General features: G+C 39.1%; 2 protein-coding genes across 11 annotated transcripts in view; one reads left to right on the forward strand and one right to left on the reverse strand.

Annotated features, from left to right (window-relative positions):
- KLHL34 (kelch like family member 34) overlaps positions 1-500 on the forward strand; it is a 1,788-nt gene extending 1,288 nt beyond the window's left edge. The window contains exon 1 of the mRNA XM_030477457.1: positions 1-500. This exon is cut by the window's left edge and continues 1,288 nt beyond it. Within this exon, the coding sequence (XP_030333317.1) occupies positions 1-500 (500 nt within the window).
- A 1,159-nt stretch (positions 501-1,659) lies between these two features.
- CNKSR2 (connector enhancer of kinase suppressor of Ras 2) lies at positions 1,660-222,119 on the reverse strand. 10 transcript variants are annotated; one of them, XM_030476537.1, is made up of 22 exons: positions 220,579-221,112; positions 184,999-185,162; positions 168,872-169,074; positions 158,227-158,314; positions 142,524-142,565; positions 129,553-129,672; positions 122,891-122,950; positions 118,128-118,196; positions 101,559-101,705; positions 91,759-91,892; positions 87,645-87,856; positions 84,156-84,245; positions 82,323-82,537; positions 62,141-62,189; positions 61,147-61,319; positions 58,867-58,940; positions 56,382-56,453; positions 48,974-49,041; positions 43,614-43,714; positions 41,865-42,405; positions 6,733-6,929; positions 1,660-4,196 (listed from the first exon to the last, which is right to left on the reverse strand). In XM_030476537.1, exons 1-22 carry the CDS (start codon positions 220,640-220,642, stop codon positions 3,981-3,983), a joined length of 3,099 nt encoding a protein of 1,032 aa, XP_030332397.1. In that variant the 5' UTR covers positions 220,643-221,112; the 3' UTR covers positions 1,660-3,980. The 10 variants fall into 10 exon arrangements, with proteins under 10 accessions (XP_030332397.1, XP_030332400.1, XP_030332399.1 ...); XM_030476540.1 differs by lacking the exon at positions 101,559-101,705 and having other exon boundaries at positions 220,579-221,111; XM_030476539.1 differs by lacking the exon at positions 84,156-84,245 and having other exon boundaries at positions 220,579-221,111.
- Between the last annotated feature and the right edge of the window lie 66,239 nt (positions 222,120-288,358).

The raw sequence follows: 288,358 nt of genomic DNA on the forward strand, positions 1-288,358 counted from the left end.
AGAATACTATATACATCTCTGGCGGAAAGTACTCAGACCCAGCCAACACAAGCAAGGACGTATATTCTCTGAGCTCGCTTGAAGGGCAGTGGATGAAACAAGCCCCCATGAGCATCGCTCGGTTTGGGCATCAGATGGCAACAATCAGAGAAGCCATATTCACCTTTTTAGGATTATACGAACCATTCTCTGAAATAGAAAGATACGACCCTGATCAAAACCAATGGACTCGGTTAAGACCACTGATCTATGATCGATTTTGCTATGGCCTGGCAGTGGTAGAGGAAACGGCTCTTCTTATAGGGGGAAAGAAATGGCAAAACTCACAGGAAGTCCCCACACAAGACGTGGTTGGCTACGACATCGACAACGATGGCTGGGAAGAGATCTGCAAAGCTCCCTCGCCTTGGTGTGGGCTGCAGTGTGCGGTGCTGCAACTCTCTGAACTGGCTGACGAACAGGAGAGTGACAGCCAGCAGAGGAGGCCACTGAGCTGCTGAGCTCACATGCTGAGGAATAACCATCGCAGGAGACAAGCCAGCAGGGTGGTCCTGGGGAAGAAGCAGCAAATTGCAATGGCACTGAATGTGCCAGAGTCAAGGATTTCCTTTGATAAGCCAAACACCTGGTGGAAACATGCAAGAAAGTCTGGCTCCAGCATGGGAAAAGGTGCTGGAATTACAGAGCTGGAAGCCGATCTCCTTAAGGAAGGATGTAGCAAGTGGCACATTTTGAGGCAATGTGCAAGAATCATAATCCTTGACTTTTGAAGAATAATACCTAGATAGCAATTAATAGGTGTTGCAAGTCAGATTTTTCAAAGGTTAAAAAATATAATCCATCTTTTCTGTTTTCTTAATCAGAGGTAATTTTCCCAGCTGGTAAGTGCCATTGAATTTTTATGCTATGGCTAAGCAAAATAAAAGTGAACTGTCTAAAGACTAGAAAATTGATGCCTATGAGAACTAATAACATGTACTGCCAAGGAAAAGGTATTATTCGATATGCTACATACTAGGCAAGAACGTCTTAGCTAACCAGCATGAAAATACTGGACAGAAAGCATGGATATTTTAATATGTAGACTCAAGTTATGGCCATAAGTTAAAACAGTGATTGTTTGACAGAAGCTATTTCTCCCTGAGCGGTTTTTGCTGTAACATGCCCTTCAGATGCTTATTTTGTGTCATTTTAAAGACTGGTACAGCACATTTCTTTTGTACCCAAACCTTGTCCAAGTTTAGATGGCCAGAGCTGAACTGGTATACTTATTATTAGCTTTGTTACAGGAGTTGCTGTAACTAATCCCTTGAAACTTACCTCAGTAGCACACACTGCTTTATCATACTTGCTCATCAGGGTAAAATGGATCACAGCTGTTGAACTGGTACGTGCAAGAATCTCGCAGTCAAAAAAGGTTTACTTTCATCGAAGAGTATGAAGGGAAGGGAGGTAAGTGAAGGTTGTCAGAAGTCTTTATTCAGTGTCTGCCTACATATGAAACAGCAATAGTCTTACTTTTTGGCCATGCTGGCCAAGTTTGAAGACACAGATTATGGGGATACTTTAAACCACGTGTATCTGTGAAATGCAGATAAAATGGCCAGATGCAGCAGAATCACTTTGGTATGGAGTAAATCGAATCCTGAGTCACAAGTGTTCATTTAAAAGCTAAATTTATTGTACTTCATTTTACAGTGTTCCCTTTCTAGGCTGAGAGTTAATACAATAAAAATATATATAGAAGAACATTTAATAGTCTTAAAAGAAGGCAGCACAATGGAGAGGACACATGTTCTTTGTCACTAAACTAGCTTAAAAAACTGTAATGTTTAATTTTCACCTTTAAAGCAATCAAGCTGACTTTACTAATGTAAAGTGCAGGCAGAATAGCTGTTGCATAGCAACAGATCTAAGTCTTCTGAACTGCCTTGGTTTTGACAAGGAATCAACTACACAATGTGCATATACATCCATCAGATATAAAGAGGTTTTTTTTATATGAATATATTTACTTTTGGTCCAGTAAAACAATAGCAAGAGAATCTAAATGCTTGGAACAATAGCACAACCCATTTCAAGTCAAGCATTTTTTAAGAGAAATTTACAAAAAACCTCACAAATTTAATATACAAGTCAGTACCCATGCAGTAAATAAATGTCCAGTTTATACAAACAATAGTCTTCTAATGGTACAAATATTACACTAGATCCAGAATTCTATACAAACGTTAATACATGATTTGTCATCCATATCGACTTGAATATAGGATTACTGAAAGTGGGCTACAGAAAGGCCACTCTTCTGTACAATTGTGCAAAATCTGCAAAACATTTGCAATCCAAATGCAGTAAAATAAAAAGAAAGAGAGAAAGAGAGAGAGAAAAAGAAAGAGAGAAAGAGGAGAAAGAGAGAAAAAAAGGGGGAGAGATAGAGGAATAAAAAGAAAGAAAGAAAGGAGGAAAGAGAAGGTAAATCTATCCATTCTTTCCTTCAACCCTTCATGGATATAACTGCCAGGAAATATCAGAGCTCATAAAGTACATTCACTGAGCTGTACAGGCAATAGTCTAAAGTTGGTTAAGAGTACAACTCGCTGTAAAGAGTGTAAAGGAGGCTTTTCCCTTTCACATGAGCATTATTAAATCATTGTGAGTCCTAACTTATGCAGCAAAATACTGAAAAGCAGCAGAAATATTTTGTCATGCTCTGATCACTTTTCAAAAACAAGCCCATAAAATGTAAAAATGTGATTTAAGGTTTCCCTCCCATTTTCCTATTCCAGGCCTGTGCCTAGCTCTAAGGAGCTATTTCTACTCATATTCACTGAGTTGTCTCCAGCATATCTTGCATCTCATGGAAGTTTAAAACATTTTAATTGGCTTGTGAACTCAGCAGAACCCAGAGGCATCCCTTCCCCTTCAAAAGCAAACCAGAGGCTTTTTTACTCCTCACTTATTTTTCAGGTTCTGTGCTCAACTCTGCTCCCATCACATATTTTCCCTGCATACAATACAGCCAAATTTCACAGCTCAGAAAACACATAAGAGACTGCTTGAAAAATCCTATTCATTCCTTTTCTATTGTGGGAATTTTCAAAGCTTCTCAGATTCGGAGCATTTCTTTGGGAACCTTTTCCACTGCTGCTTTTCTGGGCAAGAGAAACGCAGCTATCGAGGATGTTCAAAGTCCACATCTTCTCCTTTGCAAAATCTACACATTATACTGATACCTTCAGTACAAAAGCAGCATAAATGACAGTACCATGACTAATTTTTTAAAAAATCAACCAAATGTGGTTAAGAGACAACCAACACATAATTTGGTCTTCATTAGCATACAAACCAGCATCCCTTTGCACCAATAGTAAATCTTAGCAACAGGCTTTACAAAAGCACAAGGAAATAAGACCTAACATTTTGATACTTAAATTCCCATCAGTCATTTCTGTCTGCTGATTTTCCCCCTTTTGTGTGTTTGACAAAACTGAAACACAAGCGCCGCATTACACTTTTTCCCTGTTATTTAAGAAAACTCCTAGAGTTTCTCATTAAATATAAAAATTGGTTTTCTCCCACCACCAAAATAGTACCCGCACTCCAAAAATGCAATGCAATACTGGAATTATATAATATAAAATATCATTGTAAAAGCAACCTTCGATAACAAAACCCTAGCTTGTGGAACTTCCTCCTTGAAGGCCACAGTCTTCCAAAAATGCTTTTAAATACTTTTCTTTAATAGCTAAAGATTATTTTTGTTATTTCACAGAAGGTAAACACAAGCAGAGCATTGGTAGCATACAAAATATACAAATCCTCATTAAAGACGTGGTATTGTTGACCATTGAAGGTTTACTTCACACAGCTGAGTAACATTAAAATATAATTTACTAGCGCTCCCACATATTGATATAAAAACTACTTTATGCACTTAAGTAAAGGGCTGGAGTGTAGCAAATGGGCAAAAAGAGAGACCTTTATACATGTGTTTCAATGTAAGAGTGAGTGTGCGCTAAGGAGGCTATAAGTGCATCAACCTCAGACGAGCCATTAACAGAGTCCCTTGGGGTGCTGCTTTGATAGATGTCCATGAAGAGATCAAGGTACATTTGTTTCCATTCTTGAAAGTCTCTAGATGTCAAAGATGGATTATCCAGAACTTTATCTATAATGGCTACTTCTCCTTCTCTGGCCTGTGAGAGAAAAAGAACAAGCAAAGAGTCAATGTGAGTGACGAGTCAGTCTCATGGGTGGAAGGGGAGAATGGGGGAAGCAAACTCAAGCCACAGAGCCCCTAAAAGCAGGGGGACTATCTGACTGCTCTACGACTGCTTGCAAACAGAAGCCCTTCCTCCAGTGTGTCACACATCACCCTGCATGCCTAGGGCTTCCCTTGCCTTGTCCAGCATCCTTAGAAACAGTTCCTATTCCCCTTCCTCACCCCTTGTTCAGCTCAAGAAAAAACAAGCCTTGTACTGTTTACTGTTAGCTGCTTGCATTTCTCAGGATGGGTTTCACACAATGAAGTGCCATCTGTTTGCAATTCTTGATCAGCAAAAGTAGTACTGTGTGGGATGCAGAGACGGCCTCCCGCCTGCCAGCAGAGCTAAGCCTTTTTTACTGGGCTTGTCATGAGGATATCTGAGGGCTACACTGCAAAGGCTTGTGCAAGGACCCCCATGTTAATGACAAATCATCTTCATTAGAGATCCAGTGTATGCGATGGGCTGGCTGGCTGCAATCTCCTCCTCCCACTGCAGTGGCAAAGAGAAGGCAGAAAAGGATAAAATCTAATGTAGCTGCTGGTATCTCTTTAGCCATCATCGAAGCAGGGGATGTGACTGCATCACAATCACTGGCCAGTGATTAGTTTATCAAGAGACAACAGGCAGCCAGTACGGATCAGATTAAGCCTCAGATACACTCATAGCCACTTGTGATTGTTGCAAGCAGTGAAAGCCAGATGCAACAGACGTAAGCCTTGGAAACACAGCTAACACACAGGTTTCCAGCACTACTCCTCTGCATAGGAATGATATGGTCGCCATCAATTTCCACTCTATCCTCTCTGCACCACACCTCACCTCTGCACTGCCAGTCCATACTTGTGGGTAGGAGAATGGTCACAGGAAAGAGAGCGGAGGGTCTTTTGTTAAGGTCTTTGATGATGGGACAGAGAGCCTATGGACAACAAAAGTTAGAAGCGATTTGGAGGGCTGTCTCAGGCTACTATTAATTTGGAAAAATTCCGGAAGAGTTCAGAACACCAACTCCAACAGGCCAGTGCAATTGGCTGCATTCAGGAAAGAGAAAGCAAATGCACTGATACAAAGAGAGAATAACTGATTAGGTAACAGCAGTAGCTATGGATACATACGACTACCAGTAGTATGGTCCAAACAAGAATGGTGACAGGTTTAGAAAATATGGCTCATGGACAAAGAATGAACAAATTGGCTTTGCTTGGTCCAAAAGAAAGAAGTCCCAAGCATGAGAACAGGCATCCTCTGGGTCAGGAGGTTGTGCTGGTTTTGGAATTCCCTGAAGGAAAGCAATTCCATTTCTAGGAAGGCATTGGCATAATGTAGCTCAGGTATCAATAAATGCTAACAAGAAAGACAATTAAGCATGGCCGCAAGCTGCTGAACCACAGTTTCAGTGTGAGTAATCCCGCCATGTAGAAAAGCACAGATACAGTGTGAACCTCCTGCCACCCCCCACATGTCTGACAGTACTTTAATTTTCTTTCAGTTTCACATGCTTGTAGAAGTCACGTGGTGAGCCTGTGTACCTTGAGTTTTTCTGCCAATCCCCAATCCTGTAAAGACTCACTTACCCAAATGTAGCAGTTGCCTTCAATGAGATGATACAGTGCAGAAAGTTACGCTTGCATAAGATTTTTTCAGGATGGGAGCCCCACAGCATGAAAATAATGCTTAAATGCTTCTCTAGGTGATGGAGAACTAAATTAATTAATGTTGATAAAGCCCTCTCTGATGAAAGCTGTTACAAAATCCACTGTACAATTATCTAGTGTCTTAAAATGTGGTAATTTAATATAGTTAACAGGGTCCCTGGGGAAATTCAGCATATTGTTTGCTGAAATCTCTATCAGGGCAGAATTGAAACTGCTGTAACAAACAAAAAAGCTGACAGGGAGGCTAAATGAGCTGCGGTACATTTAGAATAACCATAAAAATCTTAAAATCTGTCATCACCACTATCTATTTATTTAATCAATCCTACTAATTAAATACAATGATCCTATCACACAGAAAGCAAGCACACAGTTTCTTCCTGGACAAGCTCAGCAATCAGAAAATAATCAAAAGTGTTGCAAAAGGTACTGCTCCCTTCTGAAAGGCTGCCTTTGCTTAACTTTAGAATTAGGCAATTACAGAATGAATGAGTTCTGGTAAATGAAAATGTTCAGAGACAAAAGAGAGATTAAGGTTTCCTCCCATAATTTGGTTTCAAATTCTGTTAAACTAGCTAGAGGAGGAGCAGCTGCTGAGATTTTATCTGTGCAGAAATAAAAACTGATCCCACTCACTTCGACTGCTCTCCCAAGGCACATTTTTCTCTGCTTAGTGACCAGCACTTCCACATGTCTCCCTTGTTCCGCACACTAGGTTCAGCCTGGACTCCAGCTGCGCACAATTAATCTCCGAATACACTGCAGTCTGATCCAACCCTGGGGTAGGATTTTTCCTCCCTCTTTTATCTCACCTTTAAAGTGCTTTTCAGAATTCGCAGCTGGTGCAGTTTTTCATTGACTACTGGATCGCTACATCTCTTTATAAAAGATTGCTTATACTCCAGCTTAGTGGAAATCCGGTGTTCTCCTAAAGGAGACAGGCTGGCCTGCTCCAAGGCTCTGTACAAATCTTGCAAGGAGTCTGCTGTTTTTTCCTTTATAGTTTCAACTGTAATAAGAAAAAGAAGAAAAAAAAAAAAAGGAAAAAATAGACAAAGGAACAATGTATCATTAATGTGATTGAAGATCTATCAAAAAGCCTTTGCAAAATGTTTAACAGGTTTAACTAGACCATAAGTTCCAGAAAAAAATGCCATGATTGTAACTGCTCCTGTCATTATTGTCTTCAAGAGGAAGGGAAAAAACCGTTCAAGAATGTAAAGTTAACTCGCACAGGAAAAAAAAGGAAAAAAGAGAAATAGTGCAAGGTGTACTAATATTAGAGTAGCATACTGGCAGAAATCACATTTCTAGCACTGCAGTTAAATAGGCTGGTGACTTTGTTATTACAAGGAAAGGAAACTCTGGAAGCATCCTGCTGAAGAAGGTGATCAGGGATTGGATCTTGGCCCGAGAGCACTAATATGGCATTCAAGATTATGTTTATAATGGTGGCCTTGGAATGACGTGTCATTTCCTTCCTAGAAAAGTCCACTTATTTTTGCCTCTCATTTTTGATACTCAAGAATGTTGTTCAATAATCAGTAATGCTGTCACTTGTTTTCTTACTCTACTTTACCTGAAGGTTCAGTAGCAGACTACAGACTGGATATAAGAGCACATTCATGACAGCCTACCCAGCAGTGTGGCAAACCAAACCAGAGCTGTTTGCATTATAGGTTTGTTTGTTTGTTTACTACAGATTTTAAACTATTTGTTCTAACTAGCACCGGCAGCATTTTAAAGGAAAACTGAGCAAAGGCTGGGGATGAAATATTACTCTGATGTGAGCATTTGAAATGCTTCATTTAGAAGGCATCAAAACATTTCCACGTCTCACACACCGTCTCCCTCAGAACACACTGATAACTGTACGAACTTGGGAAGTGCCAGGAGCAGCTGTGTGGTGACCAGGAGCAGGCAGGGCAGCCCTGTGGGAGCAGCCAGCCAGCCAGCCAGTGGGGCAGGCAGCTCTGTCCCTGCTGCCCCTCTCACACTGACACCACTGTACCCACCACAGCTGGCCACTGCTTGTGCACAGCCTCCCAGCTGTCTCCAGAGCCCTTGGGACCCTCCCACCCGACTTGGCTTTCACAGTGGTGTATGCTTTTCCGCCCCAAGGTGTCCGTGTCCTCAGGATGCTTTCATGAAAGCTCTTGTAGGAATGTTTGGTTTCAAGCATTTCTTTTATCCTGTGACTAACCATGCACCAAGACATAGCCATCTCCACTGCATGAAAGTCCAGTACATGATAAAGTGCCCATAAGTAGTGAACCTCAGTCTTCTCAGATATTCAGAGAGGGTTTTTTTATCAAGCACCAACAGGGAGGACAGCTAGTGTTTAGAAGTGACATTTCTAGGAGCTACCCAAGGCAACGTCCCATTGAAGCCCATACCATGCAATATAGCAACTACTCACCTCAGTATCAGGCAAGAACTCCAGAGACCCAAGTCTTCACACCCCATCACAAAAAGTGTTTGCATTTGTAGAGATCTTTACACAACCAAAGAACTTTGCAGACAGCAACTAATTTAGCTATATCTCTCATCAGTTTATTCCTTTACCCTTTTAGGCAGTAGCTGTTTTTAAAGCACTTTTTTTTTTTAAGAGATATGGAGTCAAGAAAGATTCGAGGCTTTTTATTGATGGAGGTGGTGTGGGTCTGTACAGAGCTCCCTAAATCCTCCCATCGTGTGCTACTCTGCTTGGAGAGCTGGGTTTATCGCTGTAATTTTCATCTTTAAAGAAAACAGAAATGCAATGCATTTCTCTTTCTTGTGGATTTCTTTCTTATTAAAACATCTAATGTGTTAAAGGGCAAAACATTCAGTATTTACATACTCAAATATCAGTTAAAATCTCTCCCAGTCTTAATTTTTATGCTTCCATCCAGCAACGAGACCAGATGATTGGGATCTCTCTGTCAGTTTCTGTTGCTGAACACTGAAGTCCACCATTCTGACAGCTGGGGAATGGGAGTGATTTGCTAAAGGGCAAAGGGGAAAAAACTCACCTCTATCTGACACAGGGGTATTTTATATTTCTTCCCTTTATCCATTGTGCAAAGCAAAAAAGTTCTTTAGCCCAGTCTTTTCCCCAGCAGCATTGCCACATTGTACCCTCAGGGGATTAGTGGGATTAATACAGGGACAGTCTGCTGAAGAAGCAAACCAGTGCTTTGGCTCTGTGTCATCTGAATTTACTTTGCTAAGGTGATCTAGAGCCTGGACCAGCAACCACCCACCACATCCAGGCTTGCCATCGAAAGCCCATGACTTCCTCAAACACCAAAGGTCCTCACCATGGTGAAGGACAACATTTGGGTTCAACCCCTAGGTTCAATCCTGAATGAGAGGTGCCTTTAATGAACCTGGAAGGCAGCATGGCCTGTGCAAGCTCAAATGCCAGACTGGGGGCTTGTGCTGCCCTCCCTCCCTGCACTGCCAGCCTGGCAATCTGCGTGGCTGGTGCTCCTCAGGGCTCACCTTCTTGGGCAGGCAGCTGCCGTGGGCCTCAGTGAGAGGGATTTCTACCCTCACTCCAAATGTGCTCTGAGGCTGCATGGGAAGAGGCGCAGGACTACAGGAGAATGATGCGGGCAGGGTTAGGCAGCAGAGCACTCATGGCAGTTCTTTGAAACGCATCAGCACATCACCTCTACCCAGCTTGGGCTGCCTCCCCCAGGCTCTGTCACTGCCTTGGTGCTGCAGCTACGGGCGATGTGTATAAAAGGGGTTGGGACTTGCTATGAAGGAAAGAGCAGGGAAGAAAAAGAGCAGGTCCTTTCCCTTAAATGTCTCGCTGGGGCGGGGGAAGCTCAAACAGGGCACGACGCTGGCTTGTTCCACCCACGGCGGGGGAGAGGGCAGCAGGTGTCACAATAACACATCTCAAGCCCTTAATACTTTCCAGAGGAACACTGAAGGTGGTGGTACTGCTGCTCTCAATGGCTCTCAGTAGGCGGGAATGAGATTACACACGAATCTCCCCTCCCTCACCCTTCTGCTAAAGGCTTTGATTGATTTCCGGTAGGTGTTGGTGAAACCCTTGGCACTATAAAGCATCTGAGGTACTTGATTAGACGTACAGCTGAGCTTAAAACATATTTTCTTTTTTTAAATTGGTGGATTTGTATGCGAGTCATGCTACTACAGAAGGGCTGTCTCCTTAAGGAAGAATAAAGCCTCAGGTACTGACTTGTTCAAGTAGAAAACGTGGCCTAATGGGATTTGCAGATGACCTCAGAACAGCAGTTAATGCAGCAGGTTGTTTTTCACCCTCACTTGGCTGCTGAGTCATGGGTTGCATCTCTGTGTTTCTCTGAATACACTGTCATACTTGTCCTTGTTTCCACATACAACTGAAAAGGAGGGTCTCTTCTCTGAAGCAAGAGGTTTGTCCCCTTCCCCACCCAAGCCTGAACAACTCTGTAACTCTGGACTACAAATAAAGCTTCATAAACTCTGCAGCATACAAAATCTAATTCAGAATTGTATCTTCCAAATGTATAGGTAATGAATTTTGTAACAGTGAAGCGTCTGCTGTGTCTTCAAGTGAATGCAAAGCCATTTGCATTAAATTCAGAAGATAATACATCAGTCTAGGAAATTGTGTGCTATTATTTTTCATTATTCTGCTTTCCACAAGGAAGAATTTCTGAACCTTTTGTACTTTGCCCTTGCTTCTTAAAATGCAGTAAATGTTTGTATCCACGTTTACATTTCCTCTGGAGAGAGAGATGCAGATTGTAGCTGGGTAGGTGAAACTTTAAGAGGTCAGGAATAGTTTGGATTGTTGGCATTCAGGAAAAACTGGTGGGATTTCTTACACTGTGCTGTCGTCTGTTGTTGTAAAGAGCATGCCCTGAGCTCCACGATGTACTAAGTGTAACCACCTCTTGGCTCCGTCAGGCTAGTCATCTTTCCATTATTTCGCTCTTATAAACCAAGATCCCAAGACCAATAAATAAGAACATCACGCACTTGAGTGAAAAGTGACCAGAGAGAAGCAGTTATCACTGGTATTTACATGGATCAAGAGATGATTGGTCTCTGTAAACTGGTGATTCAGGAAAATGGTTCTGAAGTAGGGCCATGCAGAAGGTCACTTTTGCAACCAAGCTGCCTAACATGTTGCCCTCTGGACACAGAGAATCTCTAGGCACACATTTCTCTCAAATCTGCTCTAAGTATATGGAATAACATCCAGTAATTTTCAGTGGAGGTTCCTGCACTTCTGTGACGCACTCTGTAAAAGCTGAAGCCACCAAAAGGTTGCATGGTTTTCCTCTTTCAGTGAGGCACCAGAGGAGCCCGGGCTATAAATGCACATAACTGCCCATGCAAGGATAGCACGACACAGTCAATCATAAATTTTGTCACTCACTGTGCTGACAAGGTCAGATTTTTGAAGGGTTAAAGCTCTCCTTTGAGGCCCCTTTGTGCTTTGCCAGTGCCTCCTAACACCACCCAGGTTCATCCTCTTGCCTTTAGACTTCTTGTCCTGACTGATGGACACTGCTGACAGCATTCTCCATTTTCCAGCTATCCTCTTTGCTAGCTTTACAACTTAGTGACGTGCTTTCCTTTGCTGTGCAACTCCCTCTCATGCACGCCCACTGCTCTACTTGCAATTAGCCCTGCATTTGAATGAAATTACATGCTCTGCAAATCCTGAGAAAGCCAAACTGCTGCGAAGTCTGTGACAGAGAGAGAACAAGGCACAGTCAGACTGAAACCCCCTGGCTCCACTGAAATTTTAGCTCCCATTGCCATTCCTTCCTGTGAGCTCACTCTCTCTGGCAGAAGAATCAGCTCAGCTCAGCTTTCTCAGGATCTTAAGGAGGCAGTTTTTGTTAGAATACATCACTAATTATGTTTTCAAACAGCTGCCATATGTTATTTCCCCCTACATATCCCAAAGATTTTCTTCCAATTTGAGAATTACAACTTTCTGCTTCACTTTTTGCATAGGGGATGCCTCTACCTGAAGCCTCCCAGAGACTTTCTGCAGGTATCAGTAAATGCTCCACCAAAACAGAGAGCACCCCTTGCCTCTGAGGAATGGTTTCAAACTAGATAAAACAGGCCCCGATGCATGAATCTCTGGGTGTTTTGTTTTGCTTTGCCTTCTTGACCCTGATGCACCTATGTTGGGAACAGAGAAGCTTACCTGCCACAAGCTAACTAATAAGTGATATAATCCCAGGACCAACAAAGGGTTTTGTAATATGCCACACACAGCATGTTGGCTGTGCCATGTCTATAAAACCCAAATGGTTTTACAGGGAGGTAGTGCAGCATACAGATGTCTGCTGATCCCTTGGGAAGGGGAGGCCTCCCATGGCAAGCTATCGAGCTCCAGCTCTGGCTATCTGCTGGCCTAAGTGTGCTAACAGGCAGGTAGAGGCAGGGGATCTAACATGGCCACAGGGTCCCAACCCAAGGGAAGAGTTAAGAGGAAGACAGAAGGGATCTCCCTATATTTAAGGAGAAAAAACAGTAGAATCAATGTGGGGTTTAGGTGTGTTGGAGGGGAAGGGAGGGAAGAAATCTTCCAAAGAAGGATGTGCAAGGCTTAAATCCATCTTTGCTGTTGTTCGGGTTAATCATTAGAGTTCAAATTGCACAAGAGGGAGACATACCCAAACGCTTAGGATGCAAAGAACCAGGAATTACAGTCACTTTTTACACTATTTGGATGGACGTCAGGCAGATTAAACTAGGTATTTCCTTTCCCCCCAGACTACAAGCTAAAAGGAATGAAATGGTGGAATCAGTGAAAGGTTTACAAGGAGATGGTGTCTGCACAGCTGTGTGCTGCATATGAGGTCACCCCTGCACAGGTATGGGGGAGCCACAGTGACATGGAAAGTCAGCTCCTGGTAGGAAAATACTACCAGTCACATCCCTGATTACTGAGAAAAGGAAGTAGCATCAGTGTTTAAGCCTGGCAGGTGGTTCAATGAGATGCAATTCAGGTTTACATAGAAGACAGCTGCTAATCATCTGCTCTGGGTAATACAGAACAGATTTCCCTGTTAAAGAAAATCTGTTTATAGAAAACAGTGTCATCTCCTACACCACATTAAACAGAAACCTGTGTCATCTCCTGCACCACATTAAAATCAAGGCCTGACTGGGCATGCGAGTATGCCTGTGCATGTAAATATATATATACGAACATGTGTATATTACATGTATATATAAATATACATGTGTATATATTAATGCTTTCCACAAGTGATGAAGAGTTTAAGCAAGCTGAAGGGAAGTTGCTGGCTTCTTGTGCAGTGTCTGGCCCTTGCAATCCTTTTCTCTGTTATTCTTTCTCTTTGCCTGCCCTTTTCTGATTTGTGTATTCCTCCATCCTGACTGGCCCCATGTACCTCAAAGTGCAGGATTTTTCCCAAAGACTTGAATCAAGAAAGGGAGGAGCAGTGTATAAAAACAAGCTTTGACCCATGTGTTTGGTGAAACATTAGTGGCTGGAGAATCAGAGAACATGTATTAATTTGCATGGTATAAAACCACCCTTTCCTCTAAAGGGGAAGTATTTTTGGGTTACCAGGATAGTTGTACATGGTTTCTATTTTTTCCTATTATGTAAACCTGCAGGCAAAAAAAGATATTTCCTAGAGAGGGTATTCACTGAAACCATGAACACAACAGAGCTCAGCAATATGCTGGAGTTTTCCACTCAATGGTAAGAGGCTTCCTCTCCTCTCACATATATGAGCATATATCGGCTTCTTGAAATAAAGTGAACTGTGCAGGCAAGTGGAAAAGTCATCTCCCATAGGACAGATTTCCAAAGGTATTTCAGGTATTTTCCACTGCTTGAACCAAGTTCAATCAGAAGCAGTTAGGTACCATAACCACTTTTAGAAGATCCAACCCTAGCCTTTGTAAGGCCTGGGAGATGCTAAACTTTTGCTGTGACACTAAAGGTCTAATTCTATTTGTGAACTATTTATGGCACTAGTGTTTTTTACCTTGGATCAGTAGATCCCTGCAAATTTTCTTCCTCTGAGGTCACCTTTCTGCTGATATTTGAATGACAAGCCTTGTGAGCCACTGCTGCCCTGCAGACTGCAGTTTGTGAGGTGGCAGGCTGGAGCATGTTCAGCCTCCAAGCTTCATGGGACACCTGAGCCAGTCTTACTAGAAGTCTCACACCCAGAGGCAATCACCTCTTTTCAGCTTTCCTTGCAACTGGAATTGCTTAGTAAAACCAGCTGACACTAAACTCAGCATTAGAAAAAATAATCGATCCTCGAGGTTACTCCCTGCAGTCCTGCGTTGTTGTGCTGACAGTAACACTTAGGCATTTTCAATATCCACTTAGGAATGAAGTACAGGTGCCGGCAAATGGGTTAATATGTTAGTGAGAAGGGAAAACACAGACAGAGCGAATAATTAGCTTGCTTTGTTCGTGCTGCCTCTTGACAGCTCTTACACACTTCGAATGAGCACCAGGAGAAGCTCCTCATTTGCTCCCAGCCCTGCTGTTTCGTGAGCTTATACTGGTGGGCTGTGATTTCAGAGAGAGCATAAGAACAAAGAGGAAATAACTCCAAAGCTTCCCAAAGTAACAAGGAACTCTAATCAGTGACAGAGCTTTTTGGCAGCAGTGTTATCTTTTGGTATTTGGACACAGTACTCTACTCATTAAGTTGCCTATGAAGGCATCAGTTTAACCTTGATCTGCTGAACTGATTTTAGTGACTCTGGGAGAATTTTAACATGATGAAATAGAAAGCTTGACTTTTTTCTGTGCCACACATCGATATAAGTGCTGTTTAATTTTACCACAAGCTACCAATGTTGAAGTGAAATAAACAGAGCAATGACATTTTGATGGTACGCTTCCCCTCAGTCCTCACAGTTCAGAAACAGTGAAAAACTTCTTGTCTTTACAAGGTAAACCAGTAGCTGGAGCAAACTGGGTAAACCACTACATGTTTGGGGATGCTTGTGACTTTAAACAGGATGAGGATGTCCCTATGGATACATCTCACAAGTGATATATGGAAGCAATTACTCCTTCAGGAAAATATTTTTTTCACAAACCTAAGCTGTTATAACACACGAAGCTGTGAAAAGTTAAGTGACAAATGATACAGGCGCAGTGACATTACTCACCAGTCAGAATCAAGCCACAGCCATGCTTGCACAACAGTACTGCCTGTCAAGGTTTATGGGCTTGATACCTGAAAGCAAGCCTGAATGGAAGGGGTGTGCATTCCTGGTGAGTAACACTATTCCTGGTAAGAAACACCCACTGAGAAAATGAACTCTGCTTCGGGCTGCATCCCAAGTTTGCTTATTTATATGGAAATGTAACACCGAGAGTGAAATTTTCAAAAACACTTGCATCACTTAGGAATTGAAATCCTACTTTCAACATGAAAGAAACATGGCAAATCAGTGTGAGCGGGGGCCAGGCTAACTTAATAGCTGTCTTAGTTACCTCTGTAATGCACCGCAGTCTGTTAGGGAGGCACCTCCTGCGGCATTTATGAAAGGGGCCTGAAATATTTCTGAAAATGTTATCCCAGAAGTCATATTTATTCAGATATTCAGATTTATTATTGGATTTATAATTGCACGTCATGATAGCTGCACTGATTAGATTCCAGGCTAATTAATCTGCACCCTGATTTACATGTTATTTACATAGGGCATGACACTGCCAAATACTAAGCACCCCTTGTCAGCTGCTGAATGCCCATCACACCGCCATGGTCTGTAAGCACCACACAAAGTACCTTTGAGAACCAGAGCTATTACTGTGATGAGAGACATGCAATACCATGTAGCTTTTCTAGGCATTGCTCATGTCATCAGATGTCATCATGAACTTGTGAACACGTATGCACCTTAACATAAGAATCTCTCTCATAACTGACATGAGAGTCATCACCCAGCAAAGGTCTGTTCCCCATCCACTGGGCAGAATGTGTTTGCACACAAAAGAAACAAGAGAAAGAAAATGAACATCAGCCCTGAGAGACGATGGTTACGCAAAGGCAAAACTGAAAATTTGCTGGCTTATTTCCTTTATTAAGCCCAAAATAACACTTTTAAAAAATCCTGACTTCATGAATAAATCAAATGCCTTCATAAAAGAAACATTTACTGCCATTTTCTATACTTTATTTTAAGGCATACAGAAAATATTTAACAAATGTGTATGCAATTAAATGCCAGGGACTGCTAATTACAGCCCTTCTGAATGCCTCTGCAAAACAAAGATACTCAATACAATATGTTAGAAAGGGTGGGGAAAAGAAAGAGAGGAAGCTGAAGACAATCTAATTCATATTAGCACAGATATATGCTGGCCTTTGGCTACGAGCAGCAAATAAGCCGACAGTGTAACTAACAACTCCAAATGGCAGCCAAAGGACATTTTTGAGTCACATCTTTGCTTCTGCTTCTCTAATTCATTTCCAAAACATTTCACCTCTAACTAATTATGGAATTTAATGACAGAATGTAAAGGACTGGCTGGGGTTGCAGGCCATTCCAACAAGGCTTTAATGACATATCCTTCAGGTTGCAGAATCTTTATGTACTTAGCAGTGATTTATCAGCCCTGGCAGAGGCAGGTACTTCAAAGGCAACCTTATATAAAAAATAAATTCTGCCTTTGCCAAGCATTGGAAAGAGCACTAAATTAAATTTAAAAATCAATTCCTACAGACAAGAGAGTCATAAAAACTCACTGGGTTTGTCTGTTTGGCCAACAGGCAAAAATTTATGACAGTACAGTTTTGTAATCAATAATAGCAATACAGCGTATGTTTTTGATGATTGGAAAAAATTAAAGATGCCAAAACAACATCGCTAAATATTTAGGCTGATTTGTGACAGTCCCATTGAGCAGAAACACAAAACATGCATTTTGATGAATTTCCAACTAGTTTGTCATACTATACTTTTTATTTTTCAAAAAAGAATATTAAAACTATTATAAGCTTTGTCACCTGCTGTAAGGCAGAATGATGTAATTTTATTCACTGCACATTTCCTGTTTGTGAGGCAAAAAAGCATAATTTACTTCTTTATAAAAGGGAAATATATATAACTATATATATAATTTTATTGGTATTAACATAATGCAATACCATACATTGAGCAAACAGAAAGAAAACATTTCAAAATACATTTTTAAAAGTATCTCCCCGTAAGATAGTATGAAATATCAAGTAATTAGCATTAACATTATTACAATACACCCTTAGCCAAATATATTAAGGAAAATCCACATTCTAACTACAGAGATAGAGGCAAACATCAACCCATAGGGGACCTGGAACATAATGATAAATACAATATCTGAATCTACTTTGAGTGACATCCAGACAAATACTGGCCCCAAAACAGCCCTCTGGAGTCTGGGTGTTATACAGAGAATACTTTGTGCTGCTTGGCCAGGCAGCATCACTCACATGTTTAAGTCCTAGAAGATAAAGAGGAACTGAAGAGTTTATCTGCAGAGTCTAATAAATCTCAGTGCGAGGTATCTTCTCCGCCATGATCCCAGTGTACCCTCTGGTAATTCATTACAAATCATTAGATAAATGGAAATCTCCGAAAGGTCTATACATACCTCCACTTGACAGAATACACTTAGTTTAGCATGACAAAGTAAAGTGACTTCCTTCACTAATGTGAAGCACGCTTAAATGCTGCATGACTCTGTCTAGTTGGCCTGAACAGGTTCAGTGGAGTTCAGTACAAGCAACAGGATTTTACAGTTACCATGGCTGAATCCCTCTTTAATTCCTCGAGGTCTGCAGAACAAAACTGAGTGACATCAAAGCCCTTCCCCTGCCAAGACCCTCTTCCCCTTCCGTTCTCCCATGCAGGGGGTCAGTATTTTCTGCAAATGTGCTCCGTGTAGACTGGATCTGACTTTGTGCCTAGTCCCATTGTGGAAAGGGTGCATTCTTCAAAAGACTGGCCATGCCCTTTGACACCTTCCTGGAGGCCTCATATCCAGGCATGTGGTTGTCTATGCTTTAACAGGTCTGTTCTCTGTTATAAACATCAAAGTTATTCAGGAAGAACTGACTTTCTGAACGGAGGCCATTAGGTTGCTTGCAAGAGGCTGAAGTTGAGTCTCCGCCGTGCCAATTCTCTAATGATAAGTTTATCAACCTTTGAGTCCAATCGGTTCAGTGCCAAGAGAAGTGGATCCCATTTGACATGGAGAGGTGCTATCAACTCTCGCAGTGTATTAGCCTAATATGATAAAGCAGTGATACAATATGTTGAAAGAACTGTGATGTGCCATTATTTCCATATCATATTAGAATATTAGAAATACTATCATGCAAACAAGAGCAAATAGCAAATCTGGCATACAGTAGCAGCACTACAGAGCTTTTCTAATCTGCATGCAGCTATGCTCATGAGGACAGAGACATGGCACTGTTCTGTTGTTACACCTTGCTCCATTAAAATATCCATCCCTGATGCAAAAGAAGTACTTAGGGCAGAAAGTTACATATTCTTTTTGTGGATATGCTTTCAAAAAAGAAAAAAAACCCAAACAAAACAACAGAACAAAGACCAATTAAAAAAACCCAAACAAACCACAAATAAAACAAGAGAACAATACACATCCTAACCAACTTGGGTTGGTTTCCTTCATGTTGAAGAGACATTAGCTCATTTGGAAACACTGGAAAAGGGTCACATGAATGAGGAGAAAGGAAGCAAAGAATGTGCCCCAAATCCACCAAACGTGCTACAAACACAGAAAAATATCCTGCTGGCAACTTTTGCATGAACTAGGACAAGAGGTGGCACAACACAATCTGGCTCCTCTTGTTATCCTAGCTGACAATCCAGCATTGTGCAACATTGGGTGAAGGGTAAGATACAGAGCTAGGAAAGCACGTGATTTTGAAACCACACTGACATTACATTCATCCAAAAGCTAGGCCTTGAGAACTTGAGAAGCTTTGTGGACCTGTGTTAGCAAAGAAAAGAGAAAGAGAGAGTGGAATAAACAGCATACATCTAAGTTGTTTACTTAGAGTTTCTGTGTGGATATGCAGTCTCTGCACAGGGCAGTTTCAAAAGCCCAGCTACTCTCAGTACATACCCTATTCTATTGCCTACTACACTTATTTGTAATAAAAAATGAAACTACATGGATTTTGAAATCCATTGTGGTTTTAGATCCCAGATACGAAAAGCTGGGGGATGTTTTGTTATTAAAAAACCCCAAACACCTTGGGAAAGAGTTAAACTGTGCAGAATATAAGGATGCACCAATTCAATCCAGTTTAACTGGTGAGATTTTTTTTAACCCTTGTTAAAAAGATTATTTTTTCTTTTTTTCCCTGACAGGATGAAAAAGGAAGGAAAATATCGAGCGTTGCCAGTTTTACTTTTGAGCATATCACAAAAGGTCTGGAAAGCAGAAGTATTGTCTCAGTGACAGAAGGCACAAGGTGGAAAGAATCCCAGATGGAAAGATTGGTGCCATTTACTCCACCCGTGGCAGCAATTGGAAAATGAGTTTCCAGAGAGGCAGGAGGTAAGCAATGCTATATGGAACTCAAACCGAGTTCAGCCTTTGCTCCACTGCTGAGATTTCCCAGGGGCTCGGCGCGTCAACAGGGAGAGGAAGAAGAAGAAGGGAAAGGAAAAGAGTTTATATAACTAAATCCTAAGTATAGCAGTTGTGAGAAGCTTTCGTATAACTTCTTGTTTAAAATAAGGAACATTTGATTCTACAACCAAAATGAAAATTAAAAAACAAAGCAACCTCCCCCACCCCAAACCAACCAAAAAACCAAAAAAACCAGCCCCCGAAACCAAACCCCTGACAAACAGAAGGCCAAACCAGCACATTCCAGGACTCATGGGGTTGAGGGAAGGGAGACTTCAGTAAGGGAATGATTCCTTGCATAAGGGAATGTTTTTCACACTTCATCCTGTTTTGTACTACAAACAGTCACAGCATTTATACGAAGAGTCTTGGATTTGTTTGGAAAAAAGCACTAAGTGAAAGAGGATACTGTTGCCTTCTCTCTATCACTTCTGAACCATGTCGTCTCATGGTTGTTGTTAATATAACTTTATCTCCAAAAATTCAAGAAGTTTGGTTTCAAAGGTCAGGCTTTGGTGAAAAAAACCTTCCCTCTTTGTGAAACAAAGTGGCTATGAAATAAAGGAGGGTTATTGAAGATAAGGTAAGGGTATTACCTAGCAGATGGTCTAGGCCCAGCTCTTCCACATGCCCTGCTGAGGCTGGCTGGGACATGTCCTCTGTGTTTATGGAAGAACTATGCTACCTTCAGCAGATGGGTGGGATGGGACTTTTTTTATGTACCTAAAATCCAACTAAACTTTGGATTAGAAGATGACCATTCCTGAAAAAAACCTTTTCTAATTAGACACACTTTTGAAAAGGCTATTCAGTAATATACCCCTCATCAAACGCTGGTAAGTCTTTACTGTCCCAGCTTGGATTAGTCACAATGTGCATGAACACCTTTCATTATGGCCTCTTAAAGATAAGTGGTAGCATACACTGTCCTATTTATCTGAAAGTGAATATAATTAACAGGCATTTGAGGCAGCTTTTCTAAATAGATGTTATCATTATTTTACTGTATCACTCTTACTGATAGTAACTAACTGTACAATATTTCCTATTAGTGTAGATGCCCATTAAGAGTTTAGAAATTCTGCTTTTTGGTAGTAAAATTATTTTTCCTTATCATTATAAACCCCACATTTTTCTTTCTGTGTCACGAGCATTAGCAAAATGATTTATGTAAAAGATCTCCAGCATATGGTTCTCTTTCTATATAGGTTTTTAAAATTTGTTTTAAAGAAGAACAGATACAAATAACAAAGAACAAGTAACGTGCTTTTGGATGGATACTTATTGACACTACAAATTACAAAACTCATGAGACTTGCAAACATTTTGAAAAATAAGCCAACTGCCATTCACATACAAAAATGAATGTGACCCTATGAAAATAATGAAGTGAACTTACTGCATTTATCAACCAAATTATGTTTGTATTATAAGAAGAGCTTTACCACAAATGACTCCCCCAGAGAGGCTGCAGAAACAAAACTGCCTGTTCTAAATCTCCACCTATTTCTTCAGCTAATTTGGTCACATAAGATATGAGTATTCTTAGACCTGAGCAAACCTGTAAGCAATGGGAGGTACTTTACCTATTGAAAGTGTCAGAGACAGAATGCGTCAGGGCTGGGACCAACCTGCTAAGCAAGAGCAAAGGGATGCTCTGCAGGCCTTTCCTGGCATGCCACCATGTCTTAAAAACCAAAAAAAATGTAAGCAGAGGGGAGGAGAAATTTCTCACCTGAGAGAAATGTTTGAGAGTCACAATCACTAAGGTCTCAAAATGGCTCTCACACCATAAGTCCTATGTAAGGAAAAGGGCATGGAAGGCGAATCAACTATTTTTTTTTCTCTTTGAGACCTATTTATCATTAATGAAGGCAGAGCAGCAGTCACTAATGAGAGGTAATTTAAGTTAGGGTTTTCACTTTGATGTGTTTTTTAATAAAATGCGTAACATTTTGCTGCTGCCACTTGAGAGTACACTTTCTTATGAATGTTCACATTATATATTTTGCCTAAAAAGACTACAAGATGCTTGATTATTAAATGGTATGATTATGGTAAATTTGCTTTTCAGAGAAGGGTTAGGTTGAATAATAGCAGGTTAATAAACTTACTTTTGAAATAAGTACTTAAGTTTTAGAAAAGGAAATTTCAGATTTCCCACCTATAGTGACAATCAGTGAACTGTAACCACCTTTTGAATCTTGCATGTCTAGTTATATATATTTCCCCGAAGGTAAATACTATTTGTGAGTAATCAGGCTCTGAACAAGAATGAACGCAAAGACTTGGGGAAAAGAAATCCTCCCTACCACATACCATAAACTGTTCCCTGGCTGCTTCTAATTCCAATGGTAGATACATTTTCCTTCTTACTAGTAATTGCCTCAATGCTATTAGACACAGAGTCCTTGGGAGGAATGCTGGCAGATCTACAAATTGTCCATTGCTCAATGGTAGGAAGCTCCTACCCTCTTCAGGACTACAGACACATCTGTACTCAGACAGATGCCATACAGAGATGAAAAGGAGCAGGTACGCAACCTGGCAGTGAGAGTGCCTGAGGAAAGAGGGTTTCGATGACACATCCAATGCAGCCCCCTGACACTATACTCCAAAGCAGCATCTCTGCAAATTATACTGTAAGAAGCCAGTTAGATGTGCAAGCAGAAGCAGGATTCAGTACTCCTCTGGAGACTGAGATACTGCAGTAAAGGGCACTAAATCAAACAATGACAATATAGGAATATGCTGTCTACAAACAGCAAGTTCCAGCTTTTTATCACAGTGTATGCTTTACCGTCCCTCATGTCCTCACTGAGCTAAACAAAGGAACACCAAGAGCGCAAATGTTATATGAGAAAGCACCACAATGAGGAAGGGGGACCGGGAAGACAGATGGTGGTGTGAGACCACGTATAACCTCCAGTATCTGCTTCTCTGCAAGTGCTGCACTCAGCCGCATGAGGACAAGGCATGAGGAAATTACAGGGCTCTGCTCAGAAGGCATTCTTCCTCCCGCTTACCACAGTATTTCTAAATGTGCAAACATATCCAGTTTTCATAATGTGCAGCTCACATAATACAGTTATTGCTAAATAATCCTCTATCTACTCAGTACTAAAGAACTAAATACCCCTCCAACAAACAAGTAAGCAAAAATCCCACTACAGTTACAATAAAAAGCACCACAAAACTTAAAATTCATTGTTAATGTTGCCTTACACACTCCAGCACCACACTACTAATGTACTTATTAGTACATAGAATAACATTATTCGCTGCATCATCCTGTCTTAAGCTGTGCACATGTACACTGAATTGTACCTAGCTCACCTCATGTGCAGGGAAGACCCTGAAGCCCTATAAACTCATTATTCTTTTCCCCAGACTCTTGCTTGGCCCTGCAGCTGCAGTACCTAACACCACTCTGTCCCTAGGCACTAACGCAGATATCACTCCAATGGTGCATGATGCAACAACCTTCATTCAAAGCACTCCTACCGCTCCGTGAAAGCCACCTTTGACAAAAACAGACACAGACTTGGAAGTTTGTGGAGACAGATCCCTCAAGAATTTCTAACCTTTCTTTCTGTACTACCTTCTGCTAAAGTAGTACCTCACACAGAGATGTCAAGGAAAAAGTTTAGATAAAGAATATGCATTTGCTTTACCAACACTGTTTCTCTAAATGCCAAGAAGCTTTTTGACAATGCCACTAGAGCTCCCATATTATTTGCTCTTTGTTTATGGACCTTTTCTTAAGTGACGAACTTCCAGCTTGCTCGACAAATGAGAATGATACCGATATCAGTAGCTAAACATCTAATGAAGGACTCAATTTTTGTCTCCTCTCTGGTACGTGGATTTTTTTTTTTAATGTAGCACATAAAATTGTCAAATTAATAATTACATTATTCCTAATTCTTACTAATATTGCCCTTATGTCCTTCCATATTAAATACATCTCATGGGTATTCTTGTGCTGTACAAGTAGGTCTCTCTGTAGTATCTGTAAAGTTAAAAGTTCTCTACTTTAGCTCATTACTGGGGTCTTACTGGAGTAACGGTTCACAACTCCAAGAAGGAGCAGTTTGGGTTGTGGCTCTGTCAGAAACCCACAGTTATTTTTCCAGAGTAGTTTGTTTCGTAACCATTGTAAACTAATACAAAGAGTTGCTCCCAGACAGAGGAAGACGTCTAATTTGGGGCATAAACAGTGAGACACAGTTGAATAACCATGGCCAAAAAAAAAAAAAAAAAAAAAAATCTGGCTGAATTTCTTACAGTTTTATATATGTTCAGAGGGTGCAAGATGTAATCAGGACTTCAGTGTGCCACTGGGCGATTTGAATTCTGAGAATGTTATTAACATTTCTGCATATCAGCACTGTAATTGCTGGATTACACTGAAACTAAGTTAAATATGCATATGGGACAAGCTTCCCCCAGGATAAGTCTATGTTACATTCAAAAGACAAGCACATGGGGCACATATCTAACAGTGAGGTTCCTTTCCATCCAATTCTGACTATTGTTGTAAGCTAAAATTAGCCAGGCTACCATTGCAATAGCATATAAAGCTCAATTTAATCTACCAAACCTTCTACATGGTTTACACTGAGAACTGCTTGAAAAGACATCTTTTTTCCTGACCATGAAGCAGGAACTGTAGTTCTGCTTTGTTGCCCTGTGAAAGAGTTACTATAAAGCACAAAGATGGGAGTTGTGTTTGCTGACTAATGCTCTGGACTACCACCCTAAAAAAAAAATAAAAAAAAATATATATAAAATATATATATACTATTTTTTTGCATGTGTATTGCCAAATTTTTTGATAAGGAATATTAAAGTAGAGTTGGTCCTATTATTGTAACAGACTATCCTCTGTATCACTTTTATCAGCAGCATATTTCTGGGAATTTTTATACATTAACTCACTTGGCTTTAAAAGCAAACAGAAATGTATGGAATTAATTACAACATGTCAAATTTAAACTTACACAAAGAGATTTTTAACTTCAACCAGTAGAAGCCACTTTAGATAAAGAATACTTTAATAGCCCATCACCAAGTAACATCATTGCTTTTTCTGATGGTGCCTTCCATACTGACGGGAAAATACCAATACACTGACAAAATCTCACGTGACTAAATAATGCAAGGCCAGGCTGTTATCTCCCTATTGCTTGCCTACAACCAAGGGCAGAGAACTGAGATGCCGCCCCTGCCACAGCTGCTGACAACTGCAGCAACCTGCCATCCTGGCCTCATCTCTTGCCTGAGGGGGTCAATAAAAGAGACAGATCACATAAACATTGTAAGTTGTTGATATGAGACTATATGAGGGAAAATGAACAGATTGAGCAAAACCTGTCATCTCCGTGCCCTGTTCTGCCAAGGCTCTTCAGCAGGTTTTGCTAAAGCATCCAACATGAATGGTGTGAAAACCCACACAGTTAGGGAAAGCTGGGAGGGCAGATTATTATGATTATGATTATGATTATGATTATGATTATGATTATGATTATTATTACTCATGTTGAGATACTTTAATTGAATTTGGAGCTTACTGGAGAAGCACAAAACATGGACATTATTACTTATCTGGTGAGGCCATTAAGTGAAATGTTGACAACAATCCCTGGCCGGCTGTGCCACATATAACAAAGGTATTCCCTTCTTGCTCCTTATGTAGAATTATAGAATCATAGAATAGTTTGGGTTGGAAGGGACCGTCAAAGGTCATCTGGTCCAACCCCCCTGCAATGAGCAGGGACATCTTCAACTAGATAAAGTTGCCCAGAACCACATCCAGCCTGGCCTTGAATGTCTTTAGGGGTGTCACATCCACCACATCTCTGGGCAACATGCTCCAGTATTTTACCACCTCATTGTAAAACATTTCTTTCTCATACCCAGCCTGAATCTCCCCTCTTTTAGTTTAAAACCATTACCCCTTGTCCTCTCACAACAGGCCCTGCTATCAAATACTAGCATGTGTTTGATCTGTCAATCCAACTTGCCTTGACTGTTCCCAGGCAAGTCATGTCATTCTGCTCCAATTCTGTTTTTGATTTAGTCAGGTCTCTTCCAGGCTTGAGGAGGACCATATTTAGCAACACAAATGCTATTAGACCTGAAACCCCTCCCTCAGATTATCAAACTGAAATACACTGCACAAAAGTAGCATATAAAGAAACTGCTATTAATTTGATTTCCATAAAAATAAAGCAGAAATCTCCCTTCCTGTTTTAAAACAACGATTCAGCTGCTTTCTCAGGTGTCTACACTGTCCTGAAAGCCCATCAGTCCAGTACAGCAGTGAGCTCCTTGTTTTTGTGAATTAATTACCTACTTGGGAATATAAAATGAAGAATTAATGATAAAATGTTTCACACCTAGTGCATACTGAAAGCATATATTTTCATCTGGTGAATTTAACTTTTATTTTTTATGAGAATAATTATTTTTACATAAAAAGCTTTCACTGAAAGGTTTTATGTAAGGTGCTCTTCGGCAAGCCAAACATTGCTACACGTTTTTGCTTATAATTGCTTTACATACTTTTTTAATATATATTTTTTAATGTGCAAAAGCTGTTTTCAGAAGTGCTCTGGTTTTTTTTGTTTTGTAAAAAGTATATCCTCAGCCTATCATATGCCAAACAATGCCCTCACCAGCGTAATAAGAGAAAATCAGAGCTGCACAGGGATTTCATTAGGCTAAAGGATCCTCTCACAAGAGCCAAATGCTGAAAATGTCAGAAGTTCCTCAGTGTATTTCACCTTTAAAGACAGCAGCAAAAAACAAACTTTAATTTCAAATCCCTGAACATGCTAGACAGAATATGATCTCTTCAATTGGATAGTATCTCCTCAAACTTGCTAAGAAAGTACTTCTAAACGCAATTTAGTAGAGAGAAAAACCAGCAAACTAATCAAGGAAGTCTTCTGTCATACCACTTTATGTGCTCAAGCTCCTGATTAAAGAAAACTAAAGCTCATTCAGAAAACTAAAAAACTGCAAGTTCATGGAAAGGGATGGTAAAAGGCATTTGTCAGACAGCTCAGGAAGCCCAGAAAAAACTTAAGGATGGCATGTCAAGGTTTCACAGCCACATGATACCCAGCCATGGAGGAACCCTTAGCTCTGCTGCCCAGTCTTCCTCTGAAATCCAGGCACCACCAAAGGCCCTCTTGGGGCCCAATTTGGGCACTGGTTCTCTTCTGCACATCTGACTGCTTCCTGGTGTTGGAGAGCAGAGCCTTGCTCCTCCCTCAGTGCCTCATCCTGAGGGGCCAAGGGCAATATTCCTGAGCCTGGGGGAGACCTGCTGTCCTCCTGAAAATCACTGAGTATTATGGGCTCTGGTCTCATCCCAGAGTAGCAACCTCCCTCCTATGGATTTCTCAAGGTGCTCAGTTAACTATGTCCTCTGCTAATTTCTTTAGTATCTACATTGCATTCTTTAATTTCCTTTTCCTCTGCAGTCTTGTATGTGAATAAGCATTACACTTCTCTTTCCATTCATCACTTGCACTTGCAGTTTTGGGTTTGTTTTTTTTTTTTTTAAAAACAAATAGCTCAGGGTCTGAGATCTGCTATAGAACTACACAAATGGACATTTTGGACTATTTGTACTAAGCTCACACCTGCTGTGCAGAAGGGAAATGTTGGCCTACAATACAAAATAGTGAAATCAACAAGCTTAGGGAGTTTTTAATTTTGCAAGGATTTGTTTTTCAGAAGAAAGTAAACATCCCTCTTAAAGAAGCTCCATATCTGATGGCAATAAGCTCACTAATTTTCCTGTACAGCACCAGGACTTGCTATCAGTACAACCAGATATTCCAAAAGGCTTTACAACAGCCTGTTGACAACAGACTAATGCTTTCGTGATTTGCAGTGACGTGAATTTATTTTTCATCTTCCTCAATGTTTTTATTCCAGAAATACAGGTTCTGGAAAAATTCTCCTGGTACAGTATCACGGAATTAAGCTATGAATTTATCTTTGATTTATCTCATATCTTTCATGACTAGGGTAAAAGATGCACGGAAAACAAGATTGCTTTTGGAAAAGACACCCAAGGAAAATAACTTCAAAATATACAGAGACTGTACTACCTTTTATAGTGTCCTTGCTTTTATCTGATATATTAAAGATATATCTTACAGATATATCTTACAGAGTAACCACAAAGTTCAATGTATATTATAGAATACAGGTATTCAACAACTCTGTTGAAAAATAAGAACTTTCTCAATTTCAGTTTTCTATTGGAAAGTAAATGAGAAGGTAGAACAGGCAATAATTTATCTGTTCTGGTTACATTATGGTGCAATACAGCTGCTGGCGATGAAAAAACTGCTGATGACCACAATTTACACACTTCTCTGTGAACAATGAAATACAGCAAGTGCATGGTCATCTTAAGCTGAAGGTTTTTAAAACAACCCTTTAGCAGGTGTTTGCAGAAACCTTGTGGGGTTTCAGAACTGGAATTCCACACTTTCATGCCTAAGTTCAGCAAGCAACCTCCCCTGCTCAGCCTGGAACTACTACAATCATTATATTTAACTTGGAAGTAGGAAACAGTCATTAGTAAAATCCAGGAGGAACAGAAACAAAGACCTGGCTATATACTTTTGGTCATTAGTAACAATGCTAGCTATGGTAACTGCTAAAGATGGGCAACAGCAGACTGAAGAAATGCAAAACATACAAGGACAAAATAAAGAAATAGGCTCATGACTTCATCTTTTAAAATATCTACTCTATTTCACTGTGGTACAACCGAATAAATCATCTGAAGAAAAAGTCTCACCAGAGGCCTATGCTAATACTTTTGGAAGACCTGAGCTAAGGGGATACTATGAGAATGTTTTACTTGTCAAAAATAACTGTCACCTCTGCTAATTATAGACAGATACATTAGAGAGTTTCCATAATCATGAGATTATGCCAGATTCTCCTCCGCGGACTACAATTTAGGCTGAGGAAATGGTTCTGTGCACTGGCAAAGTCTGCCAGAAGATGGCCCCAGCATAAAATATGTCCACTCTCACCTGAGCAGTATGCTAAATTGTGCAATTCCGTGAAACAAACGCAAAGGGAGCACGGGTGCATTTACAGTAGGTTATCTTGTGTTACTATCAAAACAAAATGCTTTTAAAACAGTTTTTCTTACTGGGGGAAAGATTTATGACACCATCATCCTCAACTGTAGCACAGAGCATTAAGACTGATGGGATTTTCATTTGAAAAACCAGTAACAACTCAAGGAAACTTGATCCTAGCTTGTTGCAGATTTATCTCCATTACAGTTTTATGTCCTATTTCTAGTCTTCTGTGTTTTCCTTCCACCTCAATCCCACTAGAATTTGCCATCTCTTCCCCAGCTACCCTGATGTTTCCTGTTCCCAATAAGCACTACAGATCATGGTCTGTAGAAAGGGTTTCCTTTCTTTTTACGCAGGTAGATTAAACCTCCACCACCATGGTGGGGTCTGCCTCCCTTTATTTGTTCATTGGCTTACTCTCAGCAACCTCCTATTCCCCACCATCCCAAGGAGCTGTAATGATCTGAAACGGACGCAGTCTTCTGGCAGCTGTGGCACAAGAGCCGAATCCAGGTGGAGTATAAAATCTCATCCCTCCAATACTATTTTCCACTGAGTAGAAACCTGAAGACTACAAGTGTCACAGGCCTCCAAGGGACAGTGCTGGCTGATCAGGGCCATGCCTTTGTCCTCACAAGTCCAGCCTCCCCTAAAGTTCAGGAACAACGAAATCCATCAAGGACCCAAGGACTTCAAAACTGAAGAGTCTAATTTTTACTTGAAGTGATTTTTTGTACTCTTGCTATAAATGCTATGATCTTTTTTAGCCACATAATGTACAAGCTTAGGAAATTGGCCTCTTGGGATGAAGGAGAGCAAGAAGGTGGTGGCTGACATTTCTGAGTTTCATAACGATAAAAGCCATTTCCAAATCGTGAGTCTCCAAGACAATATTTTTCACTTTATGAAAACCCCGAAACTTCTTTCCACCTTCTACCAATAGTCCAAAACTAACTGAACCAAAAATTTCAGCCATCCTTTATACAAGTGTTCGCAGGAAACCCAACACATCCTCTTTTCCTCTTCTTATACTATGGAGACATTTTACACATATTTTATAGACCATGCAAGACGTTCATGGAATCAAATTTCTCAACTTGTTAGAATTTGCATGGAATCAGATTTCTTAACTTGTTAGAATTTGCACAAAATTTTGCCTGTTTACGCTATAAGATTCATGATGCCGCTATAAGGTGGCCATATCTGCAGGCAATTACTTCTGAACTGAACTGCAGAAAGTTAAAATGCGAAAGGAGCAAAGAACTTAGAAGATTACTGATGTGTTAATGCATCATGCACTAATGTCAAAAGTGCATTTTCTGGTTTTTACTTTTATTCCTCAGTTTCACTGTTCCATAAGCCATTGTCAAAATTCTGAGATTTAAATTTTCAATGTGTTAGTATAAAAAATATATAGTATGGTTAAATTATCCTAGTTCATTAAGAAGTATTCCTAGCCCCTGTAAGAATCACATGAAACTTTTGACGCTACAGTAGGAAATATGACATTAAATACCAAGACCATATAGTAACACTGGAGCAGGTAAACATAGTTCTCAGTGGCAGAAAAAGGTAAAAAAAAAAGAACAAAACAAAAATTTAGTCTTGGAAACCTTAGAGTATAAAATTAAAATGGATCCTTTCATATGATCTTTACACAGCCAGAAATAAATAAATTTTAATAGAAATTAAATAAATTTTAATATAAATAATAAAAAAAAAAGACAGACTTTCTTGCATCTTCTGAAAAGGCAGAAACCGGCAACTCTAGTCGTCCCTAAACCCACTATATTAAAAGTTAAAAATTTAAATGTTGTACTATAGAAGTATGTGCATGTACTTGATTAAAAAAAAAAAATCTTGAAAATAAAATTTATTTTCTTAATTAAAACTTGAAAAAATGGCAGGGTACATTCTAGCAGGGAAGAAAGAAACAGAATTCTCAGAATAATCAGCTTCAAGTATTTTATAGCGTAAGTATGATGTTCATGTTGGATTTCAAGTGTTCACATAAGTACAGTAAAAATATCATTTTAATGCCAAATATAGAGGCTATTAAAATACCGTTATATGAATTCTAAAACAGATTTTGCTATTTTTACAACAGGAAGATACTCTCTAATTCTCTAGTTCTCATATTCACCAGTTCTCAAGTATTCTGTAATGACTGCTTCGCATGTATAGAAAACGTCCTATTAGCTGCAAGGAGCCCACTGACACAAGCTTCTGGATGGGTGCTGTACCAGGAGCCTCCCCCAAGCCATCCTGCCTCACTCAAAATCTGAGTTTCATTTAACCCAGAACTAAACGCACAATGATCCCCAGTTAAGTTTTATTACTCTTTAATCTTGCTGGGTAAAGCAACCAGGGTAAACTTCCTCCCCATTCATACCCAGTGGCTAGGCCTTGCGGTGCTATCGCTTGATATCTGTCTATCCCTGAATTTACAACCAGGATAAATCTCCCAAGTGAGGTTTCCTTAATTTCACCTCCTCCTTGATGCCTGTACATCTTCATGATTAAATCAACATTTCAAAAACTATCCAAAAGGTGGTTTTAAATCAAAGTTTTTTGGCAGCCTCTCTCCTCACTTTCTAATGGTGATAACAATTCAAATGCTTTTAAACAAATCAGTGTTGATATTTTATATTCCAAAAGGCCAAAGCTTATCCCTCTGGAATCCAGAAGAGAAGAAATAATTAGCTGCTATTATTTTATGCCAGCCATACTCAAAATGTGAAGCCAGAAAGCTATCATCCTCCTACTTAAAAGCACCCATTTTCTTCATGTAAATACAGTTAAGATACCGCAGAGAACTTGTTTCTCACTTTGTCCATGAAATGACGCTATTTAATAGCACCACACTAGGTACAGCGATGTGGGAGTGTTAACTATCATCAAGAAGATCCAACACTTGCAAATTGGGGCCACAAAAGGAGACAAACAATATTTATCTTCTAGCTTTTGAACCACAGTTTTTAAAAGCAAAGCTATAAACCTACTTTTATTATTATTAACAGGAACTGAGATCTTTGCAAAATTGCCTGATTACAGGGATTTTTAGTTGTTTTTTTTTTTTTTTTAAGTACCATATTATCATATTTGTTTCATAAGAACTGGCAATGCTTGATACTGAAAAACAAAAGAAGATCTTACAAATAAAACTCACGCAGTTAGTCTAAACTCTGAGCATTAAGCTCTTTTGAGGGACTGACTCAATCCAAACTGACAAAAGGATGAGCCTTCAGTTCCCCACCTGTCTTCCTCGGCTATTTAGATGTAGAACAGATGTGAGACAGGACACAATATTTTCCTTCTAGAAATTCAGCTGCCAGAAGTGAGCGATATTAGCCACCTCTGACCCAAGGTGTCCTCTGATAGGAAAACCCAAGCCCAGACAGAGACACCAGGGGCTCGCTGTTAACAGGGAAGACTGCACTATGTGAGGTTCTCCTGAGGCTGCCCTGCATTGGGAAACAGTCCTAGGCTGCACTAATGACCTGGATGGTGGATAGTGGAAGAGAATAAACCTTTTAAAATACACAAGCACAGAAGTGGGAGGAAACATCTTCTAGACTGCTGGAGGTTAGTGTCAGAAGTTGGAATGAATTGGAGGGATGAAATCTCTTCACAAATTTCATATAGCAATATGGTAAATGCTGTGCTAACAGACACAGAGCTTGGCAAACACCAGGTTTGTCTGCAGGCTTTTTTTTTTTTCTTTCTTGTCTAGTCAGGTTGTTAGCTTTACAAAATGTCCTACTTTTTTCGTTGTTTGGTTGGTTTTAGCCCAATTAATTAGACATTTTAAATCACCTAAGGTTTTTATTAACATGGGCTACTTAACGTAGATATTTGAGCGGCACAGGAATAATCATCTGAGCCATGATTAGAAAAATAACCATTAAGAAGAAAAGCATCTGAAATCCTGTACAGCATGAACTGAAATATGAAGTACAATATGATTGCAAAGCAGATACTTATCACAGTAGAGTGCATGAAACACCCAGAGTGAAGCAACCTTCCTGGTCTCAGCCAGGTGTACTGCACCTACCATGGATGCTGCTATCCCAGAAGAGGTGGGAGGCAGCTGGAAAAAACAGGAAAGCGCAGCAAGAGGGGTCAGAAGCCTAGAAAGCACCATCTGTGAGAAAAACTAAATCAATCTTCATAACAAACGTTCATCTGGAAAAAAGAGCTGCTGTAATGGAGGAGTTTTGATTTCTATGCCATAATGGAAAGGAAATGCTAGATTTAAATTGCAGAGGGAATGATTCAATATTCATTAGGAGAAGAAAAAAAATAAAAATCCTTTCCAATCCAGCAAAGAGGACAAACACTGTCTGGAGAGAATGACGAATACTGCTAGGGATGCTTAAGGACAGATTTGGCAGGTACAGTGGCTCCAAATTTAGGGGGCAGACTATAGAGGGTAGTTTTCGAATTCACTTCCATCTCACTGGCTCCAAGACATGTGCAGCACATTTACAGCTTCACCTTCTGAAAGGCCAAAGTTTTAGCCTACATATGCTGCCCTCCTGCAGTAGAAAGATTTAGGAAACAATGTTAATATGCCTAAACATAAACATCTAGTGACATTTTATCTGACAAAGAGTATCCAAGGAAGTTGCATACGGATGGCAGGTTGGACACACAACCTACACAAGATCTGTGACCCTCTGGAGTAGCAGCTAGTGGCTAAAAGAAAGGAAAGTCAGCCAAAAGGCTAGGCTGGGACCTCGGAAGATTGACAGAAAATTGCCCTGCAACATTTATTTACAGGCCTCCATGACAATGCTCACCTTAAATCCAGGAACTCTGAGGACATCTTTTTTAACAACAGGTTAAACAAAATAAACCTGCTTTGTAACAAATTTGGCTTTTCCAGAGTCTCCTGTCCAACATGAGCAAATCTAGCAGGATGCTGACAGTTCACATAAGGGCTTTAATATCTCATTATCTGCTGCCCACGATGAACAGTAATCAAACAAGAACGCATGCTTACACAGTGACACTACAGAAGTTCAGCACTGGTAGTAGTTTAATAAAAGCACATACATCCAATGACCTTCCAAGCACTACTCATTCAAGTTCATCCCTGCATATGTTTTATGGTTGCCTTGAAAGAACCTGAGAGCTACAGACAGCATATGGTACCACTTGGAGATGTAATAAATATAATTTGAAAAAATTTTAGTCCTCCTCTATTCTCCCAGTCCTATTGGTACCGAGTCATATTCTTCTGATTTAATTATAATCCATTATAGAAAGGGGTTTATTTTTTTTTTTAGCTTTGAAAAAAGCAAACAATTTTAAAATTATACATTTCAAAAGAACATTCTCATGCTCACAATAGTCAGTAAATGTTTTTCATTGTAGGTGTCTGTTTCCTTTGCATTTAGAAACTTTCAGATTAGGCTGAGTACCTGCTGCATTTCAAAGAGGAACTATGCCAGTTCTGCAAAAATCCCAGCAAAAAAATGGCTTCCTCATGTATTATGCAGTGGTCAAATCTGAGAGTGTCTTTAAAACAATTTTCAGTGAGTTTCAGGGAGAAGATTTACGCAAATGATTAAAAATTACGTATGTTTCTCATGATCGAAGTAAAAAGGAATCTGATTATAAATTTTGGGACATGAAAACCCTCCTTTTAATGAGAAACTATACATTAATTTAAAAAAAAGTCTGATTTTCATTTTGTTTCAAATTTTAAAAAAGCCACATACCCTCGTTTAAGAAATGTGACTGTACCATGCTTCAGAATGAAAGCACATTTTGAATTGAGGGGGTAGAATGTGCAAGCACAAAAAAAGACTTTTTTATATTGCTATCGATACCTATCAGGCCAACAAACTGGGAAGCAATCGCATATTCTTCAGTATGGTAAACAGACAGCCCCAGAGGGCTTGGATGTCTTCCCTGGATGTGGTCTGCCACTGACAAGTTGTCTTTTCCCAAGGAGAGCATATCTGCAGCCAGACTCAGACAGGGCAGTGGCAGGGACAGAGCTTGCTTACACCAAGAAATGTAAAAATTAAAGGCAAACCAGATTGGTTACATAGCACCTAGCAAGAGAATTAATGCAGAACATAGGAAAAAACAGACACATATTCTCACATCCATAGATTCCTTGCTCCACCACCTATCCTAAAGGTGTTTCTGGTACCACAGCTCCATTGACAGCCACTGACTTAGTAATAGAATTGAGGAAACTTTGTGAGAAAAGTAATTTATACGAATGGCCACATAAGAAATTCTCTTGTGCATTTCTTTCTGCTTGTAAAAAGACCACTTAAATCTATATATTTCAGGCAAAGGCAGATGAACTTTGTTGGCAATGACATCCACAGCTATTAAAACCAAGAGTAGGAATTCACCTCTCCTTTGCATTTTTAGCAGCACAGGCAATGGAAATCAATTAAAATTTAAAACGTGGCAACAACATATTTGTGGGTAAAATGCATTCACATGTAAAAACACTACCAGGCATAAAATTAAACTACTTTTATTTTTGTTGACAGCCCATATTGCTTTCTGAATTGCTGCTTAGTAAATAATTCAATATTTGGCTTTCAAACACTGTAGACAATTTTTTCTCCTTGAACTGAAATTTAAAATAAGAATACAGAGGTTTTCTATCACATCACTTTTATTCAGAATACAAACCCACTCCTGCAATGGAGTTTCTTTGTGTATGAGAACCGGAAAAAGCTTTATTTTATAAATTATAAATTTTTAATTAAAGAACATGCTCAGAAAGAAACATACCTACTCCCAGTACTTATTTATCCAAGCTAGTCTTAAAACATAATAGTCTAAACCACATTTTTTATACATGCAGCTGAACTTATGCACTTATACATGTCTGCTAGAGGATAATTAAGCAACTTTTACCTGACACTTTTTCCAATTTGCAGGTGCTTCTGGAAGCTTATAGAAATTCCTAGTCAGATAAAAATGTACCTTAAAATTTAACAAGGATAAAAAAGATTAGCCTGACATATAATCTAGATTATCAACAATGCTGTCCCCGCACCCATTCATTTTCAAATATGACCGATCTCATAGGATCTCACTGGATCTTACGACAAATGAAGCACTAAATGGTTTAGTTAAGAAGAAAACAACAAAACCACCCAAGAGTATGTGAAGACATGCCATTCCACCAGACATTTTGTACGTAAAGCATTTGTTTTGAAAAGCAGTCCAGGTGATATGGCAGCCACTGTCTTGCCCTGCTTTTCCACAGTTCCTTCCCCCCTGAGGCTGTGAGGCACTGATGAAAATTTCTTTATAAATATACAACCTATCCATATCCAAGCAGTGCAGGCTAGTCATTTACACTATAAACCAACAAGCTTAAGATCATATTTCTGAACATAACTAGGCAGTATTTTTTAGGCAAGTTCATTCTGAGTTATTGAGGAAAGCTAGCCCCTTGGGGGCAGTGAGAGGGAGGCTTCTTCCTAGCAGACAAGATATGAAAAGAAGCCTTGGCCCTTAGCTCACAGGAGTGCAAATGCCCAGTCAGGTGCCACAGGAAGGCTCAAATGGGAATTAGGAATGAAAAGTCAGATCAGAACAAGAAAGCCCATAAAAAGCAGCCATTTCATTAGTTTACTTCAGTGTCTGAGCATGTATAGGCTGTGACGCCCAGAAGGATGTTGAGCAAAAAAACTCCCAATTCTGGCAAATGTACTGTTATGTACAGGACTGATAGTGGATGTAGCAAGTTAGAGTAACAACCTCCTTAGTGTCCTAGAGGGTGCTACACTTCCTGCTATTTGCCAGCCTCGTAAGGATTATTTCTAACCTGAAACATTACCTGTCATTTCTCACAGCTCTGCTTATTTAAGACACTACCAGGCATGCACACTTCTACTACCCTAAGTAATTCCAGAGGGGAAGAGGGGAAGATCTTAAGGGTCTCTCCCTTGCCTCTTGGTGCAGATAAAACTAACTAGGTGGTCAGAAGACAGGACAACCTAATGGTATCTTCTGTAAAATAGAAAGTGGCTGTCAAAAAAGCAAACTTCCCTATTAATTTCAGACACACATCCCCATCAACTCCAGTGTGCTTAATCCAGGCTTTACACATTATTCAACCTGACTCCCACCTTTCACTGTTGCCAAAGTGAAAAGACACCCTATCCAAAAGGCAGAGAAGCAAAACCTAGAAGTGGTACACAGTGTACCACTTCATAACATAAAGTTTCATTACAAACAGTGATCTTTCTGAGAGATAGCATTTGCACTGCTCATTACAGTCCTCTCACTAAAAACAGGCAAGCCTCCCTGTACCTGTATTTCAGAACTTGAAACATCTGACCTTATTTGGAGTATATTTTTCACTAGCACAAACTCCTTCTTGAAGGCAAATACTGCCTAGAATGTCACATGGAAATACCTTCTTGGTCACAGTGCGTGAAACCACTGCTAGTCATAGCACTCCTTAAACCCATCTGTGCTATTTTGTGAAAGCACTGCCACCTTGAATTTAATTTCTGCAATTGGCAGGTGGGGTGGGAGAAACTGCTTTCAGTTTCTCTTATTATTCTCTTGCTGCTCCCTAATTTTTTTACTCAGAAAAAAAGGAGAAATCTCAGGCTTGGTACCTGAGCACAAGCAGACATATCTCTTTCAGTGACTATTAGATATCTCTCTCACTGACATTCAGGGGAGCTTTCCTGAAATCCTTTTCAGGGATTGGACATCCCTCTGAGCTGCAAGATGCCAGCACCAGCTCCTTTCTGGCCTTTGGCAAGTGTCTTCAGTGGTTTAAGGTTAAAAGTCACATTTCAGAGACTAGAACGTGAGGCTATTATGTTCCCCTGGGACAGTGCTTGCTAGACTCTGTGGGACTAAGAATGGGATGCTGGGAGATGTTGCAAATCTCCACAAGGTCTTATGGTGATGAAGCAAAATGCCAGGGAATACATGTAAGTGTGCCCAGGCTTAAGAAACATTGTGAAATCTTTTCAAGGTGACACAAGTCTTGCATGGAAGATTGTTGCATCATAAACATTCCGGGGGAGAAAATGCAGCAAACAAAAGACTCCCACCCTTCAATTACCTCAAAAGGACAGACAGTGATTTATTGAAATCTATTCAAGAGTTTCTTATAGAAGACACTCCTATATAGAAGATACTCAAAAATTATGATGACGGGGTAGCAAAACAAAAATCCTAAAACATGTCAGCAGGAGTTACAGCACTCAGAGTGCAGAAAAAGGACAGAAGCAAGAGAAGAAGAAGTGAGGAATGATGCAGAAGGAAATGGGGTTAAATAGCGGGAAGACAGTCTTAAGTTATTTCTTTCTGCTCCAAATACCTTTTCAAAATCAGAGACATCAATGCTTTTCTATCCATATTCCTGAAGAAATCTTAAGGAGCCCACACAGTGGAAAGCTCCTTCACACACTGTTGCAGGTCCCAGGTGTGAGTTCCCTGGAAGGTGCATCAATGCTGCTCTGGCCAGCCCCACAGCACATCCAGCCAGCAGCAGAGCTCCTGCCCCAGCACTGTATGGGCAGGTCACAGCAGCAGAGGCTCCCATGGATGCTACTGCTCTCCAAAGACTTCTTCAGGGAGTATGGAAAAAGGTACAGATTTTTTTGTGGCTAAGTCTGTAGCACCTACAGCCAGTTACACTCTGTAGAGGTCTAATATCTGTGTCTCTTAAATGTGGAATCCTTAGTAATTCCTTTTATTGTCCCACAAACCAAAGTCTGAAAATGAAGGAACCACCATCAAAAATACTTTCAAATAATAAAGCAAAAAGTCAAGCAAGCTTTCTTGGGACAAAACCTGGAAATAGTCTCCCAAGAAAATCCCAGAAGTGTTCCTTGGCATTAAGTGATGAAATCTGTCAAAACACAGACTGCAGACAGCAGTGGGGCCAGAGGGGAAGGGGGTGGCAACGCCATGATGCACAGTTGTCTCCCTCTGTTACCTCCCACTAGCAGAAGACAAACCTGAAAAGGACCAGCTTGTCCTTCACAACTGAATCACAGAAATGCAACGCACTGTGCCGTAGCCATTGACCTGCTCCCTGTATGCAGGCTGCCTCTGAACCACACAGCAAGAGAGATGGTTGGTGCCACAGATCTGAATATTGTTTGCCATTTTCACAGATTCAGGAGCAAACACACAGACAAACTCGAATATCCCACAAGAGGATCCTCGTTGATTACAAAGCAAGAGACCATTACAGGACGGTGTCAATATGGAACATCTAAGTGATTCACACAAATGTAATTTTAATTAGGGAAATAAAACAATCCATTAAAGATTAGCAGTGCAATGTTCATGTGATATAACGAGACAAAAAGCAGCAACTGAACACACAACAAAGTTAGGTCCTAACAGATAAACATAGGAAAGGACACCCCACATTTTCAGTTTACCATGATATATCTTGGCACTATAGAAGAGCTGACACACAGAACTATTTGCAGCGTCAGTAAAGTCTTGCAACATCTATTTAAGGCATAAATTTGTTATTAAGAGAGAGCAGATGCTTAGTTGGTGCATATCACTGTAGCTTTAGTAGAAAGTCAACAGAACTATGTTAGATTACAGCAGCTGGTGATAGCATCTGAAAAAAGCATGGAGCTCCTAATTTGCTGTGTGGTTATTTGAGAACAATTCTGCAAAAGAAGTTGGAAGAAACAGGACTGCATTTTACTATTTGATTTAAACTCAAGAGGTTTTAAAAGTGGGAATGTAAAACCAAAAAGCTGAGAAAACAAACTTTTGGCAATGACATTTGACTTGTACAGCAACAACTGCAAAAGAACTGCATTCCTTGTCCCGCACAAAAAGCAATAGGAATGATTAAGCTTTAAAACATATAAATGTACACACAAGAACACATATAATCATCTAAGAGCTCAGAACTATGTCAAGATCACAAACGTGTAAGGCAAATAAATACATTTAAAAGGTTCATTTGATACCATGTCAGGGAAGGTTCAAGGTGAGGTTATAACATTTCTAAAAGGGAAAGGATTCCCCTTTGCCAGCTAGTGACAATGTTTTGTTTTCCCAGAGCAATGAAGGTGAGCAGGGCAATGATGTAGCACCCACAAGGGCACCCACCCTGTCAGCAAACTTAGCAGTTAAAAGCAAATCTCTCAGCTCAGAAACTGGATTTTGCACCTAAGAATATGACTTGCATGAAATCCCTCCTGCCTTTTACTGGTAAGGGCACTGGAAAAAGGCAGTGTTGCAAACAGAACATTGCAGCCATGGCAACAAGCAATTCAATACTTAAACTTTTCAACAGACTAAACAGTATTTTCTTTCTGTTTTTTTAATTTCATGGTCATTAATTCACCATGAGCACTTTACTTGTCTAGCTGTTCATTAATGTCTCAAAAACAATCTCCTGTTTAAGCTTCAACCGAGAAAACCCCCTCACTCAAAGAAAAATAAAAGTATGTGTATACAGGGAAAGCACTTCAAAATCGAAACTTTTTTCTCCCCTTTTGGAAATTGGCATAGAAAGATGGAGAAGAGCCCAAGTTCTGGCCCATTAAATCAAGCACTAGCCCTTTATTAATACTGTACATTATTAAATGTTACAACCAGCAACCCAAAAGCATTAAAATTGAGATTTAAAACACCTAACAACTTAGGCCTTGCAACAGTATCTCAGAGTAATGCCCAAACAGCACAGGAACTCCAGTGGGAAGTCTTCCTGACTCTTTCCACTGACTGTGAGGAATTTTTTTTTAAATATTTTTATACTGCTATCAGCAAAAATTCATTTGAAAACTGAAATGAAGGCTAAAAATGGGATAAAGCATTCTGCATGGCCAATGAAATTCAACCCTGTTAATTAGACAGCTTCATTTCACAGTCACTCAGAGTCTAATATTACCCTAATAAATGAATGGGTTTTTTGGAAAGTGTCACGAAGGAACGCAACTGAAAACGGGCCTGTTTTAACTTTTAAAGGCATTGAATTTAATATCTGCAAAAGAAATCACTGTTTTCTCAAAGTCAAGAATTTGAGATTTTTAGAACTTTTTAACTGAAACATAATGGCAATGGAAAACTGCTGATCTCTCCCAGGTAGACTAAATAGTGTCCACATGGATTTTAATGCTCAGCAAAGGTGCTAACCTTAATGAATTATCTTAGGTAGGTAGTTTGTTATCCAAAGCTTGCATTACCATTTCCTATCTCTTTACCATTTTTATACTCCTTTACTGCAGTGAAAAAAATGAACGTGAAGGAATCAGACAGTACAGACCCTTTGAGAGCTTCAGGGGTCATCCTGCTTTCCTTGCCACATCAGGTAATTTAATTGCAGCATGACCCCACAACTCATGGATGCAGGCTTCATTGACTGACCTTACAAGTTGGGTGTGAATTCAGATTTGCTAGCAACACATGCTGAGAAGCTCCATAAATGACAGTGAAGGACAGAGCATGAAACAGACACAAAAATGTGTTTACACGTTCAGGAGGAGCAGGGACCTTCTCCACTACCTGTTTATTTGGATTATTTTGACAAGTAGTCTAATATCTACGGAGTTAATGTGCCACATAAGAGACAGTTATTCAGCATTATGATTTTTTTTTTTTTTTAAGTTCCGTTGGTCACATAGTTATTCTCTATTAACTATTCTGTTTTCTTCAAAAAATTCTTTTTTAACTTCTCTCTCTATAAATCACAAGGTGAGGAACTGGGGAAAATACAATCTCTTTTTCAACTTCTTAGAGCTTCTGGGCTGTGATTGTGACCTGCCCTCCTGGATACTACACAATCACCCCCTGACCCTGCACTCCAGGGTTTACCATGTGTTTTTTACAACCCAGATGGAGTTGGCTGGAAATCTTTCTAAGTATGTCCTGAGACACACATGTGTTGGGGGGGAGGATACTGTGCAAGTGGAAGTGTGAAGAAAGCATGGAAGCAAAATCCATTTATAACTAAGAATTGATAGTAGGAGGTGATTGGTGACCAGCCTACAGGGAAGTGTCTGGTGATCATGAGAGGTCATGCAACACTGATTGTTAAGCCTTATACAAAAGGCAAATCAAACAGGTGTGTGACAAGGTGGACCTGGTAAAACATGGGGAATGCTGAAAGACTTGGGGTTTTTTGATAGGAAAAAGGAAAAACAACCTCCACACTACACAAACAGGAAAAGCCACAGAAATATCCCATACTTACTTTTATCTTCCTGGTTTTCTTCTGCTGCTTTGCCCTCCTCTTCCTCCTCCTCCTCCTCCACCTCCTTCTGCTGTGCTTCTTCATGGTGATCGGCGGCACCAACTGAAAGGCTCTGGCAGCAGTGGTTGAAGCCGCTATCCCGAGGCAGAGTGAAACTCCGGGGCTTTCCCCCATTCCCATTCAGCACTTGCATCCGCTCACCCTCCACAAGGGGGAAGGGGCCGTAGTGGTCTTGCAGGTGGCACTTCTGGGTGGGCAAGGTGGACTGCCGCCGGTGCTCGGGCGAGACCACGGCCACCTCGGAGAACACAGAGTCCTCCAGTGGCAGCGTCTGCAGGTAGTGGAGCCCTGAGCTCGTCAGTGGTGTCTCTATGAGGTCCTGCCAGGAGCGCCGCTGGCTCGCCGTCTTGCGCACCGGCGAGTCGGTGGCGCTCCCCGCCGCCTCCGGACGGAACTCCTCGTGCGACGACTGCGACTGGGAGGTCTCCGTGGACGAGAGCCGGCTATGTTTTGGCTCCACATAAGGGCTTGTGCAGCTCATCTGCAACGTCAGCAATGGAGCAATTGCCAGATCAGTGTACACCGAGATGTAGTGCTCCTAATAACCATGTACTTTTCACTGTCACTGACACCACCCAGTTCAGTAACAAAGGCATAATCTTACTGGATTAACCCGCCCTGATCCTAACTTTAAGGCATGCCCATATCTACATGTGACACCTGTAGGTCAAACATTGATTCTTATTCATAACAGTAAAGATACCAGTATCTTTACTGTGTTCCTTAGTCTATAAAATAAGCAGACACAACTATTTGCAGTAAAATTGGCAGACTATAGCACTATGGAAGACATAGAAGAGATGTGCCCGGTCCATTACAAATCTTAAAAGTGCTATCCAAATGCCTGTTATCCTATCTTGCTAGAATTTCTTTGGAATCAAGTTTGCAGTGCTTTGGTGCAGTTCAAAGATCTATGATCTGGGAAGATAAAGTATTGGATTCAAATTAAACATCATGACCAATCCCTTTCCCCTGACTTTCCCAATTTTTCATTCCAAATTTTTGCATTTTAAAAACTATATTCAAGTAAAGTGCATTAGCTAATATTGTGTATATGGACATGAAAATTAAAATTGCCAGTGCAGAACAAGTTAGAAGTCCATACTCTGGTTTATATCAACAACTGCTTCAAGAAGAAAGTAAAACAAATCTCCTTGTCTTCCAATTTACAGAGAAACCTACTTTTTCACAACAACAGAACAACTGGGATCACTGTTTGCAATGTAAGACAGAACATTTATATGTTGGCATTTCTCTGGAAATTCAAGTGTAATTTGTCACTGTAAAGCTTCACAGCACAACTGTTGGAGCCTTAGAGAAGAGTCTGTGTTGTTACTGAGGTAATAAGATTTTGTTAGAGAAGTCGATAAGTGGGTGGTGAGGGATTGCATGGATGAGTAGGTGTCCGTCATGAATGAAGAACAAGAGAAAAGAATTCTGTAACTTAATCTACTTTGTACAGCGAGTGGGATTATAAATCCATGTTCTCTGCAAACCAATTGAAGTTAGGCTGTTGGAGGCTGTTGAAGTTAGCAATGCATGTGACTGAACAAATGCCTTAAGTCAGGTACTGACTCAAAAAATACGCTAGAGTGCCACAATGTGTGCATGCAGATGTTTCTAGGCAGAAAAGTACATAAAGGTGACACTTTATCTAGTGATCCCCGTAGACAGTTGCAGGTGACTTACCGAAGGAGGCCGCGGGTATGTGTCGTACGGGGGTGGTGGGCTGTCTTGTTTGGGTGTTGACGGAGTGTCAGCTTCCTCCTTATCGCTCTCACTCCAGTAATCTACAAATTACATACATATCAGATCAAGAACTACCAACACAATTTGGTATATTTGTGTATCAGAGACTTGCTTTCACAAAACCATCCTTGGTATTACTGAGAGTTAAATACTAGCGAATGTTGACTTTGTAAACATTAGCTGCTGTAAATTGGAATTGTTTTAATCTATTTGTTTTAATCTAATCTAATCTAAATTCAAAACATTATGTGGTATACTAAGTTTAATGCCCCATTGCAGATATTAAACAACAACCTGCAAATGAGCCACAAATTTAACTCTTGTACACACCTTATAAAATACAACATGCATACAGAACACTCCTAATAAAAGTACCAGATTTTCAAACATTTATACAGCCATAAAAATAATTATGACTGGACATATATTGGCTGGAAAATACTGAAAGTATTTTTTGAACAGAAAGGATTAAAACTGTAACTTGCTAAAGTCTTGTTGACTGCAAATAACATTAATAAATGTAATTAGCACCAACCAGCAAATCAAACAAGTGGGAGTTACTGCACACATGAATAATGAATGCTATTTTTCTACCCATTTTCTCCATTGTATGCTACCACTTACCCAAGCTTTTAAATTCCTTTTCTAATAACAAACAGCTTCTTTTAAGATAAGGCAGAAAACCTTCTTTTCATTTATCTGCTTTATAAAACAACTGCTGCCCTGTTATCCATGCAAGATCATAAAGGAGACACGGTAAGGAAAAGTATGGTAATGACATTTAAGTGCAGAGTTCCGAAAGATGGATGAGAAACTACAAAGGACGCAAATCTCGTGGGCTAAATTTACCAGGATGAGGTTCCATTTTGTCATTAAATCAAGTCTTGGCCAAGCCCATTTTATATGTTTGGTAGCTTGGTCAAAGGGCAAAACACATGGAAGAATGTACCATATGGGAATTTATATTTATTCTGTTGCAAATATTTTTGAAGCAGAACAGCATCTAACTAAATGGACACTGGACTTTAATATTCTTCAAATAGAAAACTGGCAACTCAGCTCGAAATAGGTAACTTTAACATTTCTACACGTTGTAAAACTTATGCAAACATTTCTGTTGTCACCTTCTAGTATTTGGTAAATCATTGTACAACAGGACACTTCAGCTCAGGCTATTCACAGATTAATCACAGGCAATTTTCACTTTGCCTAGTAAGTAAGTGTTCCATGAACTACTTTACTTAACTTAGTACTTTCTCTTTGATAGATGGGGAGAAAAAGATTGATTGCTGCTTCATAAACAATCTAAGCCAAAAATCCAAGCTGGCAGAGCATATGATTTTGGCTTTAATGGTTTTTTGTTGCTGTGATGATTACTGTATTGTATAATACATGATCTACTGTACCTAATCTTATTAAAGATTTAAAAAAAAAACCCTTACCTTTAAGTAACACCATCTTGAAACAGCTGTCCCTACAATTTTGTATACATTTGGACTGCAATAATGGCAGGGACAGCCTTATTTATCTATTTAATTTTTCCAAGCAGTAACAACTCCATTTTAACTCTGAGTCTCTTGATTTGCTTCCTTCAAGCTTATAGTTGAGAGATTCTCTTAAAATAGTACAATAAAAAAATATCATAAAGAAAGTTTTTCATGACTATGAAATAAAAAAAATTCAAAAAGTTTCATCTCCAGAAATCTGCAAATAATTAATTTTTGGTGAATGAAAGACTAAATCAGTGAAAATTCTTTTTTTAAATCACTCCTAGTTTTAAGAAAACTTGTTTCCAGCAACTAAACCCACCTGAAAATATTGGCATATAAGCATGTTTGCTGTATTACAGCAAAGCCTAAAAGCACGACGTGTGGTGAGAGGCCTGTCAGAATTGCATCACTCAGTGACATTACTGCAGACTCGGAGCTCAACTGTTTATTCTGAAAGTAAAATCTATCAATCAGCCTCAGTGCAGGTTCCAATTTTGGCTGAAAATACAAAGAGGTTCTTGCTGTCAAATCCAAACAACATAAACCACTGTATGATCATAATTTTGGGCACCTTACCTCAGACAGGGAATTATGCTGGCAACCTATGGCTTGTCTAGAAAAATTCTTCAGTCACAGGGGTCAATTTCCAGATGGAATGTATGAAAACAGCCTCACACCAGCTTTCAAAAATGTTCTACTTTTGGCAATTGACTCATTAGTCTAAAATGTGTATAATGCTATCAAACAGGTACCGTATTTCTCTCTTTAGATTTTGTCCAATTCAGAGATGGACAAGCTCAATGTATCGGGCATATCCTAAAAGCTTTCTGAATAAGCAATAGACTCAATATATTATACATAAACTAACACTGACCTGCCATTTGCTGATTAAAGATTTTCTCTTTATATAAGCTAGTATTTTTTTGGTGTGATTTTATATGACTGGAAAGTATGTAACTTCTCCATCCAAGGCAGTCTCTTGCCATATTGCTAACATTCACTGTATTTAATATGGAAACTTGATGGTATTTTTATAAAACTGTTCTGTACAGAATGTAACATTTTATTCAGCAGTACACCCACAACTTGGTGATTTGTGCATCTCTGAAGCACCTGAAATATATCTATGCACTTTAGATTCAGAACCTTTCAACTCTTAATTGAAACAGGTTTGACAACTACTGTTGAATTGTTTCAGAGGTATTATAAAGCTTTGCTGCAAAGGGCTGAACTGAGCAGAAATAAAAGACCTTTTGGAAAATCAAATATGTAGATGACAGTTGCTACAGTCACTGAATACAGAAAATTCCAGCTTCACAGTTTTTACAGTTGCAAAAAACTAAGCGATAGAGAGGTTTTACTTTGCTAACTTGATGCCTCTCTTAATTAGGGACACTACTGAACTGTCTAATAGCCCTTGTGCTGGGAGTGAAGGATAATCACCAGAGGCACAAAAGTACTGTACGGTGGCAAGGGGGGAATGTGATACTGCTTCCCACACTAAACATAACTAAACAACACAAAGAGGATATAGTTTTACCTACCTGTATGTGATAAATTAATTTGAGTGAATGGCATTAGAGCGGTAAGAAGGAGCTCTGTCAGTGCCTGGGATATAATTTCCATTGTAAGTAGGGTCTCACTGATTATCTTCAACAGGGAGACATTTTAATCATAGGTAACACGAGGCCTGGATGCACATGATCTCATGTCTAGGAGCTGGATCACCTGCTATTTTATTACTCAGTGATTGCTTGGTAGCAAAAATATTGCTCCACATCCATCTGGATTTTGAAAGGTGTATCATGTCTGTGACTATGTACTTGGACAGCGTTAGCATAACTGTTCACACACCTTTTCCCTTACTATCCCATGTTATTGTAATTCTAGTGCCAACGTGCTGTCAATAAGAGTTTGAAATTGGGTTTGAATGCTAACACAGAGGATTTCCTAGAAGACTCCAAGATTCAGAGTTTGTTCACAGCCTCTTCAAGCAGTGACAGATGGTATACAGGTCCCTCCAAAACGGTTATTCTAGTGCTGCCTGGGGAGCACAGATTCCCAAACTCATTTTGAAGTCTGGTGAGGCACTGACAACATGACTGGAGGAACAGTGAGAGCCCTGCTGCTATCTTGGGCTGTGTGAATATGAAGGGTCTGGTGTTAGATGTGCCAAGGACCATACCAGACGAAAACAGGGTGTGGGCAACAGTCCCAGGATAAGCAGCTGCACTTACTGGAAGATGAGATTAGAAGTGAGGCAAAACCAGGTACACCCTAGTTATGTGTGAGACCAAATGGCAAGACCAAAAACCTTCCCATGCACGCTGCTACCACTGAATTACATCAGTATGCCGTGAGCCACTGCTCTTCAGCCAGAGGCCCATTCCTCTGGGGTGCTCTGTGATGAGGCAATCAGGGTATGAATCAAGGCAAACATAATTTTCAGATCTTTTAATCTTCTTTCACTACAGAATATCCTACTCTCTTAATGTTTCTACCTGGCTGCTGAAGTCACCCTTACTTCTCACTGGGGAAAAGAATATTTTTGCAGTGTCTCCCAGGAAAACAGCACTACAGCAACACATCGCAGAGAGACAGACCACATGCATCTACCTCCTCATGGTATCAGACCTGAAGGTCAGCGCTAAGACTGCTGTCACATAGGTTGGTACGGAGCCATGACTTTGGGGGGCAAGAAGGACACCATGTGGCAAATTTTGAAGCCTAGTCATAGCCTTTTGAATACAACTCTCCCTGAAAAATAGTTAGAAATATAGTCTTCGTAAAGGAAAGACGAGATTAAATGCATTGCTGCTGCAGCTCTGACCTATAAGCTTTTTGGGCGAGAAGAAAGAACCTTACTGACAGAGTCTGCAGCGCCACAGAACTAAGAGTGAAGTTTTGATTCAGTGGGCAGCAGGCAGACAGGCATCTGGATAAGCTCTGGGTCATCATGATCATTGAAATTTTCTGGTGTCTGCTGCCAGGTACATCGGTAAAAAAAGATCATGGATTCAAAAGCCAGCTGCTTGGCAAAACAGCTAGTTGGATAGGAACACTTCTGTGGATCCATGTCACTGGCAGTTCTAGGAAACAATATCCCCGACACAATTGAGGACTGAGCCTTTCTTTTTCCTGTCTGAAAACAGGATTTCTACTGCAGCAAACTAAAGCAAAGCGACTCATTATTTTATATATGTCACTTTTTTAAACCTATGAAATATTAGACATTAAAAATAAACAGATGTAAAATGATGAAAACCTGCAATTTCAAATAAATGCCAGCAGGGCTTTAGCACACAGTTCAATATAGCAAAATGAGTAGAAATCACAAAAAAATTAAATGTCCTTAAAATTAAAGTCTTTAGGGGAAATCCAGTTATGTCAACAGGCTTTAGGAGAATGGTTTTGCTCCTGAGACCAATTTCATGCATTCTTGCCCCCTGTGAACTCAAACACCAAATGCAATGTTGAAATTTTTTTTTTAGTTTGCAGATTCTTATGTTTCTTCTGACAGGGGACACAGATTCCTTGGCATCACATACTAGAGCTTACCAACTGTACCTTTGCTGTTTTTAGCTACCTTCTGTGGCCTTCTCAGAAATAATCCAGTCTGTGGACCAGAAACTGAAGGAGCTAATCAAAATCCCTGAGAAAGAAGGAATTCTCTAAAGCAACAACAGTGATAACCTGGTAAGTGAATTGCTTTCAGATGACAAGAATGAGGCCTGATACACAGCAAGGAAAAAAGAACAGATGAACTTGTGATAAGAGCTGACAGAAGAAAACAAAATAACAACACGTTACCTTGCTCTTGTTTGATCCTCTCTCTTTCTGCATAGCCAGCAGCAAGCATGTTAATTCTGTTTAGCCACCTGAAATAATATTAAAAAAAGCAGTGATGCTGATCCAGCCTCTTAATTCTTGGGTGCATTTCCATAAAAACCAAAGTTAGGAGCATCTGAAGGACATTCAGGACAATGTCATTTTTCGTATTAGACAGCTGCTTTCTTTGATACTCTTACTCAGGGAGTCTCCAAAGATCTATGATTCTGCTGTTGAACAAACTGTTTTCACAGCAAAGATTTTATTTCAAATGGAAAACCATGTATGATGTCAAACATCTGTAAAATAAAGGATTTGGAGATAATCAAAGAGCTGTTAAGTCTGCTGCTCACAGATATGCCATCACAACACTCCTGCTGTTCTGATTTCTTAAGAATAAATACCACTTCTCAGAGATTTAAGCAATATTTTAAAGCCTGACTTGGCAACTTAGCAGAGGAACAGAGCAGAAACCAGCAATAAAAGGAACAGGTTCACTCCCAAACAGTTGGTGAGGTTTAATTATACCATTATGTGTTTTAAAGCTTACCTACAATGCCAAGTACAAAAAGAAGGAGGCATATCAGAATTCACTTTTGTGTTCAAGTCAGAGAAGCAGAGGGAGAAAAGACAGGTGCCTCAATGCAATTCACATCTAAGGCTTTAACCTCAAATTAGATTTGAAAAAATGCTTCCATAAACTGCAAAAATTAAAAAAACCCAAACAACAACAACAAAAAACCCCAACCCCCACCCGAACTATTGCTATCCTCTTCTAGCAGGGCTGTCATTGCCAAACACACACTCAACTGCCTGTAGCAGTGCACTGCTTCAACCTGCCCTCTTCTGCCACGGGGCTGTCAGCATATTTGTTATCCAAATACTTGAACTAAATCAGGTCTTCCATCAACAAGGCTTTAAACCACCATGACAATCTCCTGTGGTTGTCCATTCCATGGTAAATGTAGAATTACTTGGTCCAGTCATCCCATAGTCAGGATTTGACAGGCCTGGTTTGCCAACCTACTGGCTTGCAATTTTACTGCTGGGGTATACACAGGGACAACTGAAGTCAGGTTTGAGATTTTTCAGGAATGTGAAACCCCTGTTTCAGAAAACTGTGCCTGATGGGTTTCATTTGCATACTTTATGCTTAGAAACAGGATGTAGTATTGTCTCAGCAAGGGATACACCTTTGTAATCACTTCCACATGCCAGCCTTCAAGACATTTCAGTGCAGGGTTAAGCAGGAGTCAGATCATGAAATACAGTTGCTGTATTCAAAATTAACTTCTGTCACTGTTCTTTCACAAACAGTCACCACACGTATGATCTGTAAATCACATTAATGGTCCATAAATCACTGCACACATTGGGAAGAAAGCACACTGTACATTGGAAAGAGATTTACTCCTGAAGTGATTACACAATACTTCATGTTAGCATACAATCAAAAGTTCTGCCAGAAGAATAGGGAAGTTGAAGAAAAGACTTTAAATTTCAGTTGTAATTGTTAGGAAGTGCCATACACTTATAAAAATAAGGGGCACACAGGAAGAGAAATCCAACAAATTATGTTTCAGGCAATGACTCCGCATCTTCACAGCAGAAAGGTGACCCATACAAAGCTATCTTTTAGCTTCACATTCCTGAGAAGTGAAGGCTTTCTTTGGAGAATAAAGCTCAGCTATCCTGACAGCTCTGCCAGCTCAAATCAGAGGCACTGAGACACGAACCTCACACACAACACTTTGGCCCCATGCTGCCAAGGGACCAGCAAAGGCCACAGACTCGTCTGTGTCCAAAGGGTAAAGCAGCACAAGAAGACAAGCGCCTGCTCTGTAAAATGGTGTGATGGACAGTGGAGGTCTGTCATGACAGACAGCGGAGGTCTGCCATGCTTGCCTCTTGCCTATTTTGCATTTCACATTCCCCATTTGGTTCATGGCTTACCACCCCCTAGCACAGCTAGCAGGGAACAGTCCCCTACTTGAGCACCTTCGGATGGGGCTGCTGGCCCCAAAGTATTAGATGATACACCTAAAAACGTTCTCCTGTTGGAAATCTTCATTCTGTCCTAAATATGAGATAGCATTTCATGTTAATTTGCATGACAGTGAGGTTACCAATTAAATTAACAAACACATAATTGACGGTCAATTGATACTGCTTACAGCTATGGCAGATGGTAGTTTCTAGAAAAATGTTATTTTCTGAAAAGTATAATCTAATGAGAACGCAGCAAATGTATACCAGTCTGAGACAGAGACAGCAGACTGACTTCGCATTTCACGATTTTCTGCAGGTCATGACCTGTGTCATAGTTTGGAGTATCACCTGCAATGTCTGTGGGCTGAATGAGAAGGTACTGACGTGGCTGTAAACCATTAAAAACCATGGCTTTTGAGCAGTTTGCCAGTTTAGAAACTAAAAGAATGGTATTGACTTCTGCATATATTCTGATATGTGGATGCTAAAGCTTATTTAAATGTGGTTAGAATGGGTATGGTTAAAGAATTAATATTATTTTAATAAAACATGGCTAGAATTACAGTTCATTGAAGTTAGAATCCTATGCGAAATCCAACACACTGGGCTGGTATCACAGGGAAACGTAAAGATCTCCTGCAGAATGGAAGAGGAGTAAAACATGCCTGCTTTACAACGCACTGGGGACAAAAGTTCCAAGCATAGTTATACAAATATTCCTCACTATGAATATTAAAAGACACAGAGCTGTAGGACACAGGAAGTTTAAATCCTTCTTCCCTGCGGTGTGCTGTGTCCTGGTAGCTACTGTAACTTTTAGAGGGCAAGAGGCCAAGAAAATATTCCTTCCTTACTGCAATTGCAGCTTTAATTTTCTTGCGAGAATTATAAAATCTATTTGTTAGGTATGACAATAAATACAGTGGCATTGGTAGTTGCCACAGTCATCTAGGTTTCCCTTTTTTTTTCCTTCTTTTTAAGAATAGCACATACATTTCTTGACAGCATTTAATTAAAACAATTTTATGACACATAGAACAGGATTAAAAAACCCTAATCTTTCTGTAAAGAAGAATGCGCAGTACTGGCACTCTCAGAGAATAGAAAGCAACATTTTTCTATCCTATCTCATGCTGCAGGTAGATGCAATGCTTTTAGTCAAAGCAGAGTGTCAAGTTGTCCGTAATCATCAAGCTCAAGGATATAGGACAAACTTGCTATATGGGATTATGGAAAACTTACTGTGTCTATAAGTACCCAACTGCAGTTTAACTGGAATGAAGAGGCCTGTGGAATTTTTAGAGGCCTTCTGCACTGAAACCTTCCAGAGACATTCTCATGCGCTAATACTAAAAGCTGACTTGTCATCTTTCCTCTTGATCATGAAGCAACACTAAGGAAGAAATGTCTTATAAATGTCAATACTCAACGTCACAAAAAGAGAAAGAGGACAGCTCAGCTACAGCTGCTTCCTTGACAGTAGGTCAAGGAAGTTCTCAGACAAATATTCCACATGAAGTCACTGACTGTATTTCCCTGCCTTAAAGGTATAATTTTGGCAGTCAAATATGTCATCACTTAAAAAAATTGACAGTTTGGCATAGAAAGGAAAAAAAAGTATTGTAAGTATTTAAGCCAGCCAACCCTGAAAAGGATGCATTTGGCTCTGAGCTGATGATCAGGATTTTTGAGTAAAGAACAAATACTTGGTCCATAAAGCAGCAGGCACAGTTACCATGGAAAATCAAAATAAAGTTACATATAGTATCATCAAGTAAAAATATATGGACTGTCTTCTCCATCAGAATATTTTCTTGGAATGGGAATAACAATGAATTTTCAAGCAAGATGTTTCTATGACTATACAGTTACACTAGCAAAACAGCACTTTGCATCAGTAAGGGATATTCTGTCCTTTTCAGCTAGACTAAGCATGTTATATGCTGGTGCAACCATGCAGATGAAAGGAACTTCAGACAGCACAATAATAAAGTGATCATAGTTCTCCAGGCTCCTTACCAGCATAATGGTGTGGCACAGCCATAAAAGTAGTGAGAAAATTTGAATTGTGACAGAGTTACCTGAGATTAAAATACCCATTTTATGTGAGTAGATACACACAAACAAAAACTTCATATCCTGCAAACACTTAAAAAAATCCCCAAACAAACACAACAGCTAAATCATTTTATACAAGGGATGAAGGAATTGAACCATTTTGAACTTTCAGTTAGAGTATGTATTAGCAGTTATGTACTTTCATTTCTTCTGCTTCAAGGATAAACACAACTGAAATGACTGCATGATACATACTAGAATGCATGTCGGAAACCCAACAAAAAAAAAAAGAACAGAAGTTGATCAAAACAGCCTTAATTTGACTTAATAACTTGATTCTGTCTTTGACTTCAGCTAGGTTACAAAATGCTTTTAGGCAAGCATTTTATGTCTGCATTTGAAAGATTATTTTTCAGTAACCCTTTTTTTTTTTCCCCAATATATTGAGTTAACTCAATGTTTGTGAAAGTGAATAACTTTTTCTAATACATTAAACAAAGAGGAAAAAATCTTTGGTGAGACTCTGATGGCAACTCAGATGTAAGAATGTCAAGTAATTCCATAGCCCTTGACAGAGTTAGTTTAAATTTACATGTGTATAATGCAGATCAAAATTTGGCCAAGCTCATTCTAAATGAATTAATGAGCACTTATTTCAAAATTTGATAAAAAGACTATTTGTGTCGGGAAGACAAAAATCTTTTAGTTCTTGGATTTTAGACCTTGCAATATATTTTTAAACAGCTGATGCATCTTTGTTGCTCTTTTCTGATTACTGAACAGTATATGAATTTTTATCCGTAGAAACAAGGTGCCTTGTCATACTGACTGAGGACGTGCTGACAGAAATCATTTATCTACTGCTGTAGTTCAGGCTATGCTGAATAGACCATGCCATTATTCTGTTTGCTGTGCAGCAAATTGCATTTTGAGTGACTGGCTTGACAGAATTATCAAGGAAAGGCAAGCTTAAAACTTTATAAACAAATAAAAAGGTTTTAAGTTTTCTCAGGAGAGACTTGAAGTGAGCCTTAGTCATGCATGAACTTTTGAAGAAATGCTAACAGACAACTATTTCTAAATGAAAGCAAGCATACTGTAGTGGCATACTTTTCCAGTAAATATTATCAGTAAAGAACTGGCAGTACCCTGAAGGTCCTCTGCCAGGTAGCTGAATCTAGTACACACAGGAGAGATTAAACCATGATTATAGAACTTACTAACAGTTTTATGGGTTGAGTTTTATCTAATTTTTCCTCTGTTTTAAAAGCAATTTTGCTCAGCAAGGATGTCTACAGACATTATCTAAGATGGAACAATTCCCAGGTTGCAATAATGGATTTTTGTTTGTGTCCTCTGTCATAGGATATGCCACCTCTGGATAAGTGTATTCGTCTATCCAGAGATTGTCACGTCTGGATAGGGGGATTCTTTGCTGGGTTGGAAATTGGCTGGATGGCCGAGTCCAAAGACTGGTGGTAAATGGCATCACATCTAGTTGGCAAACGGTCACTAGTGGTGTCCCTCAGGGCTTGGCGTTAGGGCCAATGTTGTTTAATATCCTCATTGATGATCTGGATGAGGGGATTGAGTGCACCCTCAGTAAATTTGCAGACAACACCAAGTTGGACAGAAGTGTTGATCTGCTGAAGGATAGGAAGGCTCTGCAGAGAGATCTGGACAGGCTGGATCGATGGGCTGAGGCCAGTGGTATGAGGTTCAACAACACAAAGTGCCGGGTCCTGCATTTGGGCCACGGAACACTACAGGCTGGGGGAAGAGCTGCTGGAAAGCGGCTTGGCAAAAAAGGACCTGGGGGTGCTGACTGGTGGCCACCGAACGTGAGCCAGCTTGCGCCCAGGCAGCCAAGAAGGCCAACAGCATCCTGGCCTGTATCAGAACTAGAGTGGTCAGCAAGGCTAGGGCAGTGATCGTCCCCCTGTACTGGGCACTGGTGGGGCTGCACCTCAAATCCTGTGTTCAGTTCTGCGCCCCTCACTACAAGAGAGACATTGAGGTGCTGGAGCAGGTCCAGAGAAGGGCAATGAAGCTGGCGAAGGACCTGGAGAACAAGTCTTATGAGGACCGGCTGAGGGAACTGAGGTGGTTTAGTCTGGAGAAGAGAAGGCTCGGGGGGACCTTATTGCTCTCTACAACTACCTGAAAGGAGGTTGTAGTGAGGTGGGGGTCGGTCTCCTCTCGCAGGTCGGTCTCTTCTCCTTCTTCTCCTTCTCCCAGATAGAACAAGAGGTAATGGCCTCAAGCTGTGCCAGGGGAAGTTTAGATTGGATATTAGGAAAAATGTCTTCACAGAGAGGGTGACCAGGCACTGGAACAGGCTGCCCAGGGCAGTGGTGGAATCACCATCCCTGGAAGTGTTCAAAAACTGTGTAGACAAGGCTCTCAGTGACATGGTTTAGTGGTGGTCTTGGCAGTCCTGGGGTAATGGTTGGATTTGATCTTAAGGGTCTTTTCTAACCTACTTGATTCTATGATTCCATGACATATTATTCTGAACTAATTTCAGGTTATGTTGTGTAAATAAATGAAATAAACTCCCAAATATTTGAATAGACATGAGATCCATGTTTTTAATTTACCATTTTAATGAATTAGAGGGAACGGTGTCTATTTTGTGCTGAAGTCTCAATAAGTTTGCTGCAGCAATTGCGCAAATGGCCTCATATAGATTCAGTAAAACTCAATACCAAAGAACTAAGACTTAAGTCCTTGTTCTTTTTGAGTTGCTGCAATTTTCTCCACTAAATTCAACAGAACCAAATTTTCACTTCAACATGTGGGTTAAATTCATGGCAATAGAGAGAATCTGCAAAATAAATTCATTGTAATCTCTACCTCCTTTTCCCAGACTGGCAGAATTAAAATCAGTAACTGCTTTAAATCTTTCTCCAACTTTTCATTCTCTCCAGGACCAGAAATAGAAGCATCCATAGATCAAGCATCACATATCTTTGGGAATATGTTAGGAAGCAGAGCTGGAGATATTGTACCTTTGTAGGTGTTGCACAATCAAAGGTAAAAACCTGGAATTCTGAAATTGTGTTTGGATGTTCTTTCACATACAGTATTCATTTCTTTTTAGAAAGTGGGAATCTTGTTTTAAAAATCTTCAAACTTTTGTTTAAAAAAAAGGTAATTTTTTCATGAATTGAATATTTAGCATATGCAGCCACTCAGAAACAATGCTACTCTGCAATTATTTTCTCAGCTATTAAACTTAACTTTTAGATTAACACATAATTTATTATCACTGTGTAATTACTAGCTTCAGAAAGTGTCAAATTTAAGGAATGGTTCCTTGAACTTTGCTAGATTTCCTTACCTGTTCATATCATCTAGATGTTCAGCAGCAAAATAAAAACTTTTGATCTTAGGATGGCAGGCTTTGAATGCACTGTAGAGGAAAAACATAGTTATAAAAATGTAATGGCACAACTCTTTTGTTTTTTAAACTGTAAGATAGTGTGGTCACCAAGGAATGAGATGGGTTCTAATTTCCCGAGGTATTAGATGTACCCAAACAATATCTAAACATATAGCTTTAGGATTGTGCCAGATTTCACCAAGTAAAGTGCTCTTGGACTACGTATTTCTAAATGATGCTTTATCCATATGTACATAAATATTGTTCAACAATCACCTGCAGTGTACTATATTTGGATAAAGTTAACCAGTTAAGGATATAATTTCATGTATCAGGTAACTTTGCTGATGTACCTATAGGTGTCAATTTTTTCTGAACAGAAAACTGACTGAACAATTTATTTGATACAATAGAAAAACTCTTAGTCCTGGTGATTTCTTACACCCCAATGACCTTCAGATTACCTTTAGCTGTAATCACTACGTTTCAAACAGAAGAACGTGAAGCGCTGATTGACTTCTGCAAAGCTGTTATAAATCAACACTATATTCTTGAGGTCATTCTAAGCAATGGGCAATTACAGCTCATCTTTTCTCTCCACCAAAGTAATCAACATGACTGGGCGAAGAGAATTACTGCCTTTCATACATAATATGAAATAAATTACTAGAAAGTATTTTCTAACTGTGTTGGATGAATATTTATGGTGAAGTACTTGAGGATCCAGAAAGTGCATCTGAAAGTAATTAACAATTTACAGTACAGAAGAATCATTTTTGATAATAGCCTGAAGGTCTCTCTTAAAATAAGAACAAAAAATGCCTAACAGTCCCAAAGAAAATAAGGAAAACTGCAAACATGACACATGAAGAACATCATTACCATTTTTCTGAGACACAATGGATTAGAGTGAGAATTCTTTTATATATCTCTTTATATATATAAAAAATCCATTGTGTCATCAGAAAAATGGTGATGATGTACTTCATGTGTAGCATGCTTGCAGTTTTCAATATGTATGTCTCTGTGTGTACCTATATGTAAATGTATGAAAATAGATTTTTAAGAAACCAGGGATATGAAATTGATATCCAGAAAAGGTATTGCTAGTGAAGGTAACATGAAATCAAGACAAAAAGCATTACAGCATGACAAAATGTTATGTGAGGGACATCTGTTCAGTTTAGAAAGACATTATCAGGTTACTGAGACCCAAAACTTGACTTCTTAAAATTGTTACAGCACCTGTTGTCTGGATTCTTAGAGTTTTTTCTTTATCTGCCACCAAAGCAAGGAATTTTGATAGCCACGTTTTATGTTCTACTATCTGACAGGTATCAAAACGAGCACAAAAACCCAATGTAAGCAGGGTGCAATTCTGAGGAATGAATTGACTTTATGCTGCTGCCCCAACAAAACAGAAAAAATGAAGCACTTCGGCAAGGTAGCCCAAGGACACAGGACAGTAAGTCCAAGTTGATGTATCTTTTTTTTTTTTTTTTTAATGCAGTTTTCGTTTTCTGCCCTTGGAGACTACCATGAAGAGTACAGTTCATCCTTAAGAGATATGTAGATCAACTGATACAAAGTCAGCGTCTTCTTTAGAACTGTATGTATTACAAACCATACCGTTTTACTTTTACAATTGTTTTTCTGTACAAATATCAGCGATTCAATAATCTTAGTAAACTTAAAAGAACAGTCAAAGGCATTAAAAGGCAATACAAAAAGTTTTCTTTAGTGACTCTAAAAATACCTCTGTGGGAGTACAGAGCTGTCACATTGCTACATATGCTTGACTTTGCATCTAAATCAGAAATGGATTTGTGCAATGGCTCAAGTCTGGACAGAGGCAAACACACAGCTAGGTGAGAAGTTATTTAAGACCTTTAAAAAATACAGCAAATCATTGTCATTCTCTTTCTTCTACTCTGCCTTGGGACTAACACCACTGTGTCAGCAAACTTTGAGACGACACTAACTAATTTGGAGTTACATGAAAGATTGATGCTTGGTCATTAACTTGCAGACTTTTTTATTTAGATTATTTTTATTTGGATTTTATTATGCTTAAAGCTCTTTATTGAGCCTAAAGTTATCACACATATACACACAAACCCGCACCAAACACCCCCCCCACTAAAAAAAAAGAACAGAAAATAAAGGAAAACTAGGAAAATAAAGGGACAGAAGTAGCCAAGCAGCCTTCTTGCTCTTAATTCATTTTCCTCTAGTCAAGCACTGTGATAATGTAAAAAAAACTTCTCCAGGAAAGATGGCACACAGAAATCACACTGAATTTGCCTCTTCTGTATGAACTTATCTTACGATACATCCAAATGTCATTGTAATAAAGTCCATTATGTCACTGAGTCAAGGAAAAACCTTGTCCTTTGTTCCACTTTTTCTACTGTGTAATTGCATTATTTTTGAGCATACTTACTACTTCTTGCGGCATTCACTGGCTCTGTCAATTTTAAATTCGGGTAGACTGATGAATCCTTCCGCTTTTTCATCCTGCAAAGACAGTTCTAGATATTACTGTTGTTAAGGTGTCAGAAAAAAACCTTCCGCTTTTCCATCCTGCAAAGACAGTTCTAGATAATATTGTTGTTAAGGTGTCAGAAAAAAACCAAAACCAACCCACCACACTGAAAACTTAGAAATATTTTCACTTGCCTGCTTCTTACATAAGGAATACTAATGTATGCTCTGCTCTGGCAAACCGCCTACAGAAGTCACCGGGACTTTTGCCAAAATAGTAAGAGAGATCCCTTGGTGTGAAATACAATTTTAAATACCCAGTTTTCTCAAACAATTTCACAGCTGAAGCAGCATTTGAAAATACAGAAGATGATCAAATGTATTCAGGCAATTAGTTATTGTAATTAGTTAATTTGTGGAGAAGATGGACTAATTAGCAAGGAGAAATGCAGCCTGCTGTAAGAAATTGGGAAAAAAGCAATTTCAATGTGTGCTGTTTACCATCTTTATATGATATCACATCTAAGAGGCATTGTACCTCTTCAGCTACTTTCATCTTTCTCCAACACTTAAGGAAGAAGACATCTGACCTTCCTCCCCCCTCCTCTAAAGCCTTGCACACAGTTTATTTTACCAGATATTCAGCCTCCCTTGACTTTTCACAATTTGAAAGCATTATTTATTTTAAGCCACTAGTACATCAATAACACAGACTCTCTTATTTAACTGCTCATAACTTTGCATGAGAAATTAATACAGGATCATGAAAGTGAAGCTTAACATACACAAATGTTATGTTAAGGAATTCCACGGAATTACATATTTTTCTCAGAATCTCCATAGTTATTTATGCAGTCCATATGACTGTGCTTTCTTAAAAATAAATAAATAGAAGACATAAATCAGCATGTAAAACTGGAATTGTACCTGTGGAAGGTACAAGGTTGTAACAGGTTCTGCATTAGCAGGCATTTTAAAATCAAAAGGACACTGTTTAGAATAACCTTGCCATTTCTTTTTTGCATGGTTGCCTAAGGAAACAAAGTTTTGGCAAGAGCACTGTTTACTTGACTGTCCACCTGCCACTGATGCTCCCCTCATCAACTTGTGAATCTATAGGTGACTGCAGCACTTTGATGATGGAGCTGAGGTCTCAAAAATAACGAAGTCTCAGCAAGTCTTGGGGAAACTTGGGACAAGGGGGAGACAGAGGCGCTGAGACCGTAGCCCTCTCCATGGGAAAGTAAGGCACAACTCAGTAGTTCCACACACTCCTTGGCCGTGTTTGGTGACCACTCATCGTAGTTGCAGATATGAATTACTGCCCTGATGAACACCTCGTAATAGACCTTGAAGAGGGAGGATGGAGAGGAGGGAGTTAGGGTAACTGATCTGAAGCTGGGATCAAGGCACAAATGGGATGACTCTGTAGCAAAACAGGCTTTGGTAACTGTTCATGGAATTACTTGCTTTCTGTATACTCAGGGAAAAGTTGTGTTTCACAATATTTTAAAAAGGGTATGCACAAATGCTTGCAATGATTGAAAGAACAAGGCCAGCACTGAGTGCCTCCACATGTTGGCAATGATTTTATCTCAGCATATATACTAATGAGACTAATAGAGTTTAAAATTAACATTTCCTAGCTCACTGGCAAAAAGTTTTTTTTCTAAACCTGATATAAATAAATGTGCATTAATGCAGAACATGTTGCACAATCAAAGCTGCACACAGTTCAGTTGGGCTGCTCCAGCACTCTTAAGTTCAGCGTATATGAGCACCAAAAGCTTATCAAGAGCTACAAAGAAGAACACAGCTGAGAAAAAAAGCATCTTCCTTAACTGCCAGAGGTTTTGGTGATTTCAATAGCACAGATAAACAAGGAACACCAGGCAGTACATCATTAAAGTTTACACTCCCATGACTAAGCTTGAATGACAAGATTAAGCAACTACCTTTTTCCTTGCAAGGGTTTGAAGATATACTTATTTTAAGCTGGTGAGAGCAGGACACAGGAAAGTGTGTTATTTCTCCTTGTAGTACATAGTGAATTTGAAGGACCAAATATCTCCAGACCTTAATGGTAATTTAGTCAATCAATTAATATTAGTTTCAGTATGATTATTTGGGTGAATAAAATTATTCACATACATAAGTACTCAAAGCACTGGCTTCCCACTTAATCATAATAACAGCACTACACAGGGTATTTGTTGAGACAATGAGCATAGATGCTTACCTCTTCATTGATATACCAATATAGAGATGTATCTTTCAGGACAAACCAGTATTTTTTCCATTTCTGGGAGAAATAACTCTTGGCATCTTTCTTTTTCCAAAGCCAGCCTTCACAGTCCCCTCGACCAAGATCTTTACATGAGATCCTTCTTTTGCTTTTACCTGGAATAGGAGCTGAAAATGACGAGGTCATGTGAAAGCATTTGATATCAGCAAGACAGCTAGCCAGAAAGTATTTAAGAAAATTAATTAAAAATGTTAATCTCAATTTGTCATAAATAGATTTGACAAACATTCTATTTCAACCCCAAAGTCTATGTAAGGCACCATAAGTTAAAAATCAAAACAAATCAAAACAAACCATGTTCAGCACCTCACAAACTCATATTCTATGGATAAGACAAAAAAGAAAAAAGCAACACAGAAAAATAAGATATTATAGAGAAAAGAAAGGCAAGATATTTGAAATAAGAAAAATGGTTATTTTTAATTTTCAAAAAATTAATATTTCACATCAGATTAAAGCACACAACATAAAAATTCACGTACTTTCACACTTGGCTGTCAAATACAACTATGCAAGTACTTCATGGGTATTCAAAATCCTCTCTTTGTAGCTGCCTTTGCAACTAAACAGTTCATAAAGCCTTTGTACTTCTAAATCAACAGAGGACAATTTACTATGATATAAATTACCTGACAGCTTAGGTAATGAGCAAGGACTGCAGTAAGGCATTACATGCACACAACTGGAAAAAAAAACCCTCACCCCAAAGATGCTAGAGGCTAGATATTCAAAAAAAAGACAACAGCAGATATATGCATGTACAGGAGCATGAGGAAACTACCAGTAACAGGCTAACACCTTCTCAACATGATCAAGTGAACTAAACATTGAGCTAAAAAGTTCTAGTTCCTCAGATACTACAATACCATAAACAATAATGTTGGCAATTCCTTTCCTATCAATACATGAAAACAAATATAATTTTTACCTTTGTTCTTCTTTTTACTTTTCTGCTGTAGAGAAGACTGCTGAAATGTCTACAAAAAAAATCAAAATGGAAGTGAAAATACAGTGTTTATATTCAACCACATCCTTATCATAAAAGAAGCATAATATTGTGAACACTGAAGTCATCACTAGGTAACACCAGCCAACAGACTTCCAGGCCTCAGAAAAAAAGGTAATTTTAGTTCATCTGCTCATAAGGTTGTAAAGCAAAAGCACACAGTGAAACATCTTAAAACAGACCGCAAATTACTTTGCCAATAACTGAAGTTTCTGCTAATGAGGAAGGAATGTCTCCCTTTGGTTAGTATGATAGTGAAGCTACACTGCTTGTGCATTTCTAAACAGTGTCTCATTAAGGTCTTCTTGAAATAAATATGCAAATATGCAAATTAACACTGCCTAGTGCAGGTGTGAAGGCATTTATGCTATGGTCTTTAAAACATCAGACAGTTTGCTCAGAAACAGGCCTAGTATTTTTAAAGATATCAATAAAATTCTGCTAAATCACAACCATTAAAAAGTCTCCCAAACGAATATTCCGAAATAGAAACCACTTTCCATTTGACCAGCTTTTGACCGGAAGTATTTCTCTCCAATTGATCCACTCCCATGAACCAACCCATTGCCTCAGCAATGCGACAGGATAGAAATTATTCCTTTACTTAAGATCCTAGCTTATTAAAAATGGCAATACATATTAATGTATTCCATGGTCATTTCTGGTAAAAAACTTTGACTCGGATAATCACCATCACCCTAGCGAATTAAAAAATAATTCTGTAATTAATCACTCCAAAATTTAAAGACATCATTCTAGTTGTTTTGAATTTTAGTTTTCTATAAAGATAGACAAATGTATTTGAGAATGCTAAACTAAGAAAAGGCCACATTTGAGTGTGGTTAAAATCTCTCATTTCAGCCTACCATGAAGCAATAAAAAAAATCAAAGCTTTTGTACCAATTGATAAAAATAAATCTAAGCAAAAGCACTGACAGCCCTGTGATCCCAAATCCTGCTCCTTGCAGATAAGACAAACCCTTACCTCAGCTTGCAAGGCTCCCTTTTCAATTCAAAAACTGCTTTTCATTTTCTCCTCCCTGCATCCCATACACCTGAGCTTACACACAGGAGGCTGAGGCTCAGCTTCTGAGGTGTGTTTTGCTTCACAGCTGAGACATTTTCTAGCAGCAAATACTAACATGTCCATGGGGATAAATTACCAGCAATACAACAATAATTAAGTGTAATATATAAAAATTAACTGACCTGGAAGATGTGCTGATCCCTTGTAAACCATATCTAAAGAAAGCTATTCACCTGTATTACCACCACAGATGGTGGTGGTAATAGGTAAACAGATAAAATAGGCCTCCACTGGGAACAAAAAAGGAGCCCATTTGTTTCCATTGCCTGGCTCCGGTCTTTTTAATTCTGCTACTGGTATCAACCCAATCAGCACCATCTCTCAGCAAGCCGAGACAGCAACTGCATCCCAACTTAAGTCACATGAAATATTTCGACCTACGCAGGACTAAGAGAGATCTTTATGGCCCAGGAATCAGAATGACTGGGTGGAAATGTGTAAATAACTCTCTCTTAGATACTTTGAAAATCTTACCTAATCCAAAGTGGTTGAAAAAACATACACACCGATACAAACCCAAAACTTTAGCACTTCTCAGTTCACAACCCAGACAATTTCCTTCTGCTGCTCAACTTTTCTGTACTAATGTTTTCACAGTGCCAAAATAGAAAAGGAAAACCTTTGCTTGGTTTTCTTATAAGTGATTATGAAAGCAGATTAGAACAATATGAAAAGCCTGCTCTTTAAATGTTTCAACTGTAAATTGAACCTGCAAACGTGAGCTCGCACCTCTCAACTTCTGAGTCAGTTCTTTGGAAGAAAGGGTAATGAAGGGGTATCAGTTTTTAATAGGAAGACAGCATGTAATTTAGTTGTCTAGCCATTTTCCCATACATTATGTCATATTGCAAAATAGAAAGGTTTTATTAAATTCAGTTATTATTCTAAATGAGCCCATTAAATTAAACTCTAATTAAGGACAAAATCTACAACTGAGTGAAGTTCCTGGGAACTATTCAACCATCTTCAGTGATTTTAGCTGACACTTTAGATTACACAGACTTCAGGATTCAAGTTGGTTTGCCCTTTGCAAAAACAGTACCAGCTTTTTTTTTTTTTTTTTAACCTGGAAGATGTATGTGTAAAACATGTAATATATAGTATGTACTAAAAAAAAAAACCAAACAAGTGAGAATGAAATCTAAAAGTGCTTCTTCTGTTCCCTTTTTTTAGGAAATCATCAGATGCAATCTGCAGACTCTTCCAAGTTATTAGATAATGCTTAATGCCATTTTCTCAGTGCTGTTTAGAATCACAGAATAATGAATGAGGTCATGTCCTTCCTCCTGCTCAGAGCAAGGCTTGCTTTGAAGCCAGTGCTGGATCATGTTCTTCAGGGTCATCTCCAGCCTGGATCCAACTACCTCCAAAGAGGGAGATTCCACAACTTCTTTAAGTGACCTGTCCTAATGTTGGCCACCATGTTTCTCATTTTACAGCTTAATTCTGTGATGTGGTAAATATGAAAATAACATAAATACTTTTTTTTTTAATGCCAGGAACCCTAAAAATATGGATTCAGACCAAAGCCAGCAAACCAAAGTTTGCTGCAAGATAATGTTTAATCATTCAATGTATGTTCACTACATTTTGATTCTGATACATCTTGAGCATACATCTTGTCCCAGTTTCCAAGAATTAATCTCTCCTACTAAATCCAAGATCAAGCATGAAACTAAATAGAAAATAGCATGCTATATTAAAGATAAGTTGTTAGTAACTCAAAATAACAAATAAAGGAAACAAGACTTCCACTGAAAAGATGAAATGGATGAATACCTTAACCCAAATGGAAATTATCACTCCTGAAAAAAATCTGAAACTGTTTCAGCATATTCTGAATTATATGCTTTCTAGTCACCCAAAAAACAATTAGCAAAACTTTCCCTTATCCAAACGCAAAGCATCACTTGATGTTTAACATATATCAAAATTCCCTCGAATACTCTGAGCCTCAGGTTTATTGAATGCAATAATTTTTTCCTGTAATATGTGATGTTTGAGCTTGTCATATTTAATAATATACCTAAACTTAACTCTCTGACAAATGCATGTCTAAGCAGAACATCAAAGAAACATTTTAGGTATATATATATGTCTGCCTTGCTATCAGCAGCCTCCAAAGCACATTTACTTCAAGAAGAACAAAAGGAACAAAAGAGGAACAAAACATAATTTATTAAAAGGATTTTTGTTATGTTTCTGTGTTTTGTTGTTTGTTTTTCTTTTTTTCTTTAACAAAGGTGCTATCGCCACCTTTCTGTTTGCTTAGCTACACATCCTATCAGCCAATGGAGGTTTTATCGTGCATGGAAGAACCCTAACAGTTCCTCTCTTCCTACAACTGCTCATCACCAAACTTGCTTCTGAGTTGTATTTACTTTAAAACATTCTTCAAAATGATTGACAGAGTTCTGAAAGCCCATCAGAAGGCTGCACAGCTGTAAATAACAATCTGCCCTAGGGTATGCTTTTCCGTGCTTTTAGGATTGTAGCGCAGTAATGCAGCTACAAACTTCCAGGTAGAAAAGTTCCGGGTGGAGGCTCACACTAACAAAGGAGGTCACCAATGACCTATAAATGTATTTGTTCCTTTAGCAAGAAAATAATCACATATAGATGGTATAACCTACAATATATGATACACAGAGTCATGCATCAGCATCTTTGTATGTATAACACAAAATTCTCAAGAAATTAGACTATCAGCTTTTTCTCTCACGCTCAGTTATGCAGGTTTCTGTCTGCTTTCAGCTCTTGAGATAAAGTATTCATTCTTGGTTAGTACCACACCTTCTGCATATTTGCCCAGAAGGGAAGCACAGCTGGAAGTTAATCATTAACATTCAGAAGCCTGAAAATGTGAGTATTTATTATGAAATACTTAGTAGCAATTTGATAGCTTTCTATTTGGAAAAATGTGTTTAAATAAAAGTGTTAAATAATTTAAGTTTCAATTAATTTGTTTCATGCCAAATAAAGTTAATAAACTGATCTTCCAATACTAATATCAAACTGGAGTGAAACTGCTATCAGGAGAGATGAATATTTGATAAAACTCATGTTATGATGCAAGTTAGAAAATTTCTAGTCCAGTTGATACCTCAGATAAAAGTAGAAGTCAAGTAGACTGGTTATCAAAACAATTCATTTGGATCAACTGGTTATTTTGCCAAACTTCAAGACACTTCAAGAAGGAAGTCTAAAGACTTGGGGTCTAACTATTCCTGTATAAGAGCTTCTCTAAGCTCTAATATAAATTCCATGTGTGATCAATAGAACACAACATCCATGTCCAAAAAAATACATATATTCTAATATTTATTTGAACTCCTTTATGGTGACAGAATTTGTAGATCTACCAAAATAAAAGACCATAACTGAAGCTTCTCTGAGGATCTGGATTTGCCATAGCAATTAGTACTAAATTTGACAGCTCTAAAATCCTCTTTCAAGTTCTTATTTGTTTCTTCACTTCTCTTCAAAGATTTTGCACTTGCTCATTTTCAGACACCTGGAAGAGAGAACCAGGTTATGGAAATAATAATCTCCAATTCTTTTACCTGAATTTCAGCTCAGTATGATTGGGAAGGAAAATGACAGGTATCTTTACAGGTTTTTTGAGAGCTCAGGTCAAATCCAATTTTTCTCAAGCCACAAGTTTAGACATGAAGGAACTATTTAGAGTCAGACAGTTCCCCTCTGTCACTATAAGATAACTTCTAGTTTCAGCAGAGTAGCTTGTAACGTTTGTGATTACTGGAACTTTCTGCTGCAGATGGAAAAGCCAGTATCTAGAAAAAATGAAAGCTGGTGCTGCCAATTATTTGATTGATCTCTCACAGTCAATACTTTGAGAACACTGGCAATGTTCTGTTTTCATAGTTTTGATACACCACATATACATGTTTCTCTGCATCTGGTGTGTTGAGATTCAAAATTTCAGAGCTAAAAGAGTGAAAAGGGGAAAAAACTCAAAGCTATTTATATTACATTGTCACGCTACCCATCAGTATAACAACTCATGCTTAAGGGTACTCCCAACAGAGGATTTTGCCAGAATCTTCTTTGTTTACCATCTCATTTAGTCTCCATTAAGAGCTAATGATAGAGAGTATTAATTATTTTCATGGATATTTGTGGAAGATACAGTTTTCAAGGACTATGTTACAAAGGTATGATGACAGATGACCTCTGGCAGCTCAGAGAGTTTGAAACCTCTTGCCAATCATCAGCAGAATTTCATTCACAACAGATAACTGGTTTGTTTACAGCAAGAGCAGATATTGACCTGTTATTGTGTTTAGCCCTAAAAATAAACAAAAAGATTACTGTTCATAGTCAGCTAGGTCTTGAAGCTATCTGAGTCCACAAAGACCATCTGCAAGGCAGTTTCTGGAGCAAGAACTGAAGCTAGGTCACACAGGACTTTATTGGCATGGGAGAGAAGAGACAAGGTATGACCTGATGCTCTGTTATGAGTTATGAGAGCAAAGGATCAAATGAAGCATCTATGGCTGAAATTACACTCAAAAGTGTAATTTCTAAATCTCACTAAAATGTGGGATAAGGAAAGACTATGCTCAAAGTTATGATCCTATTTAGGAAGGCAAAGACTTCACTGCCTTGTTTGAATAGTTCTTGTTGACTGGGGTTCAGAGACTGCTCGCAGAAAACGTATCTGTAAAAAATCTCATGCTTTGCATATCCAACTTGTCAGATCATGCAGGGTGTTTTAGGAAATACTCCTGTTCTGTAACCACAAACATTAAGATTATTCCAAATTCTACTCTATGCTCTTTTCTTCTTACATTTTGCTGAATAATTGTTCATTTTTTATTTACTTCTGGATTTTGAACTTCTCATACATCCAATATTCTCTGATTTATCTGTGGCTACAAGTATTTAGTTGCCCAAAATCGGTACTAAGTGGCACTAGAGTTGTGCATATAGTATTTTTTATATGCTGCAAGAGCTCTAGTTTACATAACCCTTCCAAAAGCAGGGCTTCAGTCTGGACAGGTAAAATGCAAATACAGTAAATGGGATGGTCTATGTGAGAGACACTCTAATACAAAAGCACGGCAGTAAATTTATGAAAGCAGATCTAGAAATATTTCCTATGCTAAAGCCACAGGCTGATGACAAAACAGTCATCATATGTGAGTAATTCATAAATCCATGGTGAGTTGGAAGGAAAAGTGATTTAAAGACAAAGGATGCCACAGTTGACTAAAAATGCCCTGAAACCTTCAGTCTTGCCTCCCAAAAGCAAAATTTATTGAATCAAATCTTGATCTTTTGGTACATTGGTAACTGATACTTCTGCTCTTTCTGCTCTTGAGCACACTCTATAATAAAAATACCAGACCTGGGTATTCACTAAGTTCTAGCGTAAAACATGTAATACTAATACACAGTATGAACATTATATAGGTACAGACTTTCAAAAATGAGCTTTTTTAGTACAAACAAAATAATGTCAACAAGTGAGGCAGAGTCATTATACTAAATATTCTGTGCATATTTCTCTTTTAAATGGCAGGTATGTCAGAGAGAAGCATGAATCACTGGTTCTGTCAAATGGATTGAGAGAAGCACAGATACATTAACAGCCATTGCCAGAACAGATACCAGAATTTATGGCTTGATATGTTAACCTACACACTATATTCCTCCTCCTCACTTAGTCTTGCTTTTTCAGAGCTGCAAAAAGATGTTTAAACATTAAGGCCAAATAAATCTGTATTTGCAAAATTTGGCAAAGCAATAGTTTCCTTGGCAGCATTCGAAAAGTCCATTTCAGGTGAGATAATTTTCTACATTTACCTGACAACCAAAGGCCCTGTTCCTATTCCTTCTCTCCTTCCCCACAGTAGCTTCATGAAAGGCTTCTAGAAATTACTATATCTATATAGATCTAGTATTGATATATAGATCTATCTATAGATAGATGGCTATAACATCTATCATGCATGGTCACAGCTCTAACTGGGTTCCTGTATTTTTGGAGCTCTGAACATAATTTCCAAATGCATGCATTTTGTTAGTGACCACAATGACAAAAAGCCAGTATGTGTCTTAAGGGGAATATGCTAAAAGCTTTTTACTGTAAAAAATGTAGCCTGAGACCTTGAAGCTGCATACTTTCTAGCTGCCTCTGTTGGAGGCAATTGCTATGTTATCCGTGCAGGATGCTGTCCTTATTACATAGTCTACAAGGGCTGATAACATCAAAGATGTCTAATCTTTTCATACAGCTGTTCCTATAGCTGCTTATCCAGGAAGAATATGCTAGCTAAGGACAGAACTATGGTTGTCTTAAATGTGACAGCAAGCACAGCTTTTCTACTCAGGGATTCTTATTCATTCTCCCAGACCTAAACTTCTTTTAATTTGGGGGGGAGGGTCTGTGGAAAATGTTGCATTAGCTGGATGCAAATTTGCAGTTGCACAAGCTAGTACAAATTGTTTGTGCAAAGCTGTTAGCATAATATATGCAAAACTTACTAGAAAAATAAGTGTTTTTTAAATCATCAGGCCATGTTGAGAAAATAATATACAATGGTCCTGCTTTCCACCACCAGGGAAAGATTTTCCTTATTAGTCATTAAGCCACACGACACTTTAATTGAAACACCAAAGCAGTAAAACTGGACAATACCAAATTTAAATATGAGTTCTCATACTCCCCCACTGTCTTTTCAACTGACAGAACAAGGACTGCAGCACTGTCATAGCTGCCTGAAGCAAATGAGGATAAAAAGTTAAACTAGACAAGTGCTGTTCATTAGAATAATTTATTCTGAGATCATTCTTCTGCTCTATATCTACTCTGAAACATGTAATTTTGGCACCTCCCACACTGTTTTTATTGACAGTAAGTCATCTAAGAGAGAAAGGGAGGGCTTGAAAACTCTATGTATTCCTTAACGGGAAAAGTCCAAGACATATCACATGTTTCATCACTGTGTATATTTCATCTATTTAAGAGGAAAAAAGAAACTTAGCTGTCTCATATTACAGAATAGTATTCTACCCTTTATTTTGATTTCTACCCCAGAGCAATTCCCATTTTCATCTCTTACTGAAGCAATTGGACCAGTCAGAGAACCACAAAATGGCTGAGGCAGGAAGGCACCTCTGGAGACTGTCTTATCCAGCCCTGCTGCTCAAAGCAGGGTCAGCTAGAGCAGGTTGTTCAGGGCTGTGTCCAGTTGGGTATTTAGTATCTCCAAAGATGAAGACTCCACAAACTGCATGGGCAATCTGCTCCAGTTAAACCATCTTCACATCCAGTTAAACCATCTTCACAGTAAAAGTAGTTTTTCTTATGTTTACAAGGAATTTCCTGCATTTCAATTTATGTCCATTGCCTTTTGTCCTTTCACAAAGTATTACTGAGACTAGTCATCCCATATGCACACCAGAAGCTTTGGGGATTGCTAGTTCCCTGCTGTGTTGTTCCTCCAGCAGATATCAGTCCATCAAACAAAGCTCTTTCAAACAACACAATTTCCTCCAGGAAAAAATCTGGTTTTGCTTAGAAAATTTCTGTCTTATTCACAGGAAATGTAGGTTTTCCTCTGTTTGTTTATATACACATTAAAACTATAAGACTATCCAAGCAGTTTTAGGAAACATTCTGCAGGTCATCTATGTTAGATTAGAGAAGTGATCATTGGCACAGCATGCAACTGATCCTGAATCTTCTGGGGAGAAAACTACTGTAAAATGCCACAGAAGTCAACCTCAGGGCATTAACAAAATCTTGCAAAAGGCCCATGGTCTTTTTAGATGAAAAATGATTAGTTTAAATAAAGGTGCCTTGCCCCCCTCCAACACCTACATGCTTGCTTATGATGAAAAGAGTACATACACAGGTCCCTCTATAGGAACAATTTAGCAACACTGCTGACTGTGTCCCTCAGCATGATCTCTTTTGTATTGCTCAGCCTGACTGTGTGACAGAGAAAAGTGCAGGAGATGTAGGTGCTCTGTAATGAATGAGTGCAGAACTGAGAAAACAGATTTTTGCTTCAAGGAAGATGTACTCTTGCAAGCTATTCTCTGTTAGCACTTGGTCATAGTACTATTTCAGTGAAATAAACAGAAAACTCATTTTGACTTTGAGCAGAGGAGAAGTTTCTATGAGGAAATGAGGGAAAGAACATTCGTACCTCAGCCATTATACATTCTGTTAAAATTCATACCAAACGTTTCAATTGCACCTATGAATTAAGATAGAAAAAGAACAGTTCATTCCAGGATAAAACTCACATTACTTGCTGGAATTCACTAAAATGGCCTCTAAGCATAGGATGAAACAGCACTTCTCAGAAGATGGGGAAAGATAACATTAAGTAAGTCTTTTAATTCTGTGCTGGCTATGGTGGCTTTATGGGTACAAATCACCTTACAAAATTAGTTTTACACTTCATTCTAAAGTCAGAATTCTGTAGTGTTAGAAATATTATCTGCTTGGGTTAATCTGAAAGCAAAGGGATATACCTGAGGAATGGACAAAAAGCAGTTATCTCTATATGAAAAATATGAGGGCTTTTTCCTCTACAGCAGAGTAGCAGAGATGGATTGGCTGACTCAGAGATCAGGCGCTAAGCAACAAGCACTTCTTTCCAGTAAAACAGAAACACCTAATAAAACAGCTTCTGTTCAGGAGCTGCACTGCTGCAAAGAGCCATTTTCCGCCCAGGTGCAGCCATACAATCTCCCACATTATGTGTCAGCAATAGGCTCAAGGGGCCACCACAGTGTAAATGGGGAAAAGGAATGGAGCAGCGACTCCTGCAGAGTCAAAACCACCACTTTGTAAAAATAACTTGTTCAGAAACAATTGTGCTGCTTGTCAAAGCATTTTGATAAAATGGTACTTTCGCGCTCCCTTAATTCCGACATCATTTTTACCACTCAGTACAAGTTTTTCAGAAGGCCAGATTTCATGACGCATGCCAGCCAATGTCCTTGGTTCACTGCTTTCACAGTCCGACACCTCCCTTTTCCTTGTGCAGAAAGGAGTACAGAGAGGAGCCAGGTGAGAAGTCAGGAACTAGGTCTAAGTTCTCATAGATGTGACACTCCGCATCATATTGCCATGATAACTCATGCTGACTCCCCTCTGTACAATGTCTGACATACACTTCTACGCTACAATATGCTGTGCTTAACCTCTTCTTTATCAAAGAGGAATAACTGAGGAACTAAATCACAGTAAAAAAACCCAAACCAATAAATCTCTCAAATGTGCTATTGTGATTATACCAGCTACAGGTATAACATATCTTACTGGTGTACAAACAATGTTAATACCTACAAAGGCAGAAGTCCTCTATCAGGTAATAAAAGCAGGATAGAACCCGGAATGATTAACTGAAATGGATAACAGAAAAAATACAGAATGGGGATGTGAAAGGAAATTAGGAAATGGTCTGAGCTGGGAGATTTATTAGTCTACAGAGCTACATCTCTTGACAATGTAAAATTACACTTTCAAAGCATTATATCATATGTAGTCAGCAATAAATCTAGACTGGCAGAGCTGGACTAGATGACCTTTACAGTAAGTCTCTCAGTTTTAAAGAATTCCCCAGCTTCGTCATGGAAAGAAATTATAATGGGCCATTTTTTCCCTCAAGATCAGATGCAAAAGAAGGTAATGGGGAAAGCTGAAAATAAAATTTTTCCACAAAAACCTCCAACTGTGCTTCATGATGGCCCATACACCAATCTTACCTCATCCCTGGAGCATTCTGCTTTGCTGCAATAGTTAACTCTGGATTTAAAGAAAAACGACAGAGTATATAGAAGTACATGTAAAATCTCCCACATTCAATACCTTCAAATTTAATTCTGGCAACTGCTTCCCCAGTAAGAGAAAATTCATGGTGTTAACTGCTTCTTTCAAAGAGAAGCGGTGCAGATGTGAAAATGTTCTCTCATCTGTGACAGGAATAATATTCCTCATGAAGAATGCACATATTATTCCATATAATTAAAATAAGTTAGTACTCCCTCCTAGGGAGACAAAATACTATTTCGCAAAATATGCGCTTAACCAGAACTTAAGTATAAAAGCCCCATATGGACATCTGGTCTCTTCAGTCTTGAGTTTAAAGGACTGAGAGTCCAGAACTGGCAAAACAAATGTGAGATTACTGAGGCACTTTCACTAGATAATTTTACCTAAACAGCAATGAAACAATAGAAACTATGCCTTAAATCCAAACAAGCTGCTGTCCTCTCAGCTGCTGCTGAGATCTCTGTTTTATTGCTCGCCTCCAACTTTTTTTTCCCATGAGGACAGCCGAGCAGTGCAGCAGGTTGGGTGGGAGTTCACGCAGTCTCCATCTCAGTTTGCATCACCTAACTGAGCAAACCTCTGAGAAGCCTTGTCTGACCTCAGAGCTGACCTTGTTTTGAGCCTCCTGAGGTTCCTCCCAGCCTGACTTATCCTATGTACTTTATGCTGCTTTCTGAGATAATTGGATATTTTTTTCTGTAGAAAATTCATTAGGAGTGATGCCTTTCCCTTGCTGGCAGGCTAATTATAATTTTTTTCTCTTTCCTCCTCACTGTCCAACATTTTTCATGGAATTATGACAACTGGCCATCCATTCACGCAATTTACCACCTTATACTGGTCCCATCATTAGCAACAGCAGTTCATACCATGTTTGAATGTGGAGTTTAATACATATCTGAATAGGATTAAGTGAAGGTGATTAACTGCAACAGCAGAGGACTAGACTCAGGAGGTCTCTCTATTTCTCTGTGTTGATTGCACTAGTCTAAAAATAATACAATGCCATCTTCCATTAGCAAGGAATTTATATGATGTTTCTCTCTTGCCTTTTCTCTCGGATATGTAGAAGATTTATTTAGGACTAGATTTTTACCAAACCCTTTTATTTACCTTTTAGCACAACAAACTTATGGCTATCCTAATCACTTCCAATTCACAGAATCACAGAATCATAGAATGGTTTGGGTTGAAAAGGAGCTTAAGATCATCTAGTTCCAACCCGCCTGCCATGGGCAGGGACACCTTCCACCAGACCATGTTGCTCCAAGCCCTGTCCAACCTGGTCTTGAACACTGCCAGGGATGGGGCAGCCACAGCTTCTCTGGGCAACTTGTGCCAGTGCCTCACCACCCCCATAGCGAAGAACTTCTTCACAATGTCTAATCTAAATCTCCCCTCTTTCAGTTTAAAGCCATTCTCCCTTGTCCTATCACTACAGGCCCTTGAAAAAAGTCCATTTCCAGATTTCTGGTAGGCGCCCTTTAGGTACTAGAAGGTTGCTATAAGGTCTCCCAGGAGCCTTCTCTTCTCCAGGCTTGTTTGTTTTATACGCCACACAGTTCACTTATGGCCTAGATGAAGTTCCTATACCAATTCTAGCAACATAGTTACTACTTTTATTACTTATTTTGTTCTTGTTACATTTATAAAGGGCTGCATTTGAAGGAAGGAATACATACAGTATCATTTAGATGGTTTCTTTTTGAAGTGAAGAAGCTGGCCAAGGGCTGGAACCACTACTCCAGCTTGAGAAGATGCTGCTATTCTGTCTGAATCAGATACTTAAAACCATGAGTCTCCAGCTGAGAGAAACCCAGCAGTGTGTAGGCATTCAAAGCTGCCTACAGGCAATGGGACACGACAATGTTTCAGACTCATGAAGGCACTAGTGAGAATTTTCCATTATATTTCTTCCTCTTACCTGTCTTCCCCTTACTGATTTTTTTGATTGTTGTTCTTTCCAATCGTCTCTCACAGCAAAAGGCCTTCTATACCTGAACAATACTAGAGGAAGCTGCCAAGAGAAATGGATGCCTTCATAGCAAAATTGAGTGTTCTACTCTGCATTGCATTATATGAAACATTTTACCAGCACCTTTGCCTCTGTATAGACTTTAAGCCTTTAAAAAACCCTCGAAATTAGCTTATTCAATAACTTCACAAGCCTATTCAGCTCTGTTTCTCTGCAGAATGGTGAGCTCCTTTCATTTCCACATGTGGACCAAGATATTGTCACAGCCTTATTACATGCTCATTGATGGGAAAGTGGACAAGGAGTTGCTGAAGTTACAGAACAGGGCAAAATTCTTTCCTACATCCCCATCAGGCTACAAAACCTAAGGTAAGACATGACCAGTGTAACATACAGAAGAAAGGGATACAAATGTCAAAAATGCTCCAGTCACCTCCAGAGAGTAATATCCCAGTGTTTAGTTTTCACCAGAGCCAACCTCCCCTGGATCTTCATAAACATAAAAGTCCTGGAGAAGAAACTAGGGCATCGCAGCAGTTCAGATTATTAGCCTTGTTCTAGTGAAGCACCCATGAGCCTACTTGGAGTCCAGCCCGAGAGAGGTATTTTTGAAAAGGGCAGACATCATGAAAAATGACATTTTTTTTCACCTGTGAAATTTCCACAGTATGTGCTACTTTCAGTTGAGGTTTCTGGTTTTGTACCTTTACAGTGGAAGCTACTACATGCACAAATATATTTAGACTGTAAAGGGCTAATTTGCAACAAAGCAGCAGAGAAATGAGCTTTTTAATCCTTTCTTACTGTGGTAATAGATAGACCAAAATTTTTCACAATTACAAAACATTTCAAAACCTCTCCATGATGTTCATTTAATTTCTGGACAGTTATTTGAAAGCCACTGCAGTTTCTTAGCCGGGAATATAAGAATGCTAATGCTTTTTAACTTTAAGACAAGCATATTTTTTAAATCAACTATTTCTTACAAGTACATTTTCAAGGAGTTTAAAATTTCCTTTGCTAATGACTGATGCCTGTAAGTCTGTAATCATTCTGCAAGCTTCAGTATTATTTTAATACAAATATATAGAGATGAAAGACCATAGAGAAGAAGCAATATTAATTCAAATGTTAACAAAAATTATGGAAATACTTATGTAAAATATTTTTTTCACTATGCGCTTAGGTTAAACTGGACTTTGATATCAACTGCTAGACTTTTATTTTATAATAATAAGTCTAACTATAGACATTTGTGAAAACAGAGAGGAGAAAAAGAAAAAGGGAGTTTGATATTTAAATACTGCCATAGTTGGACTTCAGATATTTTGCAGAAGAAAACGTACCAACTCCATCTGCTGTAATGGTACAATGACATTCTAGATTTCAGACACCTACTTAAAATCTGTGCAAACTGATTTTCAATTTTTTTCTCTACAATCTAATTTTTTGTTTAGCTACAAATATCCATAACAAAAAGTCACCAAACAGAAATTCTTTAAATACTGTGATGCTTACAATTATAATAAACTGCTAGTTTTTCAGTGGGGTGGTTCTCTTTTTTAATTTTTTGTTAATAGTTTACCAGTATATAGTGCTTATTAGAAGCCATTCCTTTCCATAAGATTTTTACAATAAATTGATTGGTAGATTGTGCACAGGTTTATTAGAAAACCAGTATGTCTATGTTCTTCATTTTCTTAAACGCTAGTTACTGTGTACTACAATGAAAAAAATTCATAAATACATGTGTATTCAAGAAATTTCATTAAAAAAATGTAGGTACTTTATGTTTCAGCCTTTCTGCAAAAAGGGATAGGAAGAGTAAGAGATAATCAACCACTCAAGTAGGGTTAGACTAAAGTTTTCAAATTCATAAGATTTTGGTAAATTCTTCTCTGTATTGAGAACACCGAAATACATAAAATTTGAATCAAACATTTAAAAAGAACTTTTTCCTGTATTTTTCTCTGGAGAAGTGGGTGGGAGGCAAGAAATATCTGGAAATACACATTATTTAAGCAGAAAAGTTAGTTTCTTTTTTTTTAAAGTTACTGTCTCCTTTCCAATTTATCTTATTGGCTGAAAACTGATTTTTGCAATGGGTCGATAAGCAAATCTTAGAATCATAAAACCATAGAACACCAGGTTGGAATGGACCTCAAGGATTATCTGGTCCTACCATTCTAGGCAAGCATAGCCCAGAGTAGAGGTCCCAGCACCCTGTTCAACTGAATCTTATAAGTGTCCAGTGTTGGGGAATCTATGATTTCCCTGGGGAGATCTTCTTCACTTAATGTATGTTCAACAAGATCACTGTTGCAAACAACCAAACTTTGCATGCCCAGACTGATGCAGATCAAACAGCTCTTCTGAGCAAACCCACTGAAGTGAACCAGTACAGCAACCTCACACAGACTGGCAAAGAAGAGACAACTGGAATTGTAATCTTGGCCAAATCTCTCATTGTCATCTCAGTGTCCTGACTAGCAGAGTAGAAAGGAAAGTGCTTGGCTCTCTGTAGATGCTTATTGCAGCAAGTGCTGAAATAAATCATGTGAGTTAAGAATGCATGTGTACATATCTACACATGTAGATTCAGCAAAATCCCTATGTAGCAAATCCTTTCTCTCCTGCATCTGTTCCTGAGACACCTGTTCCAGCTATATGAACTATAAATGGTACATCTTACTAATAAACGTGGTTTTCTTTTTTCCTTTCTTTTTTAAATACAATTAAATGGATCAAGAAACTAATCAATTAAACAATTTTAAATAGGTTATCAGCAAAGTGAGAATCTGTTGCTTTTTTGCCACTTTTCCTATGACAAGCAAGTCATTAGGAATCGCTAAATATATATGAACAAGTGAGCATACACTGGAAAAGGCAAAGGGATAAGAGGCAGGAAGGGAGAATAAACAAGGTCAATAATAGCAGTTTACTTGTACAGGTTTGGAAACAGTATGTAAGCAACTTTTTCTTGTATAACTACTATATACAATAGGCTGCAACCTTTTCTTCCCATAGTAATTCTGTTTCTAGACTAAGGGAAAGTTGTATTGATCCAGATAGTAGCTGAATATTATTAACCTGATATGGAACTTCTTTTGACTCATGACACTATCTCCCTCCTAAATAACAACATTATTTTCCTACAATGAAAACAAAGCACAACGTACCAAGGAAATTTCTATACAGAATAACATAATGAACTTAAAAACCTATAATCATGTGTCAGAGCTTTCATTTCTTGTGCCCCAAAGGTTCAAGACAATTTTAACTGCACCATTTTATATTTACAGTAATGGATCACATTGAACACCTGCTTGCACACTAGATTAGCAACAGCTCAGTGTGCCTTGGCTTAATAAAAACATTAACACTCTGTGTTGGCATTTCTTTTGTAATACTGAGGAAGAAAAATTGAATGCAAAAATAACTTGGCTAGAAGTCAACATAGGCTGGAAACACTTTCTGGAATGGGAAACAAAATAAAGCAAAGCAGTGAAGAGACTTTGTGAGGATTAAAAAAAATGTGATAAGTGGATACATGACATAATTACTTCACAGACATAAGACAAATTAGTTTTTCTCTTGCTATTATATCAGCTATACCATCAGTTATCTTCAGCGGACACAAGTAAATGCTATTCACTTTCCAAGGCCATAGCTGAAATGCTACATTGACCACACAGTCTTGATTGTAATGGCAGGTCAATGATATAAGACAAAATTGTTAGAACCAGTGATTTTATGCAAATTTGGTATACTGATGGTCAGGAAAATTCTAGACTGCCACATTCTTGTGATCACTTCAGAATATAACAATTTGAATCTGCTGACGTTTTTGAAAATAACTTTAGGCAAATAAACCACCACCATGCACTGCTGAATTACCATGGTTATTTTTTAATGCCATCCACTTTGTTTGCAGGACAAAAACATACCATTTCTGTTGTGGTAATTTAAATCATCAGTGTAGTTTTTTGATCAAAGATTTTTCTTTTCTAAAGAGTCAGGTATAAAAACAAGGAGTTGAAGTCAGCATAATTGTAAAAGCTGCTTTTCTGCAGAAAACCTTCACAGTAAAAGGTAATCAACCTGCACACATCAATGGCTACAAAATTCAAAAGGAAAGAGGCCTGAAATTGTAAGGGGAATTCATCCTTAAACTAGTGTGATGCATTCTTAGTTCAAAATTATTTAACATTTATACCAATGGACTCAAAAAAGAATGAAAACATCATTGAATAAAGGTAACACAGAATCAAAGACCAGTGAATGACATGAGACCTGAATGCTGAGTGAGCAGCAAATCAGTCTTGCAAATCAGTGATGTGGAAAAATGACATTACAGAAAAAATAAAAACAAACCCAAGTAATGAACATAGTCACACTTCAAGTCTGGTTAAATTGGGTAAACACTCCTTTAAGTATTTAATGAGCAGTAGCTAACAGGAAGAGAAATATTACTATTACTTTCTATCCAGCTCCTGGAAATTTATGTCCTGCTCTGTATATATGCCTGTTCTGGCAAACATACTTTAGGAAGGACACTCAGGATATTTAGAATACTTCGGGATTAAATACGAGGAATTGAAAGAATTATGAGAATGATGAAAGGATATAAAACATACTCTCTAATGGCAAACCCAGGATACTCATTCTATTTATTTTAAGCAAGATAAGGCTACAAAGTGATTTGATTATAACCTGTAGATTCCTATATTGGGAAACAAAATTTGGTAACGAAAAGACCTTTAAACCTAGAGGATAAAGGTCCACTTATAACTAATTCTGGACATGGAAGCCAGGTAAACACTGGATGGCAGGTGAAAAGGTTTAACAACAAAAGCAACCAGGGGTTAGAACAACTTAACAAGCCTGGTGGAGTACTCTCTAGTACTGGGAACTAATACAAACAATTGAGGCGCTACAGGTAGAAGTTCAACTACAACCACCTGGTAGGAGCTGCACTTCAGTAAAGTCCACTGGCTTGCGTATGCAGTGCAGCCAGCAACAGTATTCTCTTGTCATCTGATATTCTAGTACGATAAAAACATTGACATCTTAAAAAACCCTACAAAACAAAACCAAACAAAACCCTAATCAACCCCTCCAGTCTCTTTCACTACTATTGGTACAGTTTTTGGAATTACCACTATTCCCCTGCACTGAACTCAGGCTCATCCAGAGGCTCCCATTTACAGATAATCCAAAGTGTGAAAACTAGATAGCTGATGCTTGTAAAAAAATATTTTCTAATAGGATGGCCACTTCTTAGTGATCTTTAAGATGCAATTTGCAGTTTGAAGATAAAGTGCATTTTCATTGTCCTATCTGTAATCTACAGTTTAATAAAACTGTATTGCAGTCAGATATGAGTTTCTTGTGTTTTATCTGTATTTATTCCCCTGTTCTTTATCTGCTCACTGCACTGTTTATTTAAGATTTTAAGAAAAGTTCTGTCTAATTTATTAAAAAACCTCTGGCTCTATTATGTGGCAGAGACTTACAGCTCCATCTGCAAATTAGATTAGGGTTTCATAAGCCAGTATGCTTGGGTGCCATCACCACAAAAAATAAATAAACTCCCACTAAACTTCCAAGAAGATGCCAAAGATTTTATGGCATTTAAGCTGGGCTTAAACCACAACATAGAAAGAGACATTCTTTAATGGTAAAGATGCACAGAAACAATTAGCAGACACTGGTGGAATTTGAGGTGTTAGCCGTTCTGTTGGTTTGTGGATAGGTATCTAAAGTACATGAAAAATGTTGGTTGTCAATTCTAAGTTTGCTGTTGTTCATTAACTTCTGCACCAGAATTTTGAAGAATGTTCCAGTTCCTGTGTACGTAATTTACTTTTGTACACAATTTGGAAATGAGACATAATAAGTAATAGCGGGAATCAAGTTAAAATAAAGATGGTACCTTCAAAAAAAAAAATTTCTCTCATTGCAAGTGTCAGGAATTTAATGCATACTAACAAAGAAATGTTATTGAGAGATGAGTGTTCTCTCAATACATGGGAAGTGTTGCAAATTTATCACACTGTTCTATACAGAGCTGAAAGGCCTCCGTTGCACAAATAGATTTTCTATTTTGTTATGTAAATATTTGATTTCAAGGGCTCTTGCACTGATTAGATTCCTTCTAGGAAAGACTGCAGACATTGCAAAGAGGACAGTTTGGGGACACTTGCAATCTCCTTGGTTTCATGTACTAGGGAAACACTATACACTGCAGCACACTAAGGAGTTTTAGAAGCCTGTTCACCAAGCACTCAGATTGTGCAAAGAGATGTAAAGGCTCCATTAGTTTCAATTAATCTACACCAACTGTTATGTGATAATCCGTAGTGATACTTTACAACAGGAAACCAAGTTACTTTCTCTTAAAGGTTCAGGGAAGCTCCACCTGCCAGTTTTTCACAGCAGACTTCCTGACAAGCCCATACTGCCATCTCCCTTAAACACTGGGAATCTGAAGTACATAATCTTTGTTAGTAGATTACAATTGCAGTTATTTCTACTGTTTTGCTGTACTGTTACTGTATGTAGATTTCTCTACAATGAAATCTTTTACTGAGCTCTAAAATGTAAATACTTTCATGGGGTGAACATGATATAATACCTAAAATATGTGGTGATCTTCTAACTCCATTTTCTTGACACATTTAAAACTAGCGTGTTAATGCAATTTTCTTTCTACATCCTACTCAGCAGACGCCCTTCCTCGCATATACTTGAGTTATTGAGGGCTATATGTCAAAAACAGTTACACACGTTAGGGCTCCCCTTACCTTGGAGGAAAACTAAATACCTCCTACCAGTTTTCCTGCATTTATCAGGCCTTTCAAGTACCTGTAGTAAAGGGGTTGTCTGATAAGACTTAGTATATTGCAGTGACATAGATGCTGGAAAGAAGGTTTCTAGTCAGGCTGGAAACTGCTGCTTCTTCCCTTTCCATCAGTACCAAGTAAGTCAAGACAGAGATACCACACCCCATTTCAAACATGACATCTTCTAGTTAAAGAAAAAAGACTGGTGTCCATCCCACATTTGTAACAGCAAAATAAAGAATTCTGAAGTATTTCTTTGAGATTCTAGTTATTGTACAAAGAATACGAATCTGTGCAACAGCAGAAATCCAACAGATGTTTCAACACCACTATAAAAACAAGAGAGAGCACTGACTTTTGTTAGTGTTATTTTTACTTACGTGGTACAAAGCAGTTTCTGGTCCAGGTGTGCCCATGACTTCTTGTCTCAATGCATCCATTTGTAAACTAGGCAACAGCGAATAATGACTTGGACTACTACTCTTGTCTCCCTTCTTTTTGGACTTTTTCCCAGTATCTTTTTTGCTATTCCTCTGAAACATGTAGTCTTCTTGACCTATTTTCTCATTGCTCATATAGCGAAGCAATGAATTTTCTGTTGAAAGAAAAGTAATGCAAAATATCATTGTGAATTGTTGCATGTATGTTAATCCTGCTTCCAAAATACATAATACTTTTGCTAAGATCTATTGACAGTTTTAACTCTTCCAGACTATTTCATTAACACAATCCATTTGCTTCTTTGGTCTATATATAATAAAAAAGCAATATTTTGGTAGGGAAAATTCATGATTCTTCTCATTTTCTGGTATCTTTGAAAATAAAAGGAACAAAATATAAAAGAAGCCCCCATATCAATAAATTTCATCTTGGAGTGTTCAAAAAATGAGCAATGATACACTTATGATCAGCATATCTGTAATAATTTTTTTAAACAAGATTCTATTGAATACAAATGACTATGGTGCCATACATTTAAAAGTAATGTGTTGAACATTCATTTGAGATCATTCACCGTGTCATCCATACCTTCCCTGAATACTCTTCAAGCATCTACCATCGTGCTGCTCAGGGACATCCTGAGCCAGAAGTGATGTTTGCGAATTTAGGAAACCTCAGCAGATGTCATTCATGAAGCTGTCTGGTCCTTCTTTGTATTAAATGTGAACTTTTAGTATCCACAACCTCCTGTGGCAAGAGGTTCCTTAGCCTGAATCCAAAGTGCACGGAGACCTAGCTCTTTTTTTTTCAACCAGCACGCAATAGAGACATTTGATACCTCTCGGGTCTTGTTTCAGAAAAAATAGACAAACCTATTACCTTACTTCATTCCACACAGGATTTTTATAAATTTTAATTTTGTCCTGCCTAAATTCTCCCAAACTGATAATGGCCAGCCTACTGAATTGACCCCACTCCATAAATCTGATCATTTTTGTTGTCTCCTAAACTTTCTTCAATTCTACTATATTTTTCTGAAGAGATGAAGAGACCGGAACTGCACACACACCCAGCATGAGCAAGAACTTACACAGCAGCTTAAGAAAATTTCTTAATTTGTCTTGTATTCTTTTCCTAATAAGTCCTAACAGTTTTTTCCTTTTTTTTTTTGATCCTTACTGAACATTTAGTGAACATTTTTATAGTAATGTCAATCATTACTGTAACATTTCATTTCTGGGAGATAATAGCCACCTCAGAGGTTATCATTTTGAATGTGAAGTTACATTTCTGAGCCTCACAAACCAGAATTTTGAAGAACTTATCCTTGATGATTTTGAGGTGAATCCCATGCTGCTCTAGAATGTTTTTGATGCAAAAAGAACTCATGAAGACAGAGAAATGTGAGATATAATTCTCATTTAAGTATAACAATATTTATCAGTAATAACCATACATTTGTCCACTAGCATTATAAAATTGAGGCCACTTTCAAAATGGACTGGATAATACAGCTAAATCAATGAAATGCCAATACAGAGTTAAAGCAAACTGCAGGGCTTTGCAGTCATGGTTTTCTTTTGCCTGGCTGAGCACCCTCCTCAATCCTAGTAGAGGCTCTACAAAAAATTAAGTATACATAATGAAAGAACCCCAAACAGGTTCACAAAAATATGTATCTAAGCAAGCAGCAAAATGATGTTGAAATATATAGGTTAAAGCATGATAATACCCATAATGCCTTGTACAAGATGTGTGTTCAGATCACTTACCTCTCCTACTCTCTCTTTTTATTTTATTGGGGTCTTCATAATCCCCCACCCAGTTATATTCTACTGGCATAGAAATAGGCCTTAGTTTCCCTGGAAACAGAGGAAAAAATTGAGATCATGCACCATACGGCAGCATTAAACTAACATTGTTTAGGAGAAGGAACAAATTATGTGCTAAGCTGCTATTCTGCAGGGTTGCTTACGAAAGAGGATCCAGCATCACCTCTGAATAAGAGGTTAAGACAGGACTTCTGTTTGCTTTACCAGACAAGAAGCAGCTAAGTATTTAATAGATTTTTTTTTTTTTAAGTTTAGAAAATAAATCCAGTGCCCTAAAAAATCATCAGCAGACTGACATTAGAGACTGAAAAATGCACTCAAATTACTTTAGTTTTCACTGAACAATATCTATTTATTATTCTGGAAGCCCCTGGCACACACATGGAGAGAACTGTTTTAAAGCATATGTGAATTGTTAAGTAACAGAAACGTGTCCACATGACTAAAGTATCTTCACAAATAGCATCTTTGGTGGGCTTAAAAGATCCATCAGTGACTGAGTAAGAAAGGAAGCAGAAAACCTCTATGTGTAATTTCTTTTGCAGGATTTCATCCACAGAAAGCAAAGTACATTACTGTTGGTAAATTCACTTTGGTTTCAGACAGCAAGAGACAGAAAAGCTGAAGACTGTTATATGTTTAAAATTTTTATTTGGAAGCTGCTGAATTGATTTTAAAAGATTATGTGCACTATGATTTCTGCTTAAGGATTCCCCAAATATAGTTGGAAATTCTGTGAAAGTGTGGTATGCAACTTAGTGGGGTTACTTGAAGTGGTCTGAAGTTTTTAGCAAGTTAAATAGTATATTGAAAGGAAACATAGAGTAGCATAGCATATGGCACAGTATCTGGCAGACTTGAAACAAAATGTTTTCACAACAAGGTCAGCCTTTGCTCTTTTTTGAATCAATCTACTGATAACAAAACTGAAGAGTGGGAAAATAATTTGTTTTTAAAAGTAGCAGAGCTTACAGTAAAAAATTATAAATCTTGTTAATTATTTTAGTAGAAAACCCCTACATAAAAGTGATCAGTCTTATTCCACATTTTTGAGGTAAATCCATGATACACTGAAAAAGAATATAAATATTTAAACATGTCTATCGACCTACTGAAGTATGGCATTCATGGGAAATACACCAACACCTTGCAGGCAGCACAATGCTAAAAGGTTGTACTGTCTTTTTAAATAAGTGACAAAAAAGTTTTATGTTCTGTACAGACCACAGCATCAGGTCACAAATACATCATTGCTCAGGAAATACCACATATATATTTAACTTTTTATTTATAATTTATTTTACTATTTATGGACACATATTTAAGCCTGATTGAAGTGGTGAGATTTAGAGCACACAGTTAAGAAGTAATTTCCTGAGTGGGGATGTATTCGGCTCATGTTTACTTGATCGGAAGTAACTTTCCAAGGTTACTTTTTCTAGAAATACAACATTCTCTTCTTTGTGAGGCTGAACTCACAGTATCTTACTGAAAGGACCTGCACACTTAAAAAGGTACAAAAGCTATAAAATCATGTGAAGTTTGATTGTTACCAAAAGCTACAGCCAAAACAAATTTTCTACAAAATCTCTAGCTGTTCGAAGTGCATGTTTTTTGTAGCTAGCAGTAAACCTGAAATGACCAAGTTTGTTTCTTTCCTTAACCTCAAGTTTCATTCACCTGCTACCTCTGCTCATCTGGTTCTTGCTAACCCCCATGGATTCCCTAAATCTGTTTTCCCAGGTGACTACACTCAGGAAAATGTCTTCCTTTGGACGTGAACAGAAGCTTTCTGAGGCAACAATCATAAAACAGACAGAATTATAGCAACAATTACACGACATGAAAGAAAAATCTCTCAACATTGTCAAAAAATGTCAAAAGATTCCAATAAATTATGGAGAGTCCTATTAACCTCTCACAAAGGAGGACTAAGAAATAATTAAAAAAAAAAAAATTAACACCACTGCAAAATTAATAAGTATGTGTTGAAAATAATTATCTCTTTAGGCCTTGGAACTCTATTTGACCTTCTTTAATGGGTCACCATAAGCTTGAAGAGCATTATTGTAATTTTCCACATTTCTGTGAAATCCTAAAGTCATGCCTAGCCACAGATCTTATGCTAACAAATGCCACGTGGGAAACTTTAATGTTGAAATTACAATTTTTAGAAAATACACTTAAGTGAAAGTGGACTCGATGGTGTGAATTCATTAAAAAAGAAGTGAGATCAAAAGTGAAAGGCTGTATAACAAATGTGTTAAATAATGACTGATTTTCAGTGCGGTCTTTGATCCATGTATTTATAACCCTTTCTGCTAATAGAAGAAAAGGCTAAAAGAGCTAACCTGTAACAGAATAATGGATTCAGCAGTCCTTGAAGAAGCAATGTGTTCTGTTCACTCCAGACTACCAGTATTAAAATTTAACATCTGGAACAGAGAGTACATCTCTCCTAATGGAACCAACTGCATCCACCAATTGCAATAGTTGAAAAACTGGAGTAATAAAATTGACATGCCCACTTTGAAAACTTAACAGTTATTTTCTACTCTATGGGCATGGTCAGAAAGCACCTGAAAACCCTTTGAAATCAAAAGGATACTGAGGATTTGCATCAGGATTGTGTAGTTGTGTAGAAAGAGTGCATTTTATGAAAATGTACCCTTTAATGTTGTGCAAGCACATTGCTCTAGGCCCTGAGGATACTTTACAGAGCTCAAGCTCCATTTATATCAAGGTTCTCAGGTGATTTTGGAGCTTGGCTGCATGACATACTAAATCTATGCTTCCTCATAAATTAAGTCTGTTTTCTTCTCAAAAGGATATGATGTCAGGATTACTATAACAACTCCAACATACAGCTTGCGCTCAGTTTAAAAATTGAAGGAAAATAGAAAGAAGGGTGAAAAAATACTTAAGTGTGTGCTCAGCTAATACCACAGCAGCCACAATATCTTTTTTAAACATGAGATTTCATTTTCTTTTATATCCTAACAACTCTATGAGCACACAATTTTATACTTGACAACAAAAAAAACGATTCTCCCAGCCCAAAGGTGAAACAACTTACAATACTAGCTAGAGAAAGACTTCCAATAGATTCAAAGGGAAACTAACCTGGAGGATCAAGGTTTGAGGAGGAGAACTCTCACCAGAAATTGGTTTGAGTTCTCACCCTAAATAAGTCAAAATCCAAAATGTGGAAGCAGCATGAATGCACGCATGCGTTTCCCTATCATAGTAAGTAATTTATCTTTTCTTGCACACAATAAGCTTGCAGGTTGAACTTGGACTAAAGTAGTACAGAATTGTTAGCAAAATCAATACCCACTGAAAAGATTTTCATTCTTAAAAGCAAAAGCAGATGTACAAAAATTCTAAAGTCAATAAATGGTGATTATCCTTATTAGATCAATGCCATACCATATGTTGGTGTGCTCTCTCTCCTTCCAGGACCACTTGTTCTTCCTTTCTCATATTCATAGCAGTACAGAACTGCATCTTCTTCAACCACATTAAAGCGTTTCCGATATTCCTGGTCAAGAAATGAGTTTGGAGATTCGGATCCTGTATGAACCGGCTTGCCCACTATATGTCTGCCAACATCATCACATGGGAGATTTCCCTTTTCATCCCTTTAGTAAACAGGAGAGGTTTTTAATACATTGGGATAAGACATTGGGTTTTGGTGTGGTTTTTTTTTTTAATGAATATTTCAACAAACTGTGAATATGTCAATATTTAATACAAGCAGGAAACAGGTATCATCAACCAACATCAGGATCACACATATATACATATGTACTCATGTATGTGCCAGTTATCTCGCACATCTGCTTATTCAATTCTTTTACAAATTGTATCCATCTTACTGGTTTCTCTTGAAAAGAATCATAGAAATAAAGCTGACATTCAGCTATTCTTTTTTCTTTCTTTCTTTCTTTTCTTTTTTTTCCTTTCTTTTCTTTTTTTTTTTTTTTTTTTTTTAAATCTACCTAGCATTTTGTGATTTAGGGAAGAGAAACAATGTTAACATTATTTTTTTATATTTGAATTTTTAAATACATACATGGCTGTATGGCAAGCATGGACAAATTCAAGCTGGTTCTTTACAAACCAATCCCACAGCAAGAACCAGGGACTCATGAGGTACAACACATTTGACGTAGTCTTACACAATCAGCTTAGGTCCAGAAGTCATATAGCAGTACCAAATAGGGTGTGTAGCACCTGATCATGAGCTGCTATCCCAGGACAGCAATGCATTGCAAGGCATGCACTTTGCAGTTTGTGTACAGATCCCCAAGATAATGGCTTTTTCCTTTCCTACACCCCTCCTCCACTCTCTGAAAATACAAATTACTAAAGGCATCAAATAAGAGTGCAAGCTGTGCCTGGGGTAGGAGCCCTCTCCTTGCATTAGATGAAGCAGGGCTCAGTAAACCTGCTGGTAGTACTGTGCCTGGAGATGGCTGCAATAGACCTAATCAGGCAGTAATTTCTGGGCAGCAAAATGGATGAGAGGCAGCCAAAAGAGAAGCTGGGACTTCATGCCCTTGTTGGGCATGAGCCCTTGGTGGCCTTCTGCCCCTCTGGACTGCATGTAAGTTCCAAGCTAGCTGCGTGCTGAAGTTAGCTAGCTAACTTTCCTTAGTTCCCTGAGGCTCCATCTAAGGATGAAGCAAAGCCTCCTCATGGGATCCAGGCAGCCATGGAGGATGACGAAGGGCTGTCCTGCCTTGGCCGCAACAGTACAGTGCCACAACTCCCCACTGACCACTTTGCCAGGCTGCTTTCCCAGGGTAGGGATGGTGTTGGCTTATCAAGGGGCTGGTGCAGCCCCACTGGGGCTGTGAGATCATCACCAGCCATGGAAAGACTTTCTGTGGTGACAGTGCTGTGGGATCCCGGCAGGTAACATGATAGAGACTGACATAAACCAGCCAGATGCTAGTTGATGCTACAGCTACCATCAAGGGCTGGCACAAGGAATTCTCCATGATAAGGAGGGCAGCTGAGCTGGAGGGATCTTTATGGCGAGTAGAGCCGCCAGGAAAACACCCTTTGCCGCAGCCCTCTGGAGTCGAGAGCTTCATTCTCACCCCTGAAGGTATTCAACAAATTTAAGCAGGCACTAACTTATGACTAGCACTCTTAAGTAACTGGCACACCGAAAGTGTCAGTCCCCTCCTCATGCCATCCGTGTGCTGTTATGTCAGCAGCTGTACTAGGCAGCATGGCTTCAGGCTTTTACAATTTACAATAAAGTATCAAGTCTTTTATTCCATTCCAGTAACAAAAGCAGGGTTTGTTTGGTTGTTTGGTTGTTTTGTGTTTGGTTGGTTGGTTTGTTTTTTTTTCCCTTTAGAACAGCAACAACAAACTGAGAAACAGATGCTAAACAGTTTGATAATACCCAAAATCAAGACATGCTTAAATATAGTTAATCATGGACAAAATAAACTGATGAAATGCCAAAATAGATTATTCAGAAACACTGTACACTGTGTGACAGGTTTTTGAAATGAAGCATAGTCCCTCAGGATTAAGCTGATAAAAAAATTCAAATGTACAAAGCTTAATCTCTCTGTAAGATTACAGCTTGTACTAATATGTATTATAAGATTTAATCAGAGTCGGTCTAAGGTAGTACATTATAATCGTCATGTAAGAAATGTTATTTATTAATAATCAAAATGCATTTTGAAGATCTGTTTCTAGAGCAGAACTCAAAAACTGCTGAGAAATTAATAGTCACTAAAAATACTTCAAAAAAGAGGATGCATCTCTTATCAAATTAAATTATTTTTATGGTGGTAAACATGATCAGCAGCAGTACAAAGGCACTATTGCTTTTAAGATAGTTTCAGTTTCAGGAGCAACAGGTCTTTACCGTACAACTACTGCATTCAAAGAGAAACCTAAGACTATGTTTTGGTTGGTGTTTCTTTTTGCAGCTTTTTTATGCTAATGGGTTAGAATAAAATAGTTGATTTTTTTCTGTGGATTGTCTATAAAAAGTCCTCAAAATATTTACATAGGCATATCAAAATACTCTTATCAGAGAGACAAAAGACACATTCCATTCCTATGAACAATTCAAGTGTCATGACTGACAATGTTTTTATTTAATTAGAAGAAAAAAAAATTAGTGAACTAGACTATGTATGCTGTTTGTCTCTTTGCCACATTAAGACAGATACTAGAGTAATTGTGTTAACAAGTTCAACTGTGTTATATATGTGTCATATTTGAAATAAAATGGCATTTTTTTTTCCCTAAGAAATAAAATCAAGCCAGGTAAAGATGAGGCAGTGATGAGGAAGAAATGGCTTCACAAAAGACTTCTGACAACATCTATATCATGAATTGGAAAGTCACTCTTCAGCCCTGCAAGGTTTTTTGTATCTCTGAAGAGTAAGAATTTATTATGGAATCACAACTTCTCCTCCCTACTAGGCAATTTAATTTGCCATATACCTCACTCCTGGATAACCCCCAGGAAAGTCTTGTCAGTATCAGCTCATACATCTTTTTAATTGGCTAGAAGAGTTACTGATAAGAAAGTCTACGAAAAACTCAGCTACAAGGAACTCAGCTATAAGAAATGATATGCTTCCCCTACAACCCTTTCAAGAAAGTCAACTAAAAGAAAATCAAGAAGTAATTTAAAAATACATTCACTGCACATATGATAGCCTGTGTCTAAGAATATGGAAGCTTTAAAAATACTGATTCCTCTAAAATACGTTCCTGGACCTCTGGGTAGCTATTTCCATATTATTTATACACCATAATTCTCTCCAGTTTTTAGGAAAGGAACATCTGTGTACATTATGGAATTATACTGAATCATCTGAGGTTGTGTGAGGGTACGGTGAAGAATCTGAAGGAGGATCTACTGATTTTCTGGCTTAGCAAGCTCAGAGACCTGGGAAAGATGAAAATACCCATGCCAGGTGGCAGGTCAGAGTAGCAGATATATTTACAGGCAACAGCATGGTCACTGCAGAATCCTGCAGAGTAGCAACACTAAAACACAATCCTGAAATTTGCTCTAAGACTAACAGATCAACAATATCTAGAAAAGAAAACACTATGGCAGAATAGTGCAGTGCCGTGCTTGAAGTTGCAAGTTTCTTGCTTTTAGCTCAGCCTCCCTTGTTGCATCAGGGTCATTAGGAAAAGGGACAGACAGGAAACTTTTCTCAGTTACAGATTTAGGGTTTCAGATAATTTTTGCTCTTCTGAAATGTGATGAGACTGTTACAGACAATAGATTATCCCATATTTGAGAAAATAGGGAACAGAACTTTTTTTTCTAAAGGTTACTGTCTCTTTTGCAGACAAGACACTGACTCACGTTGACACAGACACACGCAAAACATGTCTACTCTTAATAATCAGTTCACCTGCAAAACGAAGTATTACCAGCCTAATCTTGCAGGGCAGGCTGATAAACACGTAGGAACAGAATGGTCAATTACTTTACAAATTTTTTTTTACATTGAATTATACCTGAAATGGTCTTGTTTACCTTGGAACATAAGGTTCTGTTGGAGGCGGGGGTATATAGAGATCCTGAAGGGCAGAGCTATCTCTTTTTGTAGGTGTGCTGATAGTGCTGGATGGTGTAGCAACACTGCTTGTAGGACTTCTAGGAATAAGAGGCTGGTTCAAAAGAGAGAAAAATAATCAAGATTATCCTTATATATAATACATTTTTATTTGAAAAAGCTATAAACATTCAATAGTTCAGAAAGTTAAAGAAATATTTAATGGTTCTAATATTTTGTGTGCTTTTAAACTGACTGAAAAAACACTCATGCTAAGGAGGCTATGAATGGACATGTATTGTGCTTATAAATTTGACTCCTCTGATTACAACTTTTTTCCTTTTGCACAGAAAGATTACTGCCAATGCCGATAAAAATAGTAATCAGTAGAGCCGTTGTAAAATTTTAATGAGTAAATAACATCCAGCGAATCTCTTAATTAAACTAATATTGTAAAGAAAAAGTCTAGTGTTTACAGTAAAAGGTGCATAAGCAGGCATTAAATTGAATGTCATCTCCCCCATCTGCTCTACAGCTGAAGAATTAACCGTAAGAACTTCAGTTTATGTCCGCAGATGCTGTAAAATCAGGTACTGCGTCCTCAGAGCACATGTGCTGTGAGACAGCATAAACTGGAGATTATTATTATCCTTCACTCCCCTGGGCACACTCCTTACAAAGTAACATTTACTCACAGGAAAATGAATTGTACACCCCTTGCAGAATAATCATGCATTCTGGCTATCATTCTTCTTAATCACATATCTCTCTCTCTCTCTCTCATTAATTAGGCACTCCTTTTTATTCCTCAACTTCACTATCTTGGCTAGCTAAATAATGACCAGCCATTTGAAGTCTTCATTAAACCACTGTAGGGCTAGAAATTACAGCAAGATTTTCTAACAGTCTCTATACAGATGCAGAAAAAGGAAATGAAAAGAAAACTTTGACTGCTTTGGTCTACTTAATAACATGTCTGCCTAATAACAAAAGCCTGATGTTGCTTGGCTTGTGTGATAGCTATACTTAAGCAGAAGAAAAATAGCAAAACAGCAGGTACAACAGTATCTTCATATACCCTAAAATTAATCTAATATTAAACAAATGCTCAGTTTTTCTTTGAAAGAGTTCTTTCCCCTCCATCTTCTTGAAGTGAACTTCTTGAAGAAAGAAGTGTTGGGATTAAAGAGAGTTCACCATACCTTTAATTTCTGACCTAAATAACTACTTGAGGACACAAGCATTTCTCATTGTATTAATGACACAGAAGCCCTAAATACTGACTGAGCGGGTGTGTAGAAAGATCCTTCTGACAGCACTATTAAGAATACTTTATGACAGACCAATAGGGCATGCCTGTGCTGAATAATCAGTTCTCATTTTCTAGGTGTTAATCTTGACACTATAGCATTATGCCTATACTGCAGAAAACCCCAAAAGCTCAACAGCAGGAAGGTTTTCATGTTGGCCTTTTATAAGCTGGTGATGAGCCATTCAAATTTATGCTTACCAAGCAAAGCCCCCACCATTGCATTACTTTTTATTCAATCTGTATGTAAGAACAATGCATGCCACCTAGGAAACCTCATCCTTTAGCCAGTTACTGCCTTGTTCTAGGAACAAAGCTGTGTCAGATGTTACTTATCTCAAACATAATAAAATATATGCTTTAAATTTTCCTCTTATAACTTTGCAAGACCACCTTTAGAGCAACAGCTACAAACTGACACAAGTTTTCTCTTTTTGAATGTCAGGAAACCATCTCCTGTAAACAATGATACTGCTAAATTCTTTCTTTGCTCATTAGAGTTAACGTGAGTGTTCTGTAGCCAGGTCAATCAAGGACAGTCAGTATTTACAGGAAGAGAGGGAGAAAGACACACACACACACACAACCAGACAGGTAAAAGACTTCACAACCACTAAAAACAAGAAGACAGAAGTCTGCAAAAAAAAGAATAAAGTCGAGGGCAAACCTGGGTAAAAAATAAAATAAAATTTAAAAAAAAAAATTCTTTCAGAAAACCAAAAATTTTATCCTTTAAATTTTCATCTGTGACACTGTAGCCACAGACATCCTTGAACCACCCACTAATACAACACTTTTATTAAATAACCTTCTGATACCTTGCACCTCTCTGACAAGTACACTTTGGGGCTTGCTGAGTAGCCCGTAGAATTAATTGTCATTTTAGGCAAAACGAATTTTGTGAACTAGACCCTGTTTACACTTGTTAAGCCGAGGCTGTTGTTGTTCGTGGCTCATACTGGCAGAGGCACTGAGAGGAAGAAAAGCTGGGTAGGTGGATTTGCGCTTCTCCACTTTGAGGAAGACAGCCCTTTGCTTTACCTGCATGAAAAGGTAGATAAAAGGAAAGGGGGCCCTAGAGGCTAGTCTGGCGGCAATCAATCAGAGTTTATGGTGTATGTCACATGAGGAAAATCACACTCAACATGACAGAGATCTGGACTTACAACAGGTTCATAAGCCTTTAGTGGTCCTGACCAGCTTCTGGAAGGCTAGAGGGCACAGGTAAAGAATTTCCTTTATGTTACAGACTAGGATTAACTTATTTAAATTGGTTGGACTTGATCTTAAACATGAGTGCAATAGGAAGACATGTTAATCAGTGTACCACAGAAAACCACAAGTTATTCAGCTACCTGAAGGTAACAGGTTTCCCTTGAACTGGTCCTATGTCTGACACTTTCAGAAATTACAGTGCAATTGGTGACAGTCTGAAAGACTGTGGTGTCTCATAGGATGGCAATGTGGCTATAACTTCCCATGGCACCTGGAGTTCTCAAGGGGATAGAAACTGTAATAAAATCTAGTGGAAGCACAATCCTGTACGACTGTCTCAAAACTAGGATATCTTATATCTTTTCCATAATTGTGTCATATTGTCAAAGTCAACTCTCTAGCTTATTTCCACAAAAACAGTAAAGCTGTGAAACTAGGAAAAAAGAGAGAATCCAAATTTAAAAATAGGTCTTTCTTTTTTTTAATAAATATATTTATCACAACTTCACCAGTAACTCACTAGCTCAGTAAGAACTGTTACATAGTAGAAGTATTCAAATGGTCTCTCATGGTAACAGCTCAACACACTGAGGGCAAGGTAACTACCACGTTGTGCTTTAGGAGTTCAGCTTTCATTTCATAAATGATTAAAAAGTCTTCAGACCCTTCTGTTTGAAGACACAGCCTTCAGACTATGGCCTGCAGGTTCAGTGCATCTACATGGCTTTTTGCATTGCAGTTTAGAAAGACCACAATTGTTCAGTTCCAGTCAATCCGTGCACCTGCAAGTAAATCAGCCATGTAGCTCTCTAGTTCAATGGCAGCCATTCAGTGGACCATACCTAGGCACATTAAACAGAAAAACACATGGATATCCACTGAGGTATTTCTGAATTGGATGCCTTGGAGATCAGTTTTACCACTGAGTTAATTCTCTTCCAATGGCTAGAGCTTTTTCCTGCTGCAGCCCCTTTTGGTAGGCTGTCCAGGGCAAGTGAGATTGCTGAAACAGCAATAAAATGAAAAACTTTTCATGTCCAAAGAGTTAAATACTTGACCCATGGGAACAGCTTGCCAGAGAAAGTTTAGAAGTTACATATTAAAACTAGAATAGCTTCAAGAATGTAATGCAACAGACCCTTCAATCTTAACCCATAATGACAGACACAAAATCTGTATTTCAATACATTTTGGAGTATTATTTCTCAAACATGTTGGATGCACCATCCTCCTTCAGGATCATTAGTCTTTATCATCCTTTTCCCACACTGACAGTTGGCCAGGAAACAGATAACCAATCATTACTTACAGCAGCTCAGTTTCTTCAACACAGGGAAATAAGAAGTCCCAGTACGTACTGGCTGATAACTCACACTTCCCTCTCCTCCAGAAGCTGCTCTGTCCCCGGTTAGTTTGAGAATATATAGTTTGAGAAACATTGCTCCGCAAAAAGACAGAATTTTTTAAAACATAAGCAAAACCAATACAAAATTTTAAGTGGTAATATCCTTATACAGTATTTGCATCAGTAAACAGATTTTACTGCTAATATATTTTTCATATTGGATCAAGGTTATGACAATTTATTGAACAGAATGTTTCCAATAAAATACACTTTTTATAAGACCAACTATGCCACAAAGTTATGAAATGCTATAACTAATTCATACTTTGCAGGAAAAACCCAGTCAGAATCCATTTTAACAGTGGTGCAAAGAATGCCCGATTCCCATATAGTTAAAATACAACTAAGCAACCAAAAAGCAAACAAGTTAGTATTTTATTCAAATTTAATGATTAAAAAGTATAAGGTCATTAATTCTGCTTATAAATCATGAAAACAATATAGCATTGTCTCTAGATCAATGAAAGAGGCAATATAATCACGTAAGGAAAAATACTAAATAAAAATAATAGAAGTAGTGTTTTCTCTCAAACAAGGACTCTGTTGTTCCTGTTGCTTCTTAGGAGGCTGAAAAGCTGAATATATAATTGTGGAGATATGATCCATATCTAATCCCAAATAAAGTCTCTTTAAAAAACTGCAGATATTGAGCTGTTGGTGATTTTGTAACAGTACAATTTAATCACATATGAAGCAGTACAGTGAACTATTTTAAATATACAAAAGATGTCATTTAAATCAGCTTGTTGAAGAGTGTGACAGTGTCTAAGAGGGGTCAGAAGGTTTCTTTCCAAGTCAACATAGAAGACGTGGTTGGCAGCTGGACCTGCCCCCAACCTCACTGACATCAGTAAGAGCCTTTTCCCTGATACTGGCAGGTGTAGTCCAGATCAGCCGAGGCATGGAAACATGTTGCTCTACCACTCCTTTTCTGAGTTATAAAGAAACTGGATGAAGAGTCTTCCACACTGTAGTCAAAGTCCAGTTTCTTTTGACTAATTAACAAAGAATTTTCCAGGAGGCAAAGGAGGACTTTGCAGCTAGCTGCTTGCTAGTGTGATAGCGACTTACATAAGATTTCATATGCTCCAAGAATCTTCTCATTGGGAATTTCCACCCGTGTTCAAACAGCACTTCAGGAAGTCTCCCTTTGAAACCTCCCCAAAATAACACAAAGTGGAAAGGAGAAATAAAACAGACAATTTGGAGTAGAGGACATTTATTTAAGTTAGGTTTTGACCCAGAGCAAAATTTGGAGAGTTCAAAGATAATTGTTACCTCTATATCAAGTAATAAAATAAAAAAGATAAAGATTAAACTTAATTGGTTTGTTCAATGCATTCAGTAGCAGTCAGAAATTCAAACGTGATCTGAAGTATCATTCTAGGCTTTCACATAATGATCAGTGTATCAGAAAAAGTAACTGAAAGGCAAATTCAGTAAGATTTGTCTTGCAGGCATAATATACTACTACTTATGGTACAATACCATATTAACGAATACTTTCAATTGCAAAGGCAACCACAAAATTCCCCAAGGCCACAGCTGTCTAATTTGAATGTTACAAAAGCAGTAACGAAAAACACTGGCTGAAAAATACCTTGACTTTACAAATTTGGATATGGCTCCAGAATGCATCAAGGGAGAACTCTGATTATCTGTAAGAAGTTAGATACTGATGGATATTAAAACATACAATCATTAATTGACTGAAAAGAAAAAAACAAAACAACAGCACTTCCTTTAATCAGGTCACAAGGGGAAAAAAGGGAGAATGTTTTTCCTTCTGTACTGATTGACCTTAGAGCTGGAATTCGTACACTTGTAAATACAAACTCACTATCTAATGGTGCATAGCAGAGCCACAGGCTAATTGTATTATTTTACTGTACATCAAGCCATTCAATACCAATTTCAGGACCTCTACACAGGATGCATAATTCTTTTCCTTCTTCTTCTTTCTTTCCCCTAAATGCTCATATTTATTCTACGGATATTTGTGAAAGGTATGAAAATACCGCATTATTGCCAAAAGGAAAAAAAAACCCAAAGAATTAATCAATAATTATGTAGACTGCATTTAACTCTTAATTCATGGCAAGACTGCAATGTGAACGCAGAGCTGCTCAAAGTAAACCACTGAACATTCTAAGATGTATTTATGCCAATTAGGTAACCAGTTAATATCTGAATGATCTAAATGCATTTTCCTCTCAGAGACCATGAACATTAGGCTGGCATATGACTTATCTAGATCACTAATGGTGGACAGCAAGCTCTTAAAAATTTCCATATCAGTATGCATAATTACCAGGATGCCCTGTCATTGACACACCAAACTGCTTGATACACTGGTAGTACCTGCATACTGCCTGAACTGGAAGACTCATCTAGCATTTTCCCATCTTACAGGCATACTTAGTACGTCTCCATGAAGTCTGTTTTTTCATGTAGCTGCAAATGGAAAGCTTCATGTTTTTACATACAATTACTGACTGAACAAGCAGAATGTAATTTACCAATAATACCTCAACATTATTCACTTTCAGCTAAAATTAAGTTTTGAAGGCTCTCAATTAAAACATCTCAGGGTAAATCTCAATGTAAATGAGTCTCTTAATTTAATTCACTGAAATATTTACCATCTATGTTTGCTGCAACAACTGTTCAACATATTCATTGGTGGGGTGCATACAAAAACTCAATCTCTGCTTATGCGTCATCCTCCTTACATTAGGGCAAACTTCCACCTTCCCACCTCACTCAATGCAATTTGATAAGGATGTGACACTACATTTTTCCTCTGTTCAGTCCATTTGCAGAACCAAAAAACCACAGCAGACAGTTTGCAGATTCTAATTCCCATTTTATCAGAAATTAATCCCCATATGTTATTCTAGAGTCTTTTGACTATTTTGCTCATATTTTGTACTTTAACAGAATTATTACTGAGTCATAATTTCTTTATAGCCTGTTTCTGTTGAATAATACATATGGTTCAATTAACTTAGCTCTGGGATGACAGCACAGTTATAATATTCTCAATTATTTCATGACATCCTGATATAGGAAAAAAGTTATCATAATTTTTCGGGCTTCCAAAGGTGATGGAAGTGCTGCTTTTCCTAATTCTTTTTTTTTTTTTTTATTTGCTATCACTTTACTCCCCTCCTCTAACACCACGTCCCAAGCTCCTATTACAGAATAGCACTCTTACCTGAATCAGGAACATTAAGAAATTTCAGAACAGGCATAGGGAAAATTGCAATTACAAAACTTAGTTTTATAGAAGGTTTTTTTTTTATTGTTTTTCAGAAAATTTTAAAGTAAATTCTGTTAAATAAACATAAGTTCTTCATCTTTTGAATAGCTTTAAAATTACACTTCACTCTGACTGCTTTTGCTGCTTGTTATTAATCAAACACACTTTTCACTGGTTGATAATACTGGTTTCACACTTAGGTTACATTTGAACTTTAACATCAGCTGACTGTAACATCTGTTCACATCTGATCTATATAAATCAACAACAGAAATCTCTACTTTATGTAGCTTCTGAAGTTTGCATTCACTTCACCCTGGAGCTTTTTCAACACTCCGTCTACTTAAGAAAATTGTTTCTCACACTAAAATCATAAATTACAACAGACATACATATGCACACTGCACACATAAGCATAGAATGAGGTTCCGGCCTTTTCCTGGTGTCATGTTTGATAATATCAGAACAATATAATCATGATATCAGAATAATCTCTTTAGTGTTGAACAGCATCTCTATTTGGACTCCTATTAGCCTTAATGATATTTTCTATGCTATCAGAAAAAAACTCCCATACTCAAACCAATACTTCCATTACCCCCCTTCTCAAACCTGTAAAGTTACAGAAGACCTCTATCTAGGGTCAGTCTCATCTAATACAGATAATCTACATTTGAGCTAGCTGTCCAGACTCCCTTTATTATCAAATGGAGAGAAAAAGGCATGCACAATGTTCAGTTCACCTCATCCTAAGGTAAATCAGTCTGAAATAAACCAAGATGAATGAACCAGTACCTGTTACGTATGCCTGATGGCCAGAGTAAAAATGAGAAACCTGAATGATATGTAAATATGTACATAGCAGATAACTGAAGTTAGATCAGTTGAATAACACCCTAGTATCTATATTGAACTAACGATGCTGAGATGTAAATCAAAGATAAATACAATACACTAAAAGATGACTGGAATTTTGCTTCTGCAAGCAAGTGTGGAGTTTTTGAGCAGGCCCACAACCTAAGCTCATGACTGTATTTGCTGTAAAAGGACCACAGGAATCCTGACTTTCTTATCGGACTTAGTTTAAATGGTGGAAGTTAGTTTCTGTCCAATTTCTTCCCACCCTTTTCAAATATCCTGTCTTGAATTAATTGCTTATTTGCAGTTGCCTGCATCAATGACCAAGGTCAGAAACTTCTGTGGTGGAGTCTTCAACGTAATTATTATAGCAGCAAATGATTAAGTGAAGCAAAAAGGAACTATTTAGGAGAATAACCCAATTCACTCAAAGAAGTACCAAACTCACCAAAGAGGATTTAGGCTGAAAGAAATTGACCTAATTTAAAGCAGTGATGTGCATTTTTTGTTTGTATTGATATTCTTACTGAAGCTATGCTAAAGTGAAGTCTTCTAGTATGGTCATTCATACAGTTATACCATGCATACAGATTTGCAATTTTATTTTCAAACACCAGTAAGATATTTTTGGTTGGAAGTTTTTATCATGCCTAGTCAGTTCTTTATATCTGAAAGACCAAGACATCTCAATCATTCAAAAATTACTCAGTTTCAAAGACAATGATGCATTTAACCATTATAAAATAATTTTTATATATATATACTTATTTGAAATAAGTTCTTCAATGAATTAGTTCTTTTTATGAATCTCTGAATATTTTAAATGGCAAAGACCACAGCTGCTGGCAGTGCCATTTCCATATCTCATTTTCCTTTTGCCTAATCCTTGCAGAAGTCTTTTCTCTCTCAAATATACTTAATTTCAAATTAGATTTTTATTGTGATAATAAAAATGTCCCAAAGAATGCAATCCTTACACTAAAAAAAAGACATTTCTAAACAATATTTTATCTGAACTGAATGAAAAAAGGGATTATTGTCAGTTCTGTCTGTTGGTTATAATCTTCCATTAGTCTGGACATATAACTTTTATTTCCTAGAGTAATCCATCACAGTGACATTTTATCCTACAGTGAAACATGAAAGCTTTAATGAAACCATTCCATGGTTTCCAGCACATTGCAGGCTTACTAAAATTAAAGGCCTAGCTGGACATCCTATGCTACACCTTTTTAGATGCAAGAGTTCAATCCCAGGGACAGCTTTGACTTAAATACGACTTTAATTACACAAGGAAATTTTGATGGTCAAGTGGTTTAATGAGTAAAATCACCTTATAAATTCTCCCATAACTCCATCATTGATCAAACTGAGAACTCAAGATCTTTTCATCCCCTCTTTCTTTAAGGTTATACTGCCTGAGAGCTTAACAAGAAGTCAAACTAAAATTTATTATTTTCTGAAGTATGCTTGCTTTCCATTGGCTAGAAAAATTAACTGGGGCTACATTTCTGCATTGAAAAACACTGGGATGATTACTTCCTAAATTTGAAGAGTTCTATTCACAGGTTTAATTTCAATTGAGCCTATAAGAACAAACTGCAGAGAAACAATTTTTCAAAAAGTATGCAAGAGTAAATCCATATGCTGCTGAGATGAAGCACAATAAAGCATCACTGAGATAATCTATAGTTAAAATGATGGTGTATGACTTATGATTAAGCTTCATTACCTGCAGAGCAAGGGGCTTCCATCTCATATTTTTCAGTAAAGCTGGTGCTGAGGTAAGCATGCTCTGAGGTCGCTTTTTCAAAGTTAAGATAACACCACTCGGATCCTCTCGTAGTGCATTCACCAAATTTTTCAACTGCCACCCCACCTGGTAACCAGTAAAATCATTACAATAAAATTGAGGTACAGTATTCAATATGTAATGTTCCCTTTTTAAATAAGATTAGTAAAATAACATAATAGGAGTGTATATATATATTAAAGGAGATTAACTCTAGAAATGTCAAAAATAAGTTACTGCATAATAATCATGTCAACTAAAATAATTATTCTAATGCATTAAGATGCATATGCATCGTATCAGGTTTTAGAATTCATAAACTACTGTTACTCCACTGTAAATGCACAATTAAATCTCAAACCATTTTCAAAATGAGCTCTGGTACATAGACTTTAGAAAGTTAAAAAGCCATGGCTTCTGCATTGACAGTTCAATTCAAAACTGAGCATTTTGTACTCCATGGTTACTATTTAAAGTCCACTAATCACATATAGTCATATTACTTCTACTCCTAGCAGCTTATGCAAGCACAAACCAGTTCAGGAAAATCTTCTACTCTTCATACTGCTATGAAAATAAAACCAGAATCACAATGCCTTTTTATTTATTTTTTTTTAATAGTACTTCTTTCATGATAATTTCAGAAACAAATACAGTAAACTAATGACAGAAATGTAGTCTAGCCACTACTTGAGTATTAGCGCTAAGTAAAAATTTTCCTACAGCATTTTGAAATATTCTAAAATTAAGAACTTGACTAACATGGAATGCAAGAAGTCTTTATCCATAATTGCAGGACAGAACTTTCTAAAACATTTAGTTTGCATTTTTGAAAAAACTACTTCAAATATGAAAACAGTACAACTCATGACAATCGTTTTCAGTCTAAGTAATACCTAATATTAGGTATCTATCTTGAAATGCTTCAAGATATTAAATCTCTGCACTCTGAAATTTGGCACTTAGAATGGCAATACACAGAATCATACACCCCTTTAAAATCTTGGCTTGCAGACTTAGAAAGTGATTATTTCTGCAAACTTGACAGCTTTTCTGCCCTTTTTTTTTCTCTCTCCCCCTAAACAAACAAGTACGCTTTCTTGATATTTAAAGGATCACAGTTAAAATATTTTCCTGCTTTCACAACTTGTACAAGAACAATGTTCAAAAGAAACTTAACCAATTGAGAAGTGAAATTCTTACGGAGAAAACACCTAAAAAAGTGATAAGTTAACATTATTGTAAAAAGGTTAGTTTGTATCATGTCAATATATTTGAAAAAAATCTTTTTTTTTTTTTTGCCTTTGTTCAGGCAATGTGAACAAAGAGAATGCAGATGTTCCTTATCATTGGTATACTGCAATATGACACAAATATGTATTTGCTTCCTATGTTTAAATAAGTTCTTGCTACTTATCTTTTACCTTACTCCCTATCACACCAAAATTCCCTTTGTTTGCTTATTATCACCAACACTAATACTTACCAACAACTTTGAATTACAGACATGGCTTAAACCTCACCACTCTTCCTCAGCTACTGTGAACCCATCTGTCCCATTTTCACCACAGTAAAGTTGATTATATCCAGGATGTACCCCTACAGTAATGTTATCGTATACAAAGAAACAGGGTTTTGACAACATGCATCTTTATGAAATATTTTCCAGCTTCCACAGAAGACTTCAAGCATGCTGTAATTCTTATTTTCAGTCCAATGTGCTAGGCATATGGCTGTCATACTTTGAATAAAATGAAACACAAATGTAATCAACTTCAGCTCAATTCCCACATCCCAGTGAAGTCTCTATTTTGTTTCAACAGCATCTAACCCAAGTCTCTGTAAGTCCAAGCTTTGTGTCTTAATATTACAATTTTATAAAAAAATACTTTGCTCTTTACAATACTGTTTTCCTACTCGGAGAGACTACCCACCACTGCTTAGAAACAATGTATTCCCTATAGTTCCATAATGTCACCATAGGCATATGCAAGGTTTCATTTGCTGCTCAAAAGAAAAAATTCAAGGGCTACTGTTCATGTAAGCTGTTTCTATACATAAGCTACTGCACACTTTAATTCCCTAATACAACAACTGGAGACAGAGCTCTGGAGAGGAATCTTTCTGCTGAATAAAGCAGCACAGGAAGCCTTGACAAGAACATGATGTGGCCCCAATTACAGAGTTAGGGTGTAAAATTCTTGCCATTTAAGTTGGTAGGACACTGCATACAAGGCCTGTACTTTAAAGCCATCTTTCTTAGAGAAATAGCCAGAGGAATGTAAATAAAACTGGAAAAGGTTTTATGCTAGCAGTTTTAAAATTATTTTAAAGGCATTTTCATAATTTGCAGAGATAAACTATCATGTATTTCAACTACGCCTTACATTGCAATAAAGGGAGATTATCTAGTGTCTTTATGAGAGGGGACTAAAGAAAAAAATCACTTCAAAGTACTAAATCTTATGTATTTAATTTAGAAGCTCATGAATATAAACAATTTAACTTTATTTTTCACAGGAAAATTCTGAGTTTACTATAAATTTCAAAGGAAGTTCATCCTCTGTTTTTCCTTAGTTCCCTGACAGGAGCTTTCCAGCTGGTTCAGACAATCCTTGGTTACTTCTCATGTTTTTAAGAGAAACCACTAAATTGTCTGAAGAGGAAGAAGTCACATAAAAGCCTGTCTACAACAAATTGAAGGAAATTGATGTCCACATAGAAGTCATGCTTTTCAGTTCCCACATAGTTTAGATCCCATCAAAATTCATATTGACACAAACTAAACAGAAGCACTTTTATTTGGGGAGGTCAGGTTGAAAAGAGGAAAAGGCAGTGAGTGTACCTGGAACTGAAAACTGTTTTCCAGACATCCATTTGAGTGATATATCATCTACAGTTTCTTTTAAGTGTGATTTGAATGTATTCTTTCTAATCTCTCCTCAGTATCTTCCCCTTTCTCATTACCACCACAGTTATTAATTCTCAACTTCTAATCATCGAGCTTTTCGGCAGAGATTTCAAAGTCCCTATCATATCTTTTATCCTGCCCATGTACTGCAAAACCAGACAGTAATAAGAAAGTTTCATTACTGGTTTGAAAATTTAATAGATAAGTAAAAGTATTAGCTGACAACTTTCCTTACATTTAAACAACCTGAGACATTAATTTTTAAAACAATGCACTATGCTGACCAAGTACCCATTTTTAAGCAACAAGGAAGTTAGTGTTGCTTGTTTCAAAATAAATTTACATTGTTAAACCAAGTGCCATCAACAAGTGGTAGTCAGGAGAGGTCTCTAGTGGCAGCCTAAACTCAGCACTGGGTTTTGCTGAGCAGTGCCTGAATCACTCCTGGCTGCCAGTTCAGCTCATGGCCAAGTACAGGGAGAGCCGAGGGCAGTGAAGGGCAGCCCACGGGTCGGGCACCATGAACAGGCACAACGCAGCAGGTCCCTGGGTAATACTGGGAGCCAGTGCAGAACTGGGCACCTGAGGGAATGCAGGGCACCTTGTGGAAAGGTGGAGCTGGAAGCAGACAGGCCACAGTGGGTTTTTTGGTGAGGAAAGAGGAGGAGGACTACGGGCTTCATGAGCATCAACGGATGGTGAGCATGCATGCAAAGATAGGGGAGCTAGAGAAAGAGGGAGAGGAGAGTTAGCTAGCACCACGGGGGTGATGAGAAGTTGTGTTGAGCTGTTTCTGCCAAGGAGATTATAGCACCTTTGCTGGCAGACTCTACTGCCAGGGTAAATAAGGGGTAGACAGGGTAGCCAACATCCATGTCACCTAAGCATTGCTACCCCAAGGCCAGATGAACAGCACTTCTGGGGGATGGTGCAAGAAGGGATGTCACCCTCCCAAGGAGGAGAGCAACACCCTGTGCCAGGAGAAGGGAGTCTGCAGGCAGGGTGCCTGCAACATCAGCTTCAGGCCACCTTCAGATTTCTCATCTCATCCCACCACTACATGCCCAGAGGTTGCAGCTAGGCTGGGAAGCCTCACCAGAATGCTCCACTCAGAGCCAGCTAGGTTGCTTCAGCAGGGCCAGACTGGCATGTGGGAGTGCTGTGTAGCTGCAACCAGCTCTGACACATCCTCCTCATCTACCCTGCCTGTGCCCCTCACCTCCCACTGGCTTTTCCACCACCTGGAATATCCCAGCACCCATTACTCCAAACAGCAGAAAGCTTTAGCAGGGGATGCTGTTAGAGGTCTGCTCTGCCAGCCACCACCTGCTGAAAGATACCCCCGAGCAAGAGGAGACATATTTTAAAAGACCACAGTGTCTCTTTGGCTTGCAGCAAGCACATCTGAATGATAATGTTACAACAGCCTGAATGGAACTTTTATTTTGAATTCCTATTCTAAACTGCTAAGAACTTTAACATTTTAAACTATTCAAAAGTTTCTCTTAATGTAATGACCTTTTTTCTCCAGATTAATTTATTTCCCCCTTTATGACAAGCTTGGAAAATTGGTAGTCATCTTCCCTTTTTCTGAAAGTAAGTATGACCATTCATTGAATCTTTTTTTTTCACACAGACACACCCAGGAGACTATTCCCAAATTCCTTTGTTCATTCATGACTTCTGTGAGTACTGCTGTATGTTATGAGCCAGAGAGGAGCTCTGTAAAATATTAACATGCAAGCAGCTCAAATACAATTGGATGGACCTAAACCGAGTATTTTTAGCATGCTACAAGATCCAGTACTAAATAACCTACAGTGTGAAAAATCTAGCACATGTATCCTAAAGAAACCATGGAACAGCTGCATCATTTAAAAGCAGTGTACAAATCTAACACACACTTAAACTACATCATTTAGAGGATGGAATTATAGTCAAACGATAAATAGAACAGAATCCATATTTTTACAGGCATATTCCTGTTCGAAGGGCCACCAGAGTCCCACGAAAGTTAATGGGACCTTTCTGTTTTCATGAAAACCAGTTTTTTTTCCCCAGTTACAGTAATTCTTTCCTGATGTGCAGATTTGTAAAAGGGAAAAGTACAAATATCTTTACACTTTTGAGGGAAAAGTAGTATCTTCCTGCTAAATATAACCTGCAAAGCCATGTGCTATTTTCTAGTTAGGCAAATATGCAAAGTCCACTTTAGCATTTAATTTTAAAAAGTTACTGGAATGCGGAGATAATAAAAATTATTATTCTTTCAATATTGCCTGTTGTAAGTGGCATGCAGCCAGAGCTCTTTAACTTATCAACCATTTCAAGCTTCAAGCTTTTACTAATTTTTCAGCTAAAAAAAAATATTTCTAGGAGGAAAGTGTGTTTATTTTATGAATAAAAATTAGTGTGTAAGAAAAAAACCCACAACACCGCACTTCAAATCACTGTCTATCAAACCTAGCACGTCTTTAAGCAAGTCAGAATCTGACAAGAAACTATCTCGTGTCATGCTGTTAACTTAACAGCTTGATTTCCATGAACATCAGCCAGAAATGAGGATGGTCAGCTGGCAGCCCTATGAAACAATATGTTAGTAGCAAGCATCTCCTTCCCTTCCCCCAGCTGTAGATGCCTAAAAAGGCTAAAAAAGAATTGAAGGCCATAGGTCTTCCACCTCCAGAAAAGATTATTGGGTGAGGAAACCACAGAAGGATGTTTACAACACAGACCTACCACAGAGATGAAAGCTGTATCTGTATGAGGTCGAAGCAGTGTCAGGAGAGTAGCAGATGCCTTTCAGGGATTTATCCAGCTGAAAGTCCATGCTTACACAACAGTTTTCTCCCAAAGAGGAGAGGTTAATAATATTATGATTGCATATGCTGCAATTCTAATGAAGAGTATCTTGGCTACATTATCTACGTAAATGCAATTTTAAGCCAGTGTTAAAGTTAGTTCTGTGCATCCACAGAATGTCATTGATCACACTGCACTGTATCGTTCAAAGTCACAGCAACACAGTGTGTATGTAAAGTACATTGAAGAAAATCACATCTTTTACTTGAGAAAATCCTGATGTTTCACTAAAACTTTTGTTTACTACCATCAAAGTATTAAATAAGTATTTTTCATATTTATTTTTGGCTATGTAAACTAAAGCTCACAATTATGAGACTTTCCCAAGAATAAACTAAGTTAGGACTAAAACTGAAAGCTGAATACAAAAGTTACTGCCTCTCATTAAGCTGCTCTAATCACATTTCTCCAACAAAAAACATACCTGATCCAAAGCATAGCTTCTGACTGATTTTATTACCTTTCTCCTTTTAGGTATTGGTACAGCTAAGTTCCACCATAATTCAACAAACCTGACAAATGTTATTAACATGACTACAGAAGACCTCGCTAATGGAGACAAGCATCTGTTTCATTCATGGGGAACCAAAACTTGAATTATCGAGGGACACAGAATAAGTTCTGCATTGAAACTTGGACATTGTTTAATAACAATGCTTACCTTTCATCTTTCACTGATACAATCAACCTTCACTTCAGAGCTACCTCACTGTTTTGCTTTTGAGTCATTGCTAGCAACAGCCTAGAACAAATAAATGTATTTGTTGGGAACAGCAAAGACTCCAACTTTACGGGTTTGATTATATGCTATTTTACAGATGTAAGGTCAGTGACTAGGTACAATTTTTGAGGAAAAAGGGTCTCATTTCCCTATTTCCACGTATGGCTCTAAAACCAGGGTTGATTTCAGTTTGCTCAGTTTTGAGGTACCTCTGAAATTTGAAGCCAGTACTTGGGTACTTGCTCTTCCCTGCGGTGACTCACTGCCTCCAGCATGATGACTGTAAGGCATCTCTCTCTTCAACCAAGAGTGCAGACAACTTGAGGAGACAGGTACCAGAGGAGTTTTATCCAGCCTTCCATTCACTTGCAGAATGTGGATCTCAGTATTATTTAGCCTCAGAGGGACTAAACTCAGTCTTTCTAATCCTGGAGCGGTGTCTCAAGCACCAAGATGTGCACAATTTCAGGTTAAAGGCCTTGCCTGAAGGCAAAGCACTGTGCTGACAGGAATACATGAGTATGAAGCCCAGTCATACAACAGGTAAGAAACTATCATGTCCCTGCACTGGAAGCAGGGAAATGAGGGTTCTGATCTCAATTCCCAGTCACTGCTTTTTTGTGTAATATAAATGCAATACAAACTATACACATAATGCAGGGAACAGGGTCTGAAAGCCATGTTGTGATGATCAGGCCCTACCCCTTCTTCGGCAAGGGCACAGACGTTAAACTATTATGAATACAGGTCCTGCCACCTCACTTGGCCTCGTTTTCAGGACCTTCCATGGAATAAATATATGGAGAGCCTAGGCACCTACATTCATTTCAGCAGGGTTCCTGGTGAGGGACAGACCTCCACTGCCCGAGAAGAGATATTTCAGCATCTCTGGGTGGCCACAGGCAAGTGCTAAAGAAACTTAACTGCTGATAAAATGTCTAAGGAGGCACTAAGAGTTGGTGGTACAAGCTGAAGGCTCAGGCAGGATTTAGACAGATTGGATCACACTCCAGTTTCTCACAGATTGAGCTGCAGTATGGATACAGGTGGCCTCATCCTTCCTCAGCGGACGTGAATAGCCAACTTCTCCATGTTTCGCACAGCATAAGGAACATGTTCCTCAGGAGTGACCCTGCAGTATTAATCCACCACAACCACTTTTGCCTTAGAGTAACACATTTGTGCTGCTGTGTGCTTCATCTCACAATGGAAATTTGAGGCATGTGTGTGTGTATTGCATATCCTCACATTTAAATTTCCAAAATGGTTGTCCTGGAATTAAAATAGATACAAACATACACATATATATAAATAATTTTGCTTCAGATTAAATTTACATTATCACAACTTAATAATTTAGAACAACTCCAGAGACTCAATAATTTCAAGTTTTTATCCCTGCATTTCAATGTATAAATAAACTAGCTGAGATCCCCAGTAGCCCTACAGCTAAACAGTGCTGCTACCCTTCAAGCAGATGTTTCCTGAGACTGAATTCATATAGTGAAAATAAATTAACATGTCTTTACAAAGAAATTGTAAAAAAATATTTAAAAATCACTAATGACCAAGCAAACGGGGGAGGAGTGGGGAGAGTGGAGGGAAACAAACCCAAACCAAAAAGCCTTTAATTGAGCTGAATTACGTGGCATCACTTAGCTAAAAGAAAGACATAGATAGGGAGTTGAAAGAAATCGTCATAATAAAGCAGTAATTTATTTAGCCGTAAGAGTTCTTTTCTTTTTTGTTCTATTTTACGGCTGTTAAAATAATCAGCCATAGACTATATACAACATTCAAGCCACTAAGGTGTTCTAAGCCACTACTGAGTTTGGGGTTTTTTTTATAAAAATTTACATATTCAGACTACATGTACTCAAATCAGGCATAGAATTTCCCTGCTTCAGTTTTTCTTCCATTGTGACACAGCACTAACTTGCTTTTCTTACTGTTTTGATCTACTTTTACAACAACTATTACTGTCTTACACTTCCTTACAATTAACTCCTAACGTCATCAGAATAAGATAATGAAATACGTAACACAGTACCAGGCTGGAACCTGAAGATCAGCTGTTTAACTTACACAGCTGCTACCTGCACAAAGCACAGAGGTATTCAAAACTATTGAATTCTAATTTGTATGTGATCCAGGCTGTGCACAACTGTAGAATCACCAATTAATTTGCACAACTTTGAAGACATCTCTCCTTACCTTTATCTCCTTCTCTATAGTGTACTTCAATTTTCAGCAATCTCAGTTAAAAGGAAGATTATTAGCAGCGAATGATACCTGCCTTCCTTTCTAAATACATGTACCTGAACTTCAAATAACAGTAAGCCTTTTAACCTGTTCCTATTAGACAAAAAGACTAATATAATCTGTATTCTGCTCTATAGGCATCAACATTGTTAACAATAGAAGAATTCGGTTCTACTTACTATCTTCTATCTGGGCATCAAACATATGCTCAAATCATGTATCTCACATATGAGAGACTAAGAAATTTTGAAAGAATAATTTTAACTGCAAAATTCACTATCAAAAACACACTGTTAAGACTGTAACTTAAACTGCCTGCAAATACAAATAGTAGTCAACAGCCACTACTATAAGAGCATGAAAATAATTTTTATCAGAAACATATGCAAAAAGTTTTTGGCAGCATATTGTCTTTCAATATTTCCGTTGGAAATATTAATCCCATTTACAGCACCTCTTAAAGACTTCCCCCCCCCCCCCCATGGAAACATTACCATATAGGGAAAAAAAGGCAAAACATAAAACAACTGTACGAAATAAATAAATGAAAATCCACGATCTCCCAGTATGTTCTGTGCAGAAAGATAAACTTAACAATTAGATCACAAGAATACTCCACAGAATGCTACAGCAGTTTTTAGCAGATACACCCTCAAGAGTATGGTCATAAGTACAGCTTTCATAAAAATACTTGATTTGGCTACAGACTCAGTAACTTAGCGATAACCAGCGCTGAAACTATGAAGGCCCACCAATGACATCCACAGAAAAAGTCCACTGGTACTGCAGTGGAACTCTTACCACAATTACACTGCTTCTAAAAGTGATATTGGTGCCTTCAAAGTCAGCCTAGGTGTGTGTTCCCAAACTGTAGTCAGTGCTGTACAGACCAGTCTATGTCATTAATTACAAAAGAACTTTTTCCCCCAAAAGAAAAATAATGAAAGAACTTGATAGTCTTCTGTGTTGCATATGTTCATCTCATCACATGACTAAAACACCAGGGCTCGATAATAGAGTTGTTCATTCTGGAGCACAGCCAGGACAGAAAAAAAAAATAATTCTATGCTTTTGAGTGACTTATGGGACATAGCAAATGGCAACAGGTGACCAAGACCAATATCAGTTGGCAGGGAGTACTTCTAGAAATACAGCGTATGGCCACTGAACCCGCATCACAGTTATTTGGGAGGATGGGCATCTCCTGTTGCACCAGTTTCTTCTATTACTTACTGAAAGAACTACTATAGTAATCTGAACCTCTCAGTGCTTGACTGTTACACAGCTCCATCAATAGCATAATAATTCCACAAATGAGGCTTAACATGCCCAGCTGTGCTGGTTTGAGCTGGGATACAGTTAATTTTCCTCACAGTAGCTGGTATAGGGCTGTGTTTTGGATTTGTGCTGGAAACAGCATTGGTAACTCAGGGATGTTCTCGTTATTGCAAAGTAGTGCTTACACAAAGCCAAGGCCTTTTCTGTTCCTCACACCACCCCACCAGCAAGCAGACTGGGGGTGCGCAAGGAGCTTGGAGGGGACACAGCCGGGACAGCTGACCTAAGTGACCCATGGATATCCCACATCATACGGTGTCATGCTCAGCATATAAAACTGGAGGAAGAAAAAGGAGAAGGGGGATGTTCAGACTGATAGTGTTTCTCTTCCCAAGTAACCATTACTCATGATGGAGCCCTGATGGATGAACACCTGCCTGCTGATGGGATGTGCTGAATGAATTCATTGGTTTGATTTGCTTGGTGAGCGGCTTTTGCTTTACTTATTAATCTCAACCCAAAAGTTTTCTCACTTTTACCCTTCCAATTCTCTTTCCCATCACACCAGGGAGTAGGGGAGAATGGGCAAGCAGCTAGCTGGTGCTTAGTTGCCAGCTGGGGTTAAACCACAACACCAGCATGTATTCTTCAAGTACTGTAGTGTACCATAACTGCAGCAGAGAGTCGAGGTCAGGTCCTCTGGAGCACAGATCAAAGAGCACACTGAAAGTGGGATGTCAGTGCCCAGGTCACAGGAACAAGCCTGCCACTCACGAAGCCTGAAGTAGTAAGGAGCAGTTTCCACAACCATTTATAACTTATGAGTGATGCTGTCAGTGTTCCCTTTCTATTTTGGGGCATAGTCAACCAGGTTTAAGCTTTCAGCTAAGCCAAGCAGGTTGACTTTAAATTCAGGTAGAAGCACTCGCATAGTTAAGCTCTGTTATCATCCAGGAGACAGGTAGCTGTTGAAAGGCAGCACAGCACGGCCTTTTGCTGCAACTGAACTAATTCCACTGGCTGGTGACATAGGTGTGTAGTTAAGCGTGAAAAGTTCATGAGGAATGAACAAAGGGAAATTATTTAAAGTTTGGCAGAAACATGAAGCAGCATGGGCTGGCCAAGCTTATGCTGCTCTAACACAGATGCAACAATGACTTGTTTGTTAGCTGATGTGTAATGCCACAGTTAGAAGTACAAGTGGATGCCCACGCTGACACAGCACACTACTTATATAAAAATGAGCCTGTGCTCATCAAAGTGGTGTGTGTTTCACACATCAACTCCAAACAAGCCCCAGGGATCAATGGAAAACAGATTCCATGGACAAGAGCATTCAGTATTTGTTACCATGGGGAAACAAAAGATCACCTTCCCTCACACATTTCATTTCTGCAATATTACAGTTCCCTGACACATGGGATATAAAATAACATATTTCTGTGTGTATTTGCACATCTATGTAGAAAACAGATCATAAGCAACGCCATATCATCTCAACACAAATTCCATGTTAAAGGCAATTGCAAATTCACTAAAAGATTTTTCCTTTTGAGAGGATCATGACAATTTAGTTCCTTTATCAGTATTACACAATACTTTTGAAAACTGTAAAGAAAGAATAAAGAATTAAACTGAAATTTTGAGAGGACATTTGGAGGACAGACTACACTTGTCAAAATCAAAGCATGGTCCCCATATCCTGAAAAACCACAGAGGGTTCAAGACAGAGCCCTGCAGAGAACTAGGTTACTTCCATTAACATCTCTGAATACCCCTAAAAAGCTTTCAGATGTAAATCCTACCTACCTTTAAAATTAAATATTAATGTTAACATTTATCAAGCTATTATAAACAGAGGAAACTCAAGGATTTGGAAAGGATTAAAATTATGACTTGCTATTACTCTAGAGCTATTACTCTCTCTCCTCTTCCATAAAAGCACATGCGTAACAGCAACAGAAGGAAGCTGAGCACGAGGCACATTTCTTTTGAACGTTTATGATCTTGCTGCACTGCTCTGCTGCTCAAGCCAAGCATCATAAGTGAATAAACACATTATTTTAAATGAAAGATGCTGTTAGTGAAAGTTTTGTTGTACAAGCATCTGATGTGAAAATCTTGGACTCACAATGCTGTCCTCCCCATTATACTCTTCCAGCCCACTTTCCTACTGAGTCTCTTTAGAAATATCATTTCCTTCAAAGCCAAGTTAATAAGGCCTTCAATTAAATCTATATTCAAATAAAACTAGCTTGGATCTGAAGGAGATCCTGCTGAACAGTGCAGAAAAACTGAATAAACAGAAATATTTGCAATATCATTTTTCTACTTCTAGGTATTTTGTTTTGGTTTTCCCAAAATAAGAAGATATCTACTGCAAACTCCATTTTGGATGCATATACTCGAGAGATGCATATGCACCCCAACTTCAGCATTTCCTATCAGCTGGAATTTCCCAGCTCCCCACAAATGCTGAGAGGTTCTGTGGAAGTTGAACTCTTCTCACTAATTGTGTGGTGAATCTTAAAAACCTGTTCCTTACTTTTCTAAGCAAAGATTACGTTAGTGTAAGGATCTAGAAATGTATCATACCCTCCTTAAGTGTTTACCTTTACAGAAAAGCAAGGTATGATCTTGTAAATGTATCCATCATGTTTCACAGGAATTTTAGCAAAATATCCTCAAAGTTTTTGTACTGTAAATACAAAAAGAATTCCAGCAACTCAATTCTGTGGACTCGGCTTGGCCCACAAGAGCCCACAGGAGTTTCCACATCAAGAGACGTCATATAAAACCTAGGTGTTATATACACACTACATGATTCAAAAAAATTCAATTTCAGTGGTAACTTACAGGTCTTAAAAACATTGAACATACCTTCTTCTCCATGAAACAGATTGATAACTGACCATATTCGCCTATTTTGCTAAATGAAACATTTTTTTTTTCCATTATCTATATGATGAGTTCTGATGAGTTCTAGCAAACAAACACAAATTTGGGGAATCCACGTGTCTATCGGATGTCATAGCATACTTGTACTAAACCTGTCAATCATATCACACTTGTTTTAGAAGCAAATGTGATCTGCCAAAAATGCCTCCAAAATGAAACTATGCACACGAGATTACACAGAGTAGCCTGTTATTAAAAAATCTTACACCATCCTTAGTCTATACCTTCCTCTTTTCTGCTTGGAGTACTTCCTCTACTGCTTTATCACTGACACAACCAGAAAGTGTACTATGAACAGTAAAAATTCATGTAAGCAATAATACTGTTTCCTGCCCTTTCAGTTGGTTAAAAGGAGGACTATCTTGAGGCAAAACACACTCTTGACATATAGGCAGAAACATGAGTACTGCAGTACAGTGCAAATTCTGAATCATCTGGATGACTTGGGTTTTTGTTTACATTGGAAATATTTTAAACTGACAGGCTTTTAGAGAAGATTAAGGATGGAATTTACAGGGAACTTTAAGAGAAGACAGTGCCTAAATCTTTTGAATTTCCGTGGGGGAGTCGTGCCTCTTAGATACAGAGTTATTAAAAAACAACTGTATTCTATAAGGCAAAACTGACGCAGAAGATTGATATAGCTATCTAACCTCAATAAACCATAATTTAAAGGACAATTTTCTGAACACTAACTTTTCACTGACTTTAGGCTTAATCGTATTTCTTTTAATTTAAAAAATTCAGAAGATATTTACATTCCAGACATCCTGCCAGCAACAAGTGGAATACATCCTGTTACGCATGTTTTCTATCAACATAGCAAAAGATCAGGGTAATCACTTGAAATCCTTTGATTTCACTGCCAAACGACATACTGTGAAGATTAAGCATCACTACAAGCAAACAGAGGATGTCAATGGAGAATTTAAAATTTTTTGACACACAGTATTAGGACATGTATAACAAAAATCACTGTAAGTCACTTAACTATTCTCCTACTTTGTCATGCTGCTTGTTTGAAAGACTGAGCTTTCTGAAAAAAAAACCTGAACCACAAAACCCCAAAAAAACTCCCAACCAAACAATCCCAGTCATTTCTTACTTATTAAAAAGTAATTCTTTTAAACCATGTTAGCTAACAAGTTTGGATTTTTTAAATATTTGTGTGGAATGGAACTTCTCCTCCCCATAGAGTCATTCTTTGAAATATAAAGTGCTGAAAGCCAGGTATTAACTTCACTTTGGCAAATAGAATACACTGGAATAACTGAAGAAAACACAGTACGAAAATTTTAACTCTAAAATTTAAATTTAGTTAGATTTTTTTTTTAGATTTTGATTCTCCAATTACAAGACATCACCTAAATAACAGTAACATGTGAACAATACTTTCCTCCAGCTATAGATCTTTAAAAAATTTCATCATAGTTGTTTCTATAGTCAATACAAGTGACAATCTCTGATAAGTTACAGGGAGCAAGTTGAAAATCAGACACTGTGTATGAAGTCTGAAAAAAATCAATAAAGAGAAAGACAAAATGTAGTATCTTCAGAACTATTTATCTCCAAAGTAAGAATCACTGTAAGGAATAATACCTCTTCTCCCCAGAAAAAGAGATTACTAGAACTAGACAGTAAATTCCTTATGACAGGGGCCAGAGTATAAAAGGACTGACTTAGACTTTTGTCTATTTTAAAAATATGTCGATTAAAAAAACCACGTCTACATCAAAAATATTTTTAAAAACCCTGCAATATCCATAGAAAAGGTCAAACATTTGGGCTTTATAAATTGGAAAGTGAATGAAGTGCACCTTTGTAAAGGTAACATGGGAGGTGCTATCACAATTCTAAGAGAATGCTTGCTGACTTTCACTGTGGAAAAGCAACATGAAAATACAAGGAAGTTACTTGCATAAAATAGCAATGATGCCAATTATTTTAATTATATTGTTGATGCAACAAAGCAAGAGCATACGTAAACGTGTGATTTAGTCTATTACTATATGTATCCTCCACACCAAATTAAATTGTCTTAGCTCCCTATGGTCCTTTCTCCTAGAATTACAAGCAACTCTTTCTTCAGTACATCTCAAAATACCTGTCTTCACTGACACAAAGGCCAAAACCTACATTCAAAATTCCATCCAACTAGGTAAGAAAGCTCATTTTAAGCTTGTCAAAATGTTTTTATGATTAGTGTTAGTATTAAGAACCTGATTTTTCCACCACACAAATGCAGTGTAGATATTCCAAAACCTCTAGGAAAAATACCTAGTTGATTGGAAATTTTCAAGTTGACAGGACAACTTTCTTCTATAGCACCATCAGAATTTGTTAGAAAAACGGAATGCTTGCTGATGTGCTTCTTCAGATGTGTACATATTTTGATAGTCAAAAGAATAATGATCCAAAATGTTTTTCCCTATTAAATTGATATTGTAAGCTTTCTTAGTGCTGAAAAACCAAGAAATTATCATCAACTACACATGTAAGTAATCATGGGATACAATAATTATGAAGAATCTGTAAGGCCAAACTATTAAAATTCACCCTGATCTACTTAGATTTATTAGATTACAGTGCATATCTCAAAAGATAGCTTCTCATCAGTTAAGTTCCACATATGTACAGTATATTTTATATCAAAATTAGCTGGAGGGGATACTGAAATATTACACTAATTCACGCAGAGGACCTGATGTAATGTACAATAGCCTAAAGCTAGAAGTGGAACCCTATGGGGAATGGCAAACAGGCTTTTAACAAATGACTGCTGTATTAATAATGGCAATCTAGGATACTTTTTTGTCAGTTAAATTATTTGCAAGGACACGTGTAATTTATATCATATATCGACTTTCGCTACTCTTAAGAAAACTTATACTTTGGAAAAAGAATAGTTGTTTTCTACACTGACATTCTGCTCTTTTCCGTTACCAAGCCTTACCTTAGAAAAGGTCATTTTATTTTAACAGTTCACCAATCTTAAATAAATCAGCAGGAACTAACATGCATTTGTTCAAGAGTAATTTGCATGGCATTAGTTTTCTTGCCTATCATATGTGAAAGATTTGTTTCATCTTAACTTTCCAAGTTTAAAAATCTGGTTTTAAATTACGCTAACCACCCTAGATACACTATGGGAATTTTACATGCTTTTGTTCTCAAAAACCATGTTCTACCCATTCCAGCAGGTCTGCAGCTCCCTGCATCCCTTCTTTTCAAACCTTATATTACACTAAACCCAACTATTTATTAATAGAGCATGGGTAAGCAGGAAACACCTAACATATCTTCCAAGCCACAGCTATTTAGCCTAACTTGGTAGCTTCAGTGATACTCAGAGGATCAGGGCTGAACTTAAGAACTATGTGGTTTCAGAAGAGAAAAGGAAAATTTTAATAATAGAATTAATAATAAAAACACATTCTTCTACATATTTCTTCTCTACACATGCTGATGTGCCATGACACCTCTATCTCCAATTGACACAGAACATATTTATACATACCACAGTTTGGTGGTTAACTTGAATCACTTCATCCCCAGCATGGATTTTCTTGCACCGATCTGCAGGTGACTGAATTTAAAATAAAAGAGATGATCAAGAATACAGTTCTTACTGGTTATCATCTCTCTTTCAGCAGTATGATTTCTAAGCTATGTAAATCAGGTTAGATTGATAATGACATTTTACTGTGAAATAAAGAGTTAAATAAATATTTAATAAATCAATTCATTGTTATTGGAGAAAAATAATCTGTACTATTGTACACAATACAATCAAATATTAAGAAAGGTATGAATATTTTTTTATTAAAGGATAACTGAGTCCTAAGGATTTCTTTTTAACTTCATTCTGCCAAAAGAGTGCTTTAATCTGCCTAACATCTCTTAAAGCCTTGAAAGCCAACCTTTGGCTGAATATCAAACCTAGCAAGACTAATATGCCATTCCTCATAAACCAATTTCACAACATTGCCTTTTTATTTTACAGTGTTTCAATACGTTGCAGAGAACTTCAGTAAATGAATGTTCTTCAAAGAGTACACAAGGACAGAGGATTAGGTTAGGTACCAGCTAGGAAGATCATGTAAGTTACATGGTAACTTAGTTCTGGATCATTATTAGGGTGGAAGAAATGCAAGCAGCATAAAAATCCTACAAAGATCACACTTTCAAAAACCAAAGTAGTTTCATTCTTTGCTTTTGCCTCAAAAAACCCCACTCAATGACAACACAATGCAAACATAAAAACCCACAACAAAAGACTCCGACCCTCCTCCATAAACTAACATTCCCACAAAACTTTCCCTTCTTCTGTCTTCTATATTTACAGTAGACCAACTGTTTTCTGAGGGAAATACTCCTATGTTCAGAGGAAAATAAGATCTTTAAGCTTTTCATAGAGTGACAACGCTTTGATTTTTCTCTTAGTACTGTGACTGCCAGTCTACGAAGGCACTTAATCAACTTAAAGGTAGAAGGTGAGACTGGCAATTTGAAAGAAAACAACCCAAGTTGCTCAGAAGTAGGTTTCTGAAAAGCTCCCATGAATTTTACAGAAATGAATGAAATTAAATTCATTTTCAGATGAAATAACAGGTTGTCTAGAGAATATGCTCTAGGCCTGAAATTAAGACTCTTTGTAGTAGCCTATGTACTACATCCTAATTCAAAATATGTCCCATAGCTTCACCACAACTTTCTAGTACAACTGCATGTAATTCATGGTCTAAGACAAAGACAGTGTTTAAATGTAAGATATCCAAAAGAAACACATGAGGCTGAAAGAAGGGTCACTGATGACTCAGTCCCAGGAGACATTGCTCCAAACATCCTAAACCAAGCTGGGCTGGTGAAAGCATAATTTTACTTGCATAAAGAACAGCAGCCTTGACTTTTTGGCACTATCTCAGCATTAAGGGTGTTGGCTGAGTGACTTGGAGAAAAATTTTAACACTGGTGATTATGTTGTAATGATGTCTTTTGCCTGCCATTTCACTACTCATACTTACTCATTCATACCTCTAACAATCTTTATAATCCTCCTATGTAATACTGCTATTTTAGCCCAGATGTAGTTACACCTAAGACTTTCAAAATGTAAGTGCAAGTGAATCTTGTATAATTACCCTTGAACTCTGCAATATAAACTTTCTCTTGTATTAACTTCGGCACTTGTGGCTTAAATCTTGACAAAACAGGTATTTTGTGTAGCAGTGTGACAAGCCAGTAAAATATGGTCTGAGAATCTTCAAATTGGAAAAGTCTATTTAAAGAAAACCCTCATTGCAATTACGCCTTGAACACACTGCAAGGTGAGGTAAAAATAATTTATAAAGGAGTCTCAAGGCTATGGTCTTATGAAAAGGTTACAACTCTTGTTCCTTATTCTTTTTCCTCCCAAGTAATATACAGAGACCTTGCCATAAAGGAATAGTATCTTTTATAATCACTATTTAAGGAAAACAGAGGAGAATTGATAAGCTCTTTTTTTCACAGCTGTATCTTTAGCTTGTAATTCAGTTCAACAGGGAGTTGAACAACAGATGGAAGTACCTGTTGCTGAGGATCACACATACAAGCTATTCAGAATCTGCTTAGGATTTATTCTTCAGAATAGATTTAGTTTTGTCCTGTAGGCTAAATGTTGTCTTTGTCCTATTCCCCCTGTATACCCAGAGTCTGAAAGACCAGTTTAGATCCCCTGAAGTACATTTGCTGCATGCCCAGAATGGAGATATTGGTGTTATTTTTCTGAAAGGCCTCTCTTCCCTGAGATCTAAGGGGCACCCTGCAAACTCAAACAGTGTGCAGTAAGTGGGGATGCTGGAAGCATCTCCTTCAAAGTTACGCTCCTGCTGGAGATGCACTGCATGCTATTACTTTGGAAAGTACTCTTTTCTATTGGAAAAGCGAATTACAAAATGACCTTATTTGAGGAATACATTTGCTTTGTGATTTAAAAGAACCTCTCCAATGTGGTCTAAAAGGGCTACTTAAGAAGAAAGCTGTAATCTTTTGCTGGACCAATATACCCTTTGGATTTTTTATTTCTAAACAGAAGAGAGAAGACATGAACCAGAAAGCTCGGCTTGCTCTAATGCTACAGGACCGCCAGAGAGAAGCTCTTATGGGGCAGTGACCTGTGAGGAACCCTGCTCTCTTACAATTCAAGTTTCAAAGCTGCTTTGGACTGCAGGGCTGATGTGGTGGGAGAGATGACTCCTAATGCTGAACAGCAAGATTCAAATTAATGGGCTTTGTAGCTGGACAAAAACACCTCTCAAACAGCAAACAGAAAAAGCAGAACTATGGTTTCAAAAACTACTCTGTTACACTCTGTTACATCAATGTGGCTAGCACTGCTGTGCTACTGTCTTTATTAAAAAGACGAGTGCTTCTCTGTGATTTTTGCAGGAAAGTGTCAGACAAAAAGTCTGCCAATATCTCACTTGGAGGATCAGAACTGGAAAGAAAAAGGCCATAAAATTATCTTCAAAGGAAAGAGAATTTGAATTCTTACTGTTTCCTACAAGTTAAATTGTATCACAAATAGTCAAAATGTCAACATCAACAGGTCAGATTATATCTGCACCATCATGACCTTGCTCTGGCCATGCTGCTTAGACGTTTATTCTCCCATCTATCCGAATCATAATTTTTTTTTGTTCTTTAAGTAAGCATCTAGCAGCTGTGTGCTTAAAAGCAGGAGACACCTTACTTTCTCTAAAGTGTTGCTCATTTTCACAAATCCTTTAGCATACAACAGCTTTTTCCCTAGATAGCAGACCACAGTTTCTCAGTCTGCTGTGAGCACCTCCAGGGTGTTAGAGTAAAAGAGTCAGTAACAACAGCATAAAAGTCATCATGACTGAAGCTTCCTCATGTGGCTTTAAATTATATTCATGAATCACAAAAGATAAAGAGTTTTGAGGGAATGCATAAAGATTTTATTTTTATCTTTGCCACTGGGAAACTAAATCCAATATTAGTAAGTCATGGAGAGAGATGGTTCTTGTTTTAATCTGAGAGAAATTCAACTGTAAAACCCATCCTCTTTCTTTCTTATATTTTCTAGATTAAGCTCAAGTATGGCTTTGTTGGTTTTGTTTAGTTTTACTGATTTCACTGATTATGTCTGTAGCTGTAGGTCTGGCTCCCTGGATTTTTTATTTCAAGGTTGAAATTCCTTATGTTTTCCTTATTCTGAGACAGGTGGTATTCACACAAGTTTTACAATAGATACTATCTATTGGATATAACCCATGGATATCCTGCCCACAGCAGAAGAAAACAGAAAGAAGAAAGGCTATCAGATGGCAGCTCCTATGAAGGGATGAAAACAATATTCCTATTTTATTTGAGATGTTAACAGAACTTCACTGCAGATGAGATGTAGCAGCTGTAAATACCATGTAGGCAGTTTGCACTTTCCACAGTACAGCACAGTAGCAGAATAAAACAAACATTTCTGACAGCTTCATTTTCAGAAAATGCCATCAAAATCTTTGAAAGGAATTGCCTAAATCATTATGGAACAGTTCAGCGTTGTTTAGTTCTTGTTCCATGTTCATTGAAGATTATGGCTAGAATGCTTTCCCCATAAAACGATCAGTTTGCTCACTTCCTAGCATGTAGCCAGATCTCTAAATATGGTGTACAAGGAAAGGAGGTTGTATTTCAAAGTAATTTGAAAAGTACTCTATTATGTTGGCGGTTTTTTTTTGCTGTTTAATACCTTCAGTGAGAACTAGTACACCGGTAATAAGTGTTCCTTTCTATAGGCATTATTCAGAAGTTCATGCAGAAATGTATGGTTATTTGTCAATGTGAAGGGATGTCCCCATTTCCATGCATTTATTTATTGCAAAATAAAGCTTGATAGATGGAAAAATATAAAAGCTGTTTGTCTAATACTGCAGCAAACTCCAGCATATCAGCCTATACATAATAAAGACATTTATCTTTTATTCACAGAGCAAGGTAACTCCAAGCCAGTTACTTCCTATCTTGATCAACTGCAGCATTTTAGATGTCTTGCAAGAACAAATCAAAACTGATTCTCCTGGTCCTCAACTGGAAACAACTCTTTCAATTCTGAGGTAAACAAGCACAAGCACTTCTGCTGTCCAACATGCTATTGGTCCTCAACAGCCAATTAGCACAGTTTTGCAAGCAAAATGTAGTCTATAGCAAAGGGAAAGCATAAACCACAGGTAAGGTCAAAAAGGCTTCCAGGCCTGAACACACAGTATTAACAATACTTACATTTTCTGTTGTTCCAGTAATTACATGGAGACCATCATATGTTGATTTAATGTACATACCCTAAGAAAAAGACATCATGGGAAAGAATTTTTAAAGTGTTTCACAAATCAACACCATCCAAACATAACTTGCACATCTCTAAAAGAAAAGACTTCTTTTTTTTTTTTTTTTTTTTTTTTAAAGATTTGTGGACTTTTAATATATGCCTTGAGGAACTTCTCTCTGGATAGGAAAGTGTTTTTTGACACACTTTGTGCCCAGCTCAAATTACTCTGGCCCTAATTAGAAATAGCAAACTAAATCTTCGACCACAGTCATCTCCATAAATACTCCCCAGTTTTTCCAATACACTCCTTCGACTACAAATATAACAACACCTGATTACAAAAAAAACCCCAGAATAACTAATAGCCTTAAGGCGATCCATTTTGCTCTGGAAGGTAGAGAAGGCGTTAAAAGATCTGGAGTCTCTGGTAGGCAATGCTGCAGACATAACTTTCAAACTAATAAACCAATGCTCTGAAAAGAGCCTGCAAAATGGCTCTAAGACTTTTTAATAGTCTCACTCATCTCAGTGAACAATTCAGCTATAAAACTCAATGACAAAAACTTGAACATCAACTTTGTTAGCTATTTCACTTCTTTCCAAAAAATAGAGAAATAGAGGGATAGCCTATGAACAGACAGAAGCTCCTGCACGGGTAGTCTGAGACAGTGCCTCTAACTGTTTTTTTTCATCAAGTCATAATTCAAGCATTTTAAAGCATCCACTAAGACAGCAAGAGAAGGAAAGAGGAGAGATAATTGGCATACCCTGAGCGTTCAACAACTTCTGAGGAATCTCCTTTCCCACAATCAGTTTACAGAAAGCAGGTAAATATTGAGGGCTTGAGTATACATTCTCTCCATAACCTACTTTTTCTTCTTTTTACCAGAGTGCCACAAAATAGTTTGTTCCTAGTTGAACAGAGTGCACTCACTGGTGATTAAGTGTGGTAAAGAGGCAAAGAAGATGTAACACGTTGGATGTATCTAACTTGGGACCAGAACTCACAGACATTTTGATAGTGGGAAGAAGAGAGCACCCCCTGCTTAAAGTGGATGATACCCCTAGTGAAAAAAAGGGACTTTATAAGTTTCTCAGGAGAGGGGTCTCAAACCTAAACTCCTATTTTGCTCTGCAAAATACACAGCGGTAATGGCATCAAATCCAGTTGTCATGTTAGGCTATCACAGCTAGAAAAGGACAAAGCAAGAATCTTCTTGTTATTATACAGACAGAAGCCCTTAGCATCATCCTTCAACTCTCAGCTCCTCTATGCACCTTCAGCAATTTTTCCATTGATTGGCTCCACAGACGCAGTTTCCCACTTAACTCAGTTATATCAAATATAGAATGGCAATTTCTTATACATTTATCCTCACAACACCCCTGTGAGGTAGGGAAACACTAACATGCATTTTACAGACAAGGTAATGAGCCACACAAGAAGCTGAGATATGTTGGTATCCATTATTTGGTACACATATAACCTCAAACAACCAAAAATCAGGGCCTAAATCCCTCTCAGGATCCATACCCATGTGACCTGACCAAACAACCTGCGACATGGCAAGAGGTGAAATCACAGTGAATTCATGGTGACAGGAACTATGAGCCAGGTCCCCACACAGAGCAATTTCTGAAGAAAGTCATGTATTTGTTTTTATTGACAGCGTGTTACTGCTTTCAACTTAAAACATCAGGATAAAAGCCGAGAACAGTCTCACACTTGATGGTTACACAGTGTTTAGTTTTGTGCAAAGCATTATTCTGAAGGATAGTAAGGTCATCCCAGTACGCTATCGTGGTGGAGTACAATTTACATCCAATCTAGTCTTTTCTACAATTTACATCCAATCTAGTCTTTTCTACAAATTTAAAAGACTTTGAAATAGCAAAAGGAGAGAAAGAACTTTTGCAGAATTTTCTTTGAGGGCTAAGATCAGGATTTTGCACGTATTAGGAAAGAGTGGGAAGAGTGAAGCGGCAAAACTCCTACCCCCACCCCCACCCCTCAACTGTATTTATTCCACATGTGTAAAATTCATAAATGTTACACTAGTACCATGCCATATTAATTTTGCAAGAGCCAACATAACCCTGTTTACAAAGCAGCTTTTAAATGGGGAGAGGTAACATTCTGCAACAGAAAGATGAACTACTCTTTCACCCACGTTCCTCCACTTTTTAAGTGAACAATATATGGGAAATGGTACAGAGAAGAGAATGTTTCTGGCTTACATTGTTTGATCTGGAATGGACATAAGAATACCACAGACATTTAGAAGCTTTCCCCTCTGCCTTCTTGTGGCTGCAGAGTATCAACAGTACTTTTAGTGATCAAGAATACAGGGGGGATTAGTGTGTGTGCTGTTCACTTGTACCGAAACAAATCAGCAGATACATATCTTAAGTATCCAAAGATAATGCCATGGTTCCCACAAATTTACAAGAACGAGTTAGGTGAAATAAAAGGAAAGATAATCACAAAATAACCATGAGGTAACCACCCTCGTAATAAAGATCAAACATATGCCTAGATTAAAGATAGGGTAACTCTTGCTTAATTACATCAGAGATTTTCCTGATCAGTTTTGTGTAGAAGTCTAATTTCAAACCAATCACTAAATTTTATCTTGGTGTGAACTATTATTCAGTTAAGGGTTAGAAAAGAGAGAGACCTTTTGCCTTTTTTTCTGATACACTCTTAACATATTTTATGCAATGCTGGATGGAAAAGAAGATACTAATACCATTTATCACACACACAACCGAATTTTTACTCTTTCACTGCGACACCATCTTAATGGAGTTCCCTCAAAGTTTCATGTGCCTCCTTCAGCCCAAACAGTTCTCAGAATCTCTTTATAAATTTTTCCCAGCTCTTCCAATATTTCAAACTAAATAACTCAGGAGAAATATTAGGAACAGTAGTACACTGGATTCCTGGAATATACTTTTGAGATAGGGAGTCAGCAGTGCACCTTTTATCAGCTGCCACACCCTGCTGTATCTACAACTTGTATTCTATTACATGATTTTTTTACATGACAGGCTCGCTTTGCTTTTGATTCAGCAGGCAAAGAGGAACCCACGAAAATCATTCTAATGTTCTGGTGAATTCACCTTTGCATTTCTGAATCTTGCAGGCTAGGTGAATAGCTGCTACTTGAAACAATATCACAGTACCTAAGATGACTAGGATTAAAATGATAATATGAACAGGAAAAGATTGAAACTCAAGATTAACCCTTGCCGCAGTTCTCTAATATTCTGTTCTATATTAAAACTAAAGATAAAATAGAAACAGACTGTTGAAGAAAAACTTCCAAGGAAAACTTGGTTACCTGCTTTGGTCTACCTAAAGGTGTACAGTATTGTACTTCTTTACTAATACACTCACTGTTTTCAGCCAAGCAGTAATTTTTTAAAGTCTGTTTCATGGCAAAATATACTACCTAAGCTACTCAGTCTCCTCTCTTTCCAGCATATCCGTAGTGTAAAAACATATAAAATTAAATTTTACTTCCTGATAGAGATGAAACAAACAACTTCCAAGTGTTCAAAAAAAAAAAAAAAAAAAAGAGCATGGAGCATGCTGGTGACTGCAAAGCTGAACACAATAATCCATTTAGGCCTTTAAAAATAATTTTCTACCCTAAAAACCCCCTTTTCACCCTTACTTCACAGCCACTGCTGGCCGTATCTCTTCCACAGCAACACTCACTGGAGAACACAGGCACACAGCCACTCACATAACCGCACCTGGCAACAGGCCAGAGGGAGAGATTAAAAAAAAAATATAAATAAAATAAAAAAAAGGCAAAAATAAAAAAGCAATACCAAAACCCATCCATAACATTGCTTTACCCAGTAACAAGAGTTTCCTCACATCACACCCTAACAATATTTTCTGCTTGCCAGGTTATTTGGTCTGGTTTTCTAATCAGTGTTAGCCAGTTTTAATATATATAAGACATTTTAAATCTTGCAACACATTTACCTGCTACTTCTGCTTTAAGGTATTAGTCTGAAAATTTACATTTACCTCTGACTGATACTTACGTTTCCACAAGAAAAGATCAAACATAGTGAAGGAACTATTTGTGCTGAGTAAAACATCTTGATAGTGCTCCAAGCTGTTTCAAGCTTGTAAAAACGCCAACCATTTTCTTAATTCCATCATATATTTACCATATGACTTTAGGGAAATGGCATTGTTTTCCAAACTTTTTATTTCCTTCTCTTCTCCGTTCCTTTTCCTCTCCCTGATCTACTTTAGCTTCTCAAATATTAAATTTGAGACGTGTCAGATATTCTGTTTATGCTAGGTGATAAAAAAATCTTCCCAGTTAGCAGCCATCCTTGTCATTTTCTTTCTGCTTGAAGTCTTTCCATGTTTATAGAAGATTTTACTTAGTGATTGGTAGAGCCAACACAGAACTGTCATATGGGTCAAAAATCTAGAAGAAAGTTGACAATAATCCATTTTTCCACCTCCATCATTGCACAGATCCTGAAGAAGGTCCAGAAGTTATCGAGCTTCACATTCATCCAAGTGCTCTTGAAGTGCAGAGGATATTCACAACTCCAAGCTCCACCATCAATTCTTAAGTTGACAGACTTAGCACTCAACAGGACAGTACTGATATGCATCCACTGCATCTTAATTGAAAAATATTAGTTCAAAAACTAAATAAACAGAAGCCAAACAACCCAAAAGCAAGGCTTTTCTTTAAAGCACCAAGAGCAACCTGACAAAGATGATAACATTGGCACTGTAACAAACTGAAAGGTATGACATTCATGCTTCCAGTGCAAATATATTGTCCTTGATGCCTGCTCTGGAGAGCTCACAATCTAGAGAAGACAGCACAATAAAGAGGCAAAAGAATAGTGGCATAAAGGCAAGGATGAAGGGGAAAAAATATAACTGTACCAAAATAGCACGTATCCTTCTAAGGCTTGTATACTGCTCAGTTGGTATTTTCCATTTTTTAAAAATACATATGATTATTTTTATGACAATGACATGGTAGTCCTCAGTCAGCATCAAGACCCTGTTCAGTTGCTTCATAAAGAGATATTAAAAGAAAAAGCCCTGTTTCAAAAGCTTCCAGTTTAAATAGACAAGACAGACAGAGGGTGTAAAACAGAGGCACAGAGTGGGAGAAGATTCTCTATCTCATCAGCTACCCAGCAGCAACAGACCCATGAAGCACATTCTTACTTACAAAAATACCACTCAAAATTTTTCACTCACTGGGGCTTAACACCACCCTACACAAAGACTTATATGAGGAAAAAAAAAAAACAAACCAAAAATAGTCATGAGACAGAAAGAAAAAGAAATAGATGTTCAGATAAAAATGGACAAAACTCCAAAAAAGGTGATCAAGAGAAGGGAGAAGCAGATTTCTTCATTACAGTAGAAGATAGGATTTCAAAAAGTTGACTGCAGTGAGTTGATGAAAGAGTTAATATTATAGGAGAGAGGGAGGAGAGAAGCCATGAAAAGCTGAAGTCCTGGAGAACTAGTTTGAAATGGATTCAGAGATCAAAAGAAAGCCAGTGGGGGATGGGAAAACAAAAAGCAGACTAAAACAAAGGATGGGGCAATATTTACTCACCTAAATGTTTAGGGGTTTCTCACATTTTAATTGTGATTTTCCGAAAGAATGGATAATTAATTTTGTGTATAGTTGCTCTAAATACCTTGGCATATCAAATTTGTAAAAAATCCGAACCAAATGCCAAAATCCAACAACAATCAACCTATAATCCAAAATGCTCTCCAAAAACAATATCACCCAAACAACTTCAAAAACCTGCTGCAAAGAGTACAGCAATCCTTATTCAAGAAAATACAATGAGAATAAACTTGGGCAGAAGTTGAAAAAGATATTTAATTAGGCAAAAAATGGTTAACTGTATTCTGATCACCTTCTACTACTTCCAAGGATTGTGGGAAGAGAGATTATTAGTCATGTAAAGTCATACTGCTGTAAGTGTTGGTTTTTTCCATGCAGTGGGTGTTGGGTACTTGAGTAAGCAAAAGATCAATGGTCAACTCTTGAACAGCAAACACAGGATGGCTGCACTGAGCCTTTACAAGCACCTGATGAAGCATGCAGAGTTCTTGCAATAAAATTCAATAAGCTACTTCTCAGAAGCGTTGTAGAGCCCTTGAATAACTTCTAAAATAGCTTTGTATCTCAGAGCTACTATGAAGCATATTCCAGAATTTGACAGCTTTTGTGTATAAGCCCACGCAAATTTCTTGGTTGAGTTCATCTTAGTAATTTAAATCGCTTCAGACTTCAACATCCTAGAACAATCTGAACCATTTTTCAGAAGCTGGTATAAATGGCAAGAACTTCTCGCTCATTTCTCCCTGTTCTCTAAACTCTTTGCATATATTGGTCAGCCTTACAAAATACTTCCCTGTTAGCCCAGCTGCATGAGAAACCAAACTAGCATGAGAAATCAAACTATTTTCAGACTTCGAAACAGAAAATGTTAAAATATCCTACTCTTTTCCATATATGAAACTTATTTAAAAAAAAAAAATCACTTTCTCATCCTGGATGATGGGTTTGATTAACTGCGTACTTCTTACCAGCCCTTCACTTGGCTTGATGTTTGTAAGCTGGATCACCTCAAGGTGGGCAGACTGGGAAACCAGTGGATCAGAAGAGAGTGAGATAATGTGATCACAGACGCCAGAGAGAGTTTTACACTAGGAAAGAAAAAAAAAAATAATCACAATAAGTATACCATTGCTAACTACTTGCATATCAACCTACAATTTAAACCACTGCATTTTTAAAGTACTTATTAAATCACATTGCTGAATCTACGAGGCAGAGGAAATGAAGGAAGAGGGGAAAGGCCTCAGTCAACAGAACAATACAAAATCCGTTCTCTGTGATGGCCCTAACTGACACAGCATCAGACCAGGGAAGAACAAATAGAGAGAAAAAAGGACTGCCCAAGCTGCTCCCTTGTACTCTCAGGGTTAGATGCCCTCCATCTGAGCACTGCTTAGGCATGCACAGAGCGTGTGGTAAGCTCCAACCCCGCTCTCTGCCCATACCTTTTGCAAAGACGTTAAGTGCCCCAAAATCCCTCTAATTCCATTGACCGCACAGATGTTCAGCACAGATGAAAATCAGGCTCCTAACGATGATAGGTAACTCTCATTAACTCTGAAGTTTATTTTATACTAATAAAATTTGCTGATTGACTTTGGACTGTTTCTCACATTTTACTGCTGCCAACCATGATTTACTATTGCAGGCATGAAGATTACAATAAATAACCACTTCACTATGAGATAATTCTTAAACCTGTTATCCTTGGCAGCCTCTTCACAGCAAGATAGAAATAAAAAGTTTCTAAAAAGGCTGGGACTGCCAAACGGGTTCTGTGTAGCTCCTCATCTCTCACTCCTAGAACACCCTCTTCTTAGGAGCAGGGAAGCTGTGATTTTTTCCTATCATTCTCTCATATGTCAGTAAGCAGGTGATTTTTGAGAGGTTCAGTGTTCTCTGTGAAGTCCCCTTTCAGCAACTAAAACTGCTGTCTCAGTTCAGGTTTCCAAAAGTGTGTTTTGTCAGGAAATTCAGGGATTAGGACATTCCTCTGGTCCCATAACTGTGGGTACCTCTAAAACCAACTAAGAACCAGCTTAACTGCTCTCAAATTCAAAAGATGAAAGCTAAGCAGTCTCCTCAAATGACTGAAACACAACTGCACACAAATGCTGCACTAACCACTCTTTCAAGATTGCAAAGCGTACCTCTTAAAGAAAAAAATACCTACAACAGTGCTATGGAAAAATAACATAAAATTGGACGTAACCTCCTTGCCAAGTCAACATTATCATTTCAAATGCCAAACTATATTTTACATAAAAAGAGAGCAAAAAAAAAAGTTACAAAAGTAAAAAAAAAAAAAAAAAAAAATCCAATGACAGTGAAATCTTAATCCTTTTACAGACCATTACACTGGTAATTTGTATTTTCTCCTCTTTAAATTATTCACAGTTAGAAATTTAGCTGTGTATATCGATGGCTTATTTTATAAAATGATAATGTTTCAAAGTGAATAAACAGATCAGAAGCCAATGGAAAATATAACCAAATATAACAAAACTTCTGCTACCAACATAACCTTTGTTCGGAGATAATATTATCTTCAAGCATAGACACACACATACACACACCACCCCTTCTGCTTTATCTGTATTTCATGATGCAGGATCACTACTGAAAAAAGGAAGTCAAGGAATATATAAAATGGGGTTAAGAATTATTTGTGCTTTACCTGAATTAGGAAGAAGTGAAAAAGTAAACTTTATTGCAAAATTGTTTTTTATGGCTTTTTGAATACATGAAAATTGCTTTAACCTGACATTTTAAAAGGTAAAAATTATACAAAATTCCATAATAAAGATTAAAGCTTAGACTTCTTGTTTATTTGTGTTTTTAGGTACAATGCTGACATGTTATTTGTATTTTCACAGAATCACAGAATGGTTGAGGTTGGAAGGAACCACTGGAGGTCATCTAGTCCTGTTCATGCAGGGTCACCTAAAGCAGTTTGCTTAGGATTGTGTTCATACAGCTCTTGAATATCTCCAGGGAAGGAGACTCCACAACCTCTCTGGGCAACCTATTCCAATGCTCAGTCACCCTCACAGTAAAGAAGTTCTTCCTCACATCCAGGTGGAACTTCCTGTGGTTTAGTTCACGCCTGTTGCCTCTTGTCCCATTGTCTGGCACCACTTAGAAGAGTCTGGCCCCATCCTCTTGACACCCTCCCTTCAGATACTTATATACATTGATCAGATCCCCCCTGAGCCATCTCTTCTCCAGGCTGAACAAGCCCGGCTCCTTCAGCCTTTCCTCATATGAGAGATGCTCCAGACCCTCGGTCATTCTGGTAGCCCTTCACTGGACTTGCCGCAGGAGCTCCATGTCTCTCTTGAACTGAGGAGCGCAGGACTGCACACAGTACTCAAGGTGGGGCCTCACCATGGCTGAGTAGAGCCTCTCTCGACCTGCTGGCAATGCTCTTCCTAAGGATACCATTGGCCTTCTTGTCTGCAAGGGCACATTGCTGCTGGCTCATGGACAACTTGTTGTCCACCAGGACCCCCAGGTCCCTCTCCCTAGAGCTTTCCACCAGCTCAGCCCCCAGCCTGTCGTGGGTTATTCCTCCCTAGGTGCGGAACCCTGTGCTGGCCTCTGTTGAATTTCAAAAGGTTCCTCTCTGCTCTTCCCTCCAGCCTGCCCAGATCCTCCCAAATGACAGCACAGCACTCTGGGGGGGCAGCTACTCTTCACAGTTTTGTGTCATCAGCAAACTTTCTGAATAGTCCCTCTATTCCCTCACTCAAGTCACTGATGAGTGAGTTAAACAATACTGGAGCCAGTACTGGCCATTAGGGAACACCACTAGTTACACATCTCCAACTAGAATCTGTGCCACTGACCACCACCCTCTTGATACCTGCCATTCAGCAGCTCTCCATCCACCTCACCATCCACTTGTCCAGCTCATACTTCCTGAGCTTGCCTATGAGGATGTCGTGGGAGATGGTGTGGAAAGCCTTGCTGAAGTCCAACATCCACTGCTCTCCCCTCATCTATCCAGCCAGTTTGTAGGTAGTTAAGGTCTGGCGGCCGGAAGATATCGCGCTGTACGGAAAGAGAGAGCCCCTCCCCTGATACTTTTACAAGCCCCCATAGTGTGGAGAGGGGAATTGTGGGGTAAGGCCTGGTGATACCATAAAAGGCAAAAATTGTTAACCTGCCTTCTGATTGGATCAGCATAGGTACTTCCGCGTGGCAGAAGGTATATAATGCTTGCTGTTGTCCAATAAAACGCTATTTGATCATCCTTCATATTGGTGTCTGTGATCTCTAGCCCTAAGCCAGGGGGTTGGCTTAGTTCTGCAAGTCTTGGCTGAAGCAATGCAGCAACACCAGTTGTCCTATCGTAGAAGGCAATTAGGCTGGTTAAGTGTGATTTCTCTTTGGTGAATCCATGCTGACTACTCCTGATTTTCATTTATCTTGTAACTGCACTAACAATTATTGAAAAATTACTTTTAGAAAATTACAGAACACTCAGTTCTCCACATGCATAGTGAAGAGACCTACAGTATAAATCATTCCTTGGTGATGAAACCTGAATTTTTCATGTATCTTTAGAGTTGTATTCACTCATTTATTCTTCCTATTTATCCCTTCTAAAACTACTAAATTTATGGTGTCCTTAGCAGTTTCAGAGGAACTTCTCTTTACAATGAATTAATGTATGATTTTTTTTCTCCTATTCCCAACTGTTACATCGCAGAGAGATGCCAAAACACACAGAAAACGAGTGTTCCTATCACCTAACACAAGGTATGCCATTTCAAGTTCACAGACGTGGCTCCTCATTAAAAAAAATCCTTGGCTGCCTTGACAGATGATGGGGAAAGGAGAAGAGTGAGGCAAGTCTAGGATGTGGCATGAAGAGAAGCCTAATCTGAGATGCATTAAATAGTTCCCTAGAGCAGCTGCTCTTCCTCTGCCTCTCCATGAGAGAGGTACAGACAGTGTAAACAGTAAGTCTATGGAGATCAGCATTCCAGAATGGTTATATTGGTTGCAATCCTAAAACAAGGTAGTGTGAATATTCCCTAGAGGAACTCTGGGAATACTGGATGCCAAAATCACCTAGTTACTACAATAAAAAATCTGCCATATGCTCTTATTCATTTCTAAAAGATTATTGTCTTCTGGGTCTTGTGGCTTTCTTTCCATCTTAGATATTCATACTGCCATCCAACAGCCTGATATCATGCCCATTCTAAGCACAACAAATGAGCCACAGCAAAGTCTCTGGGAAAGATGCTGCGATGAGAGGATGCTCTTTCAGATTGAGGCTTCAAATTCTGTGACCTTTCCAAAATGTAAACACTCATTCAGCATGTGGGGATGTATACATAACTGTCTTCCTAGAAAAATTATGTTTAGGGGCAAAACTCTGATGCATTATTATAAAATCTTTTCCACTTCATGAGTACTCGGATTTCAACAGGCTGAAGATGAGTTGAAGACAGAGAACTTTAAAATCTCCATTAAATGCTATTAGGCTTCTTACCATATATTAGTACCAGAGGTGACTGAAACAGCAAAAGAATACAGAAGGTACAGAAAAGTGAAAACAAAAGTTCTCTAATTACTTCTCTCAGTTTCTGACCAACAGAATTAACTCTTTTCCTTCTAATAGAGCACTAGCAGTCCTGAGACAACACACCATGAACTAACTGCACCTATAATGAACATTTCTCAAGAAGCAGTCATGCCGGATAATGAGACCTAATCACAACATCATCTGCTTAGTAATTACAGAATAGTTCTGCCCAATTTTTTTAGAAGATGGGCCAGGGTTCTGCCCAACCATCCAGAACTTCCAGCCGCTACAAGAAGATATCTAACAACTCCTTTAGTTTTCTTCTGAAAGTATAAGAAGCTTGTTTGTGTTAGAATACTTATAGAATCTTATAAACTTCCCTTAGCTATTACACATTTAAATAATTTAAGTTAAATACTCCTTAGTTAAAGAGGTGGATTGTAAGTAGGATCAAGTGTCTATTGGGGTTGTGTGAAAGGCAAATTTTCATGAATTTGCATTTTCTGAGCTTGCCCAGAGCCAGGACAACAAGGACCCCACTCTTACATAGCAGGTATCCTCTCCCCTCTGCAAAGACAGAGCACACAGGGTCTCACTGGAAACATGTCCAGAGGCTGACACAGGAAAAATAATGCATTTTTCCTTGCCTTTACTCTCAGAAACATCTCATTCACAGTTTGTGGGTTGGTTTTGTTGTGTGCATTTGTGGAGGATGGGAGAAGGAGGAGGAGGGAAATTCAGCTCCAGGAACATATCGGAGCTTGGATGGTCTGGGGACACATTCATAGGGTACAGCTGTGTCAATTTACAACAGAATTTAACTAGTGGCTCTGAATGCAGTTACCATCCAGTTCCTGCCCAGATTACTGTTGTTGACTTCCTTGGCCAAGGCTTTTTAATATACCAATCAGCCTAAATCAGCATACAGACAAAACAGCCTTTTCACCAGGAGCAGGCTTCCTCTCCATTAGGCTTCTTTATGGAAAAAGACCTTGGACCTATTCAGTGGATCGGGACTTTTCATGGTAAAGATGCTGCCACATGGCACAGGAACAATGTTAATTTAATAGCGGCAACATGCTGAATTTAGAAAGTTCCCAAGTAAACCACCTTTGACTTCTCTATGCTCCTCTCCCTAAACAGCTCACGCTGTGGATCCTCAGGTTCATTCCATGTTAATTCAAGCAATAAATCTCCCTAAATCTAAAGTTACATTTGATGCTACTTCTAGCTTGACTAAGTTTTCCCGAAGTTCCTCAGACTTCACTGGAGCTTTCACCTTGGGAGATGCAAAGCCAATTGGACAAATTATGTAGGTGCAAGAAATGCAGGAGGGGTTATTATTACATTGCTATTATTATTGTTTATTAGTAAAAAGTTTTAAAATTATTATTTTGTTTGATGGAAAGTAATGGACTCGCATAACAGTGGCTACTCAATTAATTTGAGTGTAAGAAAAGCACAAAAAAAGTGCACATTTGTTACTCCATTTGCTCCTAACAATTTATGACCGCATTATTTTTCAGCATAACAATTCAGCACAAACTGTACTATATATGTGTATTTTAGTTTCACTAAAATGACAGTACAACTCACCTTTTCTCTCAAATGGTAGTTACATCTTCTTACTTTGCAAAACTACACTTCTGTTTATGAACATTGCTAATGAGATCACATTAACACACTGCTAATGAGATCAGAATCCTTCATCTTTTGTAACTGTTGATTCCTTGCTGCAATGCAGTACTAGCTACAGTAAGACTCACAGGAAGATGAGCATTCAATTGCTCCTACAAAAATCAGGAGGCATTAAAAATGCCCAGCCTTTCTCAAGCTGCACTCAGCTTCAGTGTGCAAGCTATCTAAACAAAGGAAAAGGATTTAGCCAGAACAAAATAAAGCAGCAAGTTATAAGAGGTTAACTGAGAGAAATCAACAGATTACATTTTCTCCTTTTTCCACACAGTCCCTGTTCTCACTGTAAGCCTTACAGTGATAACTTCAGCTCTCTTTTACAGTAACTCCTCACTGCACTTTATTAACAAATTCTCCTCTCTACTCAGTGACGAACTTATAATTGCAGATTGAAGCTACACCACTCTTTATATGCAAAGCTAAATGATTCATAGGAGGATGAAAACTATCACTACACAGCATCTAGTCGTTTAGTAGAAATTCAAGGGGAAACATTTTTTTTTTCACTCAGTAGACAACTAATTTATGCCCAGGGCATGAAGAATGAAAGATAATACTTAGTTTCTACCTCTACTTTTGGGATCTAGTGTACCAATTTTTAACAGATTTTCCACAATTGCTCCTTCTTTCAGCCAGGAGGATAAGGACCTAAAGGTGACTAAATTAGAATTGCATCTGTTCTGATTCTCTGTGGCTACTTCAATTAGTGTTGGGAAAATGACTGTCCTCTGCAGCAGAGTAGAAGTACTTAGGTGTCATGGCTGGCTTCAGAGGCTTCACCATGGCCTTTCATCAAATTGTTCATTTGTTATCTGTTCGATTCAGGCAGCTCTAGGGTGATCAAGCATTTCTGGTCAAGCAAACAGATTTGTATTTGTTCCTGCCCTTAACTTCACCCAGGCTAGTGACCAAGCTTTAACCCATCACACCAAGTATTTGCAATACTGAAGCATCCTGGCTCAAACACATTCCTAGGGCTGAGCGCAAGAAAAGCACCAGCCTCCCTCATCAACTCTCTCACCTATGTCATTTGAATGAGGGATAGGATGCCAATAAGACACGTGGACATTCAAGGCTAAAAGTAAGAAAAAATGTCTTGGCAATGTTAACTTTAATCTGCTTGGGGAAAAAAAAAAAAAAAAAGGCCAAAATCTCAGTTAGTTAAAACTGTCTGAGACAAAGCAACTTGCTACATGAGCTTCAGGATGAAGTCTAACTAGTTAGCTTAAGCCAAACCAAATAATTATTAATCAGTTGATTTTAGTCCAAAACATTTGTTGTACCATAGGGAATACATCAGGAACTCCAGCAATCTTAGAACCAATTGGCCCTGGATTTGCATTTGTATATACATGGAGTTTAAACAGTGAACTAAATCTTACTTTAGACGCAAAAAGAGAGGCTTCTATTACAGTGAAGTTTACTGGGCCCAATTTTCAAGGTACAGACTATTTAAAGGAAGAAGGTGTTTACTTTTTCTTTTTTTTTTCTTTAATAAGACTATAGAAATGATGCCTTTGACAATTCATTTTTAGTCAATTACAGTTCTGTAACAAATATTTAAATACAGTAGGCAGGAGTGAATTATCATAACTGTGGTTTCTTCAAGGCTCTTAGCAAAAAGAGAACATTCTGATCCATTACTTGTTCTTTTCTTTTTCAGTTTAGTAACTCTTTTTTGTTCTAAATATCTCATTTGTTTTTCAAAAACTCCTGAATATTAACTTCACTCTACAGTACTACTTTCTACAGTTTTCCAACTCAATAAAATGGTGAGGGTTTTTTTTCACATAAAAATAGCGTAATTTTTAGAAAGTGAAATTCCTTATGAAAACATTCTTTTTATAGAATTAAACTAAAAAGAAAACTCAGTTAAAACTTATTATTCATCTGACTGATGCCTGGCTTCTACTTTCTATAATTAGCCCTCGCTTTGCTCTTACTTTAATACTCTACTGCTTCACATGGATTAATCTGAACTAGATATTTCCATCATATATAGCCTTGAACAGCTGGATGGAATCAATGAATTATTCTTCAAAGATTTTAAAGGTCTATTCAGAGTTTTGCAACAATTAACTTGTAACTCCCCAAATAAGCAGAACTGACACCTTTTTTAAGCTGATCAGTTTTCCATACGTTTTATCATCTCAAGTTAATCAGTATCAAGATTCTAAATACAAACTAGCAAAAACATACTAATCTCCAGTTTTGAAACAAACACCACACTTTTGCCTATCTTTTCATATTTAGGCCCATTGTATTTTAAAATCTGTTCTTCAGTTAGCATTTTCTATTGCCATCTACTTCTGTTGGTTATTATTTTCTGGTTATATTTACTTTCTGTCTATATTAATAAGTTATTACAACTGTTATAATTTAATTATTTATTTATTGTATTGCTTGCTGAGCAAAAGGTAAGCTGGAAAAACCATACTGAGAAATGAAGTGGTAGAAATATGAAGCATTTCTCTGTGTTCCTGAATATTTCAGAAGCATCAACATTTTAAGGAGTAAAAACCAAGACATTATTCCTGTGTGGTTTTATGCTTCTTATTCCACAGAAACCAAGTGTTTCTGTAAGTGAATTAACAGAGAAAAAAAAAAAAGGAAAAGAAAAAAAGCAAAAAAAAGCAACAAAACTTTAAGACATATAGTTGTCTTTAAAATAGTTTCAACACACCTGCAATTCTAGGGCAGAAAATTATAGAAAAGACATTTCTTTCCAGACACATTTTGCAACTACATGTAGAAGAAATAAACAAGTGGAAGTAGGTAATTTCTTCTTAAAACTTCATCAGTTTTCCATAAGACCTTTTTACTTTAGATAAATTTTCTGTGTTTAGTTGAATAACACAGATTAGTTTACTACTTAACCTAATATTGTGAGTGACAATCAAAATGCTTTTATATAGCATTTCAAACTCAAATTGCCTGGGGCAAACAAAAACATTTATTTCTTGAAGATAAGCTGAAGCTATACAGCTCTGTCTCCACAGAACACCATTTCTTGAACATATCTGTGATATCTAAAAAAGCTAACATCTGAAGAAGCTTATTGACGTTAAAACATACTATCTATGGACAAGGTATTCAGCAGTCTCTCCACACGAACACCCACACTGCCATCTCTGAAAGAAAGAGGGCATTCATCTGCTTTTCAAAACAAATTACTGCCACTAGAATATGAGCACAGTAACTATTTTTTGGCCCTTCCTAATTAAAGCAAACCAGTCATTCATTTAATTGAGGATCTTGCCTTTGATAGGGGATATTTCCTTCTCCACCTTGATATAGAGGAAAGCATGAACACTCAGTGACAGGTTAACGTTGGAGGTATCCACATATGCACTTCAATAGCAGCAGAGTGGTCTCACATACCCTGCCTGTGCCCACACACACTCTTTCCCTCTGATTTGGGTTGGATAGGGCGTTCACAGGTCAAATAGTCCACCCCCCTACCATGAGCAGGGACATCTTCAACTAGATCAGGTTGCCCAGAACCACATCCAGATTGGCCTTGAATGTCCCCAGGGGTGGCACATCCACCACCTCTCTGGGCAACCTGCTCCAGTATTTTACCACCCTCACTGTAAAGATTTTTTTCCTCACGTCCAGCCTGAATCGCCCCTCTTTTAGTTTAAAACCATTACCCCTCAACCTATCACAACAGACCCTGCTAAAAAGTCTTTCCCCATCTTTCTTATAGGCCCCTTTAAATTACTGAAAGGCCACAGAAATGTGTCCCCAGAGTCTTCTCTTCTCCAGGCTGACCAACCCCAACTCTGTCAGCCTTTCCTCATAGGAGAGGTGTAGGGTCACTCCAGGGGGAATGGGCAGCATCCCCACAGGAGATGTGTGCTTACAGAACTCAACCCCCTGAACCATTGCACACAAGTCCAAAATAACACTTTGAGCTAATGAACAATGGTGATGTTCAACCCAAAACACAGGTTAACACTGAAGTAAAGCACTAGACCACCAATAGCTAAGAATTTTGATCCAATGATCTGCTGCTAAGGTGGTAAATTTCTTGGTGTCCTAAAGAATAAGAGTACATAACTGAAACTTAATTTTATTTTAATTTCTGCAGCTGTAGTCCTTTTTTACTTATATAAGAAGGATCTCTTAAAATTTAACTTCAATCCTTAGTGGGAACAATACCTTGTAACAAGGATTTCCTTAGGCTAACTGCATGAATTGCTAATTAGTTGTAAGTCATTGCCTTTTGCTTTTGTGAGGAACCTTGTTTCCTTGTGTCTGGAAAAGAATGTGGTAGTAAAATCATATGAGGTGAGTCTATGGTTTTGAATTCAGTTTCTTCTCTAAGTCATTCCAGCAAACACAGCTGTACATTGGTATATGCTCATTTGAAGACAGCTGGATGTGATGCTGGCCAGACACCACTTCTGATACCTTCAGGAGTTTGCACAGTTTACAGATGGGAAATGCACTCAGAAAATGGACTTGCAACAGCTTGGTCTTCGAAATTAAGAAGAGAGAATTCACTTTCTCTACATATAATATCCTCTCTTCCCAATCTTTCCTAGTTCTCCTAGCATTTCTCATTCAAGATTCTTTCTACACCTTTACCAAATTTACTACTACTCTCTTTAAATCAGAGAATCTTCTTTTTAACATTCATCTCTAAATTTACTGGATGCATGGTCTATAACAGGAGATTTAAATTCTTAATCCCCCTCTAGAACATCTCTAATCTAGTTTGTAACTGTGCATTCAAATATTGTTATCTCATTAGGTATTTAACGTCTCTATTCTTTGACAGTGGTGTAAAAATACCATGCACTTTCTCAAAATCTTGACATAAGTAAGCTTTTCCCCTCTTTTTTAATCTACCTGTTAGATTGCTCCTCCCAGATTGTCTAATGGGCTAAAGCTACAACACCCTTTTCTTTCTTCCAAGGAGAGTAGTTAGAGGGAACTCTGCTTTCAATTCCAATTCTGTCATCAACCTTTTCAGCTGCACGTGTAAAATATTCCCTTTCAAATTCAAGACATGATTTCAAATCCCATCTTTTAATTATTCAATCACAGATTTACCTCTTTCCTTGAGTGCTTTTGGACAGCATTTGCCTCATCAAATCCCATCCATCAGCTGAAATGCAGCATGGTCAGAAATGATCCAAGTGATGTGTAATACATATAGTCAATTTAATTCTAGGCTTCAGTAAAACATTCAGAGTTCTGTTCTGGTTTCCTTGCAAGCTTCAGCACTAATCGTGGAAGCTAATTAAGCTTTCCACAATAATACATATGTCCACCTGTCACCACAATAAAGTTACTGTGGATTAAAGAAATAAGCCTATGTGAGTCTGAATGTTGTAAGACAACTTTTGAAACCTGCCTTAAATTTGTGCACTCACATATTTTAAATTAATCCCTCCCAGTTTCCTCAAAATTTTCTGTTGAAAATTATATTAATGGATGCTTCATCAGCTCTAAACACTTCCAGCTCCCTTCCCAATCCTTTTCACCAATTTGTAAAAGATATATATAGTGTAGATAGTGGAACTCAGAACTCTTGGTTCTTCCACCAGAAAACAAACATGTACTGAATATAATGATTTCAAGATTATAGCACTTTTGCCAAGATTATGTAATTTAAAACTTAATTACTTAAATATTTGCAAAGATCAGCCTAGCAAAGATGATGATGATGTCAGCCTCACTAAAATGGCTAATTCTTTGTGTCCCACAGAGGAAAAGTGTTAGTGAAACATGAAAATACAAGGAGATGTTTTATTCCACATCACTGTGAAATCAAAGCATCAAAAGCTTATAGAATTCAGCTTGCCAAGCATTTGATATGGGAGCACTGAAAAGGGAAAAAAAAAAAAAAGTACAGCAACATTTACTGGGACACCCATCTTTTGAAATAAAGTATTTTCTTCCATAAGCTTTTGTAATAAGAACTGTAAGATATTAAAACCCACCTAAATGAGAAATACAGTGAATAAACTAAACCATTCCATTACTCACTCTTAAGAAGAGTATCTAACTTTCAGAAACAAGCTCTGGGTTAACTTAATACTCACTAAACTACAGCAACAACATGAAACACAACTTAATATCTAAAACTTAGGTGCAGACAAAGTTTACTCAAGCTTCTGATTCTCTATCCACCAAGTACGAGCCTTTCAAATTCACCCTGTGTTCTGATGCCCTGATGACTTTCATCTGCTTTATTTATTATCAATAGCACTACAGATTCTGTGAACAGACAGTTGTATTTATGCTGAGAATTCAAAAGGAAAGAATTGCTTTAATTTTCCTATCACTAGGAAAGCTCCATTCTCCTATGAGGAATAGAGCTGCATAAATGAAGCTGTATCACTAACATAAACATGTATGATTTCATAGAAGCCTAGCAACCAGCTCTCTTGAAAAAATAAAAGACGTTATTTTTCAAAATCATTCTTCTGAGCATGGTTTACAAACAACAGACAGGTCTGAGCCAGACAAACACAAGCCCTTGCAAAGTTCCTGGCCACTCATATGCCAAGTTCAGCTTCCATAAAATCACTACCTATTCACCAGTAGTTCCATACATGACATTCACTCAGTCATACCCAGACTAGTTCATTATCACACTGGCACTGCAGAAAAAGCACAAAACACACAGCTCTGTAATTCTATGTAGTCTATACAAATATATTTATTAATAGAAATCCAAACACTACTCACCACATGAAGAATTTTATTCTCTGTTTCATATACTGTGCAATCCTGAAAGAGTAAAGTAGAAGAGGCAGGTTAAATTGATCCAGTTATCCCCCCTTCCAAGATTTATTCTTAAAAAGAATTAAACTTAATTGAAAAGTCTTTAGGAAGAAACAAAAGATTTCTAAAAGTCTTAAACAGAATGGAGAGATTCATGTAAAGTTAACATGAAGCCACCACAAAAAGGAAATACTGGTAAATGTTTATATCTCTTGACTAGTTCTTGTTGCTTCCTTCTTGAGACAGATGCTGATCTTCCTCCAGTTTACACCCTTTTGGCACATACCAGCCAGTTACATACATGCCAGACAAGTGGCTTCAACCAGCAGTCCCTGGCCATGGACAAAAATGACCCACTTTCAGTGGTAAGACTGAAAAAAAAAAGAGGTACCAGCAATAGTCTTTAGTAACTAAGAAAGAAAATGAAGCTAAACAATTCCTGCTGAGCTGAGTTGAACTGACATGTTTCCACACCTTGCCAAAGAAGAGAAGGAAAACACTGGGAAGAGGAAAAAGAGAAAAGGAAACCACTGTTTTTTTATAACACTCCATGCAATGTGAGGGAAGACAAATGCGGAATACAAAACGCACAGAAAACTTGAATCAGACTATCTTATTCCATACAGCCTGCTGGGGAGCGTGTGTACATTCTTGTCACCTTATGTAGCATGAGAGGTAGTTTCTATAAGCAAGATTAACAGATGGGAGGCTGAGGGCTGTGGAAGTTTTTCTAACAGGCCAAAACTTCAGTGGATATAGAGAAATTGAATTAATAATGCTGGAAGCACATGATGCAACCAAATTGGTGAAAGAACAACTCTTAGAATTCTAAGATGCTGTAGTTTTATGGTAACTAGTGCAAACTCGTTTAGAACAGATGCGTTGTATCGTACCTAATAACCCACATGAAAAATGTGACTAAGTTTTCATGGTTTAAGTTTAATTTTTATATCCATTTATCTTGCTAGAAAAGCAACTTGTTATATGCAACTGTTTCTTTTTTTTAATGAACTTTTAATCCATGAAATGGTTCTAGCGTTACTCGGGCAAGAAAAGTCAGTGTTCTTAAGTTTTATATAAAGCAACCTATGCAGAAGCAGCAGGTTGATAAGGGAGTATTTTTCTAATAACAGCTGTTGGCATTCAGGAAACATTTGCCAGTAAGTAGAGCCGGAAAGAAAATCTAACACGTTTAATTATATGCAGACATCAATGAAGTATTTGCAATCTTAGTAGGAAAACACACATTTCATTGTTATATGTGGGAGGACATGTAACATTTTCAATCTGGATACATCTATGTTCTACATGGTTTCTTATGAATCATTTTGCAAAAATAGCAGGAAGGGTTTGTAACATTTATATTGAAGAAAAAAAAAAGAAGTGCTTTTAGGCAGACGTAATTATTTCATTGGTAATAGGAAGACTTTACTATAAGTTAAACATTCATCTTAAAGAGGATACTGTTTGAGAAGTCTCACTGCTAAGGGAAAAAAGATTCTGGGTTCTTAAATGCTGTAGAGGTATATTACAATCAAGAAAACAGTGGATAACAGAGAAACACTGCTACAGCCTTGAAATGGAACCCTTCACATAATCATGAAGGAAGCTAAAGAAATATGCCTATTTTATTTTATATATATATATATAAAAAAAGATTTCTGAGTCTACAAAAGACAGTAAAGCAAGTGGAAAAACTTCTCAGTCTATGTACAGGAGCAGGTGGCCTCACCCTGAAATTCTCTCTTCAACACACAATTACCTACAAAATCCAGGGAATAATAATAGCTAAATGAGCTTGCCACATAGCAGGCAAGAGAAAAATTAACAGTTCGGTAAGCCATAAAACACAGAAAATCTGAAGGAGAGCAAACACAATGCTTAAGTGGGAAAAAAGAAAACCAACCCAGAAAAACCAAACAAAAACACCCAAATAATTTTAAAACATACATTTTCAACACATAAATGACGTTCCACTAAACATATTTCAAGCATGAACTCAGGGAAATGTGCAGGAATGCAAAGATCCATGCCAGCATAGCCCTGAGCAGCCCTGAAGAAAAGAAACCTAGAAAAGGTCACCAAGCTCATCCCTGCATCGTAGCAAGCTCGTTTTAACTTCCTGCAGCCATCCGTGGAGATGAGGGCTAAGGCTGCTTCTGAATGATCCCAAGAGCAAACTTCCATGTCATTTTCTTTCATAGTGAAGTTTATTTCCCCTTAGATTTTTTTAAGTCACTCCACTGCTTTGTGATTTATCTTTAAGCAAGTGCTTGCCCACCCTCTTCAAATATCTCTTAGGCAGAACGATAAGCTGAATGCTTATTACTGGGGGCCTTTTCCATTTACAATTACTGCTTTTTCATACCCACTTCATTTCAACTAAAAGAGCTTAAAGCACTTGAGAAATATAAAAAAAGTCACTAACTACGCAATTAGATATAAATTTGTATTGTTAATAGCATACCACCCACAGCTGGAGAACATCTCATATATATAGCTAGACTACAAGCCCATATCTTACTCTTGAAAGATCTTAAATATCTGTTTAATCACAGTATCAAAACATTGCAATTAATGTAAGAAACAGATCATATGCAAGTTTAACATCAACTTTTTTCTACTTAGAAAAGCAAGAACACACAAAAAATCTGCAGTGAAGCTTTACTCCTACACAAGCTAACAATTTGCTATTCACTTAGTGAAATAATACAGTCATTACCCTAGAACTGAAATACACAGATACAGCAAGGAGAAGATATTTTACTTTTAGTTGTTTATTCTCTGAGCTTCACACATATATACACTGACAAAGTATAACTACAGCTAACCTATATGATCTTCATTTAACCAAACAAACAAAACCTCAGCTGAAACAGCATAAGATTATCTTCAAATGTGCATTATTTTCTAAACCATTAATGACACAGATTGCTAATAAAGCAACAAAAGCAGTTCCATGTTAATTTATACTTCCTGAAGATGTAGTCAAATATTGGCCATTAGCACTTTGAGAGAGGAAAATGGGACAGCATCATCTACAAAGAAAGATAAATAAATGGGGCATATGATGGAACAACTTCATTACTAATATCAGATTTTCATGGTCACTCTTTCCAGCTCTGTCTTATGCATAAAAAATGGCAAAAGTGACCTTTATGGAGGCAGCTGGAACTAGGCTAAGACCCTAAAAAAAGGAAACATGAAGTTCAAAGCTAGAAGAAGAAGGGAAAAAAAACCCCAAAAAACTAGCAGTAAGGGAGGAAGGTAAGAAAAGCAAGAACAAACCACAACAATGCGGGAGAGGAGGGTTCTTCTGTACTTTCAATCCTGGTATAATTTTTAAAACCTATTTTAAGACTAGCAAAACCTATGCTCCACTGCAACTGAGAGGCATCACTTATACTTCTTCCAGAACTTCTGACCTTCATAACCACAATTCTGCATTATTTCTACAAAAATAACAAGTTTTATCTGCATAATGTTATAATTAATAATTACTGAAAACATTTAAATGCGCTGAATTAGGCAGTCCTGACTGGTGACAATGCTGCAAAATGTACACACCCCACCCTGACCTAGACATTGCTAGAACAACTCACACATGAGGCAACATACATGAAATACAAGTATTTGTGGACTTTATTTCTCAAAAACAATGTTTATGATCCTTTATTTTTCCATTTTACTTTTTTTTCCCTTCACCATTACTTCCTTCTTTTTAAACATTTCTCTTAGTATGTCACAGAAGTGGGGGAATGGGGTCAGCTAATTACAGCAGCACTTTTCTTATTCTTTAGCCCATTTCTTTGCATCCAAGTTGATTAAATCTCAACTCAAGACGTGAAGTACTGAGACCTAAAAGACCTGCCAAGTCCTCCTACTGCTCATAGGGAAAAAACGTTCATACAGTTCTCCAGTACTGTAACTATGGGATAATATCCAGCAGAAAACACTTCTAGTTTTGCATATATATGATCTGGTTTACAAGTCCGAGTTGGCAACCTGCCAAGTTACCTATTGCAAATATCTGTCAGACACTTCTCCTCACAGGGTTCTTGCAGGGTATAATCTTAAAACATACCATCATTGTTACTACTATTATTATTTGTGGTTTAGCCACATATTCTAGGCAGCTGCTGCACTGCACTTTTCTTGGCAGTCTTAAGTTCCTGTCAATTCCATGACTTACCTTCAGAATAAAATTATGCTAGCTCAGAAAATAAAAAGTTATATATACAAAATAGTTGTGGGATAAAAAAAGGGAGAATTGCACAAACATGTTTATTAATTCTTTCAGCAACAAACTGGCAACATTTCAGCATTTCTAGTAATCCTTAGATCAGAATGCTCATGAGAGGACATGGACTTCTTTCACTATATTTTCTAGTCCAGCAGAATGCCTTAGTTGCTCGTGTATATTTAATCATCCTAATTTATTTTTTCCTCCAAGGCAAGGAAATTTCTAGGCAGAACTGATACAGAAGCAGGTGATATGACTGTCAAGAACAAAAACCCAATCTCCTGACTCTCAGGTAACATATTAGCCCCAAAATGTCCTTTGTGAATTCATATGATGAGTAGCATTGCTCAAAAGCAGGTTCTGTGGTGCTACAGAGGTGGAGTCAACTGGAGCGACTTGTGAAGGGCAGGAGCTTGCCATGAAAGTGTTCCTTCTCCAGGCAACTTTCAAGCTGCTTCTGGTGGAGCTGCTTCACTGCTTTTTTTTTTTTTCATTTGTTTTCCACTGCAGTTTAACTGAATTTACATGAAGCAATTTACACGTGTGTTTGTGCACGCTGCGCCGTTTCTACCAGTGTTTTGTTGATAAAATGTAGGCAAGTTTAGGAACACAATTTCAAAAGAGGTAGTGAAATTGCCTGGGAAATGCATCTTTCATGAGCAATCCCACACATCTTCCATGTCTAGTTTTAAGAGGGCAACAGCTAGATTTTATGTACTGCTTAAAAACAGATGTCTGATAGAATTGCTGTCACCATTATTCTGAAGTCACACAAAATGTTCTAAACAACGTAATTTCAGTTCTCCATTTGTAACAAAAATAATGAATTACATGATTGCTAAAGGAGGGTTCAGACTCTCATGCATTGCCAAACCTTTGGCATAAAATCTCTCTTGAGCAATGTAACCATCGGTTGAAATTAAGCCAAGCCATCCTTTAAATAAATCCCTTTGCTTCTCAAATTGATTAAAACTGTAACTGAATTCTTTAATAGCAGTATATCTCTAATGGATGGTCTGTTGGTCTTGCTAGTTCACAACAATACAAAATAATTATCCCGAGAATGCTCAGGTCATAACTCCAAGTCCCTTCAACCTCAGCACCGCACCGTCAAAAATGAGCTCTTCTGGCTTCAAGACACCCACAGTGAGCCTGTTCAAGTGTCACTAGCTGTAGGGAATTTATGTCACTGGCTCTAGAAAGGCTCATTTGGTTTGAATTCTGCCCAATTCAACTATGACAAGAGAGCCACAAGACTGAGGTTTGCTGGAGCAGTCACTGACAGTTCTCACAAAAGTTCTCAACAACACTGATGACAAAGTCTCAAGCTCTGTCAACACATGAAGAAGGCAAAAGTTTATAGCTTTCAGAGTTTGTTCATTTATTATTAGCCTTCATCACTTTTCTTGGACCAAAACAGGGGTATACAATTTCCAAGAAGGTACAAGGCTAAGATAGGTTCATTTAGTCTTTCGTTACTTAGAAAATGCATGAAAAATATATCTAATACAGGCAGGATTAAACAAAGACAGGTTTGAAAAAATAAACTTGATTGATATAATATGGGCTATGGTAAAACAATGTATTCTATAGAGCATGAAGATTAGAAATTGAATAATATTAGGCAACTCTCTTCAGGCTGTGATTTACACATACGTCTGAGTAATTACCAGAATAATAAAATACAAATCAGCAGACATACAGCTCTGTTCAGTCCCCTTCCCTCCAACCCGCCTGCGAAAAAACAAGAAACAAGAAACCCTTAAATACCCTCAAAGCTACAGAAGCTGGCAAGCAGATAACATTCTCCTCTGGCAACAGGCAACGAATTAAGAGCATGACACAGGCAGAGGTGTCCTGAGGTGCTTTTCTACATCTTAGATTTTGAGAGGTCTAACAGGATTTTGGATACAAGAAGTGTGGGCCTTGGGGACACTGACAAGTAAAAATGTTTGGAACAGAGAAAGAGGGAGAGGAAATCCTTGGCTGCTGCCATGAATTTTTAAAATCACACAGCCATTTGTGTGAAACCTATTCTGTATTTGTAAGTGGATGTCCTAAAGTACATGCTTTCCCTGACTTTTTTTACCACTGAGCTACTCCAAGAGGAATCTGTCACAGCTGTTCCTCCTCCTTCTGACTGTGACAGTCCCAGGGAGCTCTATCCTCAACTCTCCCCTTTTCTGCAACCAGTTCCCTATTGCTCAGCAGCCTCCTAAAATCGTGCTGCTTTAATTATCATCTCTGTGCAGATGAGTCACAGATCTCTCATCCCTTCTGTTCACATTCGCAGTTCAGAATCTCCTTCTGGATATTTGCCACCAGCCCTAACGCAGTATGCTGAAAAGCTGAAATCACGTTTCTTCCCAAACCCTCCCTGCTCCCCCTCTCTTTCCCTATCTCTGTCAACAACTCCACCACCTTATGTCCCACAAGCTCACAACCTGGGTGCCATTTTCAACTCCTCTTCGCTTCCCACACAAATCCTGTCGATTTTATTCCCACTGCCGTTCAGAAATACTCACTTTCTTTCCCACTACACTAAAATCATTCAATTCCTGCAGTTTCTAGCCACTTGGTCTATGGCATCCTTACTCTATTATTCCTTGCCCTTCCACACTGAAGCCAGAGCTCATTTGCATCTGCAGCAACCCACTCTGTCCTCCCCCATCGGAAACATGCATAAGAACTGACAAAGGTAGGAGAAAACAGAACAGTGAGCACACGCAATTTAAGATACTAAGAGAAGAGGAAAAAAATATCTATTGTGAAATACATAATGCAAGGTATTAAATAAATGCTACATAAAAGGACTTTTCCTATGCAACCTGCACAAATGCTTCTAAAAGTCTAGAGCATTTCCCTGAATATTTAATGAAACTGCAGTTCTCCAAGTTCATAACCCTTGTGTACAAACTAATAGCAATTACCTAGCTTACTGAGTACAAAGAATTGCCTTAATTTTATTTGAACAATCTGCGTGGAGTGGCACCTATCACCATAGTAACAGAATACTTCATGTAAAAATTTAACACAACTTACATAAATCACCCACAGATCAAGCAACTACTGGGAAAAATTGCTTGCTGGATTAAGAGAGATGCAATGTGTACATTAAGCTCTTTTTTATATTTCTGAAGTTATTTTCCATTTCCAATTATTTCTATCCTCCTTTCTGTAAAAGACATCATCTTGCTTTCCTTTGGGATCTGCTTGCTTATTAGTTCTAATTTGCATATAGAAACATTTCTTCCTGCTACGCCATTTCTAAAATGAGCTGATATACCATTAGGTCAGAAACCAAAGCAAGTATTTTAGCATCGACTAAAATCACACTGATACTTGCTCATATATCCTGCTACAACCTAAGTGCTTACGTGGTCTAAATTGAATTTCAGCTCTTTGGGTGATTTCTCTATGCAGCAACATTCTCAGCAGGTAAAAATAAAATCCACTGAAAGTATCAACAGATGAGAAGTTGAAAATGAGGCAAAAACGTTCCACACAAAGGAGAAAAAACAAAGTCAAAACACCTTTTTTTCCACACACCTAATTCAGAAAAATAAGCATCATGCATTCAAAACTCAATCTTTTATTCCTGACATGCAAAATAAATTTTGTAGCACGATGTATCGTGCAGCTTTTAAGTTTTCAATGTCACTTCCAAACCATTTACAAGTAAATAATGTCTTAATTTTTCACTTTTGCTTTTCCTCTAGTACTGTCATCTAAAGAATTCTGGTTTATAAAACACAATTGCAGCAAAATATTTCATGTTCCATATAGTTCCTCCTGTCAATGGAGGAAATAAAATTAACCGAACTTGAGAAAAAGTAATGATATATAGGTAGATGGCATTTCAGGCTCACTATGACTTAAATGTTTCATATTGGATCATCTGAAATTCTTGATGTATTTTTAATGGATTTAAGCAAACACATATGTCCCTCACAGTATATTCCTGAAATAAAGATAAACCTTACACTTATTCGTGGTGAAGGCTTCTGCTAGCTACTCAGCAACACACAGGTTCTGTAATTCACTATACTGAAATGAAATCTTGCTTTGCTGCACCTGGTGACAGAGACCATTCTGTCTCTGGAAAGGGAAATCAGTTTCCAAACTAAAAGAAATACAAAGTCTTCTACTGCTGTAAGAGTCTTCTACTGTTACAACCAATGTTATCTTAATCCATCATTATTAATGATTAAATTCAGCATTTATAAAGAATTACACAGGAAGCATGGCATATCCTCTGTCTGCCTCTATTCAAATGGAAAATATGATGTCACTCAGCACTCACTGACTGACACAGTGCCCACAACAATCAATGTAAGAAAAAAATGTTTTATTTAAAGGAAACATGTAAAATATATTTTTTCCCCTGTCTACAATTTATCTCAGTTTCCACCAACTTTCTGCTACTTTCTGCATGTGCTTCCATGAGTGCGTAAATTAACTCAACAATCCCTGACTCTTTCACCATCACCTGGGCCCACTCAGGCTCCTTTTCTTGGAAAAAATTAACAGCTGCATTGGTGTACCAGCATATGCTCCATCAAAACAACTACTCTCTTCCCCACAAATTATTCTGCTTCATGTTTCAGTTTTCCCCATGTTCAGAGGCTGTCATTCATTAATCTGGAAGAAAAACAACCAAACAGAAAAAAAAAAGAACCCAAACAAACAAGCCAACACCAATCCATTTTTGCTTTCTGGTCACTAAGCTTCTTATATACTCAGCAGTCTTCCCTCACCCCCCACTCCTTCTTTTTTACCTTCCATCCACTTAAGAAAAGAAACTACTTTCTCTAAGAATGGAAAAGAAAACAGCTAACAAATTCACAGGACTTTACAGGGTGGGTTATTTATCAAAGTATGCAGTGGCTTCATAAGCTACTTTGAAAATGTCCTATCAGGCTAAACAATTTAGGAAAACCAAACCTCTTTACAGCATACATCTCAACAACAACTAATGAGGCATCAAATGATTTCTAGTAGTAGTTCATATCCCGATAGACTATTATTGATGTTTTAACCTTTAAGCGGTTCCATGCCTAATCCATTTCAAGAAAGACTTCAAAACTTAAAACAAAAGACAACAATATATCTACAAGTAAGCCATTTCAAGGGGGAGAAAAAAAAGTATAATAAACTAGCAGAAATAAACTACCAGAATCAGAGAAAGGCATCAATGTTAAGCACCTTAAGCACTTTTTTACATTACAAGAAATTACATTGAAATTTTCCATAAAAGTGTGCTATAGAGAAATAAGCTACTCTACTATGAAAAAGAGAAAAACATTGCTAAAGAGCATAAATTGAAACTTTGATATAGCTTCTTGTAAACAAAAAACAGTTTCATATTTCCAGCAATATTTTAAATTGTATTTTACCTTATACATTGACTTTCCAAATGTGAAGAAAAGAACTGCATAGGATAATACATATCCTGAAACACCACTACTTCTGAGCACTGCTTTGAACCTAACACAACAGAAAATCCTGCATAAGAGCAGTGCTTGAAGGATACAAGGTAAGTCTAACTTTCTGTCAGTGTTACTTGTAACGAGTTATAGCGCTCTCATATGAATACCATTTGGATTCCATGTACTATAGGCAGACATAAAAAGGAGGCTTTTTTGGTGCTGTTTTTAACTTTTCACCATATCTCTTTAGCTACCCACTTGTACACTTACCGACCTACTTGTACGCTTATCAGAAATGGGGAATTTTGTATAAACAGTGTACTATGCACATATATATTTTAAATTCCAAGAATGTGGCCTCCTCATCATGAAGTATTTTCATTAAAAAGAAGGGGTAGTGGAAGCAGGGAGAAGAGGGGCAGCAGAAAGGTGGCAGGGGAGAGATTATTACCACTGTAGGCCAACACAGAATTTCCTGCAAGCATTTGATAACAAAGTTGGGGTGGAAGGAATAATGTTGAAAATTTAAATTAAAAAGTTTAGAATTTAATGAACAACTGTTTTCATCAAACACATGTTGCTTTAAAAATCCGAACAATCTGGAAGCGCAAAGCAGCTTTAATGAGGAATCAATTAAACATTCACACCACTAAACTATTAAAGTCAGTTTATTAGCTAAAGATACCTGAGGTAATTAGCTACTTGGTATGACCTAAAATTCAAAATTTTTAAGCTATATTTAGTGAGTCCTTAAAGTCCTTAATAACTAGGACTTAAAAACGGAAGTGAAGAATTGTGATAGAACAGATTTTATGAGAGATACTTTGTAACAATACTACTAAGGTTATTCATTATTCTTCTGTATTCACATATTTGGTATTGTCCTTACCAAATGAATAGAGCCATTTTATATTGCTGCATTTGAATTCTGAGTCAGGGCAGGGAGCTAAGAAAGTAAATTTCCTTTTTATCCTTTAAACTGGAAAATCGGCCTGCACTTAGCTTCTCAGCGAGACTTAATATTTGAAACATCCGTCACGTTACAGACATTTGACTATAAAAACCACAATGTCATACAAAACAGTGCATTACTCAAGAAATAATTTGTGATCCTTTTCAGTATCTTTTATCTCAAAGACAACAATGGCTAGAAACCCAACAAAAATTACTCTGCTAGCAAGGGAAGTAAGTCCATCAGGGCATGGAGTATATAGACAATTTTACAATTCTCAAATATCTTTAAATGGCAATAAATGCCAAATCTTTCAGCTGAGGCAGTGCACAGGGCACTTCTGTATGTGCTTTATATGAGAACTTTTAGCGCAAAATCTCAGGTGCCTATACGTCCAGATAGAGTACTTGTGAATGGCTGTCTTGGTCTTTCCTAGCTATCTTCCATCCCAGCCACCACCTCCCAAACTGCACCACTCAGGTTCTCATCCCATGCCATTCAGAATCTGAGTTTATGTCAAAACATTGCTGTGACACAGATGATGTCAGAAGTATGTTCTGTGACAACTGTTCAAGCCAGATCCATGTCAGCCAAGTGACTGTTCTCCATCTCCACCCTGTTACACAGAATTGCTTCCACCACATAGTCCTTCTTCAAAAAGGTGTTTAGCCAGAGAAGTAATTGCAGTGAAGCTTTTATAAAGGAGTATTTACAGGCCTACAGCTATACGTCTGCTGGAACATCTTGAAAAATAAATCCCATAAGACTTTAAAGCTGCAAGATAAACTTCAGTGGTTTTAAAACTAAATAAACACAGCAAATCATTGTGAAAGCTGATTAAGGAAACTAAAAAACATGCGGCCATTGTTACTAATGATCACTACCAAGCAGCAATAATAAGAATGACAGTTTTCAACAGTAAAGCTTTCTTTACTTGTCTTAGAACTTACAAAGTCAATACAAAATTCAACTTTTTGGATATTCCCAAGACTTCTAGGGTTTTAATTCTAAAGAAGACAGCTTCTTTAGTGAAACCCTAATGGGTTCCTGAGGAATAAGAGCATTGAGAATGATAATAAAAGCCACCTACAGATTGCCAAAGAAAGCAATAAACCTTCTCTTCCTTACAGTTGTCATCGTAGCTACTGCTACCTTTCTAAAACAAAACAAGCACACTTAAAAGGACCAGTTCCTGGCACCCTCTGAAGCTGAACACCCCAACTAAGTCAATAGCAAGACACTTATGAACACCATGAAGACAAGGAGTCACTCATGTTCTTCCTTATATGCCATTTGTGACTGGAACATTTCTGCAACACAAACCTAAATTCATGAATGAACCAAAAGGGAAAAAAGCAGAACCCAAAACACACCCTTCATCCTCTACACCCATATCCCTTTAACACCTATCTTGTACCATGAAGAACGAACAGGCCTTCTTTACTTATTGCAATGTAAACAGAGAACACAGGTAATTCTCAGCTCTGGTTCCTATGGGGAGACACATAGGTGTAGGAGAGCAAGGCAGAGAGTGCAAGGGAATGGTAGCAAAAACCATGATAGAGTCATAGAATTGTTATTTAAATCTTTTTCCTCCAGTGCTCTGCTGCAAGGGAAGAGTTAATTATAAAAATGAAGCAAGAATGCAAGCCCTGAATCAAATAAGCCATCTGCAAGGAGGATGGTATTAAAAGTGAAAACCTGCAGAAAGCGCCTATGAAACAATATCCTAAAGTCCTAAGGGAAAGAAAAATATCTCCTGAGCCGAAATATAACAGCTGCGTACAAGCAGATGATTAGTGTGGATGCAAAGAAGGTTACAACGATAACTTGCAGCGCTCTGAGGAACCTGCTTCCACTGGCAAATATCCACTGCTTGCTGGCCTGTTAGTTGGGTCCTGGACTTTGTGCAACACGCATAGAAAACAAAATGGTTAAAACAAAGTATGTGCCATTCTGTAATTTATTCCAAAGTCTGTCTCTAAGTCAATGTTATAACTCCAACTTTTCAAATTATTCAAAGGATAAAGCACAGGCACTCAGATTTTCTCAGACTTTTCTTAGCTAAGAAAGCACTATCATTCTGTCACTTTTTTTCTTCATTATCCATTTAATACTGATAATGGGTAGGGGAAGGGATGACCCAACAACACTTAATTCTATGAAGAAACACTGACATTACAATTAGCCTCAAAATGTGCACAATTATTCAAGCAAGCCAGCTAAATTTTAGCTTTTTTTTTTCTCCACCTTAACTAAAGAATTCATTTTTGGTTAATAAATCTGAATGTTGGAAGTAACTTAACACAAAAAAAACCCCAACAAAAATCAAAAAACAAACAACAACAAAAAAAAACCCACAAAAAAAAAATCCAAAACCAAAACAAACGAACAAACAAAAAAACCCCAAAAAACCACAAAACCAAACAAAAGCCCAAAACCAAGCAAACAAACCCCGCCCCCCCCCCCCCCCCCCCCCGACACACACTTCAGTCCTGCTGGTGCTCAGTTACTGAGATGAACACCGGAGTTCTATTTTTAAATTGTTTTAAATGAAAAAATTGTCTTAAAAAAGTCAATATACAAGAAAATGTACAGCCTGTATATTTTTTAATAAACCATCAAGCTTTATAAAAATCTATTGTCAGCTAGTGTTACAAAACCAATAGCAACACTGCCTTCTGTAGGTCTTGCACAAACAACAAAAAATATTTTAAACTAATCATTGTAAGTTAGTGAAGTACTATGAAGTAATTTGCTTACAAAAGAAAACAGATTCTGAGACAGATCCTGATAAGATGATATTGAAACATTCAATTCACAGCCTTAGGAAAGCAGAATGAGGATTTTCAGTATGTTCATTGATCATATAAAACAAAAGGTCAGTAAAAACATTTTGAAATGCTATGTTGGAATGCATTTGTTTTAAGTAGAGATCAAACCACATGTGTTTGGGACTACTAATGGAATTTTTAATTATTTTTCTTCTGACTACAGCCCAATTCAATTTCAGAGCATGCTTAAATTTAGGCACTTAAATGCTCTTTTTGATGTCAAAATATGGATTCATGTAGTGAACTGCTGCCTAATTAGGGAATCATGTCAGTTTTGGTGAAGATAAAATTGCTGTTCTCCAAAGGTGTTAAATAATAAAATTTGTTCTCATTCATACTGAAAAATATACATAGAAAAATACTTACCTATACATAGCGAATTGGTGGTATCATAGATACAGATGATTGTGAAAAAAAATGAACTGATATTGAGCTAATTCCTGGGATATACTGCAGTGGTTGATATTTTACCCACTTTCTAACTTACAGTGGACACATGAAAATGGATCAGGTGGCTCTTCCCCTCAGTTGAAAAACTAGGTAGTGATTCACAGCTAATTTTGTGGAAAATGAGCCATCTGGCCATGCGGAAGGAATGCCCTCCTCTTCCCGGGGTAATGACCCCATGTCAAGCAGGCAAGCTGAACAAGAACACAAGCCACAAGAGAACAGATAAAAAACAAGCATCATGCAAATGGCAGCCGAGAAAATGAAGGCCTGCGCTCTTCTTCCACAGCCACCACCAAAGGCACCTCCCTCCCATTTTGAGGCAGGGTGACAGCGAGAAGCCCTGCGGGGAGCATAGGGTGGCTGAAGGACAGGACCGGACCTTTGGCCCTTGGACCTGGGAAGCAAACAGGGACCCTCACTGCGTGGCCTGTGGGGAGAGAACAGCCCATGCTCCATTTCCACACTACCCCCCTCTCCCCCATAACTAAGGGAAAATAATAATAAATTAATAAAATAAATCAATAATAACTATAATAACAACAATAATATAGAAAAGTGAGAAACTTTCATTTTCCAAGCTTGAACACGGGACTAACAATAATGCTCGTCTCCAGTTCAGGTGGGAGGCGAATTCAACGAATCATCTAACTGCACACATTTGTGAAAGGGTCAGAGAAAAATGCATTTCTTTTATAAAAAGGAAAGTATCATCATAGAAAGTCATGCCAAGAGGCCACAGGAGAAGCGTAGCTTTGCTCAGTTTGGAGTGGTGCTTCTGAAAACCTGAAAAAGTCTCCTCAGTGCTCCTACCTAGCCCATTCTCTCCCTTCTTCTCCACTCCAACTTCTCAAGTGCAAGCTTCTGCTTGGCAGCAGTGTTCCCCTCCCTCTGCGGTTGCTGAAGCGCCAGGAGAGGCAACTCTCACTAGACTCTTTTCCCTTCTGCATGATGGGCACTGCTGCACCACAAGGTCAACTGATGCTATAAGATGGTAACAAGGCCCTTCACGGTCATCAGCAGCAGACTGGTCTCAGAAACACATGAATAAGGGTAAATGATGATGCTCAACTGAACTATTTTAACTTCCTAGGTTATTTTTATAGAATTTGGTACCAACATTAGTTTGAACTTGTGGCTAAAGAGACTTTTCAGTTTCAGCAGAACCACAGCCAAATATAGGGACAGACCTACACTACAGAGAAGCAACAGAAGGGTAGAGAAGGTTCTTTAGTTTGCACTCCCAAATGAAGCCCATTAAGCAAGTGTTTCTCAGAACCTACTTCTGGATTTCTCGAAGGTAGGATGTACAAAAATGCATTCAAAATATTCTAGCCTCATGGAGACATGTGTCATCTTCCCACGTGTAGAGATGATATGAATTGTATTAAAGAGCAGATGACTAAAGTCCAATACATACAGACCTTCTGAACCAGAGAGTCAATTAGAAATTAACGGAAAAAACCAACAAATTAAATATGCAAATTATCAACCAGATTTCACCAATTTATAGTGACGATAGTAGACTAAAGGACCCAAGATGAATCTTACCATTGAGATATGCAGAAGCCTACACACAGCACAACCCAAAAGAGTATTATAAAACCAGAAAGCAGAATTTTTAATAAGGAACTTACTAAGTACTAATATTCCCTTACTTTTGTTAGAAAATGGTATTGATAGAGTAAGAAAATTGTGAGAAGAAGGTAATAGCCATTTACAATTTCAGAAAAAATAAATTGCTAAGCAGATGGTCTCATACCTGTTGTACTATTGTTGTTAGTTCCAGACAGAGCTGTATGACATTATTTCTTGTTACTGAGTAATCTGTGACAGCAGCAAAAGGTGATCTAAAACAAAAAAAAGAAGAAAAATAATGTTGAATAGCACTAGCATATATCTGCTTGCTTCACTGATGCACAATGTACTTAATAGACATTATTTCTAGAGATGTTAAAATCACACAGAATACCTAAAAGGTACTACTCAAATTGTAAAATACAGGATACATATCCATGGAAAATATTAATCTCTCCTTGGTTTTGCAGTTTTTAAGTTCCTTTTTAAGAAATTCCCCCAAGTATCAAGCAATAGGATGAGATGAGATGGCCTCAAGTTGTGAGGAGGTTAAATTGGACATTAGGAAAAATTTCTTCACTGAAAGGTTTGTCAAGCATTGGAACGGGCTGCCCAGGGAAGTGGCTGAGTCACCATCCCTGGATGCACTTAACAGATGTGTAGATGTGGTACATACAGACACGGCTTAGTGGTAGACTTGGCAGTGCTAGGTTAATGGTTGAACTCGATGATCTTAAAGGTCTTCTCCAACCTAAACAATTCTATAATTAATCCTCACAGCTTTCCAGTTTAGACTGCCTTTACTCCCGCAGAAAAAGCCCACCTTGCCCTCTGCATTTGTTTGTGAATACTCTCATAATGAGTATTCAACCAGAGGCATCACTTCCACCTGTGATACAAATGGTGTCCAGATACGAATCAGATCAGAAAAGCATTTGGCTGATTCATTGGGATTCTTGGGACCTGATCTAATATCTGCTAAAAGTACTGGAGGGACTCAGAAGTAAAATCTTTATCCAAATCGGGGAATAACATTCAGACCCAGAGATGCATCACTCCTCAGTAGCAGCTGCAAAAGGTAAACTGGAGGCACAACCCAACATCCCTCATACTGTACTACAATCAGACATGCTTAGTGAAATGAAAAGTTGATCCAGCATTTGCAGGTGTCACCTACATGTACCCTAAACCACAAAATTTCACATTACAATGTTTAAAATGCTTGCCTACCTAGAAGCTTGCTTGCTTTTTAGACACTGCTAAAATGTATTTGGTTAATGAGGCTGGCAGTCATCTGATTTCTGTCTTTAGAGTCCGTGTTAAACTATAAACTCAACTTGGCCTATTTTTTGTATTCCAGAAGTAGCCAAACACTAAGCAGGACTGGTATTTATTTTCTACAGGAGGTGTCAAGATTTTGACTCAATCAGTGTTGCAAATGAGGTTTTTATGGGCATTATTAGCATTGCAAAGATGGCATTTCTCCCTAATATACATAGCTGCTTCAAACATTTGAAACAGAAAATGGTAGCAGAGAACCACAAGGATTATAATGTCTGAATAAACTAACAATGTATCATGCAGTGTGCCAAGATCTCTAAACAATACTTTGTGTCATTGCCCTTAAATTAAGCTGGGTGAATAGTTCCTTCCCCAGCTGCCTTCTTTCATCACTTCTCAGAGCATACATGTTTGTATACACCTGGTTTACAGCTGTGGTTGGTTTTATGCCTTCCTTTTTTAAGTCTAGAGACAAGTTTCCAGTACAAAGAACTCTGTTATAAGCAGGTCCAAGTGGCGACTACAGATATAGTTCTTATGGTTCTTAACAGGTTTCTAAGTTTCTTTTCCACGTACAGAATTACTGAAATTTTTGTGCAGGCTAAAATTTAGTCCTGCACTAGACTTGGAACTGTCCATTAAAAAAACCATGTGAACTCCTCTCTCCATCTGCTCGTTCTAAGGAACACCCTCTTTCTTCCCCAGAGCTCCCAATTCAGCCCTGACGGTTCGTAAAATAGAATGAATTTTGAGGTGCATACTCAAGTCTAGCTGTCTTAATTTGATGTAATACATCATACAACAACATATACTTTCTGCTCGTATTTTATAGGGAGAAAAACAATACATTCTTTTTAAAATAAAAGTACAGAAATTGGAAGCTATACAGCATTTAAGAAACATAAAAGCAACAAGAGAGTGGGAACTTAGTAGACAGCATGTGGTTAAGTTCCAAAAGGTGCTTTACAAAAGCTATTTGACACATCACAATTCAAACTCCAAGTTTTATGCAGTATATGGCAACTGTACACTAAGTACACACTACAGCAGGCATACCCACAGACACACGCACAGATTATTACTGAAGTTCAGGAGACATGTGAACATATTAAAGTATAAAAGGTGACTGAATAGCTTGGTTATGAAACAATTGTGTTAAAAAAATTACATTAGCCAAGATGTACAAAAACACTGATATTTTTCCTTTCAAAATTGTAACTGCTGAGGTTCTGAAATCTACCTGAAACTTTGATTTAAAAAGGTCATGTTCATTTATGAACTCACTTTTATTGAAGATGAATGGAATCAAGGCAGCAAATGGTATTATTTTACATTAAGCATGGGTGTTAATACAATTTCATCCTCAAATTACACAACTGGAATCTAATTGACATTTCAAAGCCTCCAGCATTTCTCTAAGGAAAATCGCATGGTAGGCTTTGACTTCTAACACTGCATCATCTTCTCTCATACTTTTCCAATTTAGTTTGGTTTCACAGTTCATGAGGAAAACAATGACATTTTTACCAACATTGCTCTTAGTGAAGATCGTTAGAAATGCCCCAAATAAACTTTGTTGACATTAAAGAATAGGCCAAGGGACCGAGACATTACTCATTTTGTTACATTGAAGTTTACACAGTGAAGATTTACTGAAAACAGCATATGAAGCAGGCAGCAAGGGTGCCAGGAGGAGGGAGAAGACTACTAAAAATCAATAACTAATATGCAATATTTTGAAAAGTGCTTCACAACTTGGAAAGATACGGAGACAGGTCCATGTTAAACAGACTTTGCTCCTGCAGAAAACATAAGGGGTCCTTGAGCTGCATCCTCTGGAGGTCTCTGTAGGTTATAAACCACCTCTCTCACCTCAGTTTCTGCTGATGCCTCTCTGGGGTACTGCTGCAAATTGGACCAGTAAAATTGCAATTCCCTTTCCTTCAAAGTTCAGACCACTACCCTGGAGGCAATCTGCACACACAACTATACAGCACTACTGCATAAGCAGCAGGGGAAATAGTAAGGGCCTTTTTAAATATTTACTACCAAAGGGAATGTAGTTTGGTATTACATCCCAAGACTCAATTTCAACAGTGAAAGTCCAGCAAGACTTTGCATAACAACATGCCAGCAGTTTCAGCCAAAATATTAACAGAAACTTCACTGTGGGATCACTGATTGGATTTCATAAAAGACACAGTGTGAAACACCAGTCTGACAAAAAGCCCTCTTTACTGATAATATATTCACTGATTGCAATTTTAATACAGCACAATATTATTGACTGAACAGGTGAAACAATATGTAAAAACGCAAATAAAGCCTCCATACACTGTAACTTTTCAATTGGCTGCTAAAACACTTTCTTTTTCAAGGCATCAGAAACACACCATGTAGAACAAATTACTTGTTTAATTAGACCACTTCTCTCTACATTTAAAAAATTATTTCCTTGGCTTGGCTAAGCTATTTCCATCAGCTTCCAACTTCCACTCTTTTCTTTCAAAGCCACATCTTTCACAGTCCCTTGGATCTTCAAGTCTCAGGTAACTCCTAAGGCTCCAGTGAAGAAAAGTCCCAGAGACAACTGCAATTTTCAACATATTTGCTGTCCAATTCAGTGCTCTTTAAGTTAAACAAAAACTGAAGAACTGCCTCAGACTGGGGCCATATGTTGCTCCACTTCCTGCTGCGACATCGACTTCAGTGTCCCATTGTCTCATCTCTCTCAGTAACTTCGAAGACCTTTCACAATATACGTTTCCCTATTCATGGAACCTGTTTTACAAAATTTCTCTTGTAATTTATTTGTTCTACTTTCAAAACCTCCTTGTAATTCTCCTCCTTTGCAACACCCACATGAAAACACTATGTAGCTCCACAGCACACCCACCTTTCCACAGGCACTTTCCACTCATTTTCTCTTCCAGACCTCTGCTGGTTTCCCCTTTCCATTCTTTGTCTACCTCTTCTACACCTGACATCTTAAGAAATCACATCAGTGCTTCTGCATGCACGCGCAAGTTGGTTTGGCCCTTTCTCACCTTTTCTCCTGCTTTCTCAAACATTTGAAGTCGTTAGCCATTTTCAAGCCACTTTCACAAATGAGTAATAGGTTTCAAGGATAATTAAGTTCAGACATGTTTTGTGATAATGCATGCAGCTGGAAAAGTGGGAGCCTCTTAATTTTTCCACTGCACAAACCCACATTGTGAGCCTGCACCTTATTAGACATGACAGATTCCAGTGAGATGAAGAGCTTCTAAATACCTCATTCACAGGGAAAAAAAAAAACCCAACCCTTACAATTAATGTTCTGGGGTTTTTTTTGTTGTTTCAATTAACATTAAATTCAATCAACTTCAAGTCCCTAATCTATATGAAATAAGGTTTCCCTAACACCAGGCATGACAGAGCTACTGTTTCTTTTCACATTTTTTAAACCAGTGTTTGAGATAAGTAATAAAACACCTCTGAAACACGATTTTGTTTATACGTATATAATACAAGCTGTAACATACATGCATGTATGTATACACTTTTATGAACTGAGACATAATTAAAATCTATAGCAGTATCAGCATCCTTCAGAATGAAAAAAGAAAAAAGTGTATTACCTAATATTAACTAATTAAGCCACCCTGAAGGATTGGCAGAAAACCAGCTCCACCACTATAGCCCAGCTAGTTCCCTCACAGAATTAAGAAATAATATGATTCGACAGCTATTAATACTCACAAATACTAATTGCACATGAAGGAAAATCCTTCCCAAACAAATAAAGATGTGTATTGTGAAGGAGATGCATACACTTGGTATTTCTACATTATCATTATCAACATTTTTTGGCCTCGTATGCTTTAGCCTCATCTGTCTTCTTCATATAATACTTGGTTAGGGGAAAATGATACACAGAAATAACTATTTCACTTTAAAAGTTGCACTTTGGACAAATACAGACTGCTGTTTGTAAAAGCATTCTCCCAAAATAAAAGTTAATCACATTTCACCACTAGTTGTAGTACACAGCTTTTATAACAATAGACATTTTGAGGGGTTTAAGACCAATTTCATACTTATTTTAGCATCCTAACAAGGGAAAATATCCTCACTAACAAGGGAAAATATCCTCAGAGCAGTTTGATTAAACATAATAGTCAAAAATATTTCAAAGAGAGAGGTAACCAAATCAGAAATATAACTCAGTCTTCAAAGGTACCACATTAAGCTCAAACAGAAATCTGAATTCAAATAAAAATCTGAATGTAGAATATACCTGCATATATATTTATGCCAAATCCATCTAAAATTCATAGTTTTAGGCTTTCATGAAACAATTTATTTAATTTCTAATGGAACTGCTTTATGCAGAATCAGGGAGGAATGCAGTAGAATTCACACTGGATAAAGGAATTCTTTAAATGAGTGTTCTGTTAAACATTTACAGCTGTTCCATAGTTAAGTACCATAGCATTCTTAGGCAGCACTTACTGACAGGTTTGGCACACCATTCAAACAAGCATAAAGGGAAATGCATAACAGAAACATAAGATTCACAGGTTTAAGACTGAAAACCAATTGACAGAAAGTGCACCATTTTTGTGGTGAGTAAAGAATCACTAAACTCTTTGGTTTCTTTTTTGTTTGGGTTTTCATTTGTTTCCACCTGTCATCTTGTATGCGAAACAGATTTACCCTGTTAGGATAGGCAATAACCTAGCACAGCTAACAGGACTGTATGAAGTCTCTTATAAAGGAGACTTTTAATCAGAAACACCTTCTTTGTAAGTAAGAAGTTATGGGCTTGCAAACAGTGTTCCTCTTATTTAAAACTACAAAATAGTCACACCATAAACACCACCAAGGCTCATTCACTGAAAACAATGAGACAAAGAAATCCAGCTGAACCCATTTTACCTACAGTGGAAGACAATGTATGCATTGTGTATGTCACCATGGTGAAAAGAGGGAGATCCATTTCTGAGTGGCGAATGCGTTCTGCTACCACAGTGCTTTCACACAAAGCAGGCTTAAAGGGTGTACTGAACAACTAGAATTGTTCATACATGAACAATGAGTGTTTGCATCACTGCAGGCTGCACTCTTCTGTAGACAACAGAGCATCACCAAAAAAGTTTACATAGCCCACAGTGGAGCTTGGAGGTCCTGTTCTCTGTCCAGACTCAACCACTGAAGCATTCTAATGTCCTTAACTTTACGCACAGATTTTAGCCTTACTTAATAGGATTTATGTATACATAGAAGTGCTTTGCAGAATATTAGCACATTCAAGCCCATGCCAAAATGACTTGCCCACCTGGGGTCAGAAGTCAAAGCATTACACCCAACCACTCTGAATGGCCCTAAAAGCAGACCTAGACTTGCCAAAAATTTTACATTTTGTTACTACTGTCAGCAAGTTGACCCATGTCTTTCATATGACCAAAAATTTCTATTTACAGTTGGGTTTTTTGTTCATCTCCTTGCTCCATTTTGTTCAGGTATCACATATCCAGACAGCAGTGGTAAATTAATCAGACTGGTGCACATTTGTCAGCCTGTTAGCTTTTCTCTAACTGAAAGCTTTGAATACAAAATCTGTCTCCACAAGATCTCTTTGTTCCTACTACTTAGACTTCAGTGTAATCTGCAGCAGCAGTTTAAGTTTTTTATTTCCAAAATGGGGATAGTGCTAGGGTGAAAAACAAGGGCTCCAGAAGAGTTGCTGTGAAAGACATATTGAATCACTGCCCACACAGACGGCTGAGTCAAATAGTACACTAAAATCCAGTGTTCCTTGACAAATACTAATTCACAACCATTAAAATCTGTGACACAACAACAGACGCAAAATGCTGTAGTAGTTATCTCATGGGGAGTTTATTACATTTTCTTAAATTCTTAATTGAAAAATAAACTACCACATTCTCTTAGTTGTGTCTTTAATGGAGGCTCGATTAAAGCCCTAAGAACAACAATCCCTTCCCTCACTCCTAGTCTCTAAGTCTGCATTTATTGTTACTATTTGCTAAGATCCAAAGCATTCTTCCTAGTGCTGCACAAGACACACGGTATTAGGAGCCCTTGCTTCAGGTAACGCAGCCCAAGCACTACAGCACAGGCAAAAGCAGGAAGCCCAGAAGCACAGCTAAGAAATTTTTCTTGCTTAGTGCAGGCAGTAGGAAATACATATTTCCAGGGTGTTTGGCTGGCAAGGACAATAGGAGTGTGGTGGAGGTGAATGAAGACACCAGATCAAACCAAGAGGAACATGGAAGATGGCACCAGTAGAAGCAAGAGATGAAAACAACCTGTATGTTGGCAGAGCAAGGAGACAAGATGGGAAGAGACAGATCTCATGCAGGTGCCATCAAATGTCACCCCAGGACAGGTTCTCTCTGGATTCCTCCTCTTCCACAAAGAGCATTACAGTTCTTCCAAGTTAAGACTATAGTAATAAGCTCTACCTTAAATTTAGCTGTCCCAGGAAAGAAAAACATGAGGTACAGTGGGACTTGAGGGGGGAAAATGGAGTGCTTAAAGGATTTAAGTCTTCTGGAAGAGAGGATAGATTTTATGGGCTGAGAAAGTAACAGGACGTTAAAATTAGTCTAAAAAATTTAAGGACATAATTTATTAGTGTGATGACAGTTTCTTTACAGAATGTTTGGAGAGCTAATTCATGTTCCTCAAAATCATCAGCCAACCTGTTTTAAAAATAGCTAGAATTCTCTACTAAATTTTCCAGTTTCTAAATGAAACTAAATCAGAAGACTTTTAAAGCCTGGCAACAAAAGCTACCCTAATTTTCAGTTAAACTCAATCTTTGACATACATCTGGAAGTAGGACTGCTCCAGGCAGAGACCTGGAACAAACAGCGTCCTTGGATTGGTCCTGCACAGTGGCACTGCAAGAGCCATGGTGAAAGTAACTCGGCAAATCATGACCCTCGCACTCCTCTTGATAATTGTGCCTGGCTTAACAAGGTCCTTACAGATTTTAAGTGTCCTATAGAAACATCGTAAAAAAGAGCTCACTAGAGCAGCAAGTGAAGCACAAGTTGTATGGAGTCATCACCATTCCCTACGCATAAAAGCCACATTATTGTATTTCTATGCAAGTTGGAACTGCCGCTAGCTGCTTTTTCCTGACATGACCTGAAAAACACTGCATAAGAGCAGCTTAGTACGGCTGACACAATGGGGTGGATAACCCTAATAGCCACTTCTTTCCTCCTAATGGCTTGCTTTCCCCTCTCTTGCACCCCAAAGATAGAACTGGTGGTAAAAACCAACCAAAAAAAAAGATTTAGGACCCAGATTTAATAATAACAGCTATGCAGAATAAAATTAAATCCAAGTTCCTGACTTTAAATATTTTATTTTTAAAATCTTTCTCCCCCTAGTGGCCCCAATAGCTTCTTATAAGGAATACAACAGGCAAAATCCTGTTGATCTCCCAAAGTTCCCCTCCCTGAGAAAAACGCAGTCACTGGCGAGCCTGCATCCTAACCTGGGGGCTTCACAAAGAAGGAAGAACAAACCTAACCAAAATGCTCACACGCTCATAAATCAGTAGAACTGACATGCATTTTTTAGAAATTATTTAAGAGATCTTCTCCCACCAACACTAAAACCTGCTAACAGAATTATCTCTGACAAATACACTATAGCTGCCTTTATAAACATAATTTCACTAAGAGGTAATGCTCAACACACTCCTGAGCTACAAACTAATTTTACAGTCTGGATTTGTCTTTTAATACTAAAAGTCCTGAAGTTCAACTACTAAATTCATATTGATGCCAAAACCACATTGTTTTTCAACGTGTTAAAAGTATACATATATGTGTGTGTGTGTATGTGTGTGAAAGTTTGCTGCTTAATACCAGAAGAATAGAAAGAAGTGGCAAATGCTGATCTGCCTATGCAAAAAACCCCCATGGTTTTCTACTGTTCCTTCTGTTTTAAAGCCCAGAATAATATGCTGTTCTCTGCCAAAAATGATTTGCAGGGATAAAATGTGAAGCCTACAGGTCTTCCCAGTGACAAAAATAGTCTAGAGGCAGAACTAAAAATATATTCCAAATTTTTCAAGTCTCGATACTAAACTCTTTCCATGAGATTGTATTGCTTCTCTGTGCATCTAATGCTAAACATCTAAATAGCAATTTAGGAGCCCAATTTTAGGTACTCTGGTTTTGAAACTTGGGGAAAGGCTTGAAAGGGAGGAGAAGAGAAGCAACAGTGGTACTTGCAATCTATTGAACGAAAGAAAGATTTTGCAGTGCATCTTAAGAAATGGAAAAGATTCATGCCTCACTTAAACCCTTCAAATGGAAATCATTTATGGGACAGAATACAGTTTGCCTCAGGAAAATGAAACACAACAAAACCCACAGCAGTAAATCCAAATAATTCTGATGGATTTTGTGAATCTCACAAAGATCATACTCTGAGCAAAGCTTCAGCTGCTGGATACAAAAAAAGATACACCTTTTAATCAAGATAAGCATTTTATTTTCATGATAAAAATCACTGTGGTGAATTTTGTAAGACATAGAGATAGACTAATTTTAACCACTTCAGGGGTTTCAATGATCATCTTAAAAACTTGCATATTACTCTTTTTATCATTAGAAAAATGTCACTACAGATACAGAAAAGGAGAGCACTTAAGTCCTGGTCCCACATACTTCCTAGGTAATAGAGGTGAAAGTACAAGACAGTTCCAATTGCATCTACAGTTTCAGAGGTATCTCACTGCCATTTAAACAACTTAAAATGCAACATGCATGGACACACACTTCAAGTATATATTGACACCTATTTAATGAAAAGTATGATCACATTTTTGTGAATTATATACTATCAGAGCAATGAATCTGAGTTATGCAGGTTAAAGTGAATATTAATATTCAAATATGTACGTCTCTACAGAGTTGTAGAGACCTTAACGCTCCCTACAACTACCTGAAAGAAGGTTGTAGTGAGGTGGTGGTTGGTCTCTTCTCCCAAGTAACAAGTGATAGGACAAGAGGTAATGGCCTCAAGTTGTGCCAGGGGAGCTTTAGTTTGGATATTAGGAAAAATTTCTTCACCTAGAGGGTGGTCAGGCATTGGAACAGACTGCCCAGGGAAGTGGTGGAATCACTGTTCCTGGAAGTGTTCAAAAACCATGTAGATGAGGCCCTCAGTGACATGGTTTAGCAGTGGACTTGGTGGTCCTGGGTTGGACTTGATGATCTTAAAGGTCATTTCCAACCTAGTTGATTCTATGATTCTGTGATATATAAACTAATGATGTCATCCTGTTGCTCTACTGTATTTCCAGACATGTGTAGGGTTGCAGTGCATTTAGAAATATTGTAGTGAAATGATATCTGAATGGCATGGTGACCTAACAAAAAAATTGGTACAAACTTCCTCTCAGAATTTGTAAATGAATTGTTTCCATTTCAATGTCTACATTATATTTTGTAAAGAAGTTGGGGTTTGTGCGTGTGCATGATCAGGTTACCTGTAACACATTTGGAAGATTTTACCTGTCCAACCAAGCCAGCAGACTTTTAGCTGCTCCAATCAGATCCACTACCGATGTCAGAAAATCATTTGGTAACTTGCGGCTGGTCCTTCCATCATAGTGACCACTCCTCCTCCTCCCAGTGATGAAGTTCTGCAGATTTTTGGCAGATGCATTCAGTTTGTGAGAAAGGGTTTTTAGATTTTCTGTTTCCAAACCATAGTTCTGCATTGGAGAAAAAAAAAAAAAAAAGACAAGAGAAAGTTAGCTTTGCAGCTGAACATGAAGTACCGACAACAGTAAGACTGCTCTTCTGCTTCAAAACTTAACCATTCCTAACAATCAAGGTAGAAATACACCCACTCATTAATTTTTAAATGTATGGCATGTTCTGTTTCTAAAGTGCATAAAAACAGAACAAAAGATGAGCAAAATTATGAGTGATCTTTCAGCTGGTTTTAAGTGCACTGAGAAAAACATCTCAAAATGAAGAAAAAAACCTAGTCTGGAAGACTGACTTTCAAAGCAGTCCATCACTCTCAGTAGATCAAATGGTTCTCTCAGTAGATCTGATAGTTACGGATCAGTCCCTTCATGTCTGCACTCACACCAGGTCCTATGATCACGTTAGATAAGGGGGCTTGCAACTAGCATTAATACGTAGCATGGACCCAGTATAACACCAAATTGCTTTTGTTGGTTCCTGTGAAGGAAACATGTTCATTTCCTTATTTTTATTCTTGTTAGCAGTAAAGGACCACCAGAATCACAGACCAGAGAACACAGTGCTACTCTGCTCAGTGTCTGTTGCCCTTTTAAAGTCAAGATGTAAACTCTGCTTCCACTTAAGAGTCAATCCTTCAAACTTAAACTACGTTTCTCAGCTGTGCAGCAGAGACAGAATTATGCAGAAATATTAACAAACAGTACTTGAAAATCCTTCAAATCTACAAATGTTGCTGAAACAGCACTAGAGAATACCCTAATTTAATGTTCAATTACAATATAATATAGCACCATTCGTTATTTCTATAATAGATTTGTTTTCCTCACATATGCAAACAATAATAGTTATTTTGAAAGAGATTTTCTTTTGCCTTATTAAGGAATAAGCAAGCAATTGGACTGAATTGAGCTTATTATTCCCATAAAGGAAAGATGGGACTTCTGAAGGTACTCCCCACCTTAACCATATCACAGGATTATAACACAGGGTGCTACCAAATTGTTCAGTTGATGACGGGAAGGGCTACTTTCTATCAGAGGGTGGACCATTTTCTACCACAAATGACTGACGAAGTAGGATGCAGAAAACCCCACAGCTGCACACAGAAAAATCTACTTTCTAACACCCCCTCTCCTCACCAACTCTACTCCCAGGCCCCTAGTTTGGCTCCCATGCTGATCTATCCACAAGGAGAAGAGATGGGAGAAGGGATATATTTGCCAATGCTAATTTAAGACCACTGAAGTTTATTTACCTTAGTCTTTTTTCTATAAGAAATGGGTATGGAGTGTGTAATTATTTACAGCAGTTGTCATGCTCCTAATCCAAACCATCTACTAAATGAACTTAATCTCCTCTTTAATTACACAGGACTACAGGATCATTATATGGAAGCTAGTGGCAGTAAGCCCCCAGCCCTCCCACAACATCCACTCCCAAGAAAATGGGAGATCATGACAGAGAGACTTCAGAACACGGTTTGTCTGCCATCTCCCAGCCAGCCTTTCTTTGTGCTTGTAAACCAAACACACTCCATAAGGGAGACACTAAAACCACATCCACCTTACCACAGCACCACAGCAGAGGATGCACTTTGGGACTCATCTTAAGGGGGAAGTAACAATACACTAAGGTCGTGCTTTAAAAACTGGCACTGTAAATTCTGTGAACATCCATACTTCAGGCATGGAAGGCTTTGCAGGCATGTTTCTCAGCTGCACAGTTTCTGCACAGGACCTGTCCTCTGCCACCTGGTTCAGTTCCCAGTTAGACAAATTATATGTTCGGGCAGTGACTTTCCTACATGTAATTATTGATAGCAATTATACAAGAAACTTAGATTATAAGTAAAGAATTATAAAATGAAAACAATAAATTGGGACAGAAAAGTAAATCATACTTTATTATGCAGATAAACTAATCACTTACTAAATCAATCCAAAGTAAGGAGATAGGCATCAGATAAAAATAAATTTGATTTTGCCGTGGTTTTCTGTGGTTGCTGTGGCTGAGAGAGCATGATGGAGATTGAGGACTGGGTCAGAGTAAGCTGGAAAAAAATCACAGAATCATAGAATCACAGAATGGTTTGGGTTGGAAGGGACGTTAACGATCATCTAGTTCCAACCCCCTGCCATGGGCAGGGACACCTTTCACTAGACCAGGTTGCTCAAAATCCATCCAACCTGGCCTTGAACACTGCCAGGGATGGGGCATCCACAGCTTCTCTGGGCAACCCGTGCCAGTGCCTCATCACTAAAAACACCAGTTTTGTTCTTATTTCACCCTGCTTCTTGAGCACCTAGCTTATTTTGACAAAATTAACAGGAGAAGAAACAAATCAAAGGTAGTCTGGGTGAAGAACAGGCAGACCAAAACCCCACCACAAGCGAGTCCCGTGACACCTGCGCAACATGGTGCTCACCTCCTTGAAACACGGGGCGAATCAAAAGTTTATTCTACAACAGGAAAATAGGCTGCATTTCTTTATACGCTTCGTCAGAAAATCAGCTCCTATAAAAGTTTAGTGGCCTCTTGTTAACATTTCAAGTGATGGACACCTGCAGACTCACTCTTTTTCAATGTCTTTTTTTACCGTTGGGTATGCAGAAAGGAAGAGACAATGTTAACAGATACAAAGTCTATTTTCACACATATTCATCAAGCGTGTGTGTTCCTTAACATAGAAAAACCAAAGGACAAATGTAATGCTTAAGCTACATACAAAATTCAGTCTTACATGAGGAATGGCACTGATTTCAGTAAAGCATCCACCTGTAATATGAGACAGATAAAGCTGGGGATGGAATATATTTTGGGGCAGCTGTGTTTATTGAAGCCTTCAAGTACAAGGATCCTAAAACAGCAGCCAAGCTAACGAAATCCACACTTTGTTTATCACTAATATTTCTGGCTCACATTAAAAATTAACAAAAAGTTGCATGTTCTAATATTGGAAAAAAACCTTGCTCAGATAATAACCACCAAGTTTAATCATACTTTATACACAATAACACACTATTAACAATATGGTTTACTTAGAAATGCAGAGTTTATTTTCAAGCACCGTAAGAAGATAATTGTATTGCCGAGGTATCTCCAGAGAGGACGCCTTTAACACCGGAGCGGGGGGAAGCACAGCGTCCAGGAGCCTCAGTTCGGAGCGACAAGAGCGACCGAGGGAGCCTCAAGTCCTCGACAGGACTTGCCCAGGAGCCGGCAGCTCAGCTGGCGCGAGCAGCTGACTCACAGGGGGCGGCGCCAGGAGTGACGGCACCAGCCCTCAGTGGGTAAAACCCATCCCAGGGAGCGCGAGCGACCAGGAGTGCGGCGAACAGGGCGTGGCACATCAGTCAGGGCGTGGCGCGGCAGTTGGCGCAGGCAGGGCGAGCGGGCAGCGAGCGGGCTGGTGAGCACTCGCCTCAGGACCAGGGCCCGCTCTGGGAGCGCTGCCCCGGCGGTGGCCAGTGTAGGCACCCAGACAGAGCCGATGAGAGGGGAGGCTGCGGCGCAGACCTCGGAGTGTAGAGAGTGCCTCGACTGGTCTCTTGAGGCGAGGGTGCGCAATGGACAGGGCTGCACTCGGTGCGCCCTGGTGGAGGTCCTACTGCAGCAGGTGGCTGAGCTGCGGGAGGCTGTTGGAGAGCTAAAAGATGCCAAGGAAGCTGAGAGGAAGCTGGGCTGCTTGCTCCAGGCCCAAACTGTGCAGGGGCCGCGAACATCCAGCATTGCTCATACAGGAAAGAAGGAGGGCAGCAACCCAGGAAGCTGGGAATTAGTCACGAACAAAAAAAGGAGGAAGAGGACAATTAACGACAAGGGGCTTCCTCCTAAATCTGATGTCCCCACCCAGAACTGCTTCGCAGTTCTGCAGGGGGCTAACGAGAAAGCACCCACCACACCTAATGAGCATCCTGGTGATGCACCAGCAAAGAGGATCACTACTGGTGCCTCCAGGAAAAAGCGGAGGGTCATAGTAGTAGGGGACTCTACTTTGAAAGGCACTGAGGCACCCATCTGCCGGCCTGATCCAGTCTCGAGAGAGGTGTGTTGCCTGCCAGGGGCTCGGATCAGGGATGTTGCTGAGAGGCTGCCTGCTCTAGCAAGTCCTGCTGACTGTTACCCCCTCCTAGTGGTCCATGTGGGTGCTAGAGATATAGATAGCAGTAGCCTGGAGAACATTAAGAAGGACTACAGAGCCCTGGGAGAGGTGGTTAGGGGCTCTGGAGCTCAGATAGTTTTTTCATCGATTCTCCAGGACAAAGGGGAGTACCTTAAAAAAGCTAGGCGCGTTTGGCAGGTTAATAAATGGTTAGAATGGTGGTGCCATAGTCAGGGGTTTGGCTATTTAGAACATGGGGCTCTATTTGGGAGGCCAGATCTACTGGAGTCTGGTGGAGCTGGTCTGACAAAGGGGAAGAGCTGTTTTGGTAGGAGGCTTGCCAGGCTGGTCAAGAAAGCTTTAAACTAGATGTGTTGGGGGAGGGGAGCATTGATCCATCCCAACACTCCTGGTCAGTTGCCAGCACCTGTAATAAGTGCTTGGAGCAGTGTAGAGATGTTCCAGCTGCCCCAGCCATTGAGTCGGCTGCATTTGGAGCTCGGCTAAGGTGCCTCTATACAAACGCCCGTAGTATGGGGAACAAGCAAGAGGAATTAGAGATGTGTGCAAGGCTATGGGAATATGATGTCATTGGTATCACAGAAACATGGTGGGATGGCTTCTGTGACTGGAGTGTTGTAATGGAAGGTTACAGGCTGTTTAGAAAAGACAGGCCAGGCAGACGGGGAGGGGGCGTTGCTATTTATGTCAGTGATAGGCTGGAGAGTATGGAACTCTGTCTGGGGACGGGTGATGAGGTAACAGAGTGTTTGTGGGTCAGGATCAAAGGGAAAACAGCAATGGGGGACATTACGGTGGGGATCTGTTACAGGCCGCCTGATCAAGAGGACTCTGTGGATGAAGTGCTCTACAGACAGATAGGAGCAGCCTCACACTCACAGGCCCTGGTCCTCATGGGGGACTTCAACCATCCTGACATCTGTTGGAGGGACGGTATGGCCCGGCACAAGCAATCCAGGAGGTTCCTCGGTTGTGTGGAAGCCAACTTCCTCTTTCAAGCAATAGAGGAGTCGACAAGGAGAGGTGCCATGCTTGACCTCGTGCTCACCAACAGGGAGGGACTGGTTGGAAATGTGACACTCCAGGGCAGCCTTGGCTGTAGTGATCACGAGATGGTTGAGTTTGAGATCCTCAGGACAGTGAGAAGAGCGCGCAGCAAGCTCACTGCCTTGGACTTTAAGAAAGCAGACTTTGGCCTCTTCAGGAACCTCCTTAGTAAGGTTTCATGGGATACAGTCCTAGAGGGCAGGGGGGCCCAAGACTGCTGGTTGATATTCAAGGATCACCTGCTACGTGCTCAAGAGTGTTGCATCCCGACTAGAAGAAAGTGCAGCAGGAGGGCCAGGAGACCTCCATGGATGGACAAGGAGCTGCTGAGGAAACTTAGAGGGAAAAAAGAAGCTTATAGAAGGTGGAAGCGAGGACAGGCGGCCTGGGAAGAATATAGGAGCATTGCCCGGGAAGCTAGGGACCAGGTTAGGAAAGCGAAGGCCCAGCTAGAATTAAGTTTGGCAAGGGATGTAAAAGGTAACAGGAAAGGATTCTCTAGATAGGTAGCAAATAAAAGACAGACTAGGGACAATGTGGGCCCTCTCCGGAAGCTATCAGGAGAACTGGCTACCATGGATTTGGAGAAGGCTGAGGTTCTTAATGACTTCTTTGCCTCAGTCTTCACCAGCAAATGCTCTGACCACACCATGAAAGTCTTGGAAAGCAAATGCAGGGACTGTGAGAATGAAGACCTTAGGCCCACTGTAGGAGTGGATCAGGTTCGAGACCATCTTAAGAACCTGAACGTGCACAAGTCCATGGGACCTGATGAAATCCATCCACGGGTCCTGAAGGAGCTGGCGAATGAAGTTGCTAAACCACTGTCCATCATATTCGAAAAATCCTGGCAGTCAGGTGAAGTTCCCGACGACTGGAAGAAGGGTAATATAACCCCCATTTTCAAGAAGGGGAAGGTGGAAGACCCAGGGAACTACAGACCAGTCAGCCTCACCTCTGTGCCTTCCAAAATCTTGGAACAGTTTCTCCTGGAAAACATGCTAAGGCACATGAAAAACAACGAGGTGGTTGGTGACAGCCAACATGGCTTCACTAAGGGGAAATCCTGCCTGACCAGTTTGGTGGCCTTCTATAATGGAGCCACAGAACTGATGGACAGGGGCAGAGCAGTTGACGTCATCTACCTGGACTTGTGCAAAGCATTCGACACTGTCCCGCATGACATCCTTGTCTCTAAATTGGAGAGACATCAATTTGATAGCTGGACCACTCGGTGGATAAAAAACTGGCTCGATGGCCACACGCAAAGAGTTGTGGTAAATGGCTCGATGTCCAGTTGGAAACCTGTAACGAGTGGTGTCCCTCAGGGATCGGTGTTGGGACCGGTCCTGTTCAACATCTTTGTCGGCGACATGGACAGTGGGATTGAGTGCGTCCTCAGCAAGTTTGCCGACGACACCAAGCTGTGTGGTTCGGTTGATACGCTGGAGGGAAGGGATGCCATCCAGAGGGACCTTGACATGCTTCTGAGGTGGGCCGATGCCAACCTTATGAAGTTTAACCAAGCCAAGTGTAAGGTCCTACACCTGGGTCGGGGCAATCCCAGGCACTGCTACAGGTTGGGCAGAGAAGAGATTCAGAGCAGCCCTGCAGAAAAGGACTTGGGGGTGTTGGTTGATGAGAAGCTTAACATAAGCCAGCAGTGTGCGCTCGCAGCCCAGAAAGCCAACCGTATCCTGGGCTGCATCAAAAGAAGTGTGACCAGCAGGTCGAAGGAGGTGATCCTGCCCCTCTACTCTGCTCTTGTGAGACCTCACTTGGAGTATTGTGTACAGTTCTGGTGTCCTCAACATAAAAACAACATGGAGCTGTTGGAGCGAGTCCAGAGGAGGGCCACAAGGATGCTAAGAGGGCTGGAGCACCTCCTGTATGAAGACAGGCTGAGAGAGTTGGGGCTGTTCAGCCTGGAGAAGAGAAGGCTGCTTGGAGACCTCATAGCAGCCTTCCAGTATCTGAAGGGGGTCTACAAGGATGCTGGGGAGGGACTCTTCCTTAGGGACTGTAGTGGTAGGACAAGGGGTAATGGGTTCAAACTTAAACAGGGGAAGTTTAGATTAGATATAAGGAAGAAGTTCTTTACAGTGAGGGTGGTGAAGCACTGGAATGGGTTGCCCAGGGAGGTTGTGGATGCTCCATCCCTGGCAGTGTTCAAGGCCAGGTTGGACAGAGCCTTGGACCACATGGTTTAGGGCAAGGTGTCCCTGCCCGTGGCAGGGGGGTTGGAACTAGATGATCTTAAGGTTCTTTCCAACCCTTACGATTCTATGATTCTATGATTCTATGCAGGCAAAAAAAGACAATTCTTTGTTTTCCCCTAGTCTACATTTAGCCAGCACTAACACAAGTTATGCTTTCATTAGCCAAAATAAATTCAGTCACTGAAGGAACCACAAAGAAATCTCTGCATGCTTGTGGAGATTACAAGAAGCGAAGCAAGTCTATGCATCCGCTTTCTCAATGAGAGGCCACAGAGGAAAAGTCTCTTCAGAGACACCCTGCCTCAACAGAAACAGCTCTAATGGAGTCTTTTCTGGCAATCACAAAACAAGAACTTGATGAAGCTAAGCTACACAGAGTAATAGCTTGTCAGCAGGTGTTCGAACTAAAGGTGGTGGGAGCTATTAATACACATTTTACCTGCTAATTACTTTTCTGTGGCTTCACACGACAGTGTGAGTGATGAATTGTAGCTCTTTTCTTCACATGCTGACAAGCAGCAGCTCTAATCATCACTGATCCACTGATGAGTTTTACTTTTTTTCTGGAAAGCAGAGCCAGCCTAGTCCCTTTGCCAGGACATCCTTGCACCAGCCCCACAGGATAGGAAGAGAGTTCAGTAACCAAACTTTGGAAGTAAAGTGAAAATTCAGTTTGATCAATGTTCACTAATTGTCCCTCCTCTTTCCCCAATTAAAATATATATATATTAAAAAAAAAAATAAAAAATATCAGACCTCATTTTGTCTCTTTCTTGTGCTAAATTCACTTGACCCTTGCTGGCAGGGAAGCGCATCTCACACTGCTAGCACAGGTTAAAAGTAAAGTTTTCCTAACTCATAGTGCTAAACACCTCTGCTGGCTCAGACAGGTTGTCTAGAACCTGCTGAGACCTTTAGTTTAGGGTGCTTTTATGCTGCCCATTGCAAATGCAGAGACATCTCAACTAACTAAAAAAGCCAAGCTCAGATATGAAAAGAAGTCCACCTCTAAACGCACTGCAATATGCAATAGAGACATAGCGACAGTCCCACTAACAAATCCAAAAATCCTTTTTAGAACAGATGTCTTGGTCACAACTTTTATGCAACCACAAATGCCTCTACATCTCCAAGCACAAAGGCCACAGCAAGTTCAATGACATTGTTTGGCTTCAGCAAACAATCCAAGATTGAGAAATTAGCATAAGGCCTCTCTGCCCACCTCCCTAAATAACTGTTTCTTCTCTTCAGCCCAGAATGCTGCTGGAAACCCTGTGGAGAAAAAGGCATGCAGTGACCATTGCTAGACACAAGTTGACAACCAAGAGACACAAGTTGGGAACCAATAATACTACTGCAACACTGGAGCTGGAGGCAGAAGGAAAGTAAAAACAGTTTCTCCAGGTAGGCAGCATAAATAGCAGTGCTTACATTGATTTCTGCTACCCCTTTGGAGAAGGCAACCATGGCTGTATAAACTAGAGAAGGTAAACATTTATTTTTATTCGGCAAATGTTTATCATCACACACACAAACATTATTTTTTAAAGAAGGAAAAAAATGGCAACCTTTTGAAAAGATTAATATCATCTAGATGGGTATACTGGGTAACAAATTATGTGCAGTGTATAATAAATTATGTGTAAAGAAATGTAACTTCTCAGTTATGCCTGATATCTCTCAGCAATATGGATAAAAATCACAAGGATGAAATCATAAGTTTTCTCTCTAATACAACTTTTTAAAAAGTCTTTTTCCTCTTATTCACAGACTGAATGAAGGATTTTCAGGTAATAGCATATGACTGCTAAGAAATGGACTTAAGATAACCTCAGACAAGCTTAATTCTGCTCCTCACTATCTTTCAGTGCATTCATCTTCCACATTTAATTTTAAGCATCATTTCTGTATGTATTATTGCTTTTAGACAAGCAACCTGGAAACAGTAAAGTTCACAGAGTCCTCAGTTCAGGGGAAACCTGGGGAAGATTTTAAAAAAATAATCAAAACAGCATCACACAGATACCATGGCACATGGCAGCCATTTCAAAACTACACCTCGAAATTTGGGGCAGCCAAAAATTCACCAAGAAAAGTTCCAACCTTTGTCTCCGAAGTTGTTTTTAAAATTAACAAAATGCATCTGAACCTCATTCTTGAAAACATTTGGCTGAACACATCCCACAAAGTATGAGGCAGATAGCTTACCAGCCCAAAGTTGCGAGCAACTGAGAACACAACTTGTCATATGGAAGGTGCCTTATGTAACTTCATACCTCATCAGATCTGCCTACAACATATATTTCTAACTGCCCTTCCTCCAGCATCACGAAATGCCAGCACTAAGGTTATCTCTCCTTCAAATAGCACTGACATATGGGGTAATTTAGAAGTGTACAACACATGATCGTTACACATCTGTTTCATAAACACAGAGTAAGTAGATAAGGAGAAAAAGCCAGATAGACCAAATGACACTTATAATTTACTGCAATTATTAAACATATACTGATTAAAAAGCAAATGGTTTCAAAGAGTACAAATATTTGTCCTAAATGTTTACAGAAAAAAAACGTCAGGTGCATGATACTTATAGCCCTGTAGAACCTAGGAAAGATACATAATCATCACTGTTATCCCCTTTCTTGAAAAATGCCTTTCTTTTTCTACAGCACAATCAAGCAAAAAAGCCCTAGTCATGCTTTGTAGCACTAATAGAGCAATTATATAAACTATTCTTCTTACTCTTATTTAATCAGCAGACTCTTCAAGACCAAGTGCTCATTATTTTTTTGTTTTTCTACTTTCATGTAATTTTGTCCCTAGCCGCCAAGTGCTCTTATTTATTTCTCCAGAATTCAAACTATTAGTTACATATTCAGTTACATGCATTTCACGAAGTCCTAAACAGCTTATCAGCAGTTAAAAAAAAAAAAAAAAGTAGATTGCTATGAATACACTACCTCTTCAAAACATATGATATTGTAACAAACAAACAGCCCTGTTTATCCAGTCTGCTTTTGACCTAGAGAGTTGGATTTTTAAAGGTCCCTTCCAACCCAAACTATGCTATGACTCTGTGAACCTGGGCGTGTGTTTTGTATTTGCTCAAAACACCAAACAGCCCAAAGAAAAAAAGCAACTAAGGAAATTATCTAGGATCCATAGCTGATTTCTGAGACAGTTAGGAGGAAGGATATTCACAATTTGCATGCAGATGTATTTACTGCTTTTGGCATACCACCAGGCTTTATTGCAATTCTGTATAAAAGATCTGCTAACAACAGCAACAAACATTTTCGACATGATCTATATGAGCTATCAGAAGCCCTTTAACTCCTTAGCTTTATCGATCTGGTGATGGACTTCAGGATTTTTTTCTCTGCAGTTAAGTTAGCTCAGGCTGAAGACAGGAAGATGGATGATACCTAAGCAGAACTTTAACTTGCAAAGTGCAATAGTAAAAAGGGCAAATATAATTTTTGTGCTATGAGCATGTAGAATATTAACAATAAATCCCAACTCTAGTACATACAAATCTCCATTCCAAAATGAAGTCTTCCTCATTTACCACTATCACGATTAAATCAAATATTCACTATTACTGACAAAAGTAGCTTTAAGATCTGACTAAGTGATAAGGGTAAATGAAAGGATTTCTGTGTGAGAAATGGCAAGAAGATGAAATTAAGGTTAAAGGCATAATTCTTATGAGAAATCAAATCATTCATGGGCAAAGTAGGTCTATTTTTTACATTCATTTGCATATAAATGTTTTGTGTTAGTGGTAAATGATAAGTAATTTCATGCTGTTAGTGCACACCAATGTTTTCTCTGCAAAATACTAATGCTATCATCTCATCTGCTGCAATCTTCTAGCTTTACAGATTCAAATACACAGTGTATAATAGATTCCTGTGCAGCCATGGCAGATTTAAATAGCTAGCATGAAACCAGTACTGAAACCAGAATACTCTACAAAGCAAAAACTGTTTTGTTTTGGGTTTTAACAAAACTACGCAAATGCAGATTCCCTGAAGAAGTATTTTGCAAATTCACAGGGACTTTACTAAGTTCTTCGTTTAAGGAAAAATTTAAAACATCCAAAAGTTATTTTGAAGTTTTCTAAATATTCTTATCTTCCCGGAACAAAATATTTCCCACTTTAAAGTCTCCTTTTTAAAAATATTTGAAAATGTTCAATGAAACTAATCTAATGTTTAGTGAAGCTAATCTTATCTTCATAAAAACAAAATGTATATGATATTTTGGAAAAGTAAAGCAAAAAATCCCTTCATGCAACAGGCCATTGTGGTGATAGTCAGATAAACTAGATCATTTTCTTAAAGATGGAAAAAGAGATCTTTGGCTGTGCAGTCTTCAGTCTTTGTATTCTCTAGGCAGTGAAGCAAAGGGTAGCATTTTCTGGGAAAAATTTACCAAGGAGACATAAAATTTAGAGTCCATGGACAGTCAGCAAAATATGGTCATACCCAGTTTTGATAAATGAAACTCCGTCTCCTGAGAAACAGATGATGGAAAAATAATTAGGTGCATTTCTTTGCTTTCTGCAGCACAATTAGATATTTCAGGAGCTACAAGACCTTCAGATGCACTCCAAACCTGAAGACTGATAGAATGATGTGACGGCGTTATCTAAGTAATCGGTTCTTCCGTATGCATTTCTCTCTTCAAAAGCATCATGTCCATCTTTCCTCAATTTACTTTCTTTTGGCATTGTTCGTCCACATCCAGTTCTTAATGCAACCATCAAAGAAACAAGGCTGGTCACATTTTATGTGTGGATGAAGGTCTGCTATGCTGTTGTTTGGTTACTGATTTAAGCATTCTTAAACTAGCTTCACACCACACACATACTGAAAAGGATCATATTGAGACTAGATCTGGGTGGTAATTTTTATAACTGATGAACGAGTGTGTGTTTTATTACCTGGGAGTAGCCTGGAGAAAAAAATAACTCAGTACAGTTTCTCCCATATCTCTAAAGCTGGACATGCAGTTTCTCAGTTTAACAGTTTTCAACCAGTTTTGAGATGTCAATTATTTTTTGAGACCTTGTCAGCATGAATAAACATGCACGTCCACATCAAGCAGGAATCTACCTGTACGTGCCACCGGGATCCTGGTCCCCATTTGAAAAGAAAGGGAAGGACAACAGATGTGCCTTGCTGGAAACAGAACAATTCTACAGGCATATATCCATCATGGTTTCTCAAGAACTGATCGAAAACCATGCAACAAACTCTTATCATCAATGAAATACCATCACAGACTTCACTGCTTCTTTCTTTCAAGCACAGAGAACATTTCATTTATCTTGCTCTCTCTGACATATGGATCTTATAAAACACAAAACTGCACTGAGGCAAGATAATCTATTGAACATGCTCCCACCTTCACAGACTGAAGGAGAGAGGGAAGAGACAAACCACATTAGTTACACGGCCCACTCTCTCCCAGAGCACATCCAGCTTCAGTGATGGTAAGTACACCTCCACCATTATCAGTGAGTGTGACCTGTAACAGCAGTAGCAGCTGGGCAAAATCTTTATTCCTCCTTCTCTGAAGCACCACAGCAAAACAAAACCTGTGAATCTCACTCCCAGGATGCTTGTTCTCCTGTCAAGAGCACAATATGGCAGGCTGGCAGCCAAGAGAGACTATACTGAGATGGATAGCACAGGCCACAATTTGTTCTCTGATAGCTAACAAACACTGGAGGATCCATTTGTTGCTAGTGCTTATGACAGGAGAGGAATTACCATGAGAGACGATAGCCACTCACGCACCTTCTGTCAAAAATCAATAAAGAACATCCTTTAAATAGTGTTATCAATTGTAAATGGTTCCCAACTATTATTGTGGCAAGCAGTTTGTATGTTTAGCACTGTTCAGTAGCCTCCACCTGGTTTAAGGAGGTCCCATGCTCTCTCCATATCAGACAAATATGCTTGTTCAGGCTCTCCACTTTCCTCCAGGAAGAAAATGTTGCCCCATCAACTACAGGCATGCAACACAAGCAGCAAGCTGGTTTGCCATTTGCCATATCCACAGCTGACAGGGCAGAAACTGCAAGTAGAAGTTTACACCATAAAAGTGTTGGGAAAGGGGGCTGGAAGAAAGCAGCTATTAAAATACATCAGCTATCAACACTGCAGAAGCTTTCCTCATTGATGGCAACTCTGTCTTGGAAACTCCCCTACTGAGTGGGAGCAGTAATGAACAGTGGGAGGTGGTTCTGTCCCCCTCAATTGTCCTCAGCACCAAAAACTGTTTAGGTGGTCACTCACTAACTTGGAGAAAATGGGGAGAAGAATCAGAAGTGACCATACTTTTGTTTTTTCAATGATTAGTTTAAAATCAGAGATTATGCTTGCATGGCAAAATTAACATTACTATTCCTTCTCCGCCATGCCACCCTCCGTCTCCAGTATCCATAAATAGATGTTAATTCAGTCAGCTCGTACTCTTGCAACTCATGCCAAATTCTATCACAAAACTTCTGTCAAACACAAAAATTAATCAGATAATTTTTATTTAAAAACCTTGCACAGTGACTACCCGCACTAGCGGTTATCCTACACTGGAGAGTCATAGGATTAAAGTTCTCCTAAACAGTACAGCCAACATTAGAAGCTAATCAGAAGAATAGGCAAGCACTGACCAGGACAGATACTTACTGATGCAGTAAGAAAAGCAAAACCTGTAAGTACGGGACCAGTATAGCCAAAAGAATTGCCTCTGAATTAAATTTCTTAAGACGTTTATCTGATTAGTGAACAATAAATTCAAATTAAGTCCACTAAAATCAATATAACAACCACATATTTTTATCCCTAAGGAGCCATCAGGAGCCAATTCTGAGACTGCAAAAACCTCAGCTTAAATTAGAAGCTGCGATCTGAACACATGCTATTGTGTTTCAGTGATGAAGTTTTCTTTAAGACAAACTCAGAAAAGCAGCCAATACTATCTGTGCAACATGGACCAGGAAGGAAGAGACTCAATGCATGAATTAAGCATGCAGTGCTAGCCTTCACTACAGATGACTTATTTTATGTTCAACTTAGTTCCATACACTTTTGCCTAAGATAACAGAGCTACAAAGACAAGTTGTGTTTGTTTGTCTAAAGATAACATCTGTAATTACATACCCAGGGCAAAAAGAAATTTCAGCTAATAAACAAGGATGGTTTTTTTGTGAAGATAGGTTATTTTTGAAAGAACCATAATCTGTCTCCTTGTGTGCCTGAGAAGAATGGTCATCAGTGTTCACCCTAACTTAGATTTTGTCTCAGTTAACTAAAGTGTTTACTTTCTTGTTGCCTTCTGCACTGTCTGATGAGAAAAGTACTTTGTGAATAAGTCTGTTCCCTTCTATATGAGTAGCTTTTGTTTTCAAGATTGCATCCTTTCCATCATTTAAAAAACAAATAAGTGAGTTAACTTATTGCACTGAGCCACTTTGCAATGTTATTAGAAATACTGCTCTAAAGAAGGGAACCTAAGACATGTTTAAAACCAAATGTCTTCCTGTATGGAAAAGCTGTTCTCCCTTTTTTTACTATGTCTTCTCTTTTTTTTTTTTTCTTCCTTACCCCTCACATCTGTCTCCCAAAGATGCAACATCAGGCTATTCAGAAAAGCTGCTGCATACTGAGAATCCACAAGCCCTTCTGAAGGGCCTTTCAGCCTACCATCTTTGATTGCCTCTACTGGGATTCAGCTTTCTTAAAGCTGCTTCTAAGGCTTGGAAAAGCAGTATGCATTAAAAATCCACAAAACACCACGTTAGGCAGTCAAGTACATCTTACCAGAGCTGTCTACAATCCTTCCTACAGTGAAGAACGCAGACAGTGTGCCCAAGCTATCACTAATGTTTACAGGCACACATAAAAGGTTCATTAAGAAGGGTGAAACCAGCACCACACATCTCACCAAGGGGATAATCCCAGTTATGCATGACATGACCTGACTGAAAAAAACATTACCAAAATCCCACTGTATGCTCCACCAAAAATATATGTGTTACTTACACATAAGACAAGTATTTCAGTATTTAATCCTTTCTACTGTGAAATAGAAGCAGCTATGTTTCAGAAAGCTCAAATTATCATCTAAACATAATTTGCATGTATCAGTGAAAAATGACATGGTTAATATCAGGACATTTTGTTTGTAAAGGGCAGCCAGCACTCAGCTACTGCATTCACATATATAACTGTTTTACATTCCAAAACAAACCCAGTCTAGTTCTTTTTTTTTCAGATCAACTTTTCTTCTATAAAGACAGATACGCAAGCTTTAAATCTCTGATACCAACGTGTTTAAAAAGCTCCATCTTATCAGTAGATATTGCTCTTGTCTCTGGTTTAAAATGCTAAATTGTTCATACATTATGTGTCAGGAGTTTAGATAGTGTTTAGGACTAGAAATTTGAATACTGTGAATTCTTAAACTGTGAATGTGCAAACACTGTTCACTGCATCCCTGTTTTGCTCCAAGAAGTTTACCAGTGCACAGAGCAAGTCTACTGCTTCCAAGATAAGTTCCTGATGGCCAATTCGTGTGACTCCAAGATCTTCAAGTTCTTGATGAGTAATGCGTAGTAGCTGGTCGCCACTAATCTTCTCTCTCTCAAAGTTCTTTATGTATTGCTGCAGGCAGTCATCAAGACCTGCAGAAACAGGATAGAAGAAGGGAAGACAACAGTTAGGAACATTTTGTACTGCCATGGGAAGTAAAAAAGGACTGAAACCAAAACAAAGCCAACAGAGGGTACTTGCCCTGTCTTTAAAAAAAGTATTTCAACATTACAAAAAACTGATGTTACACAGAAATCTTAAGATTTGGAGAGCTATGGCAGCCATGGCTTTTCAACCTGTGGATGATATCAACTGTTCCTGAACCCCAAACAGAGCCTTGAATTCTTGTAGGATAGTGCACTATGAATGCCTATCTGGCAGCCTCTAATAACCAGTATGTTAGCAATGTCTCCATTATATCTGGGACAGGAGAGGAGAAGAGGGAACAGTGTAAGGAAGGAAGACTAGCATCCTTCTCCAGATGCAGCATATCAACAGATGTTGTTAATTATTACAGCACTGTAAGAGACTGGAAACAAAGGAAAGTGTTTCTGCCAGAGATCAATTTCTAAGGAAATAATGAGAGTGTGAATATGCTTAATGCCATACATCCAGGACTGACTAGCTGTCAGGGTCTCTTAACCTCACTCCTAGTGTACCTCCGCCATGGTAGGCCACATGATGAGGAAGGGCTGCTGGAAATGCCAAGAAGGCCAACAGTATCCTGGCTTGTGTCAGAACTAGTGTGGCCAGCAGGGCCAGGGAAGTGATTGTCCCCGTGCGCTTGGCACTGGTGAGGCCGCATCTCGAATGCCGTGTTCAGTTTTGAGCTCCTCGCTACAAGTTAGATATTGAGTTGCTGGGGCGTGTTCAAAGGACAATGAAGCTGGTGAAGGGTTTAGAGCACAAGCTCTATGAGGAGCAGCTGAGGGAACTGGGGTTGTTAGAACTGCTTGTTAATCAAAGAAATGTTTCACTGTAAAACAACACAAGACATGCATAATCAGCGTGATGTACAAGAGGAAGATCTTAATTTCTCTCTTTCTTAGACACCATTGCTTCAGAACGTGTCAAAGAGCATGAGTCCTGCATATTCCCAAGGCATTTCAATGGAGCCGTCTATTCATCCAAATGCTGCTGTCTTTCTCTTACATGCTAGGCAACGCTCATCGTTATCAGCGAACAGACAAACAGCAGTAAAAATCAGGTATTCTTTTCTGTGTGACACCCAATAGTAAGGCCATTTAAAAAGTCCCAGTGCTATAAGAACTCATTTAGACATCTAAATTTAGATTGCAAAAGGAAATAATTTTTTTTCCAAATCTTCTTGAATCCACTTTACTTGCTCACACACAAGATACCATTATCTTGAATTATCTGATGTGAGCTTTCTTGACTTATCCATATTTCTACGTACTTTCTCACAAAGCCCAAGTTTTCCATCTATTATGTTAATTGCATGAACTGTTTTACAAGCAAAGTCCCATGTATAATGGCATTTATTTTTTGAAAGAAATTGAATATTCTTGACAATACAGAAAACATTTTATCTAAGAATGTATTAAAAATAGGCCATAGATGTGCTTTTGCTAAATGACTGTAAAAGAAGGCAGTAAGTACTTCTGATATTCCTGAAGTCCCACACTGCTTACATAGACTGCTGAATGAGAATAATAACATTAAAATATTCAACGTCATCAGGTATCAAAAAACTCAGGGCTAAGAGACTATCAACACAAATCCAGAACAAGACATGACAGATGCACTTAATAAACACTTACTGACGGTTAATTCTAAATAAAGCCATTACTCTTCCACTTCCTGCTATCTATGTATGTCATTGAGATGTAATCTAGATGGATGCATATAGTTCACATAGGGTAAGAAAAAAATTTAAGACAACAAAAATATTACTGACAATTGCTTGACTCACCAATTTTGTAAAAACTACAGCCAGGAAAGAACAAAATAATTTAACCATAGATTGTGTGACATTTTCAGAATAGCTTGCCACAAATACTTCCCCTCGTTCCCTAAATAGAACGTTCTTTTAAAGTCATTTATTTCTGTCATTCTATTTCTTAATTAAAGAGCAGCAATTATTTTTGTAAACAGAACTCTGCACAGATAGGAAACAATAATAGTACGAAAAGAGCGGCAGCATTCCTCACCCACACCTTTCATCCCAGAGCCACGGCAGACAGCCCTGTTTGCCAGCAGCTGGCCAGCCGCTGCTGCATTCAGATCAACATGAGGGGAGCTTCAGGGAGCGGGTGTTCCTGGCTGATAATGCCATTTGACTTGGGACAGGACAAGATGTACCAAAAAACATCAGGCACCTGAGGTCCACAGAAACACCCTGGAAGCTAATGGGGAAAGCACAGCTTTCTTAAGAGCACTGTGTCTTTTATGATACTCCTCCAAGTCCAGCATCCACCAAACCTCAATGTAGTAAGAAATTTTTCTAGCTGTCCAGGTCTGCTTCACTTCTACCCTCAGATGCCCTAATATCATAGGATGTCACACAACCAATGTACCACAGGAATCCCAGCAAATAACTATTCCCTGTTCCATGCTATGGGTGCCATTATGGTTGCCAAGCATCTAGCAGTCCTGGATATTCAAGAACAGTGGCCTCTTTCCAAAAACCAAGTCCATTATTATATTCTCGGTGCATAGGGCTGCATCAAACAGGTTTTGTGATGTCAATACACAAGTAACAGTCTCTTATTCAACAACTCTGCTCCTCACCCAAAATAACCCCAAGACTTATGTAAAGGCACAGATGTTCCAATAATAAGAGAGTTTAATGTAAAACTGTATGATAGTACTCCTTTTTAGACCTACCATTTAAAATAAACACTATATAATGTGACTTTTTTCTTTTTTCTTAAAAGATTCCTCTTCTTGTGCTCTAGAAATAACACAGACCTCCAAGAACACTAACTACTCAAGAAGCACCTCCCTGCCCTGCATGCTTTCCACCTGAGCTTATCAACAATGTTATTATCAATGGCAATGTTGTCCAGATCCCACTATACACTCCTGGCTAATTTGACTAGGGCCTAGAAGAGCATTTAAGATGTTAATACATTGCACATCTTTGTCAGCTGGCATACCCCTGAGGTGTTACGTACACAGATGTACTATACTGTGCATTAACAGAATATGAGCAGCTCTCTTTACTAAGTTTAAAGTAAGCTCTACCTCATCTGTGAGACTAAACAAACGAAAAACAATAGCAAAAGTAAAGAAAGCACCTCCAGTAGAAACTGCTCAGAAGAGTCAGTGCTTTTAACATTAGAAAAAACTTCTCTAGAAAAGTTCATCTCACAAGTAGAACATTCTGGAGATGGTTTTTTTTCCCCTGCTCAATCATTTGAGTTCTACCTTGTGTGGGCCAAGTCAGAATCCATCAAACCATTAACAATATTTAATGGCTTGCTGATACAAAACAGGGCAGACTTCTATGTAATGGATTCTTTTTATTACAACAGCACAGTAGAAACTTATAAAGAAATGTTTAATTTCATTTTTATACTCGTATGATTTTCTGGAATAAGACTGCATGATGCAGCACTATCCTCCAGGGAAATCTTCCACACTTGCTATCTTCTAACTAATACCAGAACTGCACACTTCATGATCTCTCTGAGGTATTGTCTTATTTTGAAGTGTGTAACAGGTTATCTTTTGAAACGAGCAAACCAACAAAGCACCCTGTAATTCAATGTCAGAACAAGTTATGCACATATGTGGTAGTTCAAACTCAAATGAACCTCTCCATTAAATACATCCTGAGGTTCTGATCTCACAGTCTGTTCCTCCTCTACAAGCAGTTCAGTCTTTCCTCCAGCCCCTAAGAGACTAAAAAGTATTAAAATAGCATTTTCTATGTCTAGATCTGAATTATAATTTGTAATCAGCTGCTCAGATATACATGAAAAGATATAATTCCAAAAATACTGGCAACTAGGTAGAATATTCTTCCTCAAATTGGTGGCAAGAGAATTTTTCCTTAAGATTGGAAAACGACAGTGAAAATAAAGAGAGTTTGTGTCCTTACCAACCTTCTTTTTCATTTGGGGTTAATGGAAAGATTATGAACATTACAGGTTTAACTATCACACATGAAATTTTGGAAAGGAAGTATATTTTTATGCTCCCCTGCTAAATCAGAACGAGGCTGTAAACCGACAACTTCCTTTGCCAAGTCCTTGTTCTGTAAACCCAGCATTTCCTGAAAAGCAGTAACACATAGACAGTACATGGAATAATTTTGCACGGGAGGCAAAGACGCACAGCTTTCTCAAAAAACAAATGACAGGTTTGGGGTTTTTCTTTTTCTTTAAATATAAGGCAAATTCATCTTTCAATATGAACAGAAAGAGTATGCCCTACCTGAACTCCATCAGTTTCACACCTTAACAAATACAAATTGAAGCAATGGACTGCAACACAGAGTTTCACAAGTCATTAAAAAAGAATTACACTAGAGTTTAATATAAACTGGGCATTTATGTAATACTGTCCAATGACTTTTCAGGTCACACACTATTTGCAATATTTTTACCTGAACTAGCATGATGGAAAGGACCACTAAAATATTCAATGTTCAGAAAAAAAATCATAGTTGTTTTCTCCCGGCTCACCTCTGAATACACATTAAATTTAAGCCAACTATTCTTAAGGATTGACCACCTTTGAAACTGCATGAGTCTACGTATGTTTCAAACTTAAATGTTCAACTGAGTTCCTGATAAATTAAAAAATTGTGCCACGACTTATGCATTTGCACCTAGGCTTTATTAATCCACAGCTGGTAGGCTACTAGCCTATTCACTTTATTTATGCAAATATACAAGCTTTGGCTATGTCAAAGATCAAGACAACCAACCAGAAAACTTCTCCCTGACTTCCACCTCAACCAGAGAGCTGCTCCTGGGCACAGACACTGCAGTCAGCCCAGAGTGCGCAACTCTCTCAACCACAGCAGCTTCTAGTTGAGGTACACACTTACATTTCCTCCCTAGGTGAACCAGAACATGAGAGGGGAGACTAGGAAAGGCCAGGTTTAACCACAATCTGAACGTAGCATTTGGAAACTCTCCATATCCCTCAGTCTGAATGTCACCACAGAAACTGGGAGCAAGCCAAGCCAGCCGCTTTGCCACCTATGAGGCAAAGATATTTCTCCTCTGCCCACGCAAGGGATGCTCACGTAAAGGATGCTCACTGCTTCGGGGTCTTCATCACCTCCTGGGCTTCATATGTGACAAACAGATGTCACAGTTATCAGTGCCAAAAGATGGAGCAAAGAACACAATGTTTTAAGTGTGGTAGATGGCAAATGCCTACTGCAGAGAGGAAGGCTGAAAAAATGTAATGCCCCGTCCCAGAGGAGCACTGCAGGAAGGATGACAAAAGAAACAAAGGAAGCAGCTTTTATTACAGATCAGGAAAAAATGATACTTAAAACTTTGGAGGAAAAAAAAATAATTGCAGGCCCCAGATTTATGAATGGGTAAAGGATTAAGGGTGGGGGGGAGGGGAGGAAAGAATTGCCAAATGCCTGGATTACAATCCACAATCACTTTGTGCACTGGTTATCTGCAATTTCAGGCAAAAGCCCTCTAACTGTAAAACGTATTTGCTCTTCACTCTGTAGAATTATTCTCTCTTCTCCCCCACCCTTCCTCTCTCTATATATATATATAAAAAAAAATCCAAAAATATTAAAAATAAATATTAAAAATTACTGAGAAGATCCAAATAATTATTCCTTCAAGCATAACATGTGTATTCATAGAATATAGTATACGATTGCATATTTTCTATGTGCAGTTTAGGTTAGATGTACTTTTTCTAGGAATCTTCGACTGTTCATAGTCAAAACATTAGCTAACAGGTACTGCTAACTAAAAACTACACTTTTAGACAATGAAAAAGAAACACAATGTATATAAAAAACCACTTTATATGCAGTGGATACATACTACTTCATCTAGAAAAGCATGCGAAATTCGTAGAAGGAAGAACTCAAAGTACAGAAAACATGAACATAAGAAGCAGCAACGTAATCCAAATTCAGCCTCTCCTGAAGGTGTTATAAATGCTGAGACTCTGGCTACTAGACCACAGGTACTGTGTACGGCAGTGAGGTAAATGAAGAAGGTATCACACCAGGATCCTGAAGAGATGCACAAAATGAAGAACTGAAACAGAAGTATATTTTAGACCTTGTTGCTCTGTTCTTTTTAAGGTCCTTGCCAGGAGAAGGGCCTGTACTCGAAGGAAAAGCCAGCAGTGAATGAGGAGATGGCATTATGCCAGGTGAGAACTTGAGAGTCAAAGAGAGTATTAGTGACAGTGGTGGGTTTAAACAGAAGTTTGAGGTGAAAGAAGTACTGTCTCGAGTCACTGTGAATTCTGTAACTAAAAATCAAATCCTGTTTGAGGAATCTAACTGTGAAGTGTCTGCTGTTTCTGTGCCTACCGATATACTCTTTTCATGAGACCTGGATATATTAATAGTATGACCATGCTGGCAATAAATGGCAATTTTGTTCATCAGAAAATTGGAAACACATCAAGACTGACTTGATCATGCATGGCTCATCAAAAGCCCTATTTACAAAGAATTTCACACTGACCAAAACTTAAAAGGGTTTTCTTGAAAAATGAAAATTAAATTTAAATAAGAAGACAGAGATAAAGAAAGTGTACATGTAGACTAATTACATACATGATTTAAAGATACACAAGACCAAACTGAGCGCAGTGGCCAACATATTTTCAATAAAATCAGTCCCTGCTGTTAGACTACTTATAATCAGGGCTTATTATGGAAATTTAGACTTGTTAATTACAAGAATAATATCCAAAGTGTTCTGTTTAGCTGTTGATAAATGTAATCATTCATATTTCTCTGGATGCTTTTTGTTTCCATTATGCCCATCTGTACAGCAAAGCCAAATCTTTACAGAAGCACATACAAGTTTTGCAAAGTATTTGAAATCTTAAAACATGGATAACACTGCAACAACCAGTGATGAGCTCGATTTCTATGAAATTCAAGGATCAGTGTCCTTGATTATCAATCTTGTTCTCAATGTAAAGGTTATAATTATTGTTATATTTAGGACTCATTATTGGATTACGATGACCACATTGTTCAACTACAGCTGTGGCCTTTGCACACCAAAAATGATGAAGTGTGCTGAAAAGTTAGTGTGGTTGATAATGGCAGCGGAAATCTCTTTGCTAGTGAAAGGGAGAGGAGCCAAACAACCCACAGCATCATTAAATATCAGGAATCCCTCAAATGAAGCTAATCAAAGGAATGCATTCATTTACTCGTGATAAACACTGCTACGTCTAACTGCAGGGGCCTAGGTCAGCCACAATGGGGATAGGATGAAAAAATATGCAGTCACTCTCATAATTCAACAAATAAAATGACAGATTTTAAACCCAGGGTTAGAAGTTCAGCACAACTTGGGAGGAATCTAGAGATAAAGAAGAAATGTCTGAACCGTAATTCCACCCCCCCTGAAATCCTACTTGTATTCTGAACAACAAACAGATAGGCTATGGGGGGAGAGGGTGTGCTTAAATATTGTATTCTACCAAAACCAGAAGTTCTCCAGTAAGTTGTCCAAGCATTATCAAGATTATGAGACCATAAACACTGAATGAAATACTCCCCTAAAATTTCAAAGAGGAAATATCACTATCGTCTCAATTTTTTTCCTACTTAAATTTCTGCCTTCATGATTTCTGAAGCAGCTTTAAGGACATGGAATGTACCATCAAAGGTTTGCAAAAAGCAGGAGAAAGTGGCATTGTCACTTTACATGTAATAATATATTTTTATGATAACACAAGAATCCAGCCAGACTAGTCTCATTCAGGGCCTCGTGATGCTAGAGACTGTACAAAGTAATACATAAGGAGACATGGTCCTGATACAAGACACTAGATAAATTTCTGATTCTCCATGAAATTCATGCTGGCTAGCTAATAAATGCAGATCCCTCAATAGCTACTTTTATTTCTACTCTGTTTCACTTTGCAGTTTTCACACTCTCACAATCATTCTCCTTCCAATTTTTCACATGTATGCCAGTTTGCAGAATACCTCAGGAAAGGGAAGTCTTCTTGGGTCCAATCAATGTTTAACTTCTTTCTCAAAGTTCTGCTCCAACTATCACATGTAAACTAGAATACATTGTAACTATCTTAGCATAAGCATTTTTCTATCAAGACTACAAAATTAGGATTCTAAATACCATTAACTAACATGTATTTGGTTTGTGTTACATCAGATACTTTTTTTAATTTTAAATGCTACCATTTCTCTCCTCTAAAATGACTCATTGTACATCTGTCTGTATCATTACCACTGTAGGGATTTGGTGTTCCCTAAGAACTTGCTCCCATACATCAGACTATAAGGAATAACTTTATTAATAATTGCTTTCCCCTAAAATATAAAGCAATTTATGAATTAAGAAATTCATTAATTATGAATTTATTCATAAAGCACAACAAAAAGTTTTTCTCAGCAATGTCTTTCTGACTTTATAGATTTCTCTCTGTACTAGCTCAAAGCAACTTATAAGATTAAAACATGGCTTATCTCCAAACATAATATTCTGGTGCCTGCAAGCAAAAAAATTACACCACTGGTTTGCATGGGGAGAACAACTGTCCATCTAACAACAGCGTGTGGCTTTATTACTTCTCCAACACATCTCTTAAGCAAGCAGTGAGTGTTAACAATATTAAAATAGGCTGAAGTGAGTACCACCAGGTTCAAGCACACCAGCAATCTAATAGTGCCAGAGCTGGAAAGGGCTAGCGAGGGCACAGTCTGCCCAAAGCAAACCAGCCCTCCATCTGTCCCAGCCCTGGGGCTATGGCTGCACATCTCTGACCGCAACTGCATGAATGCGCAGCCCTCCGGACCATTTCATACTGCACAGCAATGACAAACTACCAAATTCTCAAATATGACTGTAAGCATTGAAATGCAACCACCATGTCCTCTAAGGAATGGGAGGCTTTGTCTAAATAGGTGTGGTATTTGCTTCTTCAACAGTTTAGAAGGGGCTATAAGGCTGAAACACTCCCTCAGGACTTGAGATACAATAGTCTTAATTTTCCATAGCTTTTCACTGTCTCCCATGATTATCTGCAGCTGTGTTTCACACTAGCGCATATGACTACAGGAAGTGCAAAGCCATCAGATGTCCAAGCCTACAGCAGACAGGCAGGAGGGAAAGTTGCTTCAAACTCTGAGTGAACTCCCTCCCGTTCATTCTTCCTTCTCACACGCCCATGCAATTCCCAGGCTTGAAGCTCTCTTTAGCAGAAGTTCGCACAATTCAGCACAGTGTGAGATTTGGGATGGTTTTAGAGTTGTGGGCAGAAAAAGCTGTGCATCCCCCTCCACATGACAAAGAAACATCTGTAGCTTAAAATCACTGGTCAAATACTTTGATATGTGTAGGAGTGCCTTGAAGAAGAAAGGGAAAGCTACAGGTCTAATCATCACTTCCATCACTTCACATACGATGTCTCAATAACCATCCCACCCTTCCATAAGATACAAATTAATCATATATTAAAGGGGAAAACCAAGTATAATATGTAAGACAGTCAGAAGGTGTTTATTTAAGCCAAGCACACCCCTGACATTAACCAAGTAAGTAAATAACTACTGGTTGTTCTTTCAAATGCCTTCCTATGTTTGCATTTTTCAGCATGCTCTGGAGCAGCCACATTAAACACACTGTTGTTGTCACAAGAAGGGCATTCCACTTCTCCCTCCCTCACATGGGCTAATATATGCTATTACACAAAATAGTCAAATAAGCACTGCCACAGGCTTTATTATAGTTCTTCACCACGAAAAACAGCTTTCCTGTGAAGAATTTATTATGCCAGAAGGCATCCATCCTTTCGGAGCAAGCTGGAACATTGTGTCCCGGAAGAAATAATGCAACAGTTGTAAAAACCTTCCTTTATCTCAGTACTTTCCACTGTCTCCCACCCACTGGAGAATCTGTTAATGGTTCAGATAAGGCTTCAAGATTTATTTGGTGATGCCACCACACAGGGTCTGTGGATTTCATGCAGCCTAGCAGCGTGGTTAAAACCAAGGCAATTCATTTTGCAACATGAGCAAATCCTCAGTTTTCCTACATTTAGATTGAACCTCTCTCTGGAGCAACAGTGAACAAGATACTAGGCATGGATGGGAGTGCTTATATGATGGCTTCCATCCATGCTCCAAATTATTCTTCCTTCCCCTACATTTGATTTTCACTCTAACACCAGCAAAATCATTCAGTGTTCACTGGCTCTATCTGCCTTCTCTCAGGAAGGACTTCAAAATTAAGAGAGAACCCTAAAGACATCACCCATAATTGGACAGAATATGTTCAAATAACTTTATAAACAGCCCTAGAAGTACAGCTTTATTATAGTCTGACATGCATAGATCCAGTGTATGTTAAGTTGAAAACAGTTCAGTTTTAAGCTTCTCGGCTAATCTGCTTCAAACTATATTCAACGTCGAGAGCTCTACATAAAAGTACATGCAAAGACAACTTTACCTGCCTGCTCCTACCCACTCTCCCTCTTGCTCATTAGAAGAGAACACATTCCATAATGTAAAATCTACCATATGAACCCTAAGCCTGTAAAGTGGGAGTGCAATCCACAGAACTGGATCATGGCAAAATACATTCGTTATTTTTCTATTTTCTTCGGCAATATACTTTTTTAAATAACGTTATCAGCTTTGCATAAATTGTAAAAACATTTATTTTTTTTTAAATCTGTTGAAGTGACAACCTAAGTTACACTTTAGTTAGTTTCTCATTTTGTATAATCACTTACTCATACATGTTATCCATATGAGCACAAAGCAGTAACTAGGAATTAGACCCTTCAAAGACTGAATTAATCCACAGTGTCATATTAGTCTCTTTCAAGTCTCGTTAATGTTACATCCCCAGGAAAGAGAAATGAACGTTCACATGGAAAGTAGTATGTGCACACGTCACACAAAATTAACAACAATTTGTTTTTCACTGTTAACTACATAGCACTAAATTAATTGTATGAAACCTGACCCTGAAGCTGCTTCCCAAAGACAGAATGAGGTAGATACTTCATTAAATATTAGTATTACACACTACACAGATTCGTGCAAGATGCTGCAGTTTAGTGTTACTAATGCTTTATAATGCACACATTTACACACAGTTACTTAACCAATTCAGAGGCCTAATGCTGACCAACCCAAAGAAAAACCTGAAGTCCCCACATTTTGCCTCTGTTGCAGGCAACATAGAGAACCATCGATGGGGAGGTGGAAGATGCACACCACACTCTGCCTCCCAAGTAACTCATGTAGAAAGAGGCCAGAAACATCACAGAAAATGCACCATCATTGAGAACTCTACTCATGCCCTCTAGAAGGCAGCACAAGGTAAAGTGATGCTGTCATGTGTTTCTCTTAGCTGTACTTACAGCCTTGCCCCAAGCCACATGGAAGGCATGGCAAACTAAACCAGAGCTGAGATATAACTGAAGGTGCAGCTCTACAACCTCTAGTATATTATTGCTGTAGCTTATGACATAAAAGGAAAAGAAATATATATAAAGTTTTACCACTGAATTAATTTTGGACTTGGATTTCCTTTGTGTGATACTCATCTTTTATTCTGCAATATCTCTGGCTGGTAGAACTAATTTCTTGTATCAGTCAGCATGGGATAGTGTTCCGATTATGGATATTCCTGCCCATTTCCACAAGACATTAGCAGGAGGTAAATGCTGTTTAACACTTTCTGTGCTAGCTGTATATAGCCAACTGTAGTATATGTCTTGGTCCACTATCTCTTGCTAAGTTAAGCGTTGTTTACTTCACATTGAAAAGTGATGAAGAGCATGTATCAGTATAGAAATGCTAAGTATTGTGATTTGCACCTCATTAAAAGCTGAAAGAAAATAACAGGCCAAAAGTCCAAGAAAATACCTGAATTTTCACTCTGCAGAGTTTAAGAGGCCTTGTTGTATGTACTGGTTATGTCACTGTATGAGAGATTTCGTATTCCATATTTACTCTTAAATGCATACCTGAAACTTAAGCTAAATGCCATTTCAAGTGGTTGTAAAACCTGAATGAATTAATAATAATTACTATTTTGATCATAGTAATTCTGGCTGACTTTGCATGCCTTCCATCCTTGTTGCTAAAGACTGAAGGAAAAGACTGTCCTTGTTACCTGCCACAAACTCCTCTGGTCTCATTAAGAACTCATTAAGCGTGGTTTCTTTAAACTTTCTGAACCTGAGTGAGACTTAAAGAGTGGGGTTTTTGAAAAACAGAGGACATCTTTATTTCCAAGTACCTGCTCTAAGGTATCAAATCCATCATTTCCATCACCATTTCCAATGCTAACCTGTCTGTTAAACACACATTGATAGCTGTATTCTAATCTTTCACTGCATCACATGCATCCTAGTGCTTATGCATTATTTCAGCCTCCGGTTAAGGAACAATAATATCTTAAAACTCTTCGGTTCTTTTAGAATCTCTTCACTAACTTGAACTATTTCAGAAATAGCAGGGCTTTTAATAATAAAGCATGCATTAAGTTAATCACTGACACATAGTAAATGGCAATGCTAACGTCTATACTGACAAGATGCAATTCCCCTTCTCATGACAGGTTCTGCTCTGCTGAAGTCCCCTTCAGAGCTGGTTCTCTGCACAATGGCCAGTTTCATAACTGTAATAGGGAGAAAAGTCAAAAATAAAAAAATAAAAATAAAAAATCTGAAGCTTTAATATTAATACTTAGTATTAATTTTTCAACAAGTTGGTATATTTTTGAAAATAAAAATAACAGTGTAACAATATAGGACATGCAGATTTCTGGGACATGAAACTGGGACTTTTTAGGAAGCAAATGGACACCAAATTTTAGGGTGAAAATTATGAGCAGGAGATTCTGGAGACTTCTGACTGGAGTGGTTTTGCAACACACCAGCCATCACCTCAGTCAGCCTGTCCTGCAGCCAGATGATAGGACTCTTCCCTGAAGACCACTGCTTTCAGCCCAGCTATCCTAGGCTCCTTTAGCTGAAACTGCAGCATTCCCATCTACAACCCACTACCACAAAACAGAAGTATTATGGTTTCTTCTGCACAGCAGCAAGAATTTAGTTGGCAACATCTGAGCACCAGTGATGCAATCCTTAATAAATGAAAACCTGTAACATGGCTTAAAATATCCTGCCATGATATTGTGCCCATAAGATTATTTGGCCAGCTTGTGGTTACAATCAGATAGGAAAATCTTAACCATGGGCAAGATTTTGGCAAGAAGCCTAACCACCATCTTCAGCAGATGGGCAGGGAAATCTTGTTAGGATTCCCACTTAGAGAACCCATCTTACCACCAAGCTGCATAAAGACCAGGTAAGCTTTACCCCTACCAATGTCACTCTCATTTAGTCCTTTCCCAGCATCACCAGCAGCAAAAATTTTCCTCTGTACACCTGTTACTTTACAAGCCCAACCCAGTCCATCTCCTCTTTTATCTCCTCCTTATTCTCTTTGCACCTAAAAAGGAATGGGAAAACCATTTTATTCTAGCATCCATTTTTCATCCTCATCTCTCTCCCTGCACAGCTCCAAAGTCAGCATCTCCTGCAGCACGCAGCTTTCTTAAGTGACAGGAGCTGTACAGCAGACTGACAAGAGCCTCAATGATTTAGCTGCTGCATGAGAACTGCTGCTAACATCAGTGAAGCCACCCAGAAAGAGTATTAACAGTTTCACCTTAGTGCTCTTACATGGAAAATCTGTGACTAGCAATGGAGGGATACAAGCAATCCTCCAAATATCAGGCTGGTGATATTTATGGTGTGCCAGAAACAGAAAGAAAACTATGTTTCTTCTACATAAAAATTCAAACTCTGAGCAGCCTGTAGGGATCCTCCCTCCTTAACAACAGAACTACATCTCCACCATTTGCAGAGAGAGTTATATTATAACCTATTCACATTACAAGCCAGCCTTTGGCAGACAGAGCACTGCTTCGACTTTCAAGCATTCAACAGGAGAGCCAACTAATGAAATGCTTTTAACCCACATTGTTCAGGTAAGGGGCAATTTGCTAACATGTGTCTCACAAAGTCTGAGCACCACATTAGTGTTGGGCCCATCTTCTCTGGCACAACTTGACACTGCAGTCATATGTTAAGCTCTGAAGCATCTGTTCCATAATAAACTGTTACATGCTTGCCAAGAGCCGAAGCACTGCCTTTTGCATGAGCATTGCTACATTGCAAGCCATAATTTAATACTCATCTGACATTGATGGTGACCCAACGTTTAATGGAGCTTAATGCTTTTCTGATGCCACTGATTAAATTACTGCTCAGTAGTCCAGTTTCATAATCTACAATTTGCAAGGAAGTAAGACAGATATACAGGCACTGTCTCCTCTCATACCAGTGAATCAGTTTACTGACAGGGAAAGGTTCCCTAATTGAAGTTATAGGTAAGTACACTACAGTGCATCATTCGTCAATACAGAATTTTGTTCAGATGCTTTAAGCCAATTATATTATTATGAAACAGTGAAGCATGAATTATTCCCAAGCACAAGGGGAAAATATGGGTAAAAGCCTTGACCCAGCATGTGCAATGACTTCATAATGTCCTGAGCACTGTCCAGGAAACTCAGTCCTCTGGCCAACAGGAGTTTCTATTCATTTTCCCCCCACTAGGTTGTTTAACAGTTTGGTCACTGCTTAGACACAGCTGTGCAAACAATCTTTCAATGTTTGGCCTGATACTATTGCACTCCATCCCAAAAAGTCTTTCCCCTTCTTTCTCCACAGAGGATGAGGAAGGCCAAGTTGGACACAGAGGATTAGAAACTTTCACAGCCCAACTTAAATCATTAGATCCTAAAATTTTTGAGTTTTGAAAGAATTTTGCTAAGTAAATTAGCAAGTTTAAATTTATATCAAAGAAAGACAGTTGGTAGCAACAGTACTTGCAAAATCATCTCAAGAAGGCCTATTCCCATCTTGAGTTAAAAAATGCCCTGTGAATGCCCAAACGTTTTAAAACAAATAAAAGCAAACAAACAAAAGCAGTGAGAAAACAATGTTTTAAAAATGCCGTGGATGAGAACAACTAGTAAAAGTTTCTGAGAGTACATACATAAAAAACCAACAACTGCTTTTTTAGCTTTTCAGAAAGTAAACCTTTCATTCCAGGTAAAACAGAGGAACAGTTGTCAGTACACAAGTACTTTTGCAGGATTATTCATTATTACATAATTTTCACAGCTATTGGTAACCCCAAAACATACCACCCTCAGTAAAGTAACTATGGAATAACTACATGCAGATAGAATACTAGATGCTAACACAAATGCAATATTAACACTGCAGAAATGAAAAAGTCAAAATCATAAAATCCCCAGAATAAGGTTTCTGAGGTGTATGTACCTCAGCTGTATCATAAGTTGTCAAATATAGGCTTAATTTCTGAGACTGTCCATGATTTTAACTTCAAGCATGTGAATACTCCTACTGAAACCAGAGCAGATCACACTAGAGTTTTATGTAAGTTAGGTGATAAAGCTTTAGTTCTAGCAGAAAGTTGTGGAGTTACTCATGTCCTCTCAGCTGTTAGCAGAGACTAAATAATTGATATTATGGAAAGTATAAACATCAGACCTAAGTATGCCCTTTACAGTCTCTCTCTGGAATTAATGTCATTACCTTAGAATATTGTGAAAATTTCAAAAACATCAGCTGGAGATAACTAAAAAAAAAGCATACATTAAACACTTTACTAGCCAGTGCTAATATACAGAATACATTCCAAAGTGAATTCTAATACAGATTTACACAACCATAAACCACAGAACCACAGAATCATTTAGCTTGGAAAAGAAGGCGTATTGACGTCTTTAATTTTTGGGTTTTATCCAGAAATGCTTGAATACTGGTAAAATAACTCAATTCCTATGTTTTCTGAGTTTGGTCTTCGAGACTTTTCCATGTTATGTATTAGGGAAAAAAAAAAATAATCAAAAAGCAAAACAACAGATCAGCAAGTGTTTTTAACATGCAGCAGCTGGTAATTAAATTTCAAGGAGTTAATCTCTGTGTAGAACCTCAAAACCTAACACTCTGTCCACATGAAGAAGCTCTGCAGCTCAAATCCTGCACCGAAATCTGAAGAGGCAAGGTCTCAGATGTCTCCTTGGGAGGTGTCTGTAACATCTTATGGTTTCCAAGACCTTAAGACACTCTGCCAAGGATAAACACACTTTTAGAATTCTACAAGCAGTGGAGTATATACAATCCTTCTTCCCTTTTCTAAAGAAATATTTTCTGTATTGTCAAGCCCACAAAAATATATTTAGGTTCAGTAATAACTGACCTTTTTTGTTTGCATCTTACTCTTCAATTTCACCTTCCGCACTCCTTACCACCAAGGCTGAACTTTAGCCAGGTCTGCAGAGAGGTTGGGTTTTTTTTCCCTTGCTGCATGAAAGAAGCTAAGCTCCAGAGAGAAGATTTTCTTTTGCAAACCCCATCCTCACCACTCAGTATCCTCTAAATGACAATACGAAAATTTATCCCATTGGCATGGGTATAGGTATTGTTTTTCTTAGTCAGGTTTTCAGTTACTTCTGAAAGAAAACTTTACCGTTCAGCATTTATGGGAAGCATAATCTGTTTTCCTGCTTTTCAGTTCTTCCCAAGACCTTTGACTGCAGCAGTCATCACCTGCGATCCACTGTCTTTCTCCATGGGTGGCTGAGGTAAGCAGAAAGAAGTGTGTCTCAACCTGGAACCAATGCATCAATGCAAGAGGGAGCAACAGCCACAAAAGCCACCTCTCCTTCATCCCTAATTCCCACGTACAAACCCTTGGGCTCCTCTGCCCATGCCTGGCAGCGCGCATACTGTGGGTCCCTGATTGCGTCTATTCCAGCTGGGGAAGACATATGATCACCCCTAACTCTATCTAAAACGCATCTGACCCATCTGACCTCTGCTCAGGGCTTCCCCACATGGACAGCCAGCCAGCCAGCCACCCACTCCAGCAAGGCCAGGGAGAAGCTGCAATAAGCTACAGTGGGATCCCTGTGGGAGGGGATGCCATGTGCTGCCTTGTCATGCACCGCACTGCCAGGCATCGCCACTGGTATAGAGCTGCCTGTGTGCTTGCAATTAGCAAAGTTGGCAGAGATCCTCACAGTATGAATCCATCGTGAAGACTTCTCCCACCACAGCCTGGTACAGGTCTTGGCCATTTAGAACAGCAAAGGGAAGGACAGGGATTGATTAGCGAACTTTCACTATTTTCCATGGCATTCCCTTCAGAGCACCCTGGAATATACTCTTAAAAATGAGCGTTTGCTTTTAATCTTTCATGCATATTTTTAAAATACAAACACTTACATGAAAATTATTTTTACTAAATGCCAATTTTGTGCAGAGGAATAGATCTCAATTTAAGAAACAGGTCCTACTACTACAGACCCCTGAAGAAATTAGCTGTTATATTTTATTGCTACTTGGAACCTTTTCAATATCAGGCTGAAAACATAAGAGACTGCGCTTCAGTATTTTGAGGGTTTCTGAGGCTTATAAATTTTCTTTTAATCTATAATTGAAAGAGCTCCTTTTTTAAAGGAAGTTAGTCAGAAGTCTATCCCAAATTACTTTTTAAATAGCTAACTAGTGCTAGGGAAGAAAAAAGCAATTCAATGAATGTGTCACTGTTACAGAACCAATGTTGTATCACGCTTAAAATATTTCATTAAATAGCAGACCTTTAGAAGATGAGAAATCATTAATTTCAATCGTGAGTAAAAGTATTCACCTTTGCACCAAATACAAAAAATGCCCAACATTTAGAGGCAGTAAAAGAGGATCTTCCAGGCTTCTGCATGACATTTAGAATTATTACTATTTTGAGATTTCAAGAGTTTAAAAACATTATTTCAGGAAAAAGAAAATGTAATTTGCTTAGGCTAGTAATCTCATTGCTTGAAATTGCTGCATCCCAAGTAAAGCTGTTAAAGTACAGTTTTTTCACTTAATTACAATTTTTTTTTCTTTTAAAGCACTACATTAGTGACTACTGCTAACAAGAAAAGACATGGTGATTAAACGTTTCATGTCCTTTAATAGCTAATCTGAAGTGCTAATGAGTGTTCAAAACATGACAAAAATGTCAATTGTTACAGAGCTTCTTGCCACACTGTGGAGCGATGAATAAAGTTGACTTTTTTTGTTTTGCTTGAGTCAGAATCAGAACATTGCAGACCTGGAAGCTTAAGTGGAAGTTACACAGAGTTACTCTTTATGGGACTGTAACACAGGACTTTGCAGGTGTCTCAGCTCACACCTACCTACCAAGGAAGCTTTCTGATTTCCCTCTGCTCCACACCATCCACACCGTTGTACAAGAGGAACCCGCAATTTCATAAACCTACTCTAATTAAAAACACAATATTAAACCCCCTTTGCTTTCTGCAGATTAACCAAACTGAAAGAGGTTTCTTTGATAACCAGGAGAGTTTCCCACATCCTTCCTTTGGACACAGGCCTGTCTCACGTGCCAGGTAATCTTACACCCAGCAACAGTTCGGTGCCCACACCAGTAGCTGCCAAAGAGAGAACCAGGGAAAACCTTCTTTTAGTCCATCAAAAGCACAAAAGCATCCCCACCTGCTCTTCCCTGTGCTCAGCCTTGGTGTATGGGAAATGCCATAAGCGTTTGTCATAATATTTTACCATTATGAAATAAAATGGGAGAAATGGTGCATAGTTTATTTAAGACACATCAGATTAGTTACTTTGGTTTTCTGTAATTTCTATGTTATGCTTCTTTTCCTATCAATCAGTCTTGATATTTTAATATCATCAATCCTTTTATGCAAACTGAAGAACAGAAAAGGCTTAGTCTCAAACTGATGATGTAATTTCAAATTTGAGATTTCAAATTTTGAAATTTCAAATTTCAAAATTGAGAAAGTCCATAAATACTCATGAAAACATTCCTTTAAAAACCATCACAAATACTGGTGCAAATAAAAGCTATTGCTTACAAGAATGTCAGCATTTACTTTGACTTTGACTTTAATAATGAGTACTCTTCAGGACCTCAACTGATATCTTGAGGATGTTTTAACACAGAACATACTAACAGACTCACCAAATAATCTATTGGTCTTTTAAAAATCCTTAAAAGTCTTATTATGACCTGATAATTGGTAACCTACTGAGCAATACATACTGAAGCCCCTCCTGCCTTTGTAACGAATGGGTTGCAGATCCAGCCCGTATCCACAGAAACACCAGGTATCAGTATTTTGTCAAATAATATTTCTCATACAGCTTCAAGGAACTTCTGAAATAGGTTTTGGTGGTGTATTTGTTTATTTTTCATGAGCACAAATGTGTTTTGTATTGTCTTGCTTATCACTGTAGCAGTGATAAGTACTGTGCAAGATCAAAGTAGACCTACAGTTTACAGCAGGCAGGGATTTTACACCAAAGGGTTCCCTTTGGTGTTTTCCTGCTTGAAATCATTTAATCAGATAATCTATATAAAACAAAAAACTTGCAGTACTGTACTTTTTCCTTCTATTCATACATTGCCTCTCTCTTTTCACATACGACAAACTCAGTTATATAGAGCCTACACTTACAGAGCCTAAGACAAGAGGCACCCATCTAGCTGGTTTCCGGCACCAAGCCTCTCCCAAAATACCTCATTATGAACTACAAACACTCTCTGCCATCCTACATTGAGTCAGAACAATGGCAGACAAAATGGCAAATTATGACAGCTTCTACTGCCCAGCCAGAAGTGTGTGCAACTATCACTGGGCTACCAGACCTCTCCCTCCAAATAACCTATGCAATAATTCACCTTTTCTGTCGTGCCATTCAGGCTGTGATGTCCTTGAGGAATGATTCTCTGCTTAGGGATGAAGAAAGGTGCTTACTCAAGCCCTTCTCCATCCCTTCTTTTTTGGGAGGTAGGGGTGGTTAGTCTTCATTTTTAACACTTTTGTATTTGCAAAAGAACCCAACTTGTTCAGTCAACAGACTCGGCAACAATATTTTGAATAGAAACTTGGTTTGTGAAGTTCTAAGCACTAATAATTACTTTTTCCCTTTTCAATGTGCCACAGAATTTGCACCAACATGACCACCAAATAATTTGTCAAGGGACTGCTTGACAGCTGGGACAGAAGTTAGTGGGGCTGTTAATCCTCAGCCCACCCCAAAGCTTCTGGCATAGAAAAAAGAGGAGGAAAAGCAGGGTACGCATGATTTGTTTAGAAGGTGTCTCCATCTCAACAGCTGATCCAGCTTCCCAGCTGGGTGAAGTTCCTCAGACCTCCAAGTCTCAAATCAGGAGTGACAGGCAGCATGGCAGTCTTCAAGTCCCACATGTGCACACTCAGATCTACATGGAAGAAATCAAAGCACTGCAACAAGGAGACCACTGGAAAAACACACAGGGCTTCAAATAAGCTGAAGGGCACCAACACTAAGTGCCTTAAAAAGTACAGACAATCCTGCCTCTTGACTAAAAAAAAGGCATTTTTCCTGCCTGACAGCTTTTAAAAAGGTTGCTAGCAAAGGCAAACCATGTTGTAATGATTTCTGTATTTAAATCACATTCCCAAGCTTCATGTATCAAACTAAATGTTGCTCAACTTAGTCTTGCCATAAATCTGAGGCATTTACACATGCAGAACAAACTATATCTCATGTTGCTAAACAAGACTGAAAATGTTTTCTGTGTTAACAATTAACAAATCTTTGTATTTTCCAATATATAAAAAGCCCTTATGTGTTATTATTTGTAAGTTATAGAAGTCCAAGACATCAGTGTCCTACAAAACCAACATTAACAAAGAATAAATCTGTCAAAGTGCAAACAATTTCTGCCTACCAAACAGGATACATGGAGGGTAATATAATGAGTGGTTTTAATTAGCTGGGCATATAAAGCTGTTACAAGACAAATTTCTTTCACTAAAAAAAGCAGGCAGTAAGTTAGAAATGCTTCAGTACACTTAAAGATGACATAAGGCATTTAACCTTCTCCCTCTCCCTGTGTTGAGGAGGAGCCGGAGGACTTGGGATAGAGCTGGTGACAAGCAGCCCATTCACCTGCTGCTGAAATACTGGTACGTTCCCAGAAATGCCAACAATACTGTCCAACAGCACATGGGAAAAAATTCAGTGGTACAAAGAACCATTTTCTGTAATTTTGTTCATACACCTGAGATAAGAGTTTCATACAAAATGAAATGTAGAATTTTTAAGGCCTTCCAGTACTGAGTACAGAAGTTTTGTGTGTTAGTCAAAAACATCACTGTGGCGGTTTAACTGAAACCAGGACAGGTACTCACAGCAATATGCTGTTACTTTGCATAATGGCTACATAGTTTCAGCACCAGATGCCTTAGGTTTTAGCTACTTGGTAAGCATCCATGTAGTACTAAATACAGGGAATTTTCTTCATTACTCGTTTGGTTTTGGTTTTCTTTCCTTTTATTAATCTTATGGAAATATTTGCTCATTAGCAAAGGCAGTTTCTCATTCCCAGGGTTACATCTCATTACGACATGGCTCCCTAGTCAAGCACTTATTTCATACATGGAATTTCAAAAATGTAACATATGCAACTTAAAAAATTAAAAACAAATTTAACGTAAAACAAGTGACAGAATCACTGAACCATGGAATGGTTTGGGTTGGAAGGGACGTTAAAGATCATCTAGTTCCAACCCCCCTGCCATGGGCAGGGACACCTCACACTAGACCAGGTTGCTCCAAGCCCCATCCAACCTGGCCTTGAACACTGCCAGGGATGGGGCAGCCACAGCTCCTCTGGGCAACCTGTTCCAGTGCCTCAACAGTTCTCACAGTAGAGAACTTCTTCCTAAAATCTAATCCAAATCTGCACTTTTTCAGCTTAAAGCCATTACTCCCTTGTGCTGTCACTACATGCCCTTGTAAAAAGTATGCATAATATACCTTTTTTCTCCTCTCCACTTAAACTACTCTGCTTTCCACATCACACATTTGTATTCCAACACAGTGTTCCCACTTCCCTCCTGCTTTAGGCTAGAGGTGCACCCTTAAGAAGGGCTTTGCCTTTCCTCCTCCTCCCACATGGGCCAGGGGACACATCAGAAACATTGATAAAAAAACCATTGCACAGATTATTAGCAGAAGAGTTACTGCGCCCAGGCCTACTCATACACATAAAGACAGAAATCAGATGCTTGAATTTAAGACCACAGTCATCAAAAGCTGCTTTTAATCTTTCAGGACATGACTGCAGACAGTTTTGCCTGATCAAATTAGGATGGGGACAGACCCATCCTTGTCTCCAAATCCTGTTCTTGCCAATGCCACCCTGGGCACACCAGCCACACATACACACACATGCACACACATGCACGCACACACTAGCCAGAATACTCAAGGTATTTAGGAGCACAGGGAACGTTATGCTCCAAACCCTTGTTCCCAGGAGTATTAAAAGATTCTGGACAAAGTGAAGAACAAAATAGAGACAGTCGGGAAAGCAAAGCTGAGAATCCAAGACTCCCCTCTGCAGCTAAATGGGGATTCGCTGGACAGCAGTTTCTTATTTCTAATGTGGTTTTGGGAACATAGATTATAAGATTATTGTATGAGTGTTGGATTGTTCCCCTTCAGTTCAAAACATGTCATTGTTCTGGGATGGGAAACTGTGGTTTCTCAAAAGACAAACATCCCTTCTTGCTTGTTTCATTAAACTGGCAAAAGAAAATTTAATTCAAATTAAGAAAACTCATATTCAAATGGATCTACTGGAGAAAAACAATTGATATTTATGTGCTGTTGCCACTTTGCACTCATTACAGGGGCTAATGTTTTGCAAGACACATCTTTTAAACCTTACTAAGCTTATTATTTACTATCTCCTGACAAGCATGACTTCATTTCAAGAACTGGCACACATCCCATTGTGAGAATCTATTCTTTAATAACATACCCTAATTAAATATGCACGTTTAATGTTAAAAACAAAAGCTAAAATTCAAAACAAAACAAAAAATGTTCACCTGACTAAACAAAGCAATTGGATTAGAGCACACAGAGCAAACTTAAATAAAGTCACATATGCAACAGCAAAAAGTCATTAAGAGAAGGGGAAAAAAATGGTAAAAAAACCCCTCAGCAAGCAGACAAGTCTTTATAGCTGGCCTTATCCAACCTTTCTGAACTCCTAGCTAGTTTACTCCCCATCTGTCATATGATAATAACTTTCAAAAGGAGCACATTTAAGACCTTACCAAAAGTTCATTCAAGTTGATTGTTCTTGGGGTGCCTGATTACATGCAAAAAGGGTGTATTCTTCTAGAGAAGCTCTACACAGATTTATTTTTCTCAACACTGATGGCTGATTTTTAAAATTAAATCATTTATAATTTATGGGTTTGTGCTGTTCCACAGTGACAGAAAAATCTTAAAATAATGAGCAGTAAACAAAAACAAATGGCCTCTTGAGATTTAAATACCTAATCATGCCACTAAAAAGCTATTTCTATATGTTTGCTCATTTTTAAATTACTGTAATCTGGAAGCCATTTTCTTTCTAGGGAGTACAGTCGTAACGTTTGACGTTACTGAGATGCTTTGAACTCAAAAACTTTGAGCTCCAACTTTGTGAACTGCCATAGCACTTTCAAAGATTCTATCAAAAAAAAAAAAGGCAAATTAGATAAATTTGTAATTTTAGAAACAATTCTATCATCAATTGAAACTAAATCCTGACACCCATCAATCTTTCCCTTCAGAAGCCTCAATTTAATTCTTTCTTGAAGTGAATTTTGATGTAATAAGATTTATCAAAACAGTATTCTGCAGGAAACTCCCTACAGTATATGACAGCACTAAAAGAGAAGGTACAAGCTTAAGATTTACAGTTTTAATTCTTAGGATAAATACAAGTCAATTACCTTGCAAGAGCTAGACCACATTACTGAACATACACAAAGTGAGGAAATCTAATGAAATGACAAGACAATATTACAATTCCTAGGTATTACTTAATTCTGCCTGTTAGTTGAATTAATTTCATACATATGCAATTGGAGAATTATGAGCATGTTCATTTTTCCTTTAGATCGAAAACAGCACCATTCTCACCAGAGCCTGCAATACATTATCAACTGAAAACCAAACGTTTTCTAAAGCAAGGATCTTTTACCTTTTTATTTTTTAGGTAATGGCTGGGCAGCAAAGTTTTTATTCAACTTTTCCTTCTTTTCAACTAGAAAACAAATTTTCAGTTAGGTTTGGGGGGGGTTGTTCTAATTTTATTTGAAGGAATGCGTTACATATCAAAGTTGTATTTTCAGTTATTCTATTACACACAGTACCCATTCCTCTGAACAGAAATTTGGGCAGATCTGCAGACGTGAAAAACATTCAGGACATGGCATCCAGCAGACTCAAGCCTCTGTACCACAATCGCTGGCATTTGGATGCCCAGGTAGTCACCTCCAGCACACTGCTGCAACCTGCTTCAGAAAGCAATGGTCTCAGAGACACAGATAAAACCCTCTGAGCTGATAACGGTTCCAGAGGCAGCCATTAACTGCCCAGTCTGTCCAGGTTTACTCATTCATACCTCATTGGCATTAGTTACCTTCAGTTCATAACTGAATAATTATGGCTTATAGTGAGCTGAGGGATGACAGATAGAGTTGAGGAGAGAAACCAGATGATGTCCAAATAAGCAACAGAAAAGGGTTTCACTGACGAAGACAGAACAAGCAAAGAATCAATGAGCTCCTTGTAAAATAAATTTGTAAACTTCTAGTAAGCGAAATTACCTTTAACCTTCTGCAACAAATTTCAATTTTTATTCATGCAGCAAATAGTTCATGGGGCATATTTTCATAGAAAAGTGATTTTTTTTGTCTTGCATTTTGTTTTTTTTTCCAAGACCTTGGGTTAGTGAGCTGGGAAGACCATTTTCAAATACTGACATTTCCATCAGGGAGATGGCGAGCACTCCTGCATTAGCTGTGCCACAACACTTCAGCAGTCTTATTCAAGCCAAGATAGTTATCCCCATCCTTTAATTAAAACAGGAAGAAAAAAAAAAAGGAAAAAAAAAAGAAAACCCACACAAGGGAACATGCTAATCTCAGGAATACAGAAGTTCCATGATAGCATATGCGCCATTTCACTATTTTGCACTTTCTATAGTTGCAAAAGGTAGTTTCATCCTAACTCATGCAGTCATTCAAATGCTCTGCCAGTAAGGTAATTTGCTAAAGCAGACATTTAAAGCAATTCTTTGAAGGCTATGATATATCCAGTCCTTTTGAAAACAAAGTCTATTTGCTCTCAGGGAGTCCTGTCATATATGTAACTTTCTTATTTTTCTAACGATAAACTGTCCTCCTTCCTTCAAATATTCAGATTGACACTTATATCAAAATCTCTTATGTGGAATGATTACACTTCCAGGCTTTCTCTCAAATCCACATGCAGAGCGTAACAAATTATACACACTACACTGTGCTCTTGGACTCAATTACCAGGGCTCCAGAAATAGGCTTTTGACCACAGACTGCATTAAATAGTTAAGATCTATATGGTTTAAAACATACAACAAAATAACAGCTAAAGTAATGAAAACCACATCTGATTTTGAAGTCCAGTGCCCAACAGCGAAATTACTGATCGCAGGTATTTTCAAGAGGACTTGTGGGATACAACACTCAAGACTACACTAAAAAACATAAAGAGAAATTTAAGAAACAATAAGCCTCCACTATATATTAGTTTAACTCCAGGTTAAACTAATATATAGTTAGTTTCATTTGAAAATATTTGAAGACTGCAATATTTGAAAAGGGCAATAAACACCTCTTTGAAAAGCAGTAAAGGCTACTTCATCACCAGGCACTTACAAAGTTTTGGACACAAGCAGAAGCAGACTACAAAAATAAAAACACAGTAACAGGGTTTTTTTGGTTTGGGTTTTTTTTTGTTGTTGTTGTTGTTGTTGCTGTTTTGTTTCATATTAGCGCTGACAAAACGAAGTCTACCAAAAAGAGACATGCTTCATCTCTTAAGAGAAATAGAGACAAATGGCACACAGTTCTATCCATGAGAATGAAGCACCAATAAACAAGCCAGACAGAAGTCAACCAATGCTGAACACTCAAGAAAGTATTTTTTGCATACTTCACCCCATACTTCAGCCACACTTCAATCAGACTAATCAAGAAGAAAACTGTTATTTGTTTGGTGTTTACAAGGTGTACACAAAGCAGGACAAGTGTAGATTCACAACAGTTGATTGTATACATGGGTTACTTTTTCCAGAGAGCAACTTCTATTTTGCATTCAACAGGTCCCTCCACCAGTATTTCTTGAAAATAACAAAAAAAAAAAAAAAAAAAAAAAAGGAAGGACCAGAATGGCACTGCACTTTGCAAATCAACATATCAGCTGTGTGAAAGCAACCAATAAAACTACAAAGCAACTGAAGTAAGTAAGGCAGGCACATGTCAGTAATGGATATCAGTGAAGGGAATCCAGTTACAAAGATTTTAATTATTAACATGGAATTTAACCGGGGTGCTAGAGTTAAGTCTCCCACTATCATGAAGAATGCCAGCAAGCCTTCAGGAACCACACCTGGTCAAGATTTCAGGTTGACATCTCACTAAAAACACAGAGTTCTCTTGTCATTCCCATGAACGGTTTTGGTGTTGACTCAGAGGAAAGAATGCCATCTAGTGAATTACACAGAAAACACTGGCATGTCCCACCTATATTTACCTGGCTGGTTACGCAGAGGAAGGTTTTCTTCACCTTCTTGTGGACATGAAGATTATCAGGAGGGAAAGGAAAGAGAGAAGGAAGGGAGGCCATGGAAGAATCTATTTTAAAATAAGTCATTTATAGCTGTAGCTATTGGCAATTGATGGATCTGGCCAACCTAAAACTAAATTCTACACTTTAACAAAAACAGTAATATTATAAAGTTCTGTAAAGCTGACAGTCATCCTCTGTAGGAGGCAACAGCCCTTTAGAGGTGACCCAGCCAGCTGCTCTGCAGTATCCACGGGTATGTTCATCCTTCCAAATATAAGACAGCCAAGGAGCAGGTGCCAGCATTACCTCCTCTCATGTACAACCTTAGCTCCCACCTACTCTCTTCCAGATCAGTTTGGCCAGCTTGCACAGGAAGATTTCATTGCGCTGGTGTTACTAGACGAAGCAGCACAGGCATGGGCCCATTAGTGATATCTGAAGTTAGATGAAAATGGCTTACACGCTTGCACCCCTCAGCTGCACATCCACTGACCACCCACAGAGGAAACCAGTAAAATCCTAGCAGAGAAGTCTCCACAGCATTCACAAACTAAAATTCCGCATTACCGAATAACGACCCTGTTCCACTTATATTAGTGAATGTTTGATGCTGATGTGAGCCTTAAACCATTTATTTTAGAAAGCTACTCGAACCTTTGATTTAAAGGCTCAGTTAATTTTCATCATCTTTTTGCCCTCTTCACACGACAGAAAAGGTATAATACAAAAGTACAGTACTTTGTACCCCACTAAATTAAAATAATACACTTCAGCTGAATATAGTTTAATTACAGCTTACTCTTGTACACTCAATTAACAGTTTACTTGGAAATTCCCACCATATGGTACTGTAGCAGATGTTAATCATGTAAGGCCAAACACTTTGAAATTACTGTTCTAGGCACTTCATCTGAGGTACCAAGTGCCCTAAATTTCTACTTCAAGGATAAACTGGAAATGCTAAGCATCCTACAAGATCCCATCCACAGCTATTTTCTCAAATAGAGTATTATTTGGCAGATAAGGAGAACAAAAAGGGCTAGATTTTCGAGCCTCCGTTGCTTTAAGATTACTTGATATAGGCAGTGCTGATTACCCTTTACATAAGAAAAATGCCTGCACTGGAAACCTCAAGATTTCATTTCATCTACCAGATTTCTGGTAATGCCGAAATATCGTGAGGGTAAAACATGTGTATGAGAGGATACTCATATAGTATTCCAGATCCTGGGTACACCACACCAATGGACCTGAGTCTTCCAGCCCTTCGCCCTTCAATTCCAGGAAAGGAGCATTTATGAGGAACAGCAGATGATTGCTTGTGGACTGTCAGCTATTTTAAATTTAAGAGCAAATGTCCTGTTAGGTCCAACTGTCCCACAAAAAGAAATTAAACTCCCTGACAGTTCTGCAAGTACGTTTACGTGGCAGTTGCTTTCCTCTGCATTATGACTTAAGGCCCTATAATATGGGCCTAATATTGGGCTCCTAACATTCTTCTTCTGGAAAAATGCAACTCATCTCCATCTCCCTGCTTCATCTTTTTAGAAAATGCAGGAGCGTTTGAAAAGCTGGAAGAGATGAATGAAGAAAATGTGGCATTTCAGAATTTCACAACACAGCCCTTCCAGAATTGGAATTTTTTTTAGCAAAATATTTTGGAACCCTTATTCTACAGCATTTGTCTTGATAACTATTCACCTTCTAGACTGAAGGTTTAAAGTTTTCATTAAGTAAATTATTAAGCAGTAAACATGATGGTAGCACAATTTTGTTTTATTTGGATCTAGGAATCTAGAGCTAAGTTATCCTGCTGAAGGTAAGTTCTTGCTACAGGTGATTGTGGATACAATTATTCTATGATTTAATGAGGAAATGGTAACTTCCTGAAAAAAAAACAAACTAACAAAAAACCACCAACAAACAAACCAGCAGATGCATAGAATGGAAGCCTGAGGAATGAGATTTCTCTTTCCCCTGGTTGCATACCTTTGAATGCAAGCCTATACATGAGAATTTTGTCAGGAAACAGCTTTTCCCTATTCTCCTGGAAATCAGTAACAAATATTACTACTTGACTCTGAGAAATCAAGTGCAATCAAATACTACAGTAACTTTACTGAGATTAAATGATTATCTGCACTTCTGAGGATCAGACAGAAAGGCTAGACCATTTGCCAGTTTGGGTTTTTTAAGATAAAACTGCCTGGTTTATTATTGTCAGAGAGCTAAAAGACCATTACTTGAAAAGATTCTAAAAATGCATCTGTATATATATTTCAAAACTCTCGTCTGAAAAGTGATCTCATTTCTATTGCCACTTTGCAAAATTCTTGACACCCATTAACCAGAAAAGGCATTTGTAAATTGCTTGCTTTAATACTGCAGTGTGCAAATAAATCTGAATAAGATCAGAGTATAGAGCTTTGCTGAACTGTTGCAAAAAACCACTTGAGAAAACATATTGTGAGGCCATATTTAAACTAACAGATGTTTCAGAAACAGAACAATATGTTCAAACAAAATAAAGGTGTAAACGGGCAGTGTTAAAATTATTTCACAGCTAGCACATTAATTTCGGTAGCAAGTGAGATCACCTTGTCTAGGAAAGTTCCCTCATGAAAAGATCATTAATTTAGAAATTAATTCTCATGTTATGCTTAAAATTTGGCTACATGAATTATTTGCAGTGTGGCTGCTTATGTAACATTGCCTTTGCTATGGCAACACCCGGGCTGTTAGGCTTTGACACATTCCAGTTGCAATTGCAGTTTCATTTTCTGCTGATAAACAATGGCAGGAGAGGTCTTCTAATCACAAACCAAGATGCCACAAAACACATCACCATGACTGATGTGGTGGCCATTGATACTGCTAAAATGCCTAATGTCAGAAGGGCGAGCAAAAAGTGAGAGATCCACAGGAAAAATAAACACGCTCAAGAAAGAGATCTCCCAGCACTGCTTTCACTACAGTTTTAAAGCCAGAGTCCTTAAAACTAAAGTTTGGATAGCACAGTTTGACTCTTGACTATCTGTCTTTGTACAAACTCCCCTCTCTAAAAAGACCCCCAACTTGTCTTACCAAAATTCTTATTACTTCCTGACAAATAGAGTAACTATCTATAAATTAAAAAGTTTGCGAGTTCATCAAAATTAAGCTCCAGCTATGGCACTATTTCACATTTTTCTATGGCTTTTCCACAACTTTCCTTTCTAGACATTACAGTAAAAGTCATAACTCCATTTAATAGCATCGCCTCAAAGCTAATGGAATACTACATGCACCCTCCAATACTGCAGAACTTCAGTTTGCTTTTCTTGGGAGAAAAAAAAATTCTAATGCTGACAAACTGTAAAACACCTGATCTATTCCACATATGGCACTTAGCAATGACTGTTCAAGTTGATGACTATTCTGCAGCTCATCAGTCATCTACACAAGCTTCACAAAGAATGAGTTTCAGAATCCAGGCATTTTTCATAATCTTAAATATCCAGCTTTTGTCTTCCTGAGACAGCTCAGCCTTTTCCATATTATTTCTAATAGTCACATTTGTTAATGGGCCTGCCAAAAGAAATATGAAGGGAAATAGCGTAAGAAAGGACCTTTAACTCAAAAACCATTGAAAATAAAACCTAAAAATATGGACAAAACTGAAAGCCCAAACGAGGCCCATACTTATGTGCAAGCACACCTCCTCTCTACCGTGAAGTAGATGTTCACAGGCCTGTGTAGCAATACAGTTCAGCCTACACTGCAGAAAAAGCCCTCTCCTAAACTCTGTCCGTAACACAGTCTTCTTCAGAGAAAGCCATGGCAAAAAATGAGGTAGGTCTGATAGTAACCCTGAACACAGGAGCCATCCTTACTGTTTTAAGACCTAAATCCATCTGTCACATCCAAGCACTGTAAGAGGGCTTGTGCCATCACTGATGAGCTTCCCTGTTGGTACCTAACGGCTCAGGAACTGCAGTGGGACCTGCGTGTTGCCACACAAGTCCTAGGGCTCTGCACATGCAGGAACAGGAGTGAAAAGATCCCCATGGCAACTCCTTTTTTTTTTTTTTAATCATCATTAAGTAACAGAGTCTTTTGTTTCAGAGCATTCCCACAAACTTTTGCATTTCCTTGACGAATAACACATAACTCCCATTACACCAAGCTGTCAGCAGCCCATGATGACTCCATAGAACACACATGCTGCTGAAAATGGCCATGAACTCCTTTACATGAAGAGCAGACAGAAACTCAGTTCTTAAATCCATGTAATATTCAGCCATCCAAATGGGTAACTTTTGCACTCCGATTTCTCTTTGCTAGCACAGTCATGTTTTCCTTCTCTTTCCCAAGTCCTTCTAAATATTTATATCCTTCTAAATGCTGGTAGAGTAGACTTTGTAGAGGTAAAAACTCCTTAGCATTAGAAGCCCTTAGAGCAACTCCATGTCTCAGATGTCAGCTTCTTCAGTATGACTACCATTACAACGGTTTAAGCTGTATGAGCTTAGTATAAGCTCTATGAGCTGTCATTCAACAAACAAAAAAAAAATTTAAGCTTTGTCAGATAAAGTAATATCGATTTTTCCAAGTGGATTGCCTTTTTGAACAGCTTCTGCCATTGAGAGATTGGTACTGAATTAAAACTAGAATACTGTTAAAAGCAGCAAGTCCTTATCAAACAACAGCCATTATAAATAACCTCAGACAAAAGAAGTCAAATTACAAGACTCAGTTTAAAACATCCTGATGTTTGGAAAGTAATTGCATGTCTTTGAGTTTCCTCAGCACCTCAGAAATCTAAAATACATCTGACAAGCTATCTTCCTGAGTCAGTGGAAGCCATGACGTCCAACAGTGCTCGCCTATGCAACATGTCAACGTCTTGCAACGCAGCAGTGGAATCCACACATGTCCTCCAAAGGGGAGGCAGAGGAGTCTTTTGTTTCAGAGCATTCCCACAAACTTTTGCATTTCCTTGACGAATAACACATAACTCCCATTACACCAAGCTGTCAGCAGCCCATGATGACTCCATAGAACACACATGCTGCTGAAAATGGCCATGAACTCCTTTACATGAAGGAGAAACTTGATTGACATAGTTTCAGCTCACTGATCCATGCAGGGCCTTTAAAATTAGTACTAAATAGATGAAAAGCAAAGTACTACACAGTTTGAATCAATTTAAATATTCATTTTCTCCTCCACATACAATATGCCATCCTGTGGGAGAGATGAGCTAATCCATCTGCTCTTTTTCCAGCTCCATGACAATTAATCTTCTGTCGGTGGGTTCGTTTTGAACCATACAAAAATTCATGTGCTGACACAGGCTCTGCTCATTTTGTCCTTTAGGTTTGAGAAGTTTTAACCGGTTCTTTGCTCCACAGCTTCTTATCATACACATTTTCACAGGTCAAAATTTAGGTAGTCGCTTGATTTCAAAACTAATTCCAGGTCCAAGTCTGTATCTCAGCAGCCTGAAAGTCCACAGGCTATTAAAGGATCCACAGGCCAACCATGTGTATTAAGGAATTAAAAAATGAAAATATATGGGAGACACTGTATTTATTCCATGAATACCCACAGTGTTGATCCCACTCCCCAGCCAGCCAGCCAGCCCAGAGCTTGGCGTTTTCATCTGACACTTTTGAGCAGGACAGCTTTCCCTGTCTCCATTTTTCACATCTTTTAATATAAGGTCCAATGCTTTATCACTGCCCTTAACATAATGCCACTAAGGTAATGGCTCTTTTGCCTAAATAAAGAATTCCAGACGGGGCCTTTTATTGCAAACGTTTAGGTCATACCACCAAGACCATCACAAACACACTGAGAGCAATAAAATCCGAAGTGTTTCATTTCCCCTTACTTTCAGATAACTGTAAACAACGTTAAGCAGTAGGATTTTTCTTTTTCAGAAAAGATTTCACTTTGAACATTGAAATCTATTTTGAAGAATGCTCTTTACAGAGCTGCTCTGAGCAGGCATATTACATAGCAGGGCACTTACTTCAAGGAAGAGGTTAAAACAAGAGTTCAACATTGATAATTCTGTAAAATAACCCCAGCAAGTCAGCAAAATATTCTTGCATCTTGAAGTTTAATGTAATTTATGCAAACCAGACTTGACCGCCGCTAATGCAAAGACCACTAATGCACTCAACCCAAAGTTCTCATGACAAAGATACGTTCATGCTTTACTCATCGAAAAAATGTAAAGCTTGAGTACCTCTTAAACCACAAGGAAGCTATTTTTGAGGCTTTCAGAAATGTAATTTCTTGGAGACAATGTGTTTAAAGCAGCAGAAGAACATTTTTTCACCCAGATTTCAATAACAATGTTTGCAACACTATGAATGATAAGTGAGGAAAACGAAGTTGTTGCAGCAAAGATCACTTGCCCTTATCCATTCACATCTTCCCATCAAACTGGGCAATGTGTAATCCATCACACAGAACTGGACTTGACCACAGTGGCTGGTCATACTCATCTCCAGGCTCAATTTTGGCAACTACAGTACCTATCAAGGTGGTTTTCCTCACACAGTGCTAGTAAAATGTAGGTGTTCTATCTCTCTCCACCTCACTTTAAATGAAGGTTCATCTGCAATTCAGGATACAAAATGAAGAAATGAAAGCTTGAGGCAACATACTCGTGTTTGCTTGGTAAAAATGAAAGTACTCCTGAGAATCAGTTGAGGATTCACACCAAAGTAAACAGGTTAAACACTAAAAAGCAAGCTTTGTAATCCAAAATCTAGGCACGACTGCAACAACTGCTTTTTTTGTAAAGTTCTCTTAATTATTTTTAAAATCAGATTTACAGCTCTGTGTGTTGGTCATGGGTTTCTAACCACAAACCTTTATCCAGCCTCACAATTGTTAATGTTATCATTTAGTCAGCCTGTTATTTTTAAATAACTGATTTTATACTGGTGCAATACAAAAGCAGAGCATGCACTGTACTTCACCTGTCACTTATAAAAAGTATTTGATATATTACATTTTTCAAGTGCTTTGGAAATGCACTATCTGCAAATTTTTTCTGCATTCCCAAAATATGGGGGAGGTATGTCAGACATTGATTTAAATAAACTCCTAAACATTCTTCTTTTTTTTTTCTTTTCAGAAGTAAAAATGTTGTAAGCTAAACAGCTGTCATAAAACATTTTGAAGTTGAAAGAGGTTTGCTTTTAATACTGATCATCTGTAGCTCCTTCAAGTTTTTAATTAATATTTCCTGATTTCTTATCACATTATTCTATTATTATTACTATTTTTATTATTAAGAATGCTTCAGAAACAGCAAAACTATGTATGTTGCTTAATATAATTATAACTCGACAGCTATAAATGCCAGGATTGAATAACTGAAAACATATGCTATATGCCTGAAATTTTAAGGATGATGAAATTGTCACATTAGTAGCATGCAGCATGTTATAAAGAACTCCCACAATGTAGCAGTTGTTCAAAAGTTGCACCCATCCGGTCATTCTATCTTTATAAAAAGATATATAATCCTAGGTGGTGATTTATTCAAAACACAGCTGCAGCCTAACTTCAAGGTAATTTAAAAAAAAAACATAAATCACCACCACAGAAAGACCTTTTGAAATTGCAGTGTTAAAGCCATGTCGGCGCACACAGAACAACAGGAAAACATTTCCAGAAAGTCCAAATTTTATTCTCATTAGACTTTATTTGGGGAGGACAGGTGAGGGAGCGGAGGGGCAGAGCAGCAGCATAAACACGCCTCTGCCCAGCGGACTCTTCCAGGCTAATGTAAATCACGGGTCTTTAAATGCCGCCCCTGGGGATGGGGACGGCTAACTCCCTTCCCCACGCATGGATGCCCCGAGCCCAGCCGAAGGAGCGGGCTGGGCGCCCTCCGACCCCCGAGGCGGTTTCACGGCAGCGGGGGGGGGGAAGGTGGGGATGGGGGACGATGACGGGGGGGTATCCCCGGCGCTCCAGAGGGCGCGCACAGATCCCCCAACCCCACCAGCTCCGGAGCCCCCTCCTCCCACCCCTCCTCCCGTTGCAGCCGTGCCCCCCACACGGGCGAGTGCCCCACGCTAGGTTAAACTTTTATTTCGCAAGTCATTTCACAGCGCATCTGCCGGGGGCAGCCGGGCGCGCTCCTCGCATCCCCGCGCTGCTGGCGGGGGGAGGCCCATCGCCGCACCGGGGCCGCCGCCCGAGGGGGGAGCATCCCGGGCTCCCCCGGTAACAGTCTGACCCATGTCCGTCCATTATGCCCCCTCGGCTTTATGGGCCGCAGAGTGTCAGCAGCCGCCCTCCTCCCACTGCGGCCGGGGACGGAGGGATAGCGCGACCCTGCGCCCCGGGGCAGTCCCCGGCCCCCTCGCCCTCTTTCTCCCCCAGCCAAACCGCAGGGGGAGGCGGCGGAGCGGGGAGGTGGGACCCCCGCGCGGAGGAAGCCACAGAGCTCTCCGCACCTGCGGGGATGGAGGGGGGGGGTGCGGTGATGGGACCCTCGGCACCGCTCCTCACCTTTCATCCAGTCGACGACTTGGCTCGGCGACCACTTACTGACGGGCTCCATGATGAGGGCCATGGGGAGCTCGGGGGCGCAGGGCGCGGGCGGCCGCCGCTCTCCGGGCGAGGGGCGAGGCTGTGCGGAGCGGCGGGACCGCGCTGCCCGGAGCCGCGGCGGCGGCGGCAGGAGGAGGAGAGCTCCGCTAAATCCCCGCTTGCCTCCGCTGCGCTCTGCTCCGCTCGCTCGCTCGCCGCCTCTGTGCTTCTCTGGGGATTTCAGTTCATGTTGCCGGCTCGGCGGGGAGGGGGAGGAGGAGGAGGAAGGGGGAAGAGGCGGTGGTACGCTCCGACGCCTCCCGCCCCCGTGGACCCGCGGGCAGCGGCGGCGGCTCCCGGCCACGCCGAGAGCTCGGATCCCGGGCGGCGGCGGGTCAGAGGGCTGGCTCCTCTCGGCTCGGCTGTGCCTTGCCCGGCGGCTCCCGCGGCTCTCCGCGGCCGCGGCTGCCGCGCCGGTGTCTTTTTCTCCTGGCGGAAATGACGAGGCGGCTCCTGCCACCCGAAAATATCTCCAAGTGAAATGGGAAGCGACACCCGACGGCCGCCCTGGGCGGGAGAGCGGGGGGGAAGGGAGGGATGACTCGCAAGGTGCCGCCGGTGGTGGGGGGGACCGGGACGGGACCGGGGCGGCGGCAGCGCCGAGCACCTGCTCCCGCCGAGGCGGGGGCAGCGGTGGGTGCCTGCGGTCAGCGGGGCCAGAGGCACCGCACCGGGTTCGGGGTTTGTTGGCTGGTTTTGGGAGGTTTTTCCCTTCAAAAAAGCATCGCTGCGTGGGCGGGAAAAGTTATTTATTTATTTATGTATCTATTTATTTATATATTTATTTTAATTCGTTTGAGTAAAGGCTGACTGAGAAACGGGCTTTTCATGTGATGTGGCGGACGGTGCCGCGGAACGCCTCCGTGGGGCCGTGGCGGCGGGTAGCACCGATGGGGTACCGGCCTTTGGCCGGGGTCTGAGGAGAGGGAGAGGAGGTGATGTGCACCTTGTTATTTGGCCTGCCTCACCCCGGGGACGCAGTAACGGGGCAGCTGGAGTGAGGCCACCCAGCGGAATCGGAGTGGGCACTGGGCAGCCTCCGCAGGGAGAGGGCACCGCAAGGGGCTGGCTGCTTTGCCCTGGGTATCCCCCGAGTTACACCACTACAGTGTGGTGGCTGCGGGTCTGTAAATCCACCGTCCCTGCAGCGGACCGTCATTGCTGGAGCTGTTCATCTCGTTGTGTGCCCCCCCCCCCGGCTGCATCATCCTGCAGGCTACCCCGAGGGAGCAATTCCCACAGATTCTGAGCCAGAATATTTTCTTGTAGGAGTCCCTCCCAAGCGCAGAGCGATCCCTCCTAGTATGGCTTTTCAAGCACCCACCCTAGGAGCCTCTTCTCTGAAGAGGCAGCGGCCCCCTCCCCGAGCTCCGGGCGGAGGATAAATACCGTTGAAGGGTGTTTTCCCGCTAGGGAGTTGGCCAGTGCACAGCTTTGCCTGCATTTGCATTCACCCTGCTTCCCCTGCCAAGGCTGAGGCGACGGCCATCAAGATGTTCCCTGTGACGCTGTCGGCTGCTGAATGCCAGCTGCTGACGCTGACATTTAATATCTGTACGTGAGGAAAAAAGAGGATTCCCTCAGCCCCGAAGTGGCAACAGCAAAGGAATCCCTTTGTATGGCACGGGCAGCGACAGAAGCTCTCCGGTTTCGGTATGTGGGGCTGAAGTACCAGTGATGATGAGGGCCAGCAAGGCACTCACAGAGTTGGTAACATCTCTCCTTGGAGACCCAGGAGGAGCCTCCCTAACAGCATTAGTTAGATTTCACTATAAAGGTTGTATTCATCCTTGAGAAGAAACTTCTTTTTACTGAAAACTGGGGCTTACACACTTTCTTGTGTCACATTCCTGCCAGCACACTGACTACGATGCAGTCTGCTTCTAAAGAGGTTGTGTTACGTGAAGACACTGAAACAATAAACCTCACTTGCAAATTAAGGCTGACTTTTTTCCCTATGAAAGGTTTGAAAGGTATGCGGAACCCTTACATGCTGGGTTATTGTTGTTGAAAGAGCATGTCACAATTTTAATTAGAAACCAGTAGTTTGAAAGGTTTAGAAGTGCATACCCAAGATCAAACTGAAACCTAGCATATAATTTATAACACCATTGTGTAATTCTCACTGTGCTGAGGAGTTCTTCATGGGTGAGGAGAGGGGAAGTAAGTTCTCAGTGTGTATGTCTGAAGTCCTGTAGTTCATGTTTATGGCATGCACTAGGATCCCTATAGCTTGCCAAGGTGACCTGTAGCTGAAGTGTGTTTGTCAGTAAAGCATCTGTGACCCAGTAGTGTCCCAGTGGTCAATAACTATTACTTTTAAATTTCCTTTATAGTGGTTCTAGCAAATTATGGAATGGTAAAAAGGAGCTTACACTCCTGCTTCAGTAAACAGATGATGTTTTGAGATGGGATCTAATTACCTTGTTCTTCTCATAGAGCGTAACCATCTCATAAACACTGGGGTAAGTCCCACCTTTTTGCTTAGTTCTTGTTTCAGCCTCACTAAAGAGTGTTGGCTTGGCTATGGTAGGGAGGATTTGGCTCAGTATGAGTGATGATAAAATTATCCGGCCATGGTATTTAACTTGATGACCTATTACAGCAGTGAATTCTATAGTCAGGACATGTGCTACATAAAAGTATTTTTTAATGTATGTGCTCTAAATTTATTACTGCCCGATTTTATTATTGTTCTCTCCTTCTAGGGTAAGCAGTCAAAAGGAGAGCTGAATGACTTTTCATGCTGACCTTCTTAAACTACAGTGTCTCAGCCAAATCCAAAATGCCTTAACCAATGTCTTTTGGCTGTTTTCATGTTTCGGTTTAGTGGCCCTCATTTTCCTGTCACACCTGCATGAGTCAGGCCTTTTGTGTAAAGCATATGGGACAGGCTTCTGCAGAGATGCTGAACTGCAGAATTAGGTCCTAACTCATATTTTATAATTACTCTGGTCCATATAGTACATTAAAAAATACTGTGTTTAAATATATATATAAAAATATACATGTCCTTGTTAGATAAATCTCAATTTATTAGGTTGTATATGTAAAAGTAAGTACACAGTAAAATTCTATATTGAAAAAAAATAATAAGAACAGTGATGAGTTTACAACTGAAGTACAAGCCTGAACCCATCTGTATAGACTATATATTTGCTTAAATATTCATTCTCCACATATCTGTGGACATGGATGGAGAGCCCCAGCAGATAATTCTGGGCATACACACCTCCCAGATCAGCACCTCAGCCTGCAAGTTCACAGATGATGTTGCCTTTCTGTCATGGCACATTGTCAAAACCAAAACTCCCCAGAATTCGACTGGCAGGTGTAGCTGCTACAGCACTACAAATTGTAAATACTGCCAGTAAATAGTTCAAGTATGTCTAATAATATGCTTTTTGTACTTGTTTAATTAAATAGGACAACTCCTGAAGTAGAGCACTGCTCAACCTGAATAATGGTGGCAGAATTAGACCCAAGTTCTAACTTGAGTCTAATGCCCACTTGAGTGGGCATTTGTTTTGTGTATATGAAGCCAGACTCTACAGTGGGTACCAGCAATGGGTACAAGCATAACTGTGAGTTCCCCGGAAACTTCATGGACTTTCTGGTAGCATCTCTAGAAAACATACAAGATGCTCAGTAATGACAAGTTGAAATCTTGCCCTGAAGCTAGGGAAAGGAATTTAGCACTCAAAAGATGTTATTTCTGGTGCTGGGTATTAAAGTAGATTCTTCAAGAGGAAGGAACATGAAAACAAGTGGAGGTAAACTAAAGCTGAGGTCTAATAAACCCAGTTGGATTAAAAAAAACAAAACAAAAAAAAACCACAATGAAAAAGCCAATACTTTTGTCAAGTTAAGAAAGCTTGTTTGTGTTTTAATAACAAATAAATTCCGGATTTTTATAAGGGAGGCTTTATTTGATAAGAATCAAGCTCTTCCATTCCTATTAGCTCATGCTACGAACATCTGCTTTGGATGCTGTATCCTCATTACTGAAGAGTATTTTATTCCACAGCCTGGGACAATGTGTAAAGCGAGTTGCTACTTTTAGTTGCTACTAAAGACACCGGGATCATTCGCTGGCTGATAGGGCTGCCATCTGTCCTCTGTTCCCTGGAGTCTTTTTGCCTTCAGAGTGGTGTCTGAGCTGATGCCTCGTCAATGCAAGGGTTGCCATCCCTGCCAGGGCAGGCATCTTCCAAGGGGAAATTGGAATGATGGGGACAAGGAGGGAAATAATGCATAGCCTTGGTGCCAGGGGGCCACGGGCAAAGTATGAAGAGGAAGGTTCATGGCAGAGCAGAGGTGCAGTGGGGTGGTAAGTCTCTGAGGAGGGTAGGGGCAGGGTAGATCAGGAAAGTTTAAAGGAGCAAAGAGGCTTAGATGCGGCTGGAGACTCAAGACAATTCAGAGCGATGCCCTGAACTGACCAGTTGTCCCTGGCACTGGAGCAGCAGGAAGGTGTGAACACCCTGGGATGGGAAGAAGGTGCATCCTGGCTGAGAAGAGCAGGTCTGTGGGGTGCTGTGTGGCCCACCACTCCACTGGCAGCCAGCTACCGCTCACTCCCCATCCATGGACAGCTTCTACCTGTTATGACAAAGAGGCCAAAAAGACACCCAATTAATTTGGGGCCAACACTGAAATCTCACTGTTTCCTCATTTCTCACCACTCATCTTCAACCTGCCTGAAAGCGCATGTCCTTTTAAATAGTATTTCAAAAGCAAATGTCTTGCCCTTAAAGTATATGCCTTAGATCCTTGATGGTTTAATTTGACATAAATATGGGGGGAAGGGGATGCAATTTATATTGGTTTTTTGTAATCAGAAATAGAAATCATAATCCCCCAAAGATGTTTAATAATTTAAAGTATTCAGAACTCAAGTAAGGCTATTAAGTGATTAGAAATTAGATTAAAGGTGGCTAAAGGGTAAAAATTTAAGGACTTCAAACACCTTTTGTAATACAAAGGCTCTTAAAAAATGAACAAGCTGAGAATTTCCCCAGGAAATTCCTATCATTTTAATTAGGTTTCTTCACTTAAAATAAAAAAAGGAACCACTCCATACACAATTTGAGTCCCACTGCCTCTCTTAAACAGTGGACTCAAGTAATTGCCTGCTGAGACCTCCTCCTTCCCCAGGTTTGGGGGGTCATGCAGAGGCTTAATAGATTTTGATGACCAGGAGGGACCACCCCGACCATCTGACATCTCCTCCTGCATTGATGCCTGCCAAATAATTTCTCCCAGCCTTTCCCTCAGTGAGGGAAATTATCTTTCCTCTGAGCATATCTCTTCTCTACACCAAATAGTATCCATTTTTCATTTCATTCTGCATGGAGTCAAGTGCCTGGTTCGTTCTGTCACTGAAAAGAACAGGAATCCCTGGCAACGTGACAAGCTCTTGTCTTTCTGCATCCCATGGTTGCTCCCAGCCGAGGCTCTGATGCGGCTTCTCACTGCAATGAGATGCTGCCATGTGGAAGGTGCAAGCCAGAAGCAGAGGGACACTGGAAGTGTCCCTGCAGATGCAAAGGGCTTTTCAGGTGTCTAACGCACTCGGTTGGAGGTGAGGGGGAAGCTGCCATCTCAAAAGAGCTATTTTCTGTTGCTTTGTGAAAATAAATACACATAGGTGGGCCTTCTTGTTTCCTTTTTTTTAGGCACAAGCTCAAGGAGGCTGTTTGTTTGTTCAGCTACCGTGCTAGGCTGAGGCTGCATCTATGCTTCTGTGACATATGCCCTGCTTGAAACAATAAGAAACCCAAGGGAAGTGTCCTTCTGTGCTAAAATTATTAGAAAAAGATTTTAAAAGAAAATAACTACTAATTATTAACATCATGTTCCCACTCATTATTAGCATCACAAATGTAAAATGGCTGCCAACAAGAGTCAGCTCAGAAATCTCATTAGAAAGAAATGTCACATTTTATTCCTGGTTATAAATGCTATTTCGTTACCTTCAGAATAGTCGGGTGGTTGGCTAAAAGCAATGGGTGGCTCCCCTCGAGGTATATATTTTTACTGATGAATTCATGTTAGTGAAAGAATAATAAATATCTGATCATTTTCTAAGCAATCCTGAAAATAAAACAACATCTAGAATTGCCAAAGAATGTAGTCATCTAAATTGCACACTGGAGTATAAAAGAAAAAGAATAATGATATGGTAATATAAAAAGGGCAAAACCATAATGAGAAGGGACATTTGTCAGTATATTCAAAAAAGCACAATCTGTCTCCCCGGTAATTTGGTGGAGTACAGAAAGTATTACATGCCATATTACAACTATTACATTTTATTTCTGACTTCAGGAAGCATTGCCATATGTCTTCAGATCAGACATGGCCTCTTAAATGTGGCATGTTCTTTGTTCTCACTGTGCGGGCTCCATCCCACTTGGACAGTATTTATGCCGAACAAATTAAAGAGAGTATAAATCTTCCAGTGCCACAAGACTGCGTATCAGCCAGCTTTTGTGGATGAAGTGGGCAGGAGCAATTTGGCTCCTAATGAACAGCGAAACTTGACAGGTTTGCTTTATTTCCCAGACCTGACAACTTTCTCTAAAAGCCATTGTTACAGAAATAGCCCCGAATTTCCCAGCCTCAAGAAACATTTACTATTTTCAAACATATTTCACAGGAAAAGGCAAAAAGACACGTATTTTCAAATATTCCTGGTGTATAGCAGCATATCTATGTTACAATTAAATATGCCCTGATGTGCACTGGTGTTGCTATGATGAGAAGTTATTTAAGGTTTTGTACATTTACATAAAGCTTCTTGTTTGCAGCTTGAGAAATTGGTGACCTAAGGTCGTACTCCTAGGAGAAGTCCTTCCTGTCCCCACATTCTCCTTGGAACCGTGTCAGGACTGTGCATAGACCTAAAGGTCCATCCATATGGTGTCACTTTGAAATCAAAGTGAATTTAGGGCGGCTGATAGTCAAATCAAAAGGGTGCCTGGAGAACAATATTAACCAGAGTACATGTTAGACTTACATAAAAACGCTAAGTGTTCAGATATCACAGCAGTGACAGAGTTTGGACTTTTTTATACCACCATGCCATGAATGTTCATTCTGTACTGTTATTTACAGCTGGACCTGGTTAAAGCATAAGAAACAAGGACAAGGCAGAGGAATCTTGGTTTGTGAAAGGGAAGTATGAAGAATATTTTTGCAAGGGAAGGAACTTTTGTAGTATCAAAGAATTGTTATAATGAAGGAAAAGTATCAGTATAGAAAAAAAATTATGGATCAAGGTGAAAAGGTGGCATTATAGGAGGAGTGAAGCAGAATGACAGGGGTTGCACAACAGGAAGCAGCACAGTAATCAGAAGAAAATATTACAGGAAACTGAAAAACGAGCATAAGAGGAAATAAACATAAATGAATGGCTCAATCTGTAGGTACGCTTAGAATTAAGGAGGGGATTAAAAAGTGAGAAAGCAGTGAAATAGGAAGATATGGATGAGTATTGAAATTGGGAGGAAATAAAAGAGGAAATGTAAGTATATTATCAAATCCAAGAGATCCAAAACATGGACAGGTTTTAGGAGAAAAGGATTTTAAGAAGACAGGTAGATGGGACAGGGTAGATTTGAAGTACCTAAAGTGACTCATCAGGAATTAAGCCATGGAGAAGGAGTCAAAATAACTTCAGTCAGAAAAGCAAGAAAGCTTCTCACAAAACATACCTGGATCAAGTGCTAAACAAAAGCTTTTTTTGTTGTTATTTTTCTTGTTCCTTGGTAGACTAGAGGTAATGAATTGAACTCTGCTGAATTAAATGTGCCTGGCTTATTCTCTACCACTGGTCTCAGCTACTACAGAATGGCTCATGTCCATGGCATTAAACAGCCTTTACCTCCAAAACCAAGTGGCTACATGCAGCCTGCATATTTTGGATGATTCCTGACCATGCTAACACCCAAACAGAGCCTGAGACTTGTTTGGGAGGTATTAGCTGGCATAGCCCAAAGTTGTGCCAGGGAACACTTGAGCAGTTTGGTAGCACAAGCATTCTCATACCTGGAAATATTCCAAGACCTTTATAGATTTAGGGCTGAGGTCTTAAGGATGGAGCCTACATTCATACCACAGGCTCTGGCATTGCTTTCCAGATCTAGGTTCTTTCTCTGCTGTGCTCTGACTTGAGTGTCAACATCAGACTAGAGCAGGCAGCACCCGTTCCACACAGCAGTGAAGCCAGGGCTGGACAGGGGCCTGGACAGTCTCCAGGTGCTCATCCAATCCTTATACTTTGCCAACCAACAATCAAGGATGTCCTGGAAGTGTCATAAAGCCCCAAGGAGAACCCCAAGGTGCCCTGGAGGTCACCTGAGGGGGTGATCTAATCACAGTCTCAAGGAAGTAGTTTAAAATCAACTGCGAGTATCACAACAGCTTACTTTCCCACAAGTACCCTTACATACCTGTATGTAAGGTGCCTTGACAAAGTAGGAGAATGAGGACAAATAGTCAATACCCCACTATAGATAAAACCATTTTCTCTCATTTGTTAGCTGCCTCTAGCTTCACAGCCTCAAAGTCCCACCTGAAAGTTGGTCATCCTCCTATCCAGATCCAGTCTGATGTTAACCATGAGTGCTGTCCCAGCCCTGCAATCTCCTGAAACTTTTGTTTCTGTAGTTGGCAAAGATGAGTGCTGGGAAGTCAGGAAATAGAAGGCACAGACTGGAAACTTTGGCAAAGCTCTCCGTCACTGTTTGAATAATTGCTCAGCAAAAATGCAAGCCACAGACTTATTTCAGATTCCTCTAACCATCCCAGTTTTAAAAACTCTGTTAATCCCAGTGACGGCCAGATATCACACCTATCTAATCTAATCTTCCGAGGCATTTCCATTGTGCTCTTCTCTGTAGTATTCTGAGCATTTTAGAGAATTAAATGAGTCTACTACATAATCTAATTAATATGGATCTTTGGTTCTCTATTTGCTCGACATGGACAGGAGGAAAAGGCACATGATTAATCCATTTTAATTATTATTATTAAAGTTATTACAGTGGGACAGCAATGATAAGGAGGGGTCCTGCATTTTAGCCAGAAGGCATTGATATCTCTGGTTCTTCAAGTCTCTCAAAGGAGGGAATCCCAGAGAGAACTCTCCTCTCATGATGTTGAACAACACTAGAGAGCTTTGCACTAGCATATCGAAATTTGATCAAATAGATTTTCAGCTCCAAGTGTATAGCATAGGAGCATATTAATGTTTGCACTGCTGCAGCGTATGTGGTTTCATACCCAAAGTAGAACTGCATCAAATTTAAGACCTAACTTGCATCTGTGCACAGGTTCGTATGAGAGCTTGCCTGATGCATTTAGGCATTACTGATGTGAATTCCTATTGTGCAAATGTGATTACATGGCTTTTTAGAAATAACTCATCTTGCAAATAGTCTGGAATGACTTTATTGGGTCTGCTGAAGGTCATTTCAGATTCTGGAAGCACGGCAAAGATTTATTTGTATATTTTCCCTTTCTTTGCAGGTCATCTGCTCTCTCTTGAATCAGCCTGAATTTTACATCTTCCTCTGCAGAGCTGAGGTTATTTTGAAGTTGACTGGATTGCATCTGTCCACTTTGGGACACAGCAATGCTCAGAACCAAGTCAGCATATGGCAGCCATAGACTGCGTCTCCTACCATCTCCAGACAAAAAACATATTTCCATCAATCTTGACTATTTGTTGGGAAAACCCAACAGCAATGAAAAGTCCATGAGGATTCCACAGCTAAAGGAATTCCCTGAAACCATTATCTGAAGGTAGCATGTCAGGACCTAAAGATGTGCAGTCTACCTACAGAAGCTCCACAGCCACCTGACCAGATCTGACCATTTGTGTAATATGCTGTGCCAGCCAGCGATGCTGGGAGGGACAAAGGGCTTTGTACTCCTTGCTTGCCCCCTAAAGCTCCCTTGTTTTCTATCCATTCACTATGTATCATCTTCACTCAGCAGGTACTTGGACCCAGCCTGGGGCTCTAGCACACTAACAGTTATGTGTCAAACAGAAGAGGAAAGCTGCCTGTGTAATTTCACAGGCAACATCTGTAGACAGGGAGGCTCAAGTGCTTCTCCAGCCTTCACAGGTAAATTTAGGATGGTAATCATGGCCTGAGTGGCCATGATGCATTTTTGTTTTGATGAAAGAGCTTTGGCAGCCAGCAGAAGTATTTGCTAAGCAAGAGCATGCAATGTGCCTTAGACAACCAAAAGTATGGCCTTTGTCTATAGGTCATATCAAGAGGCAATGTACTCCCGGCTGGCAATGCTAGCAATGAATCTAAGATGAACTCAATGTGATGTATTCGAAAAATTACCCATCACCCATTTCTTTCTTTCAGTCAAGGCGAGAAAAAGTAGCAGCTCAGCAGGGGGAAATACTGAGCAGGTTTTACATCTGACACGTCCTTCTGCACTCTACAGAAAATTACCATCACCATCTCCAGTAATTACAGGCTAAATTCTTCACAAATGTATAAAGTGACAAAAATGTATCCCAATTTCCATGGCACCTGTCTTATCATTAGTGCAAGAAATCCTTCTTTTAGCTGCCAGTAATCATGGGGAAACTCAATGGGTTACACAGTGATCATTTACTGAAGAAGGAAATGAGTCAGTATATGAAAGATAAAACCTTGCTGGTTAATATGCATGTATTTGAAGGATATAAAAGTCCTAGGGTTGAATTTTATTTGGGGCACTTTATATGGGGTTGCATACTGTACTGTAAATTCAATTACTATGCAGATACACACAGTAACCAGGGAAGGAATTTAGGGTATATCTGGTAGCATTGTTCTTGGTTTGAGATCATAAAAATTATTTTGACCAGCTGATCCAATATTACAGTGAAAAGCCAGAATTGGTGTCATCTTTTATCTTGGAGAGAGATTTTTAAACGACATGCAATAAAATGTATTTTCCGGATAATATTTTTTTTTAGCAGTTTCATGTATAAATTTGAGGCATCAGATAATGACTAATTCTGGTCTCTGTAACCATTATCCCACATCTGCTCAGTCCTGTTCTAACCACTTAGGCTGGTCCCTTTTGTTCATCCTACCTACTGCACATCACTTCTTTGATGAAGAACCGAGGAACTATTTGATTGAAACTGGTGGAGAGTGATGCTGAGTGCCTCCCCATCACAGCGTGTGATACAGCTGCCAATTCAGAAAAGTGGGCAAGTTTCCTTTGCATGATCCTCCTGTCCTTCTTTCTTTCTAAGAAGTCTTTTTCCTCTGCACTGTTTATCTCTCTGACCAGCAGTGCAGGCTTGCTTCCCAAGCCTTTTGTGTTAGCGCTCGTTCTAGTGGGTCCAATTTTCCTCTGAGTTAAACCCAAATAACTTCAGAATAACTCCGTTAACTTCAAAGCACCGAGCAAGTGAGTATTAAGTGTATGGAAGATGGAATTTAGTGTATCGACTTCAGTAGCGTTGTTTTCCCCAGAAAACCCTTGCACATGAGGAGAGAGCAGGAACCTCATCTTTCATCACTGCCTATTAATATCGAGTATCTTGAGGTTTGTTTTAGTCTCGTCTTTGTCACAAGCCTGTCAAAGAGAAGAGCAATGGGTTTTTTTCACATTTTTGAAAGTTGTATCATTTTTCAATTTTGTTACTTTGTCATCATGACCTTTCTGCCCAGAACAAGATATATAGTACTAGGATAAATTGTTCTGCTCTTTTTCTCCTAAAAGTCAATTAGTTCATTTTGTCGTAATGCATCAGAAGCCTCTGTCAGTCGCATCAGCTCTTTCTAAAGTAACAACTGCAACAGAAAACCACCTATCAAAAACTGTGCAAAGACAGTGGTATAACTATAAAGTTACGTATTATTCTGTTACTTTGTTTTCAGAGAATAAAAAAAGGAAAGAGAACATTTATGGTGAGAAAACCTTGGAGTTATTCAAAGGTTAGTTTTCCGCTGGTATCTGCTCATACTTTGAACAAAGCTTCAAAATATATCAAGCTATTTACCCTTTATATATGAAAAGTCAAATGTGTCACAATTTGTAGTCAAGTGGCTACTTAGAGGAGCTCAAAGCATCAGAGAATATTATGTCAGACTATAAAATAGAATTGTGTACATTTGCACCTAATTCAAGGCACTCACAGTAGTTTACAAGAGCTAAAAAAAAAAATCATGAAACTGGCATTTGTCCATTACATATTCAATAGGAAGTTGGAACTGGGGGAAGATGTTCTTAAATGCTATGCTGGGGAAGGACTGATGGGTGAATTAGTATTCCTGTACTCCAAAAGTCCACATATCCAAATTCATGCACCAAATCTTTTAACATGACATTCGAACGCAGGCTGTGTGTAGTTTATGTTTCTGCCACAGAACAGAGCAGGCAGACGTGTTTAACTGTTTCCAGTCTTTATTGCTTCATGGTTTTCATACAGGTAACTGTTAACTCCCACCAATTCTCAAGAAGTGCATTGATGTCTTGAACAAGTTGAGATTTTCTTTTCCTGCATGCATGCACAAGTGCATATTTGGGGTTAGCCTTTAAAAGCTTTTCCACTCTATTTATCCTGATGCTTGACATAAACATCTGTCACTGCCTCCATATTTTTATAGCATCTCTCATTCAGGGGTCTCAGGCAGTACGAGTATTACATATAATATTCCTCTGAAATATTTATAAACCTTTTCATACAGAGGTGGAAAGGTGGAAAATGTGGCACATAAAGTCTAAGCAACCTGTGGAGCACACACAGCTGGCAGCACCGAAGTCCTGGATGGATCCCAGCCTCAAAACTGCAAAGCTCTTTTTCCATTTTGGACATTTCAGAAAGAAAGCCCATGACTCCCAGAGACATACCCAAAAGACTGTCCCCCAGCACTCTTGAGATTTTTATCTCACCGGATTTGGCACAGTGAGAAACCCAACAAAACACTGGTATCCCCAGGCGGATGCCCTGACTTACCATGGACAGAGAGGGCAAGTAAGGGGGAGAGGTTGCTGCCTCCTGACACACTCAAGGCAGGAAGTTCCCTGCAGTGCAGGAAGCAGAAGCAAGTGCCCTCTGCCACCCGGCTCTTTGAAGCTGGACCCCACGTGGCATCCAGGCAGCTGGCTTGTATCAGCAGGGGACGTTGTACTGGATGCAGCTCTTCACTGCTGCCATGAAGGAGGGCTTTGCAACCCACCCCTCCTGTGCGCGGGGCTGGGGGGAGAGTACGGCTGTGGATTATTCAGCCATATCATTGACTGTCTGGTCTCTGTAGCTATTGGGTCCTCCCTTGCCGCCCGAATGCTCCATGCTTTTGGAGGTCCACTGCCCATCAATGTCTCTGTGCTGCAAGGGGAACCAGGAAGCAGGAGTCAGGAAGGACGTGCAAGTGGTTGCCTCTAGTCAGGGTGAAATTCAGATGTATTCACTTAGGGTCCCCCTAAAATTTTGATCCCTTCACAAATTAAGTGTATCACATTTGACTAGTGTATCAGAGTATAAATGGAAATGCCTCAGAAGATTAGATTAGACTTCTGAACTCTCACAAGTCTTTACTTTTTCCAAATATTTGGTACCACAGCAAATATTTTTAACTCTTCATGCTCTGCCTCAGCTCCCCCTCTTTTATACATTTTTGCTTTCTCTCCCCAGCTCTTGATTATAAAATATTCAGAAAGTGGGTGCTTGCTTTCTTGCCTAAGTTCCCTGCATATTTACTTTTCCTAAGAAGTTGAATTTGAGGTCACTCACAGCACCTTGGCACAGTTTTTTTTCTATATGTTCATATTAAATAAACTTACTATGAGATGCAAGGTTTGGTAATGAAACCTAGGCAATTATTTAGCAAAAGTGAAGCCACTCTGTGCTTTTCTTGATATAATTCTAATATTGTATGATTTTCTTTATATAAATGTATAGCCTCAAAAAAGACAGATTTTCTTATCAACGTTCTGTTTTCAGAGGGAGCCTAGAGTCCAGCTACGGTGTTATGAAAATGTATTACAGTAACAGTATCCATGGAGCTTAGACTTTTCCATCCAAAGGAGATGGATTTGGATTTTTTCCCCTCTAGGTTACACAGCAAATGTAAATCTTCCTTAAAAAAAATAAAAATATGGAGCTGGGTAGTAGCCAGAGTCACACAAAGGTATAGATTTTATCGTTCACCTCTAAATTATTTTGTAAGCAGTCACTGAAACGCACTCTGGAATCATTGCAGCATAGTAGGGCTGCTCACATCCAGATTGGACAGGTGTCACTGGTGGTGATCCATGCTGCCCACGTCTTCTCCTACCATGTACTCTCACACTGGGACATCAGCTTCGCAGCCCACACTTCCACCACCTCCATCTCTCAAAGCCCAGGTGTCCTGCAAATAGGGTCAGCAGTGGTGGTGGCTGGGATCTGTCAGGTCATGCAGGCAGTAATAGCCCTTGCTGAGCTGGATGCCTGCATAAACAGTGGGTAGTAACAGCCTTTGAACAGGCAGTTCCTGGGCAATTCAAATTAGCATCCATATAGTAAGAAGGATGTGCCCAGCTAGGGCGTTGGAAGTGGTTTGTGTGATGTCAGCGGCACTCCTGCCACAGGCGGGGAAACACCACTGATGTCAGTCTGCACCAGAATAGATCAAGGCAGTATTACCTTCATGCTGCATAGAACAAGGCCTGCAATGAGTGAATTATTTAGTGGTGATGCACATCCTCTGAATATTCTTGCCCTATTTAGGAGCACACAAATGAAATAGCTGTTCTGAAGTTTTTTTCTTCATCATCCTGTACATCAAATGCATGCCAGACAGGTTGGGCAATAGGCTGGTACTGCAACTATGAATCAGTTTGTGTTTATTGCTGTTCTTATTTCTTAGTTTTTTTAATACTTCCCATATTTTTCAATAGTGAGAAATATGATACAATGCTAAACATTAGAATTAAATCAGAAGCAGTGTAACAAGAAGTATTTCTCCTCTGAATGTTGAAGGGCATTTTGTAGGTAAGGTGCAACAGAACAACTTGTAGCTTGTCTTCCTGAGGAATTGGTTAGAGGTGAGAGCTGGAAAGCAGTGCTCTTACTAAAGCTTGACATTAGCTTTAGTCTGCTATGGTATTTTTTTGATGTACATGGCCATTCTTGCACCTTTTTCATGTAAGAGAAAGAAGTGGGTCCATGCCCTGGGGACAAATTCAGAAAAGGTGCAAAGAAAGGGGCCAGGTTTCTTTGAACTCTTTCAATTAGTTCCCTTTCTGTCTTTGAGAGTTTAACTTCTTAAAACACATGCAAATGTGAGGGAAATCACCCATTAGAAGACCTTCACATGACAGCATGGAGCATACTATGCTTGCTTAGACAATTTGCATATAAGTAGGAGCAGTAACCTGTTTTAATGGCAAATTTAGGTGGGGAGACTTGGGAAAGTTATAGATAATCAAGTGGTAAAGTTAACAGTCATAAGTTCAAGCATGTTAAACTCCTGAGACATGTGTTTTCACTCAGAATAAAAAGGCTGGAGTTTGCAGCAATTTAAGCAGAATTAAGCTGCAAAAAATGAAAGCCGTTTTATTCCTGCATAAGTGCACCCGTACGGCGTTTATCAACCTGCAGTTGAGGCATACTTACATTTCACCATTATTCGATTAACTTTCCTGCATGCCTTCATAATAGGCATGATCTACGATTTTTCAGTTAGTTCAGGGAGCCTAAAGCATGCTACTTTCACAGATACCATTTCTTGTTTTCAAACTAACATGGAATCCGTTGCTAACTGTAATTGCATTAAAATTGCTATAGTGGTTTCTCAATAAACATACAAGATTAAATACTTCTATTTTCAAAATAAAAGATGCAACATATTATACTAGGACTAGCTCTCCAACAGAAATGAGCTTTTGTATGTAGGTAAGTAATTTATTTTTCCAGAGAGTGCTGACTCCATCAGGTCCATCTGTACTGTCAAATAACTTAATTCCCCTGTTAATTTCCAGTTTACGTGCTGTGATCATCCACGTTAGTCCTGTCTTGGACTCATTTGACATTAACCTACTAGAGCTCCCCAAAACAAATGTGTGCATCCTGAGGATGCTCGGCTCCAGGACAATGGGGGTGAGACTGGACCAGGTTTGGGTGCTTTACACGGGCAGTTGTATTGGTGTGGTGTGTTGGTGTGCTTACCACAGAGGGCACCCTTTGGAGGTGGGGGTAGGTCCCACACACTGTACACGTTTTATATTTTCTTGGGACTAACTCTAAGATTAGGAAGGCATTAAATGTTCTCCTGTGTGTCAAATGCCATGCTCTTTATATACATAGATATTTCTACTTAAAATTGAAGATCAACCAGAGAAAGGTGCCCTGGCTCCAACCCCTCCCCAGGCTGTCCCAGGAGATGGCCAGCCTCACAGCTGGGGGACATCCCTCAGCATTGGACAAGAGAGAGGCTTTCCAGAGCCGCTTACAGACTAGACTGAGGTACACACTGCCTGTGGTGGGCTGGCACTCATGGTATTTATGGGAAAAACATTTGGGGAATATTCAAGACTTATTATGGGATGTTCAGGGGAGGAACCAAAGGCAAGAATGGAAAGGGTCATGGTTTAGGGGAAGTAGAGAGAAAAGGAATAAATGGGGCCAGTTGGAGGTCAGCAGGGGCTGATTAGCCGATCAGTGAACTCTGTCCTTTCTCCTTATTAAACTCAATTTCTGTTATTTTTCTGGGTGAGAGGCTCTCTATTCTGTATGCAAGTGCATGTATGGGGAGTCTAAGTCCCAGCAACTGGAGCAGGACCGTGAGTCAGAAGGACCATGTGTCTGTGCTGCCACAAGTAGAGCACAAGGGGCTATGTGTCTCACTGTGCGGTTGCTAGCAAACATAAAGATGGACTAGCTAGTGAGCCAGGTAAAGACTTGGGAGCCAAATATAAGAGCAGCCATGGGTCTGAAATGGGAGAACAGAGATTCTGTGTGTTGGCTACTGGAACAACCAGGGGGTCTGAGTTGGTTACTTCAGAGATAGTGGCATCCGGGAGTTGACACTAGTACGTGCTAAATCTGGACCAGCTACCAGAAAGACCAGTTTGCACGTTTGCGTATGCCTGGGCATGAGGCAATGGGGCAACCAGGGAAGCCAGGGTCCAGCTGCTGGGTGCACTGGCTATCTAAGGCCTATTACTGAAGGAATTCATGCTGCATGTGTGTGTCTTCGTGTGCCCATGTGTTTGTGTAGACATGAGGACTGGAGGGGTCCCTGTGTATATAAATTTTTCCTGATGTGCTTTCATCCTGATCAGCCAGAAAGTGGAACAGGATGAGACCACTGGTGCTCTTTGCATTTGTGCAAGTGCAGTTTTTCAGTCTGTGCTGATCTGTGTGTCCATCCGTGTTTATATGCATATGTGTCTTGTATATATGTGTATACATGTGCCCAATGGCATCGCCCGCTCTGCCTGCCTGCGAGCTGCACCTGTGGAGCTGCAGCAGCCTCAATTAGGGCAGTTTGCTGTCTGCAGCAGCTCCTAACATTGCTCATTGCCTTCCTGTTGCACACAACACAGCCCTGATATTTCTTCCTCTATTTACTGCTGCAACAGCCTTTCTCCGTCGGGAAGGCGGGAGCTGTAGTCTCCTCCAAGGCTGATGCAGTTGGTGTGAAGTGGATGGACTGTTAAAGGGCACCCTTTCCCCCAGGTACTAAACATGTGGCCCCTGAGGTTTCCCATCTGGCAGGGAAGCAGTAGTCCTGATGTCACTCCTGAGCTCAGCTCCCCTGTCCTTAATCACTTCATAAAATGAGCTTCCCAATCAGAGATTATGATGTTTTCCCACTATGTTAAGCCTACTGGTTTTTTTCACTGATGCTTTTATAGCATTTAGCTCGGTGGTGGGCATCATCCTGTGGCTGATGTAACACATTTCATAGTAAATTTGTTAAAAATGAGTGACCGTTAAAAATGTGGCAATAAAACATTATTAGAATGACAATTTGCAAAGGCTTGTGTCTTTTCTATGCTTACCAAGGTGCAACTAATTTTATTTTTTTTAATTGTGAAAGCATTCATACATTCATTTTAAGAATTAAAAGGAATTTTTTTAAAAAATCAATGGAAATGAAAATAATTATTTAAAATTCTAGTTGATTATATGGAACTGTTTCCCACTGAAAGGCTCAGATGCTGGAGGGTTTTTTAATATCCATTTGTGAAATGGCTCTAATATCACATACCTTCTTTAGAGTCTAATTTCTTATAATTATCACACAAATATTTTGTTTGAAATTTGAAAATTTTCACAGAAAATTGAAAGTTTATGAAGAAAAATAATTCAGAACATGTCTTCTGTGAAAAAAAAAAGTTTTAGTTTTCTAAATCAGTATCTGACTTCAGCAATCAGTGTACAAAATTAAAAACTTAATAGATAGATAGATACAGAATGCCAAACAGTCTAATTCACTGCAATCTTTACAGTCATACACAGCACATGATATTGTTTTATGACCCCCTGGTTAGATACAGGCAGCAGTTGTGAAAAGAACTATGTGCCTCCACTACAGACTCTGAGAAGGACACATCTTGCTTACTCATAAGTCAGCAAACTTTCAGACATCTCAGTCTGAGATGTCACCTGAGCTCACCTTCAAAGACCAGTTAAGAAAAGCAGGCATTTCTAGACAATGATTTGTCTTAAAGATCTATCTTAGATAAAAAGGAATTGCCCTCTGGAAATAACTGTGTCAGCAGACTGTAAAATGATCCAATAGTGAATAATTCAGACCCAGACATTTAATTTCTCAGAAAACCTAAGCTTGAGTAGATGAAGTCCATATTCTATGTGCATGAACACACAGACCAGAGGCTAATGTGACAAAGCAACAAAATAAATGCTGGGCATGCATGTGCTTGAGCAGAAGTCAGGAGAGCACTGCATGAAGCTACATACTGTGGGTATTCAAAATCACCAGTTATCCCCGAAACAACATGAGAACTTTCCCTGGGTGTATGAAGTGTCCCTAGTTTGAGGAGGTCACCCATATTCCTTTCATTCTTGGTTTATAGACTTACATCTTTGCATGATATAACTTGACTGAAACAGGCCAGTAAACTTCCCAGTATATTTTGTATGGGAACTAAAATACCATGTTTATGGTCAAAAATTATAGTGTCCTCAGATATGAGTACTCATGTATACACATTTTAACCTGAAGCTGAATTGAAAGTTATTCTTATCACATGATCTAAAGGAAATTAATGATATGTATAAGTATATATACATACCTAGTGGAATTTTCTCTGCTGTGGTACAGCGATCTATACTTTCTTTTCCAGGCATCACAGTTAGTCATAAGTCTAATAATGTTATTTTGAAGCATCAAAACTCATTTTCCTTAATCACAACAGCATGTGATTTTTTTCCTCTTGATTGAAGTTTTTTTTGTTTGTTTTGCTGGTTGGTTGGGTTTTTTGTTTGGTTTGTTGTTTGGCTGAGTTGTTTTGCTTTTCTATCTATAACATACTTTGTAGCATGAGCTGATCTAATACACTCGTATGTGTCTCTGTACCACAGCAGAAAAATCCCACAGACAACAGCTCCAACTTACTGTGTGTGGCCATAGTACATTCATGGACCATGTCTGTGCTTGCCGTTCCAGCAGTATACAGGGGACCATAACAATGCTCAGAACCAACAGTAAGCTCAAGCCTGAGCAGATGTCCCATTCTGATCTCCTCCTGGTCTCCTTTGGGTGACAGGTTTGGTTGTGGGTGAAACCTCAGTAGGAATGAGTGGCAAAATTCCCACTGAATTCAGACTGAGCAAGATTTTACCCTTAGGGTAAGTGTACTATCCTGCCAGACCCCAGCTTTTCAAGGAAGCCACATGTCCCAGAACCAGAGCCTGAAATCAGGACTCTTCTTTTTCCACACAATCAAAAAGCAAAGCCAGCTCACACCACCTGAAAATCTGATTTCTTGATTTCCTTTCAGTTTTGTGAAATGCAGATGAAACCTCACCTGATACCAGTTTTTAGGTTGAAAGTACGATTTCTTTGTTCTTTTTGTTGCCCCTAAAAGCGGTTTTGTCTAGCTCCAGGTCTGCATTTCTTTAGCTAACACTGATGTGCTGTTTATAGCTGTGAGATCTCCAGTGCCAAACCTGTGCTCCATCTCCTGTCACCCATTGCTGGGTCTCCCCTGCACCACACATGACATCTGCACATCCCAGAGCCTCTGCTGTCCCACTCAGGCAGTATTTTTCTACTACACTGCTACTGTGAAGCCACAAAACTACAGTGGTACCATACAGCAATAAGCAAAATAAACCAAATCAGCTACAGGCACCTGGTCAGAAGAAAAAATGCAGTTACAGCTAAAGCAAGTTAAAGAGAAGCTGCAGGGTAGCTTCGTTAATTTCCAGCACATCTTGGAAATGAAATTCTTTAGCACTATAGAAGCAAAGGAGAAAGTTCTCCAATGTCCTCCTAAATTTAGATGGAGGTGGGATGTTTATATCAAATTATGGAAAGGTGTTGAGGGTAGTTGTTGGAAAGATTTAATTCCTTTGAGGATAGGAGTTAAGACTGAAATATCCCCTCTAATACATGTTGACTAGTCGTTCAATGTTTTCATGCAGAAAGCTTCTCCAAAGTATCTTTTTGCCTGATGCACCATAATTATATTTATTTCTGTATTCTAATACAGTAGATACAGATGATGTTAAAAATACAAACCCCATATTTGTGTGGCTGTTTTTTTCTCATGCTTCTTTTGTTTGCTTCTTCAGACTTCTCCCTGAAGAATTTGGTTATTTATGCTGCTCAGTTGACCAAGAATAAAGCTGTATTTTCACACAGACCTAAAACTGACTGAGTTAATGAAATACTTCACACTCTGATTTGTGTTTGTGGTGGAGGCAGTCCTTCATATTTTTTCATGTATGTCTACAAGAGACCTTTTACATCATTAAAAATTTTACTGAAATTTGTTTTAGAACTAAACTAGCAGAAGCAATCTAAAGGAGACTCCTTTCTTAGCAGGTCTTGCTTCTGCCACTGAGTCTGACAAATTACTCAAATAATAAACTGAAAGAGGAAGAATGACTGGAGCTGTTTTATTAAAAGAAATCCAATTAGCAGCAGGGCTGTGCTACTGTAAGAACTGCTCACTGAAGAGCCAGCGTGGTCAGCAGGGCGGCCCTGTGTCTGGATGGGGTTCACAGCCAGGCCATGCTGTGGGCACATTGGGATGCATGGGAATTTCTTGCTACACGAGATGCCGAATTAGCCAGAGAGAGTCCAACAAGATCTCATGGTCTCCTATGGGGACAGCCTGCATTTCAGGGCATGGGGGCACAGAGCCCATTTCTTTCGCTGTTCAGGATGCTCACCTGGAGCATGCAGAGGTCATTAGGCTAGTGGGGGTGGACTCAATTAATTACATGTTTGGGTGTGGGGTTTTGCTTCCTCTGACAGGGCGAAACACAACTTCCCCTTCAGTGCTAGCCCAGTTTATGTCCCCCCCATAAATTGCTTCAAACCCAGGCCCCAGGGTACATCTGGTTTTAGATTTGTTATTTTTTTACCAGAAATACAGGATGGCATAGATTTCTCTGTAGGCAGGAACCATGAACTAAACCAACATGAAGTGGTTTGAGAGCCTGGTAGGTCGCCAACGTGCAGCACCTGCTGGCAGATCTGCTCTGTAGGCGCAGACCCAGCGATACCCCCTTAACAGAAAGGCTGCTGGGGAAAAGGTCCAGCGGTCGGTGCCTCCCTAGACAGGACAGCAGCTCTCTGGGAGCTTCAGGACCACACTACTCCTCTTAAGTGTTTTAACTTGCATCTTGATCAGATTTCAAGTCCCTGAGGTCTTTGGTGGATGTAATCCTGAAGTGTGTTAATTCAGTGAAAGTTATGCATGGAAGCTAATGCCTTTAAACTCATTAAGAGTGTTAGCTGAAAGGTCTGGCATCTTAAATGAGAATATTTCAGAAAGATTGTGATATCAGCGTTCTGTGGGGAAATATCGCTTCTAGAAAAGTCAGGGAAATATTTTTACAATGTTTGACATTTTCACATTGAAATAATGGCAAATACTTATGTTCCCTTAATGTCCCCACCTCCCCTCCCCAGCTGGAAATGTGAGTGAAAAGCAAAACTCTGCATAAATAACAGCAACATTTTAAAATGTATTATTTTCTAAGGCTAATAAGAATATGCTATAAACCTAAAACGACAATTAATTTTTTTCCAGTGAGAAGTTAACTTTTTTCCCAGTGGGAAATAAGGAAAAGTCTTCCTCTTCCTCCTCTTTTAATTTTGATTTCTTCACCTACTCCAGTGATGGGGAGGGCAATGATGATTGTGAGACAAAGAGAAAAATGAGAGAGAGATTTTGTAGAATGAAACATTGACTACACACTTCTGTTAATTTTAAAATTTTGCTTAAATATAATATATAGAATTTTAAATAATTTATTTCTTTGAATTCTTAAGTCGTTATAACTTAAAAAAAACAAACTATTTAAAGTTTTTTGTATTTAATTGTTTACATCTGAAAACGTACTTTTCTAGAAAAGGCTAAATTTTAGAGTTTCCACATTCCCCAGTATTTTCAGGTGAAATTTTCATTTCCCAAGGTGAGTAGCTCCAGAGAGGATGCCTTCAACACTGGAGCTCAGCTCAGATGCCTCTATACAAACACCCATAGTATGGGGGATAAACAAGAGGAATTAGAGATGTGTGCATGTCTACGGGGATATGAAATCACATATCATATGGCACCACAGAAACATGGTGGGATGGCTCCTATGACTGGAGCATTGGATGGAAGGTTATAAGCTCTTTAGGAAAGACAGGCCACACATATGGGGAGGAGGAGTTGCTATTTATGTCAGTGATAGGCTGGAGAGTATGGACCTCTGTCTGGGGACAGATGATCAGTCAATGGAGAGCTTGTGGGTCAGGGTCAAAGGGAGAACAGCGATGGGGGATATTACTGTAGGGATCTGTTACAGACTGCCTGATCAGGAGGACTCTGTGGATGAGGCGCTCTATAGACAGATAGGAGCAGCCTAAAGCTTGCAGGCCCTTGTCCTCATGGGGGACTTCAAGGATCCTAATATCTGCTGGAAGGGTGGTACGGCCCGGCACAAGCAATCCAGGAGGTTCCTTGACTGTGTGGAAGACAACTTCCTCCTGCAAGTAGTAGAGGAGCTGACAAGGAGAGGTGCCTCGTGCTCACCAACAGGGAGGGGCTGGCTGGGAATGTGATGCTCCAGGGCAGCCTTGGCTGCAATGATCATGAGATGGTCGAGTTCGAGATCCTCAGGGCAGTGAGAAGGGCACGCAGGAAGCTCACTGCCCTGGACTTCAAGAGAGCACACTTTGGCCCGTACAGAAACCTGCTTAGTAAGGTTCCATGGGATAAAGCCCCAGAGGGCAGGGGAGCCCAAGACTGCTGGCTGATATTCAAGGATCACTTGATCCAAGCTCAGGAGTGTTGCATCCCAACAGGAAGAAAGTGCAGCAGGAGGGCCAGGAGACATCCATGGATGGATAAGGAGCTGCTGAGGAAACTTAGAGGGGAAAAAAGAAGCTTATAAAAGGTGGAAGTGAGGACAGGCAGCCTGGAAAGAATTCAGGGACGTTATTCGGGAAGCTAGGGACCAGGTCAGGAAAGCTAAGGCCCAGTTAGAATTAAATCTGGCAAGGGGTGTGAAAGATAACAGGAAGGGCTTCCATAAGTATGCAGCAAACAAAAGACAGACTGGACACAAAGTGGGCCCTCTCTGGGAGCTATCAGGAGAACTGGCTACCCTGGATCTGGAGAAGGCTGAGGTTCTCAATGACTTCTTTGCCTCAGTCTTCACTGGCAAATGCTCTGACCATGCTACCCAAGTCTTGGAAGGCAGATGCAGGAACTGTGAGAATGCAGACCGTAAGCCCGCTGTAGGAGAGGATCAGGTTCAGGATCATCTTAAGAACCTGAATGTGCACAAGTCCGTGGGACCTGATGAAATCCATCCACGGGTCCTGAAGGAGCTGGCAAATGAAGTTGCTAATACACTGTCCATCATATTTGAAAAATCATGACAGTCAGGTGAAGTTCCTGACAACGGGAAAAAGGGAAATATAACCCCCATTTTCAAGAAGAGGAATATGGAGGACCCAGGGAACGACAGACCAGTCAGTCTCACGTTTCTGCCTGTCAAAATCTTGGAGCAGATTCTCCTGGAAAGCATGCTAAGACACATGAAAAACAACGAGGTGGTTGGTGACAGTCAACATGGCTTCACTAAGGGGAAATCCTGTCTGACCAATTTGGTGGCCTTCTGTGATGGGTCTACAGAACCAATGGACAGGGGCAAAGCTGTTGATGTCATCTACCTGGACTTGTGCAAAGCATTTGACACTGTCCCACATGGCACCCTTGTCTCTAAACTGGAGAGACATCAATATAATGGATGGTACACTCAGTGCATAAAGAATTGGCTGGATGGCCGCATGCAAAGAGTTGTTGTCAACGGCTCAGTGTCCGATTGGAGACCAGTAACAAGTAGTGTCCCTCAGGGATCGGTGTTGGGACTAATCTTGTTCAACATCTTTGTCGGTGACAGGGACAGTGGGATTGAGTCCGCCCTCAGCAAGTTGCCGATGACACCAAGCTGTGTGGTTCAGTTGACACACTGGAGGGAAGGGATGCCATCCAGAGGGACCTTGACACGCTTGTGAGGTGGGCCAATGCCAACCTTATGAAGTTCAACCAAGCCAAGTGCAAGGTCCTACGCCTGGGTTGGGGCCATCCCAGGCACAGCTACAGTTTGGGCAGAGAAAAGATTCAGAACAACCCTAAGGACAAGCACTTGGGGGTGTTGGTTGATGAGAAGCTTAACATGAGCCGGCAGTGTGCACTCGCAGCCCAGAAAGCCAACCGAATGGATTCAACATAAAAAGGACATGGAGCTGTTGGAGGGCCACAAGGGTGGCAAGAGGCCTAGAGCACCTCCCGTATGAAGATAGGCTGAGAAAGTTGGGGCTGTTCAGCCTGGAGAAGAGAAGGCTGCGTGGAGACCTTATAGCAGCCTTGCAGTGTCTGAAGAGGGCCTACCAGGATGCTGGGGAGGGACGCTTCATCAGTGACTATAGTGACAGGACAAGGGTGAATGGGTTTAAACTTAAACAGGGGAAGTTCAGATTAGATATAAGGAAGAAGTTCCTTACAGTAAGGGTGGTGAGGCACTGGAACAGGTTTCCAAATGATGTTGTGAATGCTTCATCCCTGGCAGTGTTCAAGGCCAGGTTGGATGGAGTCTTGGGTGACATGGTTTAGTGTGTGGTGTCCCTGCACATGGCAGGGGGGTTGGAACTAGGTGATCTTAAGGCTCTTTCCAACCCTAACTATCACATGATTCTATGATTCTATGAAACAGTGCATATTGTATCCACTTTCTGAATACTGAATATTGTATCCACTTTTCTGAATTCTGAAAACTGTCTCAAACTAAACACCCTCTACATTTTAATATATTTTTATGTCGTATTGACTAAACATGAAAGCAAGTATTTCAATAAAAGAATGACTGAGTGTGTCTCATGCGGACAAATCACATAACATGTTTTTGGTAGAAAGCAGAAGAATATTACACCCTTTTAGCAATTAAATAAGATATTACTGTAGGAATGGTCCTAAATTTTAACATTTGGAAATTAGATTGCAATCACAAGGAGAAACTCTTGCGAATATCAAGCCTCATTAAGTTTAGATGTTTGTCATATCTCCCACAACTGTATATTTTCTTTTTACCAGTCTCCTTTTCTTTCTCTTTCCACCATCCTCTTGCCCCTACCCATCAGATTTCAGAATATCAGAGATACTTTGTAGGAAAGTAAAGTTACTGCTGGTTAGCACAAAGCACATTGCTACCTTAGCTATCCATATTATGGCGGGGCTTACTCATACGGACAAATCCATAGACCGATTTATGCATAGCAGGTCTGGGAAATTTGTGGTTGCCTGTGTTATTTGTTTGATTGTGGAAGGAAAAATATTTAAAGTAGTCCTTTTTTAATATGCTTTTTCTTGATGGATAGTTTAATTTTTCACATGCATTATTTACTTCAGCGAAATTTGAGAGAAAACAGCTCTCATAAAATTTTTAGATGAGCATTTTCTAACCTGTTGAGGTGAGCATTAAGCTTACTGGCTTCTTAAAAATAATTCCCATTATTCATGTTGGGTACATGCTAACCACATAGGCTTTGTTTGCCCTTTTTATCTTTAACAGGTTAACTGAATGATTAAGGAGTTCACTGAAGTGAATATTGTAGAACAGGAAGGCCAAAAAGCCCACCATTAAAGCCACTCGGGTCACTTGGCTCAATGACTAATAAAGAACATAGTCTGAAAAATATTTTATTCTACAGAGTGATTTGGTTCGCATGCAAATGCGTAATTACAAAAATGACCCAGATTGGTTTTCCCAGAGAGCATCTGTTCTGGTTTTCTGCAGTTGTTTAGTTTGGCAGCTTACTATCAGAAGCAATTTGTAGCTGGTATGTTGAGCTGACCAGTCTGATAATTAGGCTGGGCATTCTGAATAAAATATTTTAATACCTTATTGAAAAGTTTGTACCATATGTGCCTTGAACATTCCACCTTAAATATTGAGTCATACAGTTAGATTTTTGAAACAGAATAAGGAATGGATTCATAAATATATTAATAAATACTCAATTTTGTTACTTGTTATGCACATTTCAACTCACTGTATAATGTCTTAATGGATTTCTGTAAGTAAGTATGTTTACCTTATTGCCAAGCTGTATTGCTGCTTCTGCACTTTAAGTATTTTACTTACTCTTAGACTTTGTATCATCAAGCTCACTTTTATTGGTTTCTTTCATTGTTTTTTATGAAATCAGTTGCTTGGAAGAGGAAACCTGGTAAACCTGAGAAAGATGTTAATTTTATTTTGATATATTATTTGTACCTTTTTTCCAAGCAAAGTAATTCTCTACTCTCTGTGAGTTATATAAAGCAATAAACAAGCCTGCTTACTAAAGATGCTAGCATTTGACACAGTCTTTGCCTAACAACACTGAAATATGATTGACTCTTATAAAAACAAGATCACATTTATTTATCCTACATTAAACAGCATGACCTTTTCAGTATCACTTTACATGTCTCAGATTTCCTAGAATCACATGATGGTTAAGGTTGGAAGGGACATTAAAGATCATTTAGTTCCAACTCCCCTGCCATGGGCAGGGACAACTTCCACTAGGCCAGGTTGCTCAAAGTCCTGTCCACCCTGGCCTTGAACACTGACAGGGATGGAGCGGCCACAACTTCTCAGGGCAACCTGTTCCAGTGGCTCAGCACCCTCATAGTAAAGAACTTCTTCCCAATATCTAATCTAAATCTCCCCTCTTTCATTTTAAAGCCATTTACCTCTTGTCCTGTCACTACATGCCCTTGTAAAAAGCCCCTCTCCAGCTTTCTTGTAAGCCCCCTTCAGATATTGCAAGACTGCTCTAAGGTCTCCCCAGAGCCTTCTCTTCTCCAAAGATGAACAAGCCCAACCCTCTTAGCCTTGTCTTCATAGGAGAAGTACTCCAACCCTCTGATCATTTTTGTGGCCCGCCCTGGGCTCTCTCCAACAGGTCCACATCCTTCTTCTGTTGAGGGTTTAGCTTTCCTAACCTTATCCCTGGCTGCTTGGACAATTTCTCTGTATTCCTCCCAGTCTGCGTGTCCTTGTTTCTACCCTCTGTAGGCTTCCTTTTTGTACTGGGGTTTGTTCAGGAGCTCCTTGTCCATCCAAGCAGTCCTGGCGGTTTTGCCTCACTTTCTCTTTGTTGGGATACATCTCTCATGAGCCTGGAGGAGGTGATCCTTGAATATTAACTAGCTTTCTTGAGCCCCTCTTCCTCCAGGGCTTCATCCCATGGTACTCTACCAAACATTGTCCCTGAAGAGGCCAGTCTGCTCTCCTGAAGTCTGGGGTAGTAAGCTTATAGTGTACTCTCCTCACTGCCCTAAAGGTCTAAAAACTCCACCATTTCGTGGTCACTGCAGCCAAGCCCGACCTCAAGCTTCACATTCCCCACCAGTCCTTTCTTGCTGGTGATAACAAGGTCCAGCATAGCACCTCTCCTTGGTGGCTTCTCTATCACTTGGAGAAGGAAGTGATCATCAACACATTCCAGAAAACTCCTGGATTGCTTATGCCCTGCTGTGTGGTCCCTCCAACAGATATCGGAGTGGGTGAAGTCCCCGCTGAGGACCAGGGTTTGTGAACGTGAGGCCGCTCCTGTCTGTCTATAGAGGGCCTCATCCGCTTGGTCTACCTGAATGGGTGGCCTGTAGCAGACCCCCACTATAATGTCACCTGTCCTTCCCCTTGCTTTAATCCTCATCCATAAGCTCTTTGTTGGCTTCTTATCTCTCCTCAGGTGGAGCTCCGTGTGCTGGTCATTGACATAGAGGGTGACACCCCTTCCTCATCTCCCCTGCCTGTCCTTCCTAAAGAGTCTGCATCCTTCCATTCCAAAACTCTGGTCACAGGAGCCATCCCACTGGGTCTCTGTGATATCAGTAAGATCATAGGTCTGCAGGTGTGTGCATGTCTCTAACTCGTCTTGTTTATTCCCCATGCTACATGTGTTTGAATAGAGGTGTTTAAGCTGGCTCCCCAGCGAAGCCAACTTACTGTCTGGAGTGGCAGGAATTCCTTTGTGCTGCTTCAGGTGTTCTTCTGCTGACCTGCAGTCCCTGTGAACCCTTCTGCTCATGGTAATGAAATCTCAGGGACGGTCTGCAGCTGTCCCTCCACAAATGCTCCAAAGAAGTCAAAGGGAATCTACTGTTGGTAAATTTGGGGATAATGTAATACAGTGTTTACATTTTGTTAGCATAATGTGGTCCCTTCCCCAGAGTCTCCACATGTCATTTCACTTTAGTATCTTTTCTGGAAGGAGACTACCAGAGGAAACAGACACCTGCAAAACAAACCATAATCTGCTGCTGCAGGTACAGCACACCCAGGTGCATCCATGTATGCATCTACTAAGGGTACAAGAGAAGCTCATTTAGGGTAGTCTCACCCAGGATGGTCTCTCCTGCACATAGGGTTGCAAATGTGTGACAGTGCAGTCCCAGCAGCATGGATCTGCTCCACATCCCCTGTTGCTCAGTTCACTCCTGCAGGTTCAGGGGCTACTACCTGGCTATGGCTACAGTCTTTCAAAGGTAACATTAAATATCAGGAGAGGTTTTGGCCCTGAGGAAGGCAACGCTGAAAGACGCATTTTCAGTAGAAGCTGGATTTCACCCCAAGCTTCCATCTTTCCAAAGATCTAATGTTATTTGCATAGACTTGTATTAAACTATTCTGTCATGGCCAGATTCCAATTCTGAAATGTCCAATTTTCATCAGATAAATATACAAGGATCATCAGGATTATCTGTGATGAAAAGTTATGAATTTTTTGCTACTGTTCAGTACATGTCTGTCTAGATGTTTTCACCCATTCTAAGTGAATTCTCTATTCTCATATCACAATGAGCTTTCATTGCTGGGTAACATACAACACACCTGTGCTCTCTTATCTCCTCTCACTGCTTCCTATTTAAACTTGCATTTCATTCCCAAAGTGCAGCTACATTGTCTGTCAGCTTCAAATAGCAATTTTCTCTCTTTCCCATCTGACTCAATTAGCACAATTTAATTTTGGTTAACCTCTCATCTTCAGAGCTTGAAAGACATGAATGTATAACACCTGGCATTAATTATTTCATGGGAGCACAGGAGAGAGAATGGTAGCAACTCTCCTGCAATAGGAATGAGCAAAGGTTATGTCCCTGATCTGGAAAAACACTTAAACCTACACTTGTTGTAAATTACAAGAAATATTCACATATATAACTTTGAGGACATGCATAGCTGTACTGCTGGATTGCTGACACTGTTTTTAAGAACGGACTGCACATGCTGTATGTTCTGATAGTTACTCATAGTGCAAGACAGTGATACTTTATCTTACAGTAATTTTTCTTTGTGTAACCCAAGAGGTAGTTCAGAAGCTATAGAATCATAGAATGATTTGGGTTGAAAGGGACCTTAAAGATCATCTAGTTCGAAACCCTGTGCTCCTGTTTGTCTATAGGTGTGTTTGCAGTTTGTTTCCCTGTCACCGAGTGCTGTGCAGAAGGAATGCATTCTCTCAAACATGACACACAGACTAGTTTCCATTTCTAAAACATCTATTAGTATACTGTCTTATAAGCAAAAATAATACCAGATTTATTTAAGGAACAAGAAATTCTACTTTTGAGGAAGTTTTAGGTACTAGATTTGTTAGATGTGACCATATACTATTTTTGTACACTCTTACCAAAGAAAAACAAGATGAAAACTAGCTTTTAATCCACTTATCCTGAAACTACAGTTTCACAATCTGTATTCTTATCTCAGGAAAATGTGAAAAACAACCCCCTTAATAAATATCGTTTTTCTTTACTAAACAGCAAGCAAACCTCTGCGGTCTCATGGCTTTTACCTGTAGGTATAGAACATTCTATTCACCCACTCATTAAAGAAAAATAAAGCTCTGTATGAAATAGCAGAAAATAATTTTCCTAGAGAATAAGCAAGCATTTCTTTGAAGTATGACAAGGTAGATGTGATGACGAGACAGAATTACATTTGCACGATCAAATAGTTAACAACAAGGTACGGAGGAATCCAAAGGAGAGAGTATTCAAAAACAGTGGGAAGAAGATTATCTGCGATTTGCAAAAGATTAACAGGACACATTTTTCAGTAGGTTGTTTGCTCTGGTTCTTCAGATGTACATGTGCAGTATTGTGCAAATGTGTGTGTCGCAGCTTACTCAGGGAATCTCTGGAGGAGGTATATCCTCTTATTAGTATGTCCTTTTTAAAAAACTTAACATGGAAAACAAAGAAAACAATCAAGTTACAGTCAGTAGCATAGCTCTTTAGGGTCCCATTCATCAAACCTATGTGCTGGGCATGCGTTTTTAATTTATTTATTCAGACAAAAATATTATATCCTGATCATTCTATGTAAGTACAATGAGTATGATTTAGTTCAGTGCAGAATATGATATGGGTCTAATGGGGCATATTATCAGTGTAATGTCTGCAAGGTTCCAGGAAACCAAAGGACATGAACAAAATTACAGACAACTACAGTTCCACATAGGTACATTCATATCTCTCAGCAGGTGTAAGATCCATTTATGTAATTACTCTACATACAGAAAATTATATTACCAGACTATGCCAATATTTCTATAGTGTCTAATATGTCCCTTTAACATTACAAAATGCTATCTTTCAGTTCCTTTCTCTTGTAATATTACTGTATTTTAATCAAGGCACCAAAAGCTATTGACTGAATATAGGCTTTGGCTTATATTCAGTCATGAATGTATGAATCAAGTTTGTAAGAACTCAGCTTGACTCAAAGTAAGAGATCTAGTTATTTTCTCTACAAACAGACCTTTCTCTGATGGCTTGCAGGTATTTTAGTGCTTCTAAAGGCACAGAGGGCGGATGGGTGGCCCCTTAGACTCCTCTTGTGGTCAGCAGGGAAAAAAATGGTCCTTTAGGGAAATGCAAATAACACTTAAGACAGATGAAGTAGATTGCCCTCTGTGGATCCCACCCTACAGGTAAATCTAAGATCCCCTGAGGCCAGAAGGTCCTGAGGCATCAGCAGGTAAATCCTCTTCACAGCCTCACAACTGCATCTGATACCTTGTCCTCTGCCACCAGAGACAGAGTGACACTGGGTATTCAGTGTCTGTCGGCCCTTGGAACAACAGACCATGTACATTTACACAATAAAATGCTGATCTTTGAGTGCTTTTTACCTCCAGTAATTAAGAACAACAACAATAATGCAGGTATCGGTAAAAATGTAAAATTGAATTTCTAGCTAGCTCTGGTCAGCACAAATCTCAAGACATTTTATATAGTCAGGTATTTGAAATACCATGCACTTCACAGCAAATGCAATTAGGCTAAGTTTTCTGGCCTAATTTCAGTGTAAATAATTATTTGTACCTAACAAAGTTTTCCTAGCAGGATAGAGTACTTTCTACTTCCTACCTCACATTATTGCAGTGGGTGGATGATTGTACCAAGTTGCTCCCGGGCCTGTGTGCACCCCAGGGCTACAGGCTGCACCCTGTCCTCCAGTTGGGATCATTGAGCTGTGGCAGAACAGCTCTGATGAGATCAGAGCAAGGACAGAGTGCAGAATTTTGGTGTAGTCAAAAGAAGGATTTTCCCTGTTTAAAGTCTCTTTGCAGCAATGCATTTTTATAAGGGTCTGCTCATTTACTGGAATATGCCCACCTAATTGCACTATCCATCACATTGGCCTAGTTGCACTGGAAAACAAGATGTTTTTTAGAGGAAACATTTCATGGAGTGAGATACTAAGTTTAGTTCCATATTCATACACTTCCACGACAATGCCCTGTATGCTTCTCAGTCGTGGATCTCAGCTGCCTGCCCAGGTCTGATATTCTACCAGCATTAGAACAGGGTCTTGAGAGCATTTTTGTGTTTTAAATACGTTGAGTACCTGGACTGCTGTGTTTGAACAGCAGTTATTCTAGTATTTCATCAATGTTTCACATACAGTGTGATGCACAGCATTTGTTTTCCTATATAAATGTATCCTTTAATGATGTTGTCCTTCTCTCTTTACCTTTCTCTATCGCCTTACTAAGATGCTACCTAGGCCATGGTAAAAATCAGTTTATAGGGCTAGGGATGATGTACATTCTCCCTATTTGGAATTTGTCACCTAGCATATCACACATAATTTATAATCTGAACTAAATCTACATTATATCAATAAGTACACTGTGGATGTGTGGATGTTTATTTTGGTGTTACTCAGATTTAGAGTAGGATGGGAATAAGGTCACCGCACAAGGAAGGAGCACAACATCTTTGTAAGGAGCTTACTTAAAAGTGCTCAGACCTAGTAGCACAGATTAGAGCTGGGCAGAATCCACACATTGTGCTCAGCTCCATGACATGTGTTTTTTCCAAGCTGGAGATCAAAAGGCAGCAGTGAGCCAAAAGATTTGCCCTGCAGAAAGTGGGGCAGGGAGGAAGTTGCTGGCAGCTGCAGGCTGCCACAGGCTGGTGGAAAGCCAGCGTGCATAACCCTCACGCCCTGACTTGTTTCCTCAATGTGGGGAAGGGAAGTTGCAGCTACTGGGGACTTCAAGGAGGATAGCAAGCAAAGGCAAGACTGTATGGATATATTTGTTCACTGTAGTAAATTGATTTCTAACCATAAGCAGATGTTTGGATAATTCAGTATCACAACAGGCACTGATATGTGAAAGAGTAAGTAGAAGGCACGTGCAAAACACAGTGGAAACATTGACCTCTCGCTTGAAAGAGGTTCATGCTGTAGGCTGCAAAAAGGTCCAGCTCCTACTCAGAGACTGTGGCATATAGAGTAATCATAACAGCTAGCATTTTTGTTTTGAATTGTAGTAAAATAGAATTGGACAAAAGTCAAGGCTGTTTTGATGAAAATACAGATTTAGACGCTATTTTCTCTTTAGGGGGATTGTGGGTGTTGTGCATCTTTGAGTATTGCTTATTGACTTCCTATTAAACATGCTGAGTTTTTACATCTATTACAACTACAAGAAATTCTAGTCACATAGACTGAAACTTTTGTTCTCATATATTTTGACCTTAACATGAGATACAAAATAAAATAGTTGAAAATAAAAATAGCTGAAGATAAAGTCAACTGAAGGCATATACTTGCTAAAAACCAGCCATCATCTTCCTGTAGCATGTGGTGGTAAAGTCCAGTCTCTATGATTTTTCAAGTTTCTTGAGAAAATTGCTCAGGTTCATGCTGAGAAGTTGATGACAATTCACGTATGCCACAAAGTACTAGAAATTGATGCTTTCATAGTATTTTGCATTTTTTTAAACTAAACGCAGAAAAAGCATGGATTGCTGCTTTTTGAAAGCAATAAATAACTGCTTGCACAAATATTATTTCTATCACCAAAATTCTACTTTACATTTTAGTAAGGTAGCTCATCCCACATCCTGTTAAGGTTATTTGACTGAATCAGTACAAAATGTCATTTGAAGCTGGAGACTTCTGGGTTCTGGATTACTTTTACCTTCTTTCCCTCTTTTGCAGCATGGGCTGGTAAGGACTTTTCCTGGAGAAGCTCTCTTGTAACAGGGCAAGGAGCTTCTCATTTATGCCCATCTGTTTCCACCACAACTTGGGCATCAGTCAGAACCTGACCCTGCAAACCTCACTCGTGGGAGAAAAAGGGGGTTTTGGTTGTTGTAGCACAACCTTCCACTGCTGCTGTCTGTGCCTTCTTCCTGTGTGACAGGAATGGCACTTGCCTTCTCCGAGGCACTACTGTTCCTCAGCTGTTGGCTGATGGTGATCATTCCCTACTCTGACAGGATGTTGTAAACCAATCACATTTCCAAGAAAATGTCAGTCTGCACAATCTTGTAGATACATTATTGTTAAATATTAACATAATATAAAAGGAGTGAGAAAGGAAGATCCCTGCTTCAGTTTTATCCTGTGCCATTCTGGCTCTGTCTGATATTGCTTCCAACACACCTGCAAAACTCTGAGAAAAACATTTGAGCTATACCTTTTGGAACAGATCTTTTTGGGCAAAAAAGCCAGTGAAACACAGGTACGCTCAGAGTTACAGTCCTAAAAATATTCATAGTATCCTGTCTTCTTATCAAAAGCTACAGGAACCCCTTAGGAAACGACACCAGGCTGTAGCGCTTAGGGATGATAGTCATGATATATATTTGTGTGTGTATACATATATAAAAATTTGGTGCTTATATAGATATATAGACAGAGATATAGACATATAGACATATATCTCTGGAGATACAGAAATACCATCTGATGCCACTAAACCTATTAAAATGGCAAAAGAGCAACTGGCTGAAGCTGAGCCCAGACAAGATTCAGGTGATCATCTGGTCAAAAAGACATATCTTTAAGGACCAAAGCTTTGTTCCCAGTCTCTGCCAACTGGTGCAAGGCCCTGGGTTTCCACAGGAGGCAAGTGATGAGGTTGAACAAGTGTGCAAAAATGCCTTCTTGTTATTGAATCTTTTCTTTGCTTGGAATCTTAATGAGCACTTGGCCATGGCATTTGTCTCCTCCATGCTGGCACAGAGTAATCTGCTGAAGGCAAAGACGACCCAAAGGCTGTCTCCATCTGGGATCCTGGCTGGTCACTCTCCTTGTGCCATGGCTGCTGTGAGCTGCCCAACCTGGTTCCAGTCTTGGTTGGCATCCAGCACCAGGAAGATACCTTGGCTTCATTTTTCAAGTCAGTTAATGAATGTCCCCATTTGTGCCAAAATTTGTGACAACAGCTCTGATCTTGAGGGATGGTGGGGATAAGATGGGACAGAGAAGTAATGCGGGAAAATCCCCAGTATTGTGGAAGAGCATTTGCCACTGGAGCAACATCTCAGTGCCAGGAGCTCAGCCTGACATTAGGAAGCTGTGCTCCAAGGAAGAATCTCTGCTTCACTTGTGGTGCTAACAAATAAAATGCCCCATTTAGTCCTCAGCTCCTTTCACCTCTCCCAGGATGAAACTGAGTAAAATCACCAGTCAAACTAACTTTCTCAGGCAGGGACCTAGCTTTATAACACGCATGAGACTCCCTGAAGTCCACCAGGGAATTTGCTGTTGCTATTGACTTTGCATGAAGCAGTTTCATATGTTATAGCGGTAAGTGACATAAGAAAGTTCTAAGAGAAGATAAATTCATAGCTGTCTTTAAAGGACAATAAAGTGCAAAGGACTGATTTACAGATAGTTGAATAAATGTAAGCTAAATAGGATCAACTTTCTTGAGGTCTGACCAAAATATGGTTCAATTTCAATAGTCGTAAGTGTTGAGTGTTAACAGCAGCACCTTGAGGGATAACCTACTATGTTACACACAGAGATCTACTCCACCATCCTCCCACGGGGATATTAGGGAACACCTGATAAGGTTACCTGAACCATTTTATGAAATTCATTCAGAAAATGTGTTGAGAAACCCAGACCCTTTCCTATTAAATTTTTAAGCTATGAATTTGCTGGGCTGGAAATGGAAGGCAATCCTGTGAGAAGCAGCTCAGAGGGATGGTCAGTGAGTCTACTGTCTCCATTACTGACACACCACCATGTAGCTGAGGTCTGGAACTGTTCCCAGAGCCAATATTGAGATAAATATTCAGTGTTTCCCTTCACTCCACATTTCTCTTTCCTGTTTTACTAGGCTGTTTGCTTCCCAGTTGACCCATCTAACATTCCTGCCAATGACAGACAGTTGTCCTTGGAAGGACTAGAGAAAGATGAAAAAATAAGTGAGGTTGAAGCTGTGATACAGGGCTTAGGGTACCAAGCATTGCCAAAATAAATCCTATCTATCTTCAGCAATAGCTTTGTCCCATACTACTGCCAGTCCCATATTTCAGGGCCAGATTTCCTGCCATCAGGACAATTGTCTCTCCTCATCTCAAGCTCCTGCCAGAGTTGGCAACCCTTACTAAATCCACTAGAAGGGCACATGGAGGTGGTCTGACAGGTAAACGTGGATAACAGAGAAACTTATGTCACTCCTAATGGTGTTCTTCGAGAAAACATGAGTTCTTCCTGTGAGGCAGGATTCATCAAATACATTTGAAATCTACATATTTTTCAAAAAGAGTACACAGAATACCATGCATCAACTGGATGAGTCTGAGAAAAGATTTTTTTTTTTAACTCTGTTTTGTCTACTATATGTGTTAACGTTATCGATATTATTATATCTTCTCAGGAAATAACTCTGCCTAGTTTCAGTTGCTTGCTAGGTTTAATTCATCCTACCTGTCATATCACTACAGCTTTTTGCTGGTTGCTAGTATTGTGGTGATGTAGAATCATAGAATGTTTTGGGTTGGAAGGGACCTTAAAGATCATCTAGTTTCAACCCCCCTGACATGGGCAGGGACACCTTCCACTAGACCAGGTTGCTCAAAGCCCGTCCAGCCTGGCCTTGAACACTGCCAGGGATGCGGCAGCCACAACTTCTCCCAGTAATATGCAACATTAGCTGATTTGTACATCAATAAGTTAATATTCCTGTTGCAGTTTAATTTGCATTGCAGAGGTATATTCAAGGAAGCTGATTTCCGTGTCTTGATATAGGAAATTAATGGTAGAAATGGTAACAAGTTGTCAAATTATGGTTCTGAATATTAAGAATCAAAAGTAGAAGGTATGTAAGAAGCAACATTATGGTAATTTCAATGAGCAGAGTGCTACCTCCTAAACTGCGGTTTTCATACATAGCAGCCAAAGGATTTGTGTGGGTGCACTCTAGCTCTATAGCATGCCCAAGGTGCAGTAATAATTTTATTCTCTAAGTGTTGTAGACTGTCATAGCACTGCTTTTTAAAATGTTCTTCAGATAGGGAGGATCTCACTAACCCTTCGGAAGATATAAAATGTGGATTCATAAAAGCCTGATTAAAGCATAAGAAACAGGTATCACTCGCTGGAAGCTTGTTTTATGTTATTGAATAAGATACTTAGAGAGCCAGTGGCTTTGGTTCTGTTATTTAAACATTGTGTCACAATATAATTTTCTCTTTTTTATGAAGGAAGAAACAGCATGATTGTTTTCTTTATCTTTCATTCAGCAGTATTGAATGTTGTCACAGGAAGAATGACTTTACATCATTAGACTCTGCTGGTAATTAATTCACTGAGATTTTGGTATTGCCCTACACAGCAAAACTAGGCGTAATTGCATCAAATATACAAAATCACAATACTAGGAGAATCTCACATTTTTATTCAGTGTGGCTCTCAATGTATTGTGCGTTAAATTCCACAGCTCAGCTCGCTGCTGCCTCCCTATACCTGGACTTCTGCATCTGTTATCTAACAGTCTAAAGGTATCCTTTCCCCTGCACATAGAGCCATGATAAGCATCTCATAAATGCCTACATTTCACAACAGTGACATAACTTGTTTTTATACTCCACATATGGATGTCAGAAAACACCATGCACATAAATGACTACAGTGTTTCCATAGAAACTAATGTACTTCAGGCAGAAAAATGGAATGAGATTTATAAAATTTATTTTAAAGAAGTAAAAGTTTAAAAAATAAGGAAGGACACCAGATCTTCTCAAATTTTTGCCAAGATGCTCAAAAGATGTTCAATACAGCCCTTTATAAACTATCTTTTAAGAATCACAATTGATTGATGGTAATGACACTGTCCTGGACAACTAGACTCTTAGCTTATATATTTTGCTCTGTATCTCTGTCTCCAGTAATGTAATCTGGACAGTGTTTTGCTTCCTGACATCTTTACAGATGGTACTGAGCACAGTGCTGAGGTGCCTGTAGGATGCTTGTGTGCCCCACACGTGCCCTGTGAGGGCCTGACGTACTCCCTGCAGGGGGCTAAACCTCACACTCATGGCTGGTTTGCTGCTAAAGAGAAAAACAGACAGCTGAGGAGGAGGCACTGCCACAGCCTTTTCTTCTCTAATTTTACGGGAAAAAACAGGAGAGGCAGGGCAGGCACCATCTCTCCACTCTCCCAGAGCAATTTCTGTGCTCGGAGCTGCCACAACTGGACCAAACAGGGACATTTTCTGACTGAGCTCTGCTGACCCCAGAGCTGGGATGTCAGCATCCCTGCAGCCACACAGTTTCTGGCACTCACAGTATATCCCATCCATTCCTGCGCTCACTGGCCACTGTTTCAACACAGGGTTTCATGTTTGCCCTGGGTTGAAAATATTTACTGGTGACAGGAGAGCAGTTTACCCCTTTTCAGCACCAGGCTGCCTGCTCCTTGGCAGCTACATGCTGGCTGTCTCAGCTCCAGGTCCAGCGGAATCAGCAATGCCTGTGGGGCTGCTGCTGCCTCCTCTGAATTTGTAAGACCTGCAAAAATGTATAGGCAAGACTGAAAGTGCTACTGTGGCAGAACAGGAGAAAGAGTTAGTGGCATTTTCCTGTATTCATTTTCTTTGAAAGACAGGGAACGGTTTTGTTTTACCTGGCAGGTCATCAAAACAGGTTTCGCAGCTCTGCTTCAAGTCTGATACAGACACAAGACAGATGTTGCTATACATTTTTCAGTAATTTTCCTGTCTGAGTCTCTTGGTCTTCCCTCTATGACTCCTGCATAATGCAGGTTGCTTACAGTGGTTGGATGTTTCTCTTTGAATTTCTTCTTGCTTGTTTGCCCTCCCCTTTGTCAGTGACTAAAATCATAATACTTTATCACCAGTCTGGGGACTGCTACACTGATGTATCAGCTGTGTGTTCCCAGGGCTCCACTGCAGGCCCAGGCCTGGTGAGGAAACTCTAACTACTCTGGGTCTTCAGTGAGGTATGTCAGACTCTCCAGACAGCAGCTTTCATAACAGAAAATAAAGGTCTCAGTGTATTGGCATCAGTGAGGTTTCATTTTAGACTATCACCCATTAAGGGTGGTGGTTTTGCGTCATTTAATAAGTGATACTTATTAAATTATGCTTAGAAGTGTGTATCTGAGCTGTTTTGGGAAGGGAAAAGTGACTACGTAGTTGTGAGGTGACAGAGTATCTAAGAGGATGGGTTAGTGGACAATAGAAACTTCCATGAATTAGTCGTCTCTAAAATAACTCAGGTTCACCACAAGCAAAAACAGTTCTTACCTGTCATCTGGGAAGTGCAGCTCAGTTTCTAGCACAGCACAAACTACAAAAACCACAGCTGCCACCCTCTCTTGGTGGGCTCAGCAGTGAGAGACTTGACAGAGAAATTGAATTATTGCCTTGTCTTGGCAATGGTCATTCCAGGTGAGGACTGAAATACGCACATGGATTTGTAGCAAAAAGCCAACAGCCAGTTACATTAGGGCTGGACCCATCCGTAAAGGATGTAGACACTGAAGCATGTAGTTTTGGAAGCTCTGGTGTCTCCAGTGTCTTCTGAACCCTATTTCAGGGTCCAAGACCTTTAGCACCTTAGCAGAGAGCCCTCTGGATGTGCTTACCCTGTCCTGCAATGTGGAGGGAACAAAGGTGCGCCGGGAGGATTTCTGCTTTTAGGCTAAGGGCAATATTACAGTGCTTTATCCCTCCAATGGACCCGTGTTTCTGTATATTAAAGCTAGGCTTCTTTAATTTTATTTCATCCTTGAAGTCAGTCTGCACATTGACACAAACCCTTTGTTGCCTAACCTTTATCTGCTTAATCTCCATTTAGAGAAAACTGCCCCAGCAACATCATCTCCAGATGCACTTTCCTACTGCAGAGGCAGTGCTAGGATATGTCTGAGCAATACCAGTCATCTCCTAGCCTATTTCATCAGCAGCCTTTGTGAGACCTGATCTAGCAAAAGATTTCACTCTGTATTGATTTAACGTATGTACTATTCCTCCTTGACTTCAACAGAATTACTTATATGTTTGCAGGTATGCGCAAGCTTAAGCACTTTGTTAGATTAAATCTCTTTTTGAAAATGACGGATTCTATTAAATAAAGGTACAGTAGGAAATGCTCGCTGCAGTCTATTTAGCAGCGGGAGCCAGAAAAGGCTCAAAGAGTGGGTATGATATAATAGCAAGATAACATGTATAGCCCAAACTGACAAAAGAGACATTAGCGTTTGGATTCTTCTGCTTGTTGGGACCCATTTTGAACATCTTGGTAAGTGTGGATTCTCAGAAATTGAAAGTCAACAACCTTAAGAAACTGGGCTCTTACCAGGCATTCAAATGGAGCATCTTTAACCTCCAGACAATTCTGAAAACTTTTGTATCCCCTCCTTGAAGAGCTCTCCAGATAGCAATTCCATATAACCTGTCTGCCTTGGTCCCTGAAACAGTATTAAACTATTAAATGAAACTTCAGTAGCCACTTTTGGCAGGGGCTCTTTTGCTGTACATATGCAAGAAGGCTTCAGAATATACTAGATGCTGATATGACCTACACTAAAAACTATCCTAACAGTCACTGTTGCAAAATCCCTATATGCAACTAAACATACACATGTAAAAACCTAGAGGAGAAGTGGCAGGATTAACAGCTAGGGCAAAACAGATTCTCTAGGAAGAGCACCTGCACCCAATGAAGTTACACATCTCAGATCTCTGTCAGCAAATCTGCCAAGATAAAATGCTTACACTATATCTAATTAAATCTTACAGTTCTGAATAAACACATAAACATACACAAAGGCATGTTTCAGTGGCAAAGCTTACAATTTTATTAGGATGCACTATTACTGTAGCGTGAGAGCATCTTATATTATCCACAGATTGCAGATGACTGTGAAATCGGCAGATTGGGCACTACCCATTGGCAAACAGTCCAATTCTACCTTTTTTTTTACAGCGCATAGTTAGAAGCTCTTAGTAATATCCTGTTGTATTGCAGGGGCTGCAGAGCTGAGCTTTTGGAGCTGAGAAGTTTCAGACATTTTTCTGCTGGTTTTGAGGAAGATTTTGATGGTTACGTTCATGCTGAGTAGCAGCACAGAGCTGCATATGGTCTCAGCAAGGATAATACGCCAACGCAGGCGATAAGGTATCTCACCCCAGCCCCTTCTTGTGACAAGATGTGGTGTTGTCCAGAGAGGGTAATGAATGTCCACAGAGGGTAATGAACCTGCTTTCACAAACAACAGTAGATATTTGTTGGTGAGTCATACTGTAAAAACCTGCTTTTCTGTTGCTGAGGTCTTAATCCTAGTTTCCTGTTTGTGTGCAATCTCATTATAACTATGTCTCTCCACAGTTAACTTGCTAACAGCTATCAACATCCTTCAGTTGTGATGAACTCCCTTTCTGTGACTTCCCTGTAAGCATCCATTTTTCTCTGGTCTTTTGGCTGCCTTACTCGTGCCCACCTGCTAACATGGTAGGATGCTGCTTCCAGATTGGACCCTTGCTCCAGCAGAGGTTCTGGGAGAAGTTAGGTTTAGGCAGTAGCCTGTTCAACATTGTCTCGCAGGTGAAAAGGTCTTCCCCTGTGCCAGCTTCAAGGAATTTGCAACCTATCTCTCTTTACACTCTGTTTATATTGTAAAACAGTTGCGCTGTTCCTTCAACAGCCAGGGTTGTCTGGGCCAGTTGGCCCTCTTTGTTGCTCAGCTAGAAAAGATTTGAGGTGATTCCTATAAACAGACTGGAGATTCCAAATCCGGGTAATAAGAATGCAGGATTTCAAGTGTTTCCTGTGGCCAGTGTGTACAAAGCACTTGCTCCTATATTCCTGTACCTGTGGAAAGGTCAGAAGAATGGCTTCAGGGCGGTTGCCGCTTGTTGTTTTGAAAACCTTGTGTCTGAGTTAATACTCCATTAATTTGCCTTAGCTTCCAAGGTAACAATGTGAAAAAGGCTTGCATGTGGCAGATTTTTCCAGGAAGGTAACTTTTCCTGCACAAAAAGTAGGCAATTAATAACCAGAAGAATACATTTATTAGCAGAAAAGAAGGTAAAAAATGAATGAGGTCAAAAGACCTTCTGGTGAATAATATCTTGTTACTCACTGGACCATAAAAATCACTTGAGCTATATGACAGTTTGCATTCCTTCTGTGTAAATATCATGCTGGGGATGGCTGGTAATACTTTGGGACCAAACTAAACAGCAGAACCAGAAGTGCCTGTTTACTCTAAGAAAGCAAACATCTTAAGTTGTACAACCTGCCTTAAAACTAGCAATGTGTTACATGCTTGCTCTCATGAAACTAGAGGAAAATATTCACACGTGTAGTTCTTCATTAAAGCGACTCTTCAAAGTATAAGACACAGGCTAAATAAGAATGCTCGTGCACAGAAAGGTCATAAAATATTAGTGCATTCAATAGAAAGTACAAGATGTAGAAAATGCTCTTTTTAATCAAAAAAGCAAAAATTCAATAGTAGAAAAGCTACAACTCTTATTAATTGCCGAAAGGCCAACTGTCCTTGCTAAAACTCATTGACATAGATTGCAATAAATGGCACCATTTGCTACAACTTGCTAATTGGAGTATTTGATGATGACCTTTTTATTTTTTTATTAACAGTGACCAAAGAGGCGCTAGACTGTGAGAGGCTATGTTCACGTACACTTAGATGTCAGAAGGAAGCAAGAGGAAATAAGTTCTGTATAGGAAAGAAACTGGAATGTTGCAGCCTGTTTCTTCAGTAGAGCTTCCATGTGTGGCTGGATAGAAATTTCCTTCCAATTCTCAGTTCAGAAAAAGATGGACTACTTGAAATCCCTCCCCCAGGTGGGAAGTATTTCCCTATGCCGTGCAGGAGAGGTTGATCAATATGATACAGAGAGGGTATAAGAAGGACATTGTTGGAGCGAGTCCAGAAAGGGGCCATGAAAATGAGCAAAGGACTGGAGCACCTCTCCTGTGAAAACAGGCTGAGAGAGCTGGGATTGTTCAGCCTGAAAAAGAGAAGGCTCCAAGAGACCTTATTGCAACTTTTCACTACTTAAAAGGGACTTATAAGAAAGCTGGGACAAACATTTAGGCAAGGTCTGTTGTGATAGGACAAGGGGTAATTGTTTAAACTTTTTAAAAGAAGGTAGATTTAGACTAGATATAAGGAAGAAATTTTTCATTATGAGACTGGTGAGGCCCTGGCATAGGCTGCCCAGAGAATTTGCAGATGCCCTATCCCTAGAAGTGTTCAAGGTTGGATGGGGCTTTGAGCAACCTGGTCTAGTGGAAGATGTCCCTGCTCTTTGCAGGGGGGTTGCACTAGATGACCTTTAAAGGTCTCTTCCAGCCCAAACCATTCTATGATTCTATGATTGTATGAAATAAATCAATCACAAGAGAAAAACACTGCTGTGTCTGCTACGGCACATTTTTATCATGGCTGACTCTCAGAGTGGCCACGTTATGTGTTTGATGGGAGGAAAGAGGAGTCACTACTCCTCCTAAGGAAAGGAAAAGTTGTAGAGAAATGGAGCCTGGAAGAGACGAAATGGGCACAGATGAGGGTGAATGGGAAGAAGGGAACATGTCACTGTAAATGCTTAGGCAAGTTCCTGGGAATGCCTGGAATCTTTATTGCTGGTCAATAAATCTCACAAGAGCTGACAGCTGCAGGGATGTTCAGAGAGCTGGTCTAAGGTATGAAGTGAGGCATAAAAAAGGAGAGTTGTCCAAACTGTCATCTCTGTGCTGCTGCCTTATCATCAGTTCTGACACAAATATCATTGAGTAAAGATTTATGGTGTGCACTCATTTTAGTTCTTTGGATAATTGGATGCTAAATACACACAGAGCTCATCTTCCAGATATTTGAAGTCCTTCCAAATTAGGTAGTTGCTTTTTTATAACTAAAGATTTCAGTAGCCTGCCCAAACATGCATCCCTTCCCCCTCAATGGTGGACTTTAAATACTTTAGCCTTGGTACATCTTTGAACTGTTCCTGGGCAAACTACAGGTGTTCATTTAACTTCCTTGGGGTAGTTTATTAGCTTTTTTTTACACTCAGGCTTAACATGAAGATCAAAGTTATATCCACATCATAAAATTTATTAGATCTGTTACAGACAGCTAATTGGTTTGGTCAAAACCTGTCCAGCCCAGATTGCAATCAGTCACAAAATCTGCAGCAACAGTTACCCTGCCCTCACTGTCCAGATCATCATCATATTGAACTGGATGGAGTCTTGAACTATGTTGAGCTTTCTGCCACCCAGGGATCCAAACTCCTGCCAATAGGAAGCAAGAGCCCATCCACATCAAGGGGTGCTTAGGGGGAAACAAGATCATGGCACACTATGAAATGGGCAGACTGAAGCAAACCCTGTGATTAAAAGAAGAGGGAAAAAGAGAGCTAAAGGGAATGGGAAAAGATAAAGAATGAGACCTTGTTTGCAAACCTAAATGAGATCACACAGTGTTGTCCTGGGGAACAAGCAAAGGGAATGGCAGAGCAAGCCAGTATGGATGAGGGGGCTGATCTGAGTGGGAATAAAGAGCAGCACTATTGGTGAACATCTGAAAGGGTCAGCAGAAAGGCTTAGCCTTGTTGTGACTTTGAGAAGAACACAACTTTCAGAACTCTGCCCAAAAAAGCGCGGTGCTCTGGAGCCAGCCTTTCATGGCATCCTTTCCTGGGTGCTCCCCCTTGCTGAGTGAGGCCGGCAATAAACTGCAGAGGGCTTTGTACTGACTCAGCCTTGTTTGACCAGCAAAGTAGAGCTGGAGCTCAGCACTCCCTTTTGTCCTGAGGTGCTTGTGTAGGCTTCAAGGGGAGCATTTTAGAAATTCAGCAGATAACAGCTGTATAATCACCCCATCAGCTCTAAGACAAGCAAGGATCCCAGGGCTGAGAGGATGCTATTGCAAGCAGATGTCCTATCTAAATCACAGCTCCTTGGATCAGGTGGTCACATATCTCTATGGGAAAGCCATGATTGCTTTGACAAAATGTGGATTCAGAAAATAATCACCCTCTTCTCATTATCTGTGATATTTCTTTCATGCTTTTCTCCATTTGCTTATTGAATCATTTCAAATGCGTCCTTGTTTCTTTGCCCCTGGCCCTTCCTTTTCTGTCTCCAAATCATTTTTCAGGCATTTGAAAGCTTTCCCTCCTCCTCTCTTATTTTATCATCAATTAGATTTTTTCTCTGAGAAATCTGAGTCTGAGAGCCCCAGCAGGAGTCAGTTGGCACAGCCTTATCGGTGACACTGGAGCTCTGCTGATTCTTCCAGACAAGGATCTGGCTCAAAGATTTTAGAAGTGCCTGCCTTGCTAATGCTGCCACTTTACAGGGCCCTTGCTGTGCAAAGTGATATCTTCAGAGGCCTTTTGAGATGCTAGTTCATACAGGCAGTACTGACAACCCAAAGAGACAAGGCAAGAAGGTTTTTAACACCACAAGATGACACAGCTGTAGGTGTCTGTATGCAGGTTTCTGGTCAAGTAGAAGGAGGAGACCAAATTCCGTAGATCTCACCCTGCTGAGTTTTGATCTGCCTCAAACTGGTCTCTGATGGCTGTGAGGGTATTGCTTTCTGCCTTCAGCTACAAACTGGAGTTCAATTGCATTGCACTGGGTGAAAAATCTTGACCCACATATTAATCATCTGAATAAACACATGAAGTCATTGTCAGAGGCATGTGAGTAATCTTCAAGGAGCAATGTAAATATATGGAATAAAGTCTACTTTTCTGTTTGCTCATTGTCCTCTGGTATCTTCTTGCAGTCCTCTAAGAGATGGGAGATTTCTCAAACCTATTCATTTTGAAGCTTTCTTTCCTTGGAGATCAGCTAGAGAAATATCTCTGGGAATATGCACAATTTGTTGCTCATAAGTCACGCTCTCTTGCTTAGTCATATCCCTGCTTCTCTGTTCCCGGCTGGAAGCATTATGTAACATCTGTGCTCTACACAAGGGTGGTAGCAGGCCAGGCTTCACATATACATGTACATATACATCTTTTCATATACACATATGTATGTGTGTGTATTCCTAAATATTTATAGAGATAAATCAGTCTTAATCATGTAGTTTCTGCTTCCAGCAGTGTGTTTCTCAAACCTATGGGGAGACTATTGCAGATCAAATGCTCTGGAAATGTGAGCCTGCACAAGGTAGAGCAAAAGAAAATCTCTCACATTAGTAGTCCAAACCACTCTGGCATTATTCTTATTCTTCTGGCAGAGTACGTAAAGTAAATGCATCCTCAGAGCCCAGCACTGAGAATCAGTGTGCGGTGCAAGAAACAACTAACTCCTGCCTTGCAACGGCCTTGGGGCCTCCTGTCCAATCCCCAGCTCCACTCAGGGCAAGCCAAATGCTTCTGCAACCATTCTAGGCAGGCTGGAGTTAAATGAGACTAAAAGTATATGTAGAAGTCACTGTAATTTTAAGGAAACCATGGCAGCTACCTGGACAGAACACATAGAAGTGCCAGAAAGTATACAGCACCTGGCTACAGCTCTGAGGCCAAATTGTAGAATTATTTTCCCTTTTAAAATAAAAGAAACATTACCGCCCACATGTCCTTCTATGCCGGCCATGTCCAGGCCGTGTTGCTTACCCAGATAATTAAGCCAGAGCACGGTTCATTAAGAAGGCAGAATTGCTTCCTTTTTCTAGAGCTAAGTACAAGCACCCAGTTGAAAACACCACAATTTCCTATGCACAAGGTGAAAAATAAATACACACGAGAAAAGAAACTAAGAATAGAGATAAATAAACTGGAAAATGGGGGGTCTACCTTGTTAGTCAGATTCAATGGCTTTTACCACCCCTGCTCATATACATGCAGTAACACAGTGCCCCCTACACTTCAGCACAGATTTATTTCAGAATTAGCTGTGTGCAAGTGACACCAAAGCAGCACTATCATTTGCCAGAACAACTGGTTTTCCCCTAGAGGTTTCAGATCCAAAAGCTGAGATCTGACAGATTTTTCATGGTGTGATTGCAGACATGTAAACTGGAGGCAGCCAATTTCATTTTGCTCACCAGCTTAAGAAATGTAAATCTGGGGCTCTGAAATATTCTAATTACTTCTCCCCCAATGGATCTTTGTGGCTTGAATAACACTAAAATTGCATGACATTCCACCCCCAGAAAATACATAATTCATATTTGCAATCCAGCATCTGTATCAGCTTTGTTCAACTTCCAGGGAGAACATTAATTTCAGAATGAGGGAATCCCTTATTTCTTTATAGGGCTAAAGATGTAAATTTCCATGTCGACTGCAATTTTCATGTTATTCACTTACAAAGAAGCAAGGACTATGCTGGTGGCATGTGCTGCACCAAGCTGGTGGTTTATGTGTGCTATAGGAAATATGTTCTGCTCGATAAATGTCATGTTGGCATCTCAGACTCATTGTGGTGTGGCCTTCACTGCTGCTGAAACCGACGTGGTGGCACTGAGACAGGTGAGTGCAGCAGGGAGGCAGTTCACTGGGTGTCTGCTGGGTGGGTGACTTGGGCACCAGTGGGAATGCGATGGCATTTACGTTTGTTATGTTAATTACATTGGAGAATAAGAAGACATTCCCAATTGCTACATTTTGATCAGTGCAAACTAAAAGATCTCTCTAAACTGCTTTGGTTTTACAACAGTCAGCTCCCAACTTAGAAGCAGAGATAACTCTGGGGCCTGCAACAGGCACTGCATTTTCTGGCAGACAAAGATCTGGAGTTTTCCATAAATGCACAAAAGGAAGCTGGGAATTAGGCAGAATGCTCTAATAACTGGTGTGAAGTGTGCTCAAGATGGAGACGTGATAAAACCCTGTTTGTTCATATCACTTTTGTGCAGCATCCTCACTTTAACTTTGTATTTATTGTATTCCTTTGAAATGTAGCTGCTTTGTAAGTATAATTAAGAACGGGTGCCCTGCACTTTGCAAACATGGGGATGCTGCCATGGCAACGGCAGGGGAATGCAGAGGAGCAGCTCTCCCTGATTAATATAATTACATAGCAAGCATGTATAATGCCTTTAAATACAGTTTACTTTTGCATGAAGGAGGCATAAAATGAATATTATAAATTCTATGTGTGTTAACATTCCAGAAATGCTCTTTGTACATGTTGCAAGATCATCATTTGTTGCAGATTACACACGTCATGAGGGACCTACTATTGTATGGCAATTAGGTTGGTGGTGAGGGATTAGGGTTTTGGCTTCTCTCAAGCTCAGAGAGAGGTTGTTCTCGACTTGGTTTATTTCTGTTACATCCAGGATTATATTTCAAAGTAAGGTTTTGTAAATGCAGTTGATTTTACTGCTTTAGGGTTAAAAGCTTCAAGTCCTTATATATATGACCAACTTTATTGAAATTTGGAGTCCTATTCAGGTTAAAGGATAATTTTCAGGTGAATAAAATTCCCTATATGCCTAAATACTGGTTGTGTCAAGCCTCAGGCAAATAGGTGTGCACGTGCAGCTCCACTGAGTAACTGATGGTCACAAGCATTAATCCTGGTCCTGCATTCCTCAAGCATTAACTCTCAATGCCCTCTTCTTTCCAGGGAAGTATTTTCAGCATGGAGAGAACAAAGAGCTGAAACCCAAGAGCCTGTGGATGTTATGTGGCGGGGCAGGGTGGTGACCCCTGTCTCGGTCCCTGTGTTTGAATGGCTGGTCTGATACCATTTCAGCCAGCTCAGTCAGAAGCCTTCAATGAAGGAATGGAAAGAGAGTTCTGTGGGAAGGGAAAGCATAATTTTTCCTTTCAGTTCATGCCTTGGACCTGAAATTATATACAGTGTGGTGAGGATTGTAGGAAGCTATGTAATACGTAGCTAATAAAGGTGGAAAAATGGAAGAAAACTTTGGGGCTAAGGAACCTTTCATGAGGCTAAGAGGCAGGAAAGCTTGGCATAAGTCTTGCCAGATATCGTTCTGTCTCACAAGAAATACGAGCTCCCTTTTGGAGCTGAAGATCATCAAAATAATGCCACTGCCACTGTGAAGCTCTGCACATGTATTACAGTATAGATTTTTTGGAAACTGAACAGCAGCTTACAAATCACAGATAATAGTTTCACAGATAAAGAGAGGGCACCCATCTAGAAATGGAAATCTTGGGATATAGAGAACAATCTTCTGTGGATTGAGGAAATTATACCAGGTTGAGCTGCAGTAGCTAAGGAATGGTGTTCCCCCATGAATTGTGTGATACATTTCAAAAGGCTCAAGAATGATGTTCTCCCATGAATTGTATCATGCATTATGAATGGTCTGTGCATCTGCAATAACACAGTTTCCTCTGTCAGCACAAAGACATAGAAAACTACTGTTTTGTGGTTACCATATGTGCTATTGCTTTGAGTATTTAAATTTAAAAGCCTATCAATACAAATTATTACAGACATCCCAAGGTCCTGTTCCCCACAGCTCCTTGCCTGATTCTTCTTTGACTATATATATTTACATAGGCTGTTGCCATTTGTATAAGTCTTCCCAACACTACTGTTTAATCAGGAGAGCCTGGCACTTCATATTGTGGATTATGGAGATTGGTTAGAGGATGCTGATTTTGCCAAGATGAAGAATTTGCTGAAAAACTAGGTTGTGACAACACACATTTTGCTGGAAGAGTGTGAGTTTTAGTATTGAAGATCTTCAGCATTAGAATTTGAGAAAATAGTTCACATTTTCATTTTAAATTGTGGCAAAATTCTCTTACACTAAATTTTAATTTGTCTCACACTGGAGAATGTGTAAATAAAAGTAAATTAAAAGGAAAAACTCTACTTGAAGTCTAGTTATTTCACTAAGACAAAAAATATAGAAAATAAATATAGAAAAATAAATATTAAAAATGGTTCTGAAGTTTTAATCAATTTTGAAAGAAATGGAAACTTTTACATTAAAACTTATTTGCATAACAGGCTTGCCTTTTCTTAATGCTGCTGTTTACTTGCACATTTTCCATTTGTTCATTATAATCTCTCTTAAGTGGACAGTTCGTTGTAGCCTCCCATTAAGAACTCTTCTGCATGAACATATCTGCCAACAAAATCCAAGAAATAATCAGGAAGTGACTTCTGTGAAAGCTCAGCAGTGTTCTTAATTGCCGAATACTAGAGCATCTAATGTCTGGGAACAGAAGGACTTTCCTAAAAACTGAAGAGAAAGCTGACTTGTGAGCTTGTATCTCTCATAATGACTCAGAACCAGACTCCTGACTAAGAGAATTTCATTGTTCATTCCACAGAATATTGTTAAATTACAAATTAGCAAAAGTGCTAGTCTGTACTCTCAGGCTGACATATGAATATGCATTATTCATTGCATTCTCATTATTTCCTTTCCCTTTATAAAAAAAGAAATGAAAGACTAAAGAATTCAGTGCGAGGTGAGCTGAAACTATTGATGCAATCAATTTTAAGCCATATGTTGATTTTTATGTATTTAACACCCGCTTTTCCCCTTTCCATTCTCCCTTTTTCCATTCTATCTTATCATCTGTTCCATCTATGTTTGCAGCCCTAAAAAGGGCACACAAACTTTCTGGAGCATAGGCAATTTTTTGCTTGCCCTTTTTTGTTTAAGTGTTTAGAGCAATGGCAGACTAAACTCTTACTGCAGCCTCCAGGTATTACAGTAATATAATTATTAAGAATACCCAAATCTCTTTTAATAAGAATTGCCATCATCCCGATTCACCTATAAATCAGATTTTAACACTTAGAGACAACATTATGTTTTGTTGGGTTTCGGTTTTTTTTAAGCACTTTTAATAATGCGTCCGGTTACGAAGTTTACATTACAGACTTCTAATTTTTAACTTTTGCACACACATGAGTAATAATCCATTAGATTTCTCCCCTTTTTGCTCCTCCTGGTAGTGGAGTTCTCCACTTGCTAATTCACTGCATCACAGGAACTTTCTGAATTTTGCTTTTTAATTTTATAGTATCTGAATAACAAAACAAGTGTAAGACAAGTAGAAGACATTAGATTTTGAAAAAGATATTTTCTCACCTTCTCAAAAGCCCCAAAGGAATGAATGACTGAATGTGTATCAAATGCTTATTACTTACCTGGCAATACAGACCAGGTAGTTGGGATCAAGGCTAAATGCTTAATTATATATTTTGCTTTGAAGGCTATACACACAGTCATAATTTTTCATGACACAGTACAGAAAGTGTTTTAGCTGCAAATGTCAAGGCAATGAAAGTTAAAAAAAGTTATGCTTTTTCCACTTTGGATTTTCTCTAAGCAGGTTGGTTTGCATACTGAATTAAAAGTTGAGCTCAAAACTACGCAGTACGATTATAAACTCTCCCTCCGAGGGCTGCTTTTACAACTCATTCTGTAGCAGCTCTGAAAATGAAGAGTTCAACTCATGATAAACCTCTCGTTTCCTTAATTTAAAGACCCCGCACAATTAAACAAGACCAAAACAGACCGCATGCCTGTATGATTGTCTCCCATACATTGGAACTGGTTAAAGAAAGCAGCCTCTGACTTGCAAACAGGTTCCCTCTAACAGCTGAACGAAACAGGGGTAGGTCATGTTTGGACTTCAATACCCCCATGCCCTGCTCAACATGTCATTCCTTCTGAGCAGCCTAATTCCCTGGGGACACTGGTACATGAGGAGCAAGCTGGGATGGAGCAAACACCTTTCACCTTGGGAGATATTCATGATACAATCAACACACACACTGGAGTTCACAATTATAAAAAAAGGCTGTGAGAATTTTTACCATAGGATGAGGTCTTGCCCATAATAATGAAACTTTGTCATATGATTGGCTTGGCTGAAAAGCAACGTCTTGCAGGTTATTTATGCTTTCTGAGCATCAGTGCAAGGCTGAGGCTACAGTATTGAAACTAATATCAGCCTCACCACTGACTTCCGCGCGTAAAATTGGATTTCTGACTTCCATCCTCTTTTCTTGCTACTATTTTGAATCTCTCCACCCATGAAATCTCTAAAATTTCAAGGATGTAGTGAACACATAAAATGCCTATATGGTTCTGTCTACTAGATCAGTAGTCATTACACAAATAAGTTAGGAAACTTCGATTTCTCTCATGTATCAATGAAGATGTACTAATTTTGTCTTCATGACTTTGCAATGCAAAGGAGCACATGCCCACATTCTGAGATTTCCTTGCTGATCCTTGATAATCTATTTTCTGAGTGTGCATGTGCTTTGTTGACACAGACTCACCAGACAAACTCACAGTATTTCAGGGTATAAGGGAAAGCTTCCAGCATGCTCCACTGGGCAGAATAAACACCAGCGCTTCTTGAAACCCTTCTGTATCCTGTATTCACTGTCTTCAGCAGATTCTTAATCATAAAATAGCAATTGTGGAGGACAGTTTTCCTCCATGAAGCAAATTAAGTGTTGATTGAAGAGGTTAATGTTGGCAAGTATTCTGCTGCTAGAACTGCCTGATTTATTAATCTGAAACAAATGACCTCATGAGCATGTCATTGAAAAGATGTGTTCATGTGAAGACTTAGATTTGCATTAATTTATTTTCTGTGTGGAATTGATTAGCCAAAGTGAATCAGTTTGAGGGTACTTGTTTGCATCTGTTCACTTCAAATATTTATTTATTTTCTAATTAAGAGAAAGAAATCTTTTAATCAGTAATTTTATAAACAACAAGATATCTTCTCTTTTTCATATACTTCACATTCATAATTTGGAATTTCAAGTCAGTGGCAAAGATGGGAAGGAGGAAGGAAGGGTCCCAGAAGCACATTTTTCTTGTGAACTGTCTCAGTTTGCCTTTAGCCCAACCCCTGCTGACTGATAGTGCTCTGTAGTAGTTCAGGATAGGAAATAATGCAGAATTCCATGTTATGTGGAGCCACCTGAGCCAACGCCATGGGAATATTTAGAATTCAGGCTAAAATCCTTACACCAGGCAGCAGAGCATATTCTGTGGGCTCAGCCTGGAAACACAGGTATATATAAGCTTGTTTAGGAGATACCTAAGTATCTGTTAAGAAGAAAATCTGCCACAATATGTCTATTTATTTCCTTTGAATCATCAAAGCACAGCCAAGGAACAATTACGTTGTTGTGCTGGTTTTGGCTGGGGTAGAGTTATTTTTCTTCATATTAGCTGGTATGTGGCTATGTTTTGGATTTGTGCTGAAAACTTTTCATAATAAAAAGATGTTTTCACCTGGCTGCAGATGGGAATAAGCGAACAACTTCCATTTTTTTTTCTTTTGCTTGCATGTACAGCTTTTGCTTTACCTATTAAACTGTCTTTATCTGAACTTATGAGTTTTCACAGTTTTACTTTTCTGATTCTCTCCCCCATCCCAACACGGAGGGTGTGAGCAAGAGGCTGTGTGGAGCTTCGTTGCCAGCTGGACTTAAAACACGAGAGTTGGAAAAACCTATTTGTACTGTAACTTCAAAGAAGCAGAAGTACTGCCCAGCAAAACGTAAGGGGTGATTGTCCAAAGCAAAGATAGGTTTACATGATGGGCACTGACTGATGTTGGTGTTCAGAGGACTATCCCTCTGAGCTCCACCCTTTGTGCTGGGCTTCACTTCTGTAAATTACAAAAGCTCCATTGCACCAGATCAGTTGTGGTAAAGATTTGCATCTGGCTGGAGCTCTGTACAACTGTGGTGTTTTTTTCAATTTTTCTCTGAATGCTCTTTTTTGTTTGAAATGCCGAAGATAATAGATGTTGGAGTGCAATTGTCTAACTTCCTGCCAAATTAGTGTTTATTGACAGAAATGTCTTTTGTTGGTGTGTCACAGAAAGTTACATAGCATAGTTCACCGTGGAGATACAGCTAACCTGTTTTAGCATTAAGCACTTCTAGGATTTGCAAGCAACAGGACTTCTTTTTAGACAGTGGGTTCCAAGACCTTGTTTTACTTCTGGGGTCTTAGACTCTTAAGAGGATATGGAGTTTGTCTCCTCCCACATCCCACATTTTGCCTGACATGGAAAATAATAGAAGGGGCTTAATCTCTATTTTTTTCTGAAACATCCAAAGCTAAAATCTGCTTAGGATGATGTGGATGACAGTTTCCAGAACTTACCTCTGGTGTCAGTAAACACATGCTAACGAAGCCAGTCTATTTCCCGTGCTCAAAAAATTCCAACAGAAAATCAATTAAAGAATCTTCCTATTTCCTCACTAGAAGTTACATTAGGGTGTACTGGCAGCAATGTGAAGAAAGGGGATTCCCAGTTTTGATTTGACACTTATTTATTAGGGTTTTTTGAGCAACAGATGTAAGACAGATGGAATAAGGTAGCTGCATACCAAAATAAATAGAAGGTATTACAGTAGCATATTTATGCATGTGTGCTAAGCTTTGACCCTTTGTTCTGACAGTCAGCATTTAGCAAAACCCCCAGTGTGTATTTAAATGAAAATATAAAATAGGTAGTTTTGTAACAAAAACTTTGATGTTGGCATACGTAACAACCGGAGATATCGTCATGCAGATTTCCCCAATTATAACTAATACTTCACTTGCCCTAACTTAATGAGAAATTATTGATCTCTTGTATAAAGCCCTTAATTAGGTTCTTCTCTGTGGGTGTGTAATAAAGTTGGAGCCCGGCACATAAGAACCTTTTAATGCATTACTGAACTGCCTTTCTTCAGGAAGGAGAGTGTTACAGATTACTGGGCTTCTTAAACTGAAAGCCAGTTTATCTTATGAATTATTTGTTTCACAGTGGCAATTAAAGGATTATATGACTATCTGAGTCTCACTTGTACCAGGAATTGGACAGAGACTTAAAGGAAGGTGGTTCACATCTTGAGGAGCTGTTTGTTACACTAAATTCAGAGGACAAGGCACAAAGAGATAGATAGTTTGGAAAGAGGGATAAATAGGATCATAGCATGATCATACTATAGGATGGTACCCGAAAGCAGCTGCAGCTCAATGGTCATTGAACCTAAGTCTGTCCTTACAAACGTGCATGCACACTTTGTTACAAATCAGGGAGCTGGCAAAACTTTACATGGCTCTTATAGCTTTAAGTTCTTTAATAATTACCACAGTCACCAATATAAATTCAACAAAATGGAGTGAGATTTGGTCCTTTTTAAGGCAGTGGGAATTTTGCCACTGATTACCATGGACCTTCAGATTTTACCTTTCCAGTTTTTGCAAAGTGGGAGAAGGATGTTCTGCTGCTTTAACTACACAAGAAAGTTGTGTTTATACATGAAATGTACAATCACCTGACCAGTAAAAAGGGCTGAGTGCTCATGTGTTCTGTCTAATCAAAACTGATTTGAAACAATTCTGCCTGTTATTAAAACCTGTAATTCCTTTCTACAGACATGCAGGCACTAGTCATCTAGTATACAATCTTTTGGTCAGTTTTCTTTAAAAGTTGAAGCTAATAATTAATAAGTATGAAAAACCCATCTGGTCACAGCCTTAGATTTCATTAGAGCACAAAAATGGACTTAACAAGCCCACAAAAGTGCACTTAAGTGATTAGACACTTTAACTTCGATATCTTAGTATGCCTCATACTTCTTAAATTGATTTTTTTCTGTCTATTTATGATACTGTCTTCATATTTATGACTTTATATTTGTAGCTACTTTGGTCATTTGGTCTGTCAAACTTTGTTCCACAGTTTTTGCTAACTGTGGCCTCAGCATAGTGAGATTTCTGATCATCTTTGGGTGAATCTCAACTCTAGGTGCCCCCACGGGGCTCTGTGTCAGTGGAAACTTTCCAGGAATATATGGAAGACCTAGGCCTTAAAATTTTGGGCTGACCTGTATTTGCTTGTAGTTAAGATCATATAGTGTGATCAACTTCAACGGGTACTGCATCAAGTGTCCTTTGCGAGAACTGTTATACTAGCAGGCAAGTCTATTTTAACCATCTGTATTTCTCCCCAGACAAAAACTTTTAATGAAATCGCTTTTCTCTTCTAACTTGGTAACAGTCAAGTAACAGTTTTTCTGGTTGCTTTCTAAATTAATGTGGAAGAACATTTGTCACTCCCTTCTCCTAATGTCAAGAGGGCTTTTGAGAAGGAGCAAAATGAAAAAACAAAGCAAACCAAAACAAAAGAACCCAAAACAAACAAGCAAACAAACCAACCCACAAAAAACACCCCCCCAAACAAAACAAAACAAAACAACCCACCCCCCCCAAAAAAACCCCCAAACTTGGACAGGAAAATGGAGGAACATCTAACTGTTCATCTAACAGAGGGAAATTGGGATCAATGGAAAAGAAACATGTGGATTGCACTTTTGATATTAATGTAATCATGGCTGTTAAATGTGCATTCCTGGAAAATAAAAAACCTTCTTATGCACAAAGGTTGATAAAATGAAAATAAATTATCCTGGCACCAAAACATTTCTTTCCATCTTTTTTTTCCTTGCTGTTGCCTTTGATGTTGTCTGTATTTTAATAGCTATTTGCCTAGGATTTTGGTTTTTGTTTCCTGGGTTCAATCCAAATCCTGTTGGGTGCGCTTAAAGAATATCACCATTCTGCAGCTAGTTGTATCTGATGCAGAGACTGAAATGGTTATTCATGCTTTTGTTACCTCAAGATTAGACTATTCAAACTTCTTGCTGGTTGGTTTCCCTGATAATGCCTTCTATGAACTCCTACTGTTAGAAAATGTGTTTGCTGAAGTGATGCACTGCCTGCAAAGTCACTGCAGTAGCTATTGATTAACCGCTCCATTTATTAAGTTTAGATTATTTCATGAAGCTACAAAAAACCACAAACAGGAGCAGCATACCGTGTGCCTAAAGATTTTAACTTGTCAGTACAGGGACAGAGTGGTTTTTGCCTGCTTCAGCAATACTTGCAGCTAAGAATTGTCTCTGTGGTCTTCAGTGGGATGCTATGGACTGAGGTCATTAACAAGAAACATGGCAGATCTGTCCCATAGCAAGGTCAATCTGTCAGCTGTCACAGAGGTAGCTTTAATGAATTATTTAAAGCACTAATTTTAATAGTGTTACATACTCATTCCAGCTGTTGTAAGCCTTCAGGTGTCCTTTAGCTACTTGTTATAGTACAACGGAATGCATTCTTCCTTTCAGCATTCAGTGTAGTTTCTATTAGCCCCTTTATGCAAACACAGAACTGGAGCAAACCAGCACAAATCTTAATATAGATGCTTTTCTAGTTTAATAGCAACATATAGAGGAACCAGAAAGACAAATTCACAAAGTTTCTATCTCTGCGGGCATGCATGTGTGTGTGTGCGCTTATGAGAGACAGGGAGGCAGAGGAAGAAAGAAGTGCAAGGAGGAGGAGTGCTGAAACATAGATTCAAAACTTAACACTGAAAACATCCAGCTTAAGCCTGTTAGAAATACAAACCTACATTCTGACCTAGTGGTTTTGGCTGGGGTAGACTTCATTTCCTTCATAGCAGCTACTATAGGGCTACATTTTGGAATTGTTCTGGGAACGCTGTTGATAACACAAAGAAGTTTTCCTTATTGCTGAGCAGTGTTTACACATAGCCAAGGCCTTTTCTGATCCTCATACCAAGGAGTAGGCTGGGGACACAGCCAGGCAGCTGATCCTGACTGACCCAAGGGATATCTCATACCATATGGTATCATGCTCAGCATATAAAGCTGGAGGAAGAAGGAAGGAGAGATGTTTAGAGTGATGGCCTTTCTCTTCCCAATTAACAGTTGCACATGATGGAGCTCTGCTTTCCAAGAGATGGCTGAACACTTGCTGCTGATGGGGATGATGAATTAATTTCTTGTTTTGCTTTGATTGCGTGTGCGGTTTTTGCTTTACCTATTAAACTGTCTTTATCTCAAACCCACAAATTTTCTCACTTTTGCCCTTCTGATTCTCTCCCCCATCCCACCAGGGGCAAGTGAGCAAGCGGCTGTGTGGGGCTTAGCTACTGGGTGTGGTTAAACCATGACAACACTATGGAAGGCAATGGAAAGACTCCTACAGACTTCTGTGGGCTTTTGGTCAGGTTTTAAACCCTCACTTTCATCTTTCCAATTCTCTCCCCAGTCCTGCTGAGGGGAAGTGAGTGAGTGGCTGGGCAGTTCTTAGTTGCTGGCTGGGGTTAAACCATGACACCTGGTTCACCTTGTGAACTGGATATTGCAGATATGATGAGATGAAAAAAAACCCCAAACCAATGATGTCCACCTTTATTTAACTTCTTCTGTTATGGTTACAGGATGTTCTGACACCACCTCACAAAGTGCTGCCCTGCCACCGTATCATACCATCTATTCACACCCTGCCCCCAGTGCCATAAAGCAAGTAATAATGTTTACTGATGTACTTTGCTGGCAGCTCCATCTTCCGTGGGCTGAAATCTGCCCTCTTTACACACTGTATGAGGAACTACAAGATGCCACTTGATCCGTGGCCCAAGTATGTGTAGCTGTATAAGTAACTTTTCTTTTTTGAGGCATCACAAACAAAAGGGGCAGAAAATTTTCAGATAGATCTTTTGCACCGTGCACGTGAAACTAGGCTTTCCCTGGCTACCATTGTCACAAAAACCCTCTCTCAATGCAGAAAGAAAAGTAGTAAAGCATCTCTTGCAGCAAAAATTAGCAATGCCACCCTATATGCTAATTAAGTCCTTTTAAATTGTGTACTGAGCTGTGTTGTTCTGAATTGTGAAAATGGGAATAAAATCAAACCCATTTTCACCTTTTGCATTTCAGAACTTATTTGTATAGTGTTGCCAAGATAGATAGAAATTCTTTCATGCAATGTACTTTATGAACATGCATGAAAAATTAAAGAAGGTTGAATAACTCCATTGAAACAACATAAAGTTCACTACTCTCTCCACAGTGAATGCTCCAGAGCAAAAGCCGGAATGAATAATGGAGATTTATAATGTGCCCCGAAGGTTGAAAGGCTCTGGCTTGGACAGGACAATGAAGGGATCAAATTGCAAAGGTGGCCTCCCCTGTGCCCTTTTGGCCTCTCATCTCCCGAGCCTTACAATGCAAGGGCTTATTCACAAAAATGCCTCAGCCACTCTCAATTTTTGTGTGTTTTACAGAGAAAGAAGCCCAGGCCCCAACCATGTGGGACTACATTTGCTAAATTAACACCTCCAGTTTCACTCAGAGCCAGGTGGGCAGCAAAATTCTGAAAGGCAATCACTGTATTCTCCCCACTCTTGTTGCCAATTTTTTTATTTTTTATTTTTTAATCAAAAAGCAAGCAGGCAGCTTAACTTTCTGTAAAGGGTGAATTTGAAAGTCAGAAGTGGTTCTCATGAGAAGTGAAGAATTAGGAAGCCATAAATGACATTACTGAGGAACTACTGCTGTACTGAGTCTAGCTGTAAAAGCTGTTTCTAGCTGACAGTGCCAAGTGGGACTTGTGACAAGAGGAAGGTCTGGAGACCCAAAACTAGGTCCAGATGGCAGCTTCTTGGTCAAAGAAGATGTTCATTATCCCATTCCCTCTTGACATGCTATTTCTACCATGATTGAAAGACATCTCAGCACACTTAATCTTGTCATATACCTACCTTTCCGCCAAGGCTTAAATGTTTCAATAAATAAAAATGACAGAAATAGGTTTATCAGAAATTATAAATCTAGGAAATATGAAATTACGTGGGAATTATTTATACGAATAAATAGCCAGCATTCAGAGGTCCCAATCCTTACTACATAACTGAAGAAAAAAGCATATATTAAATGTATCTTTGGATATCTTTGGGAACAAATGGATAAACTTGGGAACATTTTGGGAAGAACGGGTCTTACTTGAGATCTAACCTTAACTAGGGAAAGAAGTAACATCTTCCATGCACCAGTAAAATAGGGTAATAGTCCCAACAACATTACAATAGTCTGGACCAAGATCCTTTTCTGTCTTCCTCAAGAGAAGCCTTAGATTACTGTGGAAACAAGTAGTGGGTGAGTGACGTTATCCATCCCAGTTGGGACAATAAAATCTCATTTCTCATTCAGCAATGTCAAAAGGCTGCTTGGGGGGGGGGGGGAGGGTGGAAAGAAGAAAAAGGGGGTTTAATACTTATCCATTCACATCATCTGCAAGGCTTGTGTTCAAAGCTATCCAAAATAAAAGAAGCCAGTTAAAGTTGTTTAAATTGCTTTGTTAGTAATCCAGAGTTGAAGATGGAGAGATTAAATAAGTCAAAGAAAAAAAAAAGGCAGCTGATCCAGCCCAAGCACCATGCTGAACATAAATATAAGGAGTGTGACATCAATGGGCAAAAATCAGTGTGTGGTAAGCAAGGTCTAATTAGTAAACAAAGTAAGGAGACAATGTACCTCGTGCAAATCCTCTTCCCTTGACTTGTCAGAAAGGGCTAACTAAGCCTTAATGTTTAGTAATATCTGATCCTGTAGAAGTATGCACGTCATTTGAACAGCAGCATTGTGATCCTTAATGAGGATTTGATATTTGATCCTTAGTCAGCTATATCATATTTGTATAAATTATCACAGAGGAGATTATATCCTGAAGTTATTGGCAGTCTATTTATTAGTCAAGCTGCTTAATTTCGCCTTCTTCAGAAACAGAGCAATATGCCTTATTTCTTGTCTTATATCAGCAGAAGACTGTGTCATCAACATGTTCCGGATTCCAAACAAAAATAGCCATCCTCAAGCTATTATCTGCAAATCTATCTTTCTCCCTTAGCAATCAACCAAAAAGGATTAGTGTTGAAAAATGGTAGTGGGATGCAGAAACAAGAGGAAACCATGCTGTGAACCTTCCTTTAACTCACATAAAACTTCCTGTCCCACTGAAGAGTTTTCTGCCAATAATACCAGCCTCCCTGGGAGGCTGGCAGTGACTGGAGGCAGCCAGCATTTGGTCAGTGCAACGCATGAAAGGACTGATGGAAAACAATGAAAAGTATTGTGTACAGCTTATTAAATCTTGCCAATCTCATAAAAAAAAATGGCTCAAGGCAAAGATCTGGCTGACAGCTGAACATATGAGTCAAAAGTCTCACTAGGCATCTTGGACTTTATCAAGGAGCATGTTACAGATTCACTGAATCTCTTTCTCCTCTAGCAACATTTTTTTGATTTTTGTACATAGTACAACTTCATGTTTGCTTAAAATCTGGTGGGGTTGTATTGTCTAGGTGTAGATGTAGGTGTCTGGGAGTGTAGATTGAGATTCTCTAAGTATATCTGAAAGATAAAACATTTAGTTCTCCTATATATTTATCGTGTGTATACAGATTTTGGAAACATGATGATTTCCAGATTTTAAAATAACTTGTATTTTTAGTTAACGTAGGCAAAAATCTAATGAGTTGGAATGGAGTTTGCAAATTGCATTTACAGCAAAACATTTCTTTGAGGGCTGTTTAGGGTAGCTTGAAAGTATCTCTTTGGCTGACATGTAGCCTACCTGTACTGACACTAAAAATAAACAAAGCAGAGAGGAGAGTCAGCTATTGCTTTACGCCTCCTGAGAAAAAAAAAAACTGAACTAGGAAGTCTATGAAAAGGCCAACACATTGATCAAGAAGGGGATTTTAAATCATTTAGGTATTGACTAAGTGAACTGCAATATTGCATTTATAAAGACGAGCACAGGCTTTATGAGCCACCATCTTGAGTTGCCAACACAGTCAGGACACATACATTAGAAATGAAGTCAGTGAAATGATGATGAAAATGACTGAATGTAACCAGTAAGTGAGAGCTAAGTTCACTTAACAAGTAAGTGAAAATGAGTAACTGTAAATGAGACAAATGATCAAGTTCATGAGGTAGTTTACTGAGTCAGTGATCTTGAGTTAAGGCTGTTATATAACAGTGCCCTTAATTCTCGCTGATGGTAAGTCAGAAAGTAAGTATGTTAGAAAATGCTTTCAGCTGTGCAGAAAACAGAATATGCCAGTGTTAAACCATGCCCCACTGTAACATACACAAGTACTCTGCTGAAGATGATATCTTCAGAGGATATTTCAAACACAGATTTTACTTCTCTAATTGTTCTCTATTATTATTTTTTACCATTCTATAATAAAGAAATAAAATACTTGATACAGGGTTGTTTTTTGTTTTTTTTTTTTTTTCTTGTCAAATGAATTTGGGGACTGCAGACATTTCAAAAGAGGTAGAGAAAACAGTGGGATCTTCTCTTATACCAGAGTATTAGCATTTGGCAAAGACGAGCCTCCTTTTCTTGGCAGCAAATGCAGCATTAGTTTTGAGGAAACTGGAAACAATTTAAGAGAACACCGTGAACTCTCTTTGGTTAAACTTCATGATAATGTAAAAATGAAGTCAAACTGACTTTAACAAACTCCTTGGAAAGAATGTTTTTAAGACCAAGCTGTTTAAGGGCATAGGGAAGGTACATCCAGGTACATGTGAAAGACATCACTTATAGGAGACAGAAGTCCTAAAAAATGCCAAAACATAGAATTGTAGAATGATTTGGGTTGTAAAAGATCTTTAAGATCATCAAGTCCAACCGTTAACCCAACACTACCAAGTCCACCACTAAACCATGTCCCTACGTGCCACATTTACACATCTTTTAAATACGTCGAGCAGTGGTGACACAACCACTTCCCTGGGCAGCCTGTTCCAATGCTTGACAACCCTTTTGGTGAAGGAATTTTTCTGAAGAATCAATATATACCTCCTGTGGTGAAAATTGAGGCCATTTCCTCTTGACCTATTACTTGTTACTTGGGAGAAGAGACCGATACCCACCTCACTACAAACTCCTTTCAGGTAGTTGTAGAAAATTATAAGGAACATTGACTGCAACAGCAATGTTGCAGTAGAGAAGTCTTAGTACATGTGTGCCAGCAGTAAAATTACACTTTGTGTAAAGTTTAGTTTAGGATATAAACTACATGGGGCATGGTCTGCCTCTTTTTGCAGCTCTTACCTGATCTACAAAGGGGAGCATACAGATAGATCATAGACTGTCTCTGTTGAGTCACTAGTTTTTCTTGTTCATGGCATGACAGCTAACTCTGACTCAGAGCATTGCACTAAAATTTTATGGCTTTAATGCCTAGGACCTCAGAAAAAGAAATGTTTATGATATATTGCTGCAGGTTTTGCTTCTATAAATCCACTGATCTACAGTCAGCTCCAGTGCTGAAGGTTTTTTGACTCATGCTGCATGCGGGGCAGTACAGCACAACAGACTCCCAAGGAAAATCAGTCATCATCACGAAGAATGTGATGCAAAGAAAGGTGGACTACTGGGTTTTCTTATTGTCGTTTCAGTGGTCTTTGCTGGGGGGAACATGGCCATAGAGGAGAGTGCAAAAGTAGATTCAAGTAATCAATATTCAAAGAAATAAGATCAGCTGTGATGAATATATTGCCTCTGCTGTGTTGTAAGAATTTGCCCATGTGCTTTTTAATTTTTAAGCTAAATTTGAATCAGGCTGTAGGGTATATAATTAAGTTTAGATTAATATAGTAGCAGCGTTGGCATTGGCTTTGGTATTGGCACAAAACAAATACTTTGTTTTAATAAAGCATTTTGCTTTGCTTCATCTGCAATAATCTACTGCTCAGAACTCTTACCTTTGCAGCCAATGGGAAAACCACACACTGGCCTTTGTGGAAACAAGACTGCATCTTCTATTTCTAGCATGCTAACCACATTAAAGTGTTCCTGAGACTATGTTTGAATCAAATAATTTTGAAGGATTTATTGTTTTTTATGAAAAACAAACTGCTCTTTTCTCCCAACCTTCTGCTTTGGCATAGTCAATTAAATACTGAAACTGTAGATGGGTACGCCTGATACAGTCCAAAGAATGGCTTTCGTATATACCTTTATGCTTTTTATTCTTCTTTTTTCCCTTCTCTCTAGAAAGTATATGCGGGTCTGAACTCCACAACTGTGTAATCCAATATTCCTCCAGACATACGTGATCCAAACAGTGCTACTGATAGACGATCACAAGCATCACTCCAATTTAGTTTTAACAAAGAAAATGAAAGTTACTATGAGGTAGTTTCAAAATCCACTGACACTGGTGGGAGTTTTTCCACTAATATCAGGCTGTGATTCAAAATCTCCTTTTTTAGTTACTATAGAACTAAATCTAGAATTCAAGCTATCTTTTATGAGCTGCTGTTAGTTGTGCTATTTCCTATTGATGGTATGATGGTCAAAAAAGGTCTTGGAAAGGAACCTGCTTTTTATTGCCTTTAAAACATAAAATATAATTTGAAAATTAATTATGGTATTTTTACATTGAAATGGAAGAGGATGTTTTAGATAATATCTGAGTTTAAGCTTTCTAATCGCTGATAGTGTTGATTATTATATGTTAAATATTTTTTTCCTTAATATTTTAGCCAAAGAAGCCTAGATTTAAGCACCTAAATAATTCCCTGTTTGGCCCATTGTGATTTCAAGATGTTGCCAAGTGCTCCCGAAATCATTCTATGGCTTCTCATGATATCAATGTACAGTTTATTAGTTAGTGACCTTATTGATGAGTGTGATCTAATTATATTCAAAACGGTTGTCTCTTTTTTCTCTTTTCTTTTCTTTTCTTTTCTTTAATGTGAGCACACTATCAAATGGATTTGCTCTATAGAATTTATTTCTCTAGTCAGTGTTAATTAAACTCAACTCTTACGGACAAAACATTCCTAGATGTAGAGCCACTTAGCAAAAAATTTGTGGTTTATAGTTGAATATATTTACTAGCAGGCTATGTTTTCTGTTGTGCTTTCTCCAATTTATGCTATTTGTATGTACAAACAGCTCTTTTTGTGGCATGGCTCAGCTCAGAAGATTTTAGTTTGATACTTCAGAGCATCAAGTCTGGGAATTTGTTTAAATAAAGATAAGGAGAACATGAAGTGTGTCTGGCATACCAATCCTTTTAAAAGCTGCTCTGCAGAGAAAGATGCCTTTGCATATTCAAGATACAGTTTCAAAAAAGTGATTGCTTGAAGATCATGTGTTAAATCCTACTTTACAAATTACTGCACACCCCACTGAATCCTATACTTCCTCTTTAGGAAGTCTAAAAGGATTTCAGGGCTAGGTACTCTGTTCGCAGAACCGTCCTCATTCTGTTTGGTTTGCAACGTGTACCCACCATTTCATTCAGTGTTATGCCTATTTAGACATAACTTTTGTTTAAAAATTAATATCTGTCAATATTTTCATAGAAGGGAAGAACTGGTGTTTTAATTATCCTCCCAAAGATTATTTATGTGGAGCCTTCTCTTGACTTCTCTGAAGTACAAATATTTTGAAGACGCAGGGTGAATCATAGAATAAGCCATTTTATACCTCTGTGACCCCTCCCAGAGGGGGAGCTTAGTGCATTTCTCATGCACAAACACTCCATATGATAAATCTAAGGATGAGTAAAGACTCTTGCTTTGTCCAGCCAAACCTTGCAAATCTTAACAACTGAGGTGGATACACTTGAAAGAAAAAAAAAAAACAACCCTTAAAAGATTTTTTGAAGTTCTTGCTTGCTTCTAGTTTGGCTAGGGAAAAAACCAAACTGTAATTGTAACTACTTTGCCTACTATGAAAAAAAAAAAGTCAAACCATCAGCTTTGTAAGGCTACAGGCTCTATTAACGGAAGGAAAATTCTTCTGCTCTTCAAATTACTTGAGAGAGATTATTAGTCTCCTGTGGCAATGAGCAGCTGATAGTGTCCCAAAAGGCCTCATATATCCTCTATGTAAAGAAGGAAAAGAAGATTTTGTAACAGAATGAGGTGTCAACTTCTCCACATGGTACTAACCATGACAGGAGCACTCTGTGGAGAAGAGCAATTTGGGCTGTAACCAGACATCAGCAAAGGGTTCACACAACATTCTTATCTTGGCAATGGCTATGCATAAACTATTACTCAAAACAATTTAGTTTAGGTTTTGCAGGATGGTTCAGAAACCTTGCTAATGACAACTAACCAATTTCACATGTCTCTGTTTCCAAGGAGTAAGCAATTCTGAAACAAGCCTTTGATTTCTCTCACTGTAGAGTCAGGTTGCTGAGGCTGTGGTAGGCTGTATGTGTGTCTGTGTGCTGCCCTATGCCCAGGCCCATTTCAGAAAAGCATTTCTCTGTGTCTTTCATGTACAGGAAACCTGTGAAGCCTGTGGTACAGCAAGGCACAGTCACCTATCTAGTTACAAAGTTCCCAGAATCTCATAATGATTAATTTGTCTGAAAATTTTGGTCTTGCTGAGCCTTCTGAGACCTGTGGAGTTGAAGGTAGGTTGCTGTTCAGCCAACCTTAATCTTTCCCTGAGCACACATTGCTCAGGTTGTTTTATTTCATGTTTATTGTCATTGTTCTTAGTTCTTTGTATCACTACACCATTTGGCTACTCACAAGAACAAGGATCTCCTCATTGAAAGAGCTTCTTCTGTTTCCTTTTGCCTTATCACTACTTTTCCCCCTTTTGTATGGAGTTTCTCAGAGAAAATCATTGAGTGTATCATTGAGGCCTCAATGATTTACTTGCATTAAGCACATGAACCACCTACTCTGGTATCTTAGACGTGTTGCAGAGGCTTTGATCAACTGATAGCAGTGTTCATCATAAATTGCCCATCCCAAAAATGTCAGCTATTCCTAACATGTTTTGCGTTGCGTAACTCTGCCATGAAATTTAAATAATCCTTTTTATTTAGAGAAGTGAAGAAAGATTTTTGGCAAGTCATGAAACTTTGAAATGGAATATCTTTGTTACTAATTGAATTGATACTTTTCCCTCCAAAATAGTCATGAACTTTCATAAGACTCATGTACTATATTTTTTAAGGAAATGGGGGATTATAGCACTGAATCATTAACGATACTCCGTATTGTAGCAGCACCTAAAAGTTATCTGACATTTTTAAATTACTCAAGCGTATAGCTATCTTTGGAAAATACTGGTAAATTTAATTCTTTTCAAAATTACTATTATTTAGCACCACATATAACAGTTCTTTATAGATAAACATGAGCTTTCATACAGACTGGGTGTATTATCCCAGACCATAGTCTTCCAATGTCTACTAGATTTTGCAATAATCATTATCTCTGAGCACATAAAATAAAAAAATATTGAAATCAATAAAAAATAATGTAAAACAGCAATGTTGACATGCATCGGTCTTTGACTTGTGACACAGCATG

This window comes from Strigops habroptila, chromosome 2 (assembly GCF_004027225.2).
Source record: "Strigops habroptila isolate Jane chromosome 2, bStrHab1.2.pri, whole genome shotgun sequence".
NCBI classification, from domain to species: domain Eukaryota; kingdom Metazoa; phylum Chordata; class Aves; order Psittaciformes; family Psittacidae; genus Strigops; species Strigops habroptila.

What these genes read in the sequence shown, in the direction of transcription:
- CNKSR2 (XM_030476537.1), bottom strand. Translation starts at nt 220,642, where the DNA reads ATGGCCCTCATCATGGAGCCCGTCAGTAAGTGGTCGCCGAGCCAAGTC. An exon ending in TTACTGGAACAACAGAAAAT is followed by an intron (nt 118,197 to 122,890) that starts GTAAGTATTGTT and finishes TTTTAAATTCAG; the next exon opens with TCACCTGCAGATCGGTGCAA. An exon ending in CATCTAGATGATATGAACAG is followed by an intron (nt 49,042 to 56,381) that starts GTAAGGAAATCT and finishes ATATTATTTCAG; the next exon opens with GTGGCTAAACAGAATTAACA.